The 246,222-nt window shown below is 45.6% G+C and overlaps 1 protein-coding gene across 1 annotated transcript; it reads right to left on the bottom strand.

Annotated features, from left to right (window-relative positions):
* Positions 1–14,950: 14,950 nt before the first annotated feature.
* LOC138296982 (WAP four-disulfide core domain protein 8-like) lies at positions 14,951–173,388 on the bottom strand. The gene is made up of 7 exons (XM_069236499.1): positions 173,277–173,388; positions 101,418–101,555; positions 78,972–79,118; positions 72,501–72,647; positions 66,032–66,178; positions 31,542–31,688; positions 14,951–15,096 (listed from the first exon to the last, which is right to left on the bottom strand). The coding sequence occupies exons 2-7, from the start codon at positions 101,506–101,508 to the stop codon at positions 14,951–14,953; spliced, it is 825 nt and encodes a 274-aa protein (XP_069092600.1). The 5' UTR covers positions 101,509–101,555; positions 173,277–173,388.
* Positions 173,389–246,222: the final 72,834 nt, after the last annotated feature.

Raw genomic sequence — 246,222 nt, forward strand, 5'->3', positions numbered from 1 at the left:
CTACCAATCCAGCTTCAGCACCAACCACAGTACAGAAACTGCCCTTATCGCAGCCACAGGTGACATCAGATCTCTCCTTGACCACAGAGCAGCCCTGACCCTCCTCATCTTATCAACAGCATTCAATACTGTATTCCACAACACCCTCCTCAATAGACCGAACAGCATTGGTGTGCAGGAAAATGCCCTCAAATGAGTTGCCTCATTCTTCACAGGATGAATGCAGAGAATCCACCTACCGCCCTTCCCCTCCAAACCTAAGAGCATCATCTGCAGCGTACCCCAAGCATCAACACCTACATGACTGCCCTCACTAACATGTCAGATCCCAAAAATTCAGCATCATATCCTATTCAGGCAACAGACAACTCATCCTCTTACTCAGCAAAGACCACCACCAGAAGTAATTTCTGCAATGCCATAACCAGTTTCGCCAAATGGATGAGAACTAGCTTACATAGCTCTGATATGCATTTTCCTATGCACCTTGAACTTTCAAAGATAGCACTTTAATATACCAAACTATTGCATTTTAGGCTTAAATAATTTATTTTACTTGTCTCGTGGAGTTACATACTAGATTTGCTGGCACGTTCCCAGGTATCATTATGTTATACACTGACACAGTGACGCAACACACTGCTATGTGGATCAGCCTCAGTTTCCATGAAAAAGCAAACCACCCTGCTGCAACCCATGTTTGAGTTTGTGGATGTGGGTAGGTATTCAGCAAAGATTACAGATTGGCAAATAAGTGAATCAGAGCACTCAAAGTGCCACATTGGTATTTCCCTCTACATTATATCTCAGTAATATTTGTATTGATCCTCCTAATAGCTACAGAGGATTCTATTATCCATGTATACCCAGGGGACCTGAACAACCTGGGGAATGCATGAACATCTGATATATTTTCCTTACTATTCGTATCATGATTTTGTTCCATTAGCGAGTCCCATCTGTCACTGTGTGAAGTGGCCTGTGCTGTGCCAGCTATGACACTTAGGCCCCCTTGCGGATGGCGGTTGGACCTACGCCAATGCAGTTGTCCGAGTGCCATATTTTAACTCTGGCAGTCGTGCCATGATGGGACCACCAGCACTGCCAGGATCAGAGATCTCGGAGGTCTGGTAGTTGCGGCGGTCAAAATCTGCCAGGGAAAGCCCTGCAAGCACAATTATAACCTCGTTCTCTGCCAGCCATTTAATGGCGGTAACTGCCATAAAAAGGCAGGCAGAGAACGGGTGCAGGGAGGAAATGGCACCATTTACGTAGGTCAAAATATTGGTTGCAAGGTCACAGTTTTCCACACTAACATGCAGGGGGGCACCTCAGGCATCATTGATTTCTTCTGGCAGTGTGGAGAACTGGTGTATGCACAGTTACCACACAACTGGGGTGGGATCTGATGCACAGTAACTTTGCATGCTCCAGTTTTGTTTATCCCTGGAATAAACATATCTGTTTTACATAAACACCCCATGAGCCTTCGAATGACTTTGCTACATCTCAACAGAAGAACGAGAACTGCAGAATATTATGGTACAATTACCTGGAACGATAGTTGCCCAAGAATAGAGGCTGTTCAACGATGCTAAACTTTTCTTTGGAAGCGTCCTGCCATTTGTCCAAGCTAAAGCAACAGCTCGTTGAATCCAAATCACAAGGTGGTAGCTCCTCAAACTCATTAACACCACCAATGATGGCTTCAGCCATAGAAGAGGAAGTGTGTACCCTAAGAATGATGATGCTGCAACACCGTCACGTACTGGACCTTATGACAGTCATGCAAGGTAGGGTGCAGCAAGATAAGATCTGCATGCTGCACGTTCATCCCAGCAAATGATAGAGAAAATCGAACATCGTCAGAAGCAATACAGACACTGCATAATTTTGATACTAAAATGATAGAGGAAGGAGGTGCACCAGATAGTGGTTCAGTGGTTGGTTTGCACCACTACCATCATGGATGTCAGGATTGTTGGGGACTTTGGGCCAGATGTACGAAGCCGTTCGCATGTCGCAAACTGCAAAAATTGCAGTTTGCGGCATGCAAACGGCCGAACACGATGCTCATTCCCAAATTGCGAGTCGGTACCGACTCGCAATTTGGGAATGCGACTCACAAATAGGAAGGGGTGTTCCCTTCCTATTTGCGACCGCATCGCAATTCAGAGTTGCTTTGAGACTGTGAATTCAGTCGCAAACCAACTCGCAGTTACCACCAGTGTCACACTGGTGGTAACTCATTCACAAAAGGGAAGGGGTCCCCATGGGACCCCTTCCCCTGTGTGAATGCCGAAAAAAATCTGAAAAAAACGAAACCAAATGGTTTCGGTTTAGTTTTCGTTTTGCAGCACGTTTTCCTTTAAGGAAAACGGGCTGCAAAATGAAAAAAAAAAAAACTGCTTTATTTACAAAGCAGTTACAGATATGGAGGTCTGCTGACTACTGCAGGCCACCATCCCTGTGAGTGCAGGGACTCGCTATGGGGTCGCAAACTGCAACCCACCTCATGAATATTGATGAGGTGGATCTTTGCGACCCCATAGCGAGTCGCAGAAGGTGTCTGAGACACCTTTCTGCATCCAATTTTGCGAGTTGCAAATTGCGAGTCGTTCAGACTCGCAATTTGCAAGTTGCAAAATTGGTGTTTCCTACATCTGGCCCTTAGTTACCAATTACTGTGATCTTGTTAGTGATAGATTGTATGATACAAGTAATTTTAGCATGCATTTGGAGAATAACCCCTAAGGTGGCAGGGACGTTTTCAGTTAGAATTCCAATACAGGTAGTAGATTAGTAGGACAACATGTATTACCTGCTGCTAAGGGCAGGTCTGAATGAAGTAGATGAAATATCAAATAGAGAGGAGAATGTTGTATGGTACCACTGTGCGTCATTCCATAAATATGACACACGGATGGCTTTAAGGAATGGTGTTAGCCAGTGTAGAGAAAAATGACACACAACTGCATTAGTGCAGTTGTGCGCTATTCTTCATTTATATGGGCCTAAATTCTGAGCACACGGAGCCCTCAGGCACACAGTGCTGCCAGCACACAATCTAAGGAGTGCACACCTACTATGAAACACCCATGCGTTCTTAGACAAAAAAAACATGCCCTGTCAAAAAGCATTGTTAAATGGTTAATGAAATGTGTGATGGTTTAGTTCAGGAATTCAGGGTTATACAGTCACATGTCTTTAAGTGTTTTCTGCCTTGAATTTGTAACTTACAAATTACTAATTATTTACTATGTGGAATAAAGCCTTGTATTGAATTGTATAAAAAGGTCTGCCTGCGGGAACAGGCATTTGAGATAAACTGCTTAGGTAGCTTGAGCGTGCTGAGGTGCAGTCTGTAGTGATCTTCTCCCTGTCGCAACAGTTAGTACATACTGTCTTTGGATTGCCAAGAAGAGTCTGCATTTCTATTTGAGTTGGGAGCATTTTGTCCACCTCGTAATGCGTTCATGTGTTATTTAGTGCATATGATTCAGACAGCTGCTTATGCTGCTTTATATTGTCTTTCTGATCTTGTAAATATGACCTCAGTAACTTGATTTGTGTGTTTCCCTTCTTCTTATTATTAATAATGAACTTTGCAAAGCTATTTTGATTGATACAGTTGAGACATTATTGTATGCTATTGTGATATAGGATTGGGCATTGTATCTTCAGATTGCAGTTTATTCCTTCTTTCCACTTTGTGTACTTTCAGTGCTTTGCTCCAGTTCAAATCTTTTCACAGCTAGTAGAAAGATCCCACACCAGATGCAAGACTACCACATCAATTAAGAAACAATTTTGATTCCATCTAACAAGAGCCCCACATATGAAGCAGGGCTTCTACTGATAACTATTTTGGAATGGTAACGAGTACATTTGAATAATGAGCAATACTCCATATGGAATGTCTATGAGCTTCCCAAAACTTGCAATGAGGCTATAATTAGGCATACACTTGGTAAATTTGTAAATTTAAAGTTAGATTACGGACCACTGGGATTCAGCTTGCAGTTTCCAAGGAGAGCTCTATGGTGTGCACATCACATTATCTAACAAGCTGTAATATGATCAGAGCAGTGAATCTGTGCCCTGTTCATAGACAGGCTTGCATTAGTACTGTGGCTGTCACAGGGTCTGTACACTCAAAGCCACAGCTATGCTGGCAGCACTTCTGGACCCCAACACAGTCAGTATCATGGTGGCATGTTCCGGGCAGAGGACTCATCATGCAGGTAAAGTTTACTGTAGGGTGCACACCAGACTTCTCTATCAATAAAACAACATTTGCAGAAATATGACATGACTTTATGATGCAAAATAATCACCAGGGAACAAAATATCACCAACTGTGAATTTCACACGAGAACTGCGTGATGCCCTCACCCATGTATTTTCAGTAGGAAGAGCATCCTATAAGTCTCAGAATTTCTTAGAAAAGAAGGACTTATCAGTGTGAAGCCCTGGTTGAAATTATAAAGACAGTAACTAAAGATATGTGTCCATCACATCAGCCACCATTCATCACAATCTCAGTTAGACACACCCCTGTTGTGTGGAAGATAGTATAATAAAGTATTGTATGAATAGAATGCCTTATCTTTCAACAGTGTTTTGTGTTATCACGTTTGTTGACGATGTAATGAATATAGGTGACTCAACATTTAATTTGCCACATGGGGCCTGATTTACATCTTGGCACTATTACTGCCAAATCGCTGCAGCAGCAGACAGTTTGGGTCTGATAATGGTTGTGAGAGTGTATGCGTTGGTATAACAGTGGGAGTGAGAGTGTCTGTCTAGGTGTGAGAGTGGGTGTGAGAATGCCTATCTGGGTGTGAGAGTGTCTGTGTTGGTGTGACAGTGGGTGTGAGAGTGTCTGTCCGGGTGTGACAGTGGGTGTGAGAGTGTACAAATCTGGCTTGGTGTGTGGTGGGTACCTAAGGTATTTACACTTATACCAGGTCCAGGTATCCCCTATTAGTGAAATGTAGGCAGTGTCTAGAAGCCAGGTTTGCTAGAGGTAGCTGTGGGTGATCAGTCAAGGCTTATCTAGGAGACATGCAAAGCTCATGCAATACCACTGTAGTCACACATCACTTACACACATGAAAGAATACACTCAGGGGGTCATTCTGACCTCGGCGGTAAAAGGCACTTACCGCCGGTCAGAAGACCGCCATAATACCGCCGCGGTAAACCGCCACGGTCATTCTGACCCACAACTGCCAAACCTCCAAAAATCCGACATCCACTGCAGTCCGCCACATCAGCGGCCAGCGATAAACTGGAGATGACCAAACCTCCACCGTCACGCCAACAGAAATACGCCCATGCCATTACGACCCACGAATCCACGTGGCGGTCATTCAAACGCGGTATTCTATTGGCGGTACACACCGCCGTGGTCAAAATACACACCCAGCTCCAAATCACAGCCACATTGGACAATTTGAAATACACACACCTGAAACACATACACACACCACTCCCACACAATCAATACAATATAAAACGCACACCCACGTCACCCACAAACCCCTACAACCACAAATCAGAGATGAAGGACAGAGAGAGAGAGCACAGCAATTGACAACCCCATCACACAGAGGCACACAACACCATCACCCACACCACATCTACGCACAAAGCACCACACACCAACACACTTATCACCACATACCCCACACCTCATCCACACCACCCCATGGCACCCCAAAGACACCCACGGTTTTCGGACCAAGAACTCAGGGTCATGGTGGAGGAAATAATAAGGGTAGAGCCCCAGCTCTTCGGCACACAGGTGCAGCACACCACTATAGCCAGGAAGGCGGAGCTATGGCAACGGATCGTAGACAGGGTCAACGCTGTGGGACAGCATCCCAGAAATCGGGAGGACATCCGCAAACGCTGGAACGACCTACGGGGGAAGGTGCGCTCGATGGTGTCAAGACACAACATCGTAGTGCAGAAGACTGGCGGCGGACCCCCGCCCACCCCACCCGAATTCACAGCATGGGAGCAAGAGGTCTTGAACATCCTGCATCCTGAGGGCCTCGCTGGAGTAGCCGGAGGAATGGACTCTGGTAAGTCGAATCTCAACTACTTTATCCCCCCCACCCCACCAGCATGCCAACCCACACCCCCACCCTCACCCCCAATCCCCCATCACACATCCTCCCTGATAATGTCTCTCCAGCACAACCCACCCAACCCAACACCAACCCCTGAATGCCAACACAAACCATGGACACCCATCACCTAAGCATGACCACTGCACATACCCATCCCCCCCCACAAACCACCCTCACAACTCCTCCCACAAGGGTATGGCACCACTGGGGGACAAGGCCACACACAAATCGCACGCCATGGCACACACACAACCAATAATCATACTCTTTTACCCCTGCAGGACCCGAACGCCAACACACCAGTCAGGAGGGTCCAGAAATGTCCATCCCACCCCCGAAACAGGCCCCCAGTGATGACAGCAGCTCTGTCGACCTGGAACCTGATGACCAGCCCGGACCATCGGGGACCTCTGGGCAGTCGGTTCCCCTCAGGCAGCCACAGGCCACAGCAGACCTACCCCCTCAGGAAACACCAGCACAGCACCCACCCAGCGGGCCCATCCCTCTGTCTCCAGGACAGGTCAAGCAGCGGTGTGTCTACCACTACAGGGCACCCAGGGTAACCCACCACCCCAACAACAACAGGGACCTGGGGGCAGTGGTAGTGGGCACACCGTTCAGGGGACAGAGGCCCAGGAACAAAGGGGAACTGGGAGGGCTGCTGTGCGACAGAGGGAGGACAGGCCTAGGGATCCCTCTGTCCAAGAGGCCCTCACCACCATCATGGGAGGCTACCACCACTCCCAAGAGACGATGGCGACGGTCCTGGCCAGGTTCCAGGAGATCCAGGCACTGCAGGAGGAACGGTACATGGGGTTCCGGGACGAACTGCGCACCATCAGTTCCGCAATGGGTACAATCGTGGTGGCACTCAACCAGATTGTTACCACATTGCGGGACCTTGTGGCCTCCCAAAGGGCCCCTGCCACTAGCATGGGGGAAGAACAGCCCACCACCTCCGCCGCCGCTAGTGGTCAGGAGGCCCCCACACAACAGCAACGGCCAACCCGGACCCCACCCCCTGCAGAACAGGAACCACCCCTCAAGAAAGGCCTGAGATCCAGGAAGAAGACAGAGTAGGATGTCAAGACCCCCGCCAGGAAAGGATCCCCCCGGATGTCATCCCACTGTCCCACTTGTTCACCCTGTCCAACCTAGAACTGCCCCTGCTCCACCTTCCACAGGCATATGGACAATGCACCTGTGCAAACGAGAGTCTGGACTCTGCCAAGGACATGCCTCCACCATCACCCATCACCCTTTTTGAACTATTCACCCATTTCTTCACTTTAATAAACACAATTATTGCACCAAAATCATCTGGAGTCTGTAATTTATTTTCGTTAAAGCAAAGGTAATGGACATAACCAACCCAAAAAGTCCAGTTACATTGTGATGACAACATACCAGTGTCACACAGCGGCAGTCCATGGGGAAAGAAACCAGAGGGCACTCCGTGGGGATCAGATCCCTGAAATAGGAAGGGAAATCCACAACTAAGATACCATACATTGGGGGGAAAAGTCAGACAGTAGAGAGCCTGTACTGTTACAGATAGTTTGAAATGCTGGAGTAAATTCTTACCTTTGTGTCATTGGAAATACTGCTCTATCACTCTGTCCCTGTTGTCTGTGTCGTCCTCTTCGTCTTCCTCCTCTTCACTCTCCGCAGGCTCCACAGCTGCCACAACACCACCATCTGGACCATCCTCCTGCAGGAAAGGCACCTGGCGTCGCAAAGCCAGGTTGTGAAGCATACAGCAGGCCACGATGATATGACACACCTTCTTTGGTGAGTACATTAGGGATCCACCTGTCATATGCAGGCACCTAAACCTGGCCTTCAGGAGGACGAAGGTCCGCTCGATCACCCTCCTAGTACGCCCATGGGCATCAATGTACCGTTCCTCTGCCCTAGTCCTGGGATTCCTCACTGGGGTCAATAGCCACGGCAGGTTGGGGTAACCCGAGTCACCAATTAGCCACACACGCTGTCTCTGTAGCTGTTCCATCACATAAGGGATGCTGCTATTTCACATCACGTACGCATCATGCACTGACCCTGGGAACATGGCATTTACATGGGAGATGTACTGGTCAGCCAAACAGACCACTTGGACATTCATCGAATGATAATTCTTTTGGTTCCTGTACACCTGTTCATCGTCTTTTGGGGGGACCAAAGCCACATGGGTACCATCAATGGCACCAATGATATTGGGAATGTGTCCAAGGGCATAGAAATCACCCTTCACTGTAGGCAAGTCACCCACCTCAGGGAAAATGATGTAGCTCCGCATGTATTTCATCAGGGCAGACAACACTCTGGACAATAATTTGGAAAACATAGGTTGAGACATCCCAGAAGATATGGCCACTGTAGTTTGAAATGATCCACTAGCCAGAAAATGGAGTACTGACAGCACCTGCACTAGAGGGGGGATCCCTGTGGGTTGGTGGATGGGTGACATCAGCTCTGGCTCCAGCTGGGCACACAGTTCCTGTATAGTGGCACGGTTGAGTCTATAGGTCAGGATGACATGTCGTTTTTCCATTGTCGACAGGTCCACCAGCGGTCTGTACACGGGAACATTCCTCCTTCTCCTCGCAAGACCCAGCGGACGGTGCCTAGGAAGGACAACAGCGAGCACAGAGTCAATCAACCCACAGGTAAGTTCCCACAGCTTGTACAGTACTGATTTTACTATGGAATGAATGGCTTGTATGAGTGTCGATGCAAGGCCTAGGCATGTGTGACGCATTAGGAATTAAGCCATGTGGGCCCTTGAAATGGAGGCTGCCTGACCTGTGAAGTGTGACAATGTGAAGTGAGGTCATTGCGCTGGCGTGGCACACCGTGGCGGTAGGCGGTCGAAGACCGCGGCGCAAAGCCGCATTGGATAAAATTGAGCCCTATGGGTTTCAGGAGCCAATGGCGAAGTGCGCCGGCGGTCGCGGTACGCACCGCCGCGGTACTCACCGCCGCGGCCGTAACCGCCATTTTCTATCTGCTTGATCACTCGAGACCTGATCATCCACAGGAGAGGACCTATACTGCACGTGCTGCTGTGACCTCGGTCTGGAAGTGACAATGGCTGCTGCTACTGGTGAAAGGGCCCCCGCCTTCAGTTCAGAAAAGTTGGAGAAGCTCGTGGACGGGGTCCTCCCCCAGTATGCGCTACTCTACGGTCCTCCAGACCAACAGGTGAGTACACTGGGACCATGCTTAGTGGGCAATGCCTGGGATGAGTGGGGTGGATGTACGATGGAGGGGAGGGGAGCGAATGAGGAATGCATGGCACGACAGATGAGAGCATGTGCCACATGGCAAGGTTGGGGAGAGGCCCACTCACACCCACCATGCAGAAAAATGATGATTTTTTTTTACACCCCTGTACATGTCACATAGGTCAGCGCCCATCAGAAGATTGAGATTTGGCGTGCCATCGCCAAGGACGTCCGGGCCCTGGGGGTCCACAACAGACGGGGCACCCAATGCCGCAAGAGGTGGGAGGACATCCGCCGCGGGAGCAGGAAGACCGCCGAGGCTCTGCTGGGGATGGCCTCCCAACCTAGGAGGGGTGCCAGTCGTACCTTGACCCCCCTGATGTCCCGGATCCTGGCGGTGGCCTACCCCAACTTGGATGGGCGCTTGAGGGCATCACAGCAGACACAAGGGGGTGAGTACCAGAACATTCTTCTATCTTTGCGCGCAGTGGAGGTGCCTGGTTTGGGGAGGAGGGCTGTGGGTATCCCTAGGCCAGGGCGATTTCTGTAGGCTAGGCCCCTCCGTGAGGTATGGTCCTGTGCCCCCGCCCCCCACCTCTGTAGGGTGCATAGTAACGCTATTGATGGACCTGTGTATTCTGTGTGGGCAGTTGTCGCCCATAGGCATGTAGGCCATGTCCCAGTGAATGAGTAGTGTACCCCAAGTGCGCAGCGTAGTGCAGGGGGCTTCTGTGTCTGTCCTCTCCGCCAACGGTGTACACAATACATGCACTCAACTTGTCTTTATTTTTCCACCCCCCCCATTTTCTTTGTTTTTCTGTGAATGTGTGCATTAGCATCATCAGGCGGAGGAGAAGTGGCATCGGCGCAAGAGGGAGCTGAAGCTCACATGGCCCCGGAGGACCATGCAACGGACTCCGAGGTGACCAGTGAGAAAGGGGCGAGGGGGGCTCTACAACGGGGACCCGTGCAGACGTCAGTGACAGCGACACGTCCTCGGATGGGAGCTCCCTTGCGGTGGTGGTACCATCCGTGCCTACCTCGACTACAGGTACAGCCGCCACCCAGCGCACCAGCTCCGCCCTCCTAGCAGCCCCTCGGCGTTCGGCCCGTGCCCGCACGGCCAGGAAGCCGGCCATCTCCTTCGCCCCAGGCACCTCAGGCCCTGCCCCAGTCGCCCCTGCTGCCCTCAGTGAGGAGGTCATTGACCTCTTGAGGACCATCATTGTTGGGCAGTCTACCCTTTTGAATGCCATCCAGGGTGTGGAGAGGGAGGTGCATCAAAGCAATGCATACCTAGAGGGCCTTCATTCGGGTCAGGCTGCCCATCAACGATCGTTCAACTCTCTGGCCTCAGCACTGACGGCAGCGATTGTCCCTGTCTCCAGTCTCCCTCTACTAACTGCCTCCACCCAGTCCCACTCCCCTGTTCCTCTGCCTATCCCATCCACACCTACAGACGAGCCTGCACACACCTCAACACCCAAGAGAAGCTCATCCAAACATAACCACCACAAAACACACAAGCATTCACCCAAGCAACATCCAGATCCAGACATGCCAACAGCCACTACCTCCTCTGTGTCCCCCACCTTCTCGTCTCCCTCCTCCCTCCCTGTGACGTCTACACTCACACCTGCATGCACACCCCCATCAGCCAGTACACCCATCACCAGCACACCCTCCAGAGCAGTCCGCACATGTGCAGTCACCACCCCCACTGCCATGTACACGTCCCCTGTGTCCTCTCCAACTGTGTCTGTCACCCCCGCTTCCCAACCACACAAACGCAGGCAGGCACCCAAACAACAGCCATCCACCTCACGACAGCCTCCAGCCCAAGCACCTGCACCCAAAGACAGCACACTTGACTCTCCTACAACCACATCCTCTTCCTCCACTCCCATACCCAGTCCAGCTACCCTTCCCATGGCTCCAAAGAAATATTTCCTCTCTAAAATTGACCTCTTTTCCTCACCTGACCCACCCCCTCCGTCCCGTAAGAGTTCCCCAAACACCTCAGCCACCACCAGCCCAGCAACTCCCAAGCACGTCGTGCTTGGTTTTTGGAGTCCGCCCTTTCCTTGGTCTGGGACATCGACCAGCAGCAAAGGCACAGCCAGCCCCCCCCCCGGGAAGAGGAGCAAAAAACTCAAGGGCAGGCGCGACAGGCCTGACACGCCTGCCCCCAAGGAGGGTAGCCTTACACCCTCACCTGCCACCACGGGGAAGGGAGCCAAGGGCCACGTACAGTCTTCCAAGGAGCAAAAGGCAGGGAGCAGCCGACCTGGCCATGAGGGCCCCACCAGCCCCATTCCGGGGGTATCCGAGGAGACCCAGGGCCCCAGGGCTCCATCAAAGGAGGGCCCCGCAAAGGAAGGCACAGATGCAGAATGAGCGGCAAGTATTGGCCAGGTGTGGGGCACTGGAGGCACACGACAGGCACCGCTGAAGAGGGCCCCGCCAAGACAAGCACCGCTGAACAGGGCCCCGCCAAGAGAAGCACCGCTGAACAGGGCCCCGCCAAGACAAGCACCGCTGAACAGGGCCCCGCCAAGACAAGCACCGCTGAACAGGGCCCCGCCAAGACAAGCACCGCTGGAGAGGGGCCGCTGTGAGAAGCACCGCTGAACAGGGCCCCGCCAAGACAAGCACCGCTCCACTGGGCCCTTCATCTCAAACACTGCTCCGCTGGGCCCTCTTGTCAAGCACCGCTCCGCTGGGCCCTCCTGTCAAGCACCGCTCCGCTGGGCCCTCATCTCAAGCACTGCTCTGCTGGGCCCTCCTGTCAAGCACCGCTCCGCTGGGCCCTCCTGTCAAGCACCGCTCCGCTGGGCCCTCCTGTCAAGCACCGCTCCGCTGGGCCCTCCTGTCAAGCACTGCTCCGCTGGGCCCTCCTGTCAAGCACCGCTCCGCTGGGCCCTCCTGTCAAGCACCGCTCCGCTGGGCCCTCATCTCAAGCACTGCTCCGCTGGGCCCTTCATCTCAAGCACCGCTCCGCTGGGCCCTCCTGTCAGGGACCGCTCCGCTGGGCCCTCATCTCAAGCACTGCTCCGCTGGGCCCTTCATCTCAAGCACCGCTCCGCTGGGCCCTCCTGTCAAGCACCGCTCCGCTGGGCCCTCATCTCAAGCACCGCTTGCCCATTGGTATCCCCGGATCTGTGTCCGGCATGGCTTCACGAGGCGATCTGCCCTCCATGCCTCCTCCATGACCAGTGGAGTCTGTTATCCACTTGTGAGACTGTGGCTTTGCACTCCCCAGGATGGAACAGTGGACAAACCAACCACTGTAGAGACTTGAGAGACTGTGGCTTTGCACTCCCCAGGATGGCACAGTGGACAAACCAACCACTGTAGAGACTTGAGAGACTGTGGCTTTGCACTCCCCAGGATGGCACAGTGGACAAACCAACCACTGTAGAGACTTGTGAGACTGTGGCTTTGCACTCCCCAGGATGGCACAGTGGACAAACCAACCACTGTAGAGACTTGAGAGACTGTGGCTTTGCACTCCCCAGGATGGCACAGTGGACAAACCAACCACTGTAGAGACTTGAGAGACTGTGGCTTTGCACTCCCCAGGATGGAACAGTGGGCATGGAGGAGCTTCGTGGATCTGGCGTCGTGGACTCATGTGGCTGAGGTAACCCCCCTTCCCTTCCCCCTGAGGTGCCTGTTTTTAATTTCTTTGATGCCCCTGCAGTGTTCTCTCCAATGGAGTCTGTCTTGTGTGTGGGCTTTGCCCGTGTGTTACTGGACATTGGCCCACGGACATTTGCAGTTGTATAACTGTGCCGGACTTTGGCTCACTGTAAATATTTTGTTAAAAATGTGTAAATATTTATTTTTATATTGCTGAGTTCGCTATACTTACTTACTAATATAATTTGTTTTAATTTTACGATTATGGCCTTTTGTCTTTGCATTTATTTTTGAGGGGTTTGGCGGTGTCACTCTGACTTTTTAATCAGCATTGGTGTGTAGGTATTTGGGTGGGGTTGAGGGTGGGGGTGGGTGTGTTGCGTATGTGTGTGCCCGTAACCTTTCCTCCTCCCCCCTCCCCTGTGTCGTAGGTGCAGTACTCACCGTTGTCGTCTGCGGCGACGGTCATGATCCTGGAAGAAGAGCAGGAAGGCAATGACTGGGAGGATGTGGAGTTCGGGTTCCATCATGCCCGGTTTCCGCGTGGAGTGTCTCGAGGTGAGCGTTTTCCATTGAAAATGTCTGTTTCCGCCGTGTTTTTATCGGCGGGGCTCCCGCCCCGGAAAAGGTGGCGGATTGATGGGTCGTGATAGTGTGGGCGGTACATTGTCTGCCGCCTGGCTGTTGGCGGTGACCGCCGCGCTGTTTGTTTGTGCCGCCGTGGCGGTCGGAGTGCTAAAGCGGCGGTGGTCAGAATTCCAATTTTTGGACCGCCAGCCTGTTGGCGGGTTGGCCGCCGCTTTATCACCTACCGCCAGGGTCAGAATGACCCCCTCAGTGTTACAAAAATTAAGGTACTTTATTATGGTAACACGACACCAAAATTACTATAGAGGCAATACTCCCTTTGGGTGAAGTAATACACAAGTTATATACACTAGTTATCAGAAATAGGCATAACAATATTTAGAAAACAGTCAAAATAGTTAAAAACACAATAGAGAATAGGGGACCTCAGGGGAGCACAAACCATACTCTAAAAAGATGGAATGCAAGAGTGTCACCCCCACCCACGTAAGTGGAGTGTGTAGCGGGTTGATAGGGGTACCAGGAACACACAAAGGTAAGTACCACAACACACCCCAGCAACCAGGAGAGCAGAAGTAAATTACTAGAATTTCCCCAGAACACCAACTTAGAAGAAAAGAAGAGAATTGCAAAACCCAGAGATGACTGCAAGAAACCAACGGTGGATTCCTGAGGAGGAAGACCTGTTGAAAGAGGGGACTGAGTCCAGAAGGCACAGCAGAGTCCAGTGGGGGCAGGAGCCCCTACCCACCAAGCTGAAGATAGCAGGAGTTGGTCGACGGTGAAGAAGAAAAGATAGCACTGCAGCCCTGGAGTTGGAGTTAGAGTTGAGTTCTTGGAGGATGCAGGTGATGTCCCAGGCCGAAAGGAAGATTGCAGTCAGGTTTGCTTGCCTGGATTCCACCAACAAACCTTGGCACAGGCAAGACTCACGGTTGGTGGAAAGTGGATCTGCTGGGGATCAGCAAGGTCCAGGAGTACTAAACATGGGAGGTGGAGTCAGAGGGGGTCTCAGCATCGCAGAGAGCCCAGAGAAGCACAGGCAACATGCACAGAAGTCCCACAGGATGGGAACACAGAAGGTGCAAATCGAGCCCATGCAGCGCTACAAAGAGAAGTCCCACGAAGCAGGAGAGCCACTCAGGTTGCTGTGAATCACAGGAAGGAGTGGAAAAAGTGTCAACAAGCCTTGACAACTGCAAAGGATGCTGTGCACAGGGGTACTGTCCTTCGTGGGAAGGCAAGGGCTTACCTCCACCCAAGTTGGACAGCTGGTAGAGAGGACTGTCTGACCCACTTCTGACCACTTCCTTTGTTACAGGATCCACGCAGCTCAGCAGGAGCGGGGATTCAAGCAGCCAGTTGTCGTTGCTGTTGGTGCCTGCAGAAGCAGGGGAGTGACTCCTTCACTTCAAGGGAGATTCCTTCTTCTTTCCTGTGCAGACTGAAGACGGGCTGTCCGCAGAGGATGCACAACCGGGGACATGTTCCAAAAGCTGGAAGGGGCCAGAGAAACAATGTTGCAGGCAAAATGTTTAACTTTGTTGCAGATTGTCGGGTCCTAGAGAGTCCTGGAGCAGTTTCTTTGGTCAGAGGTAGAAGTAACTGATGCAGAGGGATCTTGCTGGAATCTTGCAAGCCGAATCTGAGGAATCACCCAAAACAGAGACCTGAAAGGGGGATTGGTCACCTAGCTTGGTGACCACCTATCAGGAGGGGGCTCTGATGTCACCTGCCTGGCCTGGCCACTCAGATGCTCCCAGAGTTGAGTTCCCTGCCAACCTTAGATTCAAGATGGCAAAACCCAGGGACCCTCTGGAGGAGCTCTGGGTACCAACCCTGGGGTGGTGATGGACAGGGTGGTCACTCCCCTTTCCATTGTCCTGTTTTGTGCCTGAGCAGGGACTGGAGGTCCCTGAACTGTTGTAGGCTGGTTTATTCATGAAGGACACCAAATGTGCCCTTCAAAGCATACCACTGGCTTGGGGAAGCTACCCCTCCCAAGCCATTTAGCACCTATTTCCTAAGGGATAGGGTGTAAGACCCCTCTCCCAAAGGAAATCCTTTGCTCTGCCTTCCTGGCCTTGATCTGGTCAAGCAACAGGAGGGAAGAATCCTGTCTGAGGGGTGGCAGAAGCTGAGGCTGACTGGAAAACCTCAGAAGGATGTGGAAGCAATGCTGGAGGTCCTTTAAGAAGCCCCCAGAGTGCATGGAATCATGCAACCTATACTTGCTAAAATATTGGGGGATGATTCCAACATGTTTGATACAAAACATGCCTAGATCTAGAGTTACCATTATGTAGCTGGACATAGGTAGTGAACTATGTCCAGTACACACGTAAAATGGCGTTCTTGCACTCACAAAGTCCAGGAAAGTGGGTCTGAAGTTTGTAAGGGCACCGTTGCTAGTGCAGGGGTGCCCTCACACACAGGCACATGCATCCTGTTCCCTGGGCTGAGAGGGCCTACCATAGGGGTGACTTATAGTGACCTGGTGCATTGATCTAAAATGAAAATGGGTGCATGCACCCAGTTCATGCAGACTTCAATGGCAGGCCTGCAGAACCCTTTGCATGGGCACCCTATAGGTGACAGAATAATTGCTGCAGCCTATAGGGATCCCCTGCAACTCCAATGCCCTGGGTACCCAGGTACCATAAACTAGGGGCTTACATGGAAGGCCAGTATGCCAATTGTGGGATGAAATACAGAGTTTTGGGAGTGAGAGCATAATCACTGGGGCCCTAGTTAGCAGGATCCCAGTAAACACAATTAAACACGCTGGCATCAGGCAGAAAAGAGGGTAACAATGCCAAGAAAGAGGGTACTTTCCTATAGAGAGTGCCTGTCTGGGTGTGAGAGTGGGTGTGAGAGTGTCTGTATTGTTATGAGAGCAGTTGTGATAGTGTCTGTCTGGTTGTGAGAGGGTGTACTAGAATGTCAGACTGGGTGTGAAAGGGTTATGTCTGGATGTGAGACTGGGTATGAAATAGTGTGTCTGGCTGTGAGGCTGATTCTGAGAGTGAGTGTCTGGCTGAGATACTGGGTGTGACAGTGTCTGTGACTGAGTGTGAGAGTGTGTAGAGGGATGCCAAAAGTGTGTACAAGCATTTGTGCATATTTTTTACAAGATCTGTAGATACACCGGTAGATTTACACCGAGATCCGCTCTGAGCCCTGCTGGGGATCATCAGATCTCAGAAAACATAAAAAATATTATTTATGCATTTTTTACAAGGTATGTATATCTAAGGCACCTTTATACGATCGCCCTGGGGTCAGGGACATCTTCCCTGACCCCATCTTGTACCTTGTCGCCCTCATTTCAGCCCCGGGGACCATTTCCCAATAAAGCAAAATGGTGGCCACAATCTCCCTGCCAGATTGTGGCCAGCCAATCGGTTTCTTCCTGTGGTGGGTGGATCTGTGGATTGACCTGCAGTAGATTTGTGGAGGAGCTGCATCCCTAGATATCCATAGTTTTTTTTCCCTTAAATAGCTCTAGTTCTATGGAAACATGGTCCTAACTATAACTACCTAGTGGTGACTATATAAAGATCTTAACCCAGAAAGTATGATATTTTCATGATTTTGAGAAAATGTGCTCAGATGTTTTTGAGACATGAAAGTTTAAAATATAAAGATATCAGCACGGTTGGTCCCATAGGAGTCCGGTGGGACCACAGCATAGAAATCTGTGAAGCCCTTTTTCCTCATTAGCCTACTTGGAACTATGGACTCAGTGGTCCTGATGCACTGACGGGCTTTGAAGGAGCAGTCAAAAGCTCCTGCAGAAGTCCACAAGAACCCCTTGTGGTCATGTGGGACTCCTGCAGCAGACAGCCCAGAAGACTCTGAGCTACAATGGGAGTGCAACAGTACTATTAAAAATACGTTAAAAAAAGTAGTGTGGTTTTAGAGTCTGTGGGAGTTTGAGCATTCAGGTAGGGTTGTTTAACAATGAGGGGCTGGCAATGAGGTCTACATCAGGCTGGGCCCTGTGGCCAACTCCATGTTGCACATTGTTAGACTTGCCATCCTTGGTGTGGTCTCCCCTAACTTTTTGCCTCTGTTCCCCAAGTTGTTGATGTGTGCTGGACTGGTTTTTGCTGTCTTTGATACTCTGGGCACTTTACCACTGCTATCCAGTGCTAAAGTGCAAGTGCTCCTATGTGAAATGTATGTGTAATTGGATTTCCATTATTGGCATATTTGATTTACTAGTAAGTCCCTAGTACAGTGCACTAGAGGTGTCCAGGGCCTGTAAATCAAATGTTACTAGTGGGCATGTGGCACTGGTTGTGCCACCCACATTAGTAGCCCTGTAAACATGGCTCAGACCTGCACTGCAGTGTCTTTGTTTGCAGTTTTCAACTGCCAATTCGATTTGGCAAGTGTACCCACTTGCCAAGCCTAAACTGTCCCTATTTATTTATGCAAGGCACCCCTAAGGGAGGCTCTAGGTAGCCCCATGGGCAGGTGCAGTGTATGTTAAAGGTGGGAATGTACTTATGTGTTTTACATGTCCTGACAGGGAAATACTGCCAAATTCGGTTTTCACTGTTGCAAGGCCTATCTCTCTCATAGGTTAACATAGGGGCTAGCTTTAAATGTCATTAAAGCTCAAATTCCCTTTAGGAGCAGATGGAAATTTGTAGTTTGCAGTCTCTGAACTCACAACTTAAAAATACCTATTTTAGTAAAGTTGGTTTTTAGATTGTGTGTTTGAAAATGCCACTTTTAGAAAGTAGGCATTTTCTCATTTAAACCGTTCTGTGACTCTGCTTGTTTGTGGATTCTCTGTCTGGGTCAGTTTGACAGTTGGGCTGTTGGCACTTCTCTCTAGACAGTGACACAAAGAGAGCTGGGGTGTAGCCTGCATATCCTGATGGGCCATCTGTGCTCAGGGGAGGGGAGGAGTGGCCACTTAACCCTGAAAGGGCTGTGCCTGCCCTCACACAATGCAGTCTCCACCCCCCTAGTGTGTGTCTGGGGCCTAGCCTGGGCAAGGCAGGAGATTTCAAACAAGAGAGACTTTTCTTTGAAGTTTACCTACTTCAAAGGCAGAAAGGAGTATAAGTAGTGGACCCAAAACATCTGAAAATTAGATTACTTCAAGGATTCAGGAGGAACCTCTGCCTGAAGAAGAGCTAAAGAGCTGAGGAGAAGTGCTGCCCTGGCCTGTGACTATGCTGGGTTGGGCTATCCAGCAGTTGCATCTTCTTCCTGTGCAAGGGAAAGGAGACTGGACATTGTGGTATATTCCTGCTTGAGAAGTAACTCTAATGGCTTGGATTAGAGCTTGCCTCCTGTTTTGAAGCCTCAGGGACAACAAAGGCTTCACCAGCCAGACCTGAGTCTACTTGCTGTGGACTCTAGCTTGCAAGAGGGTGCCATTCCAGTTCTTGGACCCCTGGAAGTGAATTCCTGGACAAAAACCAGTCTAACGACGTTGGACGATGCTGTGCGACTTCGCAAAGGATGCAGCTGCCTGGAACCATGACACTGCTTGCCCCGAGGCCGTGGACCTCACTGAGTGCGATCCTGATGACCCAGTAAGCTAAGGCCACTACCCCGGAACTACAACGCCACCTGCCCCAAGGCTATTGCCCTTGTAGAAGTCCGACAACACTGTAGGCTTCACATCGCTCCAGCTGCTGATCCCTCCCGACTTTGCTGACACTGGCGTGTCGTAAGTCCAACATCCATGACGGTCCGATGCCATTGCAGCGCCTGCAGCCCTGTGACATCATCACAACCCGGTGAGGTTGCCCCGTAGCATCGTGACTCCGCCGGACTTTGCATCTGTCAGAACAAAGGGACCGACTTCGCATCTGATACCGCTTCACCTAAACTGCGCTGTAGTGAGGGCCCGACGCCGCTGCGTGACGCCTCTGTCCTTCTGTCCCGTGGCACCATAACTGATGCAGCATCAGACACAACGAAGCCGCTCTCCCCAACTCCGTGCATCAGCCTGTTTTCTACTTGTTTCTTAAGGTACTGTACTTGGAGGTCGAACGAGTCCGTAAACGACGCCATTGGCGTTGCATTGAAGGAAACGACTCCATCACGGATAATACCAACTTGCAGTATTTGTGCCTCAAGGCACTGTTTTCATGCTATTAAGTGGTAAATTCATGTTTTTTATGTTTTTTAACTGTATGTTGTGGATTTTATCCTATTTGGTATTATTTTTCTAAACCTGTGTTGTGTTATTTTGTAGTGTTTTCATTGTATTACTGTGTGTGTTGGTACAAATACTTTATGCATTGCTTCTGAAGTTAAGCCTGCCTGCTCCTACAAGCTACCAAGGGGGTGAGCAGGGATTAACTGAGGGTGATTCTCTTTTACCTTGACTAGAGTGAGGGTCATTTCTTGGACAGGGGGTAACCTGACTGCCAACTGAAAAAAACAATTTCTAACACACATTTGGAAAGGTTATGGTGGTCATTACAACCCTGGCGGTCGGTGTTAAAGCGGCGGTAAGACCGCTAATAGGCCGGCGTTATGAAAAAATTGAATTACAGCCGTGGCGGAAACCGCCAACAAAGACAGCCACTTTAACACTCCGACGGCCATGGCGGTACCAACAAACACCACGGCGGTCACCGCCAACAGACAGGCAGGAGACAATGTACCACCCACAGTATTACATCAGGCCAATCCACCACCTTTTCCGGGGCGGATTCACCGCAAACAAAAACACGGCGGAAACAGGACTCCGAAGGGAAAACGCTCACCTCTGCACACCCCACGAGAGACCAGGACGCCATGGAACCAGACCTTCACAGATTCCCAGCCTTCATCTTCCTGCTCCTCTACCAGGAGCACGAACGCCGGCCCAGAAGACCACAGTGAGTACTGCACCTACGACACAGGGGAGGGGGAGGGAAAAAACAGAACACACACATGCAACACGCAACACCCCCACCCTCACCCACTACAACACACACACAAATACATCATGATACATTACAGTTACACCCCCCCCAATCCTCCAGAAGAATGCAAAGACAAAAGGAAATGAGATAAATGATTGCAATATATTAAAATTCAGTGGTCAAATAATATACATACACTATTTACAAATATATACACCAAGAATATTAGTCCAGGGTATTCCACCATTAAAGTCCGTGGACCACTGGGCCCACACTGCATGGGCGAGGCCCACACAAGATATCCAAACGTGACGGAGAGAACACTGCAGGGGCATCAGATTGAAATAAAACAGGCACCACGGGGAAGGGAAAGAGGGGGCACCTCAGCCGGTTGAGTGCACAACGCCAAATCCACGAGGGGGCCCCATGCCCACTGTTCAATCCTGGGGAGTGCAAAGCCATAGTCTCTCAAGTCTCTACAGTGGGTTGGTTGCCCACTGCTATATCCTGGGGAGTGCAAAGCCACAGTCTCTCAAGTCTCTACAGTGGGTGGTTTGCCCACTGTGCAATCCTGGGGAGTGAAAAGCCACAGTCTCTCAAGTCTCTACAGTGGATGGGTTGCCCACTGCTATATCCTGGGGAGTGCAAAGCCACAGTCTCTCAAGTCTCTACAGTGGGTGGTTTGCCCACTGCTACATCCTGGGGAGTGCAAAGCCACAGTCTCTCAAGTCACTACAGAGGGTGGGTTGCACACTGCTATATCCTGGGGAGTGCAAAGCCACAGTCTCTCAAGTAGATAACAGTCTCCACTGGTTCTGGAGGGGGCTTGGTGCCCAGAGTGCTTCATCCTGCCAAGGACAGAGGTAGTGGATGCCTTTCTCCACTGGTTCTGGAGGGGGCTTGGTGCCCAGAGTGCTTCATCCTGCCAAGGACAGAGGTAGTGGATGCCTTTCTCCACTGGTTCTGGAGGGGTCTTTGTGCCCAGAGTGCTTCATCCTGCAAAGGACAGAGGTAGTGAATGTGATACTCCACTGGTTCTGGAGGTGGCTTGGTGCCCAGAGTGCTTCATCCTGCATGTGGCAGTCCTGTCTTTGGCAGCAGTGCTTGTGGCGGTCCTGTCTTTGGCAGTGGTGCATGTGGCGGTCCTGTCTTTGGCAGCGGTGTTTGTTGCAGTCCTGTCTTTGGCAGCGGTGCTTGTGGCCGTCCTGTCTTTGGCAGCTGTGCTTGTGGCCATCCTGTCTTTGGCAGCGGTGCATGTGGCGGACATTCGCCGCTGGAGCAAGAAGACGGAGGAGGCCTAGCTGGGGATGGCCTCCCAACGTGGGAGGGGTGCCCGTCGCACCATGTCCCCCCTGATGTTCAGGATCCTGGTGGTGGCGGAACCAGAGTTGGATGGGCGCTTGAGGGCGTCACAGCAGCAACAAGGGGGTGAGTATACTCTCATTCTGCTGATTCAGCGTGCAGTGGAGATGTCTGGGTGGGGGAGGCGGGCTGTGTGTTTCCCTAGGCCAGGGCGAGTGTGCTAGTAAGTCCCCTTTTTCATGCAGAACCTGTGGCACCTTCCCCACCTGGGTACAGTGCCAACTACACCTAGTCCGGCTCCTGTGACATCCATGTGTGCAGATATCGGACATAGCCTTGTAGGCCATTTACCAGGCATTGAATAGTGGACCCCAAATGCACGGCTTAGTGCAGGGTGCTTCTGTGTCTGTCGTGTCCGCCGTAGTAGCGGTAATGCATGCACTCAACTTGTCTTTCTTCTGTCTCCCCCCCCCTTTTTTTGGTCTCCCTGTACATGTATGCATTAGCATCATCAGGTGGAGGAGCAGTGGCATTGGAGCAGGAGGGAGCTGCATCCCACATGGCCCTGCAGAGCGACACTACGGACTCTGAGTTCACCTGTGGGACGGAGGGCGAAGGGAGCTCCATGGCAGGGACAGGAGCTGACACAAGCGAAACTGACGCGTCCTCTGATGGGAGCTCCCTTGTGGTGGCGGCCCCATCTGTGCCCCCCGCATCTACAGGTGCAGACGCCACCCCCCCTCCAGCATGGCATGTCATGTCATGCTATCTTATGTATTGTTGTATTATGCTATGTCATGCCATGTTATTCTATTTAATGTAATTTTATGCTATGGTACATCATGTCATTTTATCTTATCTTATGTAATGTTATGTTGTGCTATGTCATGTCGTGTTATGCTATCTCATGTAGTATAATGTAATGTTGGTCTTCTAAATCCCAACAACTCACTCAAAGGTTTTTGGGTGCTGTATGTGGAGAGGAAACAGTAGAGCTTAGTAACTGACTCCAGACCCCCAAGATGGTAGATTTTTTGAAGATACTTTACCTCTAACAGCAGGCACACATTATTTCCCACAGAGGTTGCAGCACTTCTTAGTCTTCGGACAGTTTGTGTCGCTTTGGCACTGTGGGGGAGGCAGGGGCAGCTTGCACGCAGCTAGTATTTTGGGGCAGGTCCCCAGATGTGGTGCATCTGTAAAACGCCAACAGGATTGAACTAAAAACACAGCCATCCTGAGCTAACAGCACAACTGCCACAGGCTGTTCACAGATCCTCACACTGAAATATCCTTATAGATTGCTTGACTCCTTTGGAACTAAAGGGAAAAAGCTTCCAATATCTTCAGAGAAACTGCACACAGCTGAAACTACCATCTCTTGTAGGTTACATTAAGGTGCCTCATATAGAACCCCTTTCCTCCCTCTCATATCATCCTCCTTCTCCCTCTTCTACTGCTCCTATTTGTCTTCCCCCGCACTATTTTCTCTGTGACTCCTCAGTCTACAGCTCTTCTCTAGCACTTCTCATTTTACTTCTGTCCTACGTACACTCATCTCCATACTGCTGATAGCTCTACTGATCTCCACTCTACCCTGTTCTTTCTATTGCTGTTCTCTCTAATGTGCCTTAGGCCATATGTACTAACACATTTTCCCATTGACACAGAATGGGAAAAACCCTTTGCTACATCTGGCCCTTAATCTCTTATTTCTTGCCACTCTTTTTTCTATCACTCCTCACCCCTTCACTTCAACGTGGCACTCCTGACTCCACTGGACCTCTTTATACCACTCTTTTCTAGTGCTCCTTGCTGTCCAGAATTGTTTCTACAGCTCTTTTCTCCATCGCTCCTTATTTCACCATGTTTTCTAGCATCAATCTTCTCTCTACAGTTCATCAGTCCACTGTTATTCGCTCCATTGTTCTTTCCTCTTCCATTCTTTCTTCTACTCCTTGCTCTCTTATTCTTCTCTCAACTGCTCCTCTTTCACATGCTTCACTCTACGTCTCTTTTCTATACCACTCCTGACTCCACTGCTCTTATCAATACCACTCCTGACTCTACTGCTCTTCCCTATACCACTCCTGATTCCACTGCTCATATTTATACCACTCCTGACTCTACTGCTCCTCTCTTTACCACTCCTGACTCCACTGCTCTGCTCTGTATTACTCCTGACTCTACTGCTCTTCTCTATCCCACTCCTGACTCTACTGCTCTTCTCTATCCCACTCCTGACTCTACTGCTCCTCTCTTTACCACTCCTGACTCCACTGCTCTGCTCTATACTACTCCTGACTCTACTGCTCTTCTCTATCCCACTCCTGACTCTACTGCTTTTCTCTATAACACTCCTGCCTCCCATACTGTTCCCTACCTTTTTTTCTATACCACTAGCACCAACGCAGACACCCTTGTACCATGGTGCAAGGGCGTCTGCCTTGTTGGCAGGGTGTGATTTATGCAGGAAGAGGCACCTGCACAGAAACAATCCATGGAGGTGTTTTTCCTCTTTGTATGTGTGCTGCAGAATGCAGCACACATAGTAGGAGAAAAAACATGGAGAAACAAATATATTTCTCCTCGAACCTCCTCCCCTGAGGAGGTGTATGATTTTGATGCCTTCTCAAGTTTACACATCTTTGTAAAACTCATAATGTGCCAAAACCCATGGATTTTGCATGGGAAAAGCCACCACAATGCCCATGGAGCTTCTCCTATCGTGGTGTAAGGAAACACAGTGACTTGTGCTGCATTACCTTACACTTTATCTACGAGGCTATGAAAAGCTGTGCATGGCTTCGTAGAAAAGGGTCTGCACTCTGCAGTGCCAGAGCACCACAAAGGTGACTCACTGTCGGCGCATGGAGCTTGTAAATATGCCCCTATATTTATAATATATCATAACAGAACTTTATGTACAGGGTCTAGGCCAATTGGGATTGGGGGGTATCCAGACACTCTTGAAATAGAGTCAGGGTTTACATTTAAAAAATGTAGTTGATAATCTACCTAAACGAGAGCTGTGATGTAAGCTAGTCATAATATGATCCCAAAATATGAATTTTAATTGGGTTTTGGAAGACAATGTTAGGAAGGAAGGGTCAGTTCAGAAAGTCCAAAGCCACAGTTTGGTGAGCCAAGACTCAATATACCTGAACCAGGGAAAAGTGGTGTTCTCATCTAGTTCCAAAAGTTCTCTCATTCCCTTCTGATATGGCGCAAGCTCCTGTACTGTCCAAATCCTCACCCAGAAGAGAAGAGGCCTTAACACTGCTACATGCTCTTCTCTCCTGAGTGCAACATCATAGAACATGGGGATAAGGGGAGTGCTTTTGGGACACGTATTCTCACTCTGGGTCAGCCTTTTCACATTTGAATGTACCCAAATCTTGGCACCATATAGGGCCACTACTTGTGCTTTTAAGTTATACAGGTCAATAGTGGGAAGACTGGGCTGGGCAATGTTGCCTGATGATTTTGCATGCATTGTAAATTGGGAACAGCGTTTTTGCCAATCTACCTCCACATACCATAAAAAATTATGCTAATGTGACACTAGGTGGCGCTAGGCCCTTCCTAAATTTGGGCATTCCTTTTTCCTGAATGTGTCCTCGTTTTTCTTGTTAGGGTCGAGCCTGCATCGCATGTGCTTGCGCATGCGTTCCATTTGTGAGACGATTTAGGAGTTAGAAAAGGGCTTGACGCCCCATCCATGTCACATCAGTGTCTTTCATTGGTTTGTGGGCTTGCCTGTTAAAATCTGCTTGCTTTCATTGGTGGAAGGCACGCATACGTCATGCCTTTTCTGGTGGCTAGCCCTCCTAGAGCGCAACGACCAAGTACTGAAAACATGTGAGGCTTGCTGTTTCCTGTCAGGTTTATGGACTACTTTTTATCTTTTTTTCGCAACGCAATCTCTCTTGGCAGAAGTCGAGCACTTTGCATAACATCGACCCTGTTACATAGTTAATTACACTTTTGATGGTTACGTAGATAATTGCACTTTTGCCGATAGGTTTCACTACGAGTGAACTGTAAGCAACATGATCGTGCGTTTTTTTCCATTTAAAGTGGCAAGAAAAATCCAGTTAGGAGTTAACAACTGCTAATAACTCTCACTCGGAGGAATGCAAGACCCTGTTGCATTGCAAATGCTTGTTTCAGAGAGCTCCGAGCACCTACCTGGAGTATAGTGTGGCACGTCTCACAGTGCCCACCCATTTCTGTAGAAATCATTTTTCCTCAGCTTCGTTTTTGTAGTTTTTTTTTTACAAAATTGTGATTATCAAACTTTCAGGGAAAAATTATACCCTTTATCAGGCAATCTAGTTGACAGAAATCATTTTTCAAAATTGTGACTTCAAATGCCTAATATATGAAAAACAATTTCAAACCTTTTCACTGGCATGTTTTTTAAATGTCAGTCACTCAAAAATTACTGAAAGGATTTACAGAAGCATGCTCTCCCAGAAAATGTCCAGTTTCAAAGTGTGAATAGGTTCAGTTGTTGTAACTGAGAGCAAAATGTATAATGGGATCTAAAATGGGAAAGCTCATTTTTTGACTCCCTATCACCTTAACCTTTTTAATGTGCACAGGTTTGCATGAAGTGTAACAACCTGGACCTCACCTTGCTGCAGTAGGCAAAGGCCAAATTTGGCGCACGCTCATCCAAAAAGGCCACATTTATGGGCAAATAAAAAAAGATTTTTCTGTGGAAAGTGTAGTGTGAATCATAACTACACAGTAGCGACTGTCACTGTGTAATAATGGAAGATAATATGGAATAGAACGTTTTTGTTCTTTATACTTGGGAGTTTTGAATTGTGTTTTTAATTCATATTCAAGTGCACTCAATTATATACTCCTTAAATTGTGCAAAGCAAGAAAAAGATGAGAACAGCAGGAGAAAGAAATCATATTACGAGAGGCCAATAGAATTATAAAGTTATGTTATGCCATGTCATTTATCTTATGTAATGTTATGTAATGCTATGTCATGTCATGCTATCTTATGTAATGTTGTATTATGCTATGTCATGCCATGTTATTCTATTTAATGTAATTTTATGCTATGGTTTATCATATCATTTTATCTTATCTTATGCAATGCTATGTTATGCTATGTCATGTCGTATTATGCTATCTCATGTAGTATTCTGTAATGTTGGTCTTCTAAATCCCAACAACTCACTCAAAGGTTTTTCTGGTGCTGTATGTGGAAAGGAAGCAGTAGAGCTTAGTAACTGACTCCAGACCCGATAGATGGTAGATTGTTTGAATATACTTTACCTCTCACAGCAGACACACATTGTAACCCACAGAGGTTGCAGCACTTCTCAGTTTTCAGACAGTTTGTGTCCCTTTGGCACTGTGGGGGAGGCAGGGGCAGCTTGCACGCAGCTAGTATTTTGGGGCAGGTCCCCGGATGTGATGCATCTTTAAAACACCAACAGGATTGAACTAAAAACACAGCCATCCTGAGCTAAGAGCACAACTGCCACAGGCTGTTCACAGATCCTCACACTGAATTATCCTTATAGATTGCTTGACTCCTTTTGAACTAAAGGGAAAAAGCGTCCAATATCTTCAGAGAATCTGCACACAGCTGAAACTACCATCTCTTGTAGGTTACATTAAGGTGCCTCATATAGAACCCCTTTCCTCCCTCTCATATCATCCTCCTTCTCCATCTTCTACTGCTCCTATTTGTCTTCCCCACACTATTTTCTCTGTGACTCCTCAGTCTACAGCTCTTCTCTAGCACTCCTCATTTTACTTCTGTCCTATGTACGCTCATCTCCATACTGCTGATAGATCTACTGATCTCCACTCTACCCTATTCTTTATATTGCTGTTCTCTCTAATGTGCCATAGGCCATATGTACGAACACATTTTCCCATTGTAACAGAATGGGAAAAACCCTTTGCTACATCTGGCCGTTAATCTCTTATTTATTGCAACTCTTTTTTCTATCACTCCTCACCCCTTCACTTCAACGTACCACTCCTGACTCCACTGGACCTCTCTATACCACTCTTTTCTAGTGCTCCTCGCTGTCCAGAATTTTTTCTACAGCTCTTTTCTCCATCGCTCATTATTTCACCATGTTTTCTAGCATCAATCTTCTCTCTACAGTTCATCAGACCACTGTTATTCGCTCTATTGTTCTTTCCTCTTCCATTCTTTCTTCTACTCCTTGATCTCTTATTCTTCTCTCAACTGCTCCTCTTTCACATGCTTCACTCTATGTCTCTTTTTTATACCACTCCTGACTCCACTGCTCCTATCAATACCACTCCTGACTCTACTGCTCTTCCCTATACCACTCCTGATTCCACTTCTCATATTTATACCACTCCTGACTCTAATGCTCCTCTCTTTACCACTCCTGACTCCACTGCTCTGCTCTATACTACTCCTGACTCTACTGCTCTTCTCTATCCCACTCCTGACTCTACTGCTCCTCTCTTTACCACTCCTGACTCCACTGCTCTGCTCTATACTACTCCTGACTCTACTGGTCTTCTCTATGCCACTCCTGACTCTACTGCTCCTCTCTTTACCACTCCTGACTTCACTGCTCTGCTCTATACTACTCCTGACTATACTGCTCTTCTCTATCCCACTCCTGACTCTACTGCTCTTCTCTATCCCACTCCTGACTCTACTGCTCCTCTCTTTACCACTCCTGACTTCACTGCTCTGCTCTATACTACTCCTGACTCTACTGCTCTTCTCTATCCCACTCCTGACTCTATTGCTCCTCTCTTTACCACTCCTGACTCTACTGCTCTGCTCTATACTACTCCTGACTCTACTGCTCTTCTCTATCCCACTCCTGACTCTACTGCTCTTCTCTATCCGACTCCTGACTCTACTGCTCCTCTCTTTACCACTCCTGACTCCATTGCTCTGCTCTATACTACTCCTGACTCTACTGCTCTTCTCTATCCCACTCCTGACTCTACTGCTTTTCTCTATAACACTCCTGCCTCCCATACTGTTCCCTACTTTTTTTTCTATACCAGTATCACCAACGCAGGCACCCTTGCACCATGGTGCAAGGGTGTCTGCCTTGTTGGCAGGGCTGATTTATGCAGGAAGAGGCACCTGCACAGAAACAATCCATGGAGGTGTTTTTCCTCTTTGTATGTGTGCTGCAGAATGCAGCACAATGGGTAGGAGAAAAAACATGGAGAAATAAATATATTTCTCCTCGAACCTCCTCCCCTGAGGAGGTGTATGATTTTGATGCCTTCTCAAGTTTACACATCTTTGTAAAACTCAGAATGTGCCAAAACCCATGGATTTTGCATGGGAAAACCCACCACAATGCCCATGGAGCTCCCTCCTCTCGTGGTGTAAGGAAACACAGTGACTTGTGCTGCATTGCCTTACACTTTATCTACGAGGCTATGAAAAGCTGTGCAGGCTTTGTAGATAAGGGTCTGCACTCTGCAGTGCCAGAGCACCACAAATGTGACTCACTGTCGGCGCATGGAGCTTGTAAATATGCCCCTATATTTATAATATATCATAACAGAACTTTATGTACAGGGTCCAGGCCAATTGGGATTGGGGGGTATCCAGACACTCTCGAAATAGGGTCAGGGTTTACATTTCAAAAATGTTGTTGATAATCTACCTAAACGAGAGCTGTGATGTAAGGTAGTCATAATATTATCCCAAAATATGAATTTTAATTGGGTTTTGGAAGACAATGTTAGGAAGGAAGGGTCAGTTCAGAAAGTCCAAAGCCACAGTTTGGTGAGCCAAGATTCAATATACCTGAACCAGGGAAAAGTGGTGTTCTCATCTAATTCCAAAAGTTCTCTCATACCCTTCTGATATGGCGCAAGCTCCTGTACTGTCCCAATCCTCACCCAGAAGAGAAGAGGCCTTAACACTGCTACATGCTCTTCTCTCCGAGTGCAACATCATTGAACATGGGGATAAGGGGAGTGCTTTTTGGACACGTATTCTCACTCTGGGTCAGCCTTTTCACATTTGAATGTCCCCAAATTTTGGCACCATATAGGGCCACTACTTGTGCTTTTAAGTTATAGAGGTCAATAGTGGGAAGACTGGTCTGGGCAATGTTGCCTGATGATTTTGCATGCATTGCACCACCTTGTAAATTGGGAACAGCGTTTTTGCCAATCTACCTCCACATACCTTAAAAAATGATGCTTATGTGACACTAGATGGCGCTAGGCCCTTCCTAAATTTATGAACTAGTTTTTATCTTTTTTTCGCAGCGCGATCTCGCTTGGCAGAAGTCGAGCACTTTGCATAACTTTGCATCACTACGAGTGAACTGTAAGCAACTTGATTGTGCAGTTTTTTTCCATTTAATACGGCAAGAAAAATCTGGTTAGGAGTTATCAACTGCTAATAGCTCTCACTCTGAGGAATGCGGGACCCTGTTACATTGCAAGTGCTTGTTTCAGAGAGCCCTGAGCACCCACCTGGAGTATAGTGTGGCACGTCTCACAGTGCCCTCCCATTTCTGTAGAAATTATTTTTCCTCAGCTTCGTTTTTGTTGTCTTTTTTTACAAAATTGTGATTATAAAACTTTCAGGGAAAATTTATACCCTTTATCAGGCAATCTAGTTGACAGAAATCATTTTACAAAATTGTGACTTCAAATGGCTAATATATACAAAACAATTTCAAACCCTTTCACTGGCATGTTTTTTAAATGTCAATCTCACCTCACTGCAGTAGACAAAGGCCAAATGTGGCACACGTTCATCCAAAAAGGCCACATTTATGGGCAAATAAAAAAGATTTTTCTGTGGAAAGTGTAGTGTGAATCATAACTACACAGTACTGACTGTCACTGTGTAATAATGGAAGATAATATGGATTAGAACATTGGAACATTGGCAGCTCCATTGCAAACAATGGAGTGCTCCGCCCACAGCGGCAACATTCCAATCTTCTTTGTTAACAGCAGCAGCTGTGAACAAAGCCTCATGGAGCCTGAGGGGATTTTAATCCCCTCCGGTTCTGTGAAGCCTTTGTTTCATTTAGGAGAACATTTAGGAGAACATTCTGCCCTCTAATGGCAGAATGATCTAAAAGCCTTAGAACCCGCCATAGCAGGCTCTACCGGCTATTAGATGCCCTCTCTCTTGTGAAAGGCCCTCGCCTAACGCTCGGGCCTTTAACGTGGGAGTGGGCGTTTAATAGCCGGTAGAGCCTGCTACGGTGGGTTCTAACGCTATAATAGAACGTTTTTGTTCTTTATACTTGAGAATTTTGAATTGTGTTTTTAATTCATATTTAAGTGCAATCAATTATATACTCCTTAAATTGTGCAAAGCAAGAAAAAGATGAGAACAGCAGGAGAAAGAAATCATATTATGTGAGGCCAATTGAATTATAAAGTTATGTTATGCCATGTCATTTATCTTATGTAATATTATGTAATGCTATGTCATGTCATGTCATGCTATCTTATGTAATGTTGTATTATGCTATGTCATGCCATGTTATTCTATTTAATGTAATTTTATGCTATGGTATATCATGTCATTTGATCTTATCTTATGCAATGTTATGTTATGCTATGTCATGTCGTGTTATGCTATCTCATTTAGTATTCTGTAATGTTGGTCTTCTAAATCCCAACAACTCACTCAAAGGTTTTTGGGTGCTGTATGTGGAAAGGAAACAGTAGAGCTTAGTAACTGACTCCAGACCCCCAAGATGGTAGATTGTTTGAAGATACTTTACCTCTCACAGCAGACACACATTGTTTCCCACAGAGGTTGCAGCACTTCTTATTCTTCGGACAGTCTGTGTCACTTTGGCAATGTGGGGGAGGCAGGGGCAGATTGCACGCATCTATTTCTTTGGGGCAGGTCCCCAGATGTGGTGCATCTGTAAAACACCAACAGGATTGAACTAAAAACACAGCCATCCTGAGCTAACAGCACAACTGCCACAGGCTGTTCACAGATCCTCACACTGAATTATCCTTATAGATTGCTTGACTCCTTTGGAACTAAAGGGAAAAAGCTTCCAATATCTTCAGAGAAACTGCACACAGCTGAAACTACCATCTCTTGTAGGTTACATTAAGGTGCCTCATATAGAACCCCTTTCCTCCCTCTCATATCATCCTCCTACTCCCTCTTCTACTGCTCCTATTTTTCTTCCCCCGCACTATTTTCTCTGTGACTCCTCAGTCTACAGCTCTTCTCTAGCACTCCTCATTTTACTTCTGTCCTACGTACACTCATCTCCATACTGCTGATAGCTCTACTGATCTCCACTCTACCCTATTCTTTCTATTGCTGTTCTCTCTAATATGCCTTAGGCCATATGTACGAACACATTTTCCCATTGACACAGAATGGGAAAAACCCTTTGCTACATCTGGCCCTTAATCTCTTATTTCTTGCCACTCTTTTTTCTATCACTCCTCACTCCCGCACTTCACCGTACCACTCCTGACTCCACTGGACCTCTCTGTACCACTCTTTTCTAGCGCTCCTCGCTGTCCACAATTCTTTATGCAGCTCTTTTCTCCATCTCTCCTTCTTTCACCATGTTTCCTAGCATCAATCTTCTCTGTACAGTTCATCAGCCCACTGTTATTCTCTCTACAGTTCTTTCCTCTTCTGTTCTTTCTTCTACTCCTTGCTCTCTTATTCTTCTCTCAACTGCTCCTCTTTCACATGCTTCACTCTACGTCTCTTTTCTATACCACTCCTGACTCCATTGCTCTTCTCAATACTACTCCTGACTCTACTGCTCTTCCCTATACCACTCCTGATTCCACTGCTCATATTTATACCACTCCTGACTCTACTGCTCCTCTCTTTACCTCTCCTGACTCCACTGCTCTGCTCTATACTACTCCTGACTCTACTGCTCTTCTCTATCCCACTCCTGACTCTACTGCTCTTCTCTATACTACTCCTGACTCCACTGCTCTTCTCTATCCCACTCCTGACTCTACTGCTCTTCTCTATCCCACTCCTGACTCTACTGCTCTTCTCTATACTACTCCTGACTCTATTGCTCTGCTCCACACAACTCCTGACTCTACTGCTTTTCTCTATAACACTCCTGCCTCCCATACTGTTCTCTACTTTTCTTTTCTATACCACTAGCACCAACGCAGGCACCCTTGTACCATGATGCAAGGGTGTCTGCCTTGTTGGCAGGGCTGTTATATGTAGGAAGAGGCACCTGCACAGAAACAATCCATGGAGGTTTTTTTCCAGAATGCAGCACACGCAGTAGGAGAAAAAACATGGAGAAATAAATGTATTTCTCCTCGAATCTCCTCCCTTGAGGAGGTGTATGATTTTGATGCCTTCTCAAGTTTACACATCTTTGTAAAACTCAGAATGTGCCAAAACCTATGGATTTTGCATGGGAAAACCCACCACAATGCCCATGGAGCTCTCCCCTATTGTGGTGTAAGGAAACACAGTGACTTGTGCTGCATTTCCTTACACCTTATCTATGAGGCTATGAAAAGCTGTGCATGGCTTCGTAGATAAGGGTCTGCACTCTGCAGTGCCAGAGCACCACAAAGGTGACTCACTGTTGGCGCATGGAGCTTGTAAATAAGCCCCTATATTTATAATATGTCATAACAGAACTTTATGTACAGGGTCTAGGCCATTTGGGATTGGGGGGTGTCCAGACACTCTCAAAATAGGGTCAGAGTTTACAGTTAAAATTTTTTGTTGATAATCTACCTAAACGAGAGCTGTGATGTAAGCTAGTGATAATATTATCCCAAAATATTAATTTTAATTGTGTTTTGGAAGACAATGTTAGGAAGGAAGCGTCAGTTCAGAAAGTCCAAAGCCACAGTTTGGTGAGCCAAGATTCAATATACCTGAACCAGGGAAAAGTGGTGTTCTCATCTAGTTCCAAAAGTTCTCTCATACCCTTCTGACATGGCGCAAGCTCCTGTACTGTCCCAATCCTCTCCCAGAAGAGAAGAGGCCTTAACACTGCTATATGCTCTTCTCTCCTGAGTGCAACATCATAGAACATGGGGATAAGGGGAGTGCTTTTGGGACACGTATTCTCACTCTTGGTCAGCCTTTTCACATTTGAATGTCCCCCAAATGTTGGCACCATATAGGGCCACTACTTGTGCTTTTAAGTTATAGAGGTCAATAGCGGGAAGACTGGTCTGGGCAATGTTGCCTGATGATTTTTGAAGATTGCCATAGCTCTATGCAGAAGTACTGCCCTTTGTTTTGAATGTGAGAAGTACAGGATCATTTACTATCAAGCATAATAGCCAGACACTAAAGTTTTGGTACAGGTTCAAGCATCTTCTGCTACAGAAATAAATCCCCTCTGAATGACTTGTGGGGTCTGATCCCCCTATATTTGGTCTTAGTAGCATTAATCTCCAGTCCCTTGTTTTCACAATATGTGTTAAAATTATGCAATAATTGCTGCAATCTTCCAATCCTCCCTAACCTGCAGGGCCCCATTATTCCAATACAAGAAGTTACACAGCACTCCGTTTCTCAATCCTCACCCACTGCCTTTCTGTTATTCCAGCACAGGGCCAGGATTAAGCTCTGTCTTTATCCCTAATCCTGATCTGAAGTGCCCCAATAATGCTGTATCAGGGTTCACATACACCTAATGAACCCCCTGTTGTTCTGCGGTGCCTCCTGCTGTTCCACACTCTGACTTCTGTTTGAGGATGTAGTGGAACACATTCTTAGATGCCATCTTTATTTGGGAGGGTCTGCTTCACTTAGCTCACTCCTTTCTTTCCTTAACTCCCTTTACTCTCAATATTTTCTTTCTTCCTCACTTTTCTCTTTCCAGCTCTTAAAATCCACATATTAACAGTTTTGCTCTTTCTTACAACTGTTTATTTCTACTCCTCTCCTTTTTTTTTATTTCCCTCTTCCTCTTGCTACTTCCTCATTCAAACTTATAAAAACTTTTATATTTCCTTCCTTGTTTAATTCCTCTCTTTTTTCATCAGGTGTTCATTCTTTCACGCTATTTTCTCTTCCCTTCATTCTTTCTTTGTCTTTTTTATTTGCTCTTTCCTTTGACTCAGTAAACCTCCTTTCACTTTGTTTTTAGATCTTTCTACCTTCCTCTGCTGTTTTTCTTATCTTTATCTGTCATTTCATGTTTTACTATAAATCCCTCTTTTTCCTATCTGTATGTGAAAGCTACAAGTTACTAGTCGGGACCCTAAGTGTTAAAGTTGTTTTCCAGTTCTGTGTCTGTGGGAAATGTGTTAGTTCATACATGCCCTGGTTCTTTTATTGCGCGTTTCTCTCACCATCTCTCTTTTTTCTCTGATGTTAATTTTTTTTCACACTTCTTTCATTATTTTTTTCCTCTTTATCTTTCATTCAGTAGCTTCCTTCCTTTTTTTCCTTTGTATCATGCTTGCTCTATTCTCTTAGTTTTGTTTTCATTTTCTGGTTCTTCATTTCCATTCCTTCTTTTATTTCTTTGTGACCCCTTTCTCTTTCTTCCTTTTGTTTGTTGTATTCATTTTGCTTCTCTTTTTCTGCCCCATCCGCTTTCTCTCCTGAGGTCTAGTTATCAAAAGAGCAACAGGTGCAGTGGCGCCGGGCCCAGAAACCTATGGGCTTCACTCAACTCTAATTATTGCTCTATTTTCCTACTGAAATTGCAGTCAACCATTTTCCCTTCTTTCTCCGGAGCCCATGACAATGTAACTACGCAACTTGTCTGCTCCATATTTACTCCTGACTCCCTCTTTCCTTTCACCCTCCAATCCATCCCAAAATATATTTTTCTTATGGTGCTTTGAGCATTACACTCTCATGCCAAAAGTTTATTTCTGTTAAAGGTTTAAATGATAAATGTATATTTTTCTAAGATAGAGGAATAAGGTAACTGGAGGTGCTTTAGTTAAATCCTGGACCACTTGAATGACATGGCAGGAAAAGATGAAATTATGTGGCAGGGTTGACCAATCTGTGTAGCAAGAAAAGTCCAGTTATGAATGTACAATGCCAGTCGCTCTAACTCAAAAAAATGTGAGATCCATTGCATTGAAAATGCTTGTTATACATGTAAGGCACCCCTAAGGTAGGCCCTAGGTAGCCCCATGGGCAGGGTACAGTGCATGTTAAAGGTAGGACATTTACTAGTGTGTTTTTATCTCCTAACAGTGAAATACTGCCAAATTAGTTTTTCAATGTTGCAAGGCCTATCTCTCTCATAGGTTAACATTGGGGCAGTTTCCCTTTTGGAGGCAGATCGAGATGTATAGTGTGGGGTCTCTAAACTCACAATTTAAAAATACTTCTTTTGGAAAAGTTGTTTTTTAGATTGTCAGTTTGAAAATGCCACTTTTAGAAAGTGGGCATTTTCTTGCTTGAATCATTCTGTGACTCTGCCTGCTTGTGTATTCCCTCACTGGGTCAGACTGACAGTAGGCTGTTTGTGAATCTACACTAGACAGTCACAGAAAGAGAGCTAGGGTGTAGCCTCCATATCCTGATGGGCCATCTGGGCTAGGGTAGAAGGAGGAGTGGTCACTTACACCTGAAAGGGCTGTGCCTGCCTTCACACAATGCAGTCTCCAATCCCCTGGGGAGAGTCTGGGCAAGGCAGGATCTTGTGAACAACAGAGACGTTCCTTTTAAGTTTGCCTACTTCAAAGGCAGAAAGGGGTATAAGTATTGGACCCAAAACCCCAGATTTTTAGATTGCTTCTGGATACAAGAGGAACCTCTCCAAAGGAGACAAGCTCAAGAGCTAGAGGAGGAGTATTGCCCATTTGCCTGTGACTGTGCTTTGCTGCGTTGGTCTGCAGTTGCTGCTTCTGCCTAAAAGAGGACAAAGGCTGGACTTTGTGGTATATTCCTGCTAGTGAAGTGCCTCCAAGGGCTTGGACTGAGTTTTCCTCTTATTTTGAAGTCTCAGGGCCATCAAAGATTTCCTCTGCCAGCACCTGGTCTCTCTGCTGAAACTCTTGCACTGCCAAGTGGTGCCGTCCCCAGTCCCTGGTCCCTTGAAAGGTGAAGCTGGTGGAACCTACGTGGAAATCCACGCACAGGAGCTGTGCGGGGAAAATATCGACACACCACCTGCAATCCGACTTTAAAAATGATGCGCCACCTGCATCACAGCTGAAAATGGATGTTCCACCTGCATTGTGGTTGAGAAATCGATGCATCACCTGCTTTGCAGCTGAAGAAATGACACAATATCCACTTGCGGCTGCTGAAAATGGCACAAACCCCACGCAGCACAGTTTTTCATCACCGTGCAGCTGGATTTTGCACGCATCATCGCTAGGCGTCAAAATCAATGTGAACCTGCACGGATCGGAGGTACTGCATCCAGAAATTGACACATCGCTCTCTTGTGGGAGAGAAAACCGGTGCATTGCCTACCCGACCATAGAAGAAACGATGCACGGCCTCATTTGAGAATATATAATTGACATATTTCTAACTTTTCTGCCGCACGTTCGCCCGTGCAGCTTTATTTTTGACGCAGACCAGGTACTTTATCTAACAACAATGTATCCATTGTTTTTTATGGACTAAAATTCTACATTTTAATAATTCATACTTGTGTATGTTGGATTTTTGTAATTTTGGTCTTGTTTGATTTAGATTAGGTAATTATTGGCTATTTTTCTGGACTGGTGTGGTGTCCATTTTGGTAGTGTTTTCACTGTATTACTGTGTGTTTTGGTACAATACTTTACACTTTGCCTTTGAGATAAGCCTGAATGCGTGTGCCATGTAACCAAGGGGGTGAGCAATGGTTACCTTAAGTGTGTACCTCCAATGCCCTGACTAGCGTGAAGGTCCCTGATTAGACAGAGTGCAAACTGACTGCCAACCAGAGACCCCATTTCTAACAATTCCCCTCCCAAGAACTCTGCCACACTCTATCAGACTATTTGCACAGCAAGATAGCCAACATCTACAACAACATCTAGCCCCAATTCACCGCTATTAACTTCAACAACCTCAACCCAACCACCCACACCAACCAAGTAATCACCACATGAAACCAGATCACCACGTACAACACTGTAGCCATCATGTCCACCATCCACTCTGGAGCACACACCAATCCCAGTCCCCATCACTTATTCAACCTAGGAACTAAGGAATTCTGTACAGAACTCACCAACATCCTCAATGCCGCCATTACAATGGTAGCCTTCGTTAACAGATGGAAGCATGCAGAGGTAAAACCGCTTCTCAAGAAAATCTCTGCGGATCCCAGTGAACTGAAAAATTACTGCGCCACCTCACTGCTCCTATACACCACAAAAGTCAAAATATTGGTTGCAAGGTCACAGTTTTCCACACTAACATGCAGGGAGGCACCTCAGGCGTCATGGATTTCTTCTGACAGTGTGGAGAACTGGTGTATGCACAGTTACCACACAACTGGGGTGGGATCTGATGCACAGTACATTTGCATGCTCCAGTTTTGTTAATCCCTGGAATAAACATATCTGCTTTACATAAACACCCCATGAGCCTTCAAATGACTTTGCTACATCTCTACAGAAGAACAAGAACTGCTGAATATTATGGTACAATTACCTGGAACGAAGTTGCCCAAGAACAGAGGCTGTTCAACGATGCTGAACTTTTCTTTGGGAGCATCCTGCCATTTGTCCAAGCTAAAGCAACAGCTCGTTGAATCCAAGGTGGTAGCTCCTCAAACTCATCAACACCACCAATGATGGCTTCAGCCATTGAAGAGGAAATGTGTACCCTAAGAATGATGATGCTGCAACACCGTTACGTACTGGACCTTATGACAGTCATGCAAGGTGGAGTGCAGCAAGATAAGATCTGCATGCTGCACATTCATCCCAGCAAATGATAGAGAAAATCGAACTTCATCAGAAGCAATACAGACACTGCATAATTTTGATACTACAATGATAGAGGAAGGAGGTGCACCAGATAGTGGTTCAGTGGTTGGTTTGCAACACTACCATCATGGATGTCGGGACTGTTGGGGACTTTGTTACCAATTACTGTGATCTTGTTACTGATAGATTGTAAGATACAAGTAATTTTAGCATGCATTTGGAGAATAACCGCTAAGGTGGCAGGGGCGTTTTCAGTTAGAATTCCAACACAGGTAGTAGATTAGTAGGACAGCACTTATTACCTGCTGCCAAGGGCAGGTCTGAATGAAGTAGATGAAATATCAAATAGAGAAGGGAATGTTGTATGGTATATAAACAAGTAACATGATGTAAAAAATACGAAACACAAAAATATCACACAACATCAGGACCAAGCCAAAACCACATAGCTGTTTAAAGTTAAGAAAAGGTTTAGGCCCAACTCCCACACTTACCGGAATAAGGTGAAAAGTTACCTTAAGAATGGAGTCAAATAGGAAACTTGAAAGGGTTTTTATTTAAAGGCCAACTAATGCCTAACTGATCTAAAAGCATTTACAACATCAGCACACAACTCACCCGGCACACACTCCATGCCTTCAAACAGATTGTGGCCTGATTAGACAATAAGTCCATAATTGAAGAAGCTTAGAACACATTGGTGCTTGATTAAACAATGGATGCAGGTAAGAAACTAAAGGGCATATTTATAGTCCCCTGGTGCCACCTTGCACCACACTAGCACCATTATTTTTTACATTAATGAGGCCCAACAGGGCTGAAATCCCTGCGCCATATTTACTGAGTAGCACAATGCATGCATTGTGCCACTCTGTAACCCTTTGTGCTACATTATACCTGCGCCAGGCATACTGTATGCAAAGTGGGCGTTCCCCTGTTAGGGGGGGCTGGAAAATTGGTGCAAGGTGCTCAGAGCAGGCATTAAAAGGGGGCTTCCATTATTTAGAATGGACCCCTATGTACTCTGCAAGAGTAGCGCCAACATTTTGGAGCTGCTCCTGCAGAGTACATGAATAGCGTCAAGAAAAATGACACTATAGCCCCCTACCCTGCGCCATGGTGCACCGTATTATAAATACGACGCACACATGGTGGCGGTAGGGGAGTACTAAGGGGCGGAGGGAAAGTGGCGCTGCACTCGGTGCAGCACCACTTTCCTTAAATCTGCCCCTAAGGGCCATATTTATGGATGGTTAGCGTCACCTTAGCACTTATTTTGGCACTAAAATGGTGCTAACCTAACTCTATATTTTTATTTCGAGTCTATGCCCATCAAGAGTCAAAATTTTGGAGATAGCACTAAGTTTAGGATGCGCAAACCCATCTTTCGTCACTGAGATGCAAGGTAGGCGTTCCCATTCTAAACATGATGCTAGCCCCCCCCAGAGCCATTTTAACCTCCCGGCGCAGAAACTACATGTGGGTGGGAAGAGGAACTATATAATGGCACTAAGCCCGCTAGGCAGGAGTCATTTTTTGGCTGCTTGTGCATCAGTAACTGTCGCTCGGCTGACTAGCAGCAAAAGTTTTCCCGCTAACCAGCATAACATCATTTCTGACCCACTAGCGCCATTCCCCCTAAAGCCACCCCGACTAGCGTCTTTTTTTTTTTGCTAGCCATTCCTTAGTGCCACTGTGCGTCATTCCATAAATATGACACACGGATGGCTTTAAGGAATGGTGTTAGCCAGCGTTGAGAAAAATGACACACAACTGCATTAGCGCAGTTGTGCGCTATTCTTCATTTATATGGGCCTACATTCTGAGCACACGGAGCCCTCAGACACACAGTGCTGCCAGCACACAATCTAAGGAGTGCACATCTACTATGAAACACCCATGCGTTCTTAGACAAAAAACATGCCCTGTCAAAAAGCATTGTTAAATGGTTAATGAAATGTCTAATGGTTTAGTTCATGAATTCAGGGTAATACAGTCACATGTCTTTAAGTGTTTTCTGCCTTGAATTTGTAATAACTTACAAATTACTTATTATTTACTATGTGGAATAAAGCCTTGCATTGAATTGTATAAAAAGGTCTGCCTGCGGGAACAGGCATTTGAGATAAACTGCTTAGGGAGCTTGAGGGTGCTGAGGTGCAGTCTGGAGTGATCTTCTCCCTGTCGCAAGTTAGTACATACTGTCTTTGGATTGCCAAGAAGAGTCTGCATTTCTATTTGAGATGGGAGCGTTTTGCCCACCTCGTAACATGTTCATGTGTTATTTAGTGCATATGATTCAGACAGCTGCTTATGCTGCTTTATATTGTCTTTCTGATCTTGTAAATATGACCTCAGTAACTTGAATTGTGTGTTTCCCTTTTTCTTATTATTAAGAATTTACTTTGCAAAGCTATTTTGATTGATACAGTTGAGACATTATTGTATGCTATTGTGATATAGGATTGGGCATTGTATCTTCAGATGGCAGTTTATTCCTTCTTTCCACTTTGTGTACTTTCAGTGCTTTGCTCCAGTTCAAATCTTTTCACAGCTAGTAGAAAGATCCCACACCAGATGCAAGACTACCACATCAATTAAGAAACAATTTTGATTCCATCTAACAAGAGCCCCACATATGAAGCAGGGCTTCTACTGATAACTATTTTGGAATGGTAACGAGTACATTTGAATAATGAGCAATACTCCATATGGAATGTCTATGAGCTTCCCAAAACTTGCAATGAGGCTATAATTAGGCGTACACTTGGTAAATTTGTAAATTTAAAGTTAGATTAGGGACCGCTGGGATTCAGCTTCCAGTTTCCAAGGAGAGCTCTATGGTGTGCACATCAACACATCACACTATCTAACAAGCTGTAATAGGATCAGAGCAGTGAATCTGTGCCCTGTTCATAGTCAGGCTTACATTAGTACCGTGGCTGTCACAGGGTCTGTACACCCAAAGCCACAGCTATGGCTGGCAGCACTTCTGGACCCCAACACAGTCAGTATCATGGTGGCATGTTCTGGGCAGAGGACTCATCATGCAGGTAAAGTTTACTGTAGGGCGCACACCAGACTTCTCTATCAATAAAACAACATTTGCAGAGACATTACATGACTTTATGATGCTAAATAATCACCAGGGGAAAAATATCACCAACTGTGAATTTCACACGAGAACTGCGTGATGCCCTCACCCATGGATTTTCAGTAGGAAAAGCATCCTATAAGTCTCAGAATTTCTTAGAAAAGAAGGACTTATCAGTGTGAAGCCCTGGTTGAAATTATGAAGATAGTAACTAAAGATATGCGTCCATCACATCAGCCACCATTCATCACAGTCTCAGTTAGACACACCCCTGTTGTATGGAAGATAGTATAATAAAGTATTGTATATATAGAATGCCTTATCTTTCAATACTGTTTTGTGTTATCACTTTTGTTGACGATGTAATGAATATAGGTGACTCAACATTACATTTGCCACATGGGGCCTGATTTAGATCTTGGCACTATTACTGCCAAATCGCCGCAGCAGCAGACAGTTTGGGTGTGATAAAAGTTGTGAGAGTGTCTGCGTTGGTATAAAAGTTGTGAGAGTGTCTGTTTAGGTGTGAGAGTGGGTGTGAGAATGCCTATCTGGGTGTGAGAGTGTCTGTGTTGGTGTGACAGTGGGTGTGAGAGTGTCTGTCCGGGTGCGACAGTGGGTGTGAGAGTGTAAAAATCTGGCTTGGTGTGTGGTGGGTACCTAAGGTATTTACACTTATACCAGGTCCAGGCATCCCCTATTAGTGAAATGTAGGCAGTGTCTAGAAGCCAGGTTTGCTAGAGGTAGCTGTGGGTGATCAGTCAAGACTTATCTGGGAGACATGCAAAGCTCATGCAATACCACTGTAGTCACACATCACTTACACACATGAAAGAATACACTCAGTGTTACAAAAAGTAAAGTACTTTATTATGGTAACACAACACCAAAATTACTATAGAGATAATACTCCCTTGGGGTGAAGTAATACACACGTTATATAGACTAGTTATCAGAAATAGGCATTAGAATATTTAGAAAACAGTCAAAATAATATAAAACACAATAGAGAATACGGGACCTCGGGGGAGCACAAACCATACTCTAAAAAGATGGAATGCAAGAGTGTCACCCCCACCCAGGTAAGTGGAGTGAGTAGAGGGTTGATAGGGGTACCAGGAACACACAAAGGTAAGTATCACAACACCCCCCAGCAACCAGGAGAGCAGAAGTAAATTACTAGAATTTCCCCAGAACACCAACTTAGAAGAAAAGAAGAGAATTGCAAAACCCAGAGATGACTGCAAGAAACCAACGGTGGATTCCTGAGGAGGAAGACCTGTGGAAAGAGGGGACTGAGTCCATAATAGCCAGCAGAGTCCAGTGGGGGCAGGAGCCCCTACCCACCAAGCTGAAGATAGAAGGAGTTGGTCAACGGTGAGGGAGAAAAGACATTACTGCAGCCCTTGAGTTGGAGTTAGAGTTGAGTTCTTGGAGGATGCAGTTGATGTCCCAGGCCGGAAGGAAGATTGCAGTCAGGTTTGCTTGTCTGGATTACACCAACAAGCCTTGGCACAGGCAAGACTCGCGGTTGGTGGAAAGTGGAGCTGCCGGGGACCAGCAAGGTCCAGGAGGACTAAACCTGGGAGGTGGAGTCAGAGGGGGCCTCAGCATCGCAGAGAGCCCAGAGAAGCACAGGCAACATGCACAGACGTCCCACAGGATGGGAACACAGAAGATGCAAATGGAGCCCATGCAGCACTACAAAAAGAACTCCCACGATGCAGGAGAGCCACTTAGGTTGCTGTGCATCACAGGAAGGAGTGCTAGTAGCTAGAGCTACAGGAAGACTGAAGACTCCTTGGAAGAAGTGTCAACAAGCCTTGACAACTGCAAAGGATGCAGTGCACAGGGGTACTGTCCTTCGTGGGAAGGCAAGGGCTTACCTCCACCCAAGTTGGACAGCTGGTAGAGAGGACTGTCTGACCCGCTTCTGACCACTTCCTTTGTTGCAGGATCCACGCAGCTCAGCAGGAGAGGGGATTCAAGCAGCCAGTTGTTGTTGCTGTTGATGCCTGCAGATGTTGGGGAGTGACTCCTTCACGTCAAGGGAGATTCCTTCTTCTTTCCTGTGCAGACTGAAGACGGGCTGTCCGCAAAGGATGCACAACCGGGGAAATGTTGCAAAAGCTGGAAGGGGCCAGAGAAACAATGTTGCAGGCAAAATCTTTATCTTTGTTGCAGATTGTCAGGTCCTAGAGATTCCAGGAGCAGTTTCTTTGATCAGAGGTAGAAGTAAGTGATGCAGAGCGATCTTGCTGGAATCTTGCAAGCCGAATCTGAGGAATCACCAAAAAGAGAGACCTGAAAGGGGGATTGGTCACCTAGCTGGGGGACCACCTATCAGGAGGGGGCTCTGATGTCACCTGTCTGGCCTGGCCACTCAGATGCTCCCAGAGTTCCCTGTCAACCTTGGATTCAAGATGGCAAAACCCAGGAACCCTCGGGTGGAGCTCTGGGTACCAACCCTGGGGTGGTGATGGACAGGGGAGTGGTCACTCCCCTTTCCATTGTCCTGTTTTGTGCCTGAGTAGGGACTGTAGGTCCCTGAACTGGTGTAGGCTGGTTTATTCATGAAGGGCACCAAATGTGCCCTTCAAAGCATACCCGTGGCTTGGGGAAGCTACGCCTCCCAAGCCATTTAGCACCTATTTCCTAAGGGATTGGGTGTAACACCCCTCTCCCAAAGGAAATCCTTTGCTCTGCCTTCCTGGCCTTGATCTGGTCAAGCAACAGGAAGGCAGAAACCTGTCTGAGGGGTGGCAGAAGCTGAGGCTGCCTGGAAAACCTCAGAAGGATGTGGAAGCAATGCTGGGGGTCCTCTAAGAAGCCCCCAGAGTGCATGTAATCATGCAACCAATACTTGCGAAAATAATGGGGGATGATTCCAACACGTTTGATACAAAACATGCCTAGATCCAGAGTTACCATTATGTAGCTGGACATAGGTAGTGACCTATGTCCAGTACACACGTAAAATGGCGTTCCTGCACTCACAAAGTCCAGGAAAGTGGGTCTGAAGTTTGTGAGGGCACCTCTGCTAGTGCAGGGGTGCCCTCACAAACAGGTACATGCATCCTTTTCCCCGAGCTGAGAGGGCCTACCATAGGGGTGACTTATAGTGACCTGGTGCATTGATCTATAGTGAAAATGGGTGCATGCACCCGGTTCACGCAGACTGCAATGGCAGGCCTGCAGAACCCTTTGCATGGGCTCCCTATAGGTTACAGAATAATTGCTGCAGCCTATAGGGATCCCCTGCAACTCCAATGCCCTGGGTACCTAGGTACCACAAACTAGGGGCTTTCATGGAAGGCCAGTATGCCAATTGTGGGATGAAATACAGAGTTTTGGGAGTGAGAGCATAATCACTGGGCCCCTGGTTAGCAGGATCCCAGTGAACACAATTAAACACGCTGGCATCAGGCAGAAAAGAGGGTAACAATGCCAAGAAAGAGGGTACTTTCCTACAGAGAGTGCCTGTCTGGGTGTGAGAGTGTCTGTATTGTTATCAGAGCAGTTGTGATAGTGTATGTCTGGTTGTGAGAGGGTGTATTAGAATGTCAGACTGGGTGTGAAAGGGTTATGTCTAGATGTGAGACTGGGTATGAAATAGTGTGTCTGGCTGGGAGGCTGCATGTGAGAGTGAGTGTCTGGCTGAGACACTGGGTGTGACAGTGTCTGTGACTGAGTGTGAGAGTGTGTAGAGGGATGCCAAAAGTGTGTACAACCATTTGTACATATTTTTTGAAGTTTTACAAGATCTGTAGATGCACTGGTGGATTTACACCGAGATCCGCTCTGAGCCCTGCTGGGGATCATCAGATCTCAGAAAACATAAAAAATATTACTTATGCATTTTTTACAAGGTATGTATATCTAAGGCACCTTTATATGATCCCCCTGGAGTCAGGGACCTCTTCCCTGACCCCATCTTGTACATTGTCCCCCTCATTTCAGCCCCGGGGACCATTTCCCAATAAAGCAAAATGGTGGCCACAATCTCCCTGCCAGATTGTGGCCAGCCAATCAGATTCTTCCTGTGGTGGGTGGATCTGTGGATTGACCTGCAGTAGATTTGTGGAGGAGCTGCATCCCTAGATATCTATAGTTTTTGTTTTCCTTAAATAGCTCTAGTTCTATGGAAACATGGTCCTAACTATAACTACCTAATGGCGACTATATAAAGATATTAACCCAGAAAGTATGATATTTTCATGATTTGGAGAAAATGTGCTCAGATGTTTTTGAGTTCAAAATGTAAAGATATCAGTACTGTTGGTCCCATAGGAGTCCGGTGGGACCACAACATAGAAATCTGTGAAGGCCTTTTTCCTCATTAGCCTACTTGGTACTATGGACTCAGTGGTCCTGATGCACTGAAGAGCTTTGAAGGAGCAGTCAAAAGCTCCTGCAGAAGTCCACAAGAACCCCTTGGGGTCATGTGAGACTCCTGCAGCAGACAGCCCAGACGACTCTGAGCTACAATGGGAGTGCAACAGTACTAATAAAAAAACGTTAAAAAAAGTAAAGTGTGGTTTTAGAGTCTGTGGGAGGTTGAGCATTCAGGTAGGGTTGTTTAACAATGAGGGGCTGGCAATGAGGTCTACATCAGGCTGGGCCCTGGGGCCAACTCCATGTTGCACATTGTTAGACTTGGCATCCTTGGTGTGGTCCCCCCTAACTTTTTGCCTTTGTTCCCCAAGTTGTTGATGTGTGCTGGACTCTGGTTTTGCTGTCTTTGATACTCTGGGCACTTTACCACTGCTATCCAGTGCTAAAGTGCAAGTGCTCCTATGGGAAATGTATGTGTAATTGGATTTCCATTATTGGCATATTTGATTTACTAGTAAGTCCCTAGTACAGTGCACTAGAGGTGTCCAGGGCCTGTAAATCAAATGCTACTAGTGGGCATGTAGCACTGGTTGTGCCACCCAAATTAGTAGCCCTGTAAACATGGCTCAGACCTGTACTGCAGTGTCTTTGTTTGCAGTTTTCAACTGCCAATTCGATTTGGCAAGTGTATCCACTTGCCAAGCCTAAACCGTCCCCATTTATATATGCAAGGCACCCCTAAGGGAGGCTCTAGGTAGCCCCATGGGCAGGTGCAGTGTATGTTAAAGGTGGAAATGTACTTATGTGTTTTACATGTCCTGACAGTGAAATACTGCCAAATTCGGTTTTCACTGTTGCAAGGCCTATCTCTCTCATAGGTTAACATAGGGGCTAGCTTTAAATGTTATTAAAGCTCAAATTCCCTTTAGGAGCAGATAGAAATGTGTAGTTTGCGGTCTCTGAACTCACAATTTAAAAATACATATTTTAGTAAAGTTGGTTTTTAGATTGTGTGTTTGAAAATGCCACTTTTAGAAAGTAGGCATTTTCTTATTTAAACCGTTCTGTGACTCTGCTTGTTTGTGGATTCCCTGTCTGGGTCAGTTTGACAGTTGGGCTGTTGGCACTTCTCTCTAGACAGTGACACAAAGAGAGCTGGGGTGTAGCCTGCATATCCTGATGGGCCATCTGTGCTCAGTGGAGGGGAGGAGTGGTCACTTACACCTGAAAGGGCTGGGCCTGCCCTCACACAATGCAGTCTCCAACCCCCTAGTGTGTGTCTGGGGCCTAGCCTGGGCAAGGCAGGAGCTTTCAAACAAGAGAGACTTTTCTTTGAAGTTTACCTACTTCAAAGGCAGAAAGGAGTATAAGTAGTGGACCCAAAACCCCTGAAAATTAGATTACTTCAAGGATTCAAGAGGAACCTCTGCCTGGAGAAGAGCTGAAGAGCTGAGGAGAAGTGCTGCCCTGGCCTTTGACTATGCTGTGTTGGGCTATCCTGCAGTTGCTGCTTCTGCCTGTGCAAGGGGACGGAGACTGGACCTTGTGGTATATTCCTGCTTGAGAAGTATCTAATGGCTTGGATTAGAGCTTGCCTCCTGTTTTGAAGCCTCAGGGACAGCAAAGGCTTCACCAGCCAGACCTGAGTCTACTTGCTGTGGACTCTAGCTTGCAAGAGGGTGCCATTCCAGTTCCTGGACCCCTGGAAGTGAATTCCTGGACAAAAACAAGTCTAACGACGTTGGACGATGCTGTGCGACTTCGCAAAGGATGCTGCTGTCTGGAACCATGACGCTGCTTGCCCCGAAGCCGTGAACCTCACTGAGTGCGATGCTGATGACCCAGTAAGCTGACGCCACTACCCCGAAACTACAACACCACCTGTCCCAAGGCTATTGACCTTGTAGAAGTCCGACAGCACTGTAGGCTTCACATCTCTGCAGCTGCTGATCCCTCCCGACTTCGCTGACACTGGCGTGTCGTAAGTCCAACATTCATAACGGCCCAATGCCATTGCCGCGCCTGCAGCCCTGTGACATCATCACAACCCTGTGAGGTTGCCCCGCAGCATCGTGATTCCGCCGGACTTTGCATCTGTCAGAACAAAGGGACCGACTTCGCATCTGATACCGCTTCACCTAAACTGCCCTGCAGTGAGGGCCCGACGCCGCTGCATGACGCCTCTATCCTTCTGTCCCGTGGCACCATAACTGATGCAGCATCAGACCCAGCGATGCCGCTCTCCCCAACTCCGTGCATCAGCCTGTTTTCTACTTGTTTCTTAAGGTACTGTACTTGGAGGTCGAACGACTCCGTAAACTACGCCATTGACGTTGCATTGTAGGAAACGACTCCATCACGACATCGCATAATATCAACTTGCAGTATTTGTGCCTCAAGGCACTGTTTTCATGCTATTAAGTGGTAAATTAATATTTTTTAACTGTATGTTGTGGATGTTATCCTATTTGGTCTTGTTTTGTTCAGATAAATATTAACTATTTTTCTAAACCTGTGTTGTGTTATTTTGTAGTGTTTTCATTGTATTACTGTGTGTGTTGGTACAAATACTTCACACATTGCTTCTGAAGTTAAGCCTGCCTGCTTGTGCAAGCTACCAAGGGGGTGAGCAGGGGTTAACTGAGGGTGATTCTCTTTTACCCTGACCAGAGTGAGGGTCATTTGTTGGACAGGGGATAACCTGACTGCCAACCAAAAAAAAAAATTTCTAACACACATGTGGAAAGGTTATGGTGGTCATTACAACCCTGGCGGTCGGTGTTAAAGCGGCGGTAAGACCGCCAACAGGCCGGTGTTATAAAAAAATTTAATTACTACCGTGGCGGAAACCGCCAACAAAGACAGCCACTTTTACACTCCGACCATCACGGCAGTACAAACAAACAGCATGGCGGTCACCGCCAACAGACAGGTGGGAGACAATGTACTACCCACAGTATTACACCAGGGCAATCCGCCACCTTTTCCGGGGTGGATTCACTGCGAACAAAAACACGGCGGAAACAGGACTCCGAAGGGAAAACGCTCACCTCTGCACACCCCACGAGGAACCAGGACGCCATGGAACCAGACCTTCAAATATTCCCAGCCTTCATCTTCTTGCTCCTCTACCAGGAGCACGAACGCCGGCGCAAAAGACCACAGTGAGTTCTGCACCTACGACACAGGGGAGGGGGAAGGGAAAAAACAGAACACACACATGCAACACGCAACACCCCCACCTTCACCCACTACAACACACACACAAATACATCATGATACAGTACAGTTACACCCCCCAATCCCCCGGAAGAATGCAAAGACAAAAGGAAATGAGATGAACGATTGCAATATATTAAAATTCAGTAGTCAAATAATATACATACACTATTTACAAATATATACACCAAGAATATTAGTCCAGGGTATTCCACCATTAAAGTCCGTGGACCACTGGGCCCACACTGTATGGGCGAGGCCCACACTAGATATCCAAACGTGACGGAGAGAACACTGCAGGGGCATCAGATTGAAATAAAACAGGCACCTCAGGGGGAAGGGAAAGGGGGGGCACCTCAGCCAGTTGAGTGCACGACGCCAAATCCACGAGGGGGCCCCATGCCCACTGTTCAATCCTGGGGAGTGCAAAGCCACAGTCTCTCAAGTCTCTACAGTGGGTGTGTTGCCCACTGCTATATCCTGGGGAGTGCAATGCCACAGTCTCTCAAGTCTCTACAGTGGGTGGTTTGCCCACTGCGCAATCCTGGGGAGTGCAAAGCCACAGTCTCTCAAGTCTCTACAGTGGGTGGGTTGCCCACTGCTCTATCCTGGGGAGTGCAAAGCCACAGTCTCTCAAGTCTCTACAGTGGGTGGGTTGCACACTGCTTTATTCTGGGGAGTGCAAAGCCACAGTCTCTCAAGTCTCTACAATGGGTGGTTTGCCCACTGCTACATCCTGGGGAGTGCAAAGCCACAGTCTCTCAAGTCACTACAGTGAGTGGGTTGCACACTGCTATATCATGGGGAGTGCAAAGCCACAGTCTCTCAAGTGGATAACAGTCTCCACTGGTTCTGGAGGGGGCTTGGTGCCCAGAGTGCTTCATCGGGCCAAGGACAGAGGCAGTGGATGCCTTTCTCCACTGGTTCTGGAGGGGGCTTGGTGCCCAGAGTGCTTCATCCTGCGAAGGACAGAGGTAGTGGATGCCTTTCTCCACTGGTTCTGGAGGGGGCTTGATGCCCAGAGTGCTTCATCCTGCATGTGGCGGTCCTGTCTTTGGCAGCGGTGCATGTGGCGGTCCTGTCTTTGGCATCGGTGCTTGTGGCGGTCCTGTCTTTGGCAGCGGTGCATGTGGCGGTCCTGTCTTTGGCAACGGTGCTTGTGGCGGTCCTGTCTTTGGCAGCGGTGCAGGTGGCGGTCCTGTCTTTGGCAGCGGTGCTTGTGGCGGTCCTGTCTTTGGCAGCGGTGCATGTGGCGGTCCTGTCTTTGGCAGCGGTTCAGCTGCTGGCGGTTCTGTCTGGCCCAGCAGTTCAGCTGCTGGTAGTTCTGTCTGGCCCAGCAGTTCAGCTGCTGGCGGTTCTGTCTGGCCCAGCAGGGCTCTTGCTGGCGGTCCTCTCTGGCCCAGCGGGGCTGATGGCGGTTCTGTCTGGCCCAGCGGGGCTGCTGGTAGGCTTCTCCACCGTGGTGATCCTCCCAGAATTTGCGGATTTCTTGGGCCCCTTCCCCACCTTGGAAGGTGTTGCTGCTGACTCCACACTCCCACCTGTGCCCCTGGGAGCGGCTTTGCTGGCTGTTGTGTTCCCACTCTCCTGCCGGGCACTGGCCACCTTTTGATGCTTGACAGGTGGGGGACTGTCCGTGCTGTGGCTCCTTGCCACACTGGGTGCCCTGCTGTCTGGTGGACTCCAGAATCCGGTGACTACTGGCACCACTGGTCCCGGAGATGTTGTGGCTGAGGTGCTAGGTTGGGACCTGGAGAGTCGGTCCCTAGGAGACTGACGGGGTGGGGGAGGTGAGGGAAAGAGGTCAAGGGTGGGCATGAAAAGTTTCTTAGGAACACTGGGACGGGTAGCTGGAGGGGGTTTGGGAGTGGAGTAAGAGGTTGTGGTTATAGGAGGTGTATGTTTGGTGACTTTGGGTGAAGGTGCATGCGCTGGAGGCTGTCGTGAGGTGGATGGATGTTGGGTGGGTGTGTGCCTGCGTTTGTGTACCTCGGGAGGTGGCGTCACAGACACACTGGGAGAGGACACAGGGGATGTGTGAATGGTAGTGGGGGTGGTGACTGCACGTGAGCGGGGTGCTGGTGTGGGTGTGCTGGTGATGGACGTAGTGGCTGTAGATATAGTGCATGCAGGTGTGAGAAGAGAAGAGACAGGGAGGGAGAAGGGAGACGAGGAGGATGGGGACACAGTGGAGGCAGTGGATGTTGGTATGTCTGCATGTGTGTGATGCTTGCGTGAGTGCCTCTAGGATGTGTGGTGCTTATGTTTGCCAGAGCTTCCCTTGTGTGCTGAGGTGTGTGCATGCTGGTCTGATGGTGTGTTTGGGGTAGGCTGAGGTACAGGGGATTGGGTCTTTGTGGAGGAAGTTGGAGGGGGAGGCTAGAGACAGGGACAATGGCTGCCATCAGTGCTGAGGCCAGAGTCTGAAAAGCTTGCTGAAGGGCTGCCTGACCAGAATGAATGCCCTCCAGGAATGCATTGCTTTGTTGCAACTGTCTCTCTACACCCTGGATGGCATTCAAAATGGTAGACTGTCCAACAGTGAGGTACCTGAGGAGGTCAATGGCCTCCTCACTGAGGGCAGCAGGGGTGACTGGGGCAGGGGCTGAGGTGCCTGGGGCAAAGGAGATGCCCACCCTCCTGGGTGAGCGGCCACGGGGCAAAGGCTGAGGGGCTGCTGGAAGGGCGGTGCTGGAGGGGGGATGGCGGCTGTACCTGTAGATGCTGGGGGCACAGATGTGGCCGCCTCCACAAGGGAGCTCCCATCAGAGGACGAGTCTGTTTCGCTGGTGTCAGCTCCTGTCCCGCCGTGGAGCTCCCCTCGCCCTCCGTCCCTCTGGTGAACTCAGAGTCCGTAGTGTCACCATGCAGGGCCATGTGGGATGCAGCTCCCTCCTGCTCCGGTGCCACTGCTCCTCTGCCAGATGATGCTAATGCACACATGTACAGGGAGACCACAAAAGGGGGGGGAGACAGAAGAAAAACAAGGTGAGTGCATGTATTACCACTACCGTTGGCGGACACGACAGACACAGAAGCCCCCTGCACTACGCCGCACATTTGGGGTCCACTATTCAATGCCTGGTAAATGGCCTACAAGGCTATGGCCGATATCTGCACACATGGATGTCACAGGAGCCGGACTAGGTGTAATTGGCACTGTACCCAGGTGGGGAAGGTGCCACAGGTTCTGCATGAAAAAGGGGACTTAATAGCACACTCGCCCTGGCCTAGGGAAACCCACAGCCCACCTCCCCCACCCAGATATCTCCACTGTGCGCTGAATCAGCAGAATGAGAGTGTACTCACCCTCTTGTTGCTGCTGTGATGCCCTCAAGCACCCATCCAACTCTGGGTACGCCACCACCAGGATCCTGAACATCAGGGGGTCATGGTGCGACGGGCACCCCTCCCACGTTGGGAGGCCATCCCCAGCTGGGCCTCCGCCGTCTTCTTGCTCCAGCGGCGAATGTCCTCCCATCTTTTATGGCAGTGGGTGCTCCATTTGTGATAGACCCCCAGGGTCCGGACGTCCTTGGCGATGGCACGCTAAATATCCTTCTTCTGGTGGGCGCTGACCTACAGGAATTGTACAGGGGAAAAAGAGAAGTTATTACCAACTGCACCGTCACAGTCATTGGCCCGCATCCCTACCCTTGCAGTGTTGCACATGCACTCACCCTCGTTTCATGCATGCCTCATTCTCACCCCCCCTCTCTTTCATCCACCACACTCCACACAGGCATTGCCCATACAGCATGCTCCCAGTTTACTTACCTGTTTGTAGGACCCCATCCACGAGTTTCTCTAACTTCTCCGTGGTGAAGGCAGGGGCCCTTTCCCAGACGCACTAGCCATTGTCTCTTCCAGACTGAGGTCACAGCAGCACTTGCAGTGTAGGTCCTCTCCTGTCAAAGATCAGGTATCGAGTGATTGAACAGATAGAAAATGGCGGTCACGTCAGCGGCGGTGCGTACCGTCACTGCCGGCGTACATCGTCATTGGCTCCTGGGACCCATAGGGTCCAATGTTAACCAATGCAGAATTGCGCCGCGGTCTTTGACCGCCTACCGTGGCCTTCGACCGCCTACCGTGGCCTTTGACCGCCTACCGTGGCGGTGTACAACGCCAGCGCAGTTACCTCACATCCCATTGTCCCACTTTACAGGTCAGGCAGCTGCCATTTCAGGGGCCCAAGTGGCTTGAATTATAACTGCGTCACACATATATAGGCCTCAGCTCAACACTCATACAGGCATAAACCGGGTTATGAATGGTTTTCTGAGTAAGCTGTGTTTACGTACCTCTGAGTTGGTTGACTCTGTGCTCGCTGATGTTCTTCATAGGCACCGTCCGCTGGGAAATGTGAGGAGATGGCGGCATCCTCCGGTGTACAGACCACTGGTGGACCTGTCGACAATGGAGGAAAGGCATGTAATCATCACCTACAGGTTTGATCGTGCCACAATCCTGGAATTGTGTGCCCAGTTGGAGCCGGACCTGATGTCAGCTATCTGCCATCCTACAGGAATCCCCCCTCAAGTGCAGGTGCTGTCAGTACTCCATTTCCTTGCAAGTTGGTAATTTCAAACAACAGTGGCCATAGCATCAGGGATGTCCCAGCCTATGTTTTCCAACGTATTGTCCAGAGTGTTGTCTCCCCTGCTGAAACACATGCGGAGCTACACCGTTTTCCCTCAGGTGGAGGATTTGCCTACAGTGAAAGGTGATTTCTATGCCCTGGGACATATCCCCAACATCATAGGTGCCATTGATGTGACACATGTGGCCTTGGTCCCCCCCGCAGGAGTGAACAGGTGTACAGAAACCGGAAGAATTACCATTCGATGAATGTGCAGATGGCGTGTTTGGCCGACCAGTACATCTCCCATGTTAATGCCAAATTCCCTGGCTCAGTGCATGACACTTACATCCTGTGGAATAGCAGCATCCCTTATGTGATGGGGCAACTCCAGAGGCACCGTGTGTGGCGATTAGGTGAACACCTGGAACAAAATCATTGGGAATATTTGTCTGGGTCTGGGGATATCCCTAAAGGTTAGTGTGTGTCTAACAGTTTGCAGGTGACTATCGCTACCCCAACCTGTCATGGCTACTGACCCCAGTGAGGAATCCCAGGACAAGGGCAGAGGAACGCTGCAGTGAGGCACATGGGCAAACTAGGAGGGTTATAGAGAGGACCTTTGGCCTCCTGAAGGCCAGGTTCCGCTGCCTCCATATGACAGGTGGTTCCCTATTCTACTCACCAAAGAAGGTGTGCCAGATCATTGTGGCCTGCTGTATGCTTCACAACTTAGCTTTGGGATGACAGGTGCCTTTTCTGCAGGAGGATGGTCCAAATGGAGGTGTTGTGGCAGCTGTGGAGCCTGTGGACAGCGAAGATGAGGAAGCAGAAGAAGATGACGTCGACAACAGGGACTCTGTGATCCTGCAATACTTCCAGTGAGACACAGGTAAGAATACAAACCTGCCTACTACATGTACTTTATCACTACTACCTCTCTACTGTCTGTCCTTTTCACCCAGTGTATGGTCACTGAGTTGTCACTTTCCCTTACGATTTCAGTGATGTGGGTCCCACTGTGTGACATCTGCTTTGTTTCCTCATGGACTATAGCTGTGTGACATAGGTATGTTGGCATTCCTATTGAAAGAGCATTTTGTCACTGTAATTGCTAATAAAACATTTCGAAATCACAGACTCCAGATTGTTTTGTGCTTTAAGGGTGTTTATTTAAGTGCTAAATATTGGAGGGTGTTGTAAAATGGTGAGGGGTGATGGTGGAGGAATGTCCATGGCAGAGTCCAGTCAATTGGTCTCACAGGTGCATTGTCCAAAGGGGCATAGGAAGTGGAGCTGGGGCAGTTGATGGATGGACAGGGTTACAAAGTGGGACAGGGGGATGACATTCAGGGTGGTCTCATTTCTTGGCGGGGGTCGTGGCATCGTTCTCTGTTTTTGTCCTGGATCTCAGGGACGGTTTGCGGGGTGGTTCTTCCTCTGCAGGGGGTGGGGTGCTGGTGTGGTGGTCCTGTGGCGGTGCCTCCTGTCCACTAGCGCCGGCAGAGGTGGTGGGCAGTTCATCGTCCTGGCAAGTGTCAGGGGCCCTTTGTTGTGCCACAGTGTCCCTCCTGGTGTTGAGGACTTCCCTCAGCACCCCTACGATGGTGCCCAGGGTGGAATTGATGTATCTGAGTTCCTCCCTGAAGCCCAAATACTGTTCCTCCTGCAGCCGCTGGGTCTCCTGGAACTTGGCCAGTATCGTTGCCATTGTCTCCTGGGAGTAATGGTAGGCTCCCAGGATGTTGGAGTTGGTTCCCTGGGCCTGTCCTCCCCCTGTCGCACAGCAGCCCTCTCAGTTCCCCTGTTTCCCTGGGCCTCTGTCCCTTGGACCGTGTGCCCACTGCCACTGCCCCCAGGTCCCTGTTGCTGTTGGGGTGGTGGGTTAGCCTGGGTTCCCTGTAGTGGTGGACACACTGCTGCTTGACGTGTCCTTGAGACAGAGGTATGGGCCCGCTGGGTGGGTGCTGTGCTGGTGTTTCCAGAGGGCGGAAGCTCTGTGGTGGCCTGTGCCAGCGTGAGGGAAACCAACTGTTCTGAGGTCCCAGATGTGCTGGGCTGGGCATCTAGATCCAGTTGGACGGAGCTGCTGTCATCACTGTGGGCCTCTTCTGTTGGTGGTGTGGACATGTCTGGACCCTCCTGTGCGGTGACGTTGGGTAGGGGTCCTGCAGGGGTATAAAAGCATAATTATTGCATCTGTGTGTTCCATGGTGTGCAATGGGTGGGTGCCTGTGTACCCCAGTGCTTGCATTCCTGTGTGGGAGCTTGTGTGATGATGGTTTAGGGGTGTGTATGGGTATGTTCAGTGGCCATGCTTTGTTGATGGGTGTCCATGCTTTGTTGTTGCATGCAGGGCTTGGTGTTGGGATGTGTGGTTTGTGATATTGGGACATTTGTGAGGAGTTGGAATGATGGGGGTGAGGGCGAAGGTGGGGGTATGTGATGGCATGCAGGTAGGGTGGGGGATATAGTAGTGAAGGATTGCCTTACAAGAGACAATTCCTCCATCTACTCCAGCAAGGCCCTCAGGATGCAGAATAGCCAAGACTTGCTCCTCCCATGTTGTTAGTTGTGGGGGAGGAGGTGGGGGTCCGCCGCCAGACCTCTGAACCGCCAGGTGGTGTCTTGATACGACGGAACGCACCTTCCCCCGTAGGTCGTTCCACCTCTTCCTGATGTCATCCCTTGTTCATGGGTGCTGTCCCACTGTGTTGACCCTGTCCACTATTCGGTGCCATAGCTCCATCTTCCTAGAAATGGAGGTGTGCTGCACCTGTGATCCGAATAGCTGTGGCTCTACCCGGACGATTTCCTCCACCATGACCCTGAGCTCCTCCTCAGAGAACCTGGGGTGTCTTTGCGGTGCCATGGGGTGGTGTGGGTGATGTGTGGGGTGGTGTGTGTTGTGATGTGTGGGATGATATTTAGTGGTGTGTTGTGTGAGGTGCGTGGAAGTAATGTGGGTGATGGTATTGTGTGCCTGTGGATGCTTGGTTGTAGTTTGTAGTGTCTCTCTCTGGCCTTCTTTCAGAAATTTTGGGCGTAGGGGTTTGTGGGTGATGTGGGTGTGTGTTTTATATTGTATTGGGTGTGTGGGAGTGGTGTATGTATGTGTATCAGGTGTGTGTATTTCGAATTGTCCAATGTGGCTGTGTTTTGTAGATGTGTGTGTATTTTGAGCGCGGCGGTGTGTACCGCCAATGGAATACCACGGTTGGAAGACCACCGCGTGGATTCGTGGGTCGTGATAGGGTGGGCGTATTTCTGTTGGTGTGACGGTGTCAGTTTTGTTTTCGCCAGTTTATCACTGACCTTTGGTGTGGTGGACTTGTGTGGGTGTGTAAATTTTGGCGGTAATGTCTTAGAAAAGACAGGAGTCATGCCCATCACCCCAATGGCGAGCACAGTGGGCCAGGGTCCCCCAGTCATGGCCATGGCACCCCATGCCATGTTTGGGGGCCCATTTCAGGGCCACCAATGGCACTTTAAAAAAGAAAACTTTCCTGTACTTACCTATACTTACCTGGAATGGGGTCCTCATCCTCTGCTGTCCCTTTGGTGTGGGTGGGGGGTGTCCCTGGAGCCTGGGGAGGGCACCTGTGGGCTTATTTCCTGGTGTTCCACCATGGAAATAGGCCCACAGGGCCCCTAACCCCTGCCCTGACCCAGGCATTAAATAATGGTGCAAAGCAAGCTTTGCACCATTATTTGACCCCTACTCCCCCATGCGTGATTTCAATACAGGGGATAAATATGGCACTAAGGCCATAGAGTCATTTTTTCCACAGGAACGCAACCTTGCATCTCATTGACGCAAGGTAGGTTTCAATGTCCAAAAAATTACTTTAACTCCATAACCTTGGTGCTAGATGGGTCTAGCGCCAACGTATAAATATCGAGTCAGTTTTGCACCAAATTTGCATTAAACAAATGACCCAAATTCGGCGCAAAACAAGTATAAATATGTCCCTTAATCTATGCCCTTGTTTATAGACAGGGTTGGATTGGTACTGTACCTCTGCTCACAGGGTTTGTACACCCATAACCACATGATTGCTGGCAGCTCTTCTGTATCCCTTTACAGTAGGTGTCACTGTTGCAAATTTGGGCAGAGGAAATATGTCACACATGAGTCCTACTGCAGGACATATGGCAGGCTTATTAGTAAGTAAAACATTTGCAGGCAAATCAAATGAGATGATGATGCAAATTTATCAGCAGACAAATATCTCCAATTCTATTTCACAGGAGAACTTCACGATGTGGAGTAACAAATGAGGGAGATAGTTCAATTTGAAAACTAAAAAAACTGAAATGTGTCTGTTATATGTAACTGACATCTATATATATATATATATATATATATATATATATATATATATAACTTTTGCTACCATAGATTTCAGATTCCATTATTGATATAATTTGTGGAATCATAATAAGCGCATCACAGAGGTGCAAGTCTTACTTATGTCATTTACGTATATCTGGTGTATTTTAGAGTTTTATTGTTTATAAATGGTAGTGTTTTTTCACTGCATTTCTACATTTTTTTAAATGTTAAGTTAAAATGTAACTACCTTTGTCATGTATGACCCATCTCTACCTTTTGGCCTGGGCCAGGTCTAGCACCCAACCCTCCTCACAGATGGCCAACCACAGTATTAGACTATGCATGGCAGAGGTTGGCCATAGGGCCTGGCCTGTGGGCAGGCTCTGCACCCAACCACATGTGGCAGCCAACACCTGGCCATGCATGGCCTTTGGCTGTGGGTGGTGATGGAGTGGCTACAGGTCAAGGCTGGAACGCCATCAACATGTACTGATGTTTATGTATAATACTGAGGGCAGATTTTATTTGTTATGTTACTCCAATCGCACTTGAAACTCACATACCCTCCAACTTTCGAAAAGTAAAAGCACTCTAGTCACATCACAGCAGCATAAATATGCCAAAATGCATTTTCATACGGCCCTTGTCATTTCAAAGATGGCACTCAAAAATACCAACCTGAACAGGTTTTTATAATTCAGTGCATGGAGTTACATAGTAGGGGGCATATTTATAATCCCCTAGCGCCACAATGCACCACAATAGCGTAATTTTTATTTACACTAATGTGGCCCAACAAGGTCAAAATCGTAGCTCCTTGTTTACAGTGGTGCATTGTGCCAATTTGTAACTCTTTGTGCTACATTATTCTTGTGCCAGGCATAATGTACGCAACAGGGTCCTTCCCCTGTTAGGAGGGGGCGGAAAAATGGCCAAAGAATCGAAGAGATTTCTTTGCGTTATTTTGTACGGCACTTTTAATGCCTGCTCAAAGCAGGCGGTAAAAGGGGGCTTCTATTATTTATAATGGTCCCCTATGTACTCTGCAGCGGTAGGGCCAATATTTTGGCGCTACTCCTGCAGAGTACATCAATAGCGTCTTGAAAAATTACGCTATTGCCCCCTACTCTGCGCCATGGTGCCACGTATTTTAAATATGGTGCACACAGGGTAGCGGTAGGGGGGTACTAAAGAGCAGCACCACTTGCCATAAATCTGCCCCTAGATGCGCTGGAACATGTTTCTGGATGTGGGCAGGTACTCAGCAAAGACTTAACAATTAGCAAATAAGTGAATCAGAGAACTCAAACTGCCAAGAGAGTATTTCCCTCTATATTACCCTTCAGTAACGATCTGCTTATAGCGGCAAGGGAGTTTACATCCATGTGTACCCAGGGCCTCTAAAAAACTTGGGAAATGGGTACGCAACTGATATATTTTCCTTACCACTTGCATCATGACTCTGTACCATTAGGAGTTCACATTCATCATTGTGTTAAGTGTGCTGTTCTGTGCCCACTATGACACTAAGGGGCACATTGTGCTACCTTAGCACCGCCATAGCATCATTGCCTTTCCCCCGCGCCATATTTACAAAGTAGAGAAATGCACGCATTGCGCCACTTTGTAACCCCTTGCGCCACATTATGCCTGCGCCAAGCATAGTGTATGCAAGGGGGTGTTTCTGTGCAGGAAGGCCCAAAAAATGGTGCAGTGAAATTTCCATTATTTCACTGCACCATTTTTTCCGTCATTTTTAATGGCTGCTCAAGGCACGCATTCAAATGACCCACCCATGGGTCTGCCTTTGCTTTGCTGCACTATTGTCGCTATTGACGCTAGTACAGGAAAGCGCCGCTACAGTGTCAAGAATTGTGACGATGTTGTGCTAACGACCGCCAGGGTGCGCCGCATTCTAAAAATGGCACAACCATGGTGTCGTTAGGTGGGGCAAGGGTGAAGCAAGAAGAGTGGCACATCAGGACCGATGCACCACTTTCTTGTAAATATCCACCTCAGCATGCACACATGTGCGTGCAATTTGGTGACACGGTACACATTTTAAAGCACAAAACAATATTGCAGGTTTTTGATATGTGTTGTTTATTTGTTGTAATTTTTAGCTTTCAGGTAAAATGCATAAAACAACGTAACTATCTCATATGTATATAAGTAAACAATTGTATTTAAGTTACTTACAGAGGGCACCATTTCTGCCCCTTGGGTTGTCCCCCATAGTAGATTAGATGTTTTTGACTATGGTCCTGATGAATTGCCATTGACCCTCTAGGAAACATTTTGGCTACATACTGAACACTGGGACAGTCCACATCGCAGATGTTAGACTTTTTTTTACCTTAACAAGGACATCCACCCGGAATAACATTGATTTGTGTGTTGATTTTATTTATTGGCACCACCCTGATCTGCACTCACAGCACAAAAGAATGATTGTTTTCAGACTGAACACCATCAGACAAACAGACAGGAAAAGATCTCTGTAGAAGAGCCCCCTGGCGGCTGTGTTGATTATCGGAGCTCCCCTCCGAAAAAGAGGATAAACCTGTGACCAGGAGTAGTCTGGGGATCCATAGACCCCACAATGTTGATGACCTGATACTGAAGCATACAGCTTTGGTGGGTGAGGTACTGTGCATCCTATAAAGGCTACTCCTGTGAAACTGAAGGGACCTTTTTACCATAGTTTGGCTAATCTGGCTTCTTTACAGAACAGCCCTCCTTCTTTGCTAAGCACAGTATTGACTGGGAAGACGTGTGCTGGACCGAAATTCTCTCTTATTTCCCTCCAAGATATTTTGTTCTTTTTATTGCATGGGCACTTGCCAGTTTAGGAGGTTGCACGGATCAGTGATGATGCTTCTTTACAGGTAAATATGGCTCTATCTGTTGGGCATCACATGATCAATGCCTATCCTTACGATGGCAATTCAACTCTACTGCTGACTGAGTGCAATGGCTGGATTGAGGCTGTCACTTTTTTGCTCAGCAGTTTCTCTCATCTGAGGTGAGTTCTGCCGGTAGTTGCATGTTTATGAGAAGGAATCACTGCTTTATGAGTGGGGTAGGTTGCCATGTGATTCATTCTGTAATATAGGATTGGGCACTGTCGCTTAATTTGGCAGTTTCTTCCTTCTCCCTGCCTTGCTTAGTACAACTCTTTGCTGTGGTTCAGATCTTTTCATTGCTGTAGAAGGATCCTACACCAGATGCAAGTCGTGTAGTTAAAGAAAGAAACATTTGTGATTCCATCTAACAAGAGCCCCACATACGATGCAGGGCTTCTACTGATAACTGTTTTGGAATCGTAAAGAGTACAGTTTAAGAATTAGCAATACAGCATGTCCAATGTCCATGCGATCTCCAAAATGGGGCTATAATTAGGCATACACTTAGTACATTTCTTACAACTTTTGTAAATTTAAGGTTAGATTATGGACCACTGGTATTCAGCTTGGAGTTTCCAAAGAGATCTCTATGGTGTGAACATCACATTATCTAACAAGCTGTAATAGGATCAGAGCAGTGAATCTGTGCCCTGTTCATAGACAGGTTTGTACTAGTACTGTACCTGTCACAGGGTCTATACATCCAAAGCCACAGTCATGCTGGCAGCACTTTTTGACCCAAAACAGTTGCTGTCACTGTTGCATGTTCTGGGCAGAGGAATGATCATGCAGGTATATTTAACTGTAGGGCACACACCAGACTTCTCTGTTAATAAAACAACATTTGCAGAGATAGTTCATGACTTTATGATGCAAAGTAATCAACTGTGGATTTCACATGCAAACTACACAATGTCCTCACCCACAGATTTTCAGTAGGAAAAGCATCCTATAAGTCTCAGAATTGCATAGAAAATGAGAAGGACTTATCAGTGTTATGCCCTGGTTGAAATTACTAACATCGTAACTAAAGATATGTGTACATCACAGCCGACATTCATCACAGTCCCAGTTAGACACGCCCCTGTCGTATGGAAGATAGTAGAGTAAAACATTGTATGTATGGAATTCCTTATCTTTTAACACTGTTTTGTGCTATTACTTTTTAGTTGGCAGAGTAAGGAATACGTGTGAGGTGTGATGTGCCCATTATGCACTTGGCATGCATACATGAGAGCGAGATTGTTTATCATTATTTTTTATCTTTCAAGTCTCATGCATAAGAAGGCGTGACATCTAAAATAGGGAATTATGTTACATACATAAGTAAACAATCCTACTTAAGTAAGTTATGGTGAGAGCCACTTATGCATTTCGGGGTCCCCCTCATAGTAGATTAGGTATGATATATATATCTTGACGTTCCATTAATGGACACATCTAGTGAAAGGATGAGTCTGGCCTAAATCTGCTATTTCTCACAGAATCATATGGAGAGAATGAAGGATTGATGAATATATTATGACTTTCACATACACCCCTGGTGACCCCTAAATGACGTCTCTGTATTTAAGGCTTGATACCCATGCCAGACAATGTCCTGAGTGCAGTGTTGTTGCTTTCAGAATCTCCAAAGACCCGGAAGTGACACCAAATAGGACTGCAAACAACAGCGTATGAATTCACTTGTAACATGACTTTCTGCCTTTGTTTACTTTAATAGTTAGCCAGGGATCATTAGCACATGTAAAAAGGCTTTCTATTTGTGTGTGCTGTTTGATGTGTGTCTAGATAAGGGTGAAAAATATCGGCATTAGGTGATTTAGGTGAGAACCGGCTAGGTGGTAACCCTACCTGCGAGCTATGTTCTGATACCACACCATTGCCCCGATTCACAAAGGTAAACTTAGACCAAAAGTCTAAGGGACATTTAGCAGCTCCTAGCACCATTCTAATGCCACATTAGCATCATTCTTTTTAAAATAATGTGGCATTAGAAGGCCAAAAACGCTGCGCCATATTTACAAAATGGCGCAATGCATGCATTGCACCACTTTGCTACCTTTTGCGCAATAGTATGCCTGCACCAGGCATGGTGTATGCAAAGGGGGCATTCCCCTGTTAGCGGAGGAAAAAAAAATCTGCAAAGAAAGTCAAGAGATTTTTATGTGTCATTGTTTTTGACACGTTTAATGCCCGCTCAGAACAGGTGTTAAAGGGAGGCTTCCATTAGTTACTCACTGAAGAAAACACAGTGACAGGTCAGGTGTATTTCAGTGATTAGAGTCCTTTAAAATGCCTGAAATTCCCCAGTTTTGCATGTAATGTGGGCAAAGCACATTGTAACATGTGCCACACCCAGTGTACCTGTTTGCTAAGGGAGCTTGATTAAAAGCTTTTTTCCAAAAGCTTTTAATCAAGCTCCCTCAGCTAACGGGTACAACAAGGAATATGGTGTGAGGTATGGCGTGTCTGCAGTGCTTAGCATAAATAGCAAATTTCAGTGGTTTCATGGTTTTGTATTCACTGAAACATAAGCAACCTTTAACTGTGTGTTTTTCTGTGAATTGCTAGGTTTTTTTTTGTTTTTTTTTATGTATGTCATTCACCTGCCATCGACCCTTCATCACTGCGTTTTGATGAGCACACTATGAGGTGCATAGAAGGTTTGATCTTTGGCCTGACCTGCAGCACCTGCCTGGGTATGAAAATCAAAATTTTACACTAGTACACCTAGGCCCAGATTTAGGAAAAGTGGTGCTTCATTAAATGAAGGGCCACTTTTCTTGTGCCAATTGCACCCCCCCTAATGTCACCATGTGTGCGCCATATTATTAATGATACGGCGCACGTTAGGATCAATAGCATCATAATTTCTGATTGGCACTAATCCTCTAAAGTTCATAGAGGCCCATTATAAAACAATTGTGTGCCTCAATTTAATGCCTGCACTGAGCAGTCATTAAAATTACGAGAAAAATGGCGCAGTGGAATCCCACTTTTCTGAGCCTCCTAATGGAGGAAGACCACCCCTTGCATTCATTATGCCTGGCAGAGGCATAATGTGGCGCAAAGATTTACAAAGTGGTGCAATGCGTGCATTGCACCACCTTGTAAATTGGGCACAGCGTTTTTGCCAATCTACCTCCGTATACCACAAACAATGATGCTAATGTGACACTAGGTGGCGCTAGGCCCTTCCTAAATTTGGGCATTAGTTTTTCCTGAATATGTCCTCGTTTTCCTTGTTACGGTCGAGCATGCATCGCATGCGCTTGCACATGCGTTTCGCTTGTGAGACGATTTAGGAGTTAGAAAAGGGCTTGGAGCCCCGTCCATGTCACATAAGTGTCTTTCATTGGTTCGTGGGCTTGCCTGTTAAAATCTGCTTGCTTTCATTAGTGGAAGGCACGCATACGTCATGCCTTTTCTGGTGGTTAGCCCTCCTAGAGTGCAGCGACCAAGTACTGAAAACATGCGAGGCTCGCTGTTTCCCGTCAGGTTTATGAACTACTTTTTACCTTTTTTTCGCAGCGCGATCTCGCTTGGCAGAAGTCGAGCACTTTGCATAACATCGACCCTGTTACATAGTTAATTACACTTTTGATGGTTACGTAGATAATTGCACTTTTGCCGATAGGTTTCACTACGAGTGAACTGTAAGCAACTTGATTGTGCGTTTTTTTTCCATTTAATGCAGCAAGAAAAATCCAGTTGGGAGTTAACAACTGCTAATAGCTCTCACTAGGAGGAATGCGAGACCCTGTTACATTGCAAATGCTTGTTTCAGAGAGCCCGAGCACCCACCTGGACTATAGTGTGGCACGTCTCACAGTGCCCTCCCATTTCTGTAGAAATTATTTTTCCTCAGCTTCGTTTTTGTTGTTTTTTGTTACAAAATTGTGATTATCAAACTTTCAGGGAAAAATTATACCCTTTATCAGGCAATCTAGTTGACAGAAATCATTTTTCTAAATTGTGACTTCAAATGGTAATATATACAAAACAATTTCAAACCCTTTCACTGGCATGTTTTTAAAATGTCAATCTCTCAAAAACTACTGAAAGGATTTACAGAAGCATGCTTTCCCAGAAAATGTCCAGTTTCAAAGTGCGAATAGGTTCAGTTGTTGTAACTGAGAGCAAAATGTATAATGGGATCTAAAATGGGAAAGCTCATTTTTTGAGTCCCTATCACTTTAACCTTTTTAATGTGCACAGGTTTGCATGAAGTGTAACAACCTGGACCTCACCTTGCTGCAGTAGACAAAGGCCAAATTTGGCGCACGCTCATCCAAAAGGCCACATTTATGGGCAAATAAAAAAAGATTTTTCTGTGGAAAGTGTAGTGTGAATCATAACTACACAGTAGTGACTGTCACTGTGTAATAATGGAAAATAATATGGAATAGAACGTTTTTGTTCTTTATACTTGAGAATTTTGAATTGTGTTTTTAATTCATATTCAAGTGCACTCAATTATATACTCCTTAAATTGTGCAAAGCAAGAAAAAGATGAGAACAGCAGGAGAAAGAAATCATATTTTGTGAGGCCAATAGAATTATAAGGTTATGATATGCCATGTCATTTATCTTATGTAATGTTATGTAATGCTATGTCATGTCATGCTATCTTATGTAATGTTGTATTATGCTAGGTCATGCCATGTTATTCTATTTAATGTAATTTTATGCTATGGTATATCATGTCATTTTATCTTATCTTATGCAATGTTATGTTATGCTATGTCATGTTGTGTTATGCTATCTCATGTAGTATTCTGTAATGTTGGTCTTCTAAATCCCAACAACTCACTTAAAGGTTTTTGGGTGCTGTATGTGGAGAGGAAGCAGTAGAGCTTAGTAACTGACTCCAGACCCCCAAGATGGTAGATTGTTTGAAGATACTTTACCTCTCACAGCAGACACACATTGTAACCCACAGAGGTTGCAGCACTTCTGAGTCTTCCAACAGTCTGTGTCACTTTGGCACTCTGGGGCAGGCAGGGGCAGATTGCACCCATCTATTTCTTTGGGGCAGGTCCCCGGATGTGGTGCGTCTGTAAAACACCAACAGGATTGAACTAAAAACACAGCCATCCTGAGCTAACAGCACAACTGCCACAGGCTGTTCACAGATCATCACACTGAATTATCCTTATAGATTGCTTGACTCCTTTGGAACTAAGGGGAAAAAGCTTCCAATATCTTCAGAGAAACTGCACACTGCTGAAACTACCATCTCTTGTAGGTTACATTAAGGTGCCTCATATAGAACCCCTTTCCTCCCTCTCATATCATCCTCCTTCTCCCTCTTCTACTCTCCTATTTGTCTTCCCCCACACTATTTTCTCTGTGACTCCTCAGTCTACAGCTCTTCTCTAGAACTCCTCATTTTACTTCTGTCCTACGTACACTCATCTCCATACTGCTGATAGCTCTACTGATCTCCACTCTACCCTGTTCTTTCTATTGCTGTTCTCTCTAATGTGCCTTAGGCCATATGTATGAACAAATTTTCCGATTGACACAGAATGGGAAAAACCCTTTGCTACATCTGGCCCTTAATCTCTTATTTCTTGCCACTCTTTTTTCTATCACTCCTCACCCCTTCACTTCAACGTACCACTCCTGACTCCACTGGACCTCTCTATACCACTCTTTTCTAGTGCTCCTCGCTGTCCAGAATTTTTTCGACAGCTCTTTTCTCAATCGCTCCTTATTTCACCATGTTTCCTAGCATCAATCTTCTCTCTACAGTTCATCAGTCCACTGTTATTCACTCTACTGTTCTTTCCTCTTCTATTCTTTATTCTACTCCTTGCTCTCTTAGTCTTCTCTCAACTGCTCCTCTTTCACATGCTTCACTCTACGTCTCTTTTCTATACCACTCCTGACTCCACTGCTCTTATCAACACCACTCCTGACTCTTCTGCTCTTCCCTATACCACTCCTGACTCTTCTGCTCTTCCCTATACCACTCCTGATTCCACTGCTCATATTTATACCACTTCTGACTCTACTGCTCCTCTCTTTACCACCCCTGACTCCACTGCTCTGCTCTATACTACTCCTGACTCTATTGCTCTTCTCTATCCCACTCCTGACTCTACTGCTCTTCTCTATACTACTCCTGACTCTATTGCTCTTCTCTATCCCACTCCTGACTCTACTGCTCTTCTCTATCCCACTCTTGACTCTACTGCTCTTCTCTATACTACTCCTAACTCTATTGCTCTTCTCCACAAAACTCCTGACTCTACTGCTTTTCTCTATAACACTCCTGCCTCCCATACTGTTCTCTACTTTTCTTTTCTATACCACTAGCACCAATGCAGGCACCCTTGTACCATGATGCAAGGGTGTCTGCTTTGTTGGCAGGGCTGTTTTATGGAGGAAGAGGCACCTGCACAGAAACAATCCATGGAGGTTTTTTTCCAGAATGCAGCACACGCAGTAGGAGAAAAAACATGGAGAAATAAATGTATTTCTCCTCGAACCTCCTCCCTTGATGAGGTGTATGATTTTGATGCCTTCTCAAGTTTACACATCTTTGTAAAACTCAGAATGTGCCAAAACCCCTGGATTTTGCATGGGAAAACCCACCACAATGCCCATGGAGCTCTCCCCTATCGTGGTGTAAGGAAACACAGTGACTTGTGCTGCATTGCCTTACACCTTATCTATGAGGCTATGAAAAGCTGTGCATGGCTTCGTAGATAAGGGTCTGCACTCTGCAGTGCCAGAGCACCACAAAGGTGACTCACTGTTGGCGCATGGAGCTTGTTAATATGCCCCTATATTTATAATATATCATAACAGAACTTTATGTACAGGGTCTAGGCCAATTGGGATTGGGGGGTATCCAGACACTCTCGAAATAGGGTCAGGGTTTAAATTTCAAAAATTGAGTGGAGATCGCATGTCCAATGTCCATGCGATCTCCAAAATGGGGCTATAATTAGGCATACACTTAGTACATTTCTTACAACTTTTGTAAATTTAAGGTTAGATTATGGACCACTGGTATTCAGCTTGGAGTTTCCAAAGAGATCTCTATGGTGTGAACATCACATTATCTAACAAGCTGTAATAGGATCAGAGCAGTGAATCTGTGCCCTGGTCATAGACAGGTTTGTACTAGTACTGTACCTGTCACAGGGCCTATACATCCAAAGCCACAGTCATGCTGGCAGCACTTTTTGACCCAAAACAGTTGCTGTCACTGTTGCATGTTCTGGGCAGAGGAATGATCATGCAGGTATATTTAACTGTAGGGCACACACCAGACTTCTCTGTTAATAAAACAACATTTGCAGAGATAGTTCATGACTTTATGATGCAAAGTAATCAACTGTGGATTTCACATGCAAACTACACAATGTCCTCACCCACAGATTTTCAGTAGGAAAAGCATCCTATAAGTCTCAGAATTGCATAGAAAATGAGAAGGACTTATCAGTGTTATGCCCTGGTTGAAATTACTAACATCGTAACTAAAGATATGTGTACATCACAGCCGACATTCATCACAGTCCCAGTTAGACACGCCCCTGTCGTATGGAAGATAGTAGAGTAAAACATTGTATGTATGGAATTCCTTATCTTTTAACACTGTTTTGTGCTATTACTTTTTAGTTGGCAGAGTAAGGAATACGTGTGAGGTGTGATGTGCCCATTATGCACTTGGCATGCATACATGTGAGCGAGATTGTTTATCATTATTTTTTATCTTTCAAGTCTCATGCATAAGAAGGCGTGACATCTAAAATAGGGAATTATGTTACATACATAAGTAAACAATCCTACTTAAGTAAGTTATGGTGAGAGCCACTTATGCATTTCGGGGTCCCCCTCATAGTAGATTAGGTATGATATATATATCTTGACGTTCCATTAATGGACACATCTAGTGAAAGGATGAGTCTGGCCTAAATCTGCTATTTCTCACAGAATCATATGGAGAGAATGAAGGATTGATGAATATATTATGACTTTCACATACACCCCTGGTGACCCCTAAATGACGTCTCTGTATTTAAGGCTTGATACCCATGCCAGACAATGTCCTGAGTGCAGTGTTGTTGCTTTCAGAATCTCCAAAGACCCGGAAGTGACACCAAATAGGACTGCAAACAACAGCGTATGAATTCACTTGTAACATGACTTTCTGCCTTTGTTTACTTTAATAGTTAGCCAGGGATCATTAGCACATGTAAAAAGGCTTTCTATTTGTGTGTGCTGTTTGATGTGTGTCTAGATAAGGGTGAAAAATATCGGCATTAGGTGATTTAGGTGAGAACCGGCTAGGTGGTAACCCTACCTGCGAGCTATGTTCTGATACCACACCATTGCCCCGATTCACAAAGGTAAACTTAGACCAAAAGTCTAAGGGACATTTAGCAGCTCCTAGCACCATTCTAATGCCACATTAGCATCATTCTTTTTAAAATAATGTGGCATTAGAAGGCCAAAAACGCTGCGCCATATTTACAAAATGGCGCAATGCATGCATTGCACCACTTTGCTACCTTTTGCGCAATAGTATGCCTGCACCAGGCATGGTGTATGCAAAGGGGGCATTCCCCTGTTAGCGGAGGAAAAAAAAATCTGCAAAGAAAGTCAAGAGATTTTTATGTGTCATTGTTTTTGACACGTTTAATGCCCGCTCAGAACAGGTGTTAAAGGGAGGCTTCCATTAGTTACTCACTGAAGAAAACACAGTGACAGGTCAGGTGTATTTCAGTGATTAGAGTCCTTTAAAATGCCTGAAATTCCCCAGTTTTGCATGTAATGTGGGCAAAGCACATTGTAACATGTGCCACACCCAGTGTACCTGTTTGCTAAGGGAGCTTGATTAAAAGCTTTTTTCCAAAAGCTTTTAATCAAGCTCCCTCAGCTAACGGGTACAACAAGGAATATGGTGTGAGGTATGGCGTGTCTGCAGTGCTTAGCATAAATAGCAAATTTCAGTGGTTTCATGGTTTTGTATTCACTGAAACATAAGCAACCTTTAACTGTGTGTTTTTCTGTGAATTGCTAGTTTTTTTTTTGTTTTTTTTTATGTATGTCATTCACCTGCCATCGACCCTTCATCACTGCGTTTTGATGAGCACACTATGAGGTGCATAGAAGGTTTGATCTTTGGCCTGACCTGCAGCACCTGCCTGGGTATGAAAATCAAAATTTTACACTAGTACACCTAGGCCCAGATTTAGGAAAAGTGGTGCTTCATTAAATGAAGGGCCACTTTTCTTGTGCCAATTGCACCCCCCCTAATGACACCATGTGTGCGCCATATTATTAATGATACGGCGCACGTTAGGATCAATAGCATCATAATTTCTGATTGGCACTAATCCTCTAAAGTTCATAGAGGCCCATTATAAAACAATTGTGTGCCTCAATTTAATGCCTGCACTGAGCAGTCATTAAAATTATGAGAAAAATGGCGCAGTGGAATCCCACTTTTCTGAGCCTCCTAATGGAGGAAGACCACCCCTTGCATTCATTATGCCTGGCAGAGGCATAATGTGGCGCAAAGATTTACAAAGTGGTGCAATGCGTGCATTGCACCACCTTGTAAATTGGGCACAGCGTTTTTGCCAATCTACCTCCGTATACCACAAACAATGATGCTAATGTGACACTAGGTGGCGCTAGGCCCTTCCTAAATTTGGGCATTAGTTTTTCCTGAATGTGTCCTCGTTTTCCTTGTTACGGTCGAGCATGCATCGCATGCGCTTGCGCATGCGTTTCGCTTGTGAGACGATTTAGGAGTTAGAAAAGGGCTTGGAGCCCCGTCCATGTCACATAAGTGTCTTTCATTGGTTCGTGGGCTTGCCTGTTAAAATCTGCTTGCTTTCATTAGTGGAAGGCACGCATACGTCATGCCTTTTCTGGTGGTTAGCCCTCCTAGAGTGCAGCGACCAAGTACTGAAAACATGCGAGGCTCGCTGTTTCCCGTCAGGTTTATGAACTACTTTTTACCTTTTTTTCGCAGCGCCATCTCGCTTGGCAGAAGTCGAGCACTTTGCATAACATCGACCCTGTTACATAGTTAATTACACTTTTGATGGTTACGTAGATAATTGCACTTTTGCCAATAGGTTTCACTACGAGTGAACTGTAAGCAACTTGATTGTGCGTTTTTTTTCCATTTAATGCAGCAAGAAAAATCCAGTTGGGAGTTAACAACTGCTAATAGCTCTCACTAGGAGGAATGCGAGACCCTGTTACATTGCAAATGCTTGTTTCAGAGAGCCCGAGCACCCACCTGGACTATAGTGTGGCACGTCTCACAGTGCCCTCCCATTTCTGTAGAAATTATTTTTCCTCAGCTTCGTTTTTGTTGTTTTTTGTTACAAAATTGTGATTATCAAACTTTCAGGGAAAAATTATACCCTTTATCAGGCAATCTAGTTGACAGAAATCATTTTTCTAAATTGTGACTTCAAATGGTAATATATACAAAACAATTTCAAACCCTTTCACTGGCATGTTTTTAAAATGTCAATCTCTCAAAAACTACTGAAAGGATTTACAGAAGCATGCTTTCCCAGAAAATGTCCAGTTTCAAAGTGCGAATAGGTTCAGTTGTTGTAACTGAGAGCAAAATGTATAATGGGATCTAAAATGGGAAAGCTCATTTTTTGAGTCCCTATCACTTTAACCTTTTTAATGTGCACAGGTTTGCATGAAGTGTAACAACCTGGACCTCACCTTGCTGCAGTAGACAAAGGCCAAATTTGGCGCACGCTCATCCAAAAGGCCACATTTATGGGCAAATAAAAAAAGATTTTTCTGTGGAAAGTGTAGTGTGAATCATAACTACACAGTAGTGACTGTCACTGTGTAATAATGGAAAATAATATGGAATAGAACGTTTTTGTTCTTTATACTTGAGAATTTTGAATTGTGTTTTTAATTCATATTCAAGTGCACTCAATTATATACTCCTTAAATTGTGCAAAGCAAGAAAAAGATGAGAACAGCAGGAGAAAGAAATCATATTTTGTGAGGCCAATAGAATTATAAAGTTATGATATGCCATGTCATTTATCTTATGTAATGTTATGTAATGCTATGTCATGTCATGCTATCTTATGTAATGTTGTATTATGCTAGGTCATGCCATGTTATTCTATTTAATGTAATTTTATGCTATGGTATATCATGTCATTTTATCTTATCTTATGCAATGTTATGTTATGCTATGTCATGTTGTGTTATGCTATCTCATGTAGTATTCTGTAATGTTGGTCTTCTAAATCCCAACAACTCACTTAAAGGTTTTTGGGTGCTGTATGTGGAGAGGAAGCAGTAGAGCTTAGTAACTGACTCCAGACCCCCAAGATGGTAGATTGTTTGAAGATACTTTACCTCTCACAGCAGACACACATTGTAACCCACAGAGGTTGCAGCACTTCTGAGGCTTCCAACAGTCTGTGTCACTTTGGCACTCTGGGGCAGGCAGGGGCCGATTGCACCCATCTATTTCTTTGGGGCAGGTCCCCGGATGTGGTGCGTCTGTAAAACACCAACAGGATTGAACTAAAAACACAGCCATCCTGAGCTAACAGCACAACTGCCACAGGCTGTTCACAGATCATCACACTGAATTATCCTTATAGATTGCTTGACTCCTTTGGAACTAAGGGGAAAAAGCTTCGAATATCTTCAGAGAAACTGCACACTGCTGAAACTACCATCTCTTGAAGGTTACATTAAGGTGCCTCATATAGAACCCCTTTCCTCCCTCTCATATCATCCTCCTTCTCCCTCTTCTACTCTCCTATTTGTCTTCCCCCACACTATTTTCTCTGTGACTCCTCAGTCTACAGCTCTTCTCTAGAACTCCTCATTTTACTTCTGTCCTACGTACACTCATCTCCATACTGCTGATAGCTCTACTGATCTCCACTCTACCCTGTTCTTTCTATTGCTGTTCTCTCTAATGTGCCTTAGGCCATATGTATGAACAAATTTTTTCCGATTGACACAGAATGGGAAAAACCCTTTGCTACATCTGGCCCTTAATCTCTTATTTCTTGCCACTCTTTTTTCTATCACTCCTCACCCCTTCACTTCAACGTACCACTCCTGACTCCACTGGACCTCTCTATACCACTCTTTTCTAGTGCTCCTCGCTGTCCAGAATTTTTTCGACAGCTCTTTTCTCAATCGCTCCTTATTTCACCATGTTTCCTAGCATCAATCTTCTCTCTACAGTTCATCAGTCCACTGTTATTCACTCTACTGTTCTTTCCTCTTCTATTCTTTATTCTACTCCTTGCTCTCTTAGTCTTCTCTCAACTGCTCCTCTTTCACATGCTTCACTCTACGTCTCTTTTCTATACCACTCCTGACTCCACTGCTCTTATCAACACCACTCCTGACTCTTCTGCTCTTCCCTATAACACTCCTGACTCTTCTGCTCTTCCCTATACCACTCCTGATTCCACTGCTCATATTTATACCATTCCTGACTCTACTGCTCCTCTCTTTACCACCCCTGACTCCACTGCTCTGCTCTATACTACTCCTGACTCTATTGCTCTTCTCTATCCCACTCCTGACTCTACTGCTCTTCTCTATACTACTCCTGACTCTATTGCTCTTCTCTATCCCACTCCTGACTCTACTGCTCTTCTCTATCCCACTCTTGACTCTACTGCTCTTCTCTATACTACTCCTAACTCTATTGCTCTTCTCCACAAAACTCCTGACTCTACTGCTTTTCTCTATAACACTCCTGCCTCCCATACTGTTCTCTACTTTTCTTTTCTATACCACTAGCACCAATGCAGGCACCCTTGTACCATGATGCAAGGGTGTCTGCTTTGTTGGCAGGGCTGTTTTATGGAGGAAGAGGCACCTGCACAGAAACAATCCATGGAGGTTTTTTTCCAGAATGCAGCACACGCAGTAGGAGAAAAAACATGGAGAAATAAATGTATTTCTCCTCGAACCTCCTCCCTTGATGAGGTGTATGATTTTGATGCCTTCTCAAGTTTACACATCTTTGTAAAACTCAGAATGTGCCAAAACCCATGGATTTTGCATGGGAAAACCCACCACAATGCCCATGGAGCTCTCCCCTATCGTGGTGTAAGGAAACACAGTGACTTGTGCTGCATTGCCTTACACCTTATCTATGAGGCTATGAAAAGCTGTGCATGGCTTCGTAGATAAGGGTCTGCACTCTGCAGTGCCAGAGCACCACAAAGGTGACTCACTGTTGGCGCATGGAGCTTGTTAATATGCCCCTATATTTATAATATATCATAACAGAACTTTATGTACAGGGTCTAGGCCAATTGGGATTGGGGGGTATCCAGACACTCTCGAAATAGGGTCAGGGTTTAAATTTCAAAAATTGAGTGGAGATCGCATGTCCAATGTCCATGCGATCTCCAAAATGGGGCTATAATTAGGCATACACTTAGTACATTTCTTACAACTTTTGTAAATTTAAGGTTAGATTATGGACCACTGGTATTCAGCTTGGAGTTTCCAAAGAGATCTCTATGGTGTGAACATCACATTATCTAACAAGCTGTAATAGGATCAGAGCAGTGAATCTGTGCCCTGGTCATAGACAGGTTTGTACTAGTACTGTACCTGTCACAGGGTCTATACATCCAAAGCCACAGTCATGCTGGCAGCACTTTTTGACCCAAAACAGTTGCTGTCACTGTTGCATGTTCTGGGCAGAGGAATGATCATGCAGGTATATTTAACTGTAGGGCACACACCAGACTTCTCTGTTAATAAAACAACATTTGCAGAGATAGTTCATGACTTTATGATGCAAAGTAATCAACTGTGGATTTCACATGCAAACTACACAATGTCCTCACCCACAGATTTTCAGTAGGAAAAGCATCCTATAAGTCTCAGAATTGCATAGAAAATGAGAAGGACTTATCAGTGTTATGCCCTGGTTGAAATTACTAACATCGTAACTAAAGATATGTGTACATCACAGCCGACATTCATCACAGTCCCAGTTAGACACGCCCCTGTCGTATGGAAGATAGTAGAGTAAAACATTGTATGTATGGAATTCCTTATCTTTTAACACTGTTTTGTGCTATTACTTTTTAGTTGGCAGAGTAAGGAATACGTGTGAGGTGTGATGTGCCCATTATGCACTTGGCATGCATACATGTGAGCGAGATTGTTTATCATTATTTTTTATCTTTCAAGTCTCATGCATAAGAAGGCGTGACATCTAAAATAGGGAATTATGTTACATACATAAGTAAACAATCCTACTTAAGTAAGTTATGGTGAGAGCCACTTATGCATTTCGGGGTCCCCCTCATAGTAGATTAGGTATGATATATATATCTTGACGTTCCATTAATGGACACATCTAGTGAAAGGATGAGTCTGGCCTAAATCTGCTATTTCTCACAGAATCATATGGAGAGAATGAAGGATTGATGAATATATTATGACTTTCACATACACCCCTGGTGACCCCTAAATGACGTCTCTGTATTTAAGGCTTGATACCCATGCCAGACAATGTCCTGAGTGCAGTGTTGTTGCTTTCAGAATCTCCAAAGACCCGGAAGTGACACCAAATAGGACTGCAAACAACAGCGTATGAATTCACTTGTAACATGACTTTCTGCCTTTGTTTACTTTAATAGTTAGCCAGGGATCATTAGCACATGTAAAAAGGCTTTCTATTTGTGTGTGCTGTTTGATGTGTGTCTAGATAAGGGTGAAAAATATCGGCATTAGGTGATTTAGGTGAGAACCGGCTAGGTGGTAACCCTACCTGCGAGCTATGTTCTGATACCACACCATTGCCCCGATTCACAAAGGTAAACTTAGACCAAAAGTCTAAGGGACATTTAGCAGCTCCTAGCACCATTCTAATGCCACATTAGCATCATTCTTTTTAAAATAATGTGGCATTAGAAGGCCAAAAACGCTGCGCCATATTTACAAAATGGCGCAATGCATGCATTGCACCACTTTGCTACCTTTTGCGCAATAGTATGCCTGCACCAGGCATGGTGTATGCAAAGGGGGCATTCCCCTGTTAGCGGAGGAAAAAAAAATCTGCAAAGTAAGTCAAGAGATTTTTATGTGTCATTGTTTTTGACACGTTTAATGCCCGCTCAGAACAGGTGTTAAAGGGAGGCTTCCATTAGTTACTCACTGAAGAAAACACAGTGACAGGTCAGGTGTATTTCAGTGATTAGAGTCCTTTAAAATGCCTGAAATTCCCCAGTTTTGCATGTAATGTGGGCAAAGCACATTGTAACATGTGCCACACCCAGTGTACCTGTTTGCTAAGGGAGCTTGATTAAAAGCTTTTTTCCAAAAGCTTTTAATCAAGCTCCCTCAGCTAACGGGTACAACAAGGAATATGGTGTGAGGTATGGCGTGTCTGCAGTGCTTAGCATAAATAGCAAATTTCAGTGGTTTCATGGTTTTGTATTCACTGAAACATAAGCAACCTTTAACTGTGTGTTTTTCTGTGAATTGCTAGTTTTTTTTTTGTTTTTTTTTATGTATGTCATTCACCTGCCATCGACCCTTCATCACTGCGTTTTGATGAGCACACTATGAGGTGCATAGAAGGTTTGATCTTTGGCCTGACCTGCAGCACCTGCCTGGGTATGAAAATCAAAATTTTACACTAGTACACCTAGGCCCAGATTTAGGAAAAGTGGTGCTTCATTAAATGAAGGGCCACTTTTCTTGTGCCAATTGCACCCCCCCTAATGCCACCATGTGTGCGCCATATTATTAATGATACGGCGCACGTTAGGATCAATAGCATCATAATTTCTGATTGGCACTAATCCTCTAAAGTTCATAGAGGCCCATTATAAAACAATTGTGTGCCTCAATTTAATGCCTGCACTGAGCAGTCATTAAAATTACGAGAAAAATGGCGCAGTGGAATCCCACTTTTCTGAGCCTCCTAATGGAGGAAGACCACCCCTTGCATTCATTATGCCTGGCAGAGGCATAATGTGGCGCAAAGATTTACAAAGTGGTGCAATGCGTGCATTGCACCACCTTGTAAATTGGGCACAGCGTTTTTGCCAATCTACCTCCGTATACCACAAACAATGATGCTAATGTGACACTAGGTGGCGCTAGGCCCTTCCTAAATTTGGGCATTAGTTTTTCCTGAATGTGTCCTCGTTTTCCTTGTTACGGTCGAGCATGCATCGCATGCGCTTGCGCATGCGTTTCTCTTGTGAGACGATTTAGGAGTTAGAAAAGGGCTTGGAGCCCCGTCCATGTCACATAAGTGTCTTTCATTGGTTCGTGGGCTTGCCTGTTAAAATCTGCTTGCTTTCATTAGTGGAAGGCACGCATACGTCATGCCTTTTCTGGTGGTTAGCCCTCCTAGAGTGCAGCGACCAAGTACTGAAAACATGCGAGGCTCGCTGTTTCCCGTCAGGTTTATGAACTACTTTTTACCTTTTTTTCGCAGCGCGATCTCGCTTGGCAGAAGTCGAGCACTTTGCATAACATCGACCCTGTTACATAGTTAATTACACTTTTGATGGTTACGTAGATAATTGCACTTTTGCCGATAGGTTTCACTACGAGTGAACTGTAAGCAACTTGATTGTGCGTTTTTTTTCCATTTAATGCAGCAAGAAAAATCCAGTTGGGAGTTAACAACTGCTAATAGCTCTCACTAGGAGGAATGCGAGACCCTGTTACATTGCAAATGCTTGTTTCAGAGAGCCCGAGCACCCACCTGGACTATAGTGTGGCACGTCTCACAGTGCCCTCCCATTTCTGTAGAAATTATTTTTCCTCAGCTTCGTTTTTGTTGTTTTTTGTTACTAAATTGTGATTATCAAACTTTCAGGGAAAAATTATACCCTTTATCAGGCAATCTAGTTGACAGAAATCATTTTTCAAAATTGTGACTTCAAATGGTAATATATACAAAACAATTTCAAACCCTTTCACTGGCATGTTTTTAAAATGTCAATCTCTCAAAAACTACTGAAAGGATTTACAGAAGCATGCTGTCCCAGAAAATGTCCAGTTTCAAAGTGCGAATAGGTTCAGTTGTTGTAACTGAGAGCAAAATGTATAATGGGATCTAAAATGGGAAAGCTCATTTTTTGAGTCCCTATCACTTTAACCTTTTTAATGTGCACAGGTTTGCATGAAGTGTAACAACCTGGACCTCACCTTGCTGCAGTAGACAAAGGCCAAATTTGGCGCACGCTCATCCAAAAGGCCACATTTATGGGCAAATAAAAAAAGATTTTTCTGTGGAAAGTGTAGTGTGAATCATAACTACACAGTAGTGACTGTCACTGTGTAATAATGGAAAATAATATGGAATAGAACGTTTTTGTTCTTTATACTTGAGAATTTTGAATTGTGTTTTTAATTCATATTCAAGTGCACTCAATTATATACTCCTTAAATTGTGCAAAGCAAGAAAAAGATGAGAACAGCAGGAGAAAGAAATCATATTTTGTGAGGCCAATAGAATTATAAAGTTATGATATGCCATGTCATTTATCTTATGTAATGTTATGTAATGCTATGTCATGTCATGCTATCTTATGTAATGTTGTATTATGCTAGGTCATGCCATGTTATTCTATTTAATGTAATTTTATGCTATGGTATATCATGTCATTTTATCTTATCTTATGCAATGTTATGTTATGCTATGTCATGTTGTGTTATGCTATCTCATGTAGTATTCTGTAATGTTGGTCTTCTAAATCCCAACAACTCACTTAAAGGTTTTTGGGTGCTGTATGTGGAGAGGAAGCAGTAGAGCTTAGTAACTGACTCCAGACCCCCAAGATGGTAGATTGTTTGAAGATACTTTACCTCTCACAGCAGACACACATTGTAACCCACAGAGGTTGCAGCACTTCTGAGTCTTCCAACAGTCTGTGTCACTTTGGCACTCTGGGGCAGGCAGGGGCAGATTGCACCCATCTATTTCTTTGGGGCAGGTCCCCGGATGTGGTGCGTCTGTAAAACACCAACAGGATTGAACTAAAAACACAGCCATCCTGAGCTAACAGCACAACTGCCACAGGCTGTTCACAGATCATCACACCGAATTATCCTTATAGATTGCTTGACTCCTTTGGAACTAAGGGGAAAAAGCTTCCAATATCTTCAGAGAAACTGCACACTGCTGAAACTACCATCTCTTGTAGGTTACATTAAGGTGCCTCATATAGAAACCCTTTCCTCCCTCTCATATCATCCTCCTTCTCCCTCTTCTACTCTCCTATTTGTCTTCCCCCACACTATTTTCTCTGTGACTCCTCAGTCTACAGCTCTTCTCTAGAACTCCTCATTTTACTTCTGTCCTACGTACACTCATCTCCATACTGCTGATAGCTCTACTGATCTCCACTCTACCCTGTTCTTTCTATTGCTGTTCTCTCTAATGTGCCTTAGGCCATATGTATGAACAAATTTTTTCCGATTGACACAGAATGGGAAAAACCCTTTGCTACATCTGGCCCTTAATCTCTTATTTCTTGCCACTCTTTTTTCTATCACTCCTCACCCCTTCACTTCAACGTACCACTCCTGACTCCACTGGACCTCTCTATACCACTCTTTTCTAGTGCTCCTCGCTGTCCAGAATTTTTTCGACAGCTCTTTTCTCAATCGCTCCTTATTTCACCATGTTTCCTAGCATCAATCTTCTCTCTACAGTTCATCAGTCCACTGTTATTCACTCTACTGTTCTTTCCTCTTCTATTCTTTATTCTACTCCTTGCTCTCTTAGTCTTCTCTCAACTGCTCCTCTTTCACATGCTTCACTCTACGTCTCTTTTCTATACCACTCCTGACTCCACTGCTCTTATCAACACCACTCCTGACTCTTCTGCTCTTCCCTATACCAGTCCTGACTCTTCTGCTCTTCCCTATACCACTCCTGATTCCACTGCTCATATTTATACCACTCCTGACTCTACTGCTCCTCTCTTTACCACCCCTGACTCCACTGCTCTGCTCTATACTACTCCTGACTCTATTGCTCTTCTCTATCCCACTCCTGACTCTACTGCTCTTCTCTATACTACTCCTGACTCTATTGCTCTTCTCTATCCCACTCCTGACTCTACTGCTCTTCTCTATCCCACTCTTGACTCTACTGCTCTTCTCTATACTACTCCTAACTCTATTGCTCTTCTCCACAAAACTCCTGACTCTACTGCTTTTCTCTATAACACTCCTGCCTCCCATACTGTTCTCTACTTTTCTTTTCTATACCACTAGCACCAATGCAGGCACCCTTGTACCATGATGCAAGGGTGTCTGCTTTGTTGGCAGGGCTGTTTTATGGAGGAAGAGGCACCTGCACAGAAACAATCCATGGAGGTTTTTTTCCAGAATGCAGCACACGCAGTAGGAGAAAAAACATGGAGAAATAAATGTATTTCTCCTCGAACCTCCTCCCTTGATGAGGTGTATGATTTTGATGCCTTCTCAAGTTTACACATCTTTGTAAAACTCAGAATGTGCCAAAACCCATGGATTTTGCATGGGAAAACCCACCACAATGCCCATGGAGCTCTCCCCTATCGTGGTGTAAGGAAACACAGTGACTTGTGCTGCAGTGCCTTACACCTTATCTATGAGGCTATGAAAAGCTGTGCATGGCTTCGTAGATAAGGGTCTGCACTCTGTAGTGCCAGAGCACCACAAAGGTGACTCACTGTTGGCGCATGGAGCTTGTTAATATGCCCCTATATTTATAATATATCATAACAGAACTTTATGTACAGGGTCTAGGCCAATTGGGATTGGGGGGTATCCAGACACTCTCGAAATAGGGTCAGGGTTTAAATTTCAAAAATTGAGTTGATAATCTACCGAAACAAGAGCTGTGATGTGCTAGTGATAATATTATCCCAAAATATGAATTTTATTTCGGTTTTGGAAGACAATGTTAGGAAGGAAGGGTCAGTTCAGAAAGTCCAAAGCCATAGTTTGGTGAGCCAAGATTCAATATACCTGAACCAGGGAAAAGTGGTGTTCTCATCTAGTTCCAAAAGTTCTCTCATACCCTTCTGATATGGAGCAAGCTCCTGTACTGTCCAAATCCTCACCTGGAAGAGAAGAGGCCTTAACACTGCTACATGCTCTTCTCTCTTGAGTGCACCATCATAGAACATGGGGATAAGGGGAGTGTTTTTGGGACACGTATTCTCACTCTGGGTCAGCCTTTTAACATTTGAATGTCCCCCAAATTTTGGCACCATATAGGGCCACTACTTGTGCTTTTAAGTTATAGAGGTCAATAGTGGGAAGACTGGTCTGGGCAATGTTGCCTGATGATTTTTAAAGATTGCCATAGCTCTATGCTGAAGTACTGCCCTTTGTTTTGAATGTGCAAAGCACAGGATAATTTACTATCAAGCATAATAGCCAGACACTAAAGTTTTGCTACACGTTCAAGCATCTTCTGCTGCAGAAATAAATCTCCTCTGAATGACTTGTGGGGTCTGATCCCCCTAAATTTGGTCTTAGTGGCATTAATCTCCAGTCCCTTGTTTTCACAATATGTGTTAAAATGTTCCAATAATTGCTGCAAGCCTCTAGATGTTTGGCATATCAGAAGGGTATTATATGTGAATAAAAGTGCGGGAACTGGACCCCATCTAACTTTGGAGAGTCATTATTGCATTTTAGGAGAGCCATGATAACATCATATATGTAAAGTGAGAAAAGTGTAGGCACAAGCACACAATTTTGTCTCACACACATACATTTAGGGATATGATCACTAAGTTCACCCTAAGGTCCCCAGTGGACCTGAACATAATTCTAATGATGTAATCTTTTTACTTGGATAAGAAAGCCCGCAGGAGCTCCCAGCTCCTTGAGTGAAGCCCACAACGAACCCCTCAGAAATAGATCAAAAGCTGTGCTTGGATCTACAAAAGCAATATATAAATGGACAACATTCAATTTTGTGTATTTCCAGATAATAAGAATGAACCTAAACACCTGATCTACTGTGGTCCCTCTTGATCTAAATCCCTCCTGATAAGGTGACACAAAGTTATTGACCCCTATCCAGTCTGGAAGGTTATTCAGAATCTGCCTCACATAGACCTTCTGTAGAGTGTCCAGGAGGCTAATTGGTCTTTTGTTTCCTGATTGTATAAATCTCCTTTTTTGTGTATGGGAAATATCCCTGCACCTTTCCAAGTATTGGGACTCCGAAAGCTATAGAATTGCACAACAGATTAATAGTTGGGAACCATATTGATAGATTGTGTTGCAGTAACTCCCTTGGGAATTTATATGGCCCAGGGGCCTTGCACGATTTCATAGCCTCTATGGCTACCTTTGTCTCCCCAAGGATACAATATGGTTGTACTGACATGTCCCTTAATGAGTAACCACATACAAGGTTAAACGGGCTGTGCAGAGTAGGTCATCATCATCATTATTGCCTTATTAGTAGAGATTAGCAAAGTGTTCCACCCATTTGTTTGAAGTCAAATATGATTCATTCTGTGAGCCTGGTTCCTTGGTTCCATTGGCTATGATTTCCCAGAAGGTCCTATTGTCTCCATACTTTGCTGTCTCAACTAAATCTAACCAGTTTGAATTATCCCGGTTATGCTTGGCTGCTTCCAGTGCTCCCGCATACTGAGCTCTAGCTACACATGCCTCACATAGGATTTAGATTTTAAAGCTTTCATTAGGACTGTTTTTGCCTGCAACTTTCCTACATTTACCAGGGATTACTCAAGATGTTTTCTATTGAAAGTGCAGATTTGCTGGCGCTTTGGTTAAAAGTGCTTTTAAAGTACCAGCCAAAATATTATGTGTCTCGACTATAGGGTTATCAGAAACAGGGAACCCTAGAATAAGCATTAGAAATATCAGTTAAAACCTTTGTGTTTCCCAATATCAAGGGCCACTTAATTGATCTACAATAATTTCCCACCATTGGTAATAAAGCAGGGGTGCTGACAGAGACACCCAGTTCCTCGATAAAAGATTCTGACAACATTAGTAATGATTACTATTGTCTCAGATATCTATCTTGAGATTTAACATCTTGTCCACATAGTGAAAATATTCGATCTTTGATCTAGTCACACCTCTCTTAAAGGTGGAAGAACCTAGCTTGTCTGAATCAGATCTGCCATTAAAAGTCAGCAGGCCATTTTTACTATAAAAAGGGCCATCTGCATGGCGGCCACCACACAGGGGACATAAGAGCTAGAGTGAAGAGAGAGTATACCCCATGACACATCCTCCTCCACTGTGGCCAGATCAAAGCCACAAAGTAGCTCATATCTAATATTAATACCCTCCAATGACAATACTGCTCTTTGTTTTAATGGTGTTCATAACATTTTCCGATACATTAGCAGTGGTGGATTCCATGTTCCTCTGTCTCGGCCTGATGTAAAATTAAAGAAATACAAACTGCGCCCTTTTAGAGTGTAGATTTTTAATCCAAGATTTACCCTAAACATCAAGGCCCCATGGCACTGGTAGAGGCAATGGCTTTAACACAGAGGGCCTTATTATGACCCTGGCGGCCGACGGTACCACCGCCAGTGTATTATGACCGTGGCGCATTAGCCACAGACATACCGCCGGCCCCTGCGCTTGACTACCAGGCTTCCTCCAAGCCTGAATTCTGGGCAGTGAAATGCGCGACGGGTACTGCTGCACCCGCTGCACATCAACATTGCTGCCGGCTCTATTATGAGCCGGCTGCAATGTTGATGTGACTTTTCTGCTGGGCCAGCGGACAGAAATGCTGTTTCCGTCCGCTGGGCCAGTGAAAAAGTCATAATAGAGAGCCACCAATACTGGCAGCTCTGGCGGTAAAGTGGCCCCCGCGGCTTCGCTGTCTTTTTGAAAGACCGGGAAGTCGCAATGAGGGCCAGAATGTTTTACATCCTGGTTTATGAGGTAAATACGTTAACCAGGTTTCATGTAACATACAGAGATGGAATCACTCAATATAATTCTGCCAAAAGGGGTTTGAGAGTTTTTGTCTAAGCCCAGCGATGCTTCATGAAAGTCTATTTAAGGTCTCAACAGATTGAAAGTCGGCATGCTTGGGAGAGGAGACACCAATCATTACATCCATATGGTGCACTATAGAGATCTCTTTAGAGTCGTAAGCTACCCGACTTGATTCTTTCACAATATCAGGGCTTAGAGGTGGAAATGTCTCATAGTGCAGAGTATAATTCATCCTAGACAAGCCTATTTGATGGGATGTCACTGCAGGGAAAGAGAGTCAATCTATGGACTCCAAATTAGACGAGGTATGATCTGTAATTGCTTGAAAATGTATGTTCCTATTAGATGACATGGGTCTCTTGTAGCCTGAGCAGTACCTGCAGGTGTTACAGCAGGTATAGGTAAGGAACTGTTCCTCAGATTTCTACTGTCAATCAATGGAATTTGTAAAGCACTCAACTGCTTAAGCCGAAGTGTCCCAGCACTCTAATGCAGAGACTGAGAACAGAAGGGGGTTTACCATGACTACTTTTGGTTAAAGATCCAAGTTTTTAATTGCTTCCTAAAACAGTGTTTGGACTTGGCCATACAATGTTTAATTGGCAGAGAATTTCAGAGTTTTGTCATTGGTACTGAAAAAAACCTACCACCACAACTGACTTTAGCGAACCTGGGGATATGCATAACTCAAAGGTGGTTAGATCTCAGGGACTTCTCCTGGTGGTACCTTCCAAGTCTGTTTCTTAGGTAACGGGGGCTTTGCCCTCCAGTGCTCTAAAAAAAGTGAGGGCCTTAAATTGAATCCTTTTTGCCATATGTAGCCAAGGGAGCTGCTTCAGATGGGGTGAGATGTTTAGGTGAAGCGGGACCCGCCGTATCAGCCTAGCAGCTGTATTCGGTATTGTTAGAAATGGGGTCTTTGGTTGACAGTCAGGTTACCCCCTGTTCAAGCAAGGACCCTCACTCTAGTCAGGGTAAAAGAGAATCACCCTCAGCTAACCCCTGCTTACCCCCTTGTTAGCTTGGCAGAGCAGTAGGCTTAACTTCAGAGTGCTAGGTGTAAAGTATTTGTACCAACACCCACAGTAACTTAATGAAAACACTACAAAATTACACAAAACCAGTTTAGAAAAAGTAGGAAATATTTATCTAAACAAAACAAGACCAAAACGACAAAGATCCGACAAATACAAGTTATGAATTCTTAAAGATTAAACTCAAAAATAGCGCTTAGAAACAAAAAATGCTTCGATGAGGTGTTAACACGGCGTCGTGACGGAGTCGTTCCCAACAAGCCTACACCAGCGGCGCCGGACACGGAGTCACGTAGGCCCCCCCAAGTACAGTACCTTTGGTGAAGAGTGAAAACAAGTCGGTGCGCGAAGTCGGGTTCGCGGCATCGGTGCGAAACGTTGAATCCGCGCACTTCGAGCGGCGTCGGTCACGACATTGTGTGGCGACTTCCACGGAGTCGCGGACTTCAGTGGCGTCAGGACTGCAAAGGTCATCGCGTTCCAGCGAAGATCACGGAGTCGGTTGCAGGCGGCGTACCCGGATTCAGCAGCGGCGTCGTTCCAAAGTCGCCGAAGTCGATTTCCTTGGATTTCCACTAGCTTTCCTTTCAAGGGCCCAGGAACTGGATAGGGCACCACTTGTCAGAGCAGGAGTCTCTCCAGAGACTCCGGTGCTGGCAGAGAGAAGTCTTTGCTGTCCCTGAGACTTCAAACAACAGGAGGCAAGCTCTAAATCAAGCCCTTGGAGATTTCTTCACAAGATGGAAAGCACACAAACTCCAGTCTTTGCCCTCTTACTCTGGCAGAAGCAGCAACTGCAGGATAGCTCCACAAAGCCCAGTCACAGGCAGGGCAGCAATTCTCCTCAGCTCTTCAGCTCTTCTCCAGACAGAGGTTCCTCCCATTTCCAGAAGTGTTCTCCAGTCTGTGGTTTTGGGTGCCCTTCTTATATCCAATTTCTCTTTTGAAATAGGCCTACTTCAAAGTAAAGTCTCTTTTGAATGTGAAATCGTGCCTTGCCCAGGCCAGGCCCCAGACACTCACCAGGGGGTCGGAGACAGCATTGTGTGAGGATAGGCACAGCCCTTTCAGGTGTAAGTGATCACTCCTCCCCTCTCTCCTAGCACAGATGGCTCATCAGGAAATGCAGACTACACCCCAGCTCCTTTTGTGTCACTGTCTAGTGTGAGGTGCAACCAGCCCAACTGTTAAACTGACCCAGACAGGGAATCCACAAACAGGCAGAGTCCCAGAAATGGTATAAGCAAGAAAATGTCCACTTTCTAAAAGTGGCATTTTTAAACGCACAATCTTAAAATCAACTTTACTAAAAGATGTATTTTTAAATTGTGAGCTCAGAGACCCCAAACTCCACATGTCCATCCGCTCCCAAAGGGAATCTACACTTTAATCAGATTTAAAGGTAGACCCCATGTTAACCTATGAGAGGGACAGGCCTTGCAACAGTGAAAAACGAATTTAGCAATATTTCACTGTCAGGACATATAAAACACATTACTATGGCCCTCATTACAACATTGGCGGTAAAAGCCGCTTACCACCGTGCAGAAGACCACCAACACACCTCCGCGGCCGCGGAATCCCGCCACAGCTATTATGACCCACAGCTCGGAATCCGCCAAAATACAGACACCCACACAAGTCCGCCACACCAAAGGTCAGTGATAAACTGCCGAAAACAAAACCGACACCGTCACGCCAACAGAAATACGCCCACACTATCACAACCCACGAATCCACGAACCGTGGTATTCCATTGGCGGTACACACCGCCGCGCTCAAAATACACACACATCTACAAAACACTGCCACATTGGACAATTCGAAATACACACACCTGATACACATACATACACCACTCCGACACACCCGATACAATATAAAACACACATCGCCCACAAACCCCTACGCCCATAAATTCCGAAAGAAGGCCAGAGAGAGACACTACAAACTACAACCAAGCATCCACAGGCACACAATACCATCACCCACATTACTTCCACGCACCTCACACAACACACCACTAAATATCACCCCACACATCACAACACACACCACCCCACACATCACCCACACCACCCCATGGCACCGCAAAGACACCCCAGGTTCTTGGAGGAGGAGCTCAGGGTCCTGGTGGAGGAAATCGTCCGGGTAGAGCCACAGCTATTCAGATCACAGGTGCAGCACACCTCCATTGCTAGGAAGATGGAGCTATGGCGCAGAATAGTGGCCAGGGTCAACGCAGTGGGACAGCACCCAAGATAACGGGATGACATCAGGAAGAGGTGGAACGACCTATGGGGGAAGGTGCGTTCTGTGGTCTCAAGACACCAGGTAGCAGTACAGAGGACTGGCGGCGGACCCCCACCTCCTCCCCCACAACTAACAACATGGGAGGAGCAGGTCTTGGCGATTCTGCATCCTGAGGGCCTCGCAGGAGCAGATGGAGGAATGGACTCTGGTAAGTCATATCTTAACTTCTTTATCCCCCCCACCCTACCTGCATGCCATCACATACCCCCACCCTCACCCCCACCACTCCTACTCCTCACAAATGTCCCACTATCACAACCCACCCATCCCAACACCAAGCCCTGCATGCAACAACAAAGCATGGACACCCATCACCAAAGCATGGCCACTGCACATACCCATACACCCCCCAAACCACCATCACACAAGGCCCCACACAGGAATGCAAGCACTGGGGTACACGGTCACCCACCGATTGCACACCATGGCAAACACAGATGTAATGAACATCCTTTTATACCCCTGCAGGACCCATACCCAACGTCACCGGACAGGAGGGTCCACACATGTCCACACCACCAACAGAAGAGGCCCACAGTGATGACAGCAGCTCTGTCCAACTGGATCTAGATGACCAGCCCGGCCCATCGGGGACCTCGGGACAGTCGGTTCCCCTCACACTGGCACAGGCCACTACAGACCTTCCCCACTCTGGAAACATCAGCACAATCTTAAAATCAACTTTACTAAAAGATGTATTTTTAAATTGTGAGCTCAGAGACCCCAAACTCCACATGTCCATCCGCTCCCAAAGGGAATCTACACTTAATTCAGATTTAAAGGTATACCCCATGTTAACCTATGAGAGGGACATGCCTTGCAACAGTGAAAAACTAATTTAGCAATATGTCACTGTCAGGACATATAAAACACATTACTATATGTCCTACCTTAACCCTACACTGCACCCTGCCCTTGGGGCTACCTAGGGCCTACCTTAGTGGTGCCTTAAATGTAAGAAAAGGAAATGTTTGGGCCTGGCAAGTGGGTACACTTGCCAAGTCGAATTTGCAGTTAAAACTCCACACACAGACACTGCATGAGCAGGCCTGAGCATTGATTACAGAGCTACTCATGTGGTTGGCACAACCAGTGCTGCAGGCCCACTAGTAGCATTTGATTTACAGGCCCTGGCACCTCTAGTGCACTTTACTAGGGACTTACTAGTAAATCAAATATGCCAATCATGGATAAGCCAATTACATACACATTTTGTAAAGGAGCACTTGCACTTTAGCACTGGTTAGCAGTGGTAAAGTGCCCAGAGTAACAAAAACAGCAAAATCTGAGTACAGCACACATCAACAACCTGGGGAACAGAGGCAAAAAGTTAAGGGAGACCACGCCAAGGATGAAAAGTGTAACAGGTATGATCTAGGAAAGCTGGAAGACCCAGATAGTGGCTCTTGGCTTAATCTATGCAAGATGGTGCAAGAGCCTGGGCCAAAGTTTTTAGGGTATCTTTTGGGAGCATATATAGCAGCTTCCTGATTGATTTAAGCTTCATAAAGCAGGTAAAGTTTGGACTAGTGATTGAACATAAAAGGGGCTCTAAGTTTCACCATATCTTGTGTTCTTACATTCATTTTAATGTTATCTGACACTCCTGATTCACTCAGAATGCACTTGACACCTAACATTTCACAGCATACTAAAGAAAAACATTGGAGCTTGAACCTTATCCAGTATATTTCTCAATATATCAAGGACTCCCAATCCTCCCTTGCATTACAACCTAATTTGGGAGCATTTATCATATACATTGCATTGTCAGTTTGTTTTTGTACGCCTATTTTAGTATATGCATTAGTTCATTGCAACAGTGTGTCATGAGAGTTCACCCTAGTAGGGGGAATTTGATGGAAATCTCTCTCCAATCTTCTCATGGTTGATGGGCCATAAGAAGACTGATATACTAGGAAACAGAAAAATGCCTGGGTTTGTTGTCTACCCATGGGCCAGGATGGACACAAAGAGGAGTGACATTGTTCGCACAAACCCTCTGGGCTCCCGCTGCCTTTGCATTCAACTGCTTTGACTATTCCCCTAACTAGAGTGGAATTGGGCCTTACAAGAGTGTTTAATAGGCTCAGCAGCGACTGGATGATTTAACCCTATGGTGTTACTCAGATCCACATCACTTAGTGCGTGCCAACAAAATTCTCAATAAACCTTTTAATTCTTTGAGTTCTGTTGTCAATGATTCCCTTAAGGATAGCTTACCCTGGATTATATTCCCCATACTCTCATTGCCACTATGCGCTTTTGAACCCCAGGAGGAGAACCTGTTTGAGTAGTGGCTAGAGGACACAGCTTTGGTGAGCTCAGCAGAACTACTAATGAATTTCGTCATTTGTTTTGAGGAGTTAGCTGGCACACTCACATTTACTCATTCACACTCTTTTCCTCCTTCACACCAAATCTCACTCATTCATTCTCACTCACACTCTCTTACACCCCCTTATACTCATGCTTTACTCACTTTCAATCACTCACTTAAATTCACTTTTAATATCACTCATTCTCACTCACTCTACTTACTGAAACTCTGGCCCAGGTTTTCTAATGTTTTCCACCAGGCATGCTTCACTTTTGTGATGCAAAACTGACGCAAAATGTTCGAATGGGATTTACTATCCAACACAAATTAGGATTTGCAATGGTTAGAATCAGAAAGTAATGCAAAGTGCTGCTTTGCATTATTTTGGGTCAAAGGGGTATTCCAAGGGTGGTGCATGAGCATTCCCATGCAAATACCTTTGGGTTATCATGCAGTCCTTATCTACAAACATTGCTAAACAGGAATTTTCACCAAAGTCTTAACCATCCTTCAGGCAGGTGTACTGAAGAGAAATGTTTTCATTTTTCCTTGTTTTTCTAACTTTGCATGTGTACAGCATCATACAACACAAACAGAAATTGAAAGAAGCATTACCGCATAGTTTTTGAACTGGATCAGACCCCTTTTGCTGCAAAACCTATGCCTCAGAGAGTGCACATTGGTGCATGACTGCCAAAAGTGCACCAATATGGCACATTTGTCTCTCTCCTTTTGACACTTGCAGTCCAGCAGCTTTAATACTGCATTGCCTTGCATCAAAGCACAGTAAATCTATTTTTATGTATAATGAGAAACATGCAAAGAAAACAAAGACTGTGGAGCTGCCCCCAAGTTCTTAGCACATATGTTGCCATCTCCAAGGCAATGGTTCACAAAGGCAGTACCAGAGGTTGCAGGATAGAAGCCACCGGTCGCAGTTGTGACCCCTGGCAACCCCTAAATGACATCCATTCCCAAGGTTAGAGGTTAGCCACAGAGCATGGCTGGGGTCTGTCAACAGCGGCTTAGATTTGTAACCTCTCCATTTTGAACAATAAGTGAAGGCTTTTATTAAGTTCTGACCCTGAGAAATCTTTAGACTTCTCACCAGCTAATGTAATAAGAAAATCCTCAATAAAAATATGTACATATACACAGGTAAAGAGGGATGGTCGGTCGTCCCTCTTCATCCATGGGTTTTTTTCAGCGGCCATTCATATTTTGCTGCCATCCACTACACAATAAATCATAGGTCAATGTGTAAACGCTGATTGGCTGGTGTCGCTATTGCATTGTGAGTGATGCTATTTTGTCTGACCACATGTGCACATTCGACTAAAAATAATTGCACTTCAGTGCCTCAGTTGTTGTGCAAACACTTTACTTTTCAAATTATTATTTTAAAAAAAATATTTTGTAATCATCTTTTCATATGTATAATATGCATTCAGGTAACAATATTTCAAAGCCATTAGTCACTTTTCTTTGTACCTAAAAGAGTCATGTATTAGAATTAATAAATAAAAAATATAGGCAATGGATAAGTACTATTGTTAGGGTCGAGCGCGCAAAGCGCTCTGTCTCTGTTGTTATCTCTCTACGGGTTTGTAACCACGCCCACCACTTTGGTTGGTTCATGGGCTTGCCTTTTAAAATTTAATTGATTTTGATTTGATTAGTGAAAGGCATGCATATGTCATGCCTTTTCCAGTGTTTAGCCCTCCTCGAGCGCACCGGCCAACTACTGAAAACATATGAGGCTCCATGTTTTCAGGATGGTTTCAGGACTACTTTTTCTCTTTGTTTCGTAGGTAGCGCGATCTCGCTGGGCAGTAGTCACGCGCTTTGCATGACATCGATCCTGTTACATAGATAATTGCACTTTTGCCAGTAACATAGATAATTGCACGTTTGCAGATACGTTTCACCGAGAGCTACCTTCTGTTTCCTTATGTGTGTTTGCTTCGTGGCCGTCAGCTCGTTTCTTTTGTTTTGAAAGTGCTGGCAGGGCTGGATTTCGACAATTGTGCCAAACAAATTTTGACAATTGTGCCAGACAAAAGGTGACAGCTGTTTACTCGTGGCGGTGTGACCTCTGCAGACCCAGTTAACCCACTGTAAACTAACCAACTCAATGTGTTATATCACCAGAGGCACATCGGAGTTATACTGCATCCTGTGTCATTTTAGCGGGTAGTTATTTCCATTTACGCCTGATTTGCTGTGGCTACAGATTTATCTTACTGTTTGATGAATCCAGGAGGTGGTGGTGATATATTGTGTTGCATAGTCCCCGTCACATCCAAGTTTTTTGATTGACCGCATCACTCCTGTCAGATGACACATTCACAATACGTATGCCACATGAGCTGCCAGTGGGCTAACACATATGCAACTGCTTATGTGAATTAAAGGAGAGTATGTAGTTAAAAAAAAACACAAAATGTGCTTATGTATTTTCGTTTTAAATTATGGTCCCTGGTGCATTGATTTGGCCTGTTTTGGGCTGCACTAGCAGTCATTTGTGATTGCTTCTGCATTGTATGGGAGACAAGATCCTGCTTATCCTGTGTAATTGTGTGATACTTTTTCTACGATCTAATTACAGTTGCTGTCTTGTAGGTGTGTGTGTGTGTGAGCTTTCTCTAGTTTTCTATTTGATTGACTATGAGTATCCCTGTCTAGAATATCTGACAAACTAAGGATCGCCATGCAGTTCTTTCTGCTGTCACCTGAAAATGTACCAAGTTGTCCAAGGCCATGTGACTATTCTTCAAGCCTGACTGCATGGTCATTAGCACTTTGCATTCTGGGACTTGCAGTTCTACTTTGACCATTTTATGCACGGGCATAACAATGCCATCACACAAACATGTTGGCATAAAAGTCAAGCTTGGGTGAACGTTTTACAGGAAATAGGGTCACTCGGACCAGTGCATGTGGCATTTGGGGCATTGGAGTGTTTAACGTTCAAGATCTGGGCTAGCAACTCATGGGATATGTAAAGCTCCCATGTTGTCTATTGTCATGATGAACATTAAAGCAGCCTGTGTGTCTTTTTCTGCTAACAGCATGGTTTATTCTCTGACTTGTAGTTTGGTTTTTAACATTGTAAGTATGTACTCAGAGATCCGATCATACGTTGCCTTAAAGGCTAGTAAAGTGTTACCCATAACTTTGGGGCAACTTTGTAGCTCGGGTATCTCTGCAGCGGGGTGAAGTCCACTTATGACACAAAACTGGAGGTTTCAGATAAGGATTTTGATGGGCTCTGTCATATTGTTTCCAAAAGGCTCGAGCTGGGCATATCCGCTCTCCTCCTGCTTTTTAATTGTGAACGTACCGCTTTAATTCAGAGTTACTAAACGTTGCACGGATGAAGTATCAGCTTTGAATGTGTCCGTCCTTACACATGGCAGACCCCTTAAGGCAGTCCTCGTCTTTTGAGTAAAATCACTTTCCACATTTTCATGTGTAGGTCAGGCTCCTAACCTCCCGCGCTGATCAAGCGGAGCCTGTAGTCAGACTTGTGTATCCGACTGAGGCAGAGGCTCGAAGTCCATATCCATCTGACTGAGCTCTCACCCATGGTCCTGACGAGTGGAGTAGCGAGCTGCCTCTCTGTTGAAAGTGCTTTGGCGCCTTGTCACGGATATGAAGTCGAAGCGGGCAAGGCGCTGCCCGATCCAAAAACAAGGCTCCGGTCCAGCTCGAGTCAGTATTTAAACCTCAAGCACAGAATGATCATAGCGATCGTATGGCCTCTGTCTGACCTCCACAGTATAATCTCCCGCATCAAGAATCAAAGATAAAGCAATAAACTTTGGTGTAAAAAGTTTGAGAGAAAGAGATAACCAATGTATGACTGAATTTCACAGTATGTAAACAAAAAACTGGAATTAATCCCAGAGTCGCCGCTTTACCAAATTGTGTGACCCTGGGCATATAAATATTTCATTTTACCATGCCCCCTTTTTAGGTTGAGCATAGCACTTTTCTGAGGCGGTGGTATGTATCTGGGCTTTTAACAACGCCCAACTCACGCCCATCACTACCACACGTACATGGGCTTGCCCTTCAAAATTGCTTTGATGACATTGGTAAATGGTTTACACTTGTCCCTCCTTGGGGAGGTTTTATTATCGCCTTGGCCATCGCCCCTGTTACATGGGTAATTGAACGCTTGCTGATGGGTCTGACTGTGAGCAAACTCCTTTTTCTTTTTGAGTCTCTCATTAGCGCTGATGCTCATGGCAACCATGGTGCTGTGAATCAGCTCGCTTATGTGAAACTGTTTTACTTTCCATTTTCAAATTATGTGGCAAGAAAAGTTTGGCTAGGAGTTTACAACGTTAACCCCTACAGTGCGGGCGTTGGCCACTGGGCAACGCCCACACCTCCTCCCAGTGTGGGTCACGACCAGTGGCCGACACCAGGGAGGATTTTTTTTGTCTAAAAATACCCCAGGAGACACGTGTCTCCTCCCCTTTCAGAAGGAGACCTTTCTGAACCGATTTCCTGGCCCTTGATTGAAGCGCAGCTGTGATCGAGGGCCAGGAAACCCCACTAGACACCAGGGATTTCACTTAGGAGTGCGGGCCCCCTCGGCAAATGGGCAGACAGCCCCCCAGGGGCATAATATATATTTTTTAAAAGGTAGGTTCCCCTGCGGGGCGCGATCACACACGATCGTGCCCCCCAGGGGCTAATTAAAAAAAATAATAATAATAATTGCCCCCTAAGGAAACCATACAACTACTAAAAAAATATATAGATATATTTATCTATGTAGATAGATATATCTATCTAGATAGATATGTATATATATATATATATATATATATATATATATATATATATGTATATATATATATATATATATATATATATAGATCTATCTATATATATATATATCTATATATATCACTTTTGTCAATGTGTGTGTTGTTTCCCTGGGGGCAGCGATCGGCCCCCAGGAGGAAGTTGCTGCTATCTATCTATCTATCTATCTATCTATCTATCTATCTATCTATCTATCTATCTATCTATCTGTATATATATATACATGTGTGTATATAAATATATATATATATACATATTCGCCACCAGTTGTCTTGCAGTTGCAGCTTGCGTCTTCAAAGCAATGCACATACTTCAACTGACGCGTTTTAACTGTAGTTTTTAGCCAGCAATAAAAAAGTCAAGTAAGTCTTGTTATTATGTTTCTGCTACAAAAGGATCAGACTTTTGTCTAGTGGCAGTTTTGATACCATAAAGTAGTGCAGAAGGTTTATATGTCTACTGCAAAGATCAAATCTGTATTTTATGTAAATAGCTGAGTACATTAGTAAAGTCAGCCATTACCTGCACTATAACACAAATTAAATGTATGTGCGGGGGCTATGGAGAGATGAAGGGCACTTTTGCTGGGTGGTAGTGAGGGAATCCGAGAAGGAGGTCATGAGAGTGGGAGCGCCAATAATGATTGTTGGACTGGGCGCTAGAAGTGCTAAAGATGTGATGATTGATATGTGACAATGTGTTTTTTGAGTGTCTTGAAAGAACGTGCTGATTGAGGGAAAAAGCAAAGGAAATGTGACCTCTACTGTTGCACGTATCACCCACACACACCCACCAGCATTTTTGTGACTGTCTACATAGGCTAGTGTTTTAGAGCAACAGTTTAGCCAGTAGCAGAGATGGCATCTCGTTGGATGTCTGCTGCTCAAGCCCTCACTCGGGTTATAGAGGGCAGCTCTGACGTAGGATCAGAGACTGATACAGCAGATACTGAGACAACATCTGAGGGATAGGACAATGGCACAGACTCTGGGAGTGATTTTTCAGTCGGAGGAGTCCCATTCGATAGCTCCTCTTCCAGTGATTATGAGGGAGGTGATGAGGACAGTCCTGTTGTCCCTTTGCAAGCACAGTCTGTGCAATGGGACAATAGCGGCTTAGCCCAACCTAGAGAGCAGGTGCATGCGGCGGCAAGCACAGAGAGAGAGTGTTCTCTTGGGAGCTCCCCAATTCAGTTCATACCCAAATTCCACCGCCCAAATCGTATTGTGGAGACATCAAAATTATCTATCACAAAGCAAACTGGTTTTGTAAGGCAGGCACCTGTGTTTTTGGTCCTGGGCTCGGCGGCCATATAGGGAAACATACCAAACCCAGGCATTTCTGGAAACTAGACATCCGGGGGAGTCCACAGAGGTGTGACTTGTGTGAATTCCCCAACGTTTTCTTACAGAGAATACCCTGCAAATCTGAAATGTTGAATAAAAACTCTATTTTTTCTTGCATTTCTGTCGCACAAGCTACAGGAATATGCTGGGATCCACAAAATTCCTACCACCTAGTGTTTCCCCACCTGTCCTGATAAAAACACTACCCCACGTGATTGCCTGTACCTAATGCCTGCGTCAGGAATGGATCACCCCAGGGTCAACAGTTGCCCTCATGTAAGGACCTACATTACCCATGTGTGATCTATTCCTGTTGCGGGCACTAGGCCTACCCACACAAGTGAGGTACCATTTTTATCGGGAGACTTGGGGGAATGCTGGGTGGAAGGACATTTATGGCTCCTCTCAGATTCCAGAACTTTCTATCAACGAAATGTGAGGAAAAAGTGTTTTTTGTTGCCAAATATTGAGGTTTGCAAAGGATTATGGGTAACAGAACCTGGTGAGAACCCCACAAGTCACCCCACCTTGGATTCCCCTAGGTGTCTAGTTTTCAGAAATGCACAGGTTTCGTAGGTTTCCCTAGGTGTCGGCTGAGCTAGAGGCCAAAATCCACAGCTAGGCACTTTGCAAAACACAGCTCTGTTTTCTTTGAGAAAATGTGATGTATCCACATTGTATTTTGGGGCATGTCCTGTTGCGGGCACTAGGCCTACCCACACAAGTGAAGTACCATTTTTATCGGGAGACTGGGGGGAACACTGCGTAGGATGAAATTTGGGGCTCCTCTCAGATTCCAGGACTTTCTGTCACCGAAATGTGAGGAAAAAGTGTTATTTTTGGCCAAATTTTGAGGTTTGCATAGGGCTCTGGGTAACAGAACTTGGTGAGAGCCCCACAAGTCACCCCATCTTGGATTCCCCTATGTGTCTAGTTTTAAAAAATGCACAGGCTTGGTAGGCTTCCCCAGATGCCGGCTGAGATAGAGGCCAAAATCCACAGCTAGGCACTTTCCAAAAAACACGTCAGTTTTCAATGTAAAAACATGATGTGTCCATGTTGCGTTTTCTGTTGCGGGCAGTAGGCCTATCCACGCAAGTGAGGTACCATTTTTATTCGGATACTTGGGGGAACACAGAAGAGCAGAACAAGAGTTATTGCCCCTTGTCTTTCTCTACCTTTTTTTCTTCGAAATGTAAGCCAGTGTGTAAAAAAGACGAAGTAGGCTGAAAGCACAAAAAATAGTAAAAATGGGGTATGTTCCAGTAAAATGCCAAAATTGTGTTGAAAAATGTGGTTTCCTGATTCAAGTCTGCCTGTTCCTGAAAGCTGGGAAGATGGCGATTTTAGCACCGCAAACCCTTTGTTGATGCCATTTTCAGGGTTAAAAAACAGCCCTTTTTCCCATTTAAAAAAAAAAACAAATGACATTTTATCTGTATTTTGGCTAATTTCATGGTCTCCTCCAGGGGAACACACAAACTCTGGGTACCTTTAGAATCCCTAGGATGTTGTAAAAAAAGGACGCAAATTTGGCGTGCATTGCTTATGTGGACAGAAAGTTATGAAGGCCTAAGTGTGAACTAACCCAAATAGCCCAAAAAGGGCTCTGCACTGCGGCGGGGGGGGGGGGGGGAGGGAGGCCAAGCAGCTAAGGGGTTAATGGCTCTAACTCTAGCAAATGTGAGACCCCTTGCATTTTCAAATGCTTGTTTTGATTTAGATTGAATATTGCAAGAATACAGGCACCACAATAGAGTGGTGGTATGCAATTTTTGCTTTGTGGCATACACTTGCAATAATAAATAATTAACCATCAGACAAGCTGCCAAGGCAAAACCTCTATTGGCTTTGCCAGTGCCAGTTATGAGAGGCGGCAAGGTACTTCCTTTACAGGTGCTTAGAATTTGGCCAGTCAAAACTTGGGAACAAGAGGGTACTTCAATTTTTATTATTCTGTTTTAATATGGTCATAGGAATCTTATCAGGATATTGGGCATTTGATTTCCCAGGGCCTTTTATGTAGGTTGTGATTTTTTCAGTGTTAGACCTGCCATGCCTTAGGGTGCTCACCACTAACTTTTTGCCTGCCTGCCTCCCTCCACTTTTTGGACCCTGTTTTGCTGGCTTTTAGACTCTGCACACTTTACCACTGCTAACCAGTGCTAAAGTGCATATGCTCTCTCCCTTTTCAAACATGGTAACTTTGGATGCTACCTGATTGGACTATTTAATTTACTTATAAGTCCCTAGTAATGTGCACTTTATGTGCATAGGGCCTGTAGATTAAATGCTACTAGTGGGCCTGCAGCACTGGTTGTGCCACCCACTTAAGTAGACCCTTAACCTTGTCTCAGGCTTTCCATTGCAAGGCCTGTGTGTGCAGTTTCACTGCCACTTCGACTTGACATTTAAAAATACTTGCCAAGCCTAGAACTCCCCTTTTTCTACATATAAGTCACCCCTAATGTGTGCCCTAGGTAACCCCTAGGGTGATCTGTGGGTAAAAGGCAGGACATGTACCTGTGTAGTTATATGTCCTGGTAGTGTAAAACTCCTAAATTCGTTTTTACACCACTGTGAGGCCTGCTCTCTTCATAGGCATTGGGGCTGCCCTCATACACTGTTGAAGTGGCAGCTGCTGATCTGAAAGGAGCAGGAAGGTCATATTTAGTATGGCCAGAATGGTAATACAAAATCCTGCTGACTGGTGAAGTCGGGTTTAATATTACTATTCTAGAAATGCCACTTTTAGAAAGTGAGCATTTCTTTGCATTTAAATCTTTCTGTGCCTTACAATCCACGTCTGGCTGGGCTTGGTTGACAGCTCCTTGTGCATTCACTCAGGCACACCTCAAACACAGGGTACTCAGCCTCACTTGCATACATCTGCATTTTGAATTGGTCTTCCTGGGCTGGGAGGGTGGAGGGCCTGCCCTCACACAAAGGACTGCCACACCCCCTACTGGGACCCTGGCAGACAGGATTGAACTGAAAGGGGACCTGGTGCACTTCTTAGCCACTCTTTGAAGTCTCCCCCACTTCAAAGGCACATTTGGGTATAAAACAGGGCCTCTGCCCTACCTCATCAGACACTTGCTGGAGAAGAAACCTGAACCAGAAACTACATCCTGCCAAGAAGAACTGCCTGGCTGCTCAAAGGACTCACCTGTCTGCTTTCTACAAAGGACTGCTGCCTTGCTGTTGGCCTGCTGCCTTGCTGAACTCTTGTCTGGCTGTGAAAGTGCTCTCCAAGGGCTTGGATAGAGCTTGCCTCCTGTTCACTGAAGTCTCAGGACCAAAAAGACTTCTCTTTTTCACTTGGACGCTTCGTGCACCGAAATTTGCGATGCACAGCTTGTTCTGCGGCAAGAAGAACGCCGCACACCGATGCTGATCGACGCAAAGCCTTCCGGACGACCTGAAATTTGACACACGGCCTCACAAGGATACCGCCGCCCGACCTCCAGAGGAGAAATCGACGCAATGCCTACCGTGAGATCGAAACTTCGACGCACAGCCCCGCAGAATGACGTACAGCCGGAAAACAAGCAGGAGAATCCACGCACAGACCAGGAACATCTGGTAATCCCCGCGATCCACAGAAAGAGACTGTCCGCATGCCGGAAAACGACGCACGACTTCCCCGCGTGAAAAATAACGACGCAAGTCTGTGTGTGCTGGGGAGAAATCGACGCACACACCATTTTTCCACGTATCTCTTCTTCTGCGGCCCTCTGCGGAGATTTTCCACTCCAAACCAGGTCTTTTTTGCTTGTAAGTGACTTTGTTTGCTTTTTAAAGACTTAAGACACTTGATATCACTTTTCAGTGATATCTTTACCAATTCACATTGCAACGTTATTCGTTTTGACCTACAATTATCCTGATAAATATTATATATTTTTCTAAACACTGTTTGGTGTATTTTTGTGGTGCTGTATGGTGGTATTGTATGATTTATTGCACAAATACTTTACACATTGCCTTCTAAATTAAGCCTGACTGCTCGTGCCAAGCTACCAGAGGGTGGGCATAGGCTAATTTTGGATAGTGTGTGACTTACCCTGACTAGAGTGAGGGTTCTTGCTTGGACAGAGGGTAACCTGACTGCCAACCAAAAACCCCATTTCTAACATTCAGGTACAGATATATCTTCACCTATCATACAACCTGCAAGCTTCAGATGAAACTGCTCTCAAGAAAGGAGTGTGGGGCGCATATAGTTCTTTTAAGTAATCGCACCACATGTACTGTTTGGGAGATCTTTGCACTCAATTTAAACGTCATGTATGTTGATAACTTTTTTTGTTTTGATGCATCATGTAAAGTACACACAAATTTGTTACATTGGTCTTCAGAAATGTTCTTACAATTTGTTTGCTGTATACTCAATTCCATCCTCAGGTACAGGACTATCTTTTACATGTGCTGCCTCAGAAAAGCGAATGGGCATGGAGCAATAACTACAGTGTCACATTCAGAGATAGCACCTTCCTCCACACCTAGTAGCGTGTCAGATGAGACAGTGAATGGGCATACAACAATAACTACAGGGTCACACTTAGACAGCACCTTCCTCCACACATAGCAGTGAGTCAGAGGAGACAGTGAATGGGCATACAACAATAACTACAGGATCACACGCAGAGATAGCACCTTCATCCACACCTAGCAGTGAGTCAGAGGAGACAGTGAATGGGCATGGAACTTTAAGTACAGGGTCACACTCAGATAGCACCTTCCTCCACACATAGCAGTGAGTCATAGGAGACAGTTAATGGGCATGGAGCAATAATTAAAGGGGTGCACTCATAGATAGCACCTTCCTCCACACATAGCAGTGTGTCAGAGGAGACAGTGAATGGACATGGAACAATAACTACGGTATCAAACTCCGAGATAGTATCTTCCTGTGTGTGTCAGACGAGACAGCAAATGGGAGTGTAACAATAACTACAGGGTCACACTTAGAGATAGCGTCTTCCTCCACATCACACAGTGTGTCAGAGAAGACAGTGAATAGGCAGGCAACAATAACTACAGTGCCACACTCAGGGACTAAACATGGGTTAGTGCAGTGTTTGTACATGTGTAATAGTACAGAAGGGGACTGAACTTTTTCATGGCACAATTTCTTGTGCTTCCACAATTTTCATCAAATATATTAGATGGAGCATCTTTCATGCATCCAGCACAGCACGGATGTGCCACAGCTGGTGTTAACCGTGTTCACAATAATATGCTCCACCATGTTACTATATGCACTAGCACCGGGCAGAGCACTTAGGAGTAATCCAGCTACTATTGTATCCTGCAACATGCGCCACCAGGAAACAACACAGTGGCATAACAGAGACCCCTATAGCTCTTTAGAAAAAGACACAACCTCGATCACTCAGATGACTTGTGCAGTCAGATGCTCAAAGCCTGATCCTTGTGTTCTCACCTTCAGGTAAGTTTTCTCCCTCCACTGGAAGCGCCTTGTAGGACCCAAGGAGGACAGCAAGGAGCAGAATGGCACCTGGAGTCTTCATCATGAGGTCTTCAGCAATATCAGAACCACTGCTGCACCGGTGTCTGGGATCTATAGGATGGCACAGGAAGAGAAGAAGGGATGGATGACACAGGAAAAGACAGACTGGACACCAGCCAAGAATTTTTAAAACCACCCCTGCCAAAACCAGCAGCATTATAGACACTCCCAGACAAAACTCTTTTTGTCATTGTGAACTTCTTTTGTTAAAGACAGAATAGATCTTTGACTACTGTAGTCAACCATAGGAATTCCCCAAGGGATTTAGTTGTGAAATAAATAAATGTAATTGCACAATTAACCTTTAAGGCTGCTGATGACAAGCTCTATGCGCTGCTGCCTAAAAGAGTCTCCCATCAGGGTCAACTGCTCCTCTGTAGGATTCATAACTGTTGAAATAATGATTAGGGCAGCACGGGGGTCCAGCACCAGGGACCTCCGGCCATACAGCAGAGACTTGCAACCCCTGCTATTTGCATCCCTGGCAAAATTGGCCAAGAAAAGAAGGTAACTAGTCACTTAATAAGCATTGTTTACTTTAAACAGTTTCCAAGGGAACCAGGACTGGGACCGGAACTTTAGATTCTGCAAAAATATATTCAGTAGTGCAATGGGCACTCCTGTGATTAAATAAATGAAATAAAACACTTGCCCATTTTTAAATAAAGTAGCTGCCATGTTTCATTATCATAATAACATGAAAAGATACCAGTTTGATCAAATCTTCATCTGATGTGTTACAGAAGTGATAGTGTGTCACAAAAATGAACATAAATCAAAAGGAATCAACAATAAAGAATAATTTAGGCCAGTACCATAATACATATGTAATGTACGAGGGACTGCTGCACAATAAACAAGTAGTGTAACTACAACCAGGTTTTAAATTTTTTGTCCTAATGTAGTTTTGCTACTTTTTGGAAATTGCGAATTTCGAATCTACATGCAAAGTTGTACCTGTCACAGATTTCCATACGGATCCCTCAGGGAATCACATGCTGTTTATGGTTGGACTCCCTATCCATTGTACACCGCTCTCCACGGATGGGAACTCCACACATTGCAAATGGATTCCTTTTGTGCAAAGGGACACTTTTTTGTGTCACTTTCTTTCATCTGCCATTTGAAATATGTTTCCACTTGGACAAATATCTTCCTTTACATCCCCACCAAATGTGATAGTGATCCATTCTTCTTCCGACGCTGTAATGGAATTTACACCACCACTTGGCTGGAGTAAGAATGCCAACCTTGCCAGGCTGGAGAGAGGAATGATAGGAGTTTGTGTTCAAACACAAACCTTCTAGTTTCTTGGAATTCACAATCATACAAGACAAAAATGCTTGAAACACCCAGGTACACCCATACACCCACCCCTTGAACAGAACTTACAGATGTAGAGAACCCCAAACTTATGGTGGAGATATCAGCTTCTGTAAAAGGGTTTACACCTGCCAGGAATGCCTTTGTGAATTCTTGACAAGCATAAGGGAAGTAAATGTGGTCACATTTATGACTGAATTTATTTTTGTGAGTAGGCCTCATGGCTCACATCAAATAATGCAGGTGGACATAACTATTGTTTCTTTAAAAATATGTGTATTCCTCTCCATCTGATTTATTCATACATTTCTTTTTGAGTAATACTCCTGGGTAACCAATAAATCATGTATTGATTTTACGATAAAACCAGAAAACTATACAACACATTCCAAATACAACAGTATTGTCAATGACAATGACCAACACCTCATCATGCTGTTAATATATTGCGGTGATGAGAATACCATTCACATTTCTCAGTACCAGCCTCCATAAAGAAGCTATTAATGTTCTGATCTTCATGGTGTAGGTTTACATGGGGTCCCCTGTACACTTCAATGTGTCCAAATTTTGCAGTAGTGCAGAGGGCCCCCTTTATGAAGGTAAATCGGTTTCTGTAGGCTCAGGCACTGATATAGGCCTTGGCACCATTTCCTAAATCTCAGCTGGTTTATGTAATTTCACATCCAAGCAATGTCTGTCTTGGCAACCAGGAGCCCCGGCTACATCAGTGCCATTTATACCTGTTGCAGTGAAGATCAGTGTTTTTGTGCAGTATAACCAATTTGGGGTCACTAGGTAGCTTCCCACCCAACACTGCACTAAGAGAAGAAAGCATCAACAAATACTCCACCATCAGTGACCATAAAGATCATTCTATCTATTCTATTTCATTCTCCAGGACTTCTTAAGCGCACAGGGTACTTCCTTGCCACAAATTTATTAGAAAAGACAGGTTTTTTTCAGGCTTTCCTGAATGTTGGTTCTGATTCCATTTTCCTTAGCAGTAACCCTAGTGAGTTCCAAAGTGTGGGGACATGGTAGGCAAAAGAACAACTCCCAGCTCTGGCTTTATTTATTCTTGGGACTGCTAAGTGCTGCTGGTCAATGGAGTATAAGATCCTTTCTGGCTTGTAATGTGTAAGAAGCCTCTGAGTTAATTTGGATCCTTTAGTGTATACCACTCTATACCGCTCGGTGTCCAATTATGAGTTTGGCAGGCGGACCACCAGACCGCCGCTGCGGTGGTCAAAAAAATCCAGCGGGCCAGCAGTTCCCAGACTGCCATATTATGATGATTCCAGCCAGAACAGCCAACTGTTATGCCAAACCGTGGAGAGCCAGTGCTGCAGCCGTCTGTAATTTTGGCAGTCTGCACTCCGGCGATGCCAGCATCATAAGCAATCACCAAACCTATTACAAACACATAGGCAATGTAGTGGTCCCGTAGCAGCAGTTAGCCGACGCAGGTCACCTGCCATGTAGAATGACCTTAGGGGCAAAGTGCATTTCCTGGCCACTAGGCAAGAAATGGAGGCAACAAGACTGGCGGTGGCCCTCCCAGTGCCCCATTATAACTCTTTTCCTGTGATTAGAAGGTGTTGGCCATCCTGCATCCTGAGAGTGTGATGAAATATCTGGGGGTGAGGAGTCTGATAAGTTACATCACAAAAAATGACACAGAATTCAAATGTCTTGCATGTCTATAGCTCAGCTGGGTGTTAAGACTAGACTGGGGAGTCAGAGATCCACAGGCCTACAACTACCAGGAGGCACTGTGGCTGTAACTCCAACCAATAGGCCTCTGTGCTCACCCTCAAATACCCCTGTTTTTTTTCTTAAAACTGATGTCCACCCCCCCTTGTTGGTAAGCATGTGTATAGTGGGGGGAGGCAGCAAGCGACAGGCCCACAATTACCAGGAGGACCTGTGTCTATAACTCCAACCAACAGACCCCTGTGCTTACTCCCAAGTACACCCGTTTGTTACCTCTCAACTGATGTTCATCCCCCTTGTTTGTAACCACAAGTATGGTGGGGGGAGGAAGCTAGTGAAAGGACCACAACTACCAGCAGGCACTGTCTCTGTAATTCCAAATACACCTGTGTGTTAACTCACAACTGATGTTCGCATCCCTTGTTGGTAACCATGTGTATAGTAGGGGGAGGTAGCACATGACAGGCCCACAACTACCAGTAGGCCATGTTCAAACAACTCCAGCCAACAGGCCTCTGTGCCCACACCCAAGCACCCCTGTTAGTTCTCTTAAAAGTGATGTTTACCCCCTTGTTGGTAAGCACGTGCCTAGTTGGGGGAAGCAGCAGGTGACAGGCCCACATCTACAAATAGGCCCTGTGCCTGTACCTCCAACCATGAGGCCCTCATGCTCACCCCCAATCACACCTGTTTGTTAACTCACAACTGATGTTCACCCCCTTGTTGGTATGCCTGTGTCTAGGGGGTGGAGTCAGAAAGCCATAGGCCTACAACTACCAGGAGGCAGAAACCAGAAGAAACAGACCAGAAACAAGCATCCGGCGACTGATTTCAGGGTATCAACCTTCATCAGCCAGGCTAGATTGACTCCAGTGGCATAACAAGCGCAGGACCCATGTCTGGGCATACCCTTCCCCCTTAGGGCAACAACTACAAAAACAACAGATAATGGACGGAGTGCAGAACAAATCATACTTTCACTCCCTGTCACACTTCTGGGTTTAATCCATCAATTTCTGTGCTTGTCATGCCATTCCAGCTTGGACCCAGCCATATGCAAATCAGTCTTGACCCTGCTCTCCATGGGAACAGTCCATCCTGAACTGCCATGCAAGGACCTCCCTGAACCAGACACAAGCATCCTGAGACCGGTTTCAGGGTATCATCCTTCATCCGCCAGACTAGCTTGAATCTGGTTGCATAGCAAGCACTGGATCCAAGACTGGGCATACCCTTCCCACTTAGGGCAACAAATGCAAAAACAACAGTTAATAGACAGAATGCAGAACAAATCAAACATTCACCCCTAGTCACAGTTCTGGGTTTAATCCATCATTTTTTTGACTTACCATGCCATTCCAGTATGACTCAGCCATATGCAGAGCAGTCTTGACCCTGCTCCCCATTGGAACAGTCCAGATCGAACTGCCTTGCTAGGTCCTCCCTGGACCAGAAACAAGCATCCTGGTGTAGGAAAGTACCCGCTTTTTGACATGGTTACCCCCACTTTTTTCCTGCTATCAGTGTCTTTTGACTATGTGTTCCCTGGGATCCTGCTAACCAGGACCCCAGTGACTGTGTTCTCTCCCTCTAAATTTGGTTGCTTAGGACTTAGCACACCCCACAATTGGCATACTGGCATCCCCATATAAGCCCCTAGTATAATGTACTTAGGTACTCAGGGCCTATTGTGCCACCCATGGGAAGCCATACAAAATATGTCTGCTGGCCTGCCAATGTAGCCTGCGTGAAAAGATGCATGCACCCTTTCACTACAGGTCTCTGCATCCGGTCACTGTAAATAATCCCTAGGGCAGGCCCTCCTAGCCCTGAGGGCAGGGTACAGGTACCTGTGTGTGAAGGCACCCCTGCATGAGCAAAGATGCCCCTACGAACTCCAGCTCCATCACTCTGGACTTTGTAAGTGTCTGGACGCCATTTTACCCGTGTAATGGACATGTGTCCAGCTACATAATGGTAACTTCGAACCTGGACATGTTTGGTATTAAACATGTCGGAATCGTACCCCAATACTGTTGTCAGTATTGGTAGTCTGATTCCATGCACTTTGGGGGCTCCTAAGGGGACTTCCAGCATTGCTCCTACTAGCCTTCTGGGATTTTACGGGCAGCCCGCTCTGCTGCCATCCCTCAGACAAGTTTGTGCCCTCCTGCTGCTTGATCAGCTTAGGAAGGGGACGGCAGAATAAAGGATTTCCTGTGGGAGAGGGAGGTAACACCCTCTCTCTTGGAAATACGTGTTACATGACTTGGGAGGAGTAGCCTCCCCAGGCCACCGGTATGCTTTGAAGGGCACTTGCATAAACCAGTTTGCACCAGTCCAGGAGCCCCGCTCCCTGCTCTGGTGCAAAACTGGACAATGGAAAGGGTAGTGACCACCCCCCTAGGGTGGAAACCAGAGCCCCTCCATGTGGCCACTTGATTTTGCCATCTTGTATCCAAGGTGGGTAGAGGCCCCTGGGAGCCTCTGAGTGGCCAGGTCAGGTAGGTGACATCACAGCCCTCTCCTGATAGGTGGTCAGCCTGCTTGGTGACCAATCCCTCTTCCTGGGCCATTTTGGTCTCCCTCTCAGGTGGGTCCTCAGATTCAATGTGCAAGGTTCCATCAGGAGTCCTCTGCATCGTTTACTTCACCTTCTGGCCACCGGGACTGCAACTGGGCCCTCCAGGAACAGACAATATGCAACTCCAGAGATGACACTGCTCTGCAACATTGTTTCTCTGCCTCCTTCCAGCAACTGCAAGATTTCCCTGGCTGTGCATCCTCTGAGGACAACAAGTCTTCAGCCTGCAGAAGAAGTAAAAAGGAATCTCCCTGGTAGTGAAGGAGTCACACACCTGCATCTGCATGCACCAATTGCAACAATGACCGCCTGCATGGACCCTCTCTCTTCAGAACTGCATGGATCTTGCATCACAGGTGGTGTTCTGGAGTAATCCCCTCGGTCCTCTACACCAGCTGTCCAACTTGGGATATATTAAGCCCTTGCCTCTACTTGCAGGACAGTTCCCCTGTGCACAATGACTCTTAAAGCTACCAAGGCCTGTCTGTTCTTCCTCCAAGGGTTCTTCAGGCTCCCTGTAACCCCAGCCCCCTGTACTCCTTCCTGCAAAGCATAGACTCCTGCCTGCTGCTCCAGCAATGTGGGTCTTCTCTTCAGGTGTGCTTAGTGGGCCTCACTGCGATTCGTGTGCCTGCTGCCTTCTGGGTCTCCTGTGGGGGCTGCCTTCTATTCTTGTGACTCTCCCAGCTGCAGAGAGTCACCTCGACTCTTCTCCTTGGTTCAAGTCCCGGGGCCTTGCTGGTCCTCTTCAGCCTTGCAAAACCCTCTTCATTGACTCTTGCATTTGCCAAGGCTTGTGGGTGGTTTTCCAGCACCACTGACTGACTGCATTACGACTGCCAATGTGGGACTTCATGTGCATCACTTTTGGAACTCCTCTTCTGCTCCTATGCTGTACTGCTGACTTTCTTCTTCCAGGTCCTGCATCCACAGAAGGGTGGGCAGTGGCTCTTGCCACAGCCGGACACTCCACCTCGAACTGGACTTGGTCCCCTTCCTTTTCTAATCCTCCTTTGTCAGGATCCACCTTTGGTTTCTTCCAGTCTTCTCCGTATCTTGCACAGTCCTTTTCCAAATTTCTCCTGTGGGTTTAGAGAAAAAAACGGTTCTTACCTCTCCTCTCCTGGTTCCACAGGGGCACCCTCGTACTTACCTTTTAGGGTTCCTAGTTCCTCTAGCACCCTCCTACTGATTCCACTTCCTTGGGTGGGAGACTGCATTTCAAATTTCACTCACTTAGTATATGGTTTGGTCCCCCTAAGGCCTTCACTATTTACTATTGTTTTTAGTATTTTTCTATTGCTTTGTATGTTAATCACTGAGTACATAGTAGTGTGTTCACTTACCCCCTATTGCAGTACTGCCTATTCAGTAGTCTAGTATTTGTGTTAGTATAATAAAGTACTGTTAGAGCTGGCAGCCTTAGGGTGGTCATCCCTAAAACATTTTGCCTGCCTACCTCATTTTTTCCGACACTGTGTTTGCTGGTATTAGGGCTCTGCACGCTTTACCACTGCCAACCAGTGCTAAAGTGCCTATGATTTCTCCCTTAAAACATTGGTTCATACCCAATTGGCATATTTTATCTACTTGTAAGTCCCTAGTAAAGTGCACTACATGTGCCCAGGACCATTAGATTGAATGCTACTAGTGGGCCTGCAGCACTGGTTGTACCACCCACATAAGTAGCCCCTTAACTATGTCTTAGGCCTGCCATTGCAAGGCCTGTGTGTGCAGTTTCACTGCCACTTCGAATTTTAAAAGTACTTGCCAAGCCTTAATCACCCTTTTTCCCACATATAAGTCACCCCTAAGGTAGGCACTATGTAACCCATAGGGCAGGGTGCTGTGTAGGTAAAAGGCAGGACATATACCTGGGTGTTTTATATGTCCTGGTAGTGGAAAACTCCTAAATTAGTTTTCCATTGCTGTGAGGCCTGCTCCTTTCATAGGCTAACATTAGGGCTACCCTCAGATACTGTTTGAATGGTAGATTCTGATCAGAAAGGGGTAAACAGTTCATATTTAGTATGACCTGAATGGTAATACAAAATTCTGCTTATTGGTGAGGTTGGATTTAATATTACTATTTTAGAAATGCCACTATTAGAAAGTGAGCAATTCTCTGCACTTAAAATCCATCTCTGCCTTACAGCCTGTCTCCAATCTACGTCTGGGCTGGGCTGGTTGACAGATCCCTTGTGCATTTCACCCCAACAACCACAAACACAGGATACTCAGTCACACCTGCACTCATCTGCATACTGAATGGATCTTACTGGGCTGGAAGGTTGGAGGGGCCTGACACTTGCATTTCAAAGGCTAGTGGCCTGCCCTCACACAATGAACTGCTAAGCCCCCTACTAGAACCCTGACAGAAATACTTGTACTGGAAGGGGACCTTGTGCACTTCAAAACCACTTTTTGAAGTGTCCCCCACTTCAAAGGCACTTTTGGGTATATAACCTGGGTCCCTGACCCCACCAACTCAGACACTTCCTGGGACAGACACTCTGAACCAGATCCTGTGACCTGCTATGAGGAGCTGCCTGACTGCCCAAAGGACTCACCTGGACTGCTCTGCTGTGAAGGACTGCTGCCTTGCTGTTGCCCTGCTGCCTTGCTGGCCTCTGGCTCTGCTAAGAAGTGCTCTCCACAGGCTTGGATTCAGCTTGCCTCCTCTTCCTGAAGTCTCAGGGCCAAAAAGACTTCTATTCTCCAAGGAAACTCCTTGTGCAGCAAAAATTGATGCACACCCTGCCAGAATTGACACACAGCCTGCCCAGCTGTGAAAGAATCACCATATTGCCGAATCGGAATGATGGAGCCCGGCTCCACGAGTGGAGATTGACGCAGCACCTGCGTTGCGACCGGAACTTCCACATATAGCCATATCAGATCCACGCATTGCCAAGCCGGAACGATGCTGCCTAACTTCCTGCATGAGGAATCGACACAGCGCCATCCATGCAAAAGAAACTCTGATGCATCGCCACACTGGATCGATGCAGCACCTCTGACTTCATCCTACACGCCCAGGATTTCCATGAATCATCCCTTGGCATCAAACAGTTACCCCAGTCACAGATCTGGGCTTAATTAATCAATTCTTTTACTCACCATACCATACCTCATAGGCATATTGCCCTCTACTCACCACTCTCCTTCTCGTTCCTATAGGCTGCACTGTGCCTCTGCATCTCAGTGAGTTATTTTGGGGTGCCTGCTGTCTCATTTCATGTTCCATACCTATGATGTAGATGGTGCTGTTATTTGAGACCTGTACTCTGTGTGACAACCATTGCCAAGGTGTTGTGTGATGGGGCCTATATTCACATTCTGTAGCATATATATGTTTGGAGCAAGCAGAATTAAGAAGCATGCAATGATGTATCTTTGGATATGCTTATTGTAAATGAAGGGCAACATTTACTTGCATCACAGCGTAAGCTTCATATGACACATCTGTCCTTGGCAAACTGCTGTATGAGAAGCATGGTGGACTCACTGTGCCCCTCAGAGTGCCACACAACCCTGTTATCACAAAGGATGGGCACATAACTTAAAGTATTGCATGGAATTGATGGAAATGAGAGTGTTCTGTAGTTTCTGCATGCTCAGAACAAGGGCTGTCAGTAGGTGAGATAGACCAGGGTGGCTCAGAGTTACTATGGCTATGCAACTGTGTCCCCGGGCTCAATCCTTGTAGACCTGCAGATCCTTGTATGTGGACAAAATGAGTCTTCAGAGTGAAGACTTGTCCAGAATGCCCATGTACATTTACCTCATTAGGAATGGGTACTGAGATTAACACCTGACCTACTACATATGTCCATTGACCCTATTGTCAATGTGTGTTATTGATGTATGACAGGCACCTTACTCACATAGCTCTGTTGTCATCTTATCATGAGTCTTATTTGTACAGCAAAAGGGTATTTCACAAGTTACCATCATACAGTGCAGATAGTTTTGAGGTTTGAGGGAGAGTAATACATGTAGCTCATTGGTTTGGTCACATGCAACAATAAAGGAAAAACATACCTTGGTATGTAATATGTTCTCTCTGTAGGAGTGGCACATATGCCACGATCTTTGTTCAGAGATACTTCTACGTACAACACAAACCTACTCATGAGTGGTACTGTTATTCCATTGAGTAGCACACATGTCCACACATGCACAGGGAATGGTGTTTCCCTCACACCCATGCTAGCCCTATCCTGGCCCACTGTCGGAAAGATGGGAGGACCTTCAACGCTGGGCCTGAAAGATCACTGAGGTCCATCTGATTGTATCCTCTCCCCAGAGACTTGGCATGCGCTAGAGCCTGACCTCCCTGGATTCGCAGCAGCTACGAGGGGGTGAGCCATGGCCATATCCCTATCTGTCACATTGCCAGGTTGATGTGCTGTGGTCAGCCATCTCCCCCTGGATATTGGAGCTGGTTCATGTGTGACACAAAAGCAAAGTTATTGCTTGTGTAGGTGTGGGAGATGCTGCATGATGATGTGCCTTGACTAGTGTCCCAGTGACCTGGGACAAAACTGTTTGGAGTCCAGAATCAATATACTCCCCTGTGAAGACACATGGCTGAATACAGTGATTAATCAGTTTATGTTGTTTGGTGTTGTGGTTGTCATTTGTTCCCAACAGGCCACTTGTCTTCAGTGTATTACCCCCAACATCAAACAATATGAACACTGAACTCAGCCATGTGTATGCTCACTTGAATATGTTGGCACGGGTCCCACACAGTCCACTTGACTTCAATGTGACAAGGGTGCTGGTGCTTGAAGCAGGTCCTTCATTTGATGCTGTCCATCATACATGTTACATAGGATTCATTGTCCTTTAGGTGCAGTTACAGAGCAATTCGTTCCCTTGGCAAGTATGGAATGCCCAGTTACCAGAATTTGTTACAGACACTGTTGTCCTCATTCCTTGTGTCCACATGTTAGCATGTGTTCCTTTCACTTATGTCATGTCATGTACACACCTGTTTCCTACACAGTCTAACTATCTTCATGGGATGGTGTCTGATTCATTCACATATGTGTGCAAGCCAATATGTGTTTGTTATCATACATATCTGAGAAGTATGCAGTTTATGGGGTGCCCCAGACTCACACATTCGCCAACCTGTCATGCCATGACAATTATCACTTACAATTCCTGAAACAATGAGGGCATGAAAGGTGGAACTACAGTAATTGATCAGGTTGTGCATTTCGACACCATTGATGTGGAAACATTTATGTATGTTCTCTAATTGTTGAATGATCATTACCTGGCTGTTGTCATGCATCATGGATTGCGTTGCATGAATACCCTGCCCAAGGGTGACGCATGAGGTGCCTGGCATGAGGTGCCTGGCATGGCAATTGATGCCGCTTCCTGTGGAAGTTCCTGTGGCAGTGTTCATAGAGTCAAGATGTGCTGCACAGCACTGTGCAGTGAACATTCACAATTGATGGACTGGCCATTGGCCTTCAGTCATTTTTGGTTTTCAAAAAATAAACCAATGTGTTTTGGTTATTATACATTTGTTCTGCCTTTCCTTTTCTACCTTTTAGCTGTTCCACAGTAATTAGTGATGTATGCCTACAGTTGTGTTAGTTTCACCCTGATTGGTGATCCATTTGCTGTGTTTCTCAACATCTGACTTTGGGAGCAGTGCTGAAGTCACTCAGGACTAGGTGAATGATTCAATTGATGGCTATGTGGTAGGTAATCCAATTGTGGTGTCATTGCACTGTGTGGTGGTTGTTCTTGCAAGAAATTCCTGTTGGCTTGACCAGCGTCAACATCTGTTGTGTTACATTAGTCCCAGTGCTGTATGTTGCACCTTCGTATCATCTGTGTTAGCTGGAGTTTTGTACTTTCACACATGGAGTGTGTTAAATGTTGCAACTTCCTATACCTTTGCATGGAGAAGTGAAGTTAGGTTGGCAGACACATGTCTGAGTTGGCCATGATTTGTAGGTAGTTCACCCCAATGTGAGTGTAACACAGTTAGAGTTTGACATAATGGTGTTTTGTGGTATTACAGCAAGACCTGCTTACAGGTACAGACCTAGTGTCACCTGATGGCTGTAGTCCTGTCACTTGCTGCCATCCCCTCTAGAACAATGCTTAACAGCAATGGTGAACATCAGGTTTGGGGGTACAAACAGGTGTATTTGGAAATGTGCACAGAGACCTGTTGGTTGGGCTCCCAGTCACAGTGCTTCCTGGTAGTTGTAGGCATGTCAGTTGCTGTCGCTCCTAAATAGACACATACTTAACAACAAGGGTGGGGTGAACATCAGTTTAGGGGTTACAGACAGGTGTATTTTAGGGGTGTGCACAGGGGCCTGTTGGTTGGAGTTGGTGTAACAATGCCTCCTGGTAGTTGTAGGCCTGTCACTTGCTGCTTCTTCCCACTAGAACAATGCTTGCCAGTGGGAGAAGGGGGTGAACATCGGTTTTGGGGCTACAAACAGGTGTATTTGGGCGTATGCATAGATACCAGTTGGTTAGGGTTCTAAATACAGTGCCTCCAGGTAGTTGTAGGCCTGTCACTTGTTGCCTCCCTCCCCCACTAGACCAATGCATGATTATCAAAATACAAATATTCCTTTTACATGTGCCCTCTGACCAATTAAACATGTGTGTATCTTCCAGCTACTTTATCAAAATGTGAGAGCCATGCAGTTACTGTCACATTAGGTTGCTTGACTTGCATTTCCACATTTGCCACATAGGCATGGCACTAGTGAGATACATGAAGCTCCAACACCTGTGCAAAAAGTGTTTATGAGTGAAGTGCATAAGGACATGTATCCGAGGGCATCATCCTTCCTTGGGTCCTCCTGATGCCACCATCCCTACTCAGCATGTATTCATGTGACTATGGGGCATATTTAAGAGCCCCAGCACCATTCCAATGCCACATTAGCAGCATTTGTTAATGATAATATGGCGTTAGAAGGCCACAAACGCCATGCCATATTTACTAAGTGCCACAATGCATGCATTGCGCCACTTTGTGACCCTTTGCGCTTCAATATGCCTGCGCCAGGCAGGAAATCTGAGAGATTTTCTTGCGCCATTGTTTTCAGCACTTTTAATATTTGCTCAGAGCAGGCGTTAAAAGCAGGCTTCCATTGATTACAATGGGCCTCTGGGTGCTTTGCAGGATTAGTGTCAACATTTTCGACGCTAATCCTGCAAAGCGTTGGACTAGCGTAAAAAATTCAGACGCTAGTCCCCTAACTAATGCCATGGTGCGCCATATTTTAAATACTGCGCCCACAGGTTGGCATTAGAGGGGCGTTTAGGGGCGCAAGAAAAGTGGTGCTGCACTATGTGCAGTGGCACTTTTCTTAAATATGCCCCTATATGTTTTGGATGTTTGAGTCACTAAAGATTGTGCATTGTGCATTTCCTGCAATGTGTGTACTATTTGTGAAGGAAAGTTTTGTGTGGAAGTTTGTTTCAGTGAAGGGGTGTGTGTGTTCGATGCCACATCTCTACATATGTGTCTTCAATATCACAACAGGCCATGGCATGTGAGTAATGTACGTGTGTCAATTTAAGTTGTATGTTTGTTGATGATGTGAATTTGCTGATGTGTGACACACTGTTATGTCACCTTCACTGTCCCTGAAAGTGTGAGATGCAGACATGAGTATTTTTGATAAATATGGATCTGCAGTGTGAGTGATGTGACTAAATCGTGCCCTATGGTGCGGTGATGGTGTTCTACAATGTATCCACCTCCGAGCTGGGACACACATGCTATACTTGTGCCACGGAGAACAGCCCCCATGGCATGTGAATGGCGGCCCATCGATTTGGTGGTGCTGGGTAGGTATGTTGACTTACTGTCAGTTGCATCCACGGCGGTGTGGATTTTGGGCACCATCAGTCATCATGAGCAGTAGCAGGATGTGTACATCTACCACTGTCTCCCATCCTAATCCAGTAGCATGCAAACCAAACATTGAAGACATCTCAATTACAAAGACACGTGTGATACACCTAATTTTTGGACAGCAATGCAATTTCAATAATTCAGATATTAAAAATATCCTTATACACCACCCAAAAAGTGAAAATAATTAGACTCTGATTTAAAATTGTAATGTTTAAATAGTTTGCTTGCAAGTTTGCCACTTAAAATATAGTAAATATAAATAAAATATGTATTTAATTAGCTCACTATGAATTAAATTTTAATAAAATACCAAACGTATAAATAGTAATGTAAGTAATAAAATAACCTCTAACTTACATTAAAAGGATATATTGCAAGCCAAATCGAAATTATAAAGGCACTCGGCCTGCACTCAGGTACCTCTGTATGTCATGGAACTCCTCAATGACTTTCAGTATCCCTATAATGTATGGTAGAGGATACTTTGGGGCTGATTTAGAATCCCCTAGCGCCATCCTAATGACACATTATCATAATTTTTTTACACTAATGTGGCATTAGATGGCCAAAATCCCTGTGCCATATTTACAAAGTGGTGCTTTGCACCACTTTGTAACCCTTTGAGCTACATTATGCCTGCACCAGGTATAATGTGTGCAAAGGGGGCCTTCCCCAGTTAGGGGGGCTGAAAAAATGGGCCAAAGAAATCAAAGAGACTTCCTTGCACTATTTTGTTCGTTACTTTTAACGCCTGCTCAGATCAGGCGATACAAGGGGACACACCATTGAATGCAATTGGCCCTCCTGCAGAGTACATCAACAGCATAAAAAAATTACACTAACGCCCCCTACCCTGCGCCGTAGTGCACACAGATAGTGGTGTTGGGGGGCGCACAGGGGCACAAGGAAAGTAGTGCTGCACCGGGTGCAGTGCCACTCTCATTAAGTCTGGGCCTTCGTCTCCTACATATTGTGGTTTGTGGGTCAGCCCCCTTTATTGTTTTTTTCAGCTGCAATTCACATGTTGGTTCCACGTACTGCACCCTAGGGCAATAGGAAAACCCTCTTTAGCCACTGCTCCTCTTGCACTATCAGTAACACCATTGTGTCTGACCACAAGTCCACTTCCAACTAAAAAGTGTCACAGGTGATGGGCCAATATTTTACCTCACAAATGTTTTTTTGTCTTTCAGCTTTCATTTTTTTTGGGGCATTATTTTATATTTAAAATTGGTCTTCAAGTTAAAGTAATTCAAAGCCTATAATGTGTTTTCCTTGCAACAACATGAATCTTATTTTCCTATAACCTGCATTAAAAAGGAAAGGAATCCCCATTCCTGCTCCAGTCTGTTAGAAGCCCCATATCATGCTATGGAATGTATACACAATGATCATTTCATAGTTTGTTCAACAAGACTATGACCATCACAATGAATTGGTTGCATGTTTTTCCTTTAATGTTTTTGGCATATGCGTGCAATAATAAAGAATAAACCATAAGACAAACTGTCGAGCTCACACCTCTGTTGGCTTTGCCAGTGCTTACTAAATAGAGGTAGCTGGATACTACCTTTCCGGGTGCCTAGAATTAGGCCGATGAAGAATGACTCTATGAACTGAGGGGGGTGAGAGGGCTCTCGTATCTTTATTATTCTGTTTTATAATGGGGATGGCCATCTTCTTATGATGTTGCACATTTGATTCACGTGAACAGTTTACAAAGTTCACGTTTGTTTCCCGTGCAGGTGTATCCTGACCGATTCCATGCAACATGTAAGCTTCAGAGGCATCTGCTCCCAGGACAGGGGTGTAGCGCTTATATGGTTGTTGTACGTAATCACACCAGGCTCACTCCGGTACGGCTATGTCTGTTCACGGAGACTTTGTACCACTTTACACAGCATCAAATGCCAAAAACTTTGGGAACATTTAACATTTGAATACTTCATGTACAGAGCACGTTGCTTTCTTCGAATTCTGAAATGATGTCACAGTAAATGGCTGTATCCTCAATTCCATCCTCAGTAACATTTGTTTACGCTTCACATTAGATCCTGGACTTTACTAGTGCAATGATATCTTCTTATTTAAATGATTTCTTTCACATCTTCCCTTTTGGTACCTTGGGGACCCTTAGACTAGTTTCTTGTTGGCACACCACAGGGTTTAAATGACTTACATATTTCTATTAGAACTTTGTAACACTCAATAGGATGAATCTTAATTTATTTTCTATATCCTGGGCCCACCCCTTGCAGAAAATGCCACCTTTACTTTCACTCTCAAAATGTCCTCTTTTCAGCTCTGCACCCCGAAATATGCTTTTATATTCAGGGATTTCCAGCCCACACAGGGCAAGAAAAATGTTCCCACATTATCCTGGCCGTGTGCAGCCTCAGAACGGCGGTGTGCTAACGCCCTGTCAGAGGGGTTTCCTGCAGTGCTGGACACTGTGGTACCTTTCACTACACCTCGCAGTGAGTCAGATGATACAGCGAATGGGCATGCAGCAATAACTACAGTCACACTCAGAGATAGCATCTTCCTCCACACCTATACAGTGTGTCAGGGGAGACAGTAACTGGGTATCCAACAGTAACTACTGGGTCACAGTAAGAGATGGCATCTTCCTCCACACCTAGCAGTGAGTCAGAGGAGACAGTGAATAGGCATGGAGCAAAAACTACAGGGTCACACACAGATAGCACCTTCCTCCACACCTAGCAGTGAGTCAGGGGAGACAGTAACTGGGTATGCAACAATAAATACTGGGTCACAGTCAGAGATAGCATCTTCCTCCACACCTAGCAGTGAGTCAGAGGAGACAGTGAATAGGCATGGAACAATAACTACAGGGTCACACACAGATAGCATCTCACTCCACACCTAGCAGTGAGTCAGAGGAGACAGTGAATAGGCATGGAACAATAACTACAGGGTCACACACAGATAGCATCTCACTCCACACCTAGCAGTGCATCAGAGGAGACAGTGAATGGGCATGCAGCAATAACTTGAGTCTCACACTCAGAGAGTAAACATGTCAGTCACAGAACACGTGCTAACAAATGATTCCAACAGTCATTATGTTTTATTTGGTTCTTCTGAACTTGCAGTGTAAGGCAATCACAATATTGTGTGGCACTAGTCACAACAGTAGCTTTAAACCCTGTGAAAGGCTCTTTGCATTGGATCTAGTGATTGTAGTGGACTTTCTGATACATTACATGCTCCTGTTGCGAATTAATGCTCCTGGGTACTGTGTCAGAACTTGAAGTATTAGAATATTTTCAGATATCCTTTTCAGAAAGATCTTCAAAACTTATGTTTCAGGCCAAATATATTCAGAATACAATGCAGTGTAGCACACCGTTTAGTCCCATTTGTTATCAGGCTATTCAGGAAGTAATCCCTCCCAGTAACTCCGTCCTCCTGTAAGGAGTTCTGCCCTCTTGTGATGCTTGCTGGGATCCCACATCCCCTGTATCTGATAGGGATTGCACCGATTAGTTGGGTCCTTTTATTTTGTGCTGTTTGGTGACAAGCTGCCAATGGGTCTGGATTAGGAGGGCCAGTCTTATATACTTGTCAAGGTTTGCAGTCCCATCACAAATAGCTAATCCTTTCCATTTAAGCATTACATTTGGGATTTAGTTTAGCCCTTATTTTCTAATGAACCATACAGGACAACAAATCTGAGAAAGCAAAGATTAACTTGGGCATGGATCTAGAAAACGTGGTAAGTCGATTTGAAACACAGAAGGACCATTTTGAAGTCCTGACCTCCCAGAATCTGTATCTTGCTGCATACTGGGATTTAGGGATCAACTTCTCAATCAAAGTTCACGAGGCAGGTCCTGAATATTGACACTGTGCCTTGCAAATGGTATCATCAGGAGCTATAAATTCCAGACTGACGCTTGTATCTACCAATCTTATTCATTTTGGGAGTGGCACTCTTAGTACACGCCAGTGTGTCTAAAACATCTGACAATATTGATTTCTAAAGGTCGACCCAGGATGGATGTACCTGGACCTTGTTGGTCCACGGTAAGTGATAGCCCTGCTTGTATAGGGGAATAAGCTGCCAAGTTCCCCTAGTCCAGTCATTGATATCTGCTCCTGCCCAGGCTCTTGCATTGAACTTTGGGTCTTACACTCTTGCTTATTTTTGTCAAACCAGGACTACAACTTCCAGAATGCAAGGAAAACCTCTTGACTGGAATACCAAGTCACAGAGGACCTGTGAACCGGGGTCACTATGATTCAGTAAAGTCTATGGCATTTCATGCATGTGTGATCTCAATTCCTGAATCCCACGTGACCCTATCAGAGTGACATTCATATGTTACTTGCCATTTAATATTTTAATTGGGTAATACACATGTCAGTGATGGCCCCATGAGACCCTGCATCTTATAAACATACAAATAGGTTAGGGTGAGAGCCTCCTCAGCTTGTACCACAGCGGTCTTCAGGGTCTTTCTTACAACAGTGGCAGAAAATAAAACTTTAATGGATGTAGTTTACACCCATTCTCCAAACCTAAACCCCTGTCAACATTAGAAAGCATATTACCCAATACACAATTCAAGAATCTTCTTATATTTCTGCATTGATTCTCTGGAAAGAGACACAACCTCGACCCCTCAGATGAATTGTGCAGTGAGAGCCTGAAGGCCGATCCCTATGTAGTCACTTGCAGGATACTGTGATTTATTGCATAACACAGGAAGAGGAGCAAGGAGGGATTATGCTGGCAAAGATGGGCTGGGCACCAGCCAAAGATGTTTTGAAACCGCCCCTGTCAAAAGCTGCAGCAATATAGACACACAGATAACCTGAATTTGAAACTTTCTCAAGGGACGTGGCTGTGAAATAAATGGCAGTTACACAATGCACAATACACATTGAGGTTGCTCAAGATAAGATAAGATCTGTGTGCTGTCTTTCATCAGAGTTGAGTATATATTAAGGCAGTCAGAGCTGTTGAAATAATCACCAGGACTTTACTGCATGAGGCACCTAAGTAGAGCATAGCCTTGCCTCTTGCGACCCCTGGCACTGTCCAAATGGGTCTAGAGAAGAAGGGAATTCATAGCTTAATCAGCACTGTTTACAGGTGTGCAGCTTCATGGGGGGGCTGTAGGAAAGTACCATCTTGGCTGGCATGTTACCCCCATTTTTACTTGTGTGTCAGTTTGTTTTTGCCTGTGTCACTTGGATCCTGCTAGCCAGGACCACAGTGCTCATAGTTTGTGGCATATATGTGTTCCCTGTGTGGTGCCTAACCTTGTCACTGAGACTCTGCTAACCAGATTCTCAGTGTTTATGCTCTCTCTGCTTTTAAAATTGTCACTGCAGGCTAGTGACCATTTTTACCAATTCTGATTGGCACACTGGAACACCCTTAAAATTCCCTAGTATATGGTACCTAGGTACCCAGGGTATTGGAGTTCCAGGAGATCCCTATGGGCTGCAGCATTTATTTTGCCACCCATAGGGAGCTCAGACAATTATTACACAGGACTGCCACTGCAGCCTGAGTAGAATAACGTCCACGTTACTTCACAGCCATTTTACACTGCACTTAAGTAACCTATATGTCTAACCCTCACTTGGTGAAGGTTAGGTGCAAAGGTACTAAGTGTGAGGGAACCTGGGCACTAGCCAAGGTGCCCCCACATTGTTCAGGGCAATTTCCCCGGACCTTGTGAGTGCGGGGACACCATTACACGCATGCACTACACATAGGTCAATACCTATATGTAGCTTCACAATGGTAACTCCGAACATGGCCATGTAACATGTCTAAGATCATGGAATTGTCCCCCCATGCCAAATCTGGTATTGGGGTGCCAATCCCATGCATCCCCGGGGCTCCAGCATCGACCCCGGGTACTGCCAAACTAGCTCTCTGGGGTTTTCTCTGCAGCTACCGCTGCTGACAACCCTCAGAGAGGTTTCTGCCCTCCTGGGGTCTGGGCAGCCCAGTCCCAGGAAGACAGAACAAAGGATTTCCTCTGAGAGAGGGTGTTACACCCTCTCCCATTGGAAATAGGTGTTAAGGGCTGGGGAGGAGTAGCCTCCCCAGCCTCTGGAAATGCTTTGAAGGGCACAGATGGTGCCCTCCTTGCATAAGCCAGTCTACACCGGTTCAGGGAGCCCCCAACCCCTGCTCTGGTGCGATACTGGACAAAGGAAAGGGGAGTGACCACTCCCCTGTCCATCACCACCCTAGGGGTGGTGCCCAGAGCTCCTCCAGTGTGCCCCACACCTCTGCCATCTTGAATGCAGAGGTGTGAGGGCACAATGGGGACCTCTGAGTGGCCAGTGCCAGCAGGTGACGTCAGAGACCCCTCCTGATAGGCTCTTACCTAGTTAGGTAGCCAGTCCTCCTCTGAGGGCTATTTAGGGTCTCTCCTGTGGGTTCCTCTTCAGATAACGAATGCAAGAGCTCACCAGAGTTCCTCTGCATCTCTCTCTTCAACTTCTGCCAAGGATCGACCGCTGACTGCTCTAGGACGCCTGCAAAACCGCAAAAAAGTAGCAAGATGACTACCAGCAACATTGTAACACCTAATCCTGCCGGGTTTCTCGACTGTTTCCTGTTGGTGCATGCTCCGCGGGCTGTCTGCCTTCACCCTGCACTGGAAGCCAAGAAGAAATCTCCTGTGTGTCGACAAGATCTTCCCCCTGCTAACGCAGGCACCAAACGTCTGCATCACCGGTCCACTGGGTCCCCTCTCATCTTAATGAGCGTGGTCCCTGGAACACAGGAGCTAGATCCAAGTGACTCCAACAGTCCAGTGGTCCTTGTGTCCAAATTTGGTGGAGGTAAGTCCATGCCTCCCCACGCCAGACAGTAATCCTGTGTACTGCATGATCTGCAGCTGCTAGGTCTTCTGTGCACTTTTGGAAGGATTCCTTCGTGCACAGCACAGCCCAGGTCTCCAGAAGTCCATCCTGCATTGCTCAACTCACTGAGTTGACCACCGGCTTCGTGGGACCCTCTTTTGTTGTGTTGAGACGACCACTGTGCTCAGATTTCTTGAATGCCTGTTCAAGTGCTTCTGCGGATGCTGCGTGCTTCTGCATGGGCTCCCTCTATTGCTGAGCGCCCCCTCTGTCTCCTCCTCCAAGTGGCTACCTCCTGGTCCTTCTTGGGCCCAGGCAGCACCCATTATCTTCAACTGCGACTCTTGCAGCTAGCAAGGCTTGTTTGGGGTCTTTCTGTGTGGAAACAACTCTGCATCCTCCAACACACCGTGGGACATCTTCTGACCAAAGGAGAAGTTCCTGGCACCTTCCGTTGTTGCAGAATCTTTGGCTTCTTCCACCCGGAGGCAGCCCTTTTGCACCTTCATCCGGGGTTTAGTGGGCTCCTGCCCCACCTGGACACTTGCGTGACTCTTGAACTTGGTCCCCTTCCTTTGCAGGTCCTCAGGTCCAGGAATCCGTCTTCAGTGCTTTGCAGTCAGTTGTTGTCTTTGCAGAATCCCCTATCTCGACTTTACTGTCTTTCTGGGGTAGTAGTAGGTTAACTTTACTCCTACTTTTCCGGGTCTTGGGGTGGGGTATCTTGGACACCCTTAGTGTTTTCTTAAACTCCCAGCAACCCTCTACACACTACACTAGGCCTGGGGTCCATTTGTGGTTCGCAATCCACTTTTGTCGTATATGGTTTGTGTTGCCCCTAGGCCTATTGTCTCCTATTGCATTCTATTGTGTTCTACAGTGTTTGCACTACTTTTCTAAGTGTTTTACTTACCTGGTTTTGGTTTGTGTGTATATTTTGTGTATTTTACTTACCTCCTAAGGGAGTATATCCTCTGAGATACTTTTGGCATATTGTCACTAAAATAAAGTACCTTTATTTTTAGTAACTCTGAGTATTGTGTTTCTTATGATATAGTGCTATATGATATAAGTGGTATAGTAGGAGCTTTGTATGTCTCCTAGTTCAGCCTAAGCTGCTCTCCTATAGCTACCTCTATCAGCCTAAGCTGCTAGAACACTTCTAATCTACTAATAAGTGATAACTGGACCTGGCACACAGTGTAAGTACCACTAGGTACCTACTATAAGCCAGGCCAGCCTCTTACAATTACGCTTTAGTTGACTGCAAGCTACTCCACTTCACTCTAATGCACTCCACTCCACTCTAATGCACTCCATGTCACTCTACTGTACGAAACACCACTCCACTCTATGGCAGTCTACTTCACTACACACTATGCCACTCCATTCTACTGCACTCCATGCCACTCTTCCCTAAGACACGCCACTCCACTGTATTACACTTTACTCTATCCTACGCTATGCTACTCCACTCCACTATTTCCTCTCTACTCAAATGTACAACACTTTATCAGACTCCATGAGACACCATTCTACTTTATGATATGTCATTCCACTTAATGACACATCACGCCACACTATAATTTGCTGCTCCACTTCATGCTATTCCACTCTACATCTCTCGAGTGTATGCCACTCCACTGTATGCCATTCCACTCCATGCTATTCCACCGTACACTGATCCACTGTATGGCACAATCATCTACAACACTATATGACACAACACTGTACTGTGCTCCCTTCTATGCCACTGTGCTCTGTGCCACTCCACTGTACATCACTCCACTCTACACCCCTCCACTGTAACAGACTGTACGATACGCCACTACTGTTTGACACATCACCTCACTCTATGCACACCACTGTATCCCACTCCACTCTACGCTAGTCCATTCTAAGCCACTCCACTCAATGCCATAACCCTAAATGCCTCTCTACTCTGTGCCACTCTACTCCACATACAGCACTCTCTGGCATGACACTGTATGCCACGAAAATGTAAGATACAACACTCTATGCCACTCCACTCTATGCACTCCATTGTATGGCCTTTACCTCTATGCCACTTCACTCTATGCTATTCCACTCTATGCCATTCCTTTCTATGCCACTCCACTCTATGCCACTCGGCTCTATTCACCTCCACTTCCTGACACTACACTACACTTATGGCGCTACACTGTACAACACTGTTCTTCACTGTATTGTACGAAATTCCACTTAACGGCACTCCAGGACACTGGACTCTCTAATTTAAAAAACATTTACATTAAAAAGCACATTGAAATTCAATAAAAATAACAAAGGTTGAAGCTCAGTTGTAGTTAGAGAAAGTTATGTTTTCTTTCAATAGAGACCAAACTTACTCTACACAAAGATTAGAAATTATAAAGTTATGGTTATACCATAAACTTTTAATTTATGCACCATGTTCAAATAAAAATAACTTTATTTGTTCGTCCTATAGAATCCAAATTTAAACTACACAAACATTAGCTTACACCTTCACGATGTACTGTTTATACACTTTTATAATACCACACTCATACCATATAAAATCATAGCTAGTGAGTTGAACACACTATTTATTACCTAGTGGAAGTTGCCATTAGGTAGTTATAGTTAGGACCACGTTTCATAGTAAAAGCATTTTTTGATTTGCCTATATCTTTAGCACTGTTTGATGAATCTTCACAAAATATTCCAAAAAAGTGACCTGGTGATTCTTGTTGCGCAGGGAAAGTTTTGGGGTGATCTGTCAACCGGGGGCCGAGAAAAAGGGAGTGGTCAAAAATATTGCATTTCCCATGTTAATTCCCATTGGCCCTTTAGACACGACTACAACCAGAACCATCCATTCAGTAGCTTTTGAGACATTAAAGGGAAAACACATTTGTATATCTCTGGCCGTGAAAACTTTGCGAAGGTTAAGAGCAAATGCAGAGCTCTGAATGACTGACAGTACTTCAAAACAGGAACTTTTAGCAGCCATGTAGGGACTCAGCTTCAGCCGAGTCCACAGGAAAAATATAAAAAAAGGAAAAGGGGCCAGGGTACAGACATCCTGACCCCTTACCTCTTTTGGAGGGGTCCCAGAGGGACACCACCAGGGCTAAAAAGTATATTTTTTAAATTGTTGCTGCAAATTCACAAAAAATTGTGAATTAACTGCAAAAAAGTTAAACAAAATGAGTGTGGGCTCTCACACTTTTTCCTGCGAGGCCCTCAGGTGGGCCAGGTCCTGGGGGCATTTACATTTTAATGCGGGGGGACCTCCAGTCCCCCATAGCCCTGGGGACTGCCATCTTTCTGGGGCTTTAAAAAAATGAAACATAGGGGCTGCCCAACCTCTCCCCGCACAGACCTGGGGACCACCACCTGCTTGGGTTTTCAAACTATTGTAATGGGCAGGGGGTCCCAGCCCCTCCTCAGCCACAGGGACCACCATCTACCCAGGCTTTAAATGAATATGTTATGGGGGCCACATGACCCCCTGCAGCTTTAGGGACCACCATCTGCCTGGGGTATTCCTGTAACTCTGAGCGGGGTCTCGCTGGGTGGTTGGGTGGGTGGTTTCTCACACTATAGAGTACTTCTTGAAACAGCAGCATTGATCACAACACAGTTGATCTACTTGCTCAAAGGCTCAGACCATGCTGTATTCGATTGTTTGGCACATCAGTACACGACATGCATACTCAATTACTTGGCACAGTGGCTAAGTCTTGCTGGATTTGATCACTTGGCACAGCAGCTCATGTCACACTTTTGCTGACAACTTTAAATACAGAAACTAGGCTGTGCCTTGTCTTCAAGATTCCAAAGTGGAATCACAGAGGAGACTGTAGTCTGCTGACACCAAGTCTCACAATGTACTCTCCTTTGTCCTCCACGCATTTAGACCCACCAAATTGGGATCACACCACATCTTACTCCTCATTGACAGCCACTACTCCTTCAGGGTTGGTAGACTCCTTCCTTCTCTCAGCAGACAGACTGCATTCTAAGCACTCACAAGAGGTGATTAGCTCTTACAGCAATGGGTTGGCTTCAGCTTGTGTCCATTCATGTCTGAGAAAATGCGTGTCAGCAGACACATTCCATAATTTAACAGATGTCCTTGTTGAACTTTGTACTGAAACAGCAAGTGGGTCAGTGGGTCCCACTTCTATGAATGTATAATGTACAAAGCAGACAGATGACATGGACCCACTGTCTGCACTTGCAGACCCAGTGTAAGGTTGTTCTCCATTCAAGTGTCCTCTTGATCCTGCTCCCCAGATGCAATTGTTGTCTCCAGGTAGTATTAAAAAAAGCAAGGCTCACAAAGAGTTAAGCTTTCTGGACCTGCCTCTCATCAGGTACACTAAAGAGAGATCAGTGGAAAGATAAAAGGATGGCCTCACCTGGGCATCCCTTTTACCTTGACAAACAGACTTTGCAGTCCCACTCTTCACTTCCACCATCTACGAAATAGCAGTGCTATAGGAAGACTAATCAGCAGCTCCTCTTAGCAAAAGGCCTAATCAAATTTCTAAACGAGTATTTTCTCCTTTCTCCCCACTTCATCATCTAGGTCTTCTTCTTCCACCTTCTGGATTGTTTGCAAAAGTCTTCCATTGATTTGGAAAACAACATCACCTAATCCTGTGCAAAAGGCAATACAATAAGCATTCAAAATGGAACCCCCATCCTTCCATTGCTTTGGTTCACTCATACACACAATGTATGTGCCAAGAAGTCCATGTATACAAACATGCACAATATTTACTTGGGTTGATATTCCTAGGATTCGGGTAAGCGCTTTTAAGCAAATCTTTACATTGTGGGTCAAGAGGCTTCCACTCCAGTGACAGTGGCAGCAAGAACTGGAACAACTATGGATTTACTGTATGTTGTCACCACCACTTTATGCATGAAACCCATGACAGGGATAGTAGTTCACTATTTGCTCATGAGGGCACATTCAGGGTACTTTACCAGGTAACATGACAGATCCCTGGTCCTCATTCATGTTAAGGGACAGGCACTCCCTCAATCAGTATACAACCAGAATACAAGATGCCATTAATCAGGCACTCAGTGAAGGGGTACAAGACTATACCACATCAATTAGATATTCTCATTCCAACAATTAGCAGACATAAAATCACTTTGTAAAAAGGCCCTTTTATGAGTCCAAAATGCGTTTCCAGTTGGGAATGTAAATACATAGCAACTTGAATTCAGCTAATGAGCTTAGCTGTCCTTACACCCCTGCATTTTCAGCCAATCACAGAATTTGGCAAATTGTGACCTACCTAATTAATACTCATTATACAGGTAATTTTGCATCCCTCTGCAAATGGACAACTTGCAATGCGACAAATTAGTATACACGAACCATCTCACATTGTACACCTACTCACAAACTAGTTGGTCTGTGAAGGGGTCTTCATAGATCAGGCCCTCAGTATTCTGGGCTTATTTCATAACTAGTCTCCTGCTGACAACATGGTTTCAATGCTGTTTGAGAAAATTCAGCATATATTACATATTATACAAAGGCTCTGTTAGCTAATGGAAAAAGTACTATGACAGATTTTGCTATGCTATAACTGAAAGCACAAAGGCCTCAGGTTTCATTGAAAGTTTTGTGGAGATTCATGTCTATATTTTTAGTCTTCACAATTTCCATATAAAATGCAAGCACACGTTCTCTATCAATAACTAGTCACTGTGATGTGAGGAAAAAAGTGAACCATTCTCTTTAATCATTGCTGTATATTCAGCACCATATTTGAAAACATCATCTGGCAGTATTATTGATAAGGAAATCAAATTATAGCATAAACTAATGATCTGGCTGTTTTAATAAGATCTCCAATGACTCTGTTGCCAACAATATATAGGGAAGGAAAGGAATTTCAGTGGGGCTGTGATTACCTGTTCAAGTCTTAGGTACAAAGGGAGGTTGTACCAATTTTGCAGTCAGAGTACAGGAGGCAGTGAACCTAAAGGTATACTGTAATCTGAAGAGGTAGAGATCCAGTTGCAAACAAATAGGTTCCAAGTCTCTTGTTAGATGCCTACTGTAGCTTGCACTGCCAATTGCCCCTGCAGCACTGTGAATGACAGTGCCAACTCAAATACTAATAGTTCAAGCCCCAAAAGCTATCATAATGTATTGGGCAGAAGGTATTAGTCATTTTAATGTATATTGAGTTAATAAACAACTGCTGTTGTGCTCATCTTTAAATTAGACAGACAGCGCCTCATGAGACCATACTCAGTGTTACCAAAAATAAAGGTATTTATTTGGGTGACACAGTACCAAAAATATCTTAGAGACAATACTCCTTCTGGATGTAAGTATTATACACAATATATACACTAGACACCAAAATTAGACAAGTAAATAGTCATGGAACAATGCAAACAGTAGGAAATCCTATGGAATGCAATGGGAGAAGATAGGTCTAGGGGCAACACAGACCTGCAAAGGAAGGGGACTAAGTCCAGAAGTTGAAAGAAGTTCCAGGAAGGACAGGAGCCCCAGCCAACCCAGAAGAGGGTGCAAAAGAAGAGTCCCTGGTTAGTTGAAGGCTGTGGAAATGCACCCTAAGAAGATGTCAGTGGGTTCCTGCATAATGCAAAAGCTGTCCCACGGCATGAAAATTGTTGCAGATGAGATTTCGTGTTTGAGGGCACCAACAAGCCTTGGCTGCAGCAAAAGAGTATGTTTCATCAAAATGTTGCTGGATGGACCCAAGAGGGACCTGGGGGCCTCAACTCTGTATGAGTAGGAAGAGGGGGCTCTCAGCACTTAAGAGAGCCCTCAGGATGCCAGCCAGCACCCCCAGAAGCCACATGATCTGGGTTCAAAGGAGGTGCAAAATACAGTTGGTGCAGCACAACAAAAGAAGGTCCCACGCCACCGGAGAACAACTCAGCAAGTTGAGCATAGCAGGATGTAGTTCTGGGGACCTAGGCCAGGGTGTGAACAAAGGAATTTTGCAAAGAGTGCACATAGGCATCAGGAGGCGAAGAAGACACAAAACACGGTGGTACCATCGTTCTTGGGGGAGGAAAGGTCTTACCTCCTCCAAATTGCGTCAGCAGGACCTCAAGACAGTCTATATTGATGATGTCTACCCTCTGTGTCCTTAGGAGCATGCTCATCATCGTGAGAGGACTCCCAGGGTACTGGTCGTCACCTTGGAAGGTGCCTGCTTGGAGGAGGGGAGTGACTCTGTCACTCCACGGGAGAGTTCTTCAGTCCTTCTGGTGCAGGATGAAGACAGGGAGTCCCCAGAGCATGCACACCATGGAAACTGTTACAGTTGCTGACTTGGAGCTGAGGTTGCAGAAGAAACGTGTCTCTTGTAGACACTTTGTTGCAGTTACAACGTTTCTTGGAGCAGGCTGCGGTTGATCTGAGGTCAGAGGATGCTCAAGTTGTTGCAGAGATTTCCTGAAGGAAACTTGCAAGCAGAATCTGAAGAGAACCCACAGGAGAGACCCTAAATAGCCCTGAGAAGGGGAGGGGTCTCTGACATCACGTGCTGGCACTGGCCACTCAGAGCCCTCCAGTGTGCCCCCTCACCTTGCAAAGCAAGGTGGCTGAAGTCTGAGACACACTGGAGGAGCTCTGGGCACCACCCCTGGGGTGGTGATGGACAGGGGAGTAGTCACTCCCCTTTCCTTTGTCTCGTTTCCCGCCAGAGCAGAGGAGAAAGGGTCCCTGAACTGGTGTAGACTGGTTTATGCAAGGAGTGCACCATCGGTGCCCTTCAAAGCATTTACAGAGGCTGAGGGAGGCTACCCCTCCCCATCCTATAACACCTATTTCCAAAGGGAGAGGGTGTAACACCCTGCTCTCAGAAGAAATGCTTTGTTCTGCCTTCCTGGGACTGGGCTGCCCAGACCCCAGGGGGGCAGAACCTTGTCTGTGAGGTGGCAGCATCTGTAGCTGCAGTACAAGGGTGCCCTCACACTTAGTAACTTTGCACCTAACCTTCACCAAGTGAAGGGTAGACATATAGCTGACTTATACGTTACTTAGGTGAAAATGGCTGTGAAATAGTGTATGCACTATTTCACGCAGGCTGCAATGGCAGTCCTGTGTAAGGGTTTGTCTGAGCTCCATATGGGTGGCAAAAGAAATGATGCAGCCCATATGGATCTCCCGGAACCCCAATGCCCTGGGTACCTAGGTACCATATACTAGGGACTTATAAAGGGGGTCCGGTGTGCCAATTGCATTTGATAAATGAAGTCACTGGCCTACAGTGAGACATTTAAAAGCAGAGAGAGCATAAGCACTGATGTTCTGATTAGCAGAGCCTCAGTTACACAGTTAGGCACTACACAGGCATACACATTAGGCCACAAACTATGAGCACGGGGTCCTGGCTAGCAGGTTCCCAGTGATACAGGCAAAACATACTGACATATAGATTTTTATGTATGAGCACTGGGGTCCTGGCTAGCAGGATCCCAGTGACACAGTAAAATCACACTGACACACTCACAAACAGGCCAAAAGTGGGGGTAACCATGCTAGAAAGAGGCTACTTTCTCACAAAGACTGCAACAAAAATTCAGGAAATTAGATAGAGTCAGTCAAAATGATCATTAATCGGTTAATTAAAACCATAAAAGGCATTGCAATGTATCTTCGTCTTGTAATGTGCCAAACGGGAAATGACATCACAGGAAAATACTCTCCTATAGCTTGGAATAGGGAACTAAGATTCTTCCACTGAACTGACCATTGTCTAGGAAGGGCTGCTTACAATGTTATTATTTGTTACCCTTTTTCAAATTCTCATGGTGTTCATTCAAAAACAAATAAGAAGCCCACGTTTGGCATTCTGTTTGCCATGTTGGATTTTGAAGTCCCTTTGTCACCCTTTGCACTTCACACAACTCAGCAAATCCCTTCAGTTTACAGTGAGAGCAAAATGCAGGAACATTCCAGGTGGTGGGTACACTCAGGCGGTCATTCTGACCGCGGCGGGCGGCGGTCGCCGCCCGCCATGCGGTTACCGCCAAATGACCGCACCGCGGTCAAAAGACTGCGGCGGTCATTCTGGCTTTCCCGCTGGGCCGGCGGGCGACCGCCAAAAGGCCGCCCGCCGGCCCAGCGGGAAAGACTCAGCAACCATGACGCCGGCTCCGAATGGAGCCGGCGGAGTTGCTGAGGTGCGACGGGTGCAGTGGCACCCGTCGCGATTTTCAGTGTCTGCTTTGCAGACACTGAAAATCATTATGGGGCACTGTTAGGGGGCCCCTGCACTGCCCATGCCAGTGTGAATGTAGATCACCGCCAGGAACGGGATGGCGGTAAGGGGGTCGGCAAGCAGCGCCGCCATGGAGGATTTCCTGGGCCAGGGGAAAACCGGCAGGAAACCGCCGGTTCCCCTTTTCTGACCGCGGCTTTACCGCCGCGGTCAGAATGGCCCAGGAAGCACCGCCAGCCTGTTGGACCACCAGGGTCGGAATGACCCCCTCAGCCTTTCAGTGAGTGCAGTGTCTGACAGTTCTCCTGAGCCGCTAGCGTGCAAAACTTTTTGTTCTCTTGCGTTGCTCCCAGCTGCCCTTTCAAGCAACTCTTACACAGAATCAGAAGCAAGAAACCCCCGTAAGTGGTAGTGTACTCTGTAAATACCTATAGTATAACATTACAAAGAAGCACAGAAGACAGAAAGAAGTTGCTAGGATAATGAAGGAGCACTCACCTGCTGATAGAGTCACTTAAAGCTTAACTCCTTCACTGGAGTTTTGTCACCAATTGAATGATTTGTTTCATAAATAAAATACAATTAACTAGAGACAGCATTGTTAGATATAAAGTTACATGAAGACAGCAGAACCTGGCATAATTATCTACAAGAGCAGATGACAAAATCAAATCAGGAACACAATAGTCCAATTTATCCCCATAGAAGCCTTCACAATGATAAACATGGCTTCCATTAGATTAGGATTAGATTATGCATTGTTTAACCTGCACTGGTTAAGTGAGATGGTTCTTGTGTTACTTATGTTTTTCGTGAGCTCTTTGTTCCTTTTGGAATCTTTTGTAGTCTCCTATATCTGTTCAGAGTAGAAGACTTTGTCAGGAAAAATCACATTGTTGTTATGCTCATATAATATTATCAAAAGTTTAATTACAAAATGTATAAAAACAGATTTGTTGTGCAAGAGGTCTCCTAAATGATGCTCTCCATAGGTTGCCAGTGGGGCAAAATGAGGCCGCTCACTTCATATACAAAATGTCGTACCCATGCTACCCCACGGCACTGGGCAAACAGAATAGAATGAGTACTCACCCGGTCCTGCTCAGCTTAGGTTTAGTCTTATTTTAAGGGAATTGGTTAATTTTCTTGCAATCTGTCCAGCTACCTGCCTTTATTTGCAGGATTGGCACACATCGCAGTCTTATAAAACAGAAACATAAAACAGCAGTGCCTTCTACCACTCCCGCTGTCTACACTGTTCCTCAGGGTAAGAAAAAGGTAATACAGTGTCTGTTTCCCAATCTCAATCCGTGATCTACATTCACTCTGCATTCATGCATGAATCTTGTGTATGCTTAGGAAACGATAAATTCTTCAGGGATGAGTATTTCATGAGTTTACACTGGTAATACTACCACTGCATACAAATGCACTCCATATCAATGAAAAATACAACATTTATTGAAGATTCTGCAGATCAGCAATGATGGACTGGAGATTGAATTTCTGATGTTATGAATGGGAATATATGAAATGAACAGCACAAAATCCATTGGCACTGGCTTCAGGAAAGATCTAAATTGTTCAAGTGGCAATAAAAAGAACTATAAAGATAATGTTTGAATAAAGGGTTTTTTAAGAACTACTTCAAATCGCCGTGCGATTTCTCAATTTCCAGAAGAAGTGCTTACTACATGTCTGGTTGATTTATGACATAGGACTTATTTGTTTATTGAAGTTCAAATGCTGAGTTGTGTTTTGTACTTGGCTTTATGTAAATAGTGCTATACCATGCTTTATTTCTTTATTGTTCCAGATTTATAATAAACATACAAGAGTCATTTACATTAAAATGGATTGTGAAAATATTTTTTACAGTTTTTTTACAACTTTAATACATTTTTTTAATTACCAATATATTGTAGCATAGGGAGCTGTAGAGAAAATTGCCACAGTACTGTTAATTTATTTTTTAATTAAATACTTCATTAGTCTACATATTTTAAATTTAAATGTTTGCTTAAAGATTTATAACCAAAAAATCCCACATAAAGAAAAATAATATATTTTATCATGTATTAATATTTATTAAAATAGATGTATAGAATTAATTAAACATAGTCAAACTTTTAACATACTTCACCAGTGCAGTATAATTTGACAGGTAAAAAAAAACATCTTTCAGCAAAGTTTATGACCACATTCCTAAAATCGAATAACATCAGACCTACTGATAATGCACTAAAGCACTGAACCCTATAATCCCACAATTGAATAAATGTGAGCATCTGCTAAAGTAAACAAGTGTTTACGTAAACATGTACGAATGCTAGATAAAGCGATACTAAAGTGCTGGTGTGCTGGAAGAAAACATAAAGTTAGAGCCACCTTAAAAGGAAAGACAGACAAGGCTCGGAGGGCAAGATCCTATAAAGGACCTAATAGTATCTATCACTGCACTGCTAAAGTTAACCTGTGCGAAAATGCCAAGAATATACAAAAATAATAATATAGAGTTGCCCAGGGTAATACCATTCCCCTACCACCCTGGTAGCCAAGACAATATACACAACACCATCCCCACAAATTAAATTTAAAATAGTGCCATAATGATTGAAATCCCTGTAGATCCTCCAACCTTTTAGCATATGCTTCTTGGTCTGGACATTTTTTTAACCAGTCTTCGTATGATGGAGCCTGTTCTGTAGAGCAGAATTGAAGAATAAGCGACTGGGCCACTGAAAGTGCAATTGACATAAATAGTTGTGCAGATTTGCTTACTTCATAGTCCTGTGTTTGTCGAGCAAAACCAAATAGAACCAACGATGATTCCCACTCTGTACCTACTCCCAGAGCCCAGCTAAAGGCCGAAGAAAGATAATGCCAAAAAAGGCAGAGGTTTTGGGGAGGTGTATAAAATATGAAGCCATACACCAGCGCCCTCCTGCTTACATCAAAAGCACCGATCCTCCAAAGAGAGAAATATTCAGTGGAGGGCCGCAGGAGTACAATATGCTATCCACTGAGATAAGAATGACATTCTCTTAATGTTGGCTGCCCTTAAGGCTTTACGACCCAAAAAAGAGATCACTTGCCAGTCATCCTCAGAAAACCGGCATTGCGTGGCTTCACCAATCTTCTCTAGAACAGCTGTCAAGACCCCCTGTGCTCCTTGATTGCGTAACAGCCTATACCAGCTCCCCATACCAAAAGTCTAGACCTAAAAAGTGCGCACAACACAGGGTGTGTTTCTAAGTGGGGATCCAAATAGTGGGATCTCAAAAAATGAACAATCTGCTGATAACTAAGAATAAATTGCTCACATAAATCACCACATCCGGCACGCATATCCTACCAGGTCATACATTTACCATGGAGTAAAAATTGTCCTACTTCCTTAAACCCAGAGTGGTATCAAACTTTAACATGTGATGAAGAAAGTTGAAAGCCCTTACACCTTGCCTCATAGAGACCATGAGTTTAAAACTTGATAAGATTTGATTAGAGTGTTAAAATAATGACAACCGGGCACTCCAGCCCTGTATTAGCTTATATTTGTTTTTTTTGTGGTAATTTCGGGATCTTAATAAAAACCGGAAGCCGTGTACCAGTCTCCTGCATCATTAGGTCTAGAAAAAAATTATCAAGGGTTGTTCCTCCAGTCAATGTTCTGACTCATAAAAGCTGCCTCATAGTAAGTCTGTAAATGAAGGAGAACCAACCCCCTCCTGTGCAGTCTCAACCTGGAGCACTGAATACTTCACCCTAAGGGGCAGATTTAAGAGCCCCTAGCACCTCCTTGAGGCCAAAATTGCTGCACCAAATATACAAAATGATGCAATGCACGCATTGCACCACTTTCTGACCCTTTGCACTACATTATGCCTGCGCCAGGCAGAATGTATGCAAAGTGGGGGTTCTCCCGTTAGGGGGGTTGAAACAATGGTGAAAAGAAATGTAAGAGATTTTTTTTGCATCACTTTATTCTGCATTTTTAACTCCTGCTCAGAGCAGGCATTAAAAGAAGGCACACCATTGTTTACAATGGGCTTCAATGGGCTTTGCAGGATTAGCGTCAACATGTTTTACTGTAATCCTGCAAATCTCTGAACTAGTGTACAATATTTTGACACTAGTTCCCTAATTACTTCCATGGTGCGCTGTATCTTAGATATGGCTCACACATGGTGGCGTTAAGGGGGTGCTATAGGGTGGAAGAAAAGTGGCACTGCACTGGGTGAATCGCCACTTTTCTTTATTCTGGCCCTAGGTGTATTACTGTTCCATACGAATTGTCTAAACATACTATTAATATCGCTAAAAAAATCTCTTACTTATTTTAATGGGAAGATACAAAAATAAAAACAGTAAAAGCGGGAGAATAACCATTTTAATAAGAGTCTGCTTATCAATGTCAACAAGAGAAGTGTCCATATATCCAAAAGACCCTTTATTTTATTAAACACTGGAAAAGTTTAAGTTGAAACAACTGGGAAAAGTCACTGGTCACTTAGATCCCAAGATATGGAATAGGAGCTTGAGGTAGAGCTTGTTGCTGCAGAGAAGGCGGAAGACTGCTGATGGGAGTATTAAAAAGCAGCAGTTTGGTTTTCTTTTGGTTGATTTAATGGCCTCCAATATCTTGAAACTGTGAGAATTCCCCCAACACTCTCTGCACATTCTCCCTATCAGGTTTCAAGTAAAGAATAGCATTGCCATCGAACATTTTCAATTTGGGCATACTGGCTATAGGGGCATCAATAGTCAAGTTGGCCCTTATCCTAACAGCAAGGGGCTCTTAAAAAAAAGTAAATAAAATAGGGGAAAGGGGACATCCCTGCCGACTCTCCCGATTAATGTCAACTACTCCCAGTAGCTGAGAATTAACCATTACTTTAGCTTGGGCACCTTGATAACTTAGCGAGCGTGCTAATAAACTGGAGAGGGAATGCAAATGTTTTGAGAGAAGAAAAGAGAGCATGCCAATTGATTGAATCAAAAGCTTTCTCAGCATCGGCCATTGTTACTGTCGCTCTAGTATTATTAGCTGAGAAATAGTCTAATGCTTATACTAAAAAGCTGGTGTTGGCAGCCATGAGCCGACTGGTCACAAAACCCATCCAATCCCTTAGATCAGAGTTTGAGCCAGAGGAGTAGTATGAGAAGCCCATATCTTCAATATTATTCTATAATCTGTATTGAGCAAACTAATGGGGTGGTATGAATTTACATCACAATGACTTTTTCATTTCTAAAAAAAGCTGACTATCGTAGGCTATCTCACCTCCTTCTTTCATTGAATTAAACAAGTCAGTCAAAAAAAGAAAAAGATATTTGGCAAAAAATGTATAAAACTCAGATGGAAAGTCATAGTTGCCAGCTAACTTTTCATTTGGCATAGCCGAGGGAGCTTCCTGTGCTTCCCTAATGGTTATGGTGTCAATTAGTTTTTTGGCCTGAGAGCTAGTCATTCGTGCAAGGCTGATTGATTGAAAATAATCAGATAGCTGAGTCTGCGTAGTCTGATAGCTAGACGCATACAGCGCTGTATAGTGCTGCCAAAATAGTTTGGAGACCTGATTTGTGTCAGAAACAATTCCACCCATAGTCAAGTTAACTAGTTCCCTCACCACTGAGTGTTCCTGCCTTGCCCAAGTGGACCAAGCCACAAATCTACCTATTTGCTGAACTCTTCATACATTCTTTGCTGGAATGCCCTTGAGCTCTCAATTTCCTCTAAGGTAAAATATTCCAGCAACTTCTCCTGCTTTTTTGCAAGATTTTCAGTTGTAGCGAGAGGCCCACTAATTCTGGTCATAAGCCGCAATTTGTTTTTTGCAATTTTTATATTGCCAAGCCTGATGAGCAATTATATGGCCCCTTGCTGCAGCTTTAAAAGCCTTCCACAGATTAAAAATTGAGGCAGTACCACAATTTAAAAAAAAGATGTCCTGAATAAACTGCTGCATATCGGAAAGCCATGTCTCATCAGATAACAAAGACCAATCCAATTGCCACCTAGGCCTCTCATTCCTTGATGCCTCTAGCTTTATTGTGATTGAGACCACCGAGTGGTCAGAGAAAGAATTGGCCCAGATGTCAGAATCGAACCTCTCAATGCAGCGGGAGACCGGGAAGAACTCAAAGCGGGAAGCAGTGTGATATTGTTGTGAAAAACAAGTAAATTGCGTAGAACTGGGATGTTCGCACCCCCAAGGGTCCAATAGGGAAAAATTATGCTTAATTACATCTAGGTCCTTTTTAGGGCTGCGCGCTCAAGTGCTCTGGCCTCTGTTGTAATCTGTGTGGGCTTTTAACCACGCCCACCGCATGCCCATCAGTGGGCTTGACTTTTAAAATTCACTTGATTTCATTTGCGAAAGGCATACATACGTCAAGGCCTTTTGCCTTGTTTAGCCCTCCTCAACAATACTGGTAAACTACTGAAAACATATGAGGCTCCATGTTTTCTGCATGGTTTCTGGACTACTTTTTCTTTTTAATTCCTACACAGCGCGATCTCGCTTGGTTTTACACAGCACGATTGAGCTTGTTTTAAAAAAAAATATTGTTTCGTAAATTTCCCCCATCCCGATCCAAAACCCCACCTGCGCGCTCCAAGAGATTTGTGGCGGCAGCCGCAGCACATATACATTGCCACGGGTGCTCTAGTTTTTGCTTGTCTATGCTTTTGTTCCTTCCATATACTCAAGTTTCAGGCTGTAGACAAACTACCAAGCAGGTAGTCCCATTCCCTGGCACTATTTTTGTGCTAATGAGAGTACCATGGCAGGCGTGCTTAATTTGGTGACAAAAAGCACATTTTACTTTCTTCTGTCTTGTTCTGCATCAGCCCCTTTTGCCTTTTTCTGGTTTCCTGGGTGGTGGGGTTTTTAACCCTCTGTGCTCCTTTTACAGCACATAGTTTATTTACCATATAAAGCAAAATGCACTGGTAACTGGCTTGTACAGGGGAGCAGAGCACCTGGCATTCGAGCAGGGTGCACATGGGCTGTACACATCCACCTCCCCCCCTGCCCAGGCACATGTGACCTTCAGAGGGCAGCTGGAGCGGATTAGAGGATTTGGCTGATAAGACATTTATTTGGCTTGTTTTCTTTAGGAAGCCTGAATTCTGTCTTTTCCCTTGGCTTGTGTTTTTTTGTATCCATTGGAGCCTCCTTAGAAGTCATGAGAGAAAACAAACACCCATGGCCCGCATCGCTGCCAGCCTGATCTGCCCCCGTGAGCATAAACCGGTTTAGAGGCAATGTGAAACCTTAAGAGTTTCCAAGTGTATAAAAGTACAACAAAGAGTTATTTAGACCAGAAAAAGAGCCAGGTGGTGAAAGAACTGGTACAGAAATGCGCTCCTTAACTTGTTCCTAATGTTGTCCATAAGGCGCTTTAACATACCACCTTTTACATGCAGTTATTTGAAACCAAGCAAACTTTGCACCAGTTTAGCAACATTAAAAAGATGAACGTCCAACTTTGCAGAGATTTGAATCTGTAACCTGCTGATCTTGTCAGTGAGTGCTCAGCTCGCTGAGCTACCTATTTCACCCACTATGGTAGCCCAGAATCATGTTTCATTTAGAAAACCCCCTGTGGGTGCCCCAGTGCAGGAGCCACTATAAACAAATTAAGGGTAGGGGGTCTTCTGCTTGCATCCTGTTTCCAGTTTCATGCTGCAGATCTTCTATGTGATTTGTTTAAAGTGTGCGCTCTCGCGACAAAGTTGTAAACCTGATAGAGTTGTTTTTGCTGTCTGAAGTTTTTTACACGTCATTGTGTCCCTGATGTGATTTGCAGCCTCTGAGACACTCCCCTGCCCCAGTGCCTGTTTCTTCTGGCCCCGGGCCTCATCAGACAGATCACCGGGGCTTCTTTGTCTCCCAACAATAGCCCCAGAAGCCGCCCCATTAGGGAGAAAACAATCCCAAATGTAATATAGTTGTCTGGCTGCAGGGCTTGCCAGCTGAGCTTCCTGCCTGCAAGATGAAAATGTGAGCGGGTGCCGGGTGATGTCACTCCATGAGGTGCCCCCTCCCTGTGTCTTGACTTCTTGAGTGGTGCTGACGTGCGAGGCTTGGGGAGTCTGCCAGCCTCACTTCGGGGGTCTCACCGTCCCGGAGCAGGCGGTGAAGACCGCTGTATTACGAGTTGTGAGGTTTGGCTGAGGCCAAACCTCCATAACTCTGCCTGTCTCGCGTTCGCACCACATGGGCTGGCAGTTACCTCCTCTAATCCGGTGGCCTGAATTACAAGGTTGCAAACTGCCAGGCTTTCTGTGGTGGTCACCCCGCCACGAAAACCCTGGCGGTCACGCACCCGGCAACAAGAATTTCCATTCATGTTGCCGGCACACACATACACACATGTCCCCGCACATGCGCACATCTCCCCACCCATCCACACATTCACAACGCCCCCTTCAGGCATGCATGCATTCACATACACACACATGCAGCACACGCATACATCCATTTAAAAAAAAACCCTCACTCGCAAGCATCCACTCAGACACCCCCACTCACTCGCATGCATCCACTCAGATACCCCAATACATGCGCACATACACGCATACACTCATTCACATTCATTTGCATACACACAAGTATTCACCACCCCCGCAGACACGCACACATGCACCCAAATACACAGACCCCCTCCATTTTCAGATTCTCACTTACCTTCTGAGTTGAGAAGGATGCCTGGAGGGGCTGAGTCCTGGCAGTCTTCCCTCTCTGCCACTGCCACACCAGCAGGACACCGCCAAGCCATATTAATGCTCATTATATAGCAGGCGGAGAGATGCTGGCATGGCGGTGCCGGCGAGGGAACAGCCTCTGCAGCGTCGACCACCAGAACGAATGATGGCTGCTTTCTGTCTCAATATTGTCGGAGAGCAGCCACCACTCATAATATGGCGATCTGCTCACCTGCTGCACTGGCGGTTGTCTGGCAGGTTTGGCTTTGGTCGTCAATTAAATTGACCACCAAAGTCATAATGAGGGCCACAGTGTTTGTGGCGAGCGTGACCTCATGAGCCATCTATCCATCACTTTAGAAATGGGCCAACCAGCTGCAGTGCGCGCTTGGTCAAAGAAGTCTTCCATGGCGGGGGGCACCTGGCACAGGGCTTTAAGTGAGCTGATTCCTGTCTTAACTTGGCTGCACCACCGCCTTTCACTGCAGCTTTAGAGACTTGTTATAGTTATTTCACAACCCAATAATTTCAGATCTGAAGCATTTTTAATACTATATACAACAAAGCCATTGTTGTACTTATTGCATGCAACTAACCATCTTTGACAAAGTCAATAGTTCTGGCTTGTTTTAGGTGAGATATTTCTTGCTGTATTATATATCTAGATGCAATGACGGAGAGAAGCAGGAAAATACCAGGTGAGCGACACACTATGCTAAGTACAGATTTTGAGCTTAAAATTTTTCAAGCCGCGCTCTTATTTATACAGGCCATGCCCCCTTGAAAGACCTCCCAGTTTCTTCATCCCACTTATAGCCCTGACTTGGGAGCTCTGAGTTGTCTCTGCCTCGTCTAACACTTGTTTTGTGGCTGCACCGGCGAGGAGCTCTGTGCTGGGAGTCACCGATTCTCCATTGAAATCAAGCTTTGAACTTTAGTTTCCCATCTCCATCTCTAGCGTGTGCTGCTATACTAATGCGCCCTACTGGCATTTTCTCACATCTTTACCTGGTGCACATGTAGCTGCACGCTGGCCCATGCAGTATGTATTGCAGCCGCCAGCAGTCTGTGGCCCTCATTCTGACCTTGGCGGGCGGCGGAGGCCGCCCGCCAAGGTCCCGCCGTCAGGTTACCGTTCCGCGGTCGAAAGACCGCGGCGGTAATTCTGACTTTCCCGCTGGGCTGGCGGGCGGTCGCCTTCAGGCCGCCCGCCAGCCCAGCGGGAAAGAGGCTTCCACGATGAAGCCGGCTCGGAATCGAGCCGGCGGAGTGGAAGCTGTGCGACGGGTGCAGTTGCACCCGTCGCGTATTTCACTGTCTGCGCAGCAGACAGTGAAATACATTTAGGGGCCCTCTTACGGGGGCCCCTGCAATGCCCATGCCAGTGGCATGGGCACTGCAGGGGCCCCCAGGGGCCCCGCGACCCCCCCTACCGCCATCCGGTTCCCGGCAGTCGGACCGCCGGGATCTGGATGGCGGTAGGGGGGGTCGGAATCCCCTCGGCGGCGCAGCAAGCTGCGCCGCCTTGGAGGATTCAATGGGGCGGCGGTACACTGGCGGGAGACCGCCAGTGTTGCCGGTCCGACCGCGGCTTTATCGCCGCGGTCGGAATCCCCATTGGAGCACCGCCGGCCTGTCGGCGGTGCTCCCGCGGTCCTCCGCCCTGGCGGTCTTTGACCGCCAGGGTCAGAATGACCGCCTGTGTTTGTTCTATGCTCTGTCTTCACCATCTTCCAGTCTCCAGTGCTGCCAGCCAATAAGTGGATTTGAAACTCATGCACTAAAGGACAAACCCATTCCTTTATCCATAAAACTCAAAGTAAGAAGGGCACGTAGTGGGAGATGCCAAAATCCTACTCCATAGGCGGTAGTATCAAGGCATATTGCTTAGCATCTTGGGTGCTATCAAATCATATTGCTTAGCACCATAGACGATATCAAGGTACTGCGCAGCACCATGGGTGCTATCTAGCCAACTGCTTAGCAGTTTCTAATCGGGTGCAGGTAGTCCCTTTTGCAACTGTGAGCTTACTCCTCCAGAAGGGGTCATACAAAAGAACAGATGGCTAAAGCCTTGGCGGGATGCAGGCATCTGACCTCTCATGGGGCCTGTGATGTATTGGGGCCGTGCCGCGCCACGCGCGCCGAGCCGCGCTTCGCGCAGGTCTCCACGGAGATGCCGAGGAAGAATCCTCGTGCGGTCTCTGAGGGATTGCGCAGCTCGCGACGGGGAGAAGACGGTTGGAGGATTGACGGACGGTGAAGTGGAATCGATGGCTGGGGCTTTATTTATAAAAATAAACGTACCTTCTTTCTCGTGATGCGGTTTGGTTCTTGAACATTTGCCTTTAAGATCTTACACTGGCGACGAGGTGGATTAAATTTTGCCCTAACATCGAGTGAAGACTTGTTTTGGGAAACCAAAGTCCAATTTTTCTTGGAGGCAGTCGAAGGAAGTGCACTTGGAATTGAAGAAAGGAAGTGAAATCAGCCGGATTTCATGAGTTCACGGAGGTGTGGTTTCCTCTTAAAGGGATAGTCGTAAAGGCACTTTTGGAGAACAGTGTTAAAGGGGAAGTGTCTCTTTTCAGCAGTGTTGGAAATGCTTTCAAGACTTACAGGAATGGTTTCCTCTTAAAGGGATAGTCATGAATCACCGTTAAAGGAGGATGTTTTGCTCTTTTGTTCAACAGCATTTTTCAATGATGGATCCAATTTTATGAAATGATCTGTAGCATCTGCATGCGGTGATAGGCACACCTTTGACTTGAAAGCGAATTTGCCTGTCACAAACACTGCACGGTGATAGGCACACCTTTGGGGGAAGGGTTTTGGGATTCATTTAAGTATTCAGAAAATGTAAAATGTGTGTGATGAATATTATATAGGAATTTGGAGAAGTTAGGATTCTGTTTTCAGCTTACACTAACGTAGTTTATGTATTTGTGTTAGTTGTTTAAATTATCTGATATTTAACAATGCAGAACGTTACACCCCCCCCCCTTTTTCTTAAGCAGTCCTGGTGATCCTACTTATTCTTGGGCTAAATGGAAGAAAATGTTTGTTCATTATGCTAGAGTGTGTGGGCCAACACTCAGCGCAGAGAGAAAACATGCACTTTTGATGCACTGTTTAGGAGGTGAAGGTCAAGAGGTACTTGAAAATCTACCAGAGTTAAGTCTTGAAGAATCTAGAAATTTGAATGAATATGAGTTGTGCATTAAAAAATTGGACAAACATTATATACCAAGAGTCAGTACGATAATGGAGAGGTATTATTTTGGTAGAAGAGAACAAGGAAAAGATGAATCGGTGGAAGAATACATTACTAGTTTGCGAAAACTGGCAGCCTTTTGTAAATTTGGATCTTCAGTAGACGAAAGAATCAGGGATCAATTTGTACTTAGGTGTAGTAGTGACAAAATTAGGGAAGAATTGTGGTTAAAGGATGAACCACCTTTAGAAGAAGTGATTTTGGTAGCAAAAGGAGTTGAACATATGCTTAAATGTGTTAAAGAGCTAGGCAGTAACAAGGTTACGACTTATGAATCTTCAAAGGTGGATGAGGTGATATGTGAAGTAGAAAGCAAAGAACTTAATACTGTGAGGAGAAAAGATGAGGAGTCTAAGTTTAAAGGAGAATGTGAGTCTAAGTTTAAAGGGGAATGTTTTCGATGTGGGAAAATTGGCCACAAGGCTAATGCTAGTATGTGCCCTGCCTTAAATGTAGTGTGCAATGGCTGTGGTAGAAAAGGTCATTACTATAGATGTTGTCGTAACAAGAAGAAGAGGTATGGTAATGGCAACACTGTGAAGGAGATTAAAGAAGTGTCTCAGGAAGTGGTTTTCCAAGTTGAAACATGGAAAAAAAATGAAGAACATCCAAGCGAAGTGATGAAAGTAGAGGGAGTTGATCTTTTGATGAGGTTTGATTCATGTTCGCAATTAACAATAATTTCCAAGAAAAGCTTTGACTTATTAGCAAAGAAAGTTAAGGTTTTAAATAAAATGGACGTACACCCGGGTGGTTATGGTGGTCAACCAATAAAAATGTTAGGATTCTTTGAGGGTCATATTGAATTGAAAGGGAGACATTTAGTTGGCAAAGTTTATGTGTCCAATAAGGGGGACAATCTTTTAAGTTGGGCACATCAAAGATTGTTGGGGGTAATATTGAATCCCAATGCACAACCACAAGTGCAAATACAGTGTGTTAAGGGTGTGGAAGGTGAAGTAATCTCTGAATCTCCTGAAGTGTTTGTGGAGAAATTAGGTTGTTTAAAAGGATACAGACATAGAATTAGACTGAAGAAGGGTGCCACTCCGGTAGTAGCCAAAGTGAGGAAAATACCGTTGGCACTACAAGAGTCGGTGAGGTTAGAATTAAAGAGATTGCAGGATTCTATCCTGAACAGCTGAATGACTATGGTCTAAATCGAATGTTATTTATCTAAAAGGGTTTTTGGTGTATCCGCTTGGAATGCAGTTATTTTATTTGTTTTTTTATTACATACAGTTGTGTTTGGTCAATGTTCATGATGTATATGTAGTTAAGATATGTTTCTTTGTTTAAATATTTGTTCATTATAAGTGGGGGAGATGTGTGATGTATTGGAGCCGTGCCGCGCCGCGCGCCCCGAGCCGCGCAGCACGCAGGTCTCCACGGAGATGCCGAGGAAGAATCCTTTTGCGGTCTCTGAGGGATTGCGCAGCTCGCGACGGGGAGAAGACGGTTGGAGGATTGACGGACGGTGAAGTGGAATCGATGGCTGGGGCTTTATTTATAAAAATAAACGTATCTTCTTTCTCGTGATGCCGTTTGGTTCTTGAACATTTGCCTTTAAGATCTTACAGGGCCCTTGGGTGGCTTTGTGCATCTCCATGTTATTAAGCAGCCCTACGTTGGTCTGGGTCAGTTTGTGCAACAATGGCCTTCAGTACATTGATTATTGATGCCATTATGGGAATATTTTGAGTGATCCTATTGCTTTAGAGTGGGCTGTGGGAGTTAGGTTACGTTCCTGCAGCTTCCAGATGGTATATATAAGACACCCTTGCAGGCATTGAAACTGATAAACTCTTTTTCAAAGTTCTTGTTTATTTTTCCACAACACTGGTATGAATCCAGCCACCCTGGGCCCTCTTTGTGCATGCTTTATTAGGGGCAGCTCAAGTATTATGGCTCAGATAAAGAAGTGCCTAGGCCTTCAGTTATTATTTTAGGATCTCTTGTGACTGCGTTTTGTATTGTATTAATATATGCCTTTTGGTTCTTTTTAAATTGAGGAACTGAAAATGAGCAATAAGAAAAGGAAACATACATATTTTTCCTGATTGGAAAAATGCTAATATGTGTGTTTTGTACTGGTAAAAACTAGCCCTGTTCGGACTGGAGGGCCCTTAATAACGTTGTAAATAAAGAGGAGCAACAATTTGACTAGGCCTTATGCTTGTTATAAAATTAGGCCCATATTTACACTTTCTGACGCAAAACTGCGCCGACGCAGTTTTGCGTCAAAAAATGTAACGCCGGCTAACAAAATTTCTTTGCGCAGCTCGGGCGTCAAATTTATACTTTGAAGCTCGGCGGCGCAAACCACTGGTTTGAGTCTTTTTTTTTTACTCAAACCAATGTGCCACGTCGTAAAGAAAAATGACGTTAACACAGCGAAAATGACTTAGATCTGGTTTATGACATTGAAAACCGGACACGCGCCTTTTTTTGCCACAATTGCATCAAAAAGCGGTGCAAACACAGCAAAATGTGCAAAGGAGAGCCAAAATGGATCCCAGAAGCTTTGAGAGACCACAGGAAGATGACAACCGACCAGGAACCAGCCAGGAGGACCCACACAAGACCCAGGGGAGGGAGATGAAGAAAAGGAAGTGTTGATTCAGTGCAGAGGAGCAGCAAATACTGGTGAAAGAGGTGACGGAACACCAGCACCAACTTTTTGTCACCTCAAAATTGCCAATTAGTAGGAGAGAGGCAATTTGGCAACAAATTGTTGACAAGATAAAAAGTGTGGGAGAAGTACGGAGAACAGTCATTGAGTGCAAGAAACTCTGGCATGGCTGCAAGCGCAGGACAAAGGAAAAGATGGCAAGGAACAGGAAGGCAGCACTGCAGACTGGAGGTGGGAGTCCAGCACCACAGGAGGCCTTGGACCACATGGAGGAGATGGTGGCAGCCGTCATCCCTGAGGAGATCGTCACCGAGATTCAAGGACAGGACAGCGCAGACTACCAGGAAACAACACAGATGCAGGGTAAATCGCATGGGGGACAAAAATGCCTAATTGTTAACTGCAAGCAGGATGGGGGACATACCTACTACACAATGCATGTAAGTCATGATAATCAGGGAGTGGAAAGGGCAAAGGGGCACAGCACGGGGGCATGGGCTGTGCAGGGCAAACCTGGGGCACAGTACAACACTACGCCAACAACCTTTGCATTGGGGTATGCTGCCTTGCCAAGGATGTTGGAAAGGCAAAGCCAGTCCAGGAGGATTGGGTACAATGTAAAACTGGCCTGCTGTCACACGACAGCTGGTATTCTTGCTACATGAACTAGTGCTTAATTAACAGTCTCAGGCCATATCCGCAAAGGAATTTTAACATTGACAACAGTTGCCACTACCACCTCTGCTGTGTGTGCAGGTCAAGTAGCCAATGGCAGTTAGGTGCCCATACATCAAACACACCCAAATTAGAGGGTTCAGGATGCCAATGTTATCAATCCCCTGTAATCAATAAAAATGTGCTAATCCTGTCAAATGCTAATGTCCATAATCGCTACAAACATCAGCCATTGTCAAAAACATTATGAGGTACACAGCAGTAATGTCATACCCATGCTGCACATGTCAGGGTCCACCATGTGCCTGGGTCACAATAGCTGCAATGACACCATGCAACATCCAACTATCATACTGCTCAGACAACAGCATTGAGGGGGAGGACATATGTTTCCGGCTAGTGAAACACACCTGCACAGTCAGAAAAGGAAATGGAACCCTGCTAGGACCATCAGTGCAATCCTATGTTGCACACATTTCCCAACATCAACGTTACACACTACCAATGCTCACATCTGTATTGTGCCATGCCAGTGCTATACATAGTATACGCTAGGTCTCAGCAACATATAGCTGGATGTGAAATATCTGAGACTGGGTCAGTCCCAGATTGTTAAGTGTGGTGCAAGTGCCATCAGAACACCCACAGCCAGTGCAAGGCCACAACATGAGAATGAAAGTAGACGGAGGGTTGAGTTGTACAATAAGGTGGCAACATACAATTTGGGCAGACAGTACACCTAGAGGATGTGACACAGACAATTCCCCAAACTGCCCACACTACATGTGACATGCAGGTGGGGCAGAGGCCTGGGAGAATGCTAATCTTAATGACAGTAACAATGAACAGGAACCAAGATCACAATGTACAACTAATGGGAAGTCAGGCACGTCACATTACAAATGCCACAGAACAGACACACTAATTGTACAATATCTCATTGCAGAGGATGATGGCTCTCCTGGGGATATGCCTGTCCTGGACTTCCCTGATGACATGGATGACAAGCTGACAAACATCAGCCAGCAGACCCTCCAAGATGTCCTTGGAACCCTCCAGATCCCACCTTCTGTCGCAAGGAGGAGCACAGAAGTAGCACCCATCACAGAGGACCCACCCACAACCCCAATTGTACAACCTGCCAGCTCCAACCCAGCTGAGGACTCTGACGACACTGGTACCAGCTTTGAGAGGACTGTAGTTGGAGTACAGCGGGAGCTGACCGAGGAGGTACTGGTGGGGATGCAAAATATGGCAGCCAGCCTAGAGGGTGTGCGTTTGTGCATGATGTCATCTGCTGAACAGGCAGCAGCCATGCAAGGGCGAACATCTATCTTGCAAGAACTTCAACAAAGTGTGAAAGAAATCAGCACAGCATTAAGGGAGTTGACACAACACCTCCAACACCAAACCTTTCAATGTGTGCACAAATGCAATCTTGACCCCCTCAGGGTCGACCTGGCTGCATACCACAATGATGTAGCTGCTATACTTAAGAACCAGCAGCTCCTCCTTGCTGCAGTACTGCCCTTAATAGCCCCACAGTTGGCAGCTACCGGGATTTCAGACTCCACGTCTTCAAACACTGAAATGTGTGTTGCCCCTTCAAGCCCACCACCACCAAGGGCAGAGGAGATGACACACACATCAGAAGATGAAGATGTGGAACAGATCACCTTCACCCATAAGAGTACCCAGTAGCACTAGTCCCTGGCACATGGGCACTTATAACCAAAGTCCTGTGCTTTGTAACATGCCAGTCTTTAAATAGCTGCTCACAAGCACTGTTCTCCAGCCCAATGTTTACCTTGACAGTATGCTCTGTGATTGTCTCTCACTACCTCATTGGCAATTAATGTCCCTCTGCACTGTATGACACTTCACCCCAGCATGTCCAATGACATGTCCTTTTGCACTTGTGTAGTATCAGACTAGAAAGCGTCACATTCATGGACTCTCAATCCTGGACTATGTAAATATAGCACTACAGCACTTTAAAATAAATAGCACTTACACAACCACTTTGTCTCTGTGTAATGTGACACATCAACTGTAAGGGAGATTAGTGATGTTAGCCTCATGTCAATGCCCATAGAATGTCAATACAACTGTCTTGAAAGATTGTGGGCAGATAACTATGCACTGGGGTCTGGATTGTACCATTATCTGCCCTTCATGAGGGTTAAATCTGAAGTAAATAGAAATATTACAGTATAATGCTGTGTTGGACAGAATAACTCTGCTCCAAGGGATGTCTAAGCAGAAAATCATTGTCTTCAATTTTTTCTTCCAGACAATCTTTAGGTATGTGACATTTGACTTAACAATTTCATCACACACACCATACATCAGGAATGGATGTGTACGAGTGTACGTACAAATAAGTAACCTGGCAGTACAATGTAATAATTGATAGGTATGAGATATGTATACTACACTATATGAGATTATACCATCACTCTCCTTATCAGGGTTCACATGAACATCAGGCTGCAGGCAGACGTACCACAGTGGGTGGTCCTCAGTACAAAATCTTGTTTCAAAGTATGACAGATTGAAAACATACATCCAAACTTAACTACACATTGGGAACCATAGTCACCTTGAGTGGAGGGTGCAATGGATGGCAGATTCCTAGCAAAGTAGCTTTTGTGTAGATGCCAATGTGACAGGTCAATTGGGATTTGGATGCAGGATGGAACACAAATGCAAATACTAAATTGACACTGTTCACCCATGCCAAGGCACTGACCCCCAAGCATAAGACACATACTGTAAAGGAGTACCTAAATATTTATTGAACAGTAACAAAGGATAATAAAACTAGGGGAAACACCTTAACTAACCTAACCTATCTTAACTACACATTACCCACAACTGGCCCTAACTACCCTAAGCTAAACTTACTTATCACATATAACTAAACACTCTAAGCATCAGCCCCACACCCCCCTTATGTGACGGGACACATGGAGGACAACGTATACTAACCTAAACACATACTATCTTATCCTAAACAATTATATATTTTTTTGTAATTTTTTTATAATTTTTTTAATACAAAAAAACCCCAACATCATCCCCCACCCACCCACAAAAAAAACACATGTAAAAATATTATACCCGCCACCCCCCAACCCACTAATACTAACTAAACTAACAGCCTATTCTAACCTAACTCTAACTCCCCTATACCCACTAAATATAAGAACCAGGAAAGAGGAGGGAGGGGAGGGAATCATGGCTGAGGGTCTCCAAGTCACAGTTCGCCCTCCGCAGGGTCCTCTTTATCCCTCACACTCTCCTGTTGATCTGGGACACCTCCTGCTGCAGCCTGTCCAGTCTGTGCAACATCCGTTTCATGTCACGTTGCATTGAACGAAATTCCACATTGTCAATGACTGCAGCAGGGTTGGTCAGTGAGACAGTTGTGGAGGGTTGTGTAGTTGCTGGTGCTATGCCTGGAGGGGGAGGTGCAGGTGGTGCTGTCAGTGGTCCAGGAGCGGAGGATGTTGATGGACCTGCAGTGGTGGCTGTCATCCTTACTGCCACTTGGGTCGTTGTGGTGGTGCTGGTGGTGGCAGCTGTTGTGAACACAGATGGGCCCCCTTGGGCAAATGCCCTCCACACCCCTGTGGCTCTCTCATGGCGATAATGCTGTGCCATGTGGTGGAACCCAGACTCAACATCCAGAATGTGGCGGTAACTCATTGCCCTCCTCTGGAATTCGCGGATCTGGTTGGCATCCATATTGGCTGCTGTTAAAAAAGATTAAGCCAAACATTAGTTACATCATTGTGTGATACAGCTACTGATGATAATCAAGAAATACATCTAAGGTATCTGAAACCGGCCAAATCACAGTACAGATCACAGATTGTCCCTGAGGAAGTACATGCCAACGCAGCCTACACATGTCCTATCTAACAGCACAGCAATGCTCAAAAAGATGTGTACATACTTAAATGCTCTAAGTATCATTGTTCTGCCATTAGTCACATAACAAATGCTGCAAGTCCTCCACATGTGACAGGCAAACTAATGACTATCTTCTGGATGACAATCAAGGGCCACAAGATCTGTGATTTGTAAATGGAATTGCCAGGATGGTATGCAGTTGCTAGTCAAGAGTTGGTATCCTAGGTTGGAACAAATGAATTACAGAATTACATGTCTGTGTACTACACTTGGATCCTCACACCTAGGTACACATATTTCATAACCCTAAGCCTGTCCTCAGGGGGGGATGGACAAGAAACACATGCGTTCAAACATCAAGGACAGCCAGGAAGTTTTGGGCAGCTGTCCATGGGTTCAGTCAGTCCACCACAGGCAAGGAGGGTGTCCAAATAGGATAGACACAAACATTGGACAATTCCATCCACATTTATGTCCCTAATTGTGGACAATTGCCAACTTAATTTGATACCACCAATACCTGTCCTACAACAAGCACATAGATGCAAGCACCCATCTGGGCATGAGCTGCATGCACACCTATGACATTGTACGCAAGTGCCACATAAACGTTGCACAACATGTGGAGCTAGATGGTGCTAGGAAGTCAAACATGCAGTCTAATATGTTCATTAGTGAACAGGGAGGCTCAAGTCTGTGGGTAATACTTTGGTATCCCTACTCTGTGTGATTCAGGGTATGACTTGCTGACTAAATCATGAAAATAGCCCTCTCCAAATTTTTCATTACAAGAAATGTAACAACAAATGTCACACTATTCACATGGCCATGCCTACAGGGCTGCACTACAATCCCAAAATATGACTCTACGCCACTGAATGTCCAACTCAAATATGGACAAATAAGTCAAACTCCAGTCAAGTCACATATCAGATCATGTGCCAGCACATCATACCTCGCTATGTGTCCAACACACAGGAGTCAATCACACAACAGCTGCAAACACAACACAGAACTGAAATATCAACACTTACTGGATATGCCTGGGTCCGCAAATAGAGCCACTTCTCCAATTGTGTAAGGGGCAGGTCCACCTGTAAAGCATGGAAGGGTGAAATGTACTGTACAACACTTTAAAGTAAAATTACTGTATGTGACATTATATCTGAGTTCAGCCCCTCAGGCATGATGATACTCCAACATACATACCACTGCAAACATGTAAAGACCCTGTCACTCCAATAAGTGATACACACACATATGCACACATGCAGTGGCCCTAACTATCATGTGGTGACAAACATGATTCCTCAATTGGTTGCATACTCATGTATAGAGTGTACTCCATTTCATCATTTGTTGTTATGAGAGACATGCAAAGCCACATTCCTGGTGCACTGCAATACCTGTCACTCAGGTATTGTGGCTTGTGCATCAAGGGACAATCAGTTACTGTGTGATGCTCATGTGGTTTGAGTTAAGCTCATGATTTATTATGCTTTCTATGGTCCCTTAAATGTGGGCCTGTGTTGTGTGTAGGTTGCATATGTTACATTTACAGTGTACCCTGAGCCACATATGCCCCCTATGACACCATAATGGCAGGGATCCTATGCGTTACTTGAAGACAATCTGACGCTAAACATGGATTGGCCATTTATCTAAATTAATGCAACAAAGAAATATATGCTGACAGTGTATATTTTTGTCATCCATGACAGCATGCATGGGCACAGGTGTAGTCATTGCACCTGAGTGTGTCACTCATTGCCCTGTGTACCCATATTGGGTATTGGAATTCACAGTTAGCCACATTCATCATCTTACATTAGCCAAGTTGAGAGATCAGCGGGTATACAGCAAACTGACACTGTTCCATTATTGAAACATGGTTTAGCAAATATCCTACTGTGTCAATCATGATGATGTAGGTTTGAATTTGTATGTACCTTGGGAATGGCAGCAGTCACAGGAATGCTGGTCTTCTGATTTTAGCATACACCCATGTCTGTGATAGCCTTCATACTGGGAAGTTAGCTATTGTACATATGCTGCACTAGATCAGCAGGGGTGTACCAAACGTATAGTAGCAACGTATTTGAGGACTTTATATATATGATGGAATTGGTCAGGGGTCCCTTGTACAACATCATGCAAGTAATACATTGTGACCATGCATTCCCCAACTTCAGGTATCCATGATGACCCAATAACTTATGAGAAGTGCATGGCTATAAAGTAACACAGATGGCATATGCATCAGTTCTGTTCCAGCTATTGTGCCCAAGGCCAATTTAAAACACACAGGAACAATGAACAGAGGGCCAGGGATATTTGTTATTCCTCAATTTGCAGCATTTGCTTCATGTTTTACGCTACAGCTATGGAAAGTAGCACCAAACATTTAGCTATGAACCCATGTGCATTACTTTGGCATCCATTCCTAATTTAATTGCGGCACAAACCAAGTCAAACTATCAGATGAGATTACCTGAGGTTGGGAAGCACTTTGTACGTATGGCCCGGAATACAGTTGAGACATGTATTCAAAATAATTGGGGGCCACATTAATTTCTTGCTTTAGCTTGTGAAATACATCTCTTTCCTAGTACACTCATAGACCATGGATAAAACATATGTTTGAGCTGCATTACCATCATCTATTGACGTAAAAGCAGCACTAATTTACAAGATCAAGTTGTGTTTTATAAGTTTGTGCAGCTGTTGCGTCAACAAATGTGTAGCAATTATTGTATAACTCAGGGCCACTGTATGTTTAACTTGCATTCCACATGGCCAAAAACATTGCCTGCAGCATATTATTAAATCTGCTACTGTCACTACAGAGCATTTACATGTGCACATTACTCTGAATTGTACTCACCAACAGGGCCACCGATCACAAGAACCAGGTGGTCCAGCAGGTCTTGCTCTCTGGGAACAAGGTCAGCCCAGCAGTGCTTCAATTGGTGGTCCTTGCACGGTGTGTTGAAAATGCGACGCAGATGGTACAGCACCTTAGACCACCTGAGCCTCCTCGCCTCTGGTGATACCCCTGTATCACCCTGCCACCTGCTTCAATCATCAGGAGGAGGAAGTGGCACACCAGCCAAATGAATGCCCCCAGCTCTTCCTCACCTATTCTCCCCAGACGTGGACTACCCAACATGACAGAAAGAATAGTACTAGTAAAGAGTACAGAGGAAAATAAAGGGAAAGGAGGGAGGAAAATGAAAGTAAAGTAACCCACAAACAGCCCAACTATTCCCAAACTACCAATACCCACTACACACTCCCAACAATACAGAGACAAAATTAGACAGCAAATATGACAAATACACACTTAGACAATTACAAATAAAACAGATGACAAATAGGATGGCACACAGGAGACAAAAGCACAAATTAGACAGACAAATCTCTCAGCACAGCCACACAGTCTAGAAAAATCACAAACTGCAAAGTGAAAGTGAAAGTACACCCACTGTATAATTTCTGTAAACAGGATATCCTATTACATCACTTCCTGCCTCAAATGCGGTGCGTTTTTATCATGATGCATCAAAATTGTATGACGCTTATAGTCTGTGTGTCAAATTTCTTTGACGCAAATGCTTAAAAATTACCCCGCATTCATAGTTCAAAATATTTTGCATTGCTAACCAATTTCATGGGGTACAGTGTAGAAATTACCGCTCAGGGCCAATGGATGTATAATGGCTGTGAGCGTCATTTTTCAATGCATATGCGGCAATTTTAGACGCATATGCGTCTTTTTTTACTCGTTTGCATCAAAATATCTGTCTTTTACTGTGTTTGTGCCATTTCTCTCATTTCTAAATTACATGAAAGTTGTAACTGTACAGAGATAGGCTGTTTGCACCTGTATTGTGTGTTCCAGTGTTTGGGCACATGTGACAGACCACACTACTGCTGACCATGACACTCATGTTGTTGTACCACATGAGCACTCTTCACTGACGCAATAGGTAGCCAAACCTTTTGAATAAAAATTAGTATTACCCAGTTTGAGCAGGTTGTGTGTCAATAGAGGATAGCAGGGCTACACAAATTAATACATTAACTCATTGCCTGTGTGTTAATGTCTGTGAATTGGCTATTTCAATTTTTGCCTCTGTGTGAACGTCACAAGACATGCTTTCACTAATGTGCTTGTATGCATGTGTTGTAAATGTGGACAACCATCAGAAACTATTCATTGTAGAGATGAGCCAGGATATGTGTTTGTCATACACGTAGCATCTAATGTTGTGTGAACTGCACTGACATTTGGGACAATACATCTCCCATGACAAACTATGCACAGGATAGATAGAGGACGTTTGATAATGGCAATGAGTAAGCCATCACATGTACAGGAATGTTGGAAACCACATCCTGGTCACTTGTTTGTATACTAGCCATGAGTCAGTCATTTGAAAATGCTATGTAGGTACAGTGTTTAAATGTAATGTCACTCCACAATTTGAGTCATACAAATGACCTATGTTTATCCTGTGGCAGTGGAGGACCAGCAGACCAAGCTGCATGTGTTCACAAATTTTCAGTGGTTAATTGCAAAAGGTGTCTAGTTCAAGTGTGTGGTCATGTGTACCCTGTGTCATTATTGTCCTCCATGTTATCACTGTTACGTGCATGTCTACTCATGAGTCTGTGGATCCATTCCCTGCATTAACAGAGTATCCTTCAAAGCAGAATTGACCGAAAGCCAAAGGGGAATCGACAACACACATGGGGATAGTCCAGCTTTGGCACTGCAGAAGTTTTATGAGGCTGACAACAGGGCAAGCTTGCTGTGCTCACAAACGTTATGGATCAATAAATAGAACCCAGCAGCTGTCATCAGCCCTCATCCTCCTGGACCTATCTGCTGCCTTCGACACAGTCTGCCACCGCACCCTGGAATCACGCCTCCACGAAACCGGAATTCAAGGAAAAGCCCTCGACTGGATTGTCTCATTCCTCTCCGGCAGAACCCAGAGAGTTCGCCTCCCCCCCTTCTGCTACAAAGCCACCGACATCATCTGCGGCGTCCCCCAAGGCTCATCCCTCATCCCGACGCTGTTCAACATCCACATGGCCCCCCTCACACAAGTGGCCTGACAACACAACCTCAACATTCTCACCTACGCCGACGACACCCAGCTCATCCTCTCACTCACCAGAGACCCGCGCACCGCCAAAACCAACCTCCACGAGGGGATGAAATCCATCGACGAATGGATGAGGATCAGCTGTCTGAAACTGAACTCGGACAAGACGGAGGTACTCATCCTCGGATCCACCCTTTCCGCCTGGGACGACTCCTGGTGGCCCACCGCACTAGGAACCCCACCAACACAGACCAACCACACTTGCAACCTGGGCTTCATCCTCGACTCCTCCCTCACCTTGTATAAACAGGTCAATGCAGTTTCCTCCTCCTGCTACAACACACTCTGCATGCTCCGCAGAATCTACAAGTGGATCCCGACAGAAACAAGAAGAACAGTGACACAGGCCCTCGTCAGCAGCAGGCTGGACTATGGCAACGTACTCTACACAGGCATCCCAGCTAAAGATCTACTACGCCTCCAACGCATCCAAAACGCCTCCGCCCGACTGATCCTCAACGTACCCCGCCACAGCCACATCTCCCACCACCAGAGAAACCTTCACTGGCTCCCGTGGACAAAAGAATCACTTTCAAGCTTCTAACCCACGCTCACAAAGCGCTCCACGACACCGGGCCAGCCTACCTAAACAACAGACTCAGCTTCTACACCCCCACCCGTCAGCTCCGCTCCTCTAACCTCGCCCTCGCTGTCGTCCCCCGCATCCGAAGAAAGACCTCCGGCGGCAGATCCTTCTCATATCTCGCCACCAAAACCTGGAACACCCTCCCCACCAACCTACGACAGACTCAAGACCTATTCACCTTCAGAAGACTCCTCAAGACCTGGCTCTTCGACCAGTAACACCAGCTCTCCCCCGCCCCCAGCGATTTGAAACCCTAACGGGTACGTAGTGCGCTTTATAAATCCAATGATTGATTGATTGATCACAACATTTGTACACAGGGTGGTATTGAAAATTCCCACTGCAAAAGGGAACATCAGTGCCTCTGTGCTGATTAATCTCACAGCTAGTCACCATGCAACCACCATCATTGGGTTTCAGCCAATGTGAATCTGTGTGTGGACCGTGAGGGCACAGATATGTTTTGTCTTTTCATGCACATTAGCAAACGTTGTTTGTTGTGCTGGAGGCACCATACCCAATCAATGTATACAGCCATAGTACACTGTCACTGTTTGTCACGCATGCATACATGAAACACAGTCAAGGGATAGGGCCGGGGTTAGACTATTTGAATACATGTCCCAGACCTTGATACCATATGTAAACTGATTAAACTATACAATATATTTGTGGATTCATCATAGACCTACCAGACACAATACCCCAGGAGGAAAGTGAGGGCATGGAAAGCAACTATGAGAGAAATGTAGCCACAGGGAACGTCTATGGTAACACAAAGACAGGTAACAATCAGGCTAACAGGATGCTCGCTCTGTCAGGAACTTACATGAACAAAGAAAATGCACAGTGAACAGACTTAGACTGGGAAAAGCCTGAACAACACTGTGGAAAAAACGAAAACTGGATTTGTGCTGTTTGCTGCAACGTTACACAATAACCCAAGGGCTGTGTTACACAAGTGGTTTATATGACAATGCACAACAAGGATATACATAAAATGGCAGCTTGTAAGCAGTTCCAGGCAGCAGCAATGGCAGTGCAGGTTCAAATGGCTGGTCTGCATGGAAGTGCTCACAGGTGTGTGCAGCTTCAGTCTCTCAGAAGTCCTGTAGGTGAGAATCAAGTTCAAAGTGCCAACAGTACCTTTCACATGAGAAGCAATGGACAAGTGATTACAGGTCCTACAGACTACCATGCAGTGCATTATCAGACATGAAGTCCATGCAGACAGATGAACTAGGACTATGGCAAGCCATACTAGAGAGGGAACCGCACTGGAGTCAGAATGTGAGTCTGGGTGTGTGTAGATGAAGGATTATCAGGGTACAAATAGTCCTGTTACAGGGCCACCTAGAGAAGGGTGGGGAGCGACTGAATAAATGCCTGTGACAGAACTTATAACCTGGGATGGCATGCACAGGGCATGTCTTGTGAGCAGTGCTTGTCATACTTGGGGCACGCGTGCTATCCATTTTTAGCTTACATGGACTTCTTGTCACACATGCTCCTTGCAGAGATAGCTGATGTCACACTTACTGCTGTCAAGGGTCTGGTCATACATTCCTGTTACCAATGCAATTGCAAATCCACTGCCTCGTGTATGAAGCAGATTTTTTACTTGTGATTTATGGTGTCTTAGTTGTGTGCCATATGCTGCGATGAACCATGTTGCCAACATGGATGTGTGCCATAGCTGTGCTACTCTGATATTGCCCTTCAAATGTGAAATGAACACAATATATGTCATTTACACTGTGTGTGAAGTTGGGTGTACATTCATACCCAACAATTGTGAGATGGCTTTTTCAGTATCCTAATCTGTCTTACTGCACTGCTCCAAGAGGCTAAACTCTGATTCCTACGGATCATATGATGCATAAATAATTACCCAGGCCATGATTTAGTGATTAGATTAGATGTTTAATGACATATGATAAGAAAGTGGTGATGGTGACTTTAGTTAAAAGAAATTTTGTACAATGTGTTGTCTCCAACGCAATCCTGCTGCAGTGTTTGGATGATCCCCCTCATGTTGATGGACAGCATCCTCATCTTCCTCCTCTTCAGGCATTTGTGGGTCTGGTTCATAGAGGGGAATGTTCCTCCTTACAGATATATTGTGCAGGTTGACACAGGTCAGAATGATCTTGCAGACCATTTCCGGTGAATATGAGAGGCTGCCTCCGGTGATGTCGAGGCACCTGAATCTTGACTTCAGAATGCCAAAGGACATCTCAACTATGGTGCGTGTCCTCCGATGTGCCTCATTATAGGCACGCTCTGCTGCAGTGCTTGGGTTTGCAAATGGGGTCATGATCCATGGCTGGATCCCATACCCCTGATCAGCTGAAAGAGAAAATGAGTGAACATTTTTGATGGAGTTGCACCATGATTATCACTTTGCATGGCAGTAGTTCTCTTGTGTTGTCTGTGACTCATCTGTGTTTTGTTATTGTGTGGAATCCTAGGCTTCTAGGATGTGCAATCAGCATTGGGTTGTTTCATTATCTGAACTGGTGTTTGGCTGATTGACCGGATGTCAGCGGTGTTTTTGTACACTTGCAGCACATTGTATACTCCCATGCATTATGTCATATGAAAGAGATGTCCATGTGTCTTAACTGGGGGTGACATGATACTTCCATACACAGAATCTATTCCACAGTGGTGGTAACACGTTGCATCTATATGGCCTGAACATCCCATCCAATTCAACATATGAAATAGAATTTGTTAAACATCAGTGAGGCACTTTGCAATATTGTCACATCAATATGTGTTCTTAGCCCAGTCCACTTGCTTATTAGTAGCAGGCGATATCACCCCAGGAGTGATGTGAGATGCTGGTAGAGCATCAATGATTCCATGTCCCATTCATTACAGTTATCATCATCATGCTATGTGTCTCATGGTGTTTGACCTGCAGCAAAACACATTAAACACCCCTTACACAGTACATATTGGTTGGAAGGGTGTGTGACTGAGTGTTATTGATGTGATGTTGGAAGATTCATCTTCCAAGTTGTACTGCCAGTTAAGGCATGTCATTGTCACTGTGTGGTTTTAAATTGTTCCTGTGTGTCTCTGTAGTGGCATCTGTTGTTTTTTGCATCTGTCATTTGTCCCTAGGTGTGTATCCCATTGGGTCAGGATATCAAACATGACTAGCAGTGTCACAACCTCAGTGTCTTCCTGGCCACGTGTCAATGTAGTGGTGTATGTGTTGTGTGTCCTACAGGGTTGCTGTGCTGTGTGTGTATAAGTAGGTTTTTGTACTTACCAGCAAGTAGGCCATTTCCATATCGTCCATCCTGGAAGTGTTGATTGATGGTGCAGTGGCGGAAGATAAATGAATCATGTACACTCCCAGGATACTTTGCCACGATGTTGGTGATCAATCCACGGTGATCCACAATGGCCTGCACATTGATGGAGTGTGTGTGCTTCCTGTTGCAGTATAGATGCTCGGTTGCAGCAGGTGGAACAATCCGTACATGTGTGCAGTCAATGGCACCAAGCACGTATAGGAAGCCGTTGATTTGGTAAAAGCCCTGTTTGGTCTCCTGCTGCTTCTGCTGTGTGTTGGGGAAGCTGATGTGGCAGGGTGTGAGGGAGATGATGGCATCCAGTACCTTGGGTAGGAAGGCAGAGAGTGAGGGCTGTGAGATCCCAGCAACCAGGGCACCAGTGGTTTGAAAAGAGCCACTTGCCAACATGTGGAGGACAGCTAGCAGCTTCGTCTCTGGTGGAATGATGTGGGGTGTCTGCAAGCTGGGCGACAACTGTGGGTCATTGTGGCGCAGAAGCTGCTGTATGGCTTGCCAGTTTAGTCTGTACCTCTGGATGATGTCATGTTCCCTGAAGCCCAGAAGCGTTGTCCTGGCCCGGAATATCCTCTCCTGCCTTCTGCGTTGCCTTTGGGGTCCATGTTGGGGTTGTGGAAGCTGCTGCTGTTGGTCCTGTGCTCTGTGCCTTCGTGCATGCTGGATGAATAACACCTCCATGTCTTCCTTTTGGAGCTCTGATGTTGCTTCTGTGTGTTTTCCTTAAGTAGTGGTGTGTTTGCCCCATTTTAACACCTTCCCTGACCCAGGTGTTATTTTCTGACGCAAATCGTGCTGTGTGCCATTTTCCGCCTCCGCCTTCCAGCTGTGCTGGATTTGTGCGCGGTAGGATAAATATGGCGCACGGATGTTTAAGTCATTTTTGGACGGGAATGCCTACCTTGCATGTCATTAACGCAAGGCGGTTTCACACATCCAGAAAATGACACACACCGCGGAATTTTGGCGTTCGCGGCCTCGGGCGTCAAAGTATAAATATGGTGTTAGGTTTGCGCTGAATTTGCGTCAAAACTTTTGTTGCAAATTTGGCGCAGACAGAGTATAAATATGCCCCTTAATCTTAGAACCACTGAAGGTAAATTTGGGAAACTTAATAGTTCATCAGACTAGTAATAACAATCAAAGAAATGTAGACAAAGACACTGGCCTTAATGAGACAAGTGAGAATTTTTGTATTTGAAAATTCTGTGACTGTGGTTAATGTGTTTATTGTAGTGATGTCATAACCAAAGTATCTCCCACTACCACTCAACCTACAGTCACGCCAGATGTCAGGTAAATTGGCCTGCCCAAAATCATATTCAATCAGATTTTAGTGGCATCTTTCATTTTAGGTAGTCATTAAAAATAGAAAATTGTGTGCCACGGCAGTTGGCATGAATCATTGGAATACTCACACCTTGAGGCTGGCAACTCCTCCACTCAGCTCAAAGTATCAAAAGGAGCTCACAAATCATAGAAGATGGGTAGGGGGCATACAGCTTGGGCATTGCTTGGTATCACCTAAGGTGGTTAATTTGTAAAAGAATCAGTGCTGGTGCCCAAAGCTCTGCACTAGTCAATGTCAGTGTACCCAATACTAAAGCTACCTTGTCTTGAATCCACCTCAGGCCCCTTTAATCCACTACAGAACATCCCCAGCCACTTTTTTTCTCTAGTGCAGGTTCCTGCTTTGTCTCCGTGTGACTATTTTGTCTCTCTCCTTCTCTGTCTTTCCAATTTTTGTGTGTTTTTCCATATTGCTCTCTATAAATGTCTGAAAAGTAAGTTCATAATCCCCAGGCAGCGCTGCAAGATTGGGACCGCCACCATCCTCCGGACCAATAGAATATGAGATCCTGGCAGAGCTGGTGGTCCAACTGCCAGGGTTGTAATGTGATGATCAGACTGCTGCATTGGCGGCAGTCCAGACCGCCACCACAAGTGTAGCAGTCTATAGACTCGTAATCAACCCATTGTTTGTTGTAGTGTAGTATGTATTAACTACTTTTGGTTAATGTGGCAGAGCCTATTATCTTTGTATTTGTTATGTATTTTCTATGTGATTTTTATGAATGCTTGTCATTTGTGTTATTTTTTTATATGTGGGTTGTAAATGTTGCTTGGTTTGATTTACATGTGTTTTGCTTTACAGGTTTTATTTTTGGAAATCTGAGTTTATATTTTAACCTCAATATGTGTAATGTTTTTTTTCAAGGAAGAATAGCTTGCTATATTTGGTTCCAAAATATTTTTGTCCATGATTATTCAGTTTTCCTTTTATATTTTGCGAGGTTTGGATGGATTACCTGTATTACTGAAATTGTACTGGATGTTTTATTTGTGGCTTGTTTATTTCAGCATTTTTGGGGATCTTCTTTAGAATAGTTACTATGGACTCATAATATCGCTAACCAATCAATCAATCAATCAGGAATTTGTAAAGCGCACTACTTACCCGTGAGGGTCTCAAGGTGCTGAGGAGGGGAGGGGGAAGTAAGAGGGGGCGGTGCTTACTACTCGAACAGCCAGGTCTTGAGAAGTTTCCTGAAAGTAAGGAGGTCTTTGGTTTGGCACAGGTGGGTAGAAAGAGTGTTCCACGTTTTGGCGGCGAGGTGCAAGAATAATCTACCGCCAGTTGTAGTTCTGCAGACGCGTAGGACAGTTGCGAGGGCGAGGTCAGCGGAGTGGAGATGCCGGTTCGGGGTGTAGAAGAAGACTTCAGGTATAAAGTTGAATGTGTAATTTTATATATTTAGGACCAAATATACAAAGAAATCACACAACACAGCAGAACAAGTAAATTTGCTAGACTGTGTTGCTTGAATTGGAGAGAGCAGCACAGCTCCATATCTACTGTTCTATCTCTTCCTGCACTGGTGCATTTTTAACACCCATGGGCCATGGTGCATGGGTGTCTGTATTTTTATAAGCATAGTTTTTGTACAAAATACTTCACTCTTTGTGTGTGTGCTGATGGAGGGACAAACAAGGAACACTGAAAACATTTCTTTTTGTTATACCTGCCCCACGGAGGTGCAAAATGTGGTATAAATTCCTGTCTACAATTTGTTTGTAGATAGGGATTTGCTTCAAAGCTCATAGGTGATTGTATGGGAACGCCCATCTCCACCTATGGAACGTCCCCCTGATGCAAAGTAAAGCAAAGCAGAAGCATTTCACTCTCTTTAGTTACTTTGTGGTCCAACAGAATGCAAATCTCAACTTGCTCTGGATGGTAAATTCTACCAGTAGACTTTGCATCAGGTTCTGTTAAAAAAATAATTCAAACCTGATGCAAAGTCATGGTAAATCTGTGCTGCATATTATTGGGTGGGCAATGTTAATTTGTTGATGGCATGTATGTTATTTTACAAAGTATAATTCTCCTTTCGCATTATGTTAGGGTAGGTGAATAAGAGAGAAAAGTTTGATGAATTTTATTAATACAATATTTAATTTGCAGCCTTAATAATCATGATTTATGAATCATTTTTGAATTATCCTCAAAATTGATACTTAAAAGTTTCTTTAATGTTAATATTAGTAGTATGTTTTTAGTTTTTTGGGAAATTAAAACAGAGTTGTTATTTAGTGTGATAATTTTTAAGTAGGAGTCTTGCTACAGAAAAGAGATATGGTAGGCCTTGAATGTTAGATAATAATAATGCTTTGCATGGTAGGATTTGATGCCTTTCTGGTAGCTTTGGTCTTTTTAATTGTTTCTAGAAATAATAGTGTATTGTGTGTCTTGGACAGAATCATACCACCCTTCCACTGTGTTATTAATCTGTGCTTCTTTGGGCATGGTGCTGTCATAGACATTCCAATATGAAATTGTGATACTTGGGTTGACAGATGTGTCCTTATCAGTACAGGTGGCCCAACCAGGTATCTTCAAATCATACATTAGCAGGGGTAGTTTTGTTTCATAATTAATAGGGCATTTAAATAGAATCTCATAATGTTTAAAGAGCCACATGCTAAAACTAGTAGGGGCAGATTTACTAACATTTCACGAAACGCAGCAAGACAACTTGTGCTGAATGAAAGGGTGACAGCAGGAATGCACAATGTTTAGCAAGATGTGGCACATTTCTGCTGCCTCATGTTGCACTGTGTGCTGCCTAATGCCAATGCAGGCAACCTTGTGTCATGCTCCAATGGTGCCTTTGTTACCAGCAGGATGCTTTAAGAGAAGGAAGGCATTTTTGCCTTCTCAAATAGGATCTAGAGAGGCATTTTCCTCTTTCTATGCATATTGCAGAATGCAGCAGGCATAGAAAGAAGAAGTAATGAGGAGAAATAAAGATATTTCTCCTTGTTACTCCTTGGTCAGGAAGGTGCAGCTTTTTAGAGCAATCCCAAGCTCCCTGTGAATAACCATGGGTGGATGTGTGCGAGTGCTCACACTCCGCCTTTGCATAGCCTCTGTGCTGCAGGGTAATGCAAGGCAGAGATATGTGCTACCTTGTGCTGCATTGGATTTACTAAACCACAAAGAGCCAAGATGGCTTTGCATGGCTTAGTAAATCCCATTTATGGACTTTGCTGCTTTGCATTGATGCGTCACACAAGGGCAAAACAAGCCTTTAATAATTCTGCCCTGTAGTTTTTTAATTGCATGTGCAAATTCTATCTTAGTTGCGTATTCCATACTAAGAGTGGATTATTAAAGGGGCCTGAATATGCCATCCATCATCAATGCCATCTATCATCCATGTGTTACATGGTGTTAACTTTTGTAAACTGCTGCTAGTAGCATAAATTATTGTTCTTCTATCATTCACAATCATGTATTTTTCATGTGTGGTTAACAAGTGTTTGAGTATGTCTATTTTGTCATATCATTTAGTTGTTGGTGGTGTTTCCCTTGCTGTTTTTCTGGTTCTGGCAAATGATCATTCTATTAAAAAAGAATCACATGCTTGGCATCAGATCTTAAATCTTCCTGTTCTCAGAAATCTTCTCTGCCATCTCACCAAAGTGTTTCGCATGAAAAAGCAGTGGGGCCCTGATAGTTTGGACAATGGCCATCTTTCAGATTAATTAGAACATTTAGCTGACAGGGAGGAATTAGATGCCAATCATTACAAGTGAGGTTGGGCAAACATTATTTCTGCTGTTCTTTGTCCAGCAGCAAATGAAATCCTAATCCTGGATGTTTTCAAATAAAGGGCCTGATTATAAGTTTTGGGGTCGACTTTGCTGATCGCAAGACCTGTAGTAAGGAGACTTCCACGTTGAGGTGGCAGTCTCCCCACTGGCCCTATTACAACTTTCCCACTAGGCTAACAGACGGGAGCCAAGGTTCCCACTCATCAGCCCAGTTGGAAAGGTGCAACAGCATTGCTGCCAGCTCATAATTGCACCAGCACCCTTGAAATTCACACTGTCTGCACAGCAGGCAGTGTGCATTTCAAGAGTGCTGGGCAGGTGGGCCCCTGCACTGCCCCCAAACATTGGAAGCCATGGTTTAAGCAATTCTCTGTAAGACAAATAACAGATTTGTACCAGGTCACACCATGCATCAGGCTAGAGCAGATGACTTCAAACTGTGGATTTCACCCCCATAGGTTCCATGGCTTCATTCCCAGGGGGCACAAAGGCCTCAGCAATAAGTGTAAATGAAGATTTCTTGGAAGATCAACCTTCTTTATTTGGTGCAATTTCCAGGCTACCTTCATGTACAAGCAGATCTTGAAGTGTCCAAAAAATAATGGGAACTGTGATCAGGGGTGCTGTGGTGGGTCTTTGAGTCTAGTGGCAGAGGAGTCTAAAAAGAACAAAATGTTCTGTTACTTTTTATCTTTAGTTTTCTCTACTATTATTTTGACTGCTTATGTTCCTTTCTTTCTCCCTGTCTTCTTTTTTGCTCCTTGGGTTGTGTCTCATGCCCTTTCTTTTTCATTGCTTCCTTTCCCATTCTTCTGTTTTTGTTTTATTTTTTCTGTTTGACTCTAGCCCTCTTTCCACTCACCCATACTTCTCTCAGTTTCTGTCACTCATTCCTGTGCCTCATTCCTCTTTTACAGCAGCCTCTCCGCTAATCCCCCTCTACCTTTCAATGTCACACTTGTTGTCACTAAACACTGTCTCCCTTCTCTGTGCCTCTCTTTTACACCTCTCTTTACTCTGTCCATATTATCATTTCCTTCCATTTTCCCACCTTTTCTCTGACTTTGTTTCTCTATTCTCTTTCTTTTCCCTGTCTGTGTTTATTTGCTTTTTCCACTTTCTTATTCCTGAGTTCTATTGCTTGTTTTTCCCTCCAGAATGTGCGTTTAAATGCTCTTTCCTCTTTTTTCAAAACTCACTGATCAAAGAATAAGCCAGGGAGCCCTGAGAATAGAGACAGTGCAGGCTGAAGAGCTGGATCTGGCTGTTGTGCGATGGTGACCCTGGGACCTTGTGGAAAGTCACCAGATCGACAAAAACATGACATCTCTTCATATCAAATATTCTGTGGGATCATTTCAGAACAATCTCTAAAACCAATAGCTCATTTGGAAAAACTATCTTAAATATGGCGCTCCAGAATGTACCATTTGGTGATTTCACTCTGTGCAGATGTCCTGGCAGTGATAAATGCAGCTTAAAATGTCACGTCTAGAAAGACGTTCAGTGACAAGATGTGTGTTTATCTCAGCAGTGAATAAAATTTCCTGCTAGACTGCTCTTTCTGTTCATACGTCTTGTGAGGCTATTGATTGCTGAATAGAATGTATAGTATAGTAAAATAGAATATATATATTTATATATATATATATATATATATATATATATATATATATATATACATATATATATATTACCTATTGTGGGGTATCAGTAGGTAGTTATAGTCAGGACTTAGGGCCAGATGTACAAATAATTTTTCCTGTCACAAATTGCCCATTGGGCCGTTTGCAACCAGAAAATGATTTTGACAATGTACCAAAGGCAAAATGTGACTCTGTAACTTGTTACTGAATCTCATTTTGCTTTTGCGATTCGGTTTTAGGAAGGAGTGGATTTAAGACATCCCTTCCTAAAACTAAATCACACTGGTATGTGTGAATTTATGCGACCAAAATGCGGTTGCATAACATTCTCATTTACCTACTCCTATATGGAGGTGGTAACCCATTCACAAACGGGAAGGGGTCCTCAAGGGAAGTGTCCTAATTTTTCTTGCTGCAGCACTAATCATAATCTCAATGACAAAATGAACCTCCTCATTTTGTTCCTTTCTAAATTTAGGCCCCGATTTAAGAAAAGTGGCACTTTCTGTGAGAAAGCGTAACTTTTTTTGCAGCCCATTGAGCCCCATTAACATTAAAAATAATGGTGTACCTCCCTTTAATGCCTGCTCAGTGCAGGTATTAAAAATGTCTATAAATTTGGCACAGTGGAATCTCATAAATTCCACTGCGCCATTTTTGCGGCCCCCCTATGGAGGAACCCCCCCTACTGCATACGTTTTGTGTGGTGCAGGCATATTGTGGACCAAGTTTTTACTAAGTGTAGCAATGCGTGCATTGCACCACTTTGTGAATATGGCGAAGTGTTTTTTGTCATACTATCGCCACATTAGTGTAAAAAAAGATGGTAATGTGGCGATAGTTGGCACTAGGCCCTTCTTAAATTTGAACCTAAATGTTTTAAATTTTACCAGTTTGATTCAATCAAGATGGCTTCAGTTTGCACCCACATTTGCACTATAACTCGTGCCCTAAGGTAACTATAACTAACGCCCTTGCCATTCACTGCTAATTACCCCAGCTATGACAGCACTCATGACATATTTTATAACATCATTAAAAAAAATATTAATGTAACATTAGCAAGCACATTGATGAGAAAACTGTGTATGGAGGGGGCACGAGTTCTAGTTACTTTCAGGAACGAGTTATAGTTACTTAAAATAACTCTAAAAGCTGAATTTCTATGATTTTGTATGTTTAAAATGTGAGCCTAACTATGATGTTCATGTAACCTTTGTTTTTTTCAGTAAATATAAATATATTTCTCAATATCTATCTATCTATATCAATCAACCAATCTATCAAGTACGTATAGAGCACAGCTTATCACCTGTGCGGTCTCAAGGCATGCTGATCATTCGAAGATCCAGGTCTTGAGGTCCTTTGTGAACTGTTTCAGCGATGGGGCCTGTCTGAGGTTGAGTGGGAGCGTGTTCCAGCTCCGAGCTGCAAGGTAAGAGAAGGATCTGCCGCTAGCTGTGCTCTTCCTGACTCGTGGGATGGCGGTGAGAGCGAGTTGGAAGGATCGGAGTTGTCTGGCAGGGGTGTAGAAAGTCAGGTGGGGGTTGAGGTAGGCCGGTCTGATGTTGTGCAGTGCCTTGTAGGTGTGTGTCAGTAGCTTGAAGGTGATGGATTTGTGACAGGGAGCCAGTGAAGGTCTCCGAGTTGGGTGGAGATGTGAGTGTGGCGGGAGATGTTAAGGATGAGTCTGGCTGCTGCATTCTAGATTCTCTGTAGTCTTGTTTGTAGCTTCTTTGTGATGCTGGTGTAGAGTACGTTGCTGTAATCCAGTTTGCTGCCCACATATCGTAAGCCACACAAACACTCTACAACATACACAACAAATGAGGTTTCACATGTTATTTTCCCTTCTATGGGTATACTTCTTCCTTTGAAATCCAAGAAGTCCTTTTTATTGATGCCATTGCCACAAGCCTTGCATTTATTGCAATGTGTGAATCCTTTGTTGTTTTTCTTGTAGCCAATTCTCTTGTGTTGTCAACTTAAAGTGGCTCTTTACCAAATAGTCTCTCAATGAGGGTACCCTTCTATATGTCACATCCGGTCGCATCCCTATGAGTTTACCAATATCTAGATCTTTTTTTTTTATCACAGTCCAATGTTTATTTAAAATATTCAGAATTTTATGATTTTCTTTACTATAAGTCAAAATCAGTCTAATGGTTGTATTATCCTCCTCTTTCACTGAATTCTGACTGTTCATCAGTATCTGTGTACGTGTCATAGATCTTGCTCTATTTTCCCCTTGTTTTACATTCCGATACTTATATCCTCTCTTAAGGAACCTCTGTTGTGTTTCTCTAAACTTAATTTCCATTTCTTTTGCATCAGAACAGTTTCTTTTCATCCTGATCAATTCCCCATAACGAATACACTTCTTTAGTGATATCGGCTGGAAGCTCGAGCCAGTAGTACATTATTGGTTACTGTTGTCTTACGGTGTAGCGTTGTCTGTATTTTCTCATCCTCAATATATATAGTCACATCAAAAACTTCTATCCTTGTCCAGCTCATTTTGTACGTGAATTGTAGACCCAGATCATTGATATTTAATATGTCCAAGAATTCCTTACACTGTTTCTCTTGACCATGTATGTTATAGTTTGTTTGTGTGGCTTACAATATGTGGGCAGCACAATATGCCCTCTAAATTATTTTATATTGGAACATACAAGGGCGGTACAAAACAGATATAGGAGCTATGCCCTAACAAAGCACCTACAGTGACATGATGAAGCAGACTGGCAATATATACGATATTATGGAATTACCTGTGTGAAAAAACATGAAAGAGGAGGTAATAGGATACTGAAAATGAGACGTTTGGAGTCCAACATGATTATCAAACTCAAGACTAAGTGCCATATGGACTCAACGGGGACAAGGAAATTTATAACAACCACACATATAAGGGTTGGGAGAAACAGATAAAGACTATAGTCCACAGATCCAGTGGCTTAAGTATAGAGCACAGAGAAAGGTGTATGATTCAAATAGAATGTAATGTCTATGCCAGAAAGGAAATGCATATGATTCATGTAATGTCACCAGCTTCATATTGGTTGGAAGGGTAAAACATCTTGTAAAGATAGATAATACAAGGCTAGGGCCATTGATAAACGTTGGGTATGTCTCCATGGGATAAGGGGTCCGATTAAAATGTATTAGTACTTATTAGGTGAAGCATAGTCCAAGAAGTATATATATATAATACATAAATATGTTTGACAATAGCAATACTAAATCCCAAGAATATACCTATACAATATATGGTGACACACATAGACTACGTATCACGGTAAAGGTGGTGTAAGTGATGAGATAACAAAGATAAAAAAGATAAAAGAGTTAAAGAAGTGGACCCAAATGTATCCATGGGGAACGAAGTGGGGAAATATATAGCAAAAAGAACGAGGAGACTATCCAGTAGATGGCCACAATGACAGATTGAGAGAATAATTGTAATGTTAACTGTCAGCTGACATACTTTTAATGAGAGAACCATGTATATATAAAATATAGGTTGGGGAAGGGGAATAGGAACATCAATGTAGTTGGAAAGGTATGGGGTACCGCAAGAGCGGTATGCACAATGGTTTTAGTTGTGTTTAGGTTGTATTTTGTTTAGTTGCACTACATTTCCCAGAATGCTGCTTAATGGCAGAGAGTGGAAGTACATATATATAGGCAACGTAAACAATGCACTCAATTACCGTGATCAAGACTGTGATAGTCGAAACGCGCTGGTGATGAGGATGGTTGTTCTGAAGAAAAATAAATATTGATACAAAGTCTTTTGGAGTGCTGCAAATTACTTTTGGAAAGAATTAATTGCAGGGAATTGGTCCATCCCTGACGCAGGCACCACCCGAGGAGCACGCCGTTAAAGGACTGTTTTGCTTCGATATATATATATATATATATATATATATATATATATATATATATATAAACATTTATATATATATATATATAAAACCAAATGTATGTTTCTTCCCCCAGAAAAGAGAAGCAGCACCACGATCTTTGTAGGCCAATGATTTTCTTTATTTTCTATTGAATCTTCACCACAAATGCACACATGCGCCCAAAGGCCGATGCATTCCAGAATTTCACCTTCAACTAGACCATAGAGTTCAAGAATATCAGCATGCTTTTTAACACAACATAGTGTAGTCTTTTCACACTTTCTAAAAACCACTAGATAGGTAACTAAATACAAAACATGGTCTATCTCCTGTTTCCAAGGTATTCATTTCATTTCACCTTATATTTTCTATTCTTTCATTTGTCATTTGGTTCGATTCCCAAAAGTAAAATGGTGTTTCTTACATTATGGCTTTCCTCTTTTTGTATCCATTTGATTACAAATCACTAATACAATGACAAAAGTTAATTTAAAAGGCAAAATTGTCGTAGTTGGACTCTTGCTCTAGTCAAGACTGCTGGTTTAGGGATGACAGCACTTTTTTTTTGTAGGCGACTAGGCTATTCCTACAACAAGTTGCAGCTGTCGGCCCAACCCTTCCAGCACACAAGCAGTACCTCACCAAAAACCCAAACAGTAATAGGTGATTTCTGCCGGTCTTTACACATGGATTCAAGAGTGCGACATCTCAGGAGAGTCGTGGTAGAATGGAGATTACCCTTTTCTCACTTGAGCAACGAGTCTAAGTCACACACAGGCAATGAAGGAGATGCAGTGAAGTTTTCAATAGGTTTTATTAACAACACCACAATCTACTGTAAAATGCATGAGCTACAATGATTAGAATAATGAATGATGCAAGACGCGGAATGGTAAAGTTGAGATTCATGAATACGAAGACCCACACCATATTGTAATAAACATAAGCTGTAAAATAGGCCGTAATACCCTAGCATGATAAACCTAATTTATAACCTAAAGAGCGCTAGGTGTGATAAACCTAATCTGCCAGTACCGTGTCCATGAGAACCACCCCTCATCCCTTGTTACCTTGGAATGAGGTCTCTAAATCAGACTCCGTGGTGACACGAAGGCTGGGTCTGCATCAAGACAACGTGTAGCATAAATAATGTCTACAGCATCTGGATTCCTAGCTCTTGTAGGACCCCTGACGGGGGTATTTTCCCAAACAATAGATGAGAAGGCATGCTTGAGGTGGCAATTATATAAACAATTCCCTCCAAATGTACATTATGTCCCTGTCTCACGTGCGTGGGAAAGGGACATGATGTGAAAACGTATGGATATTATTTGTCTTTGAAGCTGATATTGACACCTTCACAGAGTGGCACTGATAATGTGAAATCAAAACATCTTCCTAACTGTAAACATAGCAGCCATCTTGGAAGAAATAATTAAATAAATGTGCTAAAGCAGAGCAGGCTAAGTAGGTTAGAAGTCACCAGGTGACGGGGCGCACGTCTGCAAGCCAGAAGGCAAGCGAACACCTGATTCCCAATATAACTAAGTAGGATCCACTACAAAATAAATATTTCTTGGGAACTAACAAAATCACTGTAAAGTGCATAATCCTACATATGTCCCTAAATGAAATAATAGATTTCCACATAAACCACAAGCAAAAGAAGTTAAGGCCAGGCAGAAAATCCTACATTTGCTTCGTTATACTTTTTATTGTCTTCTCCTTTCCCAGATGAGAGAACTTATTGCATATATCTAATAATAGTATGAACAAATAATCATGTTAAATTATTGTTACACTTTGAACAATCCCAATGTAATTTTGTAAGTCATTCATTTATTTGAAATTATTTAACAAACATTCAAATTGCATGAAATTACAAGCCTCCTAAAATCTCATGGAAAGTGACTTGTACAAGTAATGAAGCATAATAAACTGCAAGTACAAATTTAATATTAATGTCATCATATACTTTCCTGACATTTCAGGACCATTGGAAGAATTAAACCATTCATTATTTCAAACAAAGATATCTCAAAATTCAAATAAAAGTGCATTATATGCTAAAGTACATTTCAGATTTCAACCAACATTATCATGAAATGCTTTAAACAATAAAATGCACATTCACTCTAAACTCATAAAATACTAAAGTGCTTTAAATTGTAAAATACATGTTAAAGCTCTTTTCAAATCTTAGTTCCAAGATATCAAAATAAATCAAGTACTCTCAGTTCTTCTAACCAGGCTCCTCTTATTTTATGTTCATTATTCTCAGAAGTCTGAATACTGACAAGAAGACGAAAGCTCTTCATTTCATATATTAATACTGCTGTCTTAAAAATGAACATGCAAGTTTGCATCCAAATTTTGACTAAAAGGAGCCTTAGTTTTCATCAGTATAATTAGTCTCAACTCTTTCCTTCATAATTTTATTCCACAGTCATTTCCGCTCTCCTTTTTGCTTTTTTGCTTTTTTGCTTTATTGGTTTGATTCCAAAGTGGCTTTATTCATTGGGGTGCCCATTATGCTTCTCCCAGACATTCTCAGTTCTTTATTGCATGTATATGTTGGAGAATTCTGAGTTTTACTTTGTTTGTTGTGCTATATACATAATTTCTGTTACAAGTACATAGTAGCTCAGAGACAACGTAGTCTGTTTTACATGTAATACATTCTTTAATTTTCTGTTGTTTATTATTATACAGCTCATACCTTTGTTTGTTCACCCCATATTTACAAGTTTTACATTTTGCACATTCTCAAAAGACAGTCTTTATGAGCCAAATTTGTATTTGTTGATTTTATTGATCGCATATGTCTTTGCATCAATTTCTCTCTCTCTCTCTCTCTCTCACACACACACACACACACACACATTCACATGAGCATGAAAACAACAACAAATCCAGATGATTTCATACCAATCCCAGACACCTGAAATAGGCCAAGACATTCATGTGTATCAATACCAATAAGAACAAAGGATGCTTTTGCAATAATACATTGACCTTGGGAGGACCGGCCCCAACCAACCATCCCCTTGAATTTCCCACCCTAGAACTGGGCCTGATACCAAGACAATTATTTGTGGGAATCTAGACAAAGACACATAATCTCCAAAGAGATGCTGAGAGTCTTGAAGTCCCGAATTCTGGGCACTCACCTACAGCAGAGTCCTCTCTTTCCACTGGAAGGGCTCTGCAGACCCAAAGGAGGGCAGGGAGGAGCACAATGGTGCCTGTAGTCTTTGTTGTGGCGTAGACAGTGGTATCTGAATCTCTGCTGCACTTGTGTCTGGGATTTATGGGTTACTACAGGTAGAGAAGGAGGGGAAACTGATGCTAATCAAAACAGGCATTAGCCAATCATTGTTTAACAACTGTCCATGTGGCAGCCTCCAGCATTTTCCTGACAACGTGTCGTTTTCTTCAGTGTCTTTTGTTGGTGACTTCACCCTCCTTCTTTCTTTGCAGACTACGACAATACTGGATATCGCTGTTTTAAAATTGCTCAAGAGATTTGGATGAGCAAATAAAGGCACCGTCATCAAAGTTTATACTTGTGTTTACGGCTGAATCAGAAGTTAGGAGCAGGTCTGCGAAAACAACCTGAGGTCCCCTGGCAAACACGTGTACCTAGCCTGTGATCGGCAATGTTCACAGGCATGGGTAATGAGGGCAAGTGCCCCGGGTCCACTCTTTTAGGGCCCCAGCAATGCCCCCCCCAACAGCACCCCTCTTCAACCCGTGATTAGAAGATTATTATGCTTCTCAAGTCCCCTCTTCAGGGCGTGTCAGATAACCTCAAATGGTGATGAAGCACACAGGGCCTGATTTAAGAAGCCCTACCTCCACCTCAGCGACACCATAGCATAATGTTTTTATGCTAAGGCTGTGCTAAAGTGGCTTTTTACACGTGACATATTTAGAAAGTGGTGCAATGCATGCTTTGTGCCACTTTATAAACCCATGTACCACATTATGCCCGGCCGGGCATAATGTATGCAAGGGGGGTTGTTCCCCTGTTAGGGGGGCCAAAAACATAGTGCAAGGGTATCTAAGAGATTTCCTTGTGCCATTGTTTTGGCACTTTTAACGCCTGCTCAGAGCAGGCATTTGAACGGGGCATGCCATTGAATACAATGGGCCCCTGTGTACTCTGCATGAGTATCGCCAAGATTTTGGCGCTACTCATGCAGAGTACATCAATAGCATCAGGAATTCTGATGCTATTGCCCCCTACCCTGCGCCATGGTGCGCCGTATTTTAAATATGCTGCACACATGGTGGCAGCAGGGGGGGGCGCTAAGGGGCACAAGGAAAGTGGCGCTGCACTGGGTGCAGTGTCACCTTTCTTAAATCAGCCCCATATTTTTTAGTGCTATTTTTTAAGTGGGGATTTGAAGATATGATTATTGGAAGTTCCAAGATATGATTATTGGAAGTTCCTTACTTAATCTTGAAGAGACTGTAGCTTTTATTAACCCAATACAATGTTCACAAAAATATGGCAAGTAATGGGCAAGGCAATACAACATGTACTCTCACTGAATACCAGAAAATAAGATAACAGTAGCAAAGTGCAGCTCTTTGAAATGTTTATAGTTGTGGTATGAAGCACTGAACAAAGATACTGCTTGAATGCGACAGAAGACAGTGTGAAGTTTATATGTGCCCAGGACTCTATGAAGCAATAGCTTTATTACGGAGCAGTGATGCAACCTAATTGTACTGCCCCTCATACATGCGTATGTATTATTATGCATCCACATATAGAGCACTTTGAACCATATTGTGCAAGTCACTGAGAAAGTAAAGTGAGGTCCCCCCTTCACCTCAGTTTACAATAAAATACTACCAAACACACTGATTACTGATCCTAAGTCGCTGCTTTCACTCCCGTCTTGGTGCTTACAGTGCCAAAATGATGAAATCTAGTCTGTGCCAAGAAGACTTTCTGGAAATGGAGCCCTGATTCGTATCATGGTTCCTAGACTGTACAGATCCACAAACTGATCCATATATGGTTTTTGCACTGCCCTCTGTCTGAGCTCTGTTCCCCACTGTTTGTAGTTTCCTTGTTTCTGCTGTTGTGCCTTCTGGCTTCTTTAGTCTTTGCTTCTCCAAGCCCCAGTGCAGCCTCCCCTCACGCTGTATGTGGTAAAACTGGGCTGATTGCAGAAGCCCCATCACTTTTTGTCCCCTTTTTTCACTCATACTGGTGTTTTAATGACTCTGATGGTGCCATGGGCACTGCTAAACAGTCCCAGGTCTTGTGCTCTTATTAAAGTGGCATATGCAAATTAGTTCGATTATAAATGTGTGTACCAACCTACCTAAAATTCCCTAGTATATGGTAAGGCATGTTGGTTTAGGGTCCCCAGGATAGATATCACACCCATAGGTGTACTGCTGTGGTGTCCAGTGCCATTTTAAATGAAGGCCTGCCTTGCTGGCTGCTTTTAATTCTAAATTCGACTTTGGAATTTAAAGTTCTTCCATAGTACCCAGCTACCTTTATTTACATATAAGTCACCCCTAAGATATGCCCTGAGTTCCCCCGGAGTTGGATGCAGTATAACTATAAGCAGGGACTGTATAAAAGATGCTTTATAAGCCCCAGTGAGGGACAAATAGCCAAAGTTGTTTTCCCCTATTGTAGTGAGTGGGCTTAATAAAGTCTTATTTTCCATAGGAAGGAGCTACATATAGCAATTTGGTATAAAATTAAAATCCAACAACTCCAACAACTTGCCACTGTTGAATTTAATATAACTTGCACAGGGAAAGATATTCAGAACTCTTGCTAAAAGTTACCAATGTCAGCCATGTAGTGCCCTTCTCTGATTGGTCAGCCTCTGTGTAGGAGGCTGGCCTGGCTTATATTGGGTACCAATGGTACTTACACCCTGTGCCAGGTCCAGTTATCCCTTATTAGTAGATTAGTAGTGTTCTAGCAGTTTAGGCTGATAGAGGTAGCTATAGAAGAGCAGCTTAGGCTGAACTAGGAGACATGTAAAGCTCCTACTATACCACTTATATCATAAAGGTACTATGGCCCTCATTACAACCCTGGCGGTCAAAGACTGGCAGTGCAAACCATGAGATTACGACCGCGACGGAAGCATCGCGGTCGCAGCGCCGGGACCGGTGGTTTCCTGCACTTTGGTCCCGGCGGTTGTAATCCCCCAGGGCAGCGCAGCTTGCAGCGCTGCCCAGGGGATTATGAGTCCCCCTCCCGCCAGCCTTTTCATGGAGGTATGAACTGCCATGAAAAGGCTAGCGGAAAGGGGAGTCTGGGGGCCCCTGGGGGCCCCTGCACTGCCCATGCCTTTGCCTTTGGCATAGGCAGTGCAGGGGCCCCCTGGTATAGCCCCGTGAAGCTTTTCACTGTCTGCATGGCAGACAGTGAAAAGCGCGACAGGTGCAACTGCACATGTCGCACTGCCACAACAACACCGGCTCCATTTGGAGCCCGCTCCCGTGTTGCAGCCTAGATCCCCGCTGGGCCGGCGGGCGGAAACAAGGGGATCTCCAAATAGGCGCTGCGGGAGTGCGGCCGCATCGGCGGCTGCCGGGCGGTTTCAACTTGGAGGGCGGCCCTTGCCGCCAGCCAAAGTTGAAATGACGGCCAACATCATAAGAAAGACAATACTCAGAGTTACTAAAAATAAAGGTACTTTATTTTAGTGACAATGTGCCAAAAATATCTCAGAGGATATACTCCCGCAGAGAGTGTTAGAAAACACTAAGGGTGTCCAAGATACCCCTCCCCAAGACTCTGGAAAGTAGGAGTAAAGTACAACTATTTCTCAAGAAACACACTAAAGTTGTGATAGAGTATTTTGCAAGGTCCACAACAGACTGCAAAGCACTGAAGACGGATTCCTGGACCTGAGGACCTGCAAAGGAAGGGGACCAAGTCCAAGAGTCGTGAAAGTGTCCAGAGGGGGCAGGAGCCCACGAAACCCCGGATGAAGGTGCAAAATGGCTGCCTCCGGATGGAAGAAGCTAAAGATTCTGAAACAACAAAAGGTGCTAGGAACTTCTCCTTCATGCAGAAGATGTCCCACGGAGTGGTGGAGGATACAGAGTTGTTTCCTTGGAAAAATACTGCAAATAAGCTTTGCTAGCTGAAGAGTCGCGGTTGAAGAAAAAGTTTGCTGCGCGGGCCCAGGAAGGACCAGGATGTCGCCACTTGGGAGAGGAGACGGATGGGGCCCTCAGCAACGTAGAGAGTCCATGCACAAGAAGGTAACACCCACAGAAGTACTTGAACACGGGTTCAAGAAGTCTGAACATGGCGGTCGTCTCAACACAGCAGAAGAGGGTCCCACGACACCGGAGATCAACTCAGGGAGCTGTGCATCACAGGACAGAGTACTGCAGACCAAGGCTTGGTTGTGCATGCAGGATTTCTTGGAAATGTGCACAGAAGCCCTTGCAGCTGCAGTTCACGTGGTGCACAGGATTACTGTCTGACGAGGGGAGGCAAGGACTTACCTCCTCCCAATTGGACAGTTGGACCACTGGACAGTCTGGGTCACTTGGGTTCACTACCTGTGTTCCAGGGGCCACGCTTGTCAGGATGAGAGGGGTCTCAGAGTACCAGTGAAGTTTGGTGCCTGCTGAAGCAGGGGGAAGATTCAGTCGAGCCACTGGAGATTTCTTTGTGGCTTCCAGTGCAGGATGAAGGCAGGGAGCCCCCAAAGCATTAACCACCAGGAAACCGTTGAGAAAGCCTGCAGGATTAGGCGCTACAATGTTGCTGGTAGTCTTGCTACTTTGTTGCAGTTTTGCAGGCATACTGGAGCAGTCAGCGGTTGGTCCTTGGCAGAAGTCGAAGAGAGAGGTGCAGAGGAACTCTGATGAATTCTTGCAAGTCGTTATCTGAGAAAAAGCCCACTGGAGAGACCCTATTAACCCTCAGAGGAGGATTGGCCAGCTAGTCAGGTAAGCACCTATCAGGAGGGGTCTCTGACGTCACCTGCGGGCACTGGCCACTCAGAGGCCTCCAGAGTGCCCTCACACCTCTGGATCCAAGATGGTAGAGGTCTGGGACACACTGAAGGAGCTCTGGGCACCACCCCTGGGGTGGTGATGGACAGGGGAGTGGTCACTCCCCTTTGCTTTGTCGAGTTTCACACCAGAGCAGGGACTGGGAGTTCCCTAAACCAGTGTAGACTGGCTTATGCAAGGAGGGCACCATCTGTGCCCTTCAAAGCATTTCCAGAGACTGGGAGAGGCTACCCCTCCCCGGCCTTTAACACCTATTTCCTAAGGGAGAGGGTGTAACACCCTCTCTCAGAGAAAATTCTTTGTTCTGCCTTCCTGGGACTGGGCTGCCCAGACCCCAGGAGGGCAGAACCCTGTCTATGGGGTGGCAGCAGCGGTAGCTGCAGAGAAAAACCCTAGAGAGCTGGTTTGGCAGTACCCTGGGTCCGTAGTGGAGCTCCGGGGATGCATGGAATTGGCACCCCAATACCAGATTTGGCATGGGGGACAATTCAATGATCTTAGACATGTTACATGGCCATATTCGGAGTTACCATTGTAAAGCTTGATAGAGGTATTAACCTATATGTAGTGCACGCATGTAATGGTGTGCCCACACTCACAAAGTCCGGGTAAATGGCTCTGAACTATATGGGGACACCTTTGCTACTGCAAGGGTGCCCTCACACTTAGTAACTTTACACCTAACCTTCAGAAAGTGAAGGTTACACATATAGGTGACTTATAAGTTACTTAAGTGCAGTGAAAATGGATGTGGAATAACTGGTGCGTTATTTCACTCAGGCTGCAGTGGCAGTCCTGTATAAGGTTTGTATGAACTCCCTATGGGTGGCAAAAGAAATGCAGCAGCCCATAGGGATCTCCTGGAATCCCAATACCATGGGTACCTAGGTACCATATATTAGGGAATTATAAGGGTGTTCCAGTGTGCCAATTAGAATTGGTAAAAGTGATCACTAGCCTATAGTGACAATTTTAAAGGCAGAGAGAGCATAAGCACTGATGTTCTGGTTAGCAGAGCCTCAGTGACACCGTTATTCACTACACAGGTATACACATTCATGCCACAAACTATAAGTACTGGGGTGCTGGCTAGCAGGATCCCAGTGAGACAGGCAAAAACAAACTGATATACATGTAAAAATGGGGGTAAAATGCTAGGCAAGATGGTACTTTCCTACACAACCCCCCGCCCAAACGAGGGACAATAAGGCTAACCTTGCCCAGATGAGTCTTCATTGTCTAAGTGGAAATATCTGGAGAGTCCATCTGCATTGGAGTGGGTACTCCCATGTCTATATTCCACTGTATAGTCCATTCCCTGTAGGGAGATGGACCACCTCAACAATTTAGGGTTTTCACTTTTCATTTATTTAAGTCATAATAGAGGTTTGTGGTCTGTCTGAACAATAAAGTGAGTACCAAAGTGGTATAGTCTCAACATTTTCAGGGCCCAGACCACAGCAAAGGCCTCCCTCTCTATGGCAGACCAACACTTTTCTCTAGGGGTCAACCACCTGCTGATAAAAGCAACGGGTTGATCCTGGCCCTCATTGTTAAGCTGTGATGGAATTGCCCCTACCCCTAATTCAGAAGCATCAGTCTGAACTATGGATTTTTTGGAGTAACAATTGCTTTTTAGGACAGGTGCAGACCACATGGCCTGTTTGAGCTCATCAAAAGCCTTTTGACAGCTAAGTGTCCATAATACCTTTTTAGGCATCTTTTTGGATGTGAGGTAATTAAGGCGGGCAGCTATAGTGCCATAATTCTTAATGAACCTCCTATAGTATCCTGTGAGGCCTAGGAAGGCTCTCACCTGGGTTTGCGTTGTAGGGGGATACCATTCCATAATGGTTTGGATCTTCCCCTGCAGTAGTGCAATCTGTTCCCCACCTACCAGGTGGCCCAGATAAACCACTTTCCCCTGCCTTATCTGGCACTTTGAGGCCCTGATAGTGAGGCCTGCCTTTGGCAGGGCCTCCAAAACTTTCCACAGGTGGACTAGGTGATTATCCCAGGTATAGCTAAAGACAGCTATATCATCTAGACATGCTGCACTAAAGGCTTCCAATCCTTGGAGGACTGTATTCACCAACCTTTGAAAAGTGTCAGGTGCATTTTTCAATCCAAAGGGCATAGCAGTGAACTGATAGTGCTCTCCAATGGTTGAAAATGCCGTTTTAGGTTTAGCATCTTCGGACAACTTAATCTGCCAATACCCTGCAGTTAAGTCAAAAGTGCTTAGATACTTGGCAGAAGCCAGTGTATCTATCTGCTCATCTGCCCTGGGTATAGGGTGAACATCCATTTTGGTTACTTGATTGAGACCCCTATAGTCCACACAAAACCTCATTTCATTTTTACCATCTTTACTGTGAGGTTTGGGGACAAGTACTACTGGGCTAGCCCAGGGACTTTCAGAAGGTTCAATCACTCCTAGATCTAACATTTTCTGTACCTCTTGTTTAATGCAATCTCTGACATGGTCAGGCTGCCTATAAATCTTACTTTTGACAGGTAAACTGTCTCCAGTGTTGATTGTGTGCTCACACCAGGTAGTTGTACCTGGAATCAGTGAGAAGAGGTCAGAGAATTGATCTAGGAGATTTATGCAGTTGTCCTTCTGCTCAGCAGTAAGGCAATATGCTAACACAACTCACTCCACTAAGCCATCAGCTTCAGTGGTGGAGAAGAGGTCAGGGAGAGGGTCACTCTCTTCATCCTGCCCCTCATCAGTGGCCATGAGCAGGGTTAAGTCTGCCCTGTCATAATAAGGTTTCAGGCGACTGACATGAAGCACCCTAACGGGACTTCTGGAAGTGCCCAGGTCTACCAAATAGGTGATCTCACCTTTTTTCTCCACAATGATATGGGGTCCACTCCATTTGTCCTTGAGTGCTCTTGGGTGTCACAGGCTCCAATACCCACACCTTCTGTCCTGGGTGGTACTGAGTCAGGACAGCATTCTGGTCATGCCATTGCTTTTGGAGCTCTTGGCTGGCCTGAAGGTTTTTACTGGCCTTTTTCATGTACTCAGCCATCCTAGATCTGAGGCCAAGTACATAATCCACAATGTCTTGCTTGGGAGCTTTTAAAGGCTGTTCCCAACCCTCCTTCACAAGAGCAAGGGGACCTCTTACAAGGTGTCCAAAGAGAAGTTCAAAGGGGCTGAAGCCCACTCCTTTCTGGGGTACCTCCCTATAAGCAAAAAGGAGGCATGGCAACAGGACATCCCATCTCCTCCTGAGTTTTTCAGGGAGTCCCATGATCATGCCTTTGAGACTTTGATTAAACCTCTCAACCAGACCATTTGTCTGTGGATGATAAGGAGTAGTGAACTTGTAAGTTACACCACACTCCTTCCACATAGCATTGAGGTATGCAGACATGAAGTTTCTACCTCTGTTTGACACCACTTCCTTAGGGAAACCCCCTCTGGAAAATATTCCCAGGAGGGCTTTTGCCACTGCAGGAGCTGTAGTGGTTCTTAAGGGTGTAGCTTCAGGATACCTAGTGGCATGGTCCACTACCACAAGGATAAATCTATTGCCTGAAGCTGTTGGAGGGTCAAGGGGGCCAACAATATTAACCCCTACCCTCTCAAAGGGCACCTCAACCACTGAAAGTGGAATTAAGGGGGCCTTAGGTGTGCCACCAGTCTTGCCACTGGCTTGGCAGGTCACACAGGAGCGACAAAACTCCTTGGTGTCCTCTGACATATGAGGCCAGTGAAACAATGGAACCAGTCTGTCCCAAGCCTTACTTTGGCCCAAATGCCCAGCCAAAGGAATATCATGAGCCAAAATCAGATGAAACTCCCTATATTGCAAAGGGATGATAAATCTCCTGGCAGCTCCAGGCTTAGGGTCCCTTGACTCAGTATAGAGGAGTTTATCTTCCCAATAGACTTTATGGCTATCAGTGATATCCCCATTCTGGTGTTTGACAGCTTGCTGTCTTAAACCCTCTAGTGTGGGACAGGTCTGCTGTGCCACACTCAGCTCTTCCCTAGCAGCCCCCCTGCACCCAAAAGCTCACCAGTGTCTGCTGCCAGCTCATCTGGTGTAGGTTCTGCACAGGGAGAGGACTCCTCTTACTCAAAATGAGAATCATCTGGAGAGGGAGGGATAGTGGGCAAGGATTTACCCTTTCTACCCCTGGCTTTTGGGAGCACTTGGTCCTTTTTTCCAGGATCCGAGGTTCCCTGTCCTCCTTGCTTCTGGGCCTGAGCCCTTGTGAGAGCAAATATATGCCCTGGAATGCCCAGCATTGCTGCATGAGCTTCCAACTCCACTTCAGTCCAAGCTGATGTCTCCAAATCATTGCCTAGTAAGTAGTTTACAGGTAAATCAGTGGCTACTATAACTTTCTTTGGACCAGTAACCCCCCTCCCCCCCCAGTTGAGATTCACAACAGCCATGGGGTAGCTAAGAGTGTTGTTATGAGCATCAGTCACTTGGTACTGCTGACCAAGTAGGTGTTGTTCAGGGGCAACCAGTTTCTCAATCACCATAGTGACACTGGCTCCTGTATCCCTGTAGGCCTCAACCTCAACTCAATTTTTTAGAAGTAGTTGCTTGTACTTACCCATATTAAGGGGACAAGCAACCAAGGTGGCAAACTCAATACCACCATCAGAGATTAAAAAAGCCTCTGTAGTCTGCCTAAAAAGACCAACCCCAACTACACTACCAATGGTGATCCCAGCTACACCCTTCGATTGGCTATTTGTAGTGTTCTTCCCACCACCACTGCTATTACTAGGGGCACTAGAGGACGCAGTTGGAGTTGTGGTAGTGGGAGCCTTGGTGTTTTTCTTTGGACAAGTGGAATCACTTGCCCAATGGCCTTTACTTTTACATAAATAACACCATGGCTTCTTTTGATTGTTTGAAGAGGATTTGGACACACCTCCCCCAGAGGATATTTGTGGGCCTGATGAAGACTCAGAATTATTTTTATCTTTGTTCCCACCCTTGTCAGAAGACTTACCATCCTTCTTCTTGCCATCCTTGTCACCACCTGTATGGGCTTTCCTGCTCACTCTTGTTCTGACCCATTTGTCTGCCTTCTTTACCAATTCTTGGGGAGAGGTCAGATCTAAGTCTACCAAGTATTGATGCAACAAGTCAGACACACAATTATTCAAAATCTGCTCTCTCAAAATAAGATTATACAGGCTTTCATAGTCAGTCAACTTACTGCCATGTAACCATCCCTCCAAGGCCTTCACTGAACAGTCTACAAAGTCTGTCCAGTCCTGAGAGGACTCTTCTCTGGTATCTCTGAACTTTATCCTGTATTGTTCAGTGGTTAAGCCAAATCCATCTAAGAGCGCATCTTTCAAAACTTTGTGGTTGTTGGCATCACTCTCCCTGACCATAAGGAGTCTGTCCCTACCTTTGCCAGTGAAAGATAGCCACAAATTAGCAGCCCACTGCCTTTGAGGGACCAACTGTACCATACAGGCCCTCTCAAGTGCAGAAAACCACTTGTTTATGTCATCCCCCTCCTTGTAAGGGGGGCAATCTTGTGCAGGTTCCTTGAATCTGTTTCTCTAACAGGATGACTATCAAGATTGCTGCTGCTGCCACCATGGGGTACTAACCCCAACTTCTGTCTTTCCCTCTCTACATCTAGGGATTCCATTTCCAAAGCCAACTGCTGCTGTCTTAGCTTCAGTCTGGCCTCTTCCAACCTCAGCTTTATGAGTTCCCTGTCTAGGGTGGTATCCTTAGGGTGGGAGATTTGGGAATTCTAGGACACAGAGGTAATGTGAGAATTAGCAGAAGTGGACCTTTCCCTCACTACCTGAACCCTAGTGACCTGGCCTTTTGGAGTGAAAGGTGCCCTACTGATGTGTGACCCCCTCCCACTACCAGCTTCACTAGGTGGCCTGATAACTGGACGGTCTTTGGAAGTACCCTCCCCAGAGTCCTCAGGGGCCTCCCCTGATTCTACATGGGTACCCCCCTCCTCTACCTCCTGATGCTGGGTTTGACCAGTCTGGTTCTGGTCACTTTCAAGGAGAAGGCTAAGAATGAGATCTTTGGTAGGGTTCTTACCAATCCCTAAACTCCTTTCTATACAGAGACCCCTCAAACTTTTAAAGTTTAAATTGTCTGCACAACTTTGGGAGTGGCCTCTACTACAGACATAGTTGAAAGAAAGAGTTTAGGGGAGAAAGAAAACGTTTAGAAAACTTTTAAAGAAATGAGAAAAACTTTTTCAAACTTTTTTGAAACTTCTTAGAAAGTTTGTAGAGAGAAAGTAAGACTGTTAAGGTTAACAGTGTATATTTCTAAGTATTTAGAATATGGTTTTCTTATGAAAATCACCAATGACAAAGTGGTAAAGCAGTTACAAGTACTTATCCCCCTGCTGCACCACCAATGTAGGAGGCTGGCCTGGCTTATAGTGGGTACTAAAGGTACTTACACCTTGTGCCAGGTCCAGTTATCCCTTATCAGTAGATTAGTAGTGTTCTAGCAGCTTAGGCTGATAGAGGTAGCTATAGCAGAGCAGCTGAGGCTGAACTAGGAGACATGCAAAGCTCCTACTATACCACTTATATCATATAGGTACTATATCATAAGAAAGACAATACTCAGGGTTATTAAAAATAAAGGTACTTTATTTTAGTGACGATGTGCCAAAAATATCCCAGAGGATATACTCCCTTAGGAGGTAAGTAAAATACACAAAATATACACACAAACCAAAATCAGGTACGTATTACAGTCAGAAAGTAGTGCAAACACTGTAGAATACAATAGGATGCTATAGGCCTAGGGGCAACACAAACCATCTACTAAGAAAGTGGAATGCGAACCACAAATGGACCCCTAGGCTGGTGTAGTGTGTAGAGGGTCGCTGGGAGTGTAAGAAAACACTAAGGATGTCCAAGATACCCCACCCCAAGACCCTGGAAAGTAGGAGTAAAGTACTACTATTTCCCCAGAAACACACTAAAGTCATGATAGAGGATTTTGAAAAGACCACAATAGACTGCAAAGCGCTGAAGATGGATTCCTGGACCTGAGGACCTTCAAAGGAAGGGGACCAAGTCCAAGAGTTGCAAAAGTGTCCAGGGGGGGGCAGGATCCCACTAAACCCCGGCTGAAGGTGCAAAATGGCTGCCTCCAGATGGAAGAAGCTGAAGATTCTGTAACAAAAAAAGATGCTAGGAACTTCTCCTTCATGCAGAAGATGTCCCATGGAGTACTGGAGGATGCAGAGTTGTTTCCTTGAAAAATACCGCAAACAAGCCTTGCTAGCTACAAGAGTCGCAGTTGAAAAAAAAGGGTGCTGCCCAGGCCCTGGAATGACTAGAATATCGCCACTTGGGAGAGGAGACAGAGGGTGCCCTCAGCAACATAGAGAGCCCACACACAAGAAGGTAGTACCGGCAGAAGTCCTTGAACTTGGGTTCAAGAAATCTGAACATGGCAGTCATCTCAACACTACAAAAGAGGGTCCCACGACACCGGAGATCAACTCAGTGAGCTGAGCATCACAGGGCAGATTACTGGGGACCTAGGCTTGGCTGTGCATGCAGGATTTTGTGGAAATGTGTACAGGAGCCCTTGTAGTTACAGTTCACACAGTGCACATGATTACTGTCTGGCGAGGGGAGGCAAGGACTTACCTCCTCCAAATTTGGACAGTTGGACCACTGGACAGTCTGGGTCACTTGGGTCTACCACCTGTGTTACAGGGGCCACATTCTTTAGGATGAGAGGGGTCCCAGAGTACCGGTGACGCTGAAGTTTGGTGTCTGCAGAAGCAAGGGGGAGATTCCGTCGTCCCACTGGAGATTTCTTTTTGGCTTCCAGTGCAGGATGAAGGCACACAGCCTCCAAAGCATGCACCACCAGGAAACAGTCGAGAACACCGGCAGGATTAGGTGCTAAAATGTCGCTGGTAGTCTTCTTGCTACTTTGTTGCAGTTTTGCAGGTGTCCTGAAGCAGTCAGCGGTCGATCCTTGGCAAAAGTCGAAGAGAGAGGTGCAGAGGAACTCTGGTGAATTCTTGCAAGTCGTTATCTGAGGAAAAGCCCACTGGAGAGACCCTAAATAGCCCTCAGAGGAGGATTGACCAGCTAGTCAGGTAAGCACCTATCAGGAGGTGTCTCTGATGTCACCTGCTGCCACTGGCCACTCAGAGGCCTCCAGAGTGCCCTCACACCCCTGGATCCAAGATGGCAGAGGTCAGGGACACACTGGAGGAGCTCTGGGCACCACCCCTGGGGTGGTGATGGACAGGGGAGTGGTCACTCCCCTTTCCTTTTGACCAGTTTTGCACCAGAGCAGGGGCTGGGGGTTCCCTAAACTGGTGTAGTCTGGCTTAAGCAAGGAGGGCACCATCTCTGCCCTTCAAAGCATTTCCAGAGGCTGGGAGAGGCTACCCCTCCCCGGCCTTTAACTCCTATTTCCAAAGGGAGAGGGTGTAACACCCTCTTTCAGAGGAAATTCTTTGTTCTGTCTTCCTGGGACTGGGCTCCCCAGACCCCAGGAGGGCAGAACCCTGTCTATGGGGTGGCAGAAGCGGTAGCTGCAGAGAAAAACCCTAGAGAGCTGGTTTGGCAGTACCCGGGGTCCATAGTGGAGCCCCGGGGATGCATGGAATTGGCACCCCAATAGCAGATTTGGTGTGGGGGGATAATTCAATGATCTTAGACATGTTACATGGCCATATTCGGAGTTATTCTTAGCGTATCATGATCGCCGCCGGCGGTGACGGTGCACACCGCCGCAGTGCGTACGAGAACTCGTCATCCCAACTTCACTTGACTCCCTGATCTCATGCATGCAGGTACTCCACTGAGTGTACTGCTGTGTCCTGCCTCTGGTCATGGAAATGGCACGTGTTGCAGGGGAAAGGGCCCCGGCCTTCACCAACGAGGAACTGGAGAAGCTTGTGGACAGGGTCCTGCCCCTGAACGCCAAGCTCTTCGGTCGGCCAGAGGTACAGGTGAGTAGGAGGATTGGGGTGCATGGATGTGTGTAGTTGTGGGTGTTGGCTGCATACATGTGTGCACTTGTGACACTGTATGGTCTAGAGTTCCTGACATGCTGCGTGTGTGTGTACTGTTAGGCTGTTTGAAATGTCCATCCCATAGTAAACGTATAGCCAGCTGTATATGATTTGCCAGTGTCTGACCTCAGTTTTACTTTTCTGTGTGTCCCTTATAGGTAAGCACCCGCCAGAAGAGGGGACTTTGGCATGCCATCGCCAAGGAGGTGCAGACCCTGGGGGTCTACAACCGGCGGAGCACCCACTGCAGGAAGAGGTGGGAGGACCTGCGGCGCTGGGCGAGAAAGATCTGTGAGGCCCAGCTGGGGAAGTCCTCCCAATGAGGAAGGGATGCCCGTCGGGCACTGACCCCCATTATGCAACGCATCCTGGCAGTGGCGTACCCAGACTTGGATGGGCACTCGAAGGCTGCACAGCAGTCACAAGGAGGTGAGTACATATACCATTTTTTGGCCCCTTGATGGATGTGTGTATACATTTGTATTTATGCTGTCTAGTGGCAGGGACTGTGACTGATGTCCATCTACACAATGGCCCAAGTCTGCAGCACGTCAGGTCCTTAAGGTAGTTGGGGAATGGCTGTAGAACAGGGTTCTGGCCACTAGGCCGGGGCATAGCCATGTGTATAGCGGTAGGTGCTGCCTGGTGGAACATTTTCTGGGTGGGTGTATATGTGAACCACTAATGTACCTCCATTCAGCTATTTACAAGTGTCTCTCCTGTTTTGTCTCCCCATCCCTGTTCTCTTGTGATGTCTGTGTGCATCAGCATCATCTGGCGAGGGAGCTGAGGCACTGGCGAGTGGGGAGGCAGCGGCCCACAGATCCTCGGAGGCAGAGTCGTCCGACGCCAAGGGCACCAGTGGGTTGGAGGGTGAGGAGAGTACCACGGGGAGGCAACTACCACTGGAGGTAGTGACTCTGATACCTTCTCCGATGGGAGCTCCCTGGTGGTGGCAGGACCCTAGTGGGCCCACCCCTACTTTGTCATTTTCCACCACCCCCATACCATCACCTCCCTCTCAGTTGCTCCCCACCGAGTTGCCCGTGCCCGCTCACCCAGAAGGGTGTCCGTCTCATTCGCCCCAGGCACCTCGTCCCCTGCCCCAGTCAGCTCCGCTGCCCTCACGGAGGAGGCTATTGACCTCCTGAGAACCATCTCTGTAGGGCAGACAACCATCGTCAATGCCATCCAGGGGCTAGCATCAGAGGTGCAGCAGACCAATGCCTATTTGGATGGCATTCACGGTGCCGTGTCTGACCTACAGAGATCTTTTCAGGCTCTGGCCTCCTCTTGGACGGCAACCAGTGTTAGTGGTCATTCTGTCCCCCCTCCAACCACCTCTACCGCTTCCAGCACCCTACTCCCTTCACCCGTCCAAAGCACACATTCTGACACGAAGGCACACACCTCAACACACAAGAAGCACACTTCAAAACACAAGCACCACACCTCCCACCACAAGCATACACACAGCCAACATACACATGCACACACATCACATCCACTTCCCCCAGTGTGTCCACCTCTTCCGTCTCCCTGTCTGTCCCCTGTACATGCACACCCACGGGCACTGCACCCTCATTCAATGTTGCTGACCCTATTCCTGCGGTCACCACAATAGCACACATCCATTCATGCACCCAGACACCACACCTGCACTCACCACAACTACTTTAGTTGACACATGCAGCACACTCAACATCCATTTACACTGGCAGCCTGTCTTGTCCCACTTTGTCCACCCCCCCTCCTCCCAAGACACTCAAACGTACCAAAACACCCACCCATCACACATCCACAACACATCAGCATACTGTCCAGTCACCTGCATCCACGTCACGCACACCTACACCTGTCACGACCACTCCCTCTACTTCCACTCCCACGCCTTCCTCCAGGTCCACCCCAATTGCACCTAAGAAACTTTTCCTATCCTGTGTTGACCTATTTGAACCCACTGGCCCACCTCGTCTTGTCCTCACCTCCTTGCCCTGTCTACTCCTCCCCCGTCACAGCCCACCTCTGTCCGCCCTTCCCATTCCCGTGCTACCTCCCCTGTGTGGAAGAGATCCCGTGCTGGCCCAGGAACATCTGCTGCACCCCAGTCCAAGTCCGCTCCACCAGCTGCTGTGACTAAACCTAAGCCCCCTCCACCTTCCAAACGTAAATCTAAGCCCCCCTCTCCCAGTCGTAAATCACCACCCCCACCACTCCCTGCCCCTTGTCCCTGGGGTGCCTGGATGCCCCATTGTTGCCCCTCTGAGGTGGAGTACCATTGCACTTCTAGGAGTCAAGTTGGGGCCATTGTGGCCCATCGGACTTCTTGCACTATGGACTGGCCATTGGCCTTCTATGCACTTCTGTTGCTCTGTGAGCTGAATAAAAGTTAATGTGTGGCCTGTGTTGTTTGAGGCACACTCTGGATCCTTGGTCTCTTGTTTCATTGTTTGGGGTTGTTGGGCACATGTGTTTACTTTGGGCAGGTTGGACTTACCTTGTGTAGGGTACCTCTTGCTGTGGGGAATATGGCTTGTGCTGCGTGAAGGGTTGTAGGAGCGTTGCAGGGTGGGTGGGTATGTAACTGTGCCCTTTCTTCCCTTGTTTAGTAGGTTGTGGTACTTACCGTCGTCTTCTTCATTGGCGGTCTCGTTTGTGGAGGTATATGGCAAGGAGCAGGGCTAGCATGATCTGCAACTCTCTCTCCATGTCTGCTTCGGCGTGTTATGTGAGCCTCCAGTGAGTGTTTCCTTATATTTGGTTAGTTTCCTCCTGGCTTTGCTTGGAGGTGGTTACCGCCCCGGAACTGACGGCGGTCTAGTGCTTCATTATTTGATGGGCGGGTAGGGCCTTTCCGTCGGACTGTGGGTGGGCTCTGCCGTCGTTGTCAGCACTCCTCTGCTCGCGGTGAGTGGTTTTCGGGATGCCTGTGTTTCAGTTGGTTCATTATTTGGCGGTTTGGACCGCACGTCTGTTGGCGATTGTTACTGCCACCGCCGGCGGTGCGGTATTTACCGCTGTGTTCATAATGAGGGCCTTAATCTTTAAAAAATCATATCTCCGGTTCACTTTGTTTGATTTTTGTTATTTCAGTGTCATTTTAAAGATAACAATATAATCTATTAATATCAATTAGTGTTAGATTGCTAGTGTGTTTGTGTTTTGTGTTTTACTTAATAAAAGCTCTACACATCTTCCACCTAGTTAATCCTAACTGCTCATTGCCAAACTACAAAGGGTTGAGCCAGGATTAATTTAATGAGACATTGACTGGACCTACTTGGGGTTTGTGGTCTATGGCTAAGTTTAGGTACCTACCGGCCCTTACCAGTACTGTGTTATCCAACACAGGGGATTCCAATTCCCAGGATCTGTCTGATTACCTTCACATTGCTGTCTCCTTTGGCACTCTCTCTCCCTGCACCAGTGCTGCCAGTTCTATCTTCCAATGCAGCTCTGCCAAGTTTTTGTCTTTGAATCCTAGAAGTTATGCCATTGAAGTCGCGCTCAGAATTGTCAAAATTGTGTTGCTATTGAGACTCTCCATTATCTTTGTACTCTAATTATTTCTTGATTTACTGTTGAAAATGAAGATACCTCTCTTGTAGGCAGGAAGTCAGGTTGACAGTCATGTATTTAAAAGATGTAGATTTGTTAGGATGAAGTCTCTTAAGTTACAGGCTACAAGTAAATAGGTAAATTGATAAATGCCACACCAGGAACAGCATCCTACTGCTCAGTCTATTCTCCCCAACTGCCACTTTCCCAACTCCAGCCTTCATCAACATTTCATTACATCACACACACTAGCTGAGCAGCAGGGAAAATAGGTAACCATGGGGAGGATGCATTATAAAAACATCAGGTTACAACACATCTCTTCCCATTACAAAAACAAAACAAATACAACAGGACAAAAGATGGAAATCACAACAATCAGTAATTTCTGTAAATACTGGAACACAAATAGTCAAGCAAGAAAAATACGATTACACTCCTAGATTAGCAAGACAGATAAATACATGGCAGGAAAATGGACAAACACCCTTTACTGCAGCTACCCATAAGGAAAGACTAATACTACATCAGGTTGCAAATCACAACACCCACGTTACACTGCGTAATACATGTGGGACAAATGCATCAATAGGGTGCAACACACAAACCCCCCTTCTACTTAGGGTGCATAACATACATAACCCCTTCACTCTTCACTTCACACTCATTCCAACACAGAGGGCATCTTGTGAAAATAACTGTGGGTCTCTTCCAACCCTCACTCATCCAAACACACAGGGCATCTATGAAAATTACAGTTTTTTTCATAGCGAGGGTATCTTTCAACCCTCGCAATGGGTCTCTTTTAACCCTCACTTATCCCCACAGACAGGGCATCTTGGGAAAATGAACAATGGGTGCCTTTCAACGCTTGCTTCACAATGGGTGTCTTTCAATCCTCACAATAGGTCTCTTCCAACCCTCACTCATCCCAACATACAGGCATCTTGTGAAAATTAACAGCGGGTGTCTACCAACCCTTGCTTAACAATGGGTGTTTTCAACCCTTGCAATGGATCTCTTCCAGCCCTCACTCATCCCGACAAAAGTGCATTTGGGAAAATTAACAATGGGTGATTTGGCAACCTACAGTCATCCAAACTCCTGCACACTCTACAAGAGCACACACACAAACTTACACACTGCACAACTCTTGTATACCACAAATAAGACAACAAGAATACTTCCTGCTTATCACTCCACACACACAGAAATATTCCAGGAACAGCCTTTTAGCATATCATTTCACAAAATGTGATCAGAATGACATAGCACACACTTAAAAATTCATGGCGAAAATCATTGGCTAACTCTTCTGTAGCACTGAAAAGGGTTAACTATACAAACCAGTGAGAAGTTGTAGAACATTGTATTAACATGAATGGGAGATTGTGATTGGTTTACTGACTCAGTAACCTTGAAAACAGAGAGTTGAAGAGGTTGCCATTACTGGTTGCCTGCTATGAGAGTAGAATTCCATTCTTGTGGTTGATTTTCTGAACTCTGTTCAGTGGGAAGAAATTCTAACTGATACTGAAAGAGAAACATAGAGCACAAGAAAGAGAATCACCATTTATGGGTAGTGAAATGTACTTTATTTTGCAAAATGTTAGTATATGAATACATTAATATTAGGTGAAAGAAAGTGAGCAGTGTTTTCACAAAATGCTATAAAATATATGAATACTAGGTTTGTGATTTATGTAAAGGAATTATACAAGTAGTTCATTATATAAGAACGGTATTCATCTGAACTTGGATACGTGGTTTCATTGATGTTTCCTGTTTCTATCAGTATATTAAAGTCATCCCTCATGTATGCTGAAGTTAGTATGGAGAATGCATTAATAAGTAATTTAATGGGTAAAAATGTTATTTTGCGTTCTAAAAATGTAATGTGTTTGACTATACAGAAATGGGCATTTATAAAAGCAGTGTTGAATGCATGCAGAGTCACACATGTTTTGAGAGATAGGGGTAATTTCACTATGAGCTAGACATTAATATGAGTGAAGTGTATGACTTGAAAAGGTAAGAAAAAGGATTGGGTGAGAGCAGGTTGAACTGCTTTTGCTGTAGAAGGTGAAGGGGTCAGATATACTGTGTGTAGGCTGAAGAGGAGGTTGCTATGTCTATAAAAGAGAAAAAAGTGTTTTTAATTGTAATTGTGTTTAAAGTGCACTTGCTATCTTAAGGTATATTTTATACTGTTTATTGTATACTGTTAAGGAGATAGAAAATCATACAAATATAAAGGGAGACATACTCATTTAGAGACATTAACAATCGCTTGTATATTGATGTACACATAGAGAATTTAAGTATATAGGCTGTAGTAATAGATGTATTTAGGATGTAATTTATTGAATATAATATGTAGTTTGATATATTGATTATATAGATTCGTATTGATATAATGTGTGGTTTAAATATGGTTTAGGGTACTAGCAGTTTTATTTTTGAGTTATTTTGGCATTGGAAAATGTGTTTACGTAGGTTTATATTGTGTGTTGTGAAAAAGTCACCCTAAAGTGAGATGAATGTAGACTATAGAAGAGTGGGTATTTTTATTAAAAGATGAAACATGATGTTTTGAGTTTTACTGACTGAGATGAAAGGTTGTGGAGGCCTATGCCCAGGTATATGTGCACTCTACTAGAACATATGGTACTTATATAGCTAATAAGAAAAAGATACAGTCAGTCTCGTATCTAGTGAAATAGTGATAGTCACTTGTGTATTCACCAATGCAGATACTAATATGCCAAGCCATACACCAAGGCTCACACTGATAGGTCCAATAACACAATCATGGACACACTGATGCATACACTGACATACATAGTCACACACTGATCAGTACACTGATACACCTATGCACATTGTGGATATAGACTAACATACCTAGGCGCTTACTAATGAGTAGAGTGACAGACCCTGGCAAGCACTGTTGCATGCACTGACACAACCAGGTGGACACTGATGCATTGACTGAGACACCCAGGTGCATTGTAATGCATACACTATAATAACTAGGTGACAGTGCATATAGTGCTACATCTATGAATGCAATTATGCATCTAAGAACAGATCCAGGCACATATTAGTGCATACAGTGACACAGCCAAGTGGACACTGATGTATTCAGAGAATCATTCATATGTACAGTATACACTAAGACAGCCAGGCAGAAATAAATGGACAGACTGACACTAACACACCTAGGGGTATACTGCTATATACACTACCACACACAAGCACATACCAATGCATACACTGAATCACTCAGGTAAATATATAGTTATACTGAGATACTTAGGTGCACAGTGATATATAGAGGTATAGAGGTATATACATACACTGACATACCGACATAGCAAGGAACATATTGGTGAATACACTGAGACAGGTAGCTACACACTAATGGATAGACTGACACATCCAGGACATACAGCTATGCAGAGGCTGATATTCCCAGATATTTGCTGATGTACATAGTGATGCACCCAGACCTGAATACTGTCAGACATCTTGAGAGAGATTAATGCATATAGTAAGAGACTAAGCACAACACATATCGATAGAGTGACACATACGGGAGGACATTGACCCATTTACAAATGCTGTGAAGAAGACAGTGATACATATAGTGATGTGAACAAGGTAACACTTATGAATATTTTGACACAGGCAGACATACAGTGTTACATTGACTGCTAGATGTACGGGAAAGACTTGTGTTAAGCGATGCAGTAATAAACAGTCTAAGATATAGTCTCACAGATACAGTTAAACAGTGATGTAGTGTATGTTTGCAAACTTAGTATGAAGTAAACTTTGTATTAGGAAATGTTATTGTTAACTGCATGTGTAAATGTATTCTTTATTTGGTTTCCAGATATAGTTTTTTTTTATTTTTTAAGTAAGAAGTTTGAGAATGCCCGACAAAAGAGAAACAAGGAAAAAAGGAAACAAATGTACTATCTGCACACAACTGACAGTAAGAAACAAAATAAGGTAGAAAGGTAAGGGAGTGCAAAGCCACAGTCTCTCAAGTGTTTGCCATTCTCCACTGGTTCTGGAGGGGGCTTTGTGCCCAGAGTGCTTCATCCTGCCAAGGACCGGGGTAGTGGATGTCATTCTCCACTGGTTCTGGAGGGGGCTTTGTGCCCAGAGTGCTTCATCCTGCCAAGAACCGGGGTAGTGGATGTCATTCTCCACTGGTTCTGGAGGGGGCTTTGTGCCCAGAGTGCTTCATCTTGCCAAGAACCGGGGTAGTGGATGTCATTCTCCACTGGTTCTGGAGGGGGCTTTGTGCCCAGAGTGCTTCATCTTGCCAAGGACCGGGGTAGTGGATGTCATTCTCCACTGGTGCTGGAGGGGGCTTTGTGCCCAGAGTGCTACATCCTGCCAAGGACCGAGGTAGTGGATGTCATTCTCCACTGGTTCTGGAGGGGGCTTTGTGCCCAGAGTGCTACATCCTGCCAAGGACTGAGGTAGTGGATGTCATTCTCCACTGGTTCTGGAGGGGGTTTTGTGCCCAGAGTGCTCCACATGCAGTGTGGCCGGTCCAATTCCCTCACCTGGGTGCGTGTGCCACGAGCTTGGCTAGGAACAGGTAGCATGATACGCCATGGAGGCTGAGACATACCACACAATGCTGCGGCTTCGCCTTCCACCTGCAGGTGCAAACAGTAATGGAAGTCATGCCTCATGGAAGCTGCCCAGGGTCCAGGAAGTCACCTCCAGCCTCGGACGACTGACCACTGGGGATGGTAGGCATGTCAGCGTTGGTACCACTGTCCGGGCACGTCGCGGGGCTGGTGGCCATGCTTGCGGCGGTGTCTGTGGCGGCGGTGCTTGCGGCGGTGTCTGTGGCGGCGGGGCTGGGGGTGGTGCATGGGTCAGCACCTGTTGAGGGACACAGCAGGACGCCCCCTGCAGCCTCGGACAGCTGCCCACTGGGGATGATGCTGGGGACTGTTGCTGAGTCTGCAGACGTGCCATGGCTGTGCAGGTGGTGGGGCAGGTTGCGGTGTTCGCCGCCGTACAGGTAGGTGTAGTCGTGTACATAAGGCGTGACACTAGTCCCTCAGTCGCTGCCACCGTGCCCTGTCCTGCTCTTCTGCCTTGGTCCCTTCCCCACCTTTGCTGGTGCCGCAAGTGTCTTGCCACTGTCCCCTTTGGTTTTGGCAGAGCCCTTGGTGGCTGGTAGGTGCGGCTTTTCCTTTCCGGAATGAGGCACCTTCTTCACCTTGGCAGGTGGCGGAATGTCCTTGCCCTCGCTACGTGACACACTGGCAGTCCTGATGGGTGGCGCACTCGATGAGCCTGCAGTTGCTGGCACCACTGTGCCTGGGGATTTGGTGGCTGAGGTGCTGGGCTGGGACCTGGAAAGCCTGGCCCTAGGGGAAGGACGGGGGGGGAGGTGAGGGGAAGAGGTCAAGGCTTGACAGGAAAAGTTTTTTAGACACACTGGGACGGGAAGATGGAGGGGGTTTGGGAGTGGAGGAAGAGGTTGTAGTTGTAGGAGGTGTACGTATGAATTTGGGTGAAGGTGCATGGGCCGGAGGCTGTTGTGAGGTGGATGGCTGTTGAGTGGGTGTGTGCCTGCGTTTGTGTACTTTGGGAGGAGGGCTCACAGACACACTGGGAGAGGACACTGGGGATGTGTGAATGGAAGTGGGGGTGGTTATTGCACGTGAACGGTGTGTGGTGATGGGTGTGCTGGTGATGGAGGTAGTGGCTGAGGATGTAGTGCATGCAGGTGTGAGTGGAGACAAGACAGGCAGGGAGGAGGGAGACATGGAGGAGAGGGACACAGTGGAGGCACTGGATGTTGGTATGTCTGCTTGGGGATGGTGCTTGTGTGAGTGCTTGGGGGATGTGTGGTGCTTATGTTTGCCATGTCCACTCTTGTGTGTTGATGAGTGTGCATGCTGGTCTGCTTGGGATAGGCTGAGGTACAGGGGATTGGGTCGGGTAGTGGAAGTTGGAGTGGGGAGGCTGGACACAGGGACAATGGCTGCCATCAGTGCTGAGGCCAGAGCCTGAAATGCTCTCTGTTGGGCCGCCTGCCCAGAATGAATGTCCTCCAGGTATGCATTTGTTTGTTGCAAATGCCTCTCAACACCCTGGATGGCATTCACAATGGTAGATTTCCCAACAGTGAGGGATTTCAGGAGGTAAATAGCCTCCTCACTGAGGGCAGCAGGGCTGACTGGGGCAGGGCCTGAGGTGTCTGGGGCGAAGGAGATGCCACCCTTCTGGGTGAGCGGGCACGGGACACACGCTGAGGGGCTGCTGGGAGGGCGGTGCTGGTAGGGTGGGTGGCTTCTGTACCTGTTGATGCGGTGGGCACAGAGGGGCCCGCCACCGCAAGGGTGCTCCCATCAGCGGAGGAATAGCTGTCGCTGGTGTCTGCTCCTGTCCCCGTCGTGGAGCTTCCCTCGCCCTCCGTCCCACTGGTGGCTTCAGACTCCGTTGCTTCACCCTCCAGGGCCAAGTGGGTTGCAGCACCCTCCTGCTCCAGTGCCACTGCTCCTCCGCCAGATTATGCTATTGCACACAAGAACAGGGAGACAATACAAAAAGGGAGGAGGAAGACAGAAGAAAAACATGTTCAGTGCATGCAACACCACTACCGTTGGCGGACACAACACACAGGGAGCTGCCCTCTGCACTACGCCATGCACTAACAGTTCCTAGCAACATCACATGCCCATGGGGTACGAGGCCTAAGCCCAATAGCTGCACTCCTGGAAGTCACAGGAGCCTGATTAGGTGTATATGGCTATTACCACTAGTGGGGTTGGGGTGCCACAGAGCCTGCCTAACAAGGGACCTGTTCTACCAAGTTCGCCCTGGCCTAGGGGAACCGACTGCCCACCTCCCCACCCAGACACCTCGTAATGCGCACAGAGTAATTTGAAGGAGACTGTACTCACCCCCTTGTGGCTGCTGTGATGCCCTCAAGCGCCCATCCAACTCCGGATAGGCCACCGCCAGGATCCGGAACATCAGGGGGGTCATGGTGCGACAGGCACCCCTTCCACGTTGGGAGGCCAGCCCCAGCTGGGCATCCGCCGTCTTCTTGCTCCAGCGGCGCAGGTCCTCCCATCTTTTACGGCAGTGGGTGCTCCGTCGGTGGTAGAATCCCAGGGTCCGGACTTCCTTGGCGATGGCACGCCAAATTCCCTTCTTCTGGTGGGCGCTGACCTAGAGGAAAGGTACAGGAGGAAAGGAAATTACTCACCCGTTCAGACCGTCATACTCATTGCCCACCAGTTCCCACCCATGCCCTGACATACATACACTCACCATCTGCACAAGCAGGCCTCAGCCCCCCCATGTATCTTCCATCCACACCACTCAAAACAGGCATTGCCCACGCAGCATGCTCACTGTGTACTCACCTGTTTGTCTGGAGGACCGTACAGTTGTGTGTACTGGGGGGGGAGGACCCCATCCACTAGTTTCTCCAACTCCTCCGAAGTGAAGGCAGGGGCCCTTTCCCCAATGACTCGAGCCATTGTCACTTCCAGACACAGGTCACTGCAGCACTTGCAGTCTAGGTCCTCTCCTGTTGAAGGTCAGGTATCAAGTGAGGGCACTGATAGAAAATGGCGGTCACGTCCGCGGCGGTGCGTACCGTCACCGCCGGCGTACATCGTCATTGGCTCCTGGGACCCATAGGGCCCAATGTTAACCACTGCGACGGTGTACAATGCCAGCGCAGTTACCTCATTTCCCCTTGTCCCACCTTACAGGTCAGGCAGTCGCCATTTCAGGGGGCCACATGGGATGGATATAAACTGCGTCACACCTATCTAGGCCGGGAATACAGACAGATACAGGCACATTGGGAATTTACATCGTTTCAGCAAATAACACATTGTGATACCTCAGTGTTGGATGACCCTCTGCTCGCTGTTCTCCTCCATAGGGCACATCTGCTGGGCCAGGTGATGAGATGGCGGCATCCTCCGGTGTACAGACCCCTGGTGGACCTGTCGACAATGGAGGAGAGACACTTCATAATCACATACAGACTTGATCGTGCAACTATTCTGGAACTGTGTGCCCAGTTGGAGCCAATCCTGATTTCTGCTATCCGCCATCCCACAGGAATCCCCCCTCTAGTGCAGGTACTGTCTGTACTCCATTTCCTGGCCAGTGGGTCGTTTCAAACAACAGTGGCCATGGCATCAGGGATGTCCCAGCCAATGTTCTCTAACGTGTTGTCCAGAGTGTTGTCTGCCCTGCTGAAACACATGCGCAGCTACGTTGTTTTCCCTCAGGTGGAGGATTTGCCCACGGTGAAAGGTGACTTCTATGCCCTGGGGCATATCCCCAACATCATTGGTGCCATTGATGGGACACATGTGTCATTTGTACTCCCCCGCACGAATGAACAGGTGTACAGAAACCGGAAGAGCTACCATTCGATGAATGTGCAGATGGTGTGTTTGGCAGACCAGTACATCTCTCATGTGAATGCCAAGTTTCCTGGATCAGTGCATGACGCTTACATCATGAGGAATAGCAGCATCCCTTATGTGATGGGGCAAATCCTGAGGCACTGTGTGTGTCTAATAGGTGAGGCCAAGGTCCCAACACAGTTGACCTAGGTGTCTGGGTATGGGGTTGTCCCTAAGGGTTAGTGTGCGTCTAACAGTTGTCCCTCGGCATTTACAGGTGACTCTGGTTACCCCAACCTGTCATGGCTACTGACCCCAGTAAGGAATCCCAGGACAAGGGCAGAGGAACGCTACAATGAGGCACATGGGTTAACTAGGAGGGTGATCGAAAGCACCTTCGGCCTCCTGAAGGCCAGATTCCGGTGCCTCCATCTGACAGGTGGCTCCCTATACTACTCACCGAAGAAGGTGTGCCAGATAATCGTGGCCTGCTGTATGCTGCACAACCTGGCATTGCGACGCCAGGTGTGTTTTCTGCAGGAGGATGGGCCAGATGGTGGTCTTGTGGCAGCTGTGGAGCCTGTGGACAGTGAAGGAAAGGAGGCAGAAGAAAAAGATGTCGACAACCGAAACAACATCATCAGGCAATACTTCCAGTGAGACACAGGTAAGAAGATGGAACTGCTTCTCACATCCCATACTATTGTTGGAGCTAGCATAAGTCTGTTATTTTCACTCAGTGTATGGTCCCTGACTTGTTACTTTCCCTTTTCATTTCAGAGTTCTGGGTCCCACTTTATGTCCTCTGCTATGTTTACAGCTGGCCTACAGCTGTATTATATTGGTATGTGAACAAGTACATTGACTTTGCTATCTTCCAGATATTTTGCAATTACCCATTTGTGAAAGCACAGACTGACTCCAGATTGGTTTGTGATTCAAGCATGTTTATTTCTGTGCAAATAAGTGGGGGGGGTTGTAAAATGGGCTGGGGTGATGGTGGAGGGAGGAATGTCCATGGCAGAGTCCAGTCTATTTGTTGCACAGGTGCATTGTCCAATGGGGCATAGGAAGTGGAGCAATGGCAGTTTAAGGTGGACAGGGTGACAAAGGGGGACAGAAGGGTGACATTCAGGAGAGTGTTATTTCCTGGCGGGGGTCTTGGCAATGTTCTCTGTCTTGTTCCTGGATCTCAGGGACTCTTGCCGGGGTGGTTCTCCTTCTGCAGGGGTTGGGGTGCTGGTGTCCTGTTGGTCCTGTGGGGGTGCCTCCTGTCCACTAGTGCCAGCGGAGGTGGAGGGCTGTTCATCGTCCAGGCTAGTGTCAGGGGCCCGTTTCTGTGCCACTGTCTCCCTCATGGTGTTGACAAGGTCTGCCAGCACCCCTGAAATGGTGACCAAGGTGGTGTTAATGGACTTCAAGTCCTCCCTGATCCCCAGGTAGCTTTCCTCCTGCAGCCACTGTGTCTCCTGAAACTTGGCCAGTACCGTGCCCATGGTCTCCTGGGAATGGTGGTAAGCTCCCATGATGTTGGAGAGTGCCTCGTGGAGTGTCAGTTCCCTGGGCCTGTCCTCCCGCTGACGCACAGCATCCCTGTTATCCTGTGCCTCTGTCCCCTGAACCGTGTGCCCACTGCCACTGACCCCAGGTCCCTGATTGTCTTGTGTTAGTGGGTTTGCCTGGGGTCCCTGTAGTGGTGGACACACTGCTGATTGACGTGTCCTGGGGACAGAGGGATGGGCCCGCTGGGTGGGTGCTGAGGGGGGAGGCTCTGTGGTGTTTTGGGACTGTGACAGGGGAACCGACTGTCCCGAGGTCCCAGATGGGCTGGGCTGGTCATCTTGATCCAGGCGTGCAGAGATGCTGTCATCACTGTGAGCCTCTTCTGTGGGGGGACTGGATATGTCTGGCACCTCCTGTCCGGTGACGTTGGGTAGGGGTCCTGTTGGGGAGTAAATGCATAGTTTTAGTATCTGTGTGGGCCATCTTTTGCATTGGGTGGGGTACCCTCTACTCCTGTGCTTGCGTCATTGTGTTAGCCCTTTTGTGATAGTTGGTTTGGGGGCTGTGTGGGTTTCTATACTGGACATGCTTTGGTGACGGTGGTCCATGCTTTGGTGTTGCATGCAGGACTTGGTTGTGGGAGTGGTGGGGCGTGATGGTGGGGTGTGTGGGAGATCGTGGAGTGATGGGGGTGAGGGTGAGGGTGGGAGTATGTGATGGTATGCAGGTGGGATGGGGGGGATGAAGTAGTTAGGATCTGACTTACCAAAGTCCATTCCTACTGCTACTCCTGCGAGGCCCTCAGGATGCAGTATTGCCAAGGCTTGCTCCTCCCATGTTGTTAGTTCTGGGGGAGGAGGTGGGGGTCCACCGCCAGTCCTCTGTACAGCAATCTGGTGTCTGGATACCACGGAACGTACCTTCCCCCGTAGGTCGTTCCACCTCTTCCTGATGTCATCCTGTGTTCCTGGATGCTGTCCCACTGCGTTGACCCTGTCGACGATTCTCCGCCATAGCTCCATCTTCCTTGCAATGGAGGTCTACTGCACCTGTGCTCCGAATAGCTGTGGCTCTACCCGGATGATTTCCTCCACCATGATCCTGAGCTCCTCGTCAGAAAACCTGGGGTGTCTTTGAGGTGCCATGATGGGGTGTGAGTGATGTGTGGGGTGATGTGTGTGGTGATGTTTTGGGGTGTGTGGTGTTTTGTGCATGGATGTTGTATTAGTGATGGTGTTGTGTGCCTGTGGATGCTGGTGTTGTGTTCGCTTATCTCTCTCTCTGGCCTTCCTCGAAATATTTGGTTGTAAGGGTTTGTGGGTAATGTGGGTGTGTGTTTTAAAGTGTTGTGGGTGTGTGGATGTGTTGTGTGTATGTGTGTCAAGTGTGTGTCTTTTGAATTGTCCACTGTGGTTGTGTTTTGTAGATGTGTGTGTATTTTGAGCGCGGCGGTGTGTACCGCCATTGATTTACCGCGGTTGAATGACCGCCGTGTTGATTCGTGGGTCGTGATAGTGTGGGCGTATTCCTGATGGCGTAACGGTGTGGGTTTTGGTATCGCCAGTTTATCACTGACCTTTGGTGTGGCGGACTTGTGTGGGTGTCTGTATTGTGGCGGATTCCGAGATGTGGGTCGTAATACCTGTAGCGGAATTCTGCTGCCGTAACGGTATGTTGGCGGTCTTCTGCACGGCGGTAAGCGGGATTTACCGCTAGGGTTGTAATGAGGGCCATAGTCTGATGAAAAAACACTGATACACACAGACCAATAGTTATTCATATACTAACAGAGCTAGGTAGACTGTCATTTGTACACTGACATACCAGGGTACATTTTGATGCATAGACACATCCAGCCATAGACGTATGTATACACTAAAACATCCGCACACATTGACACACCCAGGGACACTCTTATACATACATTAATACACAAAGGCACACAATGATCCATACATTAATGCACCCAGGTACACTCTCAGGCAGATAGAAAGGCACCCAGGCAGACACCTATGCATATGCTAACGCACACAGGTACACTGTCATTTGTACACTGACACTTGCTGGTGTACACTGATGCATATACTAACACACCCAGCCAGACATTTATGTATACAGTGATACACTGATGTATACTCCATAGCATACAGTAACACACCCAAGGAGGGACACTGTTACACATATACTAATACACAAAGTTACACAATGATCTAGAAACTGACACACCCAGGTACACTCTCATTCACATAATGACACACACTTATGCATATAATAACACACCCAGGTACACTTCCATTCACACAGTGAGACACTCTGGTGCACATTATTGCATAAACTGACAAGCCCGCATGGACACTGATGAAAACACTGATACATCCAGATACATACTAATATATACACTGACACACTTAAACACACACTGTTGCATACAATGAGATAGCCAGGTAGAAACTCATGCATACCCTAAGACAGCCATCTACAAACTTATGCAAACGCTGATACAGCTATACAGATACTACTGCTTATGCTGAGACACCCAAATGCAAAATCATGCATGCACCAACACACCGAGGCCTCATGATTGGATACATTGACACACTCAGATGCACACTGATGTATAGATTAATACATCCAGAGATTTGCAACACTGTACAGTGTTGGTGCTATTCATTGTGGGAGAGAGCTTAATGAAAGGATTCCTAAACCTGTTTCCACAGACATCTGTGGTTAATATCTAAGTATGTATGAGAAAAATATTATAATTACCTAAAAAAAAAAAAGGATACACAAATCATAGTTTTAAAATACTCTTAACCAAACATTACACACTAACACACCAAGATACACACTGATGCATACACTGAGAGGCCAAGGCAGACACTAATGCATAAACTAAAAGAGCCAGTTATGTAGTAATGCTTCCATTCAAACATACAGGTAGACACAATCATATACTCAGACATACCCGGGGTCAGATTTACACATACACTAACACACCCAGGGACACAATTATGGATAGATTGAGACACCTATACAGAAACCGATAAATAGACATACATGGAAATACAAAGTTATATTTAAACTCACACAGGTATGGACATACTGGTGAGTAATAAAGACTCAAACAAGGCTCTTTGTTTAATTGTGTGATGGTACTAACAAGAATTGTTTTTTTTTGTTTTTTATAGAACAAGTTTTATTTTTATTTTTTTCAGGAAATGTATTGGAAACTTGGGAAAAACTTGAATGCAATACATTTGCATGATGAAAGCACAGCAGTGTGCAATAACAGCTAGTTTGAAGACAAACCTTGTGAAAAAAAATAGCAACAGTGGTTTTTGACCTGCAAAATGAAGTTGACATTATTTATATTTGCAACCACAATATTATGGCAGATGCTGCAGGATGTTACTATTCAACCTAATTCGATGCATGTAGCTGGCATATTCATATTCTGAACAGTAGCATGGTTAGATGTGTACCAGGTTCTACATCGAAATGTGTCAGTTCTTTTTCTCTCATCATTCGTTAATATGTTCATTCAAAAAGTGTGCGCAGATGCTTCCACATACTTGGCGTTCCATGGCTGTGTTTCTTTAATGTACCATGAGAAGGCTTTTTTCACAGATGTTGCATTTCACAATTCTTGCATTTACTTTTTTCCCCACTAGGTAGGGGAAAAAAATTCCATAGATCACTCTGTTTTCTAGATGAAAAAGGAACCTGTTGAGTATCATCTTTTTCAGGAATATCTTGAGACTGTACAGGTTGTGATGTAACACTCTTTTCATCCATTCTAGAACCTTCTATAGCAGGAGGTTCAACCTAAGATGCTTCTCCTTCAAGAGCTAGTAGAAAAATAATTGTTTTAGAGAGTGACCTTACCCAAAACTAGGTGTGGTTCAAAAATAACAAATAAGATGCCAGATTACTCTTTATACATAGAGCGGCTATGCGGTTCCGAACTGGAGTCACAGTTCCACGAATATTGTAACATAAGTTTTGTGTTCTATTGTAAATAAATAACTTTTGTGAGTTAGTCAGTCCGTCAGTCATAATCTTTATTCAGATCTTTAAAAATATCCATAAAAGGACATAGATAAAACATTACACAAGTTAATTGAAAAAAAATCCAGATAAGATAAATCAAGGGCAAAATTACACAAGTTAAAATCATTAAAATGTCAGATATCTATTAAAATGGTCAATATGTCAAATTTGATTTAAATGAATAGTATAAGATGTGCTAATACCCAGCAAAAAGTTCCATACATTTAACAATCAGTTCCCCGCTTTTTCCCTCTCTTTTATCACTCACACAATAAAACAATAGATAGCACTACACAGCAGATTGTAATAACTGCAGATAAAAGATTGCTTCCTTACACCTCCTAATATTCAATGATCTAAGAATTGGGAGTAAAAAAGCCCTTCTCTGCTCTTTTTATAATTCACAAAATAGAAACATGTGCATTTGTGATTGTCAAATAGACAGGGTAATAAATCCCTGTGGCAATTTACCTTTGGTGAATAAGCCACCAGAAAGTGAGGCAGTCCGAGATAAATCAATCAATCAATCAAGGCATTTGTAAAGGGCACTACTCAACCGTGAGGGTCTCAAGGTGCTGAGGGGGGGGCTGCTACTGCTCGAACAGCCAAGTCTTGAGGTGTCTCCTGAAGGTAAGTAGGTCCTGTGTCTGTCGCAGGTGGATCGGGAGAGTGTTCCATGTCTTGGTGGCGAGGTGGGAGAACGATCTGCTGCTGGTGGTCGTTCTGTGGATGTGTGGGATGGTGGCGAGGGCAAGGTCAGCGGAGCGAAGCTGTCGGGTCGGGGAGTAGAAGGAGAGCCACCTGTTGAGGTATTCTGGTCCGGTGTTGTGCAGTGCCTTGTGAGCATGGGTGAGGAGTTTGAACGTGATTCTCTTGTTGACGGGAAGTCAGGTGGACTGTGATATGGCTGTGGCGGGCAATGTCCAGGATGAGGCATGCAGTGGCGTTCTGTATGCGTTACAGTCTATTCTGGAGCTTGGCCATGGTTCCTGCGTGGAGGGCGTTGCCGTAGTCCAGTCTGCTGCTTACGAGGGCTTGGCTGACCGTCCTTCTGGTTCAAGTGGGGATCCATTTGGAGGTCTTCCGAAGCATGCGGAGTGTGTTGAGGCAGGCGGAGGAGACGGCGTTGACTTGCTGGGTCATTGATAGCGATGAGTCCACGATGAAGCCCAGGTTTTGGGCGTGGTCGGTGGGTTGTGGTGCAGTTCCCAGTGTGGCAGGCCACCAGGAGTCGTCCCAGGCGGAGGGGGTGGAGCGAGGATGAGGACCTAAGTTTTGTCAGAATTCAGTTTCAGGCAGTTGCTCTTCATCCATTCGGCGATGGCCTTCATTCCTTCGTGGAGGTTGGTTTTGGTGGTGGTGGGGTCCTTGGTGAGGGAGAGGATCAGCTGAGTGTCATCAACATATGAGACGATGTTGAGGTTGTGAGACCAGACAATGTTTGCGAGAGGAGCCATGTAGACATTAAAGAGGGTCGGGCTGAGGGACGATCCCTGGGATACGCTGCAGATGATTTTAGTGGCTTCAGAGCGGAATGGAGGGAGGCGGACTCTCTGGGTTCTGCCGGTGAGGAAGGAGGTGATCCAGTCCAGGGCTTAGTCACGGATCCCTGAATCGTTGAGGCGTGTGCAGAGGGTGTGGTGACAGACTGTGTCGAACAAGGCTGAGAGGTCCAGGAGGATGAGGGCTGCGGTTTCGCCGTTGTCAAGTATGGTCCTGATATCGTTGGTGGCGGCGATGAGGGCGGTTTTGGTGCTGTGGTTGCTGCGGAATCCGGATTGGGACAGGTCCAGGTTGTTGTTCTCATCGAGGAAGCGGGTCAGTTGCTTGTTGACAATTTTCTCGATGGCTTTTGCTGTGAAGAGGAGCAGGGAGCAGGGAGATGGGCCGGAAGTTCTTGAGGTCCTTTGGGTCTGCCTTGTGTTTCTTGAGGAGGGAGTTCATCTCAGTGTGTTTCCAGCTCTCCGGGAAGGTGGCAGTCTCAGAAGAACTGTTGATGATCTTCTGGAGTTGGGGTGCGATGACAGAGCTCACTTTGTTGAAAGGGCAGGGGTCGAATGGTGAGCCGGAGTGGATGGTGTTCATGATTTGGATGGTGTCGTCGTAGTTGACGTGGGTCCAGGAGAGCAGGAGGCTGGTGTGGCTTGGGGGCGGTGTCAGTGGTTGACTTGGGCGTCTGGGTATTGAAGCTGTCATGGATGTCTGCAATCTTGCGGTAGAAGGTGGATAGGGAGTTGCAGAGGTCTTGTGATGGTGGGATGTCCTTGATGTTGGCGCCGGGGTTGGAGAGTTCCTTCACAATGTTGAAGAGTTCCTTGTAGCTGTGCGCATTGTTGTCGATGTGTTCTTTAAAGGCGGTTCTTTTGGCCGTTTGGATGAGTTGGTGGTGTCTGCGGATGGCGTTCTTGAAGGCTGTGTGGTTGTCCGCGGTATGTTCTTGGTGCCACTTTTTCTTGATGCTTCAGCATGTTTGCTTGAATTCTTGGAGGTCAATGGTGAACCAGAAGGCCTTTCTGTTGGTGCGTCTGTTAGAAGGTTTCTTGATCGGGGCGAGAGTGTTGTCACAGTCATCGATCCTTTGCCTGAGGTTGCAGGCTGCTGTGTCGTTGTCGGTGGTGTCGATAGGTGGGTTCCGGGAGAGGGTGGTGATCAGCTGGTCTTCGGTGACCTTGTTCCATCTGCAGGGGGGAATACGCTGACAGAGATGGTGTGTTGTGGGTTTCTCGAAGGAGAAGTGGATGCAGTGGTGGTCGGTCCAGTGGAGTTCAGTGGTGTGGCTGAAGGAGACATGTTTTCTGGCAGAGAATATGGGGTTGAGCGTGTGACCAGCGGAGTGGGTGGGTGTCGTGATGAGCTGCTTGAGGCCGAGGTTGTCGAGTTTGTTGAGTGGGGTGGTGGAGTTGTTGTCGTTGGTGTTCTGAAACCTCATCAAATGAAATCTATGGTGTTGTGGGACAACTAACAGATAGGTTTCAATATTCGGCACAGTACATAGAGGAAGGTACTCTGCCACCATGCTTTTCCGCAAGTCACGCCTCCATCTATCATCCACCATTTTTCCATAAAATTCATTTTTAACGAGTGTAGCATCCTGTCTAGTTATGGACCTAGGATTAAAAAATAGGCCTGATCTATTAAGTCTGCCTACAGTTTCCTTAACATAACTAATCCACAAACACCTCTGCACCCCGACCAGTCTCACACAGTTCTTGAGCAAAGACTGAGTAAGGGCCGCTTCTGGTCTAATCCAAACAGGCATCCAGGGAGATAGGGGGGCTAACTTAATCAGATCCTCAATAAAAGGGAGTCCCAGTTGCTCATGCGGAATAATGGCAGGTACACTTGGAGGGAGTGAAAGTAAACTTCTCAAAAAGTAGTTTTCACTGATTTGCAAAGATCGAGCACCCATATATCCCGCACCCCAGCACCACTCCTAACACTTGATGTAGGCCGTACCTTATAAATAGTACGGATAGGCTTTCATGGGGCACAACCCAATTTAGTAATAAATTTGCGCAATGCTACTACCACCTGATTGTATTGCATGACCTCTATTTCTCTAAGGTGATTCCATTTACACTCACTGTCAAAAGGAATCCCCAAATACCTGAATGTATTCACACGGTTCAAACTGATGCCTTCGATATAAAAGCGGGGCACTCTACTTCTCGGGCAGCCATAGACCATAGTATATATTTTGCTTTTATTGTGGTCAAACCTAGCGCTGTCATGAACTCAATAATGGGCATACATTAGAACCGGTTGTGGTCTGCCTTCAATCTTAGGAGGGTCTGCCTTTTCGTCTATCAAGGCTTTCTCTAAGATGTTTATATAAAATGTAAACAGAAAGGGGGCCAGAATGCACCCTTGCCTGACCTCTTTCTCACCCTTAGAGAAATGGGTACATTCCCCATCTTGGCCGTATCTGATCTTAGCTTCCACATTACTATGTAGTTGCACCAGCAGACATATTAGCCTAGGGTTTTCTCTTTCCCAATCAGCATTGCCCATAATTTACTTCTAACAACATTATCAAATGCCGCTGTTAGATCCATAAACGGCAAATACAAATACCCTTGTTTTGCCCCCACATAGTTTTCTCTGAGCATATGGAGATTACCACATTGATCAACTGTCCCCACTGCCTTCCGAAAACCATACTGTGATTCTGAAATAATATTATTGTCAAAGCCCATGCTTCCAGGCGATCCAGGAGAATTCTCCCAAAAAGTTTTACTGTGGCATCGATCAAAGAGATAGGGCAATAGCACGCAGGATCGTTCCTGCAGCCTTTTTTAAAATTTACACAATGGTGGCTTTGAACCATGTTAAGGGATGGGCGGTGCTTAGGGCAGTTCTAAAAACATGAACCAAACTTGGCGCCCATAAATCAAGATTGTTCTTAAAAAGATCGCCTGGAACACCATTAGGACCAGGGGTCTCATTGAGGGTTGAGCAATTAATTGCCAGTGTCACATCACTCAAATATATATCTACTTTGTCACTGATATAATTATCAAATCCTTCTAACACAGTATTTTTGCATTCATCCATATTACATGAATACACCTTTGTAAAGAGAATAATCCAACTGTGCTCTGGGATATGGACCTCAACTCCCTTATTTGAGTCTGGCCTAAAAAACAGAGTATTAACTACTTTCCAGAATTGAGCCTCAGCAAAAGCTCGGCACAGACAATTGCTCTCTACGTGCTAGGGTCCTGTTATATTCTCCAGCGGTCTCTTCCCTACTAGTTGTGTCTTACGCGTCTGGGGGAAGACCTTCTCAGGCCCACTGGATTTAGAACTTTTCATCTTGGTCACACCTCAGTTCTGGGGGCAGATTTCTTCCATTTGATGCTTGGACAAACAATATCATCCAAACGCACATTTTTATCATTAATGGTCTGATCACTATCGCTGCTAGAAGAAATTTGACTAAATGAAGGTCGGTATATCATTACTTTAATGCATCTCTGAATAAGTGTGTGAGTAGAGGTGTGTGTATACAAGAGTTGGTATCAACAAATGAGTGGGTGTATGACTGTTTGTGGGGATGATGTCATCAGTGATATCATATGAGGTGGAGTAGTGCGGCTCAAGTGGAGAAGTGTGGCTCAATGGTTAGAGCAGCAGACCCTGATGCAGAAATCTGGCCCTGGACCAGGGTTCAATTCCTGCCTCAGCGGGTCTTGGGCTCAATTTCCTCAGACCTGCTAATTCTCGCATCAGGGCCTAATCTAATTCATGGGTCCCACTCTGTAACTCTGGGCAATAGCTTGCTTAATCTCCACAACGGCCCCAACAGCGCTGGGATACCTGGCTTCACCTTGGATGTTGCCCAGGAGTGGGCATCTCACAGGGAAAAACCAGGAGGGGTTCCACAGTGGTATGTGTACAGCGCCTTGAGACCCTAACAGGTGAATAGTGTGATGTACAAAGTTTTACAGTTTACAGATGTCATCAGTGATATCACTGACCATGTCATGAGTAATGTAATATGTGAAGTCATAAGCAGTGAATTACGGGAGCCCAAGTTATAGTTAGCTCAGGTAACTGTAACTGCTGAATGTCTACAGTTTTGTACGAGTAAATGCAGATCCTAACTATAAAGTCCATCTAACCTTTGTTTTTTCCGTGAATATATATATTACCTAGTGGCGGTCGCCACTAGGTAGTTATAGTTAGGACCATGTTTCCACAGACAAAGCTGTTTTTTCTTGCCTATATCTTTGTTGTTGCTTGACGAACCTTGATGAAAGTTTCCCAAAATATTTAACAGTCATGTGAGCTGTTGTCTGGTAAATGTCAGGGTGATCCATCAAGCGGGGACGAGATAAATGAGGGGGGATTTAGAGCTTTTCCAATGTTAATTCCCATAGGAAAAATTGAACAGCGATAGCGCAAACACCACTGGATGGAATTACACCAAATTTGACAGAAAGGTAGCTCTTGGTCCAGAAAGGGACTATTTGTTAATTGGTGTAAATCCAGTCAGTTGTTTTTGAGAAATTCAAGGAAATCCAAATTTGTATATATAGGGACGCAAAGGATTCTCTACCCCTCCCGATCTCATGCAGAGATCTGATTGGCTGATAACACTTCAAGTGTTGTCAGACATCTTCGGACTGAGCTTCAGCTGAGTCTCAGAAAATAATATAAAAAAACACAAACGGGGCCAACGGTATGAACACCCTGACCCTTTAGCTCTGGTGGTGGGGTCCCCACCAGGTCAAAAAAGCATTTTTTTAAATTTTATGGTCAGATCCGCAGCGGATCTGTGGATCCACCATAGAAAAAAAAACAGAAGTGCGGTCTCCAGCGCTTCCTTATTAAAAAGCCTGAGGGTGGGTCAAGTCCCGGGGCCAATTTTATTAGAAATGCGGGGGGCTCTTGGCCCCCTCCTGCTGCCATGGGACAGTCACCTCCTCTGGCTTATATTGTTTATTCAGGAGAGGGGGGTCCACCTGCCTCCCCACTGCCCTCGGGATCGCCACCTCCCCAGGACTGTTATGATATGTCAAGCCAGAGCAAACTCTCTGCTGTTTGACTGTGGGACGTTTAAAGCAGGTCTGGCTGTCAAACAGTGGAGCTTTAGAGATTAAATGCTTTCGCAAGCACGGAGCTGCTTTCAAATGAAGCAATGGCACTGCAGGAAAGCCTTAAGGCTTCATCATGCAGTGTCAGGTAGCCCGAGGGCTCTTGGGGGAGCCCTTGAGGACTCCCTCGTGATCCCAGAAAGCCCATAAAGGGGAAAAAAAACTCCTGGAGCTCAGTGTGAAAGTCGTTAGACCTTCACATTGAGGTTTGGGGATTCGAGTCCAGCTGGACTTATTGCCATTTTTTTAAATAAAAAAAAATATTTTTATTTAAAATAATAAATATTTTATTTTATTTTAAATTAAACCCAAATATCTCATTCTAACTATATGAGACACTAAAGCCTAAAAAAACTCTATCTCTTCCCCTCTCACTTTCTTTCTCTCTTTCTCTCCATCAATCAATTTCTCCCACTCAGAAACGTACGCACCCACTCACACTCACTTAGAGACTCATGCACCCACTCACAGACCCACTCACACCCTCATGCACCCACTCACAGACCCACGCACACACTGACACACCCACTAAAACACTTATGTTCACACTCTCACACCTAGACAGACAATCTGACAGTCATTCACACCCTCTTACATCTATTCTCACACCCACAGAGGTCGCGGTCAACTCGTGACACACATGGCTAAAAGTATGGGGTTGAGTGGTTAGGGGAAGTTGGCCACAGGGTCTGGCTGCAGGCAAGGTCTTGCGGACAACCTCCCTTGCTCATGGGAGAAGGGCGTGCACAGTGCAAGTTTGGGTGCTTAGAAGGAATTGGACTCATTTAGTATACGTTAAAAAACCATAGAAATTCACTGGAAAAAACAAAGGTTAAAGAGACGCTATAGTTAGGAAATAGATATTTTTTTAAACATAGAAATTCACTGAAAAAATAAAGTTTAGATGGGCGTTATAGTTAGGCTCACATTTCTAGCATACATAAACATAGAAATTCAGCAGTTATAGTTAGGGTTACCTCAAGCAACTATAACTCATGCCCTAAGGTAACTGTAACTCCTGCTCTCAAGCTCTCACACACTCCTTGCACTGCTAATTGTCCCACAAATTAGGGCACCCATGACATCTTTGATAACATGCTTGAAAATATCAATGCAATATTTGCAATAAACTGTCGCGCCGCGCGGTGCGGCGCGAGCCGAGAGCTCGACTTCTGCCGGGCGTTCGGCTCGGGCCGCGCACCGCGTTATTAAGACGCGGCGCGCCCCCAGCCTTTCCTGCGCGTTTCGAGGCCCCAGATTTGCTTGGGGCCTCGTTCTTCCTTCTGCCTTTCACTGTCCCAGGGGTCTCTGAACCCTCTTACCTGTTTTTCTTCGTTTCTTTGTCCTTCTTCTTTTTTGCAGTCTGTTGTGTGCCTTTCTTTATGTTTTTTCCTCCTTCCCAGATTCCTGTGCTTTCCCAGCATTCCTTGTTCCCTATTCTCTATGGTTCCTCTACTATTCTGTTCTATGTATTGTTTCCCTATCTAAGATGGTGTCCTTTTACTTCCTGTGGGTCACTTCCTGTTTTTTGGTATATAAGGGCTGTGTTTTTCCTCTTTCTTTGCGCTGCAACACTTTCTGCTCAGTTAGTGTCTTCGCTCCTGATTTCCTTGCCTTTTGGTTTTGGATTCAGCATTCTGTGTTTTCTGATTTTTGCTCCTTTTGGATTCCTGTTTGTTTGTTCTTGTTTTTCTCCAGGAGTCTTCCTGTTTGGAGGTTTTTTCCCCTTTTTAAGGGGTTTTTTCCCTCTGGCGCTACTTTCTGAAGGGCACGGTCTGTTCTTGGTGTCTCCATTACCTACAGCACCGTGGCTACCAGAAAGAGTCGCCCCTTTTTGGGCCAAAGCCGAACATTGAAGCTTCACGCCACCAGATCTGCAAATTCCAGGCGCAAGCAGCACGTGAGTCGTGACAGATTGCAGCGCCAAACCATTCCGACGTCCTCAAACACCATGGATAATACAGTGGCGGCTGCTGCAGATCCGGAGCAATCTCTGTTGACTACGATTCAGCAACAAGCCCAGGAATTGCAACAACTACGTAATGAAAATGCTGCGTTAAGACAGGCTTTGGCCCTCCGCACCAGTGATGTTCCAACAATCTCCGCTTCTACCCCTTGTTTCTCTGGTGAACCAACCAAGCTTCGCGAGTTCTTGGATGCTTTAACGGTGTATTTCGCCTTCCGACCTACTCAATTCTCCCACGACAGGACCAAGGTGGGTTATCTTATCAGTGCCTTATCCGGTCCAGCCTTGGCCTGGGCAACCCCGATGGTGTCCTCCAACGACCCTGTATTGTCAGACTATTCCGCCTTTGTGAGTCGCTTCAAACAGATGTTTAGTCGTCCTGGATTGGAAGCCTCCGCTGAAGAAGCCTTGTGCGACATCCAACAAGGCTCCCAAGACGTCCTGCAATATATAACCTGTTTTCGTCAGCTGGCGGCTGAGACCACTTGGGTGGAACGTACTCTGGTAACATTATTTCGTAGAGGACTCAAAGAAGAAATAAAAGATGAACTAGTGCATTCTACCAGAGCGGAAGATCTTCGTGGCCTGATGGATCAAGCACTGTCCATCGAATATCGTCTTCAGGAACGGAGATCGGAGAAGAAAAGGAGTAGAGGGTTTGCCCAGCCAAGTAGCTCATGTGCATACCTGCAGCGTTCCGAGGAACCTCGCACTCCTGCTAGAGACATCGAAGGGGAACCCATGCAGGTGGATACTACCCGAGGTCCGCTCTCTGCTAGTGAACGAGAAGACAGACGCAAGAGAGGGTTGTGCCTGTATTGTGGTTCTGCTGGTCACATGCACCGTACCTGTCCAGTACGTCCGTCCAGGCCTTCGGGAAACGCCACCTCCCGTCCTCTGTAAGAAGGGAGGGGACGGGATCTACAGCTATACCTTCCATCAGCTCCTTTAATGACAATACAACTGCCTTGTTCATCTTTCCGGTCCTGTTACAACTTCCGGACGGTCGTCAAGAAAGGACTATGGCATTACTAGATTGTGGTGCTAGTGGTATATACATGGACAAGACGTGGGCTGCTGCTAACCTAGTCCCTACTCAAGCAAAAGAAGTACCCGAACAGGTACACACTGTGGATGGATCTTTGATATCCTCTGGTCCTGTAGACACCACTACCCTGATGTTAAGTCTACAGGTGGGAAACCATCAAGAACACATCTCCTTCGATCTTATTACGTCCCCTAACCATACCATCATTCTTGGAATTCCGTGGCTCATCAGACATAACCCATATATAAATTGGGTTACCCGGACAGTCTCTTTGTCTTCGCAATTTTGTCATGAGAACTGTTTTACTTCCGACAAGTATTGGTCTCCGAAAAGATCCTTAGCTACTGAAGGTGCCACTGGTATGTCCATTAATACGGTCCAAGGGATCCCAGACCACTATTTGGAGTTTCAGGATGTTTTCCAAAAACCGTCAAAACCTGTGCTACCTCCACATCGAGAATATGATTGTGCAATTCCATTGGAACCCGGCACAATTGTTCCTTTTGGGAGGATGTACTCCCTCACGGAACCCGAAAAGGAAGTTCTAAAGGAGTATCTGGACGAAAATATACAGAGTGGTCTTATTGTTCCATCGTCGTCTCCGGCTGGGGCCCCTCTCTTTTTTGTGCCCAAGAAGACTAAGTATCTTCGTCCGTGCCTGGATTTTCGAGGTCTGAATAAAATTACCATTAAAGATCGTTATCCTTTGCCTCTCATCAGGGACATACTGGAAGCAATCAGAGGGGCCCAACGTTTTACTAAATTGGATTTACGAGGAGCCTACCACCTTTTACGCATAAGAGAAGGCGACGAATGGAAGACAGCATTCAGGACCCCATTTGGCCATTTTGAATATAGGGTTATGCCGTTTGGTCTTACTAACGCCCCCGCAATCTTCCAGAGATTTATGGACTCAGTGTTTTCAGACCTACTGAATCAGACAGTCGTGATCTACCTAGACGACATTCTTATTTATTCTAGAAATCCTGAACTCCATACCTCCCATGTTAAACAAGTTCTTCAAAGACTTCGTGATCATCAACTATTTTGCAAACCAGAGAAATGTGAGTTCGACATGACGGAAGTCAAATATCTGGGCTATCATTTAAGTCCCACCGGCATAGCTATGGATCAAGAAAAGGTACAAGCTATCCTAGAGTGGCCTTCTCCTTCTACCATAAAAGAAACACAATGTTTCCTAGGTTTAGCAAACTTCTATCGACAATTCATTCTAGACTTTGCCAGTCAGACTAGCCACATAACTCACACCTTAAAGAAGGACAATTTAAAGAAGGGGTTTGTCTGGACTGAGGCTGCTGAAGCAGCCTTTCAAAGCTTAAAGAGAGCCTTCACCCAAGCCCCCATCTTAAGACATCCAGATACCACCAAGCAATTTATAGTAGTAACTGATGCTTCTGAGAGAGCCATCGGAGCTGTCTTACTCCAACGACAAGAGGATGATGGCCTTGAACATCCTGTTTTCTATTTGTCTCATATCCTTTCCACAGCTGAACAACATTATTCCGTACTTGAAAGGGAATTATTGGCTCTGAAAACAGCCTGCCTTGAGTGGAGACAGTTTCTGATGGGTTCCAAGGAACCATTTGAGGTGAGGACAGACCACCGTAATTTACAATGTTTAAGAAATTTTGTATGCCAGAATAGTCGTCAGGCCCGCTGGGCCTTTTTCTTCAGTCAGTACGATTTTTATATTACATATATTCCAGGATCTCAAAACATTCTGGCTGATGCTCTGTCTCGCCGATATCCAGAGTGTTCTCCTTCCTCATCCCAGTATCTTCTAGAACCCAGTAAGATCATTGGAGTGGCTCAGTCTTTCCTGGAAGAAGTACAACAAGAATACGCCAACCTATCGGACCATGACATAGAAGAACTAAGACCATTATTGTACAAGAAACAAGGATATTTTTATTACCAAGACCTGATATTCCTCCCTACAAACACGGTGCAAAAGAAAGCATTACAAATGTGCCATGATTCCCCTGTAGCTGGTCACAGAGGCATCAAAGCCACACAAGAACTACTTTCACGATTTTTCTGGTGGCCTACCTGGAAACTGGATGTGGAAGAATACGTTCAGGCCTGTCCCATATGTGCCCAAGTCAAAATACCTCACACCAGACCGGCAGGATTACTACAGCCTTTGCCTGTTCCATCGGCCCCATGGCATACTATCTCTACTGATTTTATGTGTTCGCTCCCACCATCAGCAGGAAACCGGGTTATCATGGTCACAGTGGATTCTTTCACAAAAATGGCTCATTTCACTGGCCTAAAAAAGCTGCCTACTTCTCAAGAACTAAGTCAAATATTCATAGATCATGTCTTCCGTCTCCATGGACTTCCACATACCATAATATCTGATAGAGGACCTCAGTACATCTCCCGATTTTGGAAGCATTTTTGTAAAACCCTGAATATAAATAGAGCCTTGTCTTCAGGGTTCCATCCTCAGACCAACGGACAGACTGAGCGTCTGAACCAAGGACTAGAGCAATATCTTCGGTGCTTTTGCAATTCTACCCAAAGTAACTGGAGCACTTACCTCTCTTTAGCTGAGTTTTCCTACAATAACTCAGTCCATAGTGCCTCCAAGGTCACTCCCTTTTTCTGTTCCTATGGTTTTCATCCTACCTCTTTCCCTACTTCTCCACAATCCAACTCTCCTCTACCTGCTATTAACTATTTCTCAAAACGCCTTCTCCAACTCCATAAACTAATTCGATCTAATTTGTTACATACCAAGAGGTATATGAAGAAGGCTGCAGACAAGAGACGTACAACCAATCCAAATTATCATCTGCAAGATAAAGTCTGGCTCTCCTCCAAATTCTTGCCCTCACGTCTCTCTCAAAACAAGTTCACACCTCGTTACTATGGGCCTTTCCGTATTCTCCAGTTGGTCAATCCTGTCACTGTCCGTCTTCACTTACCCCATACATGGAAGATCCATCCGGTTTTTCATGTTTCTCAGCTTAAACCTTATGTGCCTGATCCTTACTCACGTCAGTTTCCTTGTCCACCTCCTGTCCTTGTGGATGATGCTCCTGAATATGAAGTGCAGGAAATTTGTGACTCTCGTCTTTTTCATAAACGACTTCAGTATCTGATTCATTGGAAGGGTTATCCTCTCAGTGAATGTTCATGGGAAGATGCCTCTTCCGTTCACGCTCCTCTCCTGATTCAACGCTTTCACCGTTTATTCCCTCTTAAACCTGGGCCTTCGGGAGGGGGACCTACTGTCGCGCCGCGCGGTGCGGCGCGATCCGAGAGCTCGACTTCTGCCGGGCGTTCGGCTCGGGCCGCGCACCGCGTTATTAAGACGCGGCGCGCCCCCAGCCTTTCCTGCGCGTTTCGAGGCCCCAGATTTGCTTGGGGCCTCGTTCTTCCTTCTGCCTTTCACTGTCCCAGGGGTCTCTGAACCCTCTTACCTGTTTTTCTTCGTTTCTTTGTCCTTCTTCTTTTTTGCAGTCTGTTGTGTGCCTTTCTTTATGTTTTTTCCTCCTTCCCAGATTCCTGTGCTTTCCCAGCATTCCTTGTTCCCTATTCTCTATGGTTCCTCTACTATTCTGTTCTATGTATTGTTTCCCTATCTAAGATGGTGTCCTTTTACTTCCTGTGGGTCACTTCCTGTTTTTTGGTATATAAGGGCTGTGTTTTTCCTCTTTCTTTGCGCTGCAACACTTTCTGCTCAGTTAGTGTCTTCGCTCCTGATTTCCTTGCCTTTTGGTTTTGGATTCAGCATTCTGTGTTTTCTGATTTTTGCTCCTTTTGGATTCCTGTTTGTTTGTTCTTGTTTTTCTCCAGGAGTCTTCCTGTTTGGAGGTTTTTTCCCCTTTTTAAGGGGTTTTTTCCCTCTGGCGCTACTTTCTGAAGGGCACGGTCTGTTCTTGGTGTCTCCATTACCTACAGCACCGTGGCTACCAGAAAGAGTCGCCCCTTTTTGGGCCAAAGCCGAACATTGAAGCTTCACGCCACCAGATCTGCAAATTCCAGGCGCAAGCAGCACGTGAGTCGTGACATAAACATTTTTAGGAAAAAACTGTGCATGGCGGGGCACGAGGTATAAGGGGTATCGTACAGTATTGGAAAGTGATGTAGACTACAGTAGAATAGGTTAGCATACAGGCTACAGTTGATTTTTATAGAGTAGAGTGGTGTACAGTACAGTGGTGTAGAGTGTGGTACAGTGGATTGGCACACAGCAGTTATAGAGTACAATGGCATTGAGGGGCGTAGCTTAGAGTGGGGTACAGTAGAGTAATGGAATAGAGTGAAGCACTGTGTCAGAGTGGAGTAAAGTGGGGTGCAGTGTCATACAAATAGTTGCGTACAGTGTTGTATAGTGGACTAGAGTATTGTTGAGTAGAATGAAGTGGAGTAGGGTAGAATAGCATAGAGTGGAGTGGCATACAGTGGAGTGGTGTACACTGGAGCAGTGTACTGTGGAGTGGGATAGAATGAAATAGCATATAGTGGAGTGTCATAGGGTAGAGTGGCGTCGAATGGACTAGCATAGAATGGAGTGGCTTAGAGTAGTGTGGTGTACAATGCAATGACATAGAGTGGCATGGCAAATAATGGAGTTGCATACAATGGAATAAGGCATTGGAGTACTGCAGAGTGGTGTAGATTGGCATAACATTTAATGGAATAGAATACAGTGCAGTGGTGAACAGTGTACTGGTGTAGGCTGGAGGGAGTACATCAGAATTGAGTAGAGGGTAATATCATACACTGAAGTGGGGTGCAGTGGAGTGGCTTTCAATGGAATGGCGTAGAATGGAGTGGAGTAGATTGGAGTAGCATGCAGTGGAGTGGCACACAGTGGAATATCATAGAGCAGAGTGACATACAGTGGAATGACACAGAGTGGAATAGCATATACTGGAGTAACATATAGTGAACTGGCATACAGTGTAGTGGCGTACACTGATGACGACTAGAATGGAGTTGCATTCAGTGTAGTAGCATAGAGTGGACTGGCATAGAGTGGAGTTGTGTACAGTATAATATCATAGAGTGGAGTGGTATGGAGCAGAGTGTTGTACACTGGAGTGACATAGAGAGAAGTGGCGTAGAGTGCTATAGTGTATAATGGCATAGCTACAGTAATGTGGCACATGAATGAATGTGAAATTTAGCAGCAATGTAGATTATAGTGTGCAGAGTTTTCCTTTGTAAATCTGGCTTAATTATTGTATTGCCTATGTGACACCATGAGTAACACAAGAGTACCGCAATCCAATAATACAGCACTGCCTTAATTATATATTGGGCCTAGGTGTACTGTGATAAATTTGCGGGATACAGTGGTACATAGCACTGGCAAGCCAGTATATTTGTGGGTAATGGCTGCTTTCTGAGAACGAAAATGCAGCCATATTGTATTTACAATCACTTTGGCTGTGATCAGTGTTATAGCCTTAGATGCGTCGCACCAGAGGATTTTTTTTTTCTCTCCCCGGGAGACACAGAAGCTTTTCTGTGTCTCCCCCCGCCCCCCACCCGCCCCTTTGTGACGTCAGCGCGCCACGAGGCGCGCTGACGTCACTTTGTGGATTTCCCCATCGGAGCAGCTCCAATGGGGAAAACGGCCCCAAACGGCCTTCCCCACGTTCGGGAAGGCCTCATAAGACTCTCCCCTTTCTTACAAGGCCTTCCTGAAAGTGTTTCCTGGCCCCCGATCGCAGCACAGCTGCGATCGGGGTCCAGGAAACACCACTAGACACCAGGGATTTCACTTGGGGGGTCGGCTCCCTCGGAAACCGGGCTGCCCCCCCCCCCCCAGGGGCATATATATATATTTTGTTTTAAATAAAAAAAAGAAATGGACAGGGGGTCGCCCGTGGGCAGGGCGACCCCCTGTGGGGGCAATATTTTTTTTAGCTGTGTGGGTTAATGGGGGTGTGATCTTTGGTTTGTTGTTATTATTGGTTCCGGGGACAAGGATGTGACTTTGGATAAATGGACAGAAAATATTTCATGTGATGAGGTTAGTCCTTATGTACTATGACTATGAATTGGATATTGTGGTGGATTAGTGATGAGGTTACTTTATTCTTTTTAGTACCCATTTGGGAGAGACACTTACCTATGGGCATTGGAAGCATTGCCTGGGCATATTTGATAAGCTTGTAGGAAAAGGAACAGAGGAACCTATAATATCAGTGTATTGGCATGGTAACATTTTTGGAATGATAATAAAGAGAATGCTTTTATTATAAGCAACAAACAAAATTTTAATTTCTCATGTTTAAAAAAATGGGATAGGGTAGTGGGAGCTGTAGTGGTATTGTGCATAATCTAATAAAGATCAGTGCAATAGTAAGTGGCTAAGTCTACACGCCAATATGAAGTTTTTATGTGTGTTTTAAGTGTATTTTCATATGTTCATTTTCAGCCCTGATGAAGTATGTCTGGCTTTAAACACGTTGGATGGGCTGAGTTGTTTTGCATGAAGATTTCAAATACAGGAATTTGGACAATGCATTATAGCTTTGGTCTTGTAGTAGCTCTTGAAAGCAATACCAAATTACTCATAACCTACGGATACATGAATAGTTAACTTTGGAACTACTGTGTATGTTCACTCCATGTGGATTTATTTGATAAAATCAGATTGATCAACATGAATAAAAATATTTAGAATAGATGATAATATGGTAGCTAGAATAGTTCCATAAAGCATACAATCCTGATTAATTAAAAATAAAGTTATATGACAAATGTTTGAAACTTTGGTGAGGTCTTTGTTGGATTTCAGAAGAGTAATTATCAAATATTCCATGAAGAGCCAGAAGTTGATCCTGAACTACTAAAGTGTGTAAATAGTTTAAGTAGATGAGATACAAGTAAATGATATACAAGAAACTCTTTATAAAATGTGACTGCAATACCATCTGGAACAGGAAATGTAAGTGATTTTAAGAATTAAATGGCTGAATCAATCTCTTCCGAAGAGATCATCCAATTAAGTTTAACTCTGATTGGGAAATTTAAGCTAAACCACAAGACTCTAAAAATGTATCAATAGTATGGGTATTAGTAGGTGGGGGTTACTGTGTGAGGTGGAATAATAATGTAGAAATTCATTAGCAACGTTTTTGAGGATTAATGCATATTTTTCCTATTGGACCATGAATTGCTTTGATTTGTTTTTTATCATTTTTTAAAATGAAGATACTTTGGTAAGAGCTTTCTAGATCACTTTGCCTTGAAATCGAATTTAGCTTTATTATTCGAAATTTGCATGCCAGCCTTTCTACTTAACACATGATTTAATTCATAACAGAGTTTTTGTAAGTGAGATCATTGGAAGTAATAAAGAAGAGCTCTTTTACTTAAAAAGTAAATGATTTATTACCATTGCCATAATAGATATAGTTACACCTCTGATGTAGGATTTGAATTCATCCCAATGGTTGACATGTGAGGTAGAGCATTCCGAAATCAATTAAAAATATAAATGTATCCTGTATTAGAGAAAAGGATGTAGATCATTCTCTAGAGATTCACAATGTGAAGCAGCAAATATATTAATATAAAAAGTAATTAACAATAGATCAGGGTTCCTGTTAGATATTAATAAAACAAATGATGATGCTAAAAACATGTTAGGCTCTTTTAATGAAACTATAGTCGAAAGTAATACAAGTAGTCCTCCTTTAGTCTTGCCATTCTGGATTCTGTGGCCGCTGTAAAAAAAGATGTAAAACCAACTAGCCATTTTTCTTGAAGGCAGACTATCGGGGCATCATTGACAAATTTACATAAGTGTGCCATAGAAGGCTTACTTGCCAGCTGTGCCACATTCCAGGAGACTGCTGGTATTTTTGCATACCTCCAGCATGTGTGATTAATGTGGCTTGAGGTATAATCTCTTGTGCTATGTTGGTCAATGACAAGCTAGAAGATATAAGCCCTGTCTGAGGAAGATCAAACATTATCTTAACCAGTGTGGCCAGTCAATGAGTTTACTCAAAATGATCCAGGGGGAAAATCTATTATTGACTGACATAGAATAATTCTGACCAAACAAGGTTTTCGAAATTTCTCTTTTATTTTTATTTTCATTTACTCTTTCATGATGAGATGCTGGAGAAAACATACTGGAGGCTCTACAACTTTGGTGTGAGAACTATCAAGCTTGTGGTTCATCAATGTACTAGGAGTATCTCTCCAATTAATCGTTTCATTGCAGAACATGATTACAAAATAATGAAGGCTAAGGGAAATTGCAATTGCAGTATACAATATGGAAGGCGAGTAGAATAATGCAATGGAACACTTTAATTTCTTGTTGATTAAACTTCTGCTGTGTGCTGCCTGCCCTGAAGATGTCTGTGGGGACTAAATGCGTTGGCTACTATGAATTGAAGAGAAATATGTTTTATTGGAGAATAAATGAATAAAAGTATTTGTTTCACTGAGAAAGAGGTCTTGGGAGTCTGTGCCATTCATATTTGGAATTGAACTTTATTGAACTTTTCATTATTTCATATAATTCGTGCGAGTGCTGGGTCTTATATGAATATTGAGTTATCCAGGTTTTTTTTTTATCCTTGTGTTTTGATGACTAGGAGGGCTGGCCTTCAAGACTCTTGCACTACTTATAGTTAGTTTGTTTAAAAATGTCTTCACTAATGTGGGAAAGTGTAGTATTGATTGCCTCAGCCTTCCTTCTGATTTGTTGATTGTAGCATATTTTGGAAAGTTGTCAGAATATATTAAACCGTATGAGGATATCTAATGTTCAAGATGATACAATCCCCCTCCATAGTTTTCCTAGAGTTTCCTATCCATTTGATTCATTACACCATCATAAATTGCTTGAATACCTGATTACCACTATAAGCCCCATGCTATACAGTGAACTAATTTTATTTTTAAGCTCCAACCAAGACTCCCTGCTTCAGGAGCTCAAACCAGGAGCCCCCGTTATGATCAATACATAGGGTTTGGCTTCCAGGGATGATGCAAAACATCATGTGATAATAGATAATTGGGGGCCGTAATTTAATCATGTCATGCACTGGTGGCTCTTTCCCTGGGTTTGCTACATGGTTCGCCCATTGCTGAACTTTGACTGCTTCCTCCAGATAGATTTCCTTGCTTGGATTAAGTCTCTGGCTAATTAGGCATGTGTTGTACTTTCATTGTGCTGTCTCCTGTATGGTCACCATTTACTAAAACATTTTTATTTCCTGTTGCAACTTCACATATACCTTGCGCATGCATGCAGAGATTATAGACGGTATCACAAGAAGCACCAAAGCATTAGTTATTACTTTTTTGAGCTAGGAAAGTTTATTAGTTGTTCCCTCAGGAGTTAACTTTACAGAGTTCTCCATGTGAACTCCTGTAGTACTATCCTCAGTTTGCCTGGCTATTTTAGGTTGATATATTTTCTTTTAGCATGGGGTAGTCACGGAATAGATGTTGAGAGGTTAATAATCAGATAAAGAGGGGCATGTGATAAATAGGGATTATTCTTAGTGTGTGAGTCAGAATCCTTTATTAAAAGGCTCACTTAGACTACAAGGGATCCATCCACAGTGGCTAAAGCCTCACTTAAGCTGTGTTACCTAACGTTTCTCCACCACATTTACAAACTCTTTATTTATCAAACCCATGGTCCAAGAAAGATAATTTACAATATAATTCAATCTAGAGGCAGTATTGTCCTTGCTGATCCTTCCCATCACAGTTTTCTTTATGCCCTTATTAACAGTAAATAACAACAGGATGCTATCCATGTTACCAGGGAAAACTAAACATTGAAAATACACACATGGATGTATTTACAGTGTTAAAATAGACTGTTAGGGGGGTCAGCAGGGGACAAGCCAACTTCTGCCACTCACTTCACACCATGGAGAACAACAGTACTTGACTACACATGGGTACAAGTGGACAATTTTTTTAAACACATTTTTTTATTAAGATTTGTGTCAGTAGTATAACTAACTAAAACACTTTTAAATACCAGTGGAAAAATTCAGTACAATCGAAAAATATAAAATTATTTCGATCCAAGAAGCGATTTGGATCATCATCAGTGTTTTACAAACCAAAACCTGCTAGGTGCCCCTACTGGAATTAGTTCTCTTAAGAGAATTCAATGGCCATCAGCGAGCCAACAAGATCCCAAGAACACCTGAAAAATTAGTGTTGAATGCACCATGACAGCACAATGTCAATAGTCTGGATTGTTGACAACTGAGCATGACTACCATACTAGATACCATCACAAAATAAAACGATGGACGGAGTGTTGAAACTTTTCAAACACTCACCCCTAGTCTCAGATCTGGGTTTAATCCATCATTATTTTGCTCACCACGTCACGCCAGTATGGACCAAGCCATATTCAAATCAATCTTGATCCTGTTCCCTATGTAAACAGTCCAGCCTGAAGTGTCAAGCCAGGTCCTCCTTGGACTAGAAACAAGCACCCTGGGACCAGTTTTGGGGTATCACCCATCCTCAGCCAGGCTAGCTTGAATCCAGTGGTGCAGTGAGCAAGGGGCCCATGTCTGGGCATACCCTAGCTACTTACGGCACACATAGCAACAACATAAAATAAAAAGATGGACAGGGTGTTGAAACTTTTCAAACAGTAACCCCCAGTCAAATATATTGGCTCAATCCATTGTTATTTTACTTGCAGTTTGCACCCAGGCATGTGAAAATCAGTCCTGACCATGTTCCCCATGGAAACAGTCTAGCCTGAACTGCCAAGCCAGATCCTCCCTGGACCGTAAACAAGCATAATGGGGCCAGTTTCAGGGTACAACATGTCATCAACCAAGCTTGCTTGAATCCAGTGGTACAACAGACAAGGGACCCAAGTCTGAGCATATCGTAGCCACTTACGGTACACAGAACAAAATCACTAAATGAAATGATGGGCAGAGTGTTGCAACTTTTCGAACACTCACCCCCAGTCACGGATCTAGGCTTAATCCATTGTTATTTTGATCACCATGTCACCCTAGTTTGGACCCAGCCATATGCAAATCAGTCTTGACCCTGTTCCCCAATGGAACCCAGCCTGAACTGCCAAGCCAGGTCTTTCATGGACCGGAAACAAGCTTCCTGGGACTTGTTTAGAGATGTCATCTGTCATCAGCCAGACTAGCTTGAATCCAGTGGGGTCGCGAGCAAGGGACCCATGTCTGATCAATCATTCAGCACAACTATAGCATCCTGATGATACTGTGAGAACAGATAACACTGCAGTGTTTGCAAAGGAATACTATACAAGCTAAGTGAATACTGTGCAAAACATAGCTTTAGCATTAATACTGAGAATAGGATAGTGGCAATCTTTGTCTAGAATATCCTCAAGAAAGGAAACTGGCATTTAAATAGCACCAAAATTGAGGGCATCTCCAGACACAAACACATAGGTGTGTGGCAGAATGACCGGGAAGGCCATCAATTATCAGCCATGGAAACAACATTCTTTCTTATACAGATCAGCAAAATGTTGGGCCCGTCTCTCATTCCTTTCCTGCAAGTAGTCAAGAGTAAATATATGACAACATTAACCTTCATCCAGATAATTTTCCATGGGAAATGTACCAAATGGCTAGATGTAGCTCAGTGTCAAATATACAGGGTGCTTCTCAGACTATCGAATAGCTCATCCCTAGCTCAAGCACACCTAGAAATGAATACGTCAGCAAGTGTGTATTGCCTTCTTTATATCATATTGTATAAAGATGAAAGTGGTATCAAAAGGAACACTAAACATCTATTGTAACAATTATAGCTTTGGAATATAAGAACCCATGCAGCACTTACTTTAATTCCATTCAAAAATTAATTCTATCTCCTTACCAATTAAATATGTTAGCATTAAAACTAGCAAAAAAAGAAACACAGCTTGATGACCAAGTTCTAAAACAAAGCAAGACAAAACTTCTGGGACCTTCCCCTCAGCCTTCACAAGAAAAGAATGTGAATTAGAGCAAGATTTTGTTTACTTACCATGAATCCTAGGGAGGCAAACATGACACTACGTGCTGCCTATGCCAAATTGACCATGGAGCATCCCTTCACATTACTTGTATTTTCAAAACATTGGTTGCACTGGGGTGGAAATTCTTCTGGCAAGCATTCTTGTGTTTAAATTTCAGGAACTGCAATGAAGCAGTACAAAATAAAGCATGCTTGAGGGTGCTAACCCTCAATTAAATGGTAGACTTTTTGCATTGTTGTACACAGTCTTAAATATGATCAATTTAACTGAGTTTTGTGCAATGTCTAAATCATGTTTTAACAGTGTCTCTTTATTGCTGATATTGATCCAATATTTGTGCCTACATCCAGATGCTGGCATGGCTTCAAAATCAAAATAGATAACAATTATGAACTCCCATTTGACCAAGTCTCCCTCTCCTCGTTCTACCCAACTCTGGACAGACAGATCATTAGCTGTCTGGCATTGTAAATGCAGAGACTAGTTCAGCAAATGTGAGGTCTCTCGGGAGGATGTAACCTCTTACCCGGATTCACCAATATGAGTATGTGACTATGTGGGCCTGCGCCTACCCATTCACTAGGGTTCCCACTGTTTCTGTCAATGAGCAAAGTGTGTAAGTATGTGGCAATGCCCTAAGTGTGTTTAAAAGTCCCTATCCCTATTCATTGCTACTATGGTAATTTTCTCAATTCCTGTGACATACCATCATAGTTGATTCTCTTACTGCAAGTATAACTTGGATAACAACAGATTGGGATGGAGCCCGAGTGATTGCCAGTAGCTGACATCTATTTAAGCACTCCATCCATCAACTTGTTGTTGTTGCATTTGCCATGCTAAGTGTACCAGGTATGCCCAGACGTGGGTCCAGTGGTCAGTATGCACTGGAATCAAGCTATACCTGTTTGATGAGCCCACAATAAGGGTAAAACCAGTCCAGTTGAGGGAGGCCCTGGCCTGGCAGTCCTGGTTACACTTTTCTCATTGGAGCCAGGTTAATCTGAATTCCTTATGTTAGGACAAAACTGAGGTGGCATGTTTGTCAAAAAGCGATGGATTGAGATGTGACCTGAGTGATTGCCAGTGGCTGAGATTTTTTCAAGCATTCCATCCAACACCTTGTTGTTGTTACAGCTAGGGATTTTAGCCCTGTGTCAGCAGAGGTAATCTGGTTGATCATATGGACTGAGCACCTAAGGTGGTCTAGCCATGTGTATGTTTTATTGGGCGAGAAATAACATGTGTGTACCTCCTGTTATGTAGATGACAATGTTGCCAGATATTAATTATGCCCATTTTGTCTTGAATTTCTATACCTTTTAGGGAAATAGTTCCTATCTGCCCTGTTTTTTGTACTGACCTCTCCTGTGTATTGCCTATTACTAAAGTTAAATTCTTGTGTACAGGACATTTTGGTGTGGTTTGTGGAATGAGTGGTATAGTCACGTTGATGAACTTCCACTGGCCTGTGTTTCGTGAGTAAATTGAAGCAACTGTAAAGATATATTCTCATATTAGAATGGTCACCCACTTTATTTTTCATATCGGCATATAAGAATTCTGAGCGTAATATGTACCAGTCTATCTTGATTTAATGGGTTTCCCTTATGAGGCAAAACTTGCATCCTGCCTGAATCCCTTACCATGGTTTAAAAAGCTCCTCTTCCAACTCGGACACTTAGGTCTCTAAAAGTAGGGTTCAAGATTAAATCTCAACCAATGCTAATTATGAATTCTTCATGCTTCTTCATGTGTTTATATAGTTAAAGGTGCATACTTGTCATCATGTCACAAAGGAAGTATCCTAATGTTCTGTGCATGTGGTGGCAGAGGCCTGAGGTCTGCTTACTTGGACCCCGGTGGGGGTCACCCTCCACGTCTTAAACATGCCCTGTTAATGGTCTTCTCCACGTCACTGTTTTGGGGACAGACACCCAGGATTAGTGTATCATTTCTGTGGGTCCAACAGAGAGGCTATCGAATTTGTAGATATATTTCTGCAACACTTGGCAACAAACTTGCCGTCTTATATTAAAGAAACAAAACATATTTTGAGCATATTGGGAGATATACAGTGGGAAAGTGGTATGATATTGGTTACTTTAGATGAGGTGGCATTGTATACTAGTATAAAGCATGAAATAGGTTTGCATGCATTGAGACACATATGCCCTCATTACAACTCTGGCGGTCGGTCTTAAAGGGGCGGTAAAACCGCCAACAGGCCGGTGGAAAAGAAATGGAATTACGACTGTGGCGGAAACTGCCAACATAGACAGCCACTTTAACACTCCGACCGGCAAGGTGGTACAAACAAACACCGCGGCGGTAACCGCCAACAGACAGGCGGAAGACAATGTACCGCCCACCCTATCACAACAGGTCAATCCGCCACCTTTTCCGGGACGGATCCACCGCAAACAAAAACACAGCAGAAACAGGATTTGGAAGGGGAAACGCTCACCTCTACACATCCCACGAGGAACCAGGACCCCATGGAACCGGAACTTCAGAAACTTCTGAACTTTATCTTCCTGCTCCTCTACCAGGAGCACGAACGCCGGCGGCGAAGACCACGGTGAGTACTGCACCTACGACACAGGGGAGGGGGAGGGAAAAAACAGTGACACACACATGCAACTCGCAACACTCCCACCCCCACCCTCACCCACCACAACACACAAACTAATACATCATGATACATCACAGTTACACCCCCCAACCCCTCCTGGAAGAATGCAAGGACAAAAGGATATGAGTCGAATGATTGTAATATATTCAAAGACAGTAATCAAAAATCTATACATATATTAAGATATTCACACTATAAACAAATACATACACCAAGAATACAAGTCCAAGGGATTCCACTATCATAGTCCGTGGACCATTAGGCCCAAAGGGCATGTGCGAGGCCCACACTCAATACCCGAACAAGATGGAGAGAACACTGCTGGGGCATCAGATAGAAATAAAACAGGCACCTCAGGGGGAAGGGAAGGGGGGCCACCTCAGCCGGATGAGTGCACGATGCCAGATACACGAGGGGCTCCATGCCCACTGTTCAATCCTGGGGAGTGCAAAGCCACAGTCTCACAAGTCTCTCCAGTGGGTGGGTTGCTCACTGCTTTTTCCTGGGGAGTGCAAAGCCACAGTCTCTCAAGTTTCTACAGTGGGTGGTTTGCCCACTGTTCAATCCGGGGGAGTGCAAAGCCCCAGTCTCTCAAGTGGATAACATTCTCCACTGGTTTCTGGAGGGGGCTTTGTGTCCAGGGTGCTTCATCCTGCCAAGGACTGAGGTAGTGGATGCCTTTCTCCACTGGTTCTGGAGGGGGCTTTGTGCCCAGAGTGCTTAATCCTGCCAAGGACTCAGGTAGTGGATGCCTTGCTCCACTGGTTCTGGAGGGGGCTTTGTCCCCAGAGTGCTTCATCCTGCCCGTGGCGGCCTCAGTAGCGTCGGAATCATTGGCGCTCACTAGCCTTCTGTGCTGCTGGCGGCGGTGTCCTGGGCAGCGGGCCTGCTTGCGGTGGTGTCCTGGGCAGCGGGGCTGGTAGCAGTCTTGTCCGCCGTGCAGATATTCCAAGACTTGCCGGTTTTCCGGTGCCCCTTCCCCACTTTGGATGGTGGCGCAGCTGTCTCCACACCCCCAACTGTACCCCTGGGAACGGCTTTGGTGGCATATTTCTTTCCCCTCTCCCGCCGGGCACTGTCCAACTTTTTATGCTTTACTGGTGGGGGACTGTCCGTCCTCTGGCTCCTTGCCACACTGGCTGCCCTGCTGCCTGGCCCACTCCAGAAGCTGGTTACTACTGGCACCACTGGTCCAGCAGATGTTGTGGCTAAGTTGATGGGTTGGGACCTGGAGAGTCGGGCCCTAGGAGACTGAAGGGGTGGGGGAGGTGAGGGAAAGAGGTCAAGGTTGGACAGGAAAATGTTCTAAGGAACACTGGGACGGGTAGATGCAGTGGGTTTGGGAGTGGAGGAAGAGGTGGTGGTTGTAGGAGGTGTACGTTTGGTGAATTTGGGTGAAGGTGCATGCGCTGGAGGCTGTCGTGAGGTGGATGGCTGTTGGGTGGCTGTGTGGCTGCGTTTGTGTACCTTGGGAGGTGGCCTCACAGACACACTGGGAGAGGACACAGGGGACGTGTGAATGGTAGAGGGGGTTGTGACTGCACATGAGCGGGGTGTGGTGGTGGGTGTGCTGGTGATGGACGTAGTGGTTGAGGATGTAGTGCATGCAGGTGTGAGTGGAAACGAGTCAGGGAGTGAGGAGGGAGACGGGGAGGAGGGGGACACAGTGGAGGCAGTTGATGTTGTTGTGTCTGCATGTGTGTGATGCTTGCGTGAGTGCCTGTGGGATGTGTGGTGCTTATGTTTGTCAGTGCTTCCCTTGTGTGTTGAGGTGTGTGCATGCTGGTCTGATGGTGTGCTTGGGATAGGCTGAGGTACAGGGGTTTGGGTCTGGGTGGAGGAAGTTGGAGGGGGGAGGCTAGAGACAGGGACAATGGCTGCCATCAGTGCTGAGGCCAGAGTCTGAAAAGCTCGCTGATGGGCTGCCTGACCAGAATGAATGCCCTCCAGGTATACATTAGTTTGTTGCAACTGCCTCTCTACACCCTGGATGGCATTTAGAATGGTAGACTGCCAAACAGTGAGGGACCTGAGGAGGTCAATGGCCTCCTCACTGAGGGCAGCAGGGTTGCCTGGGACGAAGGAGATGCCCACCCTCCTGGGTGAGCGGGTACGGGGCAAATGGCGAGAGGCTGCTGGGAGGGCGGTGCTGGTGGGGGGGTGGCGGCCGTACCTGTAGATGCGGAGGGCACAGAGGGGCCCGCCACCGCAAGGGAGCTCCCATCAGAGGAGGAGTCCTTGTCACTGGTCTCAGCTCCTGTCTCCGCCGTGGAGCTCCCCTCGCCCTCCGTCCCACTAGTGAATTCTGACTCCGTTGTGTCGCCCTCTAGGGCCATGTGGGATGCAGCTCCCTCATGCTCCGGTGCCACTGCTCCTCCGCCTGATGATGCTAATGCACACACGAACAGGGAGACCACAAAAAGGAGGGTGAAGAAAGACATGTTCAGTGCATGCAATACCACTACCGTTGGCGGACACTACAGACACAGAAGCCCCCCGCACTACGCTGTGCACTTGGAGTTCCCTAATCAATCCCAGGGACATGGGTTACAAGGCTATGCCCGATTGCTGCACACATGGATGTCACAGGAGCCTGACTAGGTGTAGTTGGCACTGTACACAGGTGGGGTGGGGTTCCACAGGGCCTGCCTTAAGATTGGACATTGCCTACTAAACTCGCCCTGGCTTAGGGGAACCCACAGCCCACTTCCCCCACCCAGACACCTCAAATGCACGCTGAATCAGCAGAATGAGAGTGTACTCACCCCCTTGTGGCTGCTGTGATGCCCTCAAGCTCCGGGTACGCCACCACCGGGATTCTGAACATCAGGGGGGTCATGGTGCGACAGGCACCCCTCCCACGTTGGGAGGCCATCCCCAGCTGGGCCTCTGCCATCTTCTTGCTCCAGCGGCGAATGTCCTCCCATCTTTTCCGGCAGTGGGTGCTCTCTCTGTGGTAGATCCCCAGGGTCCAGACTTCCTTGGCGATGGCACGCCAAATGTCCTTCTTCTGGTGGGTGCTGACCTATAGGAATGGTACAAGGGAAAAGGAAAAGATATTACCGTCCGCACCGTCAAAGTCATTGGCCCTCATCCCTACCCTTGCCATGACGCACATGCACTCACCGTCATTTCATGCACACCTCATTCTCACCCCCCCATCTTTCATCCACACCACTCTACACTGGCATTGCCCATACAGCATGCTCACAGTGTACTCATCTGTTCGTCTGGAGGACCGTACAGTAGTGTGTACTGGGGGAGGACCCCGTTCACTAGTCTCTCCAACTCCTCCGTGCTGAAGGCAGGGGCCCTTTCCTCAGACACACGACCCATTGTCTCTTCCAGACTGAGGTCACAGCCGCACTTGCAGTGTAGGTCCTCTCCTGTCGTAGATCAGGTATCAAGTGAGTGAATAGACAGAAAATGGCGGTCACGTCCGTGGCGGTGCATACCGTCACCACCGGCGTACATCGTCATTGGCTCCTGGGGCCCATAGTGTCCAATGTTAACCAATACAGGATTGCGCCACGGTCTTCGACCGCCTACCGCGACGGTGTACAACGCCAGAGCAGTTACCTCATATCCCTTTGTCCCATTTCACAGGTCAGGCAGCCGCCATTTCATGGGCCCACATGGCATTATTTTGGACTCCGTCACACAAATCTAGGCCTTACTTAGACACTGATACTGGCATATGTCGATTTGCAAATATTTTCCGATTAAGCTGTGTTTACGTACCTCAGAGTTGGTTGACTCTCTGCTCACTGTTCTCCTCCAGAGGCACCGTGTGTGGCTATTAGGTGAGGACATGGAGCCTATACAGTGTGACTAGGTGTCTGGGTCTGGGGATGTCCATAAGAGTTAGGGGGTCATTCTGACCCCGGCGGTCTCAGACCGCCGGGGCCAGGGTCGGCGGGAGCACCGCCGACAGACCGGCGGTGCCCCGCAGGGCGTTCTGACCGCGGCGCTTTGGCCGCGGTCAGTGCAGGAAAACCTTCGATCTCCCGCCGGTTTTCCGCTGCACGTCAGAATCCTCCAAGGCGGCGCAGCATGCTGCGCCGCCTTGGGGATTCTGACACCCCCTACCGCCATCCTGTTCCTGGCGGTTCGCCCGCCAGGAACAGGATGGCGGTAGGGGGTGTCGCGGGGCCCCTGGGGGCCCCTGCAGTGCCCATGCCAATGGCATGGGCACTGCAGGGGCCCCCGTAAGAGGGCCCCGCTTGTATTTCACTGTCTGCATAGCAGACAGTGAAATACGCGACGGGTGCAGTAGCACCCGTCGCACCTTCCCACTCCGCTGGCTCGATTACGAGCCGGCTTCATGGTGGGAAGGTCGTTTTCCCCAGCCCAGGGGAAAACTCAAAATACCCGCCGCGGTCTTCCGACTGCGGTACGGTATTTTGGCGGCTCCCGCCGGGCGCGCGGTGACCGCGCCCGGCGGGAGTCAGAATGACCCCCTTAGTGTGTGTCTAACAGATTTCCCTCGACATTTGCAGGTGACTCTGGCTACCCCAACCTGTCATGGCTACTGAACCCAGTGAGGAATCCCAGGACAAGGGCAGAAGAACGCTACAATGAGGCCCATGGGCGAACTAGGAGGATTATAGAGCGGACCTTCGGCCTCCTGAAGGTCAGGTTCCGGTGCCTCCATATGACAGGTGGTTCCCTATTCTACTCACCAAAGAAGGTGTGCCAGATCATTGTGGCCTGCTGTATGCTTCACAACTTGGCTTTGCGACAACAGGTGCCATTTCTGAAGGAGGATGGTCCAGATGGAGGTCTTGTGGCAGCTGTGGAGCCAGTGGACAGTGAAAACGAGGAAGCAGAAGAAGAGGACATAGCCAACAGGAACACGGTGATCCTGCAATACTTCCAGTGAGACACAGGTAAGAAGACAAAACTGCCTGCCACATCTGACTTAATTCTACTACCTCTCATCTGTCTGTCATTTTCACCCAGTGTATGCCACTGAGTTGTCACTTTCCCTTACGATTTCACAGATGTGGGTCCCACTGTGTGACATCTGCCTTGTTTCCGCATGGACTAGAGCTGTGTGACATTGATATGTTGACATTACATTTGATATAGCATTTTGCCACTGTTATTGCAAATACACATTTTCGAAAGCACAGACTGACTCCAGATTTTCTTGTGATTTAAGGGTGTTTATTTAAGTGCTCAAAAGTGGAGTGGGGGGTGTAAAATGGTCAGGGGTGATGGTGGAGGAATGTCCATGGCAGAGTCCAGTCTATTAGTCTCACAGGTGCATTGTCCAAAGGGGCATAGGAAGTGGAGCTGGTGCAGTTGATGGCTGGACAGGGTGACAAAGTGGGACAAAAGGATGACAATCAGGGTGGTCTCATTTCTTGGTGGGGGTCTTGGCATTGTTCTTTGTCTTTGTCCTGGATCTCAGGGACCGCTTGCGGGGTGGTTCTCCATCTGCAGGGGGTGGGGTACTGGTTTGGTGGTCCTGTGGCGGTGCCTCCTGTCCACCAGCGCCGGCGGAGGTGGTTGGCAGTTCATCGTCCAGGCTAGTGTCAGGGGCCTCTTGTGCCACAGTGTCCCTCCTGGTTTTGACGAGTTCCTTCAGCACCCCTACAATGGTGCCCAGGGTGGAATTGATGGATTTGAGTTCCTCCCTGAACCCCAAATACTGTTCCTCCTGCAGCCGCTGTGTCTCCTGAAACTTGGCCAGTACTGTTGCCATCGTCTCCTGGGAATGGTGGTTGGCTCCAATGATGTTGGAGAGGGCCTCGTGGAGAGTGGGTTCCCTGGGCCTGTCCTCCACCTGTCGCACAGCAGCCCTCCCAGTTCCTCTGTTTCCGTGGACCTCTGTCCCCTGAACCGTGTGCCCACTACCACTGCCCCCAGGTCCCTGGTGTTGTTGGGGTGGTGGGTTAGCCTGGGTTCCCTGTAGTGGTGGACACACTGCTGATTGATGTGTCCTGGGGACAGAGGTATGGGCCCCCTGGGTGGGTGCTGCGCTGGTGTTTCCAGAGGGGGCAAGCTCTGTAGTGGCCTGTGCCAGTGTGAGGGGAACCGACTGTCCCGAGGTCCCAGATGGGCCGGGCTGGTCATCTTGATCCAGTTGGACAGAGCTGCTGTCATCACTGTTGGCCTCTTCTGTGGGTGGAGTGGACATATCTGGACCCTCCTGTCCGGTGACGTTGGGTAGGGGTCCGGCAGGGGTGTAAAGGCATCTGCGTGTGCCATGGTGTGCAATGGGTGGGTGACCTTGGGTGGGTGACCTTGTACCCCAGTGCTTGCATTCCTGTGTAGGACCTTGTGTGATAATGGTTTAGGGGGGTGTATGGGTATGTGTAGGGGCCATGCTTTGGTGATGGTTGCCCATGCTTTGGTGTTACATGCAGGGCTAGAGTTTGGGATGTGTGGTTTGTGATATTGGGACATACATGAGGAGTTGGAGTGTTCGGGGTGAGGGCGAGGGTGGGGGCATGTGATAGCATGCAGGTGGGTGGGGGATTAAGTAGTTAAAGGTTTGACTTATCAGAGTCCATTCCTCCTGATACTCCAGCGAGGCCCTCACGATGCAGTATAGCCAAGACCTGCTCCTCCCATGTTGTTAGTTCTGGGGGAGGAGGTGGGGGTCTGCTGCCAGTCCTCTGAACCCCAAGGTGTCTTGAGTCCACGGAATGCACCTTCCCCCGTAGGTCGTTCCACCTCTTCCTGATGTCATCCCTAGTTCTTGGGTGCTGTCCCACTGCGTTGACCCTGTCCACGATTCAGCGCCATAGCTCCATCTTCCTAGCTATGGTGGTGTGCTGCACCTGTGATCCGAATAGCTGTGGTTCTACCCGGATGATTTCCTCCTCCATGACCCTGAGCTTCTCCTCAGAGAACCTGGGGTGTCTTTGCAGGTCCATGGGGTGGTGTGGGTGTTGTGTGGGGTGGTGTGTGTTGTGATGTGTGGGGTGATATTTAGAGATGTGTTGTGTGAGGTGCTTGGATGTTGTGTGAGTGATGGTATGGAGTGCCTGTGGATGCTAGTTTGTAGATGGTGGTGTCTCTCTCTGGCCCTCAGTCGCAATTGTAGACATAAGGATTTGTGGGTGATGTGGGTGCGTGTTTTATATTGTATTGGGTGTGTGGGAGTGGTGTGTGTATGTGTATCAGGTGTGTGTATTTCATAATGTCCAATGTGGTAGTGTTTTGTAAGATTGTGTGTATTTTGAGCGCAGCAGTGTGTACCGCCAATGGAATACCGCGGTTGAAAGACCGCCGCATGGATTCATGGGTCGTGATAGTGTGGGTGTATTCCTGTTGGTGTGACGGGGGAGGTTTTGTTATCCCCAGTTTATCACTGACGTTTGGTGTGGCGGACTTGTCTGGGTGTCTGGATTTTGGTGGATTCCGAGCTGTGGGTCATAATGACCGTGGCGGAATTCCGCGGCCGTGGCGGTGTGTTGGCGGTCTTCTACATGGCGGTAAGCGGCTATAACCGCCAATGTTGTAATGACCCCCATAATTTATAATAGATTGCCCAGTTTATGGGAACACACAGAGATGCTGATTTTGAAACAGAATATCTCCCTATTCCATAAAAAGTGGTGTAGACAAAAACAGCGAGTAGAAATTGGCTCCAGATTCTCCCCTTCTTATGTGAACCTCTTTATGGTGTGGTTTGAGGAGAGGTGGGTCTGGGGAACCGGAGCAGCAATATGGCAGCTGTACATATTGTATTGAGGATGGTACATAGATGATTGTCTCATGATCTGGACAGGGACTACTGAACAGTTGATAGAATTATGTTGTCATCTAAATGAAAATGATGTATTTATCAGATTTACTTACCAATATAGCTTGAAAAAAAATAGAATTTCTGGAAGTGGAACTTTTAATTAATGAAAATAGGATACAAAGTAAATTATGTTGGAAACCGACATCATGTGTTTCTATTTTACATGCCTCAACTGCACACCCGAAACACCAAGTTCAGGAAGTACCTTTTGGTGAGACGATAAGGGCAAAATGAAATTGTAGTGGGGATGATGACTTCCAACACTGTATTCAGGATATGGGTTTGTGCTTTAAACAAAGAGGTTACCAAACACAGGTTATAAAGAAGGCACAACAAAGGGCTAGTAGGATTGCTAAGAAAGAGATTATTTTGTCCCACAATACCACAAAGGATGATAGAAAGAAGGATAAGATTAGAGTGGTGACACATTATACAGAGACCTCTATAATCTTTGGAAAAATAATGAAAAATCATTGGAATATCTTAAAACAGGACATAGTACTAGAGGGTTGAATAACAAACGGACCTGAGATGACTTATAGAAAGGGGAAATCTTTGAAAGATCTCTTATGTTCTAGTTACCCCAAATATCAAGCAAAGGAAAACTGGTTAATGGAACAAAATCGGGGCTTCTTTAAATGTGTCCAATGTGGAGTGTGTAAATGGGCATGGCATGGGAAAAAGGCTTTGTAGACTATAGGGGTGAACAGTATAGGATACAAACAAATATCAACTGTCGGACAAATTTTGTGGTGTACGTAATCTCATGTAAGTGTGAACGTTTTTACGTAGGGAGTACAATTCATCCTCTCAGGATTAGAATGGGTGAACTTCTGAGGGCAATCAAGCAGGGAGATGAAAGGTATCCGATCGCACAACACATGAAAATGTATGATGTACAAACTGATCACAAGGACTTTACATTTTTGGGATTAGAAAGCGTATCTTTGGACCCCAGGGGGTCAATAGAGAACTGCACTTGAGGAGAAGGGAATGCTTATGGATTATGCAGTTGCGGGCGGTGAAGATGGCTTAAATAAAGATTCAGAATTGAAATACTTCTTGGGGACATAAATATATACTGTAACAACAATTAAATATGTATACAAATGTGGTTTTGAGAATGCAGAGAATCATGAATCATGAGATGACGACTATATGTGATGCTAAGTAGGTACAAATCTGACAAATAACGGAGAAGCATGCATACACAGGTGAAAAACTAGTAATAGTGGATTGATCAGAAAGGAAGCATAGGTACAGACGCTAAAAGACTAGGAGGTACAAGGTTTAGATTAATATTTACTGCCTTTAGGAATATTGGGAGGTTTTGTATGGAGGTGCTAACAAAAGAGTCAAAGATCTCCCATTTCCGACAGAGGGTAGTTGTTGCAGAATGAATATGCTATAAGATTTTTTAGCTAATGAAGGTAGCGATAAACAGTAAGTGGGGAACTCAGGTGAGAGGGACAAGTCCCATTTCTATTACCATGAGGAAAGTATTAGTATGTAATGTAGTCCGTCGTTAATAGCAACGTTGAAGCGGTTATATGAGGGTGAAAGAAAACAGACTAGGGAAATGGAAGGAAGTTTACTCGCTACCTTAGAGAAGGAGAAATGCACAGGTAAGGTGGATCGAAGGAAGTCTGAGGGGTGCCAAACTGAGAGCATTTTGCAGTTTTTAGAGTGATAATTTGTTTCCCTGTTACGGAGCTTTTTATATACGACTCATAGGGCTATGTGGTGGTGAATGAAAGGGTTGCGTTCTTTTTGACCGGCTTATAGCAGGCATTGTATAACAAAAACTAATGGGAGGAGGAACATATTCGCAATTTGATTTATGAGCAGAAACATATTCGAGTGGATGATTGATAAAAGATATTTAGGAGACAATGGGCCTGATTACGATTCCGTGGGCGGCGGAGGCCGCCCGCCAGAATTCCGCCCTCCATAATACCGCTCTGCGGTCAGAAGACCGCGGAGGGTATTATGAGTTTTTCCCTGGGCTGGCGGGCGGTCTCCAAAAGACCGCCCGCCAGCCCAGGGAAAAACTCCCTTCCCACGAGGATGCCGGCTCGTAATAGAGCCGGCGGAGTGGGAAGGTGCGACGGGTGCTGTTGCACCCGTCGCGTATTTCACTGTCTGCAAGGCAGACAGTGAAATACATTTTGGGGCCCTGTTACGGGGGCCCCTGCAGTGCCCATGCCGTTGGCATGGGCACTGCAGGGGCCCCCAGGGGCCCCGCGACTCCCCCTCCCGCCATCCGGTTCCCGGCGGGAGAACCGCCAGGAACTGGATGGCGGGAGGGGGAGTCGGAATCCCCAAGCCGGCGCAGCAAGCTGCGCCGGCTTGGAGGATTCCTTGGGGGCAGCGGGAAACCGGCGGGAGACCGCCGGTTTCCCTTCTCTGACCGCGGCTAAGCCGCCACGGTCAGAATGCCCCGCGGGGCACCGCCGGCCTGTCGGCGGTGCCACCGCGTCCCGCGGCCATGGCGGAAGTAATCCGCCAGGGTCGTAATGACCACCAATGTGCTTGGAGGAGACTATGTGAAAAGGTTAAAGAAAGATTAGGCTACATCAGTTAGCTATAAGAGAATGAGCTTGGATTAGAATATGTGAAAATAAGATGAAAGTCGATCTTAAATCATTTTCATAGGGGCCCGGATTTGAAGGGAGAATTTAAATGAAGAGATTGGAGATACATATAAGGAGGATTTAGGAAAGGTAAGCATGCTATGTTGTAGGATTACTATCAGCTTGATGAAATGGAGGACCCTGAATATAATATATAACACCTTGGGATATTCTCTTATAGTTTTGAAAGCAATATTAATTACTAGACGGATGAGAATAGGATACAAATTTGAACCAATCAACACTTGGTAGCACGTGATTCATATGCGAGTGTTACTATGCAGGTAAATCATATGGGTGATGGGTTTATTGTTTTTCAAGATGTTTTAACATGGAGGCACTGTAGTAAAGGAGGATTTCACTTGTGTGTGCATACACAAAACATATGATACCTTAAATATTACATATGGCATTCACAGCGTGAGAGGAAAACATGGGAAACTTTATTGCACACTATTTTGCACATTGATGACTGTGGTCCTAGATTTACATAATACCTGGACTGTGGGGAAGAAGGGAGTGGCAAATCAATTATAATAATAATATTGATTTGAAAGAGTTAATAAACAATACTATATATATGTAATTGCAGCCCTGATTAAGTCACTGGGTGATTTCCCAGACGAAACACGAGTTGGCTGGAATCTGATTTGAAGATGAAATTTGGATGTGGGCTGGAATCTGATCTGATCTGAAGCTGAAGTTCTGATTTGAATACGAACTTGGAAATAAACTGTGAAGATTGCAACATTGGACAATATTTAGAACGTGTGCCTTATTATATATATATGACTGTCAATGATCATGGATTGTTGATGTTCAGGGGTTTTGGGATGTTCTCCCTATTAGGTGCACCATTTGATAACATGACATATTTTGGGATATAGCTGGTAACACATATATGACAGGAAGCACCATTTATCCTCTTAAATCACCCACTGTTCCTTTTGGGGGGGTCCACTTAGGCCACAGGCTGGTCTCTGGGTGTCATTGAGACTGCCAGCAGGCCTGCTGGCCAATTCATTCTGTCTCACATAGTAATAATTGCCTTGAAAGGTGTTAATGTGTGCCCCTGGTGTGCCTTGAATCAGTTCTTCAATATTAAAAGTTCTCAATTTTTAGGGTGGTGTTATTGCTTCTAGGGAACCTTCAATTCACCAACCCTAGTTCTTTTAATCCGGGCCTCTCCTAAGAAATCACCTAAAGCATATAGGCCCTCATTCTGACCTTGGCGGGCGGCGGAGGCCGCCCGCCAAAGTCCCGCCGTCAAGTTACCGTTCCGCGGTCGAAAGACCGCGGCGGTAATTCTGACTTTCCCGCTGGGCTGGCGGGCGGTCGCCTTCAGACCGCCAGCCAGCCCAGCGGGAAAGAGGCTTCCACGATGAAGCCGGCTCGGAATCGAGCCGGCGGAGTGGAAGCTGTGCGACGGGTGCAGTTGCACCCGTCGCGTATTTCACTGTCTGCGCAGCAGACAGTGAAATACATGTAGGGGCCCTCTTACGGGGGCCCCTGCAATGCCCATGCCAGTGGCATGGGCACTGCAGGGGCCCCCAGGGGCCCCGCGACCCCCCCTACCGCCATCCGGATCTCGGCGGTCCGACCGCCGGGATCTGGATGGCGGTAGGGGGGGTCGGAATCCCCGCGGCGGTGCAGCAAGCTGCGCCGCCGCGGAGGATTCAATGGGGCCGCGGTACACTGGCGGGACCCCGCCAGTGGTGCCGGTCCGACCGCGGCTTTACCGCCACGGTCGGAATCCCCATTGGAGCACCGCCGGCCTGTCGGCGGTGCTCCCGCGGTCCTCCGCCCTGGCGGTCAAAGACCGCCAGGGTCAGAATGAGGGCCATAGTGTCTGCTTGCATCCCTCCTGTGTTCTCTCCTTTGGGTGCAGTTCTGCCCAGTGATCTCAGATCCTATGTACTTTCTGCAGGTCCAGGCCAGATACTCTCTAAAGCTTTTAAAGGTCACTGCTGTCATCAATCCTACCACCACAGCCCTCTATTCGGAGGACCACTTGGCTTGGGGGATGGGCTGGGACCTCTATCAAGCTGTGGGGTATTCAGCTGGCTCTCCACCTTCTCAAATGCCCAAGGCTTTCCTGTGTGTTCTTTCAGTATATAGGAGGGGCTATTGCTTAGTTACCCGTTGCTGTCTTGGTAATTGGTGTCTACGTCTTCCCTTGAAACAGGTCACTGAGCATAAGGAACTCATCTCATCTGGTGGGTCCAGGTCCTCTTTCACCCTTTAGAGCCCATACCAGCCTTTTAGGTTGCTAGCTAGCCACTGGAATTCCATAGGAAATATTTTATTGCTGACAGCCTTCAATATCCTTCTGCTGCAATCTCTGCTCTCGCTCTCTCAGCCCTCCATCATGGTGCAGTTAATGGGACTTTTTAACCTGGCAGGACCAGGTGTTTGTTTCTTCTAATGACTTATCCAGAGGGCTCTCAGATTTCTTGTTGTAGCCAGAGATTGAAAATGGCCCCTGGAACTTCAAAGGGCACCACCAGCAAGAACATATATACTTTAGAAAATCCCTGGAGCAATTTTAGGTTCTCCTAGCCAAAGCATTGAATAATAAATATGATTTCTTTTTTTGGGGTGCTCCAGTGTCCACATGAGGCATGCACAGCATGGTTGCTCGTTTAATCAATAGGGGCTGCGGTAGGAGCCCTATTGGAACTTTGGTAGCACTTTAGAAAGATGATTTATGTGTGGTATGTTATGTTTTATGTCAATCGGTCAAACAGAGGCAAAGTTAAATTTTTGGGGCAATATAATTTTTGTGCTAAGTACTTTGGTGTTGTTTAAAGAATCTTCATGGAATTCGGTAAGCAGTTAGAAAGCTATACCCAGTGCAGATATTTCGGGTTACCTGTAGATCCATGTATAGCTTACTGTTGGTATTCATTAGAAATTCAGTAGAATGCAGTTTTATAAAGCATGACTGTTTACCAAGGGGAGGGGGAACATTTAAAGGGGGATCAAAAAAGGTTTAAGCTCTCGTAAGGTGGCATAATTTGATCAGCATGTATTGTATTTGACAGATGCATTGCAGGTTCAACATCATGTTAGTTGTCTGGTTTTGAATGGATCAGTCGGAGGAGGCAAAGATAGTTGCAGATAATACAAAAAAGGTCAAGTAATATTGATTGTCATAAAAAGGATACCTGGGTCTCTGAAGGATAGAGCACAGCAGCTTACAGAATGCCAGAATTTGTCACCAATCCCTGCAACACATTATCAAACACTACACAGAGCAGGGGTTGTCTCCCTGAGGTGGTTAGGACAGAGCCTGCAGCTGTCCCCTTCATTGCTGACAAAGGCAAGATGGCTGGTGAGTGCAGGACATCAAAAATAACCAAATTCACTGAAAAAAAATCAAACATAAAAGTAAGTTATGATTCCACAAATTAAAAACTGTAAACTCCCTGAAATGCTCCCATTATGGTATACAACACATAAATACGTCATACATAATAGTATGTGCCCCCCCCCCAATGCTCAGTGTACCACTTTGTTGATGGCATATGAAAACATGCTCTCTGTCAACAAACCAAAAAAAGGTGGGCATTGTTAGTTATAGTGATGTTCCTAGATGCCTTCTGAATGAAGCTAGACTAGGTTAAGTCAGAGGATTCGGGCACTGTGAATTTCTGAGTAGGACTCAGGCTAGGATTGATTCAATTTTACCTGAACTATTGGGTTTGCACTGCGTGATCTCAGCAAATGTAGGTTAAGAATATTGTCTAATGATATTTTGAGCCAGTTACTTCCTTGAACTTTAAACACAGTGCGGAAAAGCTTGCAACTGTGCCCTTGAAAGCAAATGCAGATCTTTGAGGTCCAAGTGATGTGGAAGTTTGAAGTTTAAGGTTGAAATTAAGTTTACTGCTTAGTGTTGCATTTCTTGAATTTGCATATCTCTTATCTTAGCTCTAGTATAAACCACATCGCAGCAATCAAGTCTTGTAAGCATCAGTGCTATTGTAGGTTTAAAGTAACAGGGCAACTGAAGCAACAGTAGGAACATTCTGAGTAGAATGACATAACAATTGGTATGGGTACAAAATTAAACTGAAAAAACACAGAAATATATCATAAGCATTGTATTTGATGTGCACGTTATTATTTGCATGGTGAGTTATGAGTTGTGCTCCACCCTTGTATCTTTTGCAGCTCCTACGGAGGACTGGCTTTCTCCTTCATCTCGGCCAAAGCCTGGAATAGCCTCCCATCCCACCTGAGAACATCTCAGTCCCCGATGACTTCAGGAAGGGCCGCAGAGCACAGCAGCAGACTAGCACCTGGATATCCTCACAGGTGACAAGTGAGCTATAAAAATCTGCTGAATGATTGATTGACAGGCCAGCATACACCCAGTACACCGCCTGAATCGTCAGGGCTATTTAGGGTCTCTCCTCTGAGTGTTTCCTCAGATTCGGATTGCAAGACTCCAACAGGAATCCTCTGCATCCTTTACTTCACCTTCTACTGCCGAAACTACATCTGGACCCTCCAGGGACTCTACAAACTGCAACAAAGAAGCAAAGATGACTTCTGCAACATTGTATCTTCAGCTCCTGCCACCAACTGCAACTTGTTCCAGGTCGTGCATCCTCCGAGGACTGCCAGTCTTCAGCCTGCACCAGAAGAACGAAGGAATCTCCCTTCAAGTGAAGAAGTCACTTCCCTGCTTCAGCAGGCAGCCCTCTGCAGTGACGACAGGTGGCTTGGGTCCCCTCTTCTGAAAAAGTGCATGGATTCAGCAACACAGGTGGTGGACTGAAGTGGTCCCGATGGTCCTGACATCCTACTGTCCAACTTTGGTGGAGGAAAGATCTTGCCTCCCACGCATGACAGTATTCCCATGCACCACGTATTTTGCAGTTGCCAAGGCTTGTTGGCATCCTTCCATGAAGTTCTTCGTGCACCCTGCAGCTACGGTCCACAACACTCTAGCCAGTGATACACAGCTTCCTGCGTGGTTCTCCGGCGGCGTGGGACCCCTTTGTGTAGTGCTGTGTGGACCTCCTTTTGCACCTTCTTTGCCCCCGTGCTGTGGGACTCCTGGGCATGCTGCCTGATCTTCTGAGGGTTCTCTGAGTTGCTGAGAGTCCCCTCTGACTCCCTTTTCTGGGTAGAGGCCTCCAGGACCCTCCTGCTCCCCGGCAGTGCCATTTTCTGCTAACCACGAGCTTTGCGTGCTCCAAGGAGTGTTGGCGGAATCCAGCGACGCAAACCAGACTGCAATCATCCATCCATCGTGAGACATCATCTGCACCAATCAGGAACCCGCATCCATCTTCTTAGGCGCAGTACTAACTGTTCTTCCCTACTGGTGGTTCTTCTTTTGCACCTTCACCTGGGTTAGCAGGGGCTCCTGTTCTCCCTGGAGTCTTGAGTGCTTATTGGACTTGGTCCCCTTTCTCCACACGTCTTCAGGTCCAGGAATCCTTTGTTGGTGTCTTTAAGTCTCTTCTGGTTGTTGTGAAGTCTTCTATCACATGTTTTTCTGTAAACTTGGAAACTTACTGTGATTTACTCCGGCTTCCCTGGGCTCTGGGGTGGGTTATATTACTTACCTTTTGTGTTTTCTTACACTCCCAGTGCCCTTCTACACACTACACTTGTCTAGGTGGGAAACTGACTTTCACATTCTACTATTTTAGTATATGGTTTGTGTTCTTCCTAGGCCCATTCCTACCTATTGTGATTTTCACTATTTGCACTGTTTCCTCGCTGTTTTACAGCTATTACTGCATTCTAGTGAATATATTATGTATTACGTACCTCCTAAGGGAGTACAGTCTCATTTGTGTCACCAAAATAAAGTACATTTATTTTTGTAACTCTGATTATTGTCTTTCATGTGTGTGAGTACTGTGTGAATACAGTGATATTGCATGAGCTTTGCATGTCTCCTAGTTAAGTCTTGGCTGGTCAACCACACCACCCCTAGAGACCATGGCTTCTAGACACTGACTACATGTCACTAGTAAGGGATGACTGGACCTGGTATAAGGTGTAAGTAAGTTTGGTTCCCACTACAAATCAGGCCAGCCTCATATGTATTCCCTCTCTTCCAAGGTGATTCTGGCTATCCAAACCTGTCCTGGCTGTAGACACAGGGAGGTATCCCAGTTCGGGGTTAAATTCACTACAATGAGGCACATAGCAGGACAAGAAGAGTTATCGAAAGGATTTCGGCCTCCTGAAGGCAAGATTCCAGTGCCTGCATTTGTCAGGCGGATCCTTGTTCTACTCCCCAAACAAGGTTAGCCAAATCATTGTGGCCTGCTGAATGCGGCATAACTTGGAACTAAGGAAACATGTACCCCTACTGTAAGATGAGGAATTACATGATCCACTGGTGGCAGCTGAGGATACGGAACACAGCTATGAAGAAGGGGAGGGTGGTGTGGACTCCAGAACTCAGCTCATTCAGCTATACTTCCAATGAGTTGAAGGTACATTTAGCTTAATGTTTCCTACAGCATTTCCTATGTAGAGTTGTATTCAATTGTAAGGTTGTACAACCAGTTCTGGAGACACAGCAGTGTGTATGGTGCAATGTGTGTACTATCACATACCCCTTACTGCTTCATGTGTTTGATGACTCCTGAAGGTAGTTCACACACAAAAGTTTTGTGTTCCTGGTTGTGTTTCCTGCCTTCACATGTATGGACTGTTTGGCCTGCAGTTGTACTAATTAAGAAGGCTGCATATGTATGAGCATTACTGGTGTATAGTACAATTGACAAGAGGTAATACTGGTCAGTGAATATGTGACAGTGTCAATGATGTTCAATTCTGAACTTAAAGTGCTTACATGTGTCATTGAACAAACTGTACCTAAATGTATGCTACATAA

Source organism: Pleurodeles waltl, chromosome 5 (assembly GCF_031143425.1).
Source record: "Pleurodeles waltl isolate 20211129_DDA chromosome 5, aPleWal1.hap1.20221129, whole genome shotgun sequence".
NCBI classification, from domain to species: Eukaryota; Metazoa; Chordata; class Amphibia; order Caudata; family Salamandridae; genus Pleurodeles; species Pleurodeles waltl.

What these genes read in the sequence shown, in the direction of transcription:
- LOC138296982 (XM_069236499.1), bottom strand. Translation starts at nt 101,508, where the DNA reads ATGATGAAGACTCCAGGTGCCATTCTGCTCCTTGCTGTCCTCCTTGGG. An exon ending in GGGAGAAAACTTACCTGAAG is followed by an intron (nt 79,119 to 101,417) that starts GTGAGAACACAA and finishes GGTGTTTTACAG; the next exon opens with ACGCACCACATCCGGGGACC. An exon ending in ATGTGTGTCTGCTGTGAGAG is followed by an intron (nt 15,097 to 31,541) that starts GTAAAGTATCTT and finishes GGCCCCTTCCAG; the next exon opens with CTTTTGGAACATGTCCCCGG.